The following is a 245,847-nucleotide window of genomic DNA, read 5'->3' on the forward strand; positions in this document are numbered from 1 at the left end:
CATTCACACAGTCACAAATTGTGTTCTACCAGGGTTTGGGAGCTATGTGTGCTCCCAACCTTTGGTTGTATGGAAGCAGAGTAAGAGGAAAACCTGAGTAGAAGTGATTGGGTGGAAGCAAGGTAGGAGGAGAACCTGGGTAGAAGTGATTGGGTGGAAGCAAGGTAGGAGGAGAACCTGGGTAGAAGTGATTGGGTGGAAGCAAGGTAGGAGGAGAACCTGGGTAGAAGTGATTGGGTCGAAGCAAGGTAGGAGGAGAACCTGGGTAGCCTCTCCTACCTTGCTTCCACACAATCACTTCTATCCAGTTTTTCCTAACTTGCTTCCACACAACCGAAAATCGGGAGCACACACGGCTCCCAAACTTGGCTGGACATTCTCTGCCTACCCAGCTTCTGGCCGTTAGCTTAGGAAGTGTCCCTACAGTATGTGCCTACAGATCTGTATGTGCATATACTGATTGTATGTGTGTTGAATGTAACATGTGAAAAGAGCTATAATCATTAGGCTTATATGAGCTTATCTTAGCATGATGTAGTGATTAGAGGATTGGACCAGGATGACATGAATTCAAATCCCTGTGCAGCCATAAAACCTAGGCTTTGTTGTGGGTCTTCAGTCTTCCATGAAAAATTTGCCTTCGGCTATATTTTAAATGGCACAGCTGTTAGCTCAGTACGTTTTTCTTTCCTTTTGTACTGCCTATAAACTCTCTCTCTCTCTCTCCCGCCCCCCTTCCCAGAAAACAAGCCAGCCAGCATGGTGTAGTGGTCAGAGTGTTGAACTAGGACCAAGGAGATCCGAATTCAGATCTTTGTGCAGCCAAAACACTTACTGGGTGACTTTTGGGCCAGTCACTCATCTCTCAGCCTAACCTACCTCACAAGGTTGTTGTGAGGACAAACAATGCACGCTGTTCCAGTCTCCTGGGATGGAAGAGCAGGGTAGAAATATACTGAAAAGCACATTTTATCACCCTAAGGCCTCAAAGAGGCTCACAGCAATATTTGGACTGAAGGAAGTGAAATAAAAAGCCAATGCGGCAACAAGAGACCAAATAAAAATATCTACAGAAGAAAAGCATCCATTATGGAGAGACATCCCACTCAGTGCCAGCGGCCCCCAAAGTCCAACTAAATGGCCAGCAGCTATTATAGCTTGCCACCAGAATGTCACACTATTAGATGCCACACCTGTGTGACCCATTATCCCTGTCGTCTGCCCCTCCCCAAGAGAAGGACTGCTCAGAGATGGTCACTCTTGCTGCCTACAATTTGTTTCCGTAGGAATGAGGGATCTTACTCAGTTAACAAAATCTTAGCAAATTAATCACAAGAGACAGCTGATGGTCCGTCATTTAGCCCTATTCAGACATTATGTTGAACACGCATATTTCGTTGTGAGTGTGAGTGTATTTTTAAAAACCAGTTGATTAATTATTCAAGCAAAGTTACCAAAACAGGATAAATTTCATCAGTAGCCGAACAAAATAATTCACGTAAGGACGGAGTGGAAGAAAAAATGGAACACTAAATTATCAAGTATTAAGTGTTATCAAAATCTATCTATGTGGTCGCTAAGAGTTGATACCGACGGCACTTAATCAATCAATCAAGTGCTATTGAAGCATTCAAAATTCAGTTTAAAGAAAATAACACTTAAAGTTGTACATCATCCCTAAATGTGTTTTTCCAGAGAGATGCAAACAGTGACCATTTCCTTGTAAAATGAGAATCATATATCTGATTATGTCTAGCTCTTATTTAATGTGAGAGGAGTTATTTTTTAATGCATCTGTCTAACTGATGAACCACAACCAAGAATCCTGTGGGACCCTGAAGACTGCAAATTGATAGATGGTGGCAGGGACTTCATGGATTTAGAAGGATAACAAGTTAACCTTGCTTGCAAGGCATATGTGTGTACATATTAGTGATTATTAAAAAGAGAACATTACAAAACATTGTGGTCTACTCACAACCCTAGTCTAACAATCATCCATCTGAATTTACGAAAGAATAACTTACTTATCTCTGGATACCTAACTCTGGAGATGCATCTGTTCTGCCAGGTTTTTAATGAAAACGTTTACATTGTTTTCATTGCCTATTTTAACTTTCTGCTGTTTTAAAACTTTATGCCTGGAGATATACATATTAGGTGGTATAAAAATGTGAGATAGATAGATAGGTAAGAATGAAGACAGATACATGAATAGATGGGTGTAGGATGGAGATTGATAGAGAGATTAGGAGAGAGAGAGAGAGAGAGAGGATGCCAATAGGTAAGTTAGTCTGAAGATTGACAAATATTTATATACCATTTTTCAACAAAAGTTCCCAAAGCAGTTTACATAGATATAAACAAACAATCACAATCTTTAAAAAAAAGGAGAGCTGGTCTTGTGGATGGCTGATTGATTGATGAAGTGCCGTCAAGTCGGTGTCGACCCTTAGCGACCACATAGATAGATTCTCTCCAGGATGATCTGTCTTCAACTTGGCCTTGAAGGTCTCTCAGTGGTGCATTCATTGCTGTCGTAATCGAGTCCATCCACCTTGCTGCTGGTCATCCTCTTCTTCATCATCTTGTGCTAGCAAGCATGAATTGTCCCCTTTGCTAAGCAGGAGCCACCCTGGTTTGCATCTGAATGGGAGACTACATGGGAGCACTGTAAGATATTTCCCAGGGGATGGGGCCACTCTGGGAAGAGCATCTGCCTGCTTGCCTACAGAAGGTTCCTCGTTTCCTTCCTGGCAGCATCTCCAAGATAGGGCTGAAAGAGATTCTTGCCTGCAACCTTGGTGAAGCCGCTGCCAGTCTGTGTAGACAATACTAAGCACGAGTCTGACTCAGTAGAAGGCAGCTTCCGATGTTCTGAACAATTAATAATTTTAATAATTTGTTTTAATAACTGTTTTATGCTATTGTTCTTATTGTGTAGACTATTTTAATCAGTGTTGACTTTTAAATAGTTTAATCTTTGTACACCACCTAGAGATGTACATATCAGGTGGTATAAAAATATCATAAACAAACAAACAAACAAACAAACATATGATAGAGCCACCAGCAACAACCACTGGAGGGATGCTGTGCTGGGGATGGACAGGGCCAGTTGCTCTCCCCCTGCTAAACGAAGAGAATCACCACTTTAAAAACCACTACTACGAATATTTATATACCGCTCTTCAACAAAATTCTCAAAGCGGTTTCCATAGAAAAATAAATAAAACATCAAGAAGATGGTCCCCTGTCCCTATACAATCCAAAAAGAAGAAACATAAGGCAGATACCAGCAACAGCCACTGGAGGGCTGCTGTGCTGGGGTTGGAGAGGGCCAGTTGCTCTCCCCCCTGCTAAATAGGAGAGAATCACCACTTAAAAGGAGTCTCTTGGCTCAGTTAGCAGGGGTCTCTTTGCTCAGAGGTGCTTCTCTGCTCAGTTCTTTTATTTATTTATTCGATTTCCATACCGCCCTTCCAAAAAATGGCTCAGGGCAGTTTACACAGAGAAATAACAAATAACAGTTCGCGGGGATTAGTTAGGATGCCGAGCGAGCGAGCAAGCAAGCAAGCTTCGGCTCCCGTTCGCCGTCTTCAGGGTGCCACCAGATTCTTCGCTGCGCCCTTCACAGGGTCCAGCAAGCCGTGGCGGCGTGGAAAAAAACCAAGCCGCTGCCGGGAAAGCCACCCAGCCGGGCTGGAGCACAGCTCGAAGGGGAGCCGCTGTCAGCCCAGGCAGACAGCTTCTCCAGCAGCCCTCCCCGGCAGGAGAAGCGCCGCCCGCCCCGTTGGCTCCGCCCGTGCCGGCAGCCAAGCGCTTGCCGGGGGAGGTGGGGAGGAGAGGCTGCATGTGGGGGAAGCCGGGCCGGCGCCGGGGGGAGGAGGAGCGAGGCGGGGAGGGGCCAGTCCGCCCCCTCCCTCCGGCCAGCGCCGCGGGGCTCCGCACTTCTGCCAGCGACGGCGCGGCGGTTGCGCCTCTTGCTGAGCCAGCCGTCCGAGGCTGCTGCTGCTCCTCCTCCGTTTGGGTCGCCATGGATTCGGATTCCGGGGAGCTGAGCGACGGCGAGCTGGCTCCCACGGCGGGTAAGGAGGGCTCCCGGCGGCGGCGAGGCAGTCGGATCCGGCTCGGGCACTTGGGGTATGGCGGGCTACTGCAAGCCCCTTCCCGGGAGGCGCGCCTGTGCGGGGGAGGGACGCGGTGGCGGCGGCGGCTCCCTCGGGCAGCCTGCCTGGAGCCCGCCCCCCCCCTCACTTTGCCCACTGTGGGTCAGCTCAGGGCTTCCTCGGGAGTAAATGGCCTCTGAGGTCGGGGAGAGAGGAGGACGCAGCCCTGGTCAGGGGCGCAACGTTGCACAGGTGTCTGGATAAGGGGTTAGTGGTGTGGATGGCTTGATTTTTTGGATGCGGATGGATTGTGGGCAGGAGTCCCTGTTAGAAGGGTTTCCAGATTTTGTGGACTACAATGCCCATCATCCCCCCAGCTGGCATGGCCTTTGGTGGGGGTGTGTGATGGGGTTTGTAGTCAGTGGCCCCTGTGATTGTGGGTGTGAAGCCAGGCTCGGAGCCCCAGTCGGCCACGAAACTGACTGAGTGCCGCCGGCGGCCACTGGCTGCCTCTCCAACCTCACAGGGGTGTTGTGGCGCTGATCAAAAAGGGGAGCGCATTGGTTATATGTGTGGATGGTTTTAGGGCTAACTGGGCAGATCCCTGCCAACTGGGCAAAGAGGCACCTTTTACAAGTGGTGATTCTCTTTATTGAGCGGGGGGCGGGGGAGCAACTGGCCGTATCCAACCCCAACACAGCATCCCTCCAGTGGCTGTTGCTGGTGTCTATCTTATGTTTCTTTTTTAGATTCTGAGCCCTTTGGGGACAGGGAGCCACCTTATTTATTTATTATTTCTCTATGTAAACCACTTTGGGAAAAGCAGTATATAGATATTAGCAATAGCAATAGCAATAGCACTTACATTTCTATACCGCTCTATAGCCGGAGCTCTCTAAGCGGTTTACAATGATTTAGCATATTAGTAGTAGGTGTATAAATAGTAGTCGTTGTGTTCATTTAAAAAGTGATCCGGAGTTTGGGGCCCCCTGAAAAGCAGGATACAGAAGCCCTCTTCAGACATTGCGTTGTGCCTGCGTCCAGATGTCTGTACACTTGTACAAGTATTCGTGTGAAGGACTATACCTGTGTCCATTTTAAAAATGAACCTGGATACAAGCCCTTCAAATGCATGGGACAGATAGGGAGTGCACTTCTGTACCTGTATTCAGCAGCACGTGTGAATAGCTGTATAAAGATCGATACCTGTGTACGATGGGCACTGGTATAGAACAGGGCTGGATAAGAAGTATACTGCTGTACCTGTGTTCAGTATAATGTGTGAATTGGTGTACCTGTATATGGAGCTCTACGTGTGTACTCAGGTCTGCATTTGAAGGCTTTGCAACTCTCCGCTGGGGTAATGTTGGCTTGTGGGGCTTTGGGAGGCAAATGTACTCTGTACGTGCTCAGAGGCCCACTCTGAAATGTGAAATGTGGGGAGAACAGCTCAAATGCTTGAAATGGGGTGGGATGTGCAGCCCATGCCTCTGCAAAGATAGCTTTGATAGTCGCCAGTGGTATTTTGTATGCACTCATATTATCAATGTGGTTTAATGGTCAGAGTGTTTGGATTAGTTTGGGGAGACCCGAGTTCAAATATCCAATTGGCCATAAAACTCACCAAGCAATGTTGGGCCACTAATTCCCCCTCTGCCTGTCCTACCTCACAAGGTTGTTGTGACAATAAAAGGGGAGCATGTATATTGTTTTGAACTCCTTGGAGAAGGTGCAGGGAGTGTTTTGTTTTTTGTTTTTTAATGTAGTGTAATAAACACATCTACACCACTTCATATTTATTTATTTATTTAACATTTCTATATTCCGGGCTTCCTCCAAGGAGCTCAGAGCGGGGTACATAGTTAAGTGTCTTCTCACAACAACCCTGTGAGGTAGGTTAGGTTGAGAGAAGTGACTGACCCAGAGTCACTGAGCAAGTATGGCTGAATGGGGATTTGAACTCGGGTCTCCCCAGTCCTAGTCCAACACTCTAAGCACTGCACCACGCTGTCCTGCAGTTGGAACTCACAGGTTCCTGCTTCCAGTTAGGGCCTGGGACACAGCTGACTTTGGGACCAGTGGCATGTTGGTGTCAGTTCTGAGTTCCAAAAACTGAGAAACATCCAGGCTGGAAGCTCTGCTTTTTGCACCGAAACCCTTTAGCTCTCCTTCCAGATGTGAGACGTGGTGACAGTGGCAGTTAATTGGTGCTTTTAGATAGGCACTCTGCACATGCTTTGCCCCCCTGTTCCAGAACAGCAGTGAAAACCAATGGGGGTGCTCAGCATTGGTGAGTTAAGAGTGACCGCGCATAGGAGGCTGTGAAAAGGTGAAACACGGAGAAGGGAAGCAACTCGGCCTCCCTGAAAGGAACGCTGTACATGATCACCCACAAATATGTGGTGGGTTACGTGAGTAAATAATGAGAACTGGTTTGGTGGTAGCAAGCATGACTTGTCCCCTTTGCTAAGCAGGGTCCACCCTGGTTTGCATTTGAATGGGAGCCTACATGTGTGAGCACTGGAAGATATTGCCCTTAGGGGATGGGGCTGCTCTGCGAAGAGCCTCTGAGGTTCCAAGTTCCCTCCCTGGAAGCATCTCCAAGATAGGGCTGAGAGAGAGATTCCTGCCTACAACCTTGGAGAAGCCGCTGCCAGTCTCTGTAGACAATACTGAGCTAGATGGACCAGTGGTCTGACTCAGTATATGGCAGCTTCCTATGTTCCTATTATCTGTGAGATCATCCATAATATATGGGGAAAGGATCACAGTATCGTTTGATGAGGAGTGGTTAACTCCTATTTGCATTTTGAACGAAACAGTTTGCCTGCTGTTTTTGCTTGATGGACCCATGGACGATCTTGCCATATTTTAGCTACCAGACGATTTTCCAGGGGAAGATTCTATATGCAGAAGGTTGCAGGTTCCATTTCCAGCAGCATCTTCTGGTAGGGCTGGGGGGGGAAGACTCCAGCCTGAAACCTTGAAGAAGCTGCTGCCAGTCAGTGTAGGCAATACTGAGCTAGATGGACCAAGCGTCTGACTCAGTAGAAAGCTTCATCAAGAGCATCCATAGCTGAGTGGTAGAGGATCTGCTTAGCATTCAGAAGGTCCCCGGTTCAATCCCTGGCAGCATCTCCAAGATAGGGCTGAGAGAGACTCCTGCCTGCACCCTTGGAGAAGCTGCTGCCAGTCTGTGAAGACAATCCTGAGCTAGATGGACCGATGACCTGACTCATAGCAGCTTGTTGTATTCACTAGATGGCCTTGGAAAGCCATTATCTCTCAGCCTAACGGAGCCACTGAGAAGAGAAGAACGCAGGAAGATGCCTTATATCAAATGAGACAGATGCAAATGCAAAATATGCACAACACAATTATTTATTTATTTATTTATTTATTTATTTATTTATTTATTTATTTATTTTTGCATTTATATACCGCCTTTCGTTAAAAAGATAACCCCAAGGCGGTTTACAAAAGTTAAAAACATACAATAAAAAGACAATAAAAACATCATGTTAAAAGTATAAAAACATATAAAAACAGGCATAAAAACAATACAACAAATACAACAAATAAAAACACAGAGAAGCCGCAGTAGAAAACGATCATGTAAAAGCCTGGGTAAAAAGCCAAGTCTTTAAACAATGAGTAAGGCATGAAGGCGATAATTATCTCTCCCCATGCCCCCTTTCCAGCAATTAGTATTCCTAACCTCTGGACCTGGAGGTTCTGTTAGCTATCATGGCTAAAAGCAGATGGTCAATAGATCTATTCTCCATTTTTAAAACTAACTCCCTTTGAAGCTATCTAAGCCAGCGACCACTCCGGCATCCCGTGGCAATGAGTTCTGTAAGCTACATATCTGTTGTGTGAAGAAGTCGAAGCGAAATCCACAAGAACCCAAATGTATATATCTAACGTATAAACATATATTATTTAGAATGACAATCCCTAGCACATACTCATACTATAATGAAGTGTATAAGAAATTTTGTTAATTCAAAAATAAAACCTGTATCAGCACAAAGTAAAAAGTGTCAATATGTATACTCAGGGGTGAAGAAATGTTGACACAGTTTATCAGCCAGACAAAATATTTTAGTTGTCAAGCTATGTTGGTACATTGCTCATCAGGACTTTTTTTCACTTGTTACAGACTATTGGATTTCTGTAGCCCAGTGTATATGCCCCAGTTCCACTGAAATGTCCTTGCCTAGGACATAATCGGATATTGTGATATCGGTCCATTCCATACAATATCCAGTAGCTCCTTTCTGTTGTAGATTCTGGATCTACAGTCTTCTGGATCTACATACTTCTGGATCTGTTGTAGATTCTGAAGTCCAAATACTATCTAGAGAGCATAAGAATTTTACTTTTCGTACAAGGGTCATTAGATTACACAATAAAGTTGGTCCCAACATAGCAATGCCACTGCAGAAGGCCTCATTTTGGCTGAAACGCATCCAGCAATTAATCAAGACAGCAGTTATTTTCGTGTTTGGATTTCTTCAACACCAGAAGTTTATGGAATCTCCCTTCGAGATATGCCATGGGCATAGTTTGAAAGCGTAAAGTTGAAAAATCCTTCCTTAGTGATAAAGTAGGGTAAAGTTGTGCCGTCGAGTCGATGTTGACTCCTGGTGCCCACAGAGCCCTGTGGTTGTCTTTGGTAGAATACAGGAGGGGTTTACCACTGCCATCTCCCGCACAGTATGAGATGATGCCTTTCAGCAGCATCCTATATTGTTTCTGCTCAATTTAGGTGTTTCCCATAGTCTGGGAAACATACCAGCAGGGATTCAAACCAGCAACCTCTTGCTCCCTAGGCAGGTTACTTCCCATCTGCGAGTAAAATTAACCAGGCACTGCGAGAAACTTCTGTGTTTCTGATAATAGCCGTACCGAAATGAAAACTTTGAAACTGTACCATAATAGCATCTCTACAAACATCCCGATCAAGGTGTATTTGGCTCCTGTTTGTTTGTTTGTTTGTTTGTTAATCACATTTATAGACCTGCCCTCATCCAAAGGCTCTGGGCAGTCCACAACAAGTTTAAAAAGACATAAAACAACACCCTCTAAAACACACTACTTAAAACCAGAGAAAAACCATTTAAAAACCATTTGAAACCAATCACAATACCCCCAAACAACTTAAAAGCCTAGGCAGGCCAGGGTTTCATACCTCGGGGGGGACCATGTCCTTTCCGGGAACATTCCCAGAAGTCAAAACATTGTCCAGCTGTTTACACTCTTAATTCCGTTAACAGCTGGCCGAGTTTGGTAATATATCAATATCGATATGTTCTATTGTGGGCTCACTCTGAGCACAGCTATAAATAGCAGAAAAAATGTTGAAACCAGTCCTCTGCTGAAATTATATGCATCAGGCGTGCTGAGGATTGGATTCTTAAAGTACTAGAATTGGCAGAAATGGCGAAATTAACATCACTACTTAACATCACTTCAAATAAATTTGAAGATTTAAAAAAAGAATGGGACCCTCTTCTTGTCTATTTAAAAATGGATTTTTGTCAGGCTTTTGAGGGCTAACAGCAAATGTTTCAAAAACACCCCAAAGCTGTTTTCTATATGAACTATTGGGGAGAGAATGTTTAATCTATAGGCAAGATCCGGTTATTGTTAACAACACTTGTTCCAATGATGAGATGGAAGTCTTTATTATGTGTGTTTGTGAGTGCTTGTATCATTTCTGTTTGTCCTTTTGTGTTGTGAAAATTGAATAAAAAAGTATAAGGCCAAAAAAAAAGTATTGTCTACCCAGACTGGCAGCGGCTTCTGCAAGGTTGCGGGCAGGAGTCTCTCTCAGCCCTATCTTGGAGATGCGAGGGAGAGAATTTGGAACCTTCTTCTCTTCCGCTAGCGGCTTCATCTCCTCAGGGGAATGTCTTACAGAGCTGACCCTTCTAGTCTCCCATTCAGATGCAAACCAGGGTGGACCCTGCTTAGCAAAGGGGGCAATTCATGCTTGCTACCACCAGACCAGCTCTCTTCCCTATATGCAGCTCTCCTCCCAGCCTTACCTGGCAATGCCAGGGATTGTGTGCAAAGCAGATGCTCTGCAACTGAGCCACAGCTCCATCCCTGGGCTTGATCATCAGCTTCTTTGGGCTAGAGCTGGTTTCATTTTGAAAGCTGGAGCTGTAATAAATGCCTTAGTTTTTCAGCTTTTGCTGGTCTCCTTTTGTGTCCCTGCCCCTGCAACGGACTAATTTGGTTGTCCCTCTTGAAATTATCACTTGGAACACCTTAGAATAGGCTGCACAACTTCGGCCCTCTGGCTGTGGTTGGACTACAACTCCCATCATTCCCCACCAACTGGGTCAAGAGTCAGGGATTATGGGGGTTGTTGTCCAAAAACTGCTGGAGGGCTGAAGATGGACAGGTCTGTCCTGCAACATATGATTATATATTAATAAAGAAGATGAACAGGAGACCCTCATTTTTCATAGGGGTTCCATTCATGCCTATCATCATGAAAATGGAAACCACGGGGTGTTTTCCCCACCCTGAAATCATCTGATTTTTTTTCACCTCCCAAAATCTTTTTGTGTGTGGTAAAGAGTAGGTTACTGAGGTTCGTGCACTAATTGGGCACCAAACCGGTTTGGAAAAGGCTCGAACCAGTTCAGAGCCACATGGAGGTCCGAACCGGTTCGGCGCCATGGAGAGGGGAGCACATGTGCAGAGGTCATGTGTGTTCTTGGAGGGAGCACCATCGTAACAGCAAGCTGCATGTGGCGGCAGAGAGCAGGTAGAGATCTGCTCTCCTCTTTTCTTTTTTTTAAAAGATCCTGCTCACCGCTACCCTCCCTGTGGCGCCCAACCAGTTCGGACCTCAGTTTCTGTGCATCCCTAGTAAAGAGCAGTAAAACGGCTCTAGGCAGGAAATGTTGTCATTTCTGGTCACACAGGAACCACAGATTGGAGAAAATGGCTGAAATTACCCCTGCGAAAAGGGAAACTGAGTCCTTATGACCCGTACACGAATAGCTGGAACCGTGATAGGAGAACCCACCGAAAACGAGAATCTGCTGTTTCTATAAAAATAACACATACCTTTCTTTGCCCTTAGAATGTCTGCCAATCTGCATCTACAAGTAAAAAGATGCGTATGTAAAATGGATAGATGTTAGTTGTCCTCCCTTGAATGCATGTCTTCCTTCGTCTTGAACTCTTCCAGTTCACAGAAACGTCTTCACCTGGGAGCTGTTCTTCTTCTCCATAGCCAGCCAGACACGTGCTTTTTCATTTGCAAATGTTGCAAATTGTCTTGAATTTAGGAGAGATGAGATAGACACACCTGGACTATAGAGCCATTAGGATCTAAATGTTTAGAATTGTATTTATTTATTGTTAGATGCAGTGCTGGAAAGAGTTGTAGAGGGGCAGGGTAGCCACCTAGAATGCAGCACACATAGGGACCCAATGAATGTCAAATTTACTATACGAATACGATAAATATTTATATGCTGCTTTTTCAACAAAAGTTCCCAAAGCAGTTTACATAGATATAAATAACTAAATAATTAAAATGGCTCCTTGTCCCCACTATTCTCTCTTACACGGATTCCCAGATATTATTCACTACAACTCCCAGCATCCCCAGCAGCAATGGTCACTGGCAGGGGATTATGGAAGTTGTAGTCAACAACATCTGGGAATCCCTGTTAGAGAGAACACTGCTTGTCCCTAAAGGGCTCACAGTCTAAAAAAGAAACATAAGGTAGACACCAGCGACAGCCATTGGAGGGATGCTGTGCTGGGGATGGATAGGGCCAGTTGCTCTCCTCCTGCTAAATCAAGAGAACCGCCACTTTAAGAAGGTGCCTCTTTGCTCATTTAGCAGGGGACTTGATAAACCTGTTTTTAACATCAGACAGTGCCTCCCTCCCTGGCATGTATTTTGTGATGCTTCAAGCTGCAGGAGTTGAAATGAAGGCCCGAAGCTTTTTGGTGGACAGTTGCACATGGATATTTGGCGATTTGCTGTGTGGGGGAGGGAGGAGTTGCCCAATCCAGTACGAAAGTCAGACAGAAATAGCTACAGTGTGAAACAAGAATCCCACCCTCCTTTCAAAAGTAATTCACTAATTCTACAACCTGAAATCACCTTAAGTGGCACAGCAGGGAAATGCTTGACTAACAAGCAGAAGGTTGCCGGTTCAAATCCCCTCTGGTACTATATCGAGAGCCAGCGTGGTGTAGTGGTTAGAGTGCTGGACTAGGACCGGGGAGACCCGAGTTCAAATCCCCATTCAGCCATGAAACTAGCTGGGCGACTCTGGGCCAGTCACTTCTCTCTCAGCCTAACCTACTTCACAGGGTTGTTGTGAAAGAGAAACTCAAGTATGGAGTACAGCGCTCTGGGCTCCTTGGAGGAAGAGCGGGATATAAATGTAATAATAATAATATATCGGGCAGCAGTGATATAGGGAGATGCTGAAAGGCATCATCTCAGACTGCGCGGGTGGAGGCAATGGTCAGCCCCTCCTGTATTCTGCCAAAGAGAACCACAAGGCTCTGTGGGCGCCAGGAGCTGAAATCGACTTGACGGCACACTTTACCTTTTTACAACCTGAAATATACTCGCAGCCCAGCTGCTTCTCAAGAAAGCTATAAACATGTTTATGGCAGGAAGGGAGAGTTGGGCCCTATTATATACAGGGCTTATTCACACGGCCACCGGGAGGGAGGGAGGAAGAGATTGAGATCTTAAATAAAGGAGAAATAAAAGTCTGAGATATATCGGATTTCTACCTTGAGGATTTATGTCGACTCTCCTTAACTGCGTGATGGAGTTGTAGCTCTTCCTCTCTGCTTTTCCAGACTGCATGACCAACGATGGATAAATGCTGCTAGTGCCCCTCCCTTCGGCTTGGGTGGTATTTTGTGTTTTAGCTAATTGGAACGGATTTTGTAACATCTGAAAAGCAGGCGTGGGCTCTCACTTGGTGACTCGTGCTGTCGAGGGCAATATAAACCAGCTGTTTTCCGTGGATGGAAAACAGATAAAGTCTGGAAAGGCAACAGCTGGGAGATGTGTTCCTCCTGGGTTAGAGCCCTGTGCGGTGAGCAGATCAAATCGGTCCTCATAGACATACCCAGGTGGTGGTGCAGCTTTTCTTCCTGGGCATGTCTATGACGACCGATTTGATCTTCTCGCTGCATGGGGCTCTAACCCAGGAGGAACACGTCTCCCAGCCAGCTAGGAAGCTTGGCTGCTGTAAGGCACTCTGCGTGGGGCTGCCCTTGAAGAGTGTTCAGAAATGGCAGCTTTGCAAAATGTGGCTTGTCCAAATCCAGCCTGCTTTCGGGAACTGGATAGAGACAGGGACAGAGGAAGCTGCCTTCTATGGAGTCAGACCCTTGGTCCATCTAGTTCGGGATTGTCTACACAGACAGGCAGCAGCTTCTCAAAGGCTGAAGGCAGGAGTGTCTCTCTTGGCCCTATCTTGGAGATGCCAGGAAGAAAACTTGGAACCTTCTGCATGCAAGCAAGCAGGTGCTTTTCCCAGAGCAGCCCCATCCCTCTCAGGGGAATCTCTGACAGCATTCACGCATGTAGTCTCCCATTCAAATGCAAATCAACTCCTGGCGCCCACAGAGCCCTGTGGTTGTCTTTGGTAGAATACAAGAGGGGTTGACCACTGCCTCTTCCCACACAGTATGAGATGATGCCTTTCAGCATCTTCCTATATCGCTGCTGCCCGGTATAGCTGTTTCCTATAGTCTGAGAAACATGCCAGTGGGGATTCGAACTGGCAACCTCTGGCTTGCTAGTCAAGTCATTTCCCCACTGCACCATTAGGTGGCTGTTGTAACTGCAAACGGACCTCTTCTGATGATCTTGGTTGGCAACGGGGCTCATAAAGAAGAAGGCGTTCTCTTAGATACTCTTGGCTGAAGCCATTAAGAGGGTGTGTGTGTGTGTGTGTGTGTGTGTGTGTGTGTGTGTGTGTGTAAAATAACCAATGGGAAGCGAAAGAAAAGACTTTTCTGATTCTGTCCATGCATGTTTATGTGTGAGGTACCAAAGGGAGATTGGGTCTTGCTAAGGGGTGAGTGAGCCTGCATACACCTCTGTTGATGCAGGAGTAACTTTTGAAGTAATTGCGGATATGCATCATCTCCAATAGCTGTAGGTTTGATCTATATCTCATTCATCACCGTTGAATAATAGTGCAGAAAGAGGAAAGAAATGTAATCAGTCTCATCAAGACCATCCTTGGTGCTCTGCATCCCTGCTTCCCTCTTCGTTTAATGGTTGCTCTGTTGTTGATGCATTTAGCCATTTTTTAAATTAAGGCCATGTAGATGTGTTGTCCTCCAGCTGTCTGCCTGAGGTAGAGAATCTCCTCTGTCTTAAAGACATTAAGTTCTGACAGATGTTCTGCTGTGAATGGCAAATATATATATTTTTTCCAAGCAGCTGCCATTCTGTGTGGATGGATTTCTGGGTTTAAATAATAAGTTTTATTCTTGACAGCCTGTTCTTTTCCAAAGAAAGTTGCAACCTTGTCGCCTGCAGGAACCGTTCAGGTGAGCTGGTTGATTCCAGAGTCTTGTACAAGCAAGCATGCTTTGTCCCCTTTGCTAAGCAGGGTCCACCCTGGTTTACATTTGATTGGGAGACTACATGTGTGAGCAGCACCGCAAGATATTCCCCTTAGGGGATGGGGAAGTAGAAGGCAGCCTCCTATGTTCTATGTCGGTAACACATGTGCCCAGAGAGCACTTTATTTATTGTGTTTATTCCCCACATATTTATATAGCATCATCCATGTACAGGGCAGAGTACAAAATAATGAGAGAACATAGGAACCTGCCATATGCTGAGTCAGAACATTGGGCATGCTGAATATTGTCTACACAAACTGGCAGCAGCTTCTCCAAGGTTGCAGGCAGGAACCTCTCTCCGCCTGATCTTGGAGAAGCCAGGGAGGGAACTTGGAACCTTCTACTCTTCCCAAAGAGGCTCCATCCCCTGAGGGGAATATCTGATAGTGCTCACACTTCTAGTCTCCCATTCATATGCAACCAGGGCAGACCCTGCTTAGCTAAAGGGACAAGTCATGCTTGCTACCACAAGGCTAGTTCTCCTCCCGAGGAGATCCCTGGCCCGAGGGGCTTACAATCTACATTTTGCCACAATGCAGAAGTAGAGGAAGGAGAAAGAAATAGAAGCGGGGAATTTTACATGTACTTGAGCTTAGTCACAGTAAGGCATTCCAAAGGTTTCATCGGAAAAGCTTTAAGCAGGAATTTGAAGGAACTATGAGTGTAGGGATTTGCATGAAATTTTCATCTCGAATTGAATCGATTTGAAACCATTGAATAGTAGAGATTAAGAACATAGGCTGCTGCCAGATACCGAGTCAGACCATTGGTCCATCTAGCTCAATATTGTCTTCACAGACTGGCAGGGGCTTCTCCAAGGCTGCAGGCAGGAGTCTCTCTCAGCCCTACCTTGGAGATGCTGCCAGGGAGGGAACTCAGGTTGACCCAGGTTGCTCCAAGCTGGGTTACCCAGCTTTTAACCAAGGGTGGAGGATAGGAGAGACCTCCTTCTCTGACCCTTTTATCATGAGAACCCTCGCGCCTCTTCTACCCGGTCAAACAGCACCCAGCAAGCTCTCCCCTGCACAGAAACCATAGAGATCTGTGGCTACAGCAGCTGTTGAGACTCAGCGGATACACTTGCCTGCAAAGCACACTCTATGATCCTGAGGTGAGAAGAGCTTTGGAAGGGCTGCACCCGCCTCCTGCTCCTTAGTGGACAGTGGAAGGGTAACCACAGATGTCATGAACAGTGTTCCCTCTAACAGGGATTCCCAGACATTGTTGACTTCAACTCCCATAATCCCCAAGCAAAAGCCATTGCAACTGGGGATTCTGGGAGTTGTAGTCAACAACATCTGGGTATCTCTGTTGGCGGAAACACTGGTCATGAAGCTTTTCCAGTCTTCTGGCAGCGCAAAGCATGCTGGGAAGGCAGATGGAGGACTGACCATGGAGTCAAGGGCCTTGCAGCTGCTGAGTTCAGCAACGGGTTCAGCTGTGCTTGTGTGTCTTCTGGATTTGCAGACCCAGACAGAGGTGATGTCCGTGTGTTGCGTACAGGAGAACATTTCGCCTGGGCTCCTACCCACCCCCAAATGGTCATGTGAATTGACGAATTGTGTGTTTGATACATTAGAAGTTCTGCTGAATGCATTTGATGGGTCATGGCTCATTCACACATGCCGGTAGGGGTATGCATGAACAGTTGGACACCAAACCGGTTCTCCTCGAACCGGACCGGTTCTCCTCGAACCGGGCTGCTTCGGCGATTTGAAACGAGCCTGGTTCTGGAAGACCAGCTTGGCGCTGGAGCTGAGCTGCTGCCGTGTGGTTGGCTTGGTAAAAGAGGGAGGTTCGCACACTTCAGATATGGGCTACCCAAGGAGGGTGAATGCCGGCACTGACAGCTGTGCTGGGTGGTAAGAAAACATTTTTAACTACCTCTCTTGCCGCCCCTTCACAGGGCCCCTCCTGCCAGGACCCCCACCCTGTACTTGTAAAGGGGAATCCTAACTGGGCTTCCCCTTTATAAGTATTAGCCGCTGAACTGTTGAACCAGTTCGATCAAACAGACCAGACTGGCCGGTCGCTTCGACTGAACCATCCCGGCAGCATGCGCTTCGGCTTAAATTCGACTCGGATTTGAGTCGAACTGCGTGTTTGGGTTCATGCACACCCCTACGTGCTGGCCACCCCATGGTGTTGCGATGACCACCTGAGGAGCATGCAGGTGTGAACCAGCTCTCTCTTTCGAGGTATAGTTTGCCTAATTCCCTAGCTGAATGTTTGGGGCATCTCAAAACTTGGATGTTTCAGCAGGGCGTTGAAATGCTGCATCCCGTGATTGTTTTCTAGATGTTTCTAGAACCTTCTGGTATATGCTAGTTGTTTCTTGGTTGATCTCAGCTTCTGCTGCTTCGCTCTACGTCCATTTAATCCAACGAAGCAACCCTTTCCTGTGCAGTACCTCTCACAGAAGCATTTTTCATTTCTCTCCCACCCTCTCATACAAATTGTTTTACTAACTGCTCGCTATTTGTTTGGAACGGCATACTCCATTTCTCTGAGAGCACCACTCTTAGCCCGTTCTTGTTTTCGCCCACTTCTCGATCGACACAGTGCAGTGTGCAGTTATGTGGGTGTTTTGATAGTTAGGCTGTCAGTCACCATTTACAGGGGAGGAAAAAGGATCCTTGGGGGTTCTGTTCCGGAATAAAAGCCGGGACCCCACTGATGGAGATATAGAAAGCAAGCCTGCTTGAGACAGAAGGCTCCCGGAGGGGAGGGGAGCAGGTCCTGGGGTAGTGAACATAGGAAGCTGCCATATACTGAGTCAAACCATTGGTCTGCCTAGCTCAGTATTGTCTACCCAGACTGGCAGCGGCTTCTCCAAGGTTGCAGGCAGGAATCTCTCTCAGCCCTATCTTGGAGATGCCAGAGAGGAAACTTGGAACCTTCTACATGCAAACATGCAGGTGCTCTTCCCAGAGCGGCCCCATTCCCTAAGGGGAATATCTCATAGTGCTCACACATGTGGTCTCCCATTCAAATGCAAACCGGGGTGGAGCCTGCTTAGCCAAGGGGGCAATTGGGACCATAGCTCAGTGGAAGGACATTTCTAGACTTCCATGCAGAAAGTCTTGGGTTCACTTCCTGGCAGCATCTCCAGGGTGCTTTCCAGATTAGCGTCTCCCGCGTCTCCCCCCTCCCGCCCAGGTGTGAAGTGTGAAGCCCTGGCTTTAACTTGAGCCACAAAGGCCACTCATTTGCAAGGTTGAAATTTGCTGGATGAATGACCAGTGAATGACAAGCCCATACAGGTTTAAGGATCCAGTGGGAGAGAGTTCCCTGTCTATTATGGTGGGGCGGAGGGACTCTAAGGCTTCAGAGACGAAAAGACGCTGCTGTGGATTTGGCAATCCAGCCTGAGACCATTTCTTTTGGGACATGGATGCTAAGGCAGGCAGTCCATGTTCAGCAGGGGAATGCAGCTCATGAGACTGGCTGTTTATTGGGCTCTGAGTTGCAGTAAGCAAAGAAGCCTGTGTATTGTGGGGGGGCGGGGGGCGGGCCGAGAACATGCAGACCCTTTGGGGAGCAGGGTGCAAGATTACCCATTACATTCTTATACTGCTGTGCCGTTCTTTAAGTCAAGACCATTTTTGTTCACTCAGGCCTCTTAAACTTTGTTTTAAATTTTGATTTTTAACTGATTTTTAAAGAGTTTTAAAATGGCTTTGTCTTCTATTTTGCATTCCACCCTCCCATTGGTCCGTTATAATTTAATGTGTTGTGGGTGTTTATTATTAAGAGAACACTTTTTTATGGGGCAGCTAACAAATAAAGATGATGGTTATTGTATCGTATCGTATCATATCTTTTCGTATCGTATCTATCAGTACTTCGGGGAGAAAAGGGAATACTTGGCAGTGCTATAGTCTGGCACTGTTTATGTGGGACCCCCCACAAACTGGTGCCCTAGATGATCGCCTTGGTCTGCGTGCTGGACAGGCCAGCTCCTGGTTAGGAACATAGGAAGCTGCCTTCTACCGAATCAGACCCTTGGTCCATCTAGCTCAGGATTGTCTACACAGGCTGGCGCCGGCTTCCCCAAGGTTTCAGGAGGGCTGAAGTTGTGCAGCCCCACAGTGCTTTATACTTCTCATTGCCCGGTCTCTCTACTTTGCGTCACCCTCGCCTGTCACGCCAGAGCGTGACCGAGAGATGCTTAGACCTTGAACGGCGTGGTTTGGAGTATGACGGTGCGCTCTGCATTTTTGCGGCCGCGGGATCATGTATGCTGTGCATGCACACTCTAACGTAGTAGCTCATCCGAGCCTGCGGGGGCGCTCAAGGTGGCGGTTTGGTTTGCGCTTCTCGCTCCTGCCCCACCCGAGGGCCGTGCTGCCTGCAGGCTGGTCATTCGTCAGGTAGAGCTCTGCAGTCTAAGGTGTGGCATTTGTGCGCGCACACTGAGAGATCAAAAGCTCTTTGCAAACTCTCTCTCTCTCTCCCCATCGGAGGGATACCTTATGTGACTCTGGCCTTAATGAAACCTATTACTCAGAATACAAAATGCTTCATAAAGCTGGAGAGATATACTGCACTTAATTAGCTTTTGGCTTTGTTGCGTGGAAGAGCTGAGCAGCTCCGTCCCTGATAAAGCGCTGACCCTCTGGCCCTGTTTTTAGAAGAAGAACTTCGGCTGAAGTCAACGGGAGTTGAGTCAGTGACAGGCCGGCAGCTGGAACGCAGCGAGGGTTTGCAACGGCAGCAAAGTTGTCTGAACCCATTAGATGCTTCGGCCTGGGATTCTGTCCACAGCCAGCAGCGGCCATCATAGCAATCCTCACATCATGACTCCTGGCATGAAAGGGTCGATGATGATTGAATTAGATGGTGTATCTTCTCCTCCTGATCGCGGGAAGAAGAAATATGTTGCCAGTAAATGCCGTATCGGATTTTGAAATTATTTACGGCGGTGCGAGGTTCTCGCGCTGTGGTGTAATTTATTTGTTTTGTCCAGTACTCTTTATGATCTAATTTGCAATTCCTAGCAAATCAATTTTTTTTCCCCTGTAAACCATTCGTCATATTTTAGGATCTGCTTGCAGGGTGCCGTTGGCTTTTGTCGGGAACAATTTCAAGCCTGTTTCCATTTAGGGATTTCTCACCCATTGTAGTTGTTCTTTATAAAATTTGCCTATGTGTGCATCAATAAGAATTTCCTGTACATAAGAACAGACCTGCTGGATCAGGTCCAAGGCCTATCTAATCCCGCATCTGGGAAGCCCACAGGCTGAGGGTGAGGGCATGCCCTCTCTCCTCTTGCTACTCCCCTGCTACTCCCTCTTGCTACTCCCCTGCAATAAGATGTTTAGAGGCATCTTATTTCTGAATCTGGAGGTGGCCTTTAGCCCTCCAACTAGTATCCATTGATAGACCTGTTCTCTCTGGATTTAGCTAAACCCCTCTTAAAGCCATCCAGTCTGTTGGCTGTCACCACATCTTGTGGCAGAGAATTCCATAGGTTGAGTATGCATTGTGTGAAAAAAGTACTTCCTTTTGTCAGTCATAAATTTCTTGGCAATCAGTTTCGTTGGATGACTACTGGTTCTAGTGTTATGAGAGGGGAAGAAAAACCTAACACTCTCTCCCTCCCCCCTCGAGATGTATGTCTCTACGCGGTGTACAAAATTTGAAACATTTAGAAGTCACAAATTAAAAAGACATGACAAAAACAATAGAATAAAATTATTAAAACAGGTTTTTAAAATTATTTAAAATTAACTGAAAAATAATTCAGTTATTTTACTATTGAATAAGAACCAAAATGTGTAGCGCTAAATGTTTTTGAATTCTTCATCAGTATGAGTGGCATTGTACGTCAAGTAGAGAGAAATTCAAAGTTTCAGAAATTCACCTTCAGTTTGTAACAGGAAAGCGAATTAGTTACATCAAGGCTTGAGAGCTGTGTTTCACTTCCACTAAGTTTTGCACCAATAATTAGAGCTGCCTTTTATGCGAGGCCTGTTTCGATCTCTATATTTATTGTTGTAAATGAAGGTGATTGCTATTCTTAACAACAACAACAACAACAACAAATACTTTTATACCACTTTCCAACAAAAGTTTTCTAAGTGGTTTACATAGAGAAATAACAAATAAATAAGATGGCTCCCTGTCCCCGAAGGGCTCACAGTCTAAAAAGAAACATAAGATAGACACCAGCAACAGTCACTGGAGGTCCTGTGCTGGGGGTGGATAGGACCAGTTGCTCTACTCCTGCTAAATAAAGAGAATCACCACGTTAAAAGGTGCCTGTTTGCCCAGTTAGTGCCCAGCCTCTTTGCTTCTTAAGATTTCTCTTGAGAATTGTTCACTTTGAATCTTCCTCTGCTTGACGTACAATGCAAATTGTGGGGTGGCATAAATGGCCTTGTGCATGTCCAGAGGCTGGAACTGGGGTCCCCACTGGTGTGGGGAGCACCAACAGGGCCAGTAGGGGCTGCTGCAGAGCTGCCACCCAACACACACACACACACCGCGCGCACACGCACACGCACACACACACACACCCCTTTTTTAGATAAGGTATCCTCCTTTGCTTGTAAGGAGGAATCCTTACTGGATTCTCCTTTACAAGCAGAGCACTTGAACCGATTCGACAGCATGAACTGAACCACTGCCGGTTCGAATGAACCGATTCACGGACTGGGTGGCTCATTTCACATTCGAACCGGACTGCCCATTCCGGATCTGTGCACACCCCTACTTTAAACCATATCACAAACATAAATACAGACAAACAACACAAACTCCCATTTCAACCCCAAAGCTATTTTGCGCCGATTTTAAAAAGGGGTGAGTCAGAATGCTCCCTCCCACCCTGGGGTAACAGGACCCTTGAGTCAGTAATGGAAATGGGCCTTTGAGCTGATCCCGGGTGGCTCTACTTGGGTTCCCATATCCTCTTCTCATTCAAACAAAATCTCTCTGCAGGAAAGGAAATTCCCTTCAATGTGCATATGCTCTGCAGAGCTCCGTGTTGCTTGGAAGTATTGCAGGAACCCATCTGTTGTGCTGCCGTTGAGTTCAGTACAGAAAATTGTATCCAGGCTGTGAATATTGTGCAGGTTTCTGAGCAGAACATCTAGGTGGCCCATGGGGCTCAGGCCTCCAGTGAACGGCTCGGAGCCCCAAATCTCATCAGCCACTCCCTTCTCAAATGGGGGTGCGGGGTGGGTCAATCATTATTAGAATTATTAATAATATAATAAAAATATTTATATCCTGCCCCCCCCCCCAGTACAGTGCTGCTTGGAATGGCTCAAAACAATAAAAGTAATGTAACATTTAACACAATAAAATGAATAAAACACAATGTAGAATAAAAACAATTAAAACAAAATCCAATTAAAATTAAAAACCCACCAGGATTTAATAAAACACATTGAAAAGGCACTCCGAACAAGTAGATTTTAAGATATTCTTTATAAAAAAAAACGGACACAGGGAGCATGGTGAAGCTCTTCTGGGAGAAAATTCCTGAGCTGAGGGGCCACCACCAAAAAGACCCTGTCTCTTGATCTCCAGCTGCAACCGTCACTTCTGGTCTCCAAATCCAACCCCCCTCCCCCCAAAAAATGTTCTGGGCTGTGGGCAAAAGAAGCACTTTAGTCCCCAATATGGCACTGCTCTCCTCCACATTCCCTTTGGGGAGGAGTCAGATATAGTTATTCGGGGGGGGCATGGCTGAATGAGTTCAATGATCAAAATGGGCTGTGGGCCAATATTCCCTCTAACAGGGATTCTCAGATATTGACTACAACTCCCATAATTCCCAGCCAAAGCCCACTGCAGATGGGAATGCTGGGAGTTCCTCTGAAAGAAAAGGTTCGCAGCTTGGGGGTGTTTCTGGATCCGACACTTTCCTTGCACAGGTGTTGGCAGACCACATTCGCTGATATGAACCTGCCAGGGCCCTTCACTCAGCATCTCAGGCTCTGCTCATGACCCCGCCTCCATCAGAGATCGGGTGGGCGAGGACTAGAGACAGGGCCTTTTTGGTTGTGGCCCTTCAGTTCTGGAATGCCCTCCCAGAAGAGCTTTGCCAAGCTCCTCCCTCCGTGGTTTTTAAAAACAATTAAAAGCACATCTTTTTAAAGAGGCCTTTAAATGTTTTATCTGCTGCTTATATCTGGTGGGTCCTTTAGTTTTTATAGTTCTCAGCTTTTTATTAATAACTTTTAATTGAAACTTTTTTTAAAAAAATAGTAATTTTAATTTTAAACAGCTTTATTTGTTAGCCACCCCATAACAAATTGTTCTCTGGGTGGCTCACAGCAACACAAGAGTAAAAAAAAAAAAAATCCAATAAAAACACGCAAAACAAGATGAGCACACAATAAATAATATAAAGTATAATTTAAAACATTTTAAAACATTTTAAAAATCAATGTTAAAAAGCCTGAGCAAACAGAAAGATCTTCACCTGGTGTCTAAAAGGAAAAAACGCGTCTAAAAGAAAATAATTTCTTTTTCTCGTAGCTGCTTTTTATGCAATACAAAGACACTTTTGTATTGTTACAGCCAAGGAATAAGGATAAGTAAGGGAGATTGCTTGGTTGATGTTTCCTTTAAAGGAGTGGATTTTTATTTATTTATTTAAAATATTTATGTCTCACCCCGATCTTATTGCTGGGGGCGGCTTACCATAAAAGCATAAAAACGTAAAACCCAAGATGAAAAAGTTAAGAGTAAACCACAATAAAAGGCAGGGAATCATCTTAAAGCAGCATAAAAGATGGAGCAGATGAAAACGTAGAACAGCAGCCAAGATCAAAACAAAATGATAAGCACAATCAAGCTTTAAAAGTGTGTCTGTGTGTGTGTTTTTAAAAGGGAGTTTTAAAGTTCTTTTTAAAACTAAGCAAAGTGGGAGACTGATGAAACCCTTCTGGGGTTAATGGTTGGGAGGTCACTGGTAATCACTCAGAGTCTTTGGAAGTGTGGCAGTAGTGAGACATCTCACTTCCAGTGAAGGGAGGGAACGTGTGTGTGTGTGTGTGTGTGTGTGTGTGCGTGCACACATCTCCTTTCTATATTCGTAAGAGCTAGAAATGTTGTTATCCTAATGGATGCATAACCAGAGCACCTGTGGGAGAGGGAGGTACTGGTACACTTGGGGTAACCTACAGATAATGTTGGTTTTCACAAAAATATGGAGAAAGCTCTAAGGGGAAAACCTCTAAACTGCCCCAGTATAACTCAATGGTGCAGAATGTGTGTTGACTCAGAGGGCACTTAACAGACAACCAGGTGGGTGGAGCTTGTGGAACTTAGTGGGGAAGAGTGCTTGAGCAAAAAGAGTGGAAAATTTCTCAGCTTGAAGAATACTCCCTCAAGATAGTCAAATGTGAACACTGTCACGTCCCGTTCTTCCTTCCGGGGGGGGGGAGTGTCTAAAACCTTCACCATGCTCAAGCCAGGCTCCGATAATGCATACAACCACGGATGTACTGCAACATTATGTTGTGGGTCCATACTTGTTTGGACAAATTTGGAACAGGCTTCATCAGGTTAGCTGTGAGCTGGAAGAATCTTGAGGGGTCCAGGCCTTCAGCTCTGTTCAGGCTGCAGCTCAATGGTAGAGCATCTGAGCTGCATGCAGAAGGTCCCAGTTTCACTCCCCAGCATCTCCAGGTAGGTCTGGGAAAGATACCTGGCTGACACCTTGGAGAGCCGCTGCCAGTCAGTGTAGGCAGTGCTGAGCTAGATGGACCAAGGGTCTGACTCGGGAAGGCAGCATCCTAATGTGAAGTAGCACATGTGCTTTCTGCACATGCTTCTTGCTCCCTCTTCTGTATTTTATATATATATGTGTATGTATGTGTATATATATATAGTAAATAACGTAAATATATTCCCACCCTGCCATGCATTCGCCAGTGTGCCTTCATCCAAACGAAACAGGATTTTGTCCGTTCATTCTTTTCCCCCCCAGCTTTGTGTTAGACGTATGAGTCAGCCAAGTGACTTGTTGGAAGGGATTGAGTTCACAGTATTAAACAAATCAGAAATATTTGCACAAGATGTGGGTAGCATTTGAAGAGAAAGCGTGCATGAGCGGCTGCAAATCCCCACTAGGCTCTTTTGGAGCAGAGAGCCGGCGGTTTGGATAACCACAGAAGCCCCATTCTGATCTCCGAGGGCTGTTTGTGAATCCTGGCATTCCATTGGAAATTCGCCGATGGGTTCTTGGGAGCCTTCCTGGGGGCACTCTGTCTCAAACTGCATCACAATTCTGCATCCAGGCAAGCAGAATCTGCAGCTGCTAGCCATGATGGAAATTAAGCACGTTTCCACGATGATCGACTTGGCATGGCTTTTTCTGCAATGTTTGCCATTTTGCAGAATTTTGCTTCTGCTCTTTGTTTGATTTGTTGGTTCGGAATATTTTGTCACAAAATCTCTCCAGGTGGCCAATGAAAGCTGGTCTTGTGGTAGCCAGCTTGAATTGTCCCCTTTGCTAAGCAAGGCCCACCCTGGTTTGTATTTGAGTGGGAGACCACATGTGAGCACTGTAAGACACCTGTCTGTCTGTCTGTCATATTTTAATACTGCCTGATATGTAAATCTCTAGGCAGTGTCTTAGACATGCCCTAAGGGGAAGGTCTAAGATGGGGTTTCTTAACCTTGGGTCCCCAGATGTTGATGGACTACAACTCCCATCCTCCCCAGCCATGTCCATTGTGGCTGGGGATGATGGGAGTTGTAGTCCATCAACATCTGGGGGCCCAAGGTTAAGAAACCCTGGTCTAAGACATTCCACGCCTGCTCAACTTAGCCCCCTCCCGATGTTTTTGGACTACAACTCCCATCATCCCCAGCCACAGTGGCCTGTAGCAAGGGATTATGGGAGCTGTAGGCCAACATCCCCTGCCTTAGGGGATAAGAAGAGCTCTAGAAAGAGCACCTGCTTGCTTGTACGCAGAAGGTTCCAAGTTCCTTTCCTGGTATCTCCTCTGGCTGTCTCACATATCTCCAACCATCCCACCTTGACGAACAACCTGGTTTGGAAGCAGGCACCGCTGGGGTGGAGGTTGGTGAGGGCAGAAGAGTTTGGGCCCTAGGCACTGTTTCCCCTAACAGGGACTCCCAGATGTGGTTGACTACAACTCCCAGCATCCCTAGCTGCAGTGGCCTTTGGCTGGGGATTATGGGAGTTGTAGTCAACCACATCTGGGAAGCCCTGTCAGAGGGAACACTGGCCCTAGATATCTGAAGACTCTCCCTGCTCCCAAGAGTGTGCTGACATTGAGTGAGGCTCAGTTATCGTGTACACTGGACAGGGCCTTCTCTGTGGTTGCCCCCGGGCTCTGGAATACTCTCCCACTGGGTGTCCATTCTCTGGCATCTGTGGCTGCTTTTAAAAACAACAGCTAAAAACCCTTTTATTTGTTCAAGATTTTCCTCCTTAGAGATTGCTTTCCGGCCACTCTGCCTTAGTCTTTTTGTTGATGCTGGGTTGTGTTTTTTGTTGTTGATGGTTTTTTTAATGTTTAACATGGTCATACTTGATCTTGATACTGTAATATGATTTTATGGAATTTTATTTTATTACCTTTTTGTAAACTGCCCTTGGGATGAGGGCACTATATATATTGAACAATAAATAAAAATAAGTTGGTATGACTTTTTAAAAAACCCCACTAATTTGGCAAAGAGGCACCTTTCAATGTGGTGATTCTCTTTATTGAGCAGGGGGGAGAGTAACTGGCCCTATCCACCCCCAGCACAGCAAGGGGAGAGTAACTGGCCCTATCCACCCCCAGCACAGTACTTCCAGTGACTGTTGCTGGTGTCTATCTTATGTTTTTCTTTTAGATTGTGAGCCCTTTGGGGACAGGGAGCCATCTTTTTTTTTTTTGCTGTGTAAACCACCCTGAGCCATTTTTGGAAGGGCGGTATAGAAATTGAATTAATAATAATGATAATAATGGCAGCAATTTTGCCAGTGGCAGTGGCAGCAGTTTTGCCAGTGTTTGAAGTCCTGCTCTGCTGCCTTCACCGTCCCAGCAAGGACCAGCTGCACCGGTTTGCAACAAGTCTAGAAACCTTCTAGGGGACAAAGCATAGTGCAGAACTGAAAGGCCAGCTTGCTTCCTTGTAGGGATGTGCACGAAATGTGCATGATTCAAATATGAATCGATTCGATTTGGAACCATGGAACAGAGCGGAGATTTGTTCGAATCAATTCGGATCGCGTTTGGGTGGATGGGAGTAGATTTGAATGAATGCCCAGTCTGTTCAGCGGTTCCAAATCGAATCAGTTTGAATAGATCCATGTGAATTTCATGCACATCCCTACTTCCTTGTCTTCTGTTGTTCCTCTTACCAGCAGATCTGGGTTGGATGAGGTTGAGTCTGGTCTGCCTGGGAAGGTCATGGGAACTGTTGGATGCATATGATCAAGGCAACTGATATGAGGATGCCTAATACTGAACTAGACTTGGGGTCTTTCTCAGCCACAGTAGGGGCATTGTCTAAAGGAACTTGATGCAGCAAGCTTGCATCATATTCCACTCTAATCTATTCTAGAGTTGGTCATGCCTGGATGGGAGACCCTTGGGGAACCCTGTACAAACTGCCTTTGTTGGGAACATAGGAAGCTGCCATATGCTGAGTCAGACCAGCAGTTCATCTAGCTCAGTATTGTCTACACAGACTGGCAGCAGCTTCTCCGAGATTATAGGCAGGAGTCCCTCTCAGCCCTCTCTGGAGATGCCAGGGTGGGAACTCGAAACCTTCTGCATGCCGATGCTCTTCCCCGAGCGGCCCCATCCCCTAAGGGGAATATCTCAAGCTGCTCACATGTAGTCTCTCATTTAGATGCAAACCAGGGTGGAAACTGCTTAGCAAAAGAATGTTCCTTAGCTCACTGGTAGAGCACCTGTTTTGTATTCGTGACATATCTAGGTAGGGCTCTCCTGGAAATCCCCAGGATTGCTTCCCAGAGTTGGGGATTAAGCTGGGCTTGCGATGCTAAGAAGGGGTTGCCTTGGTTTGCATTTGGATGGGTGACTAGTTGTGCATTCCCCTTAGGGGATGATAGGGCATGCATTGAGTCTCTGGCATTTCCAAGATAGGGCTGGGAGAGACTCCTCCCTGCCAGTCAGTCTAGAGACAATATTGCACTCGGTCGACCGATGGCCACACTTGGTCTAAGGCAGCTTCCTATGTTCCTGGGACGTTTCCTGCATTTTAGATCCGTCACAGGGCAGGTTCGCATGTCGTACAGAACCTCTGTGGACTAAATGCCAAGCTCCGTGTAACGTCCCTTGGAGATGCCACGAGGCGCCGAATCGCTTCGAGCTGCCCCAGTTGAATCGTTTCGGGGGGGGGGAGCAGGTGCTTCAAGGAGAGGAAGGCAGGTCTCGCCTGTCCCTCGTTGTTGTTCCTCCACTGTGGCACTGGCAGTATTAAATGCCACGCTGCAGATGCCATTGATGTGCCCATGCCTCCTGTGGGCTGCTGGGAACAGCCATACAGCACAGCGTTTAATACCCACAGTGCCGTTGGAAGGGCAGGTAAGCGTCTGCTTTGCTCTCCACCGCCCGCCCACCCCCGATGTGTGCAAAATGCTTTGTGCACATTCTTAATATGGGCCAATGTAGTAGAAGATGGCTTAATGTGTTTATAGTCAGATTTTGCCCAGAGGATCCAGCTGCAGAGCACTCATCTATATCGGGAGTTCCCGCCTTTGGGACCCCAGACTTTGCTGGACTACAACTCCCATCATCCCCACCCACTTGTGTCCAGGGGACAACACCCGGGGACCCTAGGTTGAGAACCTCAGGTCTCTGTGTCTGTACTAAAAATGAGCCTCTTCAAAAAGAGACTGCTCTATAAAAACAGCAGAGTCACTTGGGTTGCAGCCGACACCTTTTGGCAACTGTCAGGAAGGCAATTAGTTGTTGGATGAGTTGTGACATGGGGAATTGTCACAAGTAAGGGTGATGGTTGCCCGCAAACAGTGGTCAAGAATTCCGGTCTCCCCTTTGAACAATGCAGCTAAGATTGGGATGAGTAACATTTTCCCGTCCTTTCATTTCCTTCTGATTCGGGCCGTTTCACTTTTTTTTTTTTGGCAAGCACTCTGGACTAAAAATAGAAGCCATAATTCAAAACTTCAGTGCCTCTCTTGAAAGAAGCACTTGTTTGCCTGATAAAGAGATGTTTTCTCTGTAGTATATATGTCCTCCTGTCTCCATGTCTTTATTAAAAAGTTTGCGTCCCACCTTTTGGCTGTATGAGCAGCCCCCAGAGTGATTTCCAGTCCTATAAAAACAGCAGAAATAATGACAATAACCAGAGGACTGGAACCACCGGGAGGAAAGCCAGTTAAAATCACAGCAGCAACCCTGAGCAAAACTCGGCTCTAGCTAAAAACTCGGTGGAAAAGAAAGGACTCGAATTCTCTCAAAGCTGATATTAAGTCATTTGCTCATCACGGTTAATGGTCCTTGTCCTTGGTGTTTCTGCATCCCTTTTGTGGGGATACATAGTTGTGTATGTATCTTTCAAGCATTTCACATGTATCACTGCAGCAATCCTTACCAGGACAACAGAACCACACGGATGGGACGGGCCTACCCTTGACCAACACACAAAGAGGTTTTTCTGCAAGGAAAGACTGAAAAACCAAGCAAAGCAGAAACCCCATCCTGGGTCCATCCTGGTTTGCATTTCATTGGGAGGCCACATTTGAGTGCTGTAAAATATTCCCCTTAGGGGATGGGGCCCGCTTTGGGAAGAGCATCTGCATGCTTGCAGGCAGAAGGTTCCAAGTTCCCTCCCTGGTATCTCCAGATGGGCTGAGAGAGACTCCTGCCTGCAACCTTGGAGAAGCCGCTGCCAGTCTGGGTAGACAATACTGAGCTAGATGGATCAATGGTCTGACTCGGTATAAGGCAGCTTCCTGTGTTCCTAATCCCAGGTACCAGGTAGCTATGGTGCCTAGAAATGTAACCATGGCAACTAGACAGGGATATTTGGTGGTAATTGTAATAAAACCTTTATTTTGCCCAGACAGCCCTATTTCTGTTCTAAGGATGTTACTTGTAAAAAGGTCAAAGACTTACCCACCCACCCACTCCATAATGCCCATCACTAATTTGGTCCAGTGTCCACTGTCTGGTTGCTAAATTTTCCGGCTGACTCCTAGATCCAAAGAAAATTTGTCAAGACCCGCAGCGGAATATAATCCAAAATGCTTTCTATGAAATGCACAGAACACATTACGCATGTACTGTATAAAAGCATCGATTTGGAAGGGGGATGGGGAACACCATGCTCCAAAGTTCAGTCTGTGGATCTGGCTTGGTGAATGTCGTGGGAATTAGCACTGCAGAAGCTAAGCGGGTGTGCCTCTCGTTAGCACCAGGATGGGAAACCATTAGGAGCCTCACACAAAAGTTGACTAAAGCTGGGATGCTCAAGTTGGGTCTTCAGATGTTTTTGGACTTCAGCTCCCATAATCCCCAGCCCCAGTGGCCTTTGGCTAGGGATGATGGCAGTTGAAGTCCAATAATATCTGGGGACCCAACGTTGAGAATCCTTGTCCCTCTTTGTGTCTGAAGAAACCTTTTTGGTTTGCATGTTTCTGCTCTGAAGAAACCAGGGAAGCTAAACCATGTGCCCCTTTTTGAAAACTCAGATGTGATTCTCAGAGGGAGCCTCTCTCATTGGCACGGTGTGATGGGTCGGATGGAAAGACAAAAAAGCTTGTGATTTTATTGCCAAGCGTGTGTGGGGAAATCTAATATTCCTTTTGCCGACAGGGGAAAAAATGAATCCCCTTCAAAGAACGGTTCACATTTTATGACAGTCATTATGACGGTTTGTCGGTAACTTTCCAAAAGGCCATTTGAAACAGCCACGCCGTTCCATTAAGTGAGTTTTGAGTGGGTCTGGTAATGCCTTTTAAAACACAGCCTGTTCTCAAGAGACCGGAAGAACGGTGAGTTGCATGGAACTTTTTGCAAAGTTGTCATTTTTTAAAAAAAGCAGGAAGTATGTTTTATGACCACTCCTGTCCCCACCACATTGTCTTCATTTACTAAGAGGACCAAAAAAAAGGTCAAACCTGTTCAGAGACTAGCAAGCCTACTGTCCATAATGCAAAGCCAAGATGTGATGTGTTCTGTGGAAAGCACCATAGCTCGTTGGTGGAGCATTTACTTTGCAGGCAGAAGGTTAAGGTAGGGCCAGAAAAGGCTCTTGCCTGAAACCTTGGAGAGCTGCTACCAGTCAGTGTAGACAATGACCAACTAGATGGACCAAGGATCTGACTCAGCATAAGACACCTTCCTTTGTCCCTGTGTCTTTCCCTGCATTTTATTTCCGCCACAGAGAAGGTTCATGTGTCACGCGGAACCTCTGTTAATGAAGCTCCATGCAACAGCCCTCAGTCTCAGGAGCACATCCTTGTCCCTTCTCTACTGGCATAGGAAAGCTGCCTTCTACTGAGTCCGACCATTGGCCCATCTGGCTGGCAGTGGCTTCTCCAAGCTTACAGGCAGGAGTCTCTTTCTCAGACCGATCTGGAGATGCCAGGGAGAGAATGTGGACCCTTCAGCATGCAAGCACACAGATGCTTTCCCCAGAGCACCCCATCCCCTAAGGGGAATATCTTACAGAACTCACATGTAGTCCCCCATTCAAATACAAACCAGGGTGGACTCTGCTTAGGAAAGGGGACAATTCAATCTTGCTATCACACGACCAGCTCTCCTCCCACTGGTTGCCTACCAGCATCTACTTACTATCTAGGTTAAATAAGCCAAGATTGACTGTGATGTCCAAACCCACCAATCTTGGCTTATTCTAATTTAGTTTATTTATTTCTTTATTTTTACACTTATATATCCCGCTCTTCCTCCAAGGAGCCCAGAGCGGTGTACGACATACTTGAGTTTCTCCTCACAACAACCCTGTGAAGTAGGTTAGGCTGAGAGAGAAGTGACTGGCCCAGAGTCACCCAGCTAGTCTCATGGCTGAATGGGGATTTGAACTCGGGTCTTCCTAGTCCTAATCCAGCACTCTAACCACTACACCAGAGAACCTGAGATCTCATCCTAAGTTCCGAACCAAGGCTGAGGGACATCTCATGGAACACGGGGTCAACCTAGGTTTCCTGTGATGTTTTAACCCGCCCATAGGTACAAATCTAGGGGCAGAAATACATCTAACCACTATGCTGTTGCCCCAGTAATCTGCTGCCTGGGGCAACTGCCTCACCTCGCCTCATGGAAGGACCGCCTCTGCTTGCATTGTAGTCTTCTCCAGTGCCTTTCACCTGTACTTGCTCTTTCGTCGTCTTCACTGCCTTACCAAAACAACTTGCTAATCACCCTGCAGGGAGGTTCCCTCTCTGCTCCTAACATTTCTTCCGAGCTCCTCCATCTGGGCTATGGCCAACTTCAGCTCTCTCGGAAGGTTTATTTACCCAACGTCTAAAAGCTATTTGACGTTACAATCAGAGGTAAAATGAAATATTCATTGATTTTCTGCAAGATTCATCTGCCTTTACAGCATTAAGCGGAGGAAGGAAAGTAGACCTGATGGGTAATCAGAGTCATAACATGAAAATCTATTAATATCCTGCCAATATGAGCCGTGCCCTTTCTCCCTAACCAATATCAAGCCATCAGCTTCAAGCTCTCATAAATGGTTAACAAACTGGCCTCCCGTTGAGGAAGATGATTCTGATGCTGGACTAGATGGGCCTTGGGCCCGATCCAGCAGGGCTGTCCTTCTGTCCTGACTAGCGCTCGAAGTCACCCTGTAAAATTCACTGGTGGTAGATTCAGAACGGGGGGGAAGCAAGTATTTCTTCACATAACTCATAATTAATGTACTACATTCTCTACTACAGGGTGTAGTGACAACTACTGGCTTAGATGACTTAATTGTAAAACTGTATTGCTGTGAGTTGGGGACGACGTGGGCTTTCATTTTCTGTATGATTCAGAATTATTTGTATTACTGTTGACTGTGTTCAGCCAATTTGGTGCCGTGTTCCTTGTTACTGTTGTACTATTATTGCATCTCTGTTCTCCCTCACACTATTGTGAGAAGGTTGAGACATCGCACAGAACCATGGTTTGTTTTAACGAAGGTTTATTGAGCAAACTTGGATTGCCACCACAGACAATCCCATGTCTTGGTTTGTTTGGGTTCAGTCCCTTCTCTCTAGCTCTCATAAGAACTGCCCTGCTGGATCAGGCCCAAGGCTTATCTAGTCCAGCATCCTGTTCCCCACAGCTGCCCATCAGATGCCTCTGGGAAGCCTACTGGCAAGAGATGAAGGCGTGTCCTCTCTCTTGATGTTGCTCCCCTGCAACTGGTATTAAGAGGCGTCTTGCCTCCAAGGTTGGAGGTGGCCTATAGCCAGACTAGTAGCCATTGATAGCCCTGCCCTCTGTGAATTTGTCTAACCCCCTTTTAAAGACATCCAAGCTGGTGGCCATGGCCACATTGTGTGGCAGAGCATTCCATAGATTAATTATATGCTGTATGAAAAAGTACTTTTTGTTTGGTGCAATGAAAGCCTTGGAAAGAATATTTAGATGCCGTGACGTGTCTATATCTACCAAGATTAGAATCGTTTAGACAATAGTTTTTCCCATGACACTCTATGGATGCGAAAGCTGGACTAGCAGGATAGAAAAAGCATTTATTTATTTATTTGATTTATATACCGCCCTTCCAAAGTGGCTCATTGACACTTTTGAACTTTGGTGCTGGAGAAGACTTTTGAGGATACCATGGACAGCCATGAAAACAAACAAATGGATCCTAGAACAAATCAATCCAGAATTTTCACTCGAGGCACAAATTACCAGGCTCAAGCTATCATTCTTTGGACACATTATGCGAAGACCCAGCTCCCTTGAGAAATCCATATAATGCTGGGGAAAGTTGAAGGAAAGAGGAGAAGAGGATGACCAGCAGCAAGGTGGATGGACTCGATTACGACAGCAATGAATGCACCACTGCGAGATCTTAAAGGCCAAGCTGAAGACAGATCATCCTGGAGAGAATCTATCTATGTGGTCGCTAAGAGTCTACGACACTTAATCAATCAATCAAACCGCCTGGCCATTGGTTTTATGGGATGATCCCTGGTTCCAGTGTTGTGAGAGAGGGAGAGAAAATTCTCTTCTGTCCACTCTCCTCTACTCCCATGCATGATTTTATAAACCTCTGCCTTGTCTCCCTGTAGTCACCTCTTTTCCAAACATTCCCATGATCTAGGCTTACCTCTCTCTATGGGCAGGTTCACACTTGCACATGGGCCCATAGCTCAGTGGTAGAGCATCTGCTTTGCATGCAGAAGGTCCCAGGTTCAATCCCTGGCAACTCCCGGTAGGTCTGGAGAGGAGCCCTGCCTGAAACCTTGGAGAGCTGCTACCAGTCAACGTAGACAATACTGAGCTAGATGGACCAACAGTCTGGCTTGGTATAAGGCAGTTTCCTCTCTTCATAGCTGTTGCTGGTCAGAGACCCTAATGAAGAACTGAACTGAACATTGTTCATAATGGCCACAAGTATGTAAGGAATAGCCACTGGTTTCTGCTGGGCACTCCCTCCTACCACTATAGTGTCATCAGAACTGGTGTGGTGTGGATAATGCTACGTACTAGAGATGTGCACGAATCAATTTTTTCGACTTGTTTTGTGCCCGAATCAACTCACCCCTAATTTGTTTTATGTCTGAATTCTCCCCCCCATCACCCCAGATTCAATTTGGATTTGATTCAAATCTACCCCCAACTACTCCCCCCCTGCCACCCACAAGGCAGTGGGGTACTACTCAGGTTATGTTCTATGGATTTTTTTTTTTTACTCTTAGGAGCCAGCTGCTTTGACAATTCGATTTGAGGTTTTGCGATTCGATTAGAGGTTGAATCGAATCGCAAAATCCAATTCGTGCACACCCCTAGGATCTATAGCTTGTTCATCTGGAGGCTCTGTGCATACAGGCTGACATTCTGACCGAATTGCTTGATGAAAGTCCCCTTGAAATTAAGAAGTCCTTTTAGAATAATGCCTGCGTAATAACACTGAGTAACTTAGTCTGGAGATTAGCCACAGAATCGATGAATACATGGGCCGGGTCAGAGAGAGCAGGGTCATAGCTCACTGGGAGAGTATCTGCTTATTGTGCAGAAGGTCCCAAGTTCAAACTCTGGCAGTATCTCCAGGTAGGGCTGGGAAAGACTCCTGCCTGAAACCTTGAAAGCTGCTGCCAGTCAGAGTAGATCAGGCGTTGGGTACTGCTACCCAGAGGGGTATTTGAAGGTCTACCTCAGGGTATTCGGCGCCTCCCTGCCTCCCTACACTGCAGCCATGCTATTGGTTGGTCCCCCATTTGACGATCGCTGACTTGAAGCTGGCACCATTGTCTACCTGGTGTAGACAATACTGAGCAAGATGGACCAATAGCAGTTCCTATGTTCCTGTGCGTGCACACACACACACGCACACACACACACACACACACTTCTCATCTGAAGGTTTGTGATGGAACCTTTTTTATCGCTGTTTTAAAGACGATGGGATCTCTGGAAGAGGACAGTATTGAACTAGATTGACTAATTGCCTGCCTCCATGGAGAGCAATTTCCTATGTCCCTATGGTATCATGAATGCAGAAGGGGTTCCCCTCCCCTCGGGCCTGTGTGTTCTATGAGCGATTCATCTGTGTGCACGAGAGAGAGCCCCCCCTAACTGCACTGTCGATACTTTTATCGCCTAGTGCAAGATTGTGTATTTGTTCTGTTCTGCACCCTCCCACTTGGTAGGAAAAATTAGTCAGCAAGAAGGCAACCAGCCCACAGAAATCCTGTCCAAAGCACGAGCATTTTTAAAAAAACAACCCACCTTTGACTGTATCCGGTCACTGTCATGTTCTGCTGAACACTGTCATGTGCTGTGTGTTCATCAGGCAGATGGAGGGTTGCAGTGCGGCACAATGGTTAGGGCAGTAGACTTTGATTGGGGAGACCCGCCACAAAACCCACTAGTGACTTTCGTGGATAGGACTGTAGCTCGGGGGTCGACGATCTGCTTTGCATGCAGGTGGTCCCAGGTTCAATCCCTGGTAGCATCTCCAGGTAGGGCTGGGAAAGGCTCCTGCCTGAAACCTTGGAGAGATGCTGCCAGCCAGTGTAGACAATACTGAGCTAGATGGACCAACAGTCTGACTCTGGTATAAGGCAGCTTCTGATGTTCTTTTAACCTTTGGCCACTTAGAATCGCTCCGCCCTGCCTCTTCACGTGGTGATGAGCGACGGTGGGATAGAAAGTGGATAAAATAATCTTCGGATACAGAGGTTGTGCCTTGAACACCTCCAAACAGAAAACCAGCAGGTGCAGCTTTTTCCCTGTCACTGTTCTGGGAAGGCTGCTTCTGTTGGATTTCTGCCTGGCATGCAGCTGTTCCGGGCGCAGCTGAAAAGGCAGCGACGCTGCAGGGAAATGGGTTGGCCGTTTGCCCCCAGGAACAAACCAGCCTTCTCTTCTTTCTCTCCCTGCCCCCACACTTCTTGGGCCAGGGGGGGCATCAGCTTGCTCCCCCCTCCCCGCCAGCCACTGTCTTTGTCTTCGTCGAGGAGCCTGCTTCACACTTGAGCGCGGAGGGTCAAAACCAAAGATTTCTGTTTTCGTTCCGTGATTGAAAAGTCCCAAGTGCTGCAAGGAAGAAGGCCAAGCAGAGAGATTTGCTTAGAGCACTGAGCGTCCCGCCACCCGGCCAGATTTCCAGTCCTCTTTATGCTGTTCCCAAATGCAGCCCATATTCTGCCCTTGGTAGTGTCTGCCAAATCTTCTGAAAGGCTGGGCAAGTGTGTGAATGAACCGATGAATGCCCATTTTCCTTTTCTCGAAGGCCAGTTTTCCAAACTGCCCTTGTGTGTGGCAGGGGGCGGGGTGGGTGGGGGCTGGCTCTGAAATTCCCTGATTAGACTAGCTGGCAAGTCAGAAGGGTTCTGGCTGGCATTTCTTGGCGATGGGTTGGCGGCCCTGTTCCCCCCCGCCCCCCCATCGTCGCCTGTTTCTTTTCTACCGCTGAATTGAGAGAAGCTCATCAGAGACCATTCAAGGAGCGATGGGCATTTGTAGACCCAACCAAGGTCTACAGAGCTGGATCCCGTTTTAACTTCCTCGTCAAGCCCAGCATGGGAAATTACTCACCTCTGGAAAATGTGTAGAATCCAACCCACAGAACAGCAGTTAAAAACAACTCTGAGGTTGGGCCTACAGCCATCTGTCCTGCCTGGCTTTTTATTTTCTTTTTTCCTTTTTCCCTTTGCAGACATTGAGGTAAACATTTAAAAAAAAAAAAAGAAGTGAAAATCTTTTCTACACTTTTCAGTTTGTCTTAGACACCCTCTAGATCAGGAATGCACAGCATCGGCACTCCAGCTGTGGTTGGACTCCGACTCCCATCATCCCCTGACTATTGGTCACTGTTGCTAGGGATGATGGAAGTTGGAGTCCAACCAGAGCTGGAAGGCTGAAGCTGCACAGCCTTGTTTTTTAGATCTGTGCAGTTCACGATTTCTAATACCTGTATTTACCCAAATTGAAGATGACTCGGAATTTAAGATGACCCCCTTAAAAAGTAGAAGTTAACTACAGGTCATATTGTATTTACTCAAAGGGGACAGGACATTGAATTTAAGATGACTTCCTGATTTCTAATATCGAAAAAACCTATTCTTGGATTCAGGTAAATATAGTATTTTAATCCCACCTTTTCTTGAAGGAATTCAGAGTGGTCTTTCCTTTTTGTCCCCACAACAATCCTGCAAGATAGGTTAGTCTGAAAGATAACAACTGCCCCAAGGTCAAGTTTAATCGTGGAGTAGCTCTTTCAACTGTGGCCTCCACAGTGTACGTCCAGTGCTCTGTCTACTATGCCACACTTACTCTGGAGTTGGGTTGTGCTGTCAAGTCGGTGTTGACTCCTGGAGCCCACAGAGCCCTGTGGTTGTCTTTGGTAGAATACAGGAGGGGTTTACCATTGCCATCTCCCGCACAGTATGAGATGATGCCTTTCAGCATCTTCCTAGATCGCTGCTTCCCAATATAGGTGTTTCCCATAGCCTGGGAAACATACCAGCGGAGATTTGAACTGGCAGCCTCTGGCTTGCTAGTCAAGTCATTTCCCCACTGGAATAAAAAGGGGGGAAATCATAGGGAAATTTGCCATCTTTTCCCTGATAAAAACTGTGCTGTTAACACTCACATAGTAGGCAGAGGTTCAACAGGTTTCTTTGATAGTAATTCCATGGCAGGAAAAACTGTACCTATTAAATTATCTGCCTGTGATTAAAAAAAAAAAATGGGGCAGGAAGTAGCCACCTTAAGCAGAGAAACCCAGTCCTGCAATCCAGAATACTTAGCATAGCAGTGAATCTCTTCTTCCAAAACGACTTGGTTGAATGTTATCAAAATGCACTGCCCATAAATTATGAGAAGGAAGGCGGCGATTGCAAGGAATGATGATAGTTCCCGATCTCTGAATTATGGCTTCTCGTCCCAAAGGGCAAATATTACATCCGTAAATGTGCCCTATCCGACTGTAGTGATTTACACGCTCATTAAAATGAACAGTGTCTCAAACTGCGATCATATCCTTTGGGGAGAAGGCAACACACCATCCATTGCGTAGTTTAATGGCCAGGGGTTGTGTGTGTGTTTTTAAACAAGAAAATGGTATGGTAAAGCAGACAAAGTGTACGCTGTGTTTATGGGAAGTTGCTGTGCATAAAACACAAGTATGCATCCACTGCAAAATATTGCAGTATATCTCTGATGTGGGGAAAAAGGGTGAATGTTGTGTGTGAATGTGTGTGCATGCAGTGATTAGCGGATTCAGTGCACAGCTACACACACACACACACCACAGAGTGACACACACACGCCCCTACTTTGGTTTTACAAACTACCCTAAACCAGCCCACTATTTAATGAACTTAAGTACTCTGACCCAGAGAAGGGCCTTCTCTCTTGCAAGCTTTAATGCACTTCAGGTAAAGGTAAAGTGTGCCGTCGAGTCGGTGTTGACTTCTGGCGACCACAGAGCCCTGTGGTTGTCTCTGGTAGAATACAGGAGGGGTTTACCATTGCCTTCTCCTGCACAGTATGAGATGATGCCTTTCAGCATCTTCCTAGATCGCTGCTGCCCGATAGAGGTGTTTCCCATAGTCTGGGAAACACAAACATACCAGCGGGGATTTGAAATGGCAACCTCTGGCATGTTAGGCAAGTCATTTCCCTGCTGCACCATTAGGGAGGTACCACAAAATCCCTATCACTAACTGGATCTGTCCTTGTGGCCAAGGTGTTGAGACTGTGACGCTTGTCCTTTTATATGGTTCATTTTATAGGGATATTTGTATCTCTCTTATCTCGCCTCTCTTATTAAATATCCCTGTTAGAACAGATGATGGCTATGCATCCTTTTTACTAGCTGATCGTTTTGTACCCTTAACACCGTGTTTGGCCAAATTCTGTGTGGCCGCATGTAAGATTAGGTCTGAGCTGGTTTGAGTTATCGGTATTATGAAGACCCTGACATTATATTTTGTATTTGTCTTATCTTTACAGTGATTTGTACTGTCTTTCTTTTGTGTTGTTGGGTCAATAACTGTAATAAAGTTTCTGTCTGTTTATCTAAAACATAAGAGTTTTAGACACCTTTCCCCTCAAAAGCAGACAAGAGTGATTGTCTTGAAGGAGTGTTTTTCAAGCTGATAAATTTCCCTCTCGTTTTGTTCAAGCCCCTTTCCCTCCTCCTCACCACTGAGTTCCACTAGCTCCACCCCCTGGTTGTCTGTTAAGAGCTCTCTGAGTCTGCAAACATTCCACTTCACTGAGTTACATTGGGATAATTTGGGAGGGTTTTTAGCCTCCTTAGGAGGTTTTTTCCCTACAGATTTTTAAATCTATTTTATGTATTTATGTATTTATTTTATGTATTTATTCTTGCTGTTGCTTTTTTTTAATATGCTGGCCTTGGGCCGAAATAAACAAATAAACAATACAGATTTTTGTGAAACCGGCATACCTGCGGATTACCCAGAATCTGCCAATATCTTCCTGTAGTCCGTAGGTGCTCTAGTCATTCTATAAGTATTATAACATTTCCAGCTCTCTCAGAAATAGACACAGGAATAGATGTTGCACTTTGTGTCTGTTGTGGGTGTATGTTGATCACTGTGCATGGATAGCAATCACAAATAAATTTTGCTGATTGTCTGCTCGGTGTGCCTGGTCTATTAGCCAAAGGGATTAGGGAAACCTCCTGGGAAACTTTACGTTGGAAACTGAAGCTCCATATGGTAGCTCCATGTTGTTATGGAGCTTCAAAAGCTCCATATGATTAAGAACAAATTTAGGATTCATCATTCCCCTTAGTTCCCAGGGAACAGAAAGACTGATCCGGGGTGCGCGGTAAATATTATTGACCGTCTACAGTATCAATTTTAGATTGAAAACTCACCGAGGAAGACTATGCAAGTTGAAATGTGTCTGACAGTTTTTTCCAATAATAAGAGGACAGAATGAGTTGCTGATCACATTGTTCCAATGTGGGAATCCCGGAGAGAACAGAATTGAGGAATGCTATGTTATGTTCAGAAGGAGAGCATGAAAGAAATGGTTATCATATGATGCACAATGATATATAATCCATTACAGGGTGTATGATGTATAGGATTCTATTACATAGGTTATATGATGTTTTGCATCTTTATAAATCTTTGTCGTAATAACTGTATATTATCTTTGTTTATATCAAACACCCCATTTGTAAAGTACTGTTGATCCTTGATCTTTCTGACATAGTTATTTGTTTGATCAATTTCAGCTGAGTCTACATACAAATATTTATAGAACACTTGCCAACAAAAGTCTCCAAAGCAGTTTACAGAGAGAGAGATTAGAGAGGGAGAAATAAATAAAATGGCTCCCTGTCCCCAGAGGGCTCACTATCTAAAAAGGAAATATAAAATAGACTCCAGCAACAGCCACTGAAGGGATGCTGTGCTGGGGATGGATAGGACCAGTTGCTCTCCCCCTGCTAAATATAAGAGAATCCCCACTTTTAAAAGGTGCCTCTTTGCTCGGTTAGCAGAGGAGCTGTGTTATCCACTTGGGAGACTTTTCTTTTCCTTTAGGCAACGTATCTTGAGACAGAACTGCCTGAAGTGCCCTTCATGAAAACTTGGTGATGGAGATGCCACAATCAGAGTTTTTCAGAGATGTTGCACTAAAAGCTACCAGTGCTGTCCCTGACTCCTTTCACCTCATGGCTGCCGTTTTGCTTTGCCCAGAAGGTCCCAGAATGACTGTGCATTGTGACTTGTACGCCAATGGCCACGGGATAGACATCAGTTGTATTTATTGTTGCAGGAAGCTGGAATATGACAGATGTTTCTTTCCCAAAGGGCTGTGCATTAGTACCGGAGATGGAAGTGATTGATCCTGCAGTCCTATGCACAGATTTTTCAGAAGTTAGGCCCACTGTGTTCCTCTTCCGTGTCATGGGGAATCTCAGAATTGTAGAATTTTAGAGCTGGAAGGAACGTTAACGGTCTTATAGTCCATGTTTTGACAAATCCCAGGTGCCAGGGGGCCGTGGTGCCTAGAAATTTAACTGTGGTGCCCAAGACTAGGATATTCGGAGGTAAAGTTCTGTAACAAAAGTTTTATTTGTCCCAGGCAGCCCTGTTTGTGTTCGAGATATGTTAGTTAAAAGGGGGATAAAGAGAAGCCCACCTACCCTCCCTCTCCACAATGTCCATCACTCAGTCTGGTAATTTTGTCAATCTGGCTCTTAAAATTTTGGACTGGCTCCTAGATCGCAAAGAAGAAATGGCTAGAACTTGTTCTGGCCCAACCCTATAGCAGGTGCAGGATTTGCAGGATTCTAAAACACAGAATATCCTTGATGGGGGAGAGCGCTATCTGTTTGTGTTGAAACGGGATTTAGTCTACGCTTTCCTGGGATCTACCCTCAGTAGAGCGATTGCTCTGATCCCAATCTAGGAGCACACTGCTCCTTCGAGGTAGGCTGCCACTAGTTGAAGACTGATCTCAAGCCACTGACCAGGCTTAGATACGGCTTCAACTAGCTATCTGTTAGGCACAAGTGCATGCATTGCACATTTATGTAAAAAACAAACAAACTGGGGGCTGAATCAATGTTCTCTCAGTTTTTTCTTCTGTGTGCAGAATAAGTTTTGTTCTTTGTTCTTATCTATCTATCTATCTATCTATCTATCTATCTATCTATCTTATTACATTTATATCTCTTTCTTCCTCCAAGGAGCCCAGAGCGGTGTACTGCATACTTAAGTTTCTCTTTCACAACAACCCTGTGAAGTAGGTTAGGCTGAGAGAGAAGTGACCGGCCCAGAGTCACCCAGCAAGTCTCATGGCTGAATGGGGATTTGAACTCGGGTCTCCCCGGGCCTAGTCCAGCACTCGTAACCACTATACCGCACATAGCAAGGCAGTGTGTGCGCACATGTGCATTCAGGGTGGGGCCTTCCTGATTCAACCTGAGCGGGACCTAAAATGAACTGAGCCAACATCCAAAAATGTGTGGGTGTGCGCACACGCACATGCCTTAGAGGGAGCACCGGGTTGCATGGCATCTGCTAGCCCCACCCCGGATTCCCTTTTTTTGTCCTCAAAAAGCAGGCCTTGCCCGATGTAAAAAGGCCAGCTAAAGGCGATGTCGCAAAACTTAGGCTTTCAGGACCCCTCAGTTCCTCCACCAACCACCTTGAGTCAGCCTCCGATTCTTCTTTGCACCTGGTCTCCCCAAGAATAGATTTTCCCCCATCGTGTCTCAGCCTTTGAATAACCTGGGATTGCATTTCTCGACTTTCTGCGCTTCTCATGGTCTTTCCTTCTGGGCTGATTTCCCCTCGGGCCATCCCTCCCTTTGTGTTCTCGTCTCGTGTTCTTTAATGTGGAATAGAATTTCCAGGCTGCCGGATCCCCATCCGGTTTGCATATCTGAAGTGCAGCACTAAACCTCCTCTCTGGTCCGTAGTGCGTCCTGTGTCGGAGCCAGAGAGAAAGGGAAACCGGCGACGCGTTCAAACAGCTTCCGATCAAAAAGCTTTCTAACGATCGGAAGGTCTGTGGACGGCTTTTAGTGCATCAGTATTTGAGAAATTGGAGGGGATTCCACCCGTGTCCCTCCAAGGCGTGTGCATGCGCTTTTACATTTTTTTTATTTTATGCCCACTCCGTTGATTTTAGATCCCACTCAGGTTGAATCGGGAAGGTCCCACTCTGATTGCACATGCGTGCGCACACACTGCCTTGATACTGCCGCCCAGAGCAAAACTCATTCTGCACACAGATGAATTTTTTTTTAGAGAGATCACTGGAGCCCACTTATCCCTAAAAACATAAGAAAAGCCATGCTGGATCAGGCCAAAGGCCCACCCAGTCATAGGAAAATAGAATACGACGAATATTTATATACCACTTTTCAACAAAAGTTCACATCGCAGTTTTCATAGATATTTATCCTATTTCATAGAGATCTCTCCTTTTACTTATTTATAAGGGCTCCCTGTCCCCAAAGGGCTCACAGTCTGAAAAGGAAACCTAAGAGAGGCATCAGCAACAGCCACTGGAGGGATGCTGTGCTGGGGATGGATAGGGCCAATTGCTCTCCTCCTGCTCAATAAAGGGAATTGCCACTTTTAAAAGGTGCCTCTTTGCTCAGTTGGCAGGGGACAAGAAAGCTGCCTTATACTGAGTCAGACCCTTGATCCAGCTAGCTCAGTATTGTCTACACAGACTGGCAGCGGCTTCTCCAAGGCTGCAGGCAGGAGTCTTCCTCAACCCTATCTTGGAGATGACAGGGAGGGAACCTGGAACCTTCTGCATGCTAGCCTGCAGATACTCTTCCCAGAGTGGCTCCATCTCCTAAGGGGAATGTCTTACAGAGCTCATGTATGTAATCTCCCATTTATGTGCAACCAGGGTGGACCCTGCTTAGCGAAGGGGACAATTATGCTTGCAACCAGAAGACCAGCTCTCCTCTCCTCCTCATAGGGAAGTTGCTCCAACCCCTGGTAATTTTGGTTGCCCTTTTCTCACTCTACGATATCCATTTTTAAGGTGTGGTGACCAGAACTGTACACAGATGCTTGTTGTTTCAGAGTTCCCTCTAATTGGTTTTGTCTGTGCGCAGAATGAGTTTTGTTCAAGGCAGTGTGTGCGCTTGTGCATTTAGAGCGGGGCCTTTCCGATTCAATCTGAGCAGGATCTACAATAAAGGGTGCTCGGAGCTCTCCTGCCTCCCTGATCCGCCCACTAGTGATTAGCTCCGTTGCTACCAGTTCAGAGGACTTGGCTGTTATAGCCACTGGCTTACATCTAAATTAAGTTACTCATGAGCAGTGCTATTCAAATTGGCTGTTAATTTCAGTAGCACTACTTATGAGTAACCTTGTTTGGATGTAAGGCAGTGACTGTAATACGTGTGTGTGTGTGTGTTAATATATTTTGAAGAGTTTGTTGGTTGAGCAAAATAAAGTCATACTTCCCGATGACCTATAGATACCAAGTTTTGCATACACAATCCTGCCGTTGATATGGGCTGAATGTCCTACATTTTACACTGGAATATGCTGGGTGAAAGGTTTAAATAAATTTTCTTTGTATTTTTTAGGGTGGTGTTGTTTTTAAATGTGTTTTAATTGGTTTTAAATAGTTTTAATTATTTTGAATTGTTTTTCTATTGCCTTTAGCATTGTTTTAATTGTGGGGTTTATGTCTTTTAAAAGTTATTGTACACTGCCAAGAGCTGCTGGATGGGGTGGTTTATAATTGTAATAAATAAATAAATAATAAAATATAATCATATTTTAATGGTTGTTCTCAGCAGACTTGTAACACTCAATCAGATCAATAATTCAAAGATGACATCATGTTGAAGAGAAGCAGATGATCTTTCTCAGATCCAAATAGTGCCCATTCCAAACCTGAATGACCACCACCAGAGCAGTAGAAAATGTTGACTGAAGATTCTTGAACTTTCCTGTTAGCATAATCTATGCAAAATGATTTTGCCTGGTCAATGACCTGCTAGTTATCTATCTGTCTGTCTGTCTGTCTATCTGTCTAATTCTTTAAGGCGTACCCGTGGCTAATCCCGTGTGTGGCAGCTCTTTCGAGAGTACACAAGCAGAAGCACCGTGGTGATTGGGCAATGGGGATTCCATATGCAGATAGGGAGGGGGAACCTGTGGCACCATGGTGATTGGGCAGTGGGGATTCCATATGCAGATGGGGAAGAGGAGCCTGTGATGGTTAAGATCAGTTGGAATGCAACTGTTACTGGTCGGAAGATGTTCTTGATTGTAAAGGAGAGGAATTTATATATAGAAGGAAAGTGGGCAGGGGTCTGCGAAAAGAGGGGTCTACTAGCATGCAGATGATCTGCGTAGGTTAAGCTAGTGTGTGTGTATATATAATATATTAAGGTTGTACGTGGCAAGCCCTGCCCACACAGTGCTTTACCAATCACATGCAACAGAGCAGAAGTACTGTGGTGATTGGTCAGTGGGGATTCCATATGCAGATAGGGAAGAGGAGTGGATAGGGGGCGAGTGAGTGGTGGGGAGTGGGTGGCTGACACTGAGCAATAAAGCAGGGGCTGTGGCGGGGGGCAAGGAGAGGAACAAAGTCCTAGCACACAGATGCTCTGTGCAGGTTCAGCTAGTATTCTATATTCTATGTTGCTTCCACATCTTGCTCATTTGATTTCTATTTTATTAATCAACAATGAACTTAGACTATTCTTTTTGTTTAACAGTGTCCGAACGGGATCCAGATAATATGGGTTCGGAGTTCCATTTGCAGCCTTAAAAATTCTCTTTTAATCCTCCCACCATCCCTCTCCACCATGGCCAATAACTAGGCATGATGACATTTGCAGGAAGACCGGAGCTGGGCAGCCCTGCCCGATAATATGCTCCGGGTCTTCTACATCAGGGCTGCATCACTTCGGCCCTCCTGCAGAGGCTGGACTACAATGCCCATCATCCTGGACTAGCCACTGTCACTGTGGATGTCCTGCAGGCGGAGTAGCTCGCCCGCAGATGAGACAATGTGGAAAGCATTAAAGAATCCGAAAAACCACAAAATGGAGAAAAGTCGAGAGCCTCTTGATGGGGCAGGTTCGGCTTGTGCTCAGTCTCCCCTTTCACCCCTTGGACACGTTCTCGATTGAAATGAATGGAAGCGGTTGGCCTCTTTCGAGAGCTCGCAGTGTAAACATGTCCTAATAAGGATCTGTTTTAGACAAATAAAGTAGAACTGTTTAATTTAGCATGTACAATTATTCTTCGGACTAAAAACAGATCGACAAATAAACATTGGGGCCAGGTGAATAATGCCGTTAGACATGTAGTCAGAGAAACTGTTCCTGGATTTTTGTGAAACGCCTAAAACCTTTCTAGACAGCAGTGGGGGTGGGGGGGTCATAATGCTAGATTGTGGTAATGAGAATTTTTTTTGTGGGGGGGTACATTTATATAGTGCTTTTTTGCGTGGATTCACACACTTGGAGCTCCAGATGTCCTTGGACTTATTTTATTTTATTTATTTGACATATTTGAATACTGCCCCAAATTTAAGTCTCTTGATGGAAGAGAACTGGTCTTGTGGTAGCAAGCACGACTTGTCCCCTTAGCTAAGCAGGTTCCGCCCTGGTTGCATTTGAATGGGAGGTTGCATGTGGTCTGTATGCCGGGTCCATCTTCAGAAGCAAGATGCTGCTAAAAACCAGTTGCAGGGAAGTAGCAGTAGGAGAGAAGGCACGCTCTCACCTCTTGCCTGTGGGCTCCCCAGAGGCATCTGGTGGGCCACTGCGTGTGAAGCAGGTGCTGGACTAGGTGGGCATTCTTGGGCCTGATCCAGCTGGGCTGTTCTAATGCAATTTGCCTGGATTAGCACATTTGAAATACTGAGCAGGTGGAGTTAATGGGGTACAGGCTCATCTGGAGAAGGGACCCTCTGTGTCCCCATCCTGTCTTGTTCCGTTGATTAGTTTGGGCGGCAGATTGATTGATTGACTACCAACTCCCTGGACAGTATTTGATTAGAGTTTTCCATAGGCGAGTGGAATAAAAGGAAGATCTTGAAACGGAGTTGTTCCATCCTGTTTTCTCCCGGCCAAACTCAAGGAGCGGCTTCCTTTATGCTGTAACAGCCCTATTCAGAGCTTTTCCCTTGACGCCGAATCCAACGGTGGGTCTCACACTGCCTGGCGCTGAGGCCTTCTAGGAAGACGCTGAATGGCTCTGGCTGCCAGGGCGGAAACCTGCCACTCTGCATCGCCAGGACTTGACAGCATTGGTCCCTCCCTTGTTTTGCAGCCTGCTCTTTGGGAAGTGACACACGGCTGCTTCTCTCCTGTCGGCTGCCTGCTTTGTTCAAGCTCCAGGTTTAAAGGAAACAGACTCCGTGCTAGTGCTCCAAGGCTCTCTCATCTGGAGCACTGGAGTGCTGCTACCAGTCAGTGTAGGCAGTTTTAAGCTAAATGGACCAAGGGTCTGACTCTGTATCAGACAGCTTCTTAGGTCTAGGAAAGATCCCCATCAGAAACATGGAGAGCAGCTGCCTGTCAGTGCAGACCAGGCCTGCTCAACTTTGCCCCCCCCAGCTGTTTTTGGACTACAATTCCCATAATCCCCTGCCACAGTGGCCAATAGCCAGGGATTATGGGAGTTGTAGGCCAACATCTGCAGGAGGGCCGAAGCTGAGCAGCCCTGGTGTAGACAGTATTGCTCTGGATGGACCAGTGGTCTAACCCAGTAGAATGTGGGGACGTGCACGGAATTTGCACGAATTGATTCGAATTCGAAACTATTGTCGTAACAAGCAGCTCAGCTGTATCAAGCCACTCGCTAAAGGGAAATGGTTCAAGAGCATCCCTAGCAGGGGTGACTCTGGGGGTAGTGGGCACTCCCCTTCCAATATTTTTTGCGCCCCCATCTGCTGGCCCGGAACTTTACGATATGGTCATGGTATATGATACGGTCATACGATACGCTCATACGATACGCTCATGGTATATTAAGAGTCCTGTATGTTGAGTGGATTATTTTAAATGGCCTCTGTTGTTCAAAGAAGCCCCATTCACTCCCTCCTCTACCCCAAAACAAGCAGCAGGGACCAGTACATCCCAGTGGGTAGGGGACTCCTACAGCCTCCCAGGAGTCACGCCAAGCCCTGAGCTTCCTTCCTGGCCAGGAACTGCACTGGGTGAGACCATGTGCGGGGGGAGTGCAGCGTTGCCACCCCTGCTGATTTCAAATAGCCTGGTCCTGACTTCTCTCCCCACCTCAGTGTTTTGCAATCGAAGGGGATGAAAATGACTGGATGTTAGCAACATTTAGAAGTTGGGTATGGCAAGTTCTTGCAGAACGTTGAATAACAGAAGAAAATGAAAGAAAGGGGTTAAAAAGGATTTCAAGATCCTCCATACTTGAGGAACAGAAAAGGCTCCAACAGAACATAGGGAGCTGCCATATACTGAGTCAGGCCATTGGTCCATCTAGCTCAGTATTGTCTACCCAGACTGGCAGCGGCTTCTCCAAGGCTGCAGGCAGGAGTCTCTTTCTCAGCCCTATCTGGAGAAGCCAGGGAGGGAACTGGAAACCTTCTGCTCTTCCCAGAGCGGCTCCATCCCTTCAGGGGAATATCTTACAGTGCTCACACATGTAGTCTCCCATTCATATGCAACCAGAGCAGACCCTGCTTAGCAAAGGGGACAATTTATGTTTGCTACCATGGTTGCCCATTAGAGGTCCAGCCTCAAATGAACAGGCAGAGGTCAACAGATAAAGCGGTGTTGATGCAGTGATAAGGAAAACCTCACCTGTGGCGTTCTCCTTGTTAGGCAAAAGCCCACCAGCCACAAAAGGTGAACTGCTTGAGCCGCTTTAAAAATCTGCTCTCAGTGGACTTATTAGTTGGCTGGATTTTATCTGAGTGAGAATTTCTGGTGGCGTGTTCCTTACATAGCAGAAACCATCTCTGCCAACTCTATGGAGATCCAAATTGATGCTGCGAAACATCAAGAAAGATCTTGCTATCGCAGCCTAGTGAAAATGCCTACAAATGGTTTCTGGGGGTTGGATTTGAACTGACGAATGACACCCTTGCAGATGCCATTAAGAAGGCAAAAATTGGTTTCCATGCCTTAAAAGGCAAGAGACCTTTTGGGGCACATGTGTGTAGGCAGAAAGGAACAACCAGCCTGCCCATTCTACTTGAGATTGTTGAGATTTCCACTATTGAAGTAGTGAAAGAGGGCGACAGGTACGCTGGAAGTCTCGCTAATGAGCAGCTGTTCTGTCAGCAAGGTCTTGTGCCTGGCGTCTTGGGTGGTACTGTTAAGATCCATGAATTAAGACTACCATCCTAAGCAAGCCAGTTGGAAGGGAGTATCGCCAAAACCAACGCAATTAGGACTGTGAAATATGTGTGATTCGGGTGGGATTTTTGTGCATAATGTACATAGGAAGCTGTCTTATATTGAGTCAGACCCGTAGTCAACTTAAATAAATAAGTAAACTCCCCCCCAGCTGTTTTAGGACTACAACTCCCATCATCCCGAGTCACGGTGGCCAAGAGTCATGGATTCTGGGAGTTGTAGGCCAACATCTGCAGGAGGGCTGAAGTGGAGCAGCCCTGCCCAAGGGGAATATCTTACAGCAGACGGTGCCCCCAAGTAGTCACCCATCCAAAGGCAAACCAAGATGGACCCTGCTTCGCAAATGGGAGAATTCATACTTGATCCTTGACCTTTCTGGCAGGCATGGGTTCAGCCCTGCCCAGAGTTGCTTGCACTAACTCTTTTATGCTGATATCACTGTGTTTATGAGTCTATGTTAACTGAATTCAAGGGCTTTTGTATACACTTTTCTCTTTTTTTTTAAGTAAACAAAAATTAAGAGAAAAAGAGAGAGAGACATGGATACACATTTTGATAGAATTTAAAAGTGGGTCCAGTGTTGTGGGTTGATCTTAAGGCTTAGTGTGAAAGATGGTTTCCTGGAAAAGTCAGTGCCATGTGCGATCCGAGAAGAGCTCTGCTTCTCGGATCTTCTCGGATCTGCTTCTCGGATCTTCTCTGAAACCGCCTTTCTCCTCGCATCGCTAAAGGTGCTGTAGCAGGCCTTTAGATGGAGCCTGTCCCCAGATTTCGAACTGAGCCGCACAGCACCGTTGTTGTTTTTTTGTTTGGTTGTTTTTTGGTCAGCTGCCAAGACTGATTATTATGGGCTGTCAAATGTTTGACAGCTGTCCTGTTTTTCCAGTCACCAACAGGTAACGAAAGCAGGAGGCTGATCAGTGACTGGATGCGGGTGGGTGGCTACCTCCAACTTGGTAGGTCACAAGTATCTATTTTTAAACATTTGATACTACATGCTACTAGGGATGTACATCAAATTTGCACAAATCGGTTTGGATTCGAATCGGTTTGATTTGAAACCATTGAACGGAGTAGAGATTCGTTCAAATCAATCTGATTCGACTTTGGGCAAATTCAAAGTTAGGCAAATTGACTTTGGGCAAATTTGAATCAATTTGAATGAATGTCTCTGTTCCGTGGTTTCAAATTTGAATCAATTTGTGCAAATTTCATGCACGTTCCTTCATTCTGCTGCTGGGTTAGACCATTGGTCCATCCAGTGCAGTATTGTGCACCAGGACTGCTCAACTTCGGCCCTCCTGCAGATGTTGGCCCACCATTCCTATCATCCTTGGTTATTGGCCACTGTGGCTGGGGATTATGGGAGCTGTAGTCCAAAAAAAGATGAGGGGGCCTAAGTTGAGCAGGCCTGATCATCGGAATCAGACATTCCGATGCATGAGCATCGTGTGTTTAGTCTGTTAAAAAGTTCTGCTCCATCTTCACCCTCGCTGCATCGAGAGGCATTTATCAAAGTATTTACTCTCGTTAAAAAGATTGTGCTTTTCTGCTTTTAGGATCATATTTCTTCCTGACATCTGTTTACACTCCAAATCAACATACAATTTCAGCCCTGTTAAAAGTATTTAAATATTTTTGTAAAGTAAGGCACACAGCTTGTTAAAACTGGCTTATTTTAATCCCAGGACAGATCCTTTCGGTCAACTTCTGCACGAGGCAGTAATAGCCAGTTGTCACCATGACAATAACGGTGTGTTTCCAGCAAACGGGTGGGAAACTTGATCCGTTTCATCTGTGTTTGTCTTTTGAGTTCTCTGTAAATACCAACTCAAAGCCAAACAAGAATCTGTCTCGGGCTTGTGGTACTAGGAAAGGTTGTGCCGTTGAGTCGGTGTCTACTCGTGGAGACCACAGAGCCCTGTGGCTTTCTTGGTAGAATACAGGAGGGGTTTACCATTGCCTTCTCCGACGCAGTATGAGATGATGCCTTTCAGCACCTCCCTATATCACTCCCGATACAGGGGTTTCCTGTATTCTGGGAAACACACCAGTGTGGATTCGAACTAACAGCCTCGTGCTGTCTAGGCCATTTGCTTCCCCGCTGAGCATGAATTGTCCTCTTCGCTGAGCATGAATTGTCCCCTTCGCTAAGCAGGATCTTCCAGCTTGCATTTGAATGAGTGTCTACAAGTGAGTTCTCTTCGTTGTCTGCTGTAAGATATTCTGCTTAGGGGCTGGGGCGATAGTTCAGTGGCAGAGCATCTGATCCGGCTTCAGCGGAACTATTTCTAAGAGCATTCCTAAGCGCCAATGGGCTTTCTTGTCTAGACGGCTGGAGATTTTTGCCATTTCCACACTCAGGGTATTCAGCTGCTGGCTTCCAGCATGACGTTTGACATGACCTTGGCTATTGGTCCAGGTTTCCTTTTTAGCACGCAAAAAGAATCATATAAATTTATGCTTTTTATTAGATCTGTGTACCGCCCAAACTCTGGGTGGTTTACAACCAACACTGCGGCAATGATTAAAAGGTTAGAACAGTTTAAAACAAATGCACGTTAAAATCTAGTTAAAAGCGTAAAAAGTGGTGTTTCCAAGCTGGCTCTTGAAAACTGTCAGAGATGGCAAGGTTCTTCCTTCAGCAAGGAGTACATTCCAATGCCTCGGGGCGGCAGTAGAGAAGACCCTTTCGTGATGAGCTGGTGTCAACTGCAGACGGACCTCCCCAGATCTCAGTAGGTGGCAGGGCTCGTAACGGAGACAGTGTTCTCTTAAATACCCTGGGCCTGAGCTTTTTAGGGCTTTATCGTTACAACCAGCACTTCGTATTTTGCCTAGAAACATGTTGGTAGCCTGTGTGGTTCTTTTAATATAGGAGTAATATGAGAATAGTCCAACTGCCGCATTTTGCACCAATTGCAGATTCCGGATTATGTACAATTGCAGTGGTTGAGCCTAGAGGTAGGAGCCTAGAGGTAGGAGTGTGCACGAAACCGGCTTGCCCGGTTCGGTTGGAGTCCAGATTGGACTCGAACTGGAGTGGGCACATTCGGTTTTGCCACCCTCGAACTAGAAACCCAACTCGGCTCACATTCAAGCCGGTTTGAGGTTCTAAAGTGGAATTTTTTTAAAAAAACTTACTGGTGGCCTTCCAGGGGGTGCTGCTATGGGGGAGGCTCCAAAGGTTCCCCCTCCCCCCCCGACTCCCCCTGGTTTGTTTTTGGGGGCCATTTGGCCCCATTTTGTGCCTTTGGGCCCTCTCCCTGCTCTCAATGGCCATTTAGAAGGCCACCACGCATGCATATGAGCTATTTGTGTGCAGCCACTGGAGGCCGCTGAATCCAGCTATACTTAAAAAAATAAAAATAAAAATCCCCCTTTAGAGTCCTGAGCTGGTCCAGGAGGATTCAGCTCAAGCCCTCGAACCAGCCCGGTTCGCTGGCAAACTGGCTCAACCCCGAGCCAGTTCGTATATCCCTACCTAGAGGTTACCAGCATACTGTAATTCTTTAGATTATTAAAAGTGTGCCGAAGCTAAAACAAATCAACAATAGCAGCGTGTTGGAGTCTATTTTTTCTTCCTCCCAAGCCTATTTAAATAGATATTGCGCTCTTTTAGAAGTGACAGGCAGTAAACGGCCAAACACAAAATAAGCCACTGCATTTGAATTCTCTAAGCAAAACTTTACAGCTGTGCTAGGGAACAAAGATACTACCAGCATTTGAAATAATTAAAAACAAAAAAAATCAAGAAAACACAAATATCATTGAGACACAGAGCTGGTTGTAGAACAAAGTGATCCAGTCTTGTGGCAGTGAGCATGATTTGTCCCCCTTTGCCAAGCAGGGTCTACCTTAGTTTGCTTTGGGATGGGAGAAGACATGGAACATCAGAAGCTGCCATATACTGAGTCAGACCATTGGTCTGTCTAGCTCAGTATTGTCTTCACAGACTGGCAGTGGCTTCTCCAAGGTTGCAGGCAGGAATCTCTCTCAGCCCTATCTTGGAGATGCTGCCAGGGAGGGAACTTGGAACCTTCTGCTCTTCCCAGAGCGGCTCCATCCCCTGAGGGGAATATCTTGCAGTGCTCACACATCAAGTCTCCCATTCAGATGCAACCAGGGCAGACCCTGCTTAGCTATGGGGACAAGTCATGCTTGCTACCACAAGACCAGCTCTCCTCTCCACAGAAGCACAGACAGAAGTATGAAGCAACAGTGACTCCCAGTGCTCAAAATGGAATTCTCTTTTCAGCAGTTCTAAAGGCAACGTTGTTCAATTGTATGTATGTATGTATGTATTTATTTATTTAATATACTGCCCTTCCAAAAATGGCTCTGGACAGTTATTAATATATTATATTATTATTATTATTATTATTATTATTATTATTATTATAGAATATAATTAATAGTGAATAAACTGCATTTGTTAGCCTCCCCATAACAAATTGTTCTCTGGGCAGCTTACCACACAAAATCAGAACATGAGATAAAAACCCACAACACATTAAATCACCACAGACCAAAAGGGGGAGAAAGAAAATACGAAGGAATTTTAAAACTCTTTAAAGATCAATTTTTAAAAATTGTTTTATTATGTGCTTTGGATTTTAATGTAAACGGCCCTAAGCCACTTTAAGAAGGGTGGTATTTAAATAAATTAAATAAATTAAAATAAATGTCTTTGACAGCCAACCTGTCAGCCCAGTTCTCACCACCTACAGATTTTTTAAAAAATTGTCTTTAAGTCTCTGTAAACTTTTGTGCTGCTCTTTGAAGGCGGGGCTGGGGGAGCCATACGACTTGAAGAGCCAGCCTGCTTGCAAGGTTAGCATAGTCAGAATAATCCGCTCTGGCATCTTGACAGCTTGCCTTCTGCGTCAGCAGAAATCGGTCCAAAAGATGTTAGCGCTCTGCTCCCTCCCTATCAAACGTTTGTCATTGTGTATATTGCTAATAAGCATGTGATGTAATATAAAAATAGCTCTCTCCGTTGGAGTAGCCAAGTCCACAGGATTGGTCTGGCATCTCCAGGAACTGGAATCACAGGTTAACTGTCGAGACCAATCCTGGAGATGTTAATGGTTTGGTATTGTGAAATAATATTGGGGTGGGGGGGATGGAGGGGGCAGTGTTCCCTCTAACAGGGATTCCCAGATGTTGTGGACTACAACTCCCAGAATCCCCAAGCAGAAGCCATTATAGCTGAGGATTCTGGGAGTTGTAGTCCACAACATCTGGGAGTCCCTGTTAGAAGGAACACTGGTGGCTGGGTTGGATTCTCCAGGAATAGCTTCGGTCCGAGTTGGCAAACCTTCTGTCAGTAGACTTGATTATTCGTAGATGGCCTTTCGTGGTGACCAGCTATTCCCACCGCCTGGGCTACAGGTGAGACTTGCCTGCTGTCGGGGAATCCCTGGATGGAGCCAATCACTGATCGTAAATGCAGCGAGCTTCACGGCGGGGCTCCCTCCCCAACTGAGTCTTGGAGGGAGGACCCTATCGGGTGGGGGAAGAAGTAGACACCAATATGCCTACCTGGAGGCGTTCATGCTGGCCCCGGAAGAGAGATGTTGATGTTACATCAACAGATGGTGTGGCTTCCCAGGATCGGCTTTCATGAAATCTCAAAGTGAGATCTCCTGAGACTTGCCCTGGGTGTCAGAAGCTTGGGTTTGGGAGGAAAAGAGATGGTCTTGGGGTAGCAAGCATGACTTGTCCCCTTAGCTAAGCAGGGTCTGCCCTGATTGCATATGAAAGGGAAACTAGAAGCGTGAGCACTGTAAGATATTCCCCTTAGGGCAGGCCTGCTCAACTTCAGCCAGCCTGCAGATGTTGGCCTACAACTCCCATAACCCCTGACTATTGGCCACTGTGGCCAGAGATTATGGGAGTTGTAGTCCAAAAACAAATGGGGGGCCTAAGTTGAGCGGGCCTGTTTTAGGGGATGGAGCCGCTCTGGGAAGAGCATCTTGATCCGTTCCCACCCTGGCAGCATCTCCAAGATAGGGCTGAGAGAGATTCTTGCATGCAACCTTGAAGAAGCCACTGCCAGTCTGTGTAGACCAGGGATTCTCAACGTTGGGTCCCCAGATGTTATTGGACTTCACCTTCCATAATCCCCAGGCCCAGGGGCCTTTGGCTGGGGATTATGGGAGTTGAAGTCCAAGAACATCTGGGCACCCAACGTTGAAAATCCCTGGCTGTAGACAATACTGAGCTAGATGGAGCGATGGTCTGACTCAGTATATGGCAGCTTCCAATGTTCCTAAGCTATATAAGGGAAGAGTGGCCCAGTCCAGGAGGACGGCTTGGTGTGGAAAGGGGCCCTGGGATTCGGAGAGAGCCTTGAGGGTATCAGCACTAGGACAGGACTGGTGAATGGAACAAGCCCTGCCTGTAAGCTTTAAAGCTCCCCTGGCAGTATCCCCTCTAACAGGGATCCCCAGATGTGGTTGACTACAACTCCCAGAATCCCCAACCAAAGGCCACATCTGGGGATCCCTGTTAGAGAGAATAGTCAGGCCACCTGAACCTCCTTTGGCAGCCGAAGGCGGATGGTTGTACTGGGAGCATGACACCTGCAAAGGTGCATTCTCCGGTAGGGTTGCCGCATGTCTGGGATCATAATCGGATGTTCTCTCCAGGATGTAGAAAAGGTGTCATCCTGGTCATTCACAAAATGTCCAGGAATTTGAGTAGGAAGATTGCTTTAACAGATTTTTCCTGGTTTTCTGGTGCTTAATATAAGAACAGCCCTGCTGGATCAGGCCCAAGACCCATCTAGTCCAGCATCCTGTTTCACACAGTGGCCCACCAGATGCCTCTGGGGAGCCTACAAGCAAGAGGTGAAGGTATGCCCCCTCTCCTGCTGTGGCTCCCCTGCACCTGGTGTTGAGAGGCATCTTGCCTCTGAGGCTGGAGGTGGCCCACAGTCACCAGACTAGTAGCCATTGATAGACCGGTCCTCCGTGAATCTGTCTAACCCCTTTTAAAGCCATAGAAGCTACCGTGGCAGAGAATCCCACAGATTAATTATGCGCTGTGTGAAAAAGTACTTCCTTTTCTTGGGAAAAACAAAACGTTAGAATTCCAAGTAAGAGTGTATCTATATAGTTAGATTTCATAAGTCTAATCGAATACCTGGATTAGTTTATTGTTACTGTTTGAGCTGTGTATGTATATATTTTTCTGGTCAGTGACCATAAACAGAATTGAACTGAACTGGTCCTAAATTTCCTGGTAATCTATTTCATGGGATGACCATCTCCAGGTATTATAGCTACTTGGTGTTAGTGTTCAAATGCCCCATGTTTTTACCCTTTCTCTGGCATCAATGCTTCCAATTGGCTAGGGTGGCTTTCTGTCTGTGACTCAGTAAACCTCTTCTACTCTCTTCTGGCTTGTTTTAGAGCTAGCAGGGGTCTGCTGAAGGCTGGAATGGAGACACCAAGTATAGAAGGGAGTGGGAATCAAAACCGCTCCAAGCCCTGCAGTATGTAAACAATTGGCATTTTATAAACCACTATTAAACAAAGTAAACACTCAGTGCTGGTTTCTTTCACTTCTCATCTGCAGAGAGAGAGGAGAGCTGGTCTGGTGGTAGCAAGCATGACTTGTCCCCTTAGCTAAGCAGGGTCCGCCCTGGTTGCATATGAGTGGGAGACCAGAAGTGTGAGCACTGGAAGATATTCCTCTCAGGGGATGGAACTGCTCTGGGAAGAGCATCTAAGTTCCAAGTTCCCTCCCTGGCAGCATCTCCAAGACAGGGCTGAGAGACACTCCTGCCTGTAACCTTGGAGAAGCCGCTGCCAAATACTGAGCTAGATGGACCAATGGTCGGACTCAGTAGAAAGCAGTCTGTGTTCCTACAGACTAATTTAATTATGCTCCCTCTCCCTCTCAAACCCTGGGCTCTAAAATAATGGACAAAGACATCTGTCTCAATGTGAGGGTTCCAAGGACAAAGCTTCAGGAATATGTATGCTTGATTTGTATGATGGCTCCCCTATTTAATGGGTAAGGATGGGGTTGTATCTCAGTGGTAGAGCATCAGCTTTGCCTGCAGAAGGTCTCCGTTTCATTCCCTGGCATGTCCAATTAAAAAGGTAACAGAGTCGGGGGCCTTGAAAAGCTGCTGCCAGTCAGAGTAGACAGTACTGAGCATTATACTAATGGTATAAGGCAGCCTTCAATGGTTGTCTTTTTTAAAAAAATGTAACCCTTTTTCCTCATCTCTCCCACTCCCCATTCGCCCACTTCTGTTAGGTCCCGAAAGCTTTAGTTCAAAGAGTCTCGCCCTGCAAGCCCAGAAGAAGATCTTGAGCAAAATGGCCACCAAAACGGTGGCGAACATGCTGATCGATGACACCAGCAGTGAAATCTTTGACGAGTTATACAGAGTGATGATCGAGCACCTGAAGAACAAGAAAGAAGCGCACAAGATCATGAAGGACTTGATCAAAGTGGCCATCAAGATTGGGATCCTCTACCGGCACAATCAGTTCAACGCGGAAGAGCTGGAGATCATCGAAAAGTTCCGCAAGAAGTTGAACCAGGCGGCCATGACGATCGTCAGTTTTTACGAAGTGGAGTACACCTTCGATAAAACCGTGCTCTCGGGACTGCTGAACGAGTGCAAAGACCTGGTGCACGAACTGGTAGAGCGGCACCTGACAGCCAGGTCTCACGCGCGGATCAATCACGTCTTTGACCATTTTGCCGATGTGGAGTTCCTCACCTCCCTCTATCGCCTCGAGGGGGGATGCCAACCCCACCTCAAAAAGATCTGCGATGGGATTAACAAACTGCTTGACGAGAAAGTCCTTTGAGATGTTGCCTTGCTGGAACATACTACAGGCAGACTTTATTTAAGGGATGCAAACAGAGTCGGAATAGAAACCCAAGAGTGAGCTTCCTTTCTAGGAGGACCCCAAAGCATCTTGATTCCAGACCACTTGTTTTGTTTATTTTTTTAAAAAAGCAAGAAAGCAACAAAGGGTGCTTAAGCCCACAAGTAACCCAGCTTTTTAGGAGATAGGATGGCTTGTGATGCAAGATTGTTGCCATGCCGCACTTGGGTTGCGATGGTTCGAAAATCAGCCCAGCAGCAGTGTGAACAAAAAAAAGCACCCATCCTTATGTTCTAGAAGATTGGGTCTTGGAACGATTAGAAAATGGGGGCTGTCCCAAATGGCACCAAAAGCAGAACACTATAGGGGTAGGATCCAGGCCAAGTTAGTTGTGACTAAGCACCACTAAAATAAAGAAGGCTAGTTGTGACTAACTTAAGCCCCGTTAGTCGTGACTCTGTCTGCATCTCACCTGGTGTCTTGGAATAAGGCTGCAAAAGTAGCGATGATATTGAAGAACAGTTCAAAAACCCTTTAGAGGGTAAGCTGCAGAAACATTGTAGGACTGTCCCCACGACTATTAACAGGGTAAGGCAAACAGCCTATCCGGCTTCATGATTTTCAATCATGTGCTTTTGAAAATCTAGGTGGGAGGAGGGAGAGTGATCCCACTCCTCCCACCTAGGTTTTTGCGAGCCCGTGACCAAAACTTGGAAGCGTGAACAGCTCCCAAAGCTGGGTAAGACGTTTGTCCTACCCAGTTAATGGCGGGTAAGATTTAAGTTGGGGAGAAGGCTGCCATGGAAACCAAAATTTAAGAGATCCCATCAGAAGGCTTGCTGAATGTGGGCGCCGTTGGCCTTCTTGACTGAAGCATCAAGGTCTCCAAGAGATAAAGGTTAGTCCCAGGTTTTTTGGGGGGGGGGCTTCTGGAAGATGCCCCCATAGTGGCCCATGTCATTGCGCCTTCTTGCCACCAACCTCTTGCTTGCTCAGAGGGCTGGTGATCTCAGTTACAGAAGCAGCAGTGGGGCAGGAGTTTGCCATGGCGTGCCATGCTCAGTGGTGCTGGCCCCGGTGAGAGGGCAAGCCTGCCCTAGAGGCAGTTTCGACACAAGCAAGAACTTGTCGGTTTGCTTGAGTTAAGTGGTTGAAATGCATTTGTGCTCCTGGCTCAAAAACGAGATGCAACCGATATGGAAGACAGAAAGCAAAACAATCCAAGACGGGTCAAAGCAATAAAGTGAAGTGACTCTCCCCATTCCCGTGTTTCTCAGCTGAAACGTCCCCCCAAGCCCTCCCCACAGGTTTCCACATTCTCTACCCCCATCCTAAGTTTAAAGACTTGGATAGAAATCTGCCCAGCTTTAGGCGGCTGTTAGGATAGAGATGTATCCTGTCTCCCGCCTAGTTCCCTTCCCTTTGCACATCTTAATCCTTAGCCTGTAGTATCGTAGCTGCAGGATGTGCTGGAAGGGACCTGGGGAAGGTCTTCTAAACTAACCTCCTGCTCGAGGGGCAGGCCTGCTGCAGGCGCTGTTTGATGCCCCCCAATAAAGGAGAGGCCTCTCTCTGCACGAGGTAGGTTGTTCCACTGTCGAATATCCCCAACAGTTAGGAAATCCCTCCTACGGTCTAGCCTGAATTTGTTTCCTTGTATCTTCAGCCCATGGTTCGGGTCCTACCCTCAAGAGCCACAAAGAAGCAAGTCCACCCTTTCTTCTACAGTCTTTCAGGTATTAGAAGACAGCTATCAAACACGTTGGTCTGGATCTAATTTCTTTACGTATGTGTTACTGGAAAGATGGGGGGAAAGTGACTTTCTAAGTATAATTCTTAGGAGATTCTAATTCTCTGGAGAGAGATGTAATGTATATGCATGCACACACGTAAGTGTGTGTGTGTGTGTATATACTGACAGTGTATACACACACACACGGGTGAATAAATGTTGGCTCAGGTTATCAGCCAGACAAAATATTTTGTCAAGCTACGTTGGATTGCTCATCAGGGCTTTTTTCACTCATCAGGCATTGGTTTTCACTTGTCACAGACTAGTGGATTTCTGCAGGTGTGTGTGTGTGTACACACACACTCATTCTCATGCACACACCTCCCTCTCTCGAGGGAGGGAGGGAGGGTGGATAGAATTTTTTTCCTCCTATCAAGGTCACCCAATGTCATTGATCTGCAGTAGACAGATGACAGTCAAAAAAGTGCATACAGAATTAACTGCCACGTGGTGTGCTAATGGACACCAGCTCAAATGGCTTTGAAAAGGGAAACAGACAGGCTAATGGGGTGCTGGCTAATCTTTGTTTGCCTCCTTACCTGAGTGGAACCTCCAGCTTCAGAAGCAGTGTACCCCTCAATGTGAGTTGCTGAGGGGGAAGAGGGAAATAGAGGGAAGACTGCTTCCCTCATGCCCAGCTATGGGCTCCAGTTTGCTGTTCTAAGTAAATTCTGGGGAATTCAAAAGTTCACAAGGCGGGCCCCCCGTCCTGCTAGCACTGATGTGTGAGATTCTCAGCAAGTCAAAGGAATGCATTTGGTGCGTCTCACTTGGTCAATCGCTTTGTTTCCCACTGGGCTTCAGTGTTGTCGGATCGTAAAGTGGGTGATACGACAGCCTACTACATTGTCAGCCTGGGGGAATAATACAAAGTCATGCTAAATTACTGAATCTGGTCATTCTAATGTTGCGAGCCGCCCAGAGGAGTATTGTGCTGAAGGGGCAGGGTCTAAGTGCTTTAAATAAAGCTCATACACAATTCCTTTCAAGAAGCCAGATTTCCACACGGAGGAAAGGGAAAGCCTGGGGAAGGAAGCACCAGAAGGGGAACTTTCTTTCTATCTTGCACATGTTGATATTCGGGGTTTGATTATTTTAGGTAACAGCCAAATGTCTTGTCATTTTTATTTATCAGACTTGAGTAGCCTTAAACAAGGAGCAAGTATCATGCATTTCTCTTGCTGGTGTATGCTGTATATTCACCGTCTCCTTTTATATTGGTGCGTTAACATGTAAAGCGATCCATTCTACAATACTGGTAGGGTTTGAGTCGGCCACAAAATGTGTGTGCGTTGTGCCATCGTGAATTTATGCATTAAATAATTTGTGATTAACCTGTTTCTTCAGCCTTGGCATTTTAATGGCTGCAATCATTGTCTCACTGTGCCTACATTTCATTTTTTTAAAAAATGTGTAGCTATAATATAATAATAAAGACTGCATGCACAGAGTCTCTCTTGCTTTGCCACAATTCTTCGTTGTCAAGACGGCACTACAGCAGGGCTACACAACTCCAGCCCTCCAGCTCTTGGACTACAACTCCCATCTTCCCCAGCCATAGTAGCCAATAGTCAGGGATGATGCAAGTTGTAGTCAAAACACCTAGCAGGCCAGAGTTGTGCAGCCGTGCCCTACAGGTTAGCCACCAACTAATTGGAAGGGGAGACCATCAAGAGAAACTTCCATCACTTTTATATCCGTTTCATTGTCTTGGCTTCCTCCAACAAATCTTGCCATTGTAGCCTGGTGAGGATACTAAGAAATCTCTAAGAGATCACATGTCCCGCTTTCCCTAGGGCAGTTCTCTTCACTAATTTTTCAAGCAGGGGCCACTTTGGCGAAACACATTCAACGTGAGAGCCATTTCCCCCTGTGCTGATCTCTACGAGTGCTGCACGTTCCCCAGCACAGGGCTAAGAGTGTGCATGAACCGAGCTTCGAGTACTGGTTTGGCACTGAACCGGTTTGACATCACAGGGACGGAACTTTGAGGAGAACAGGTCCTTACAACAAATGCTACCCCAGGAGGAAACTGCAGGACCTGCTCTCCTCTTTCTTGAAGCTCCTGCTCTCCATCCCCTGGCGCCAAACCGGTTTGGGCCTTGTCCGAACTGGTTTGGGCCTTGTCCGAACCGGTGCTCAAACCTCAGTTCATACATACCCTTACACAGGGCGGGGAGGCTGTTTAAGAGAAACAGAGCCCTATCAAACCCCAGCACTACCCCAGTGTAGTCCTCCCTAGTGTTTCCCACAGTACCACCACAAAATTATGCATGGCAGACACACATGACTCCACACACACACACCTGAACAGCAGGACATTTTATTATGCCACACCTTTTTAAATTACAGGGTAACCAGTTTCCATTGGCAATTTAAAAATAAAGAGAGTGTACCACAGGTACAAGTGAAGCAGATCCATTTATGTTGCGCAAACATAAGGCTTTTGATGGTTCGCTCCAGTTCTGTAGACTGACAGATAAATAGCTGGGCGTTAGAATTAAAAAATATATTCAAAGTGTAAAAAGGAGCTCGGGGTTTGTAAGTGTGCAAAAGGCAGGACTAGCACGGGTGCCCCAAGCGGTGGCACTCTAGCTATTCCTAAACTACAACTCCCATCATCCCCAGCCACAATAAACTGTAGCTGGGGGTGATGGGCATTGTAGTTCAGCAACGGCTGGAGTGCCACAGCTTGGGGACGGCTGGTTTGACATCATAAGATGCTAAACACCAGGCTGCACAAGTGGTAGAAAACGGCATAGGCCAGAAATAGTCGCTTCACAAGTACTGCAGCGCATTGGATGTTGCTTCGTTCTAGCCTCTCGGTCCGAAATACACAGAACATGGAAGAAATATTTCCCAGAGTGTCAACTACTCCACGAGGCAGGCTTCCATTTCTATCCGTGATGCATAAACATTAATAGACATGTATACATTACTGGCTGCAGGTTAATATGGTGACTGTTGAGTGCATTTTAGTAAACCCCTCCATTAGGAGGACAGCAGCAGAGTGGAGAAGTAGCTGTGCTTGCGTGTAGAAGTCTAGCCCGCTGGCTTCTGTCTGCTGGTCAGGCTGCACTTCTGCCCTCATGGCCTCCACACAGGGCAAAACAGCAGCCTGGCGTCCTGCCATTGAAGTGAATGGAGGCGGGCCGCGGTCTGGGACACCTGCGAAAGGTACAGCCCAATCCTGCCCTCGCCCCCCAAACTGGGTGAGATCCCGCGGGCACGTATGCATTGCTTTACTGTGTGTATTTACAATATTTACGGAGTGCCTTGCAAAAGGCAAGACACCGCTTCACAAGGATTCATACACACCAGGAGCAAGGCAAACTAATTAACACAAACGTCAAAGGCTACGGCGGCTCTTGTGGTAGCAAACGTGACTTGTCCCCTTAGCTAAGCAGGGTCCACCCTGGTTGCATATGAAAGGGAGACCAGAACTGTGAGCACAGTAAGATATTCCCCTCAGGGGATGGAGCCGCTCTGGGAAGAGCATCTAGGTTCCAAGTTCCCTCCCTGGCAGCATCTCCAAGATAGGGCTGAGAGAGATTCCTGCCTGCAACCTTGGAGAAGCCGCTGCCAGTCTGCAAAGACAATACTGAGCCCAATAGACCAATGGTCTGACTCCGTAGGTGGCAGCTTCCTATGTTCCTATGAGCTCCTGTGGCCAATGGAGTAAAAATGTTTTCACCCATCTACAAAAAGAGAACGGGAAACCATGTACGGACTTACTTCCTGGGGCACTGGGAACATTCCAGAAGTACCCGACCCCTCCATACACCAAATTTAGTACCCACCACTCCAGCTGGCTCATGTCCTAAAGGTGGCTCCCTTGAAGAGAACGAAAAGGGAAAACAACATGCAGAACATCTGGTTTTCTGTGGCCCCCCAATTTCATCTGAAGAACAACAGTCATAGAGGTCTTTCGCGCGGCCTCGCTGGGGAGGAAGGGCAGGCTGCGCTGAATGCAGGAGATCACCTGTCTTCCCTGGCAGCCGGGCAGCCACCATCCTCCCCTCTGCCGCACCAAGGCCACACGAGCAATGGTGCGGCCGAGGGAGAGGCTGGGAGTGGCAGGACTCCCCCTGCCCCCACCGCACCCCAAGGTGCACCAGGGCAGAAGCACGGTGGTTGCCCTCGTTAGACCAGCCACCATGCTCGGCACGGCCGATCCTTCCCCCCGGCTCGCTGCCCAAAATGGCAGCGGGCCAGGGGGATTAACCCAGTGGCGATCGCCCAGACGATCATCGGCCAAGGTTCAGTGAACCATAGGCGCGCTTATCCTTGGCTAAACGCCGGGTTAAAAAGTGGGGCTTGGTGTGGGGGCAGCACTTCACACATGCAGCCTAACCCTGGCTGGGCTGCCTTCTCCTGGGTTATACCCTTATTATACCTAAGGTTATACCCTTCTAGGCGGCCCGTGGGAATACCCTTATTTTCTGGTAACTTAGCCCCACGACAATCGTGGCTCTAAGGATCCAGTCTGTGTTTTTGTTGAAGTTAAACAACAATGAAAAACAAAAAATACAGATGTTTTGACAATTCAGTGTTTTGCTAAGGAGCTCTTGGAAACGGAACATTCAAAATGGACGGGCGCAAGACCCTTGGTGACAAAGTGAGAGGAAAAGGAGAACACTTGGAAACCACTGTGTGAAAAGGAAGTATGGAATGAGTACTTACTAGCCGACCCCGCACGGAGCATCTGTGCACTCTTTGGGGCCGGCGGTTACCTCTCCCCCCCTTCTGCCCCAGTCTCTGCTTCCGGGCCCCACTGCCACTTCTCCCCCCTCTTTCCCCTCTCCTCGGCCTTGCCTCCGCGGCCAGGCCGGGCCCACCACCTCTGGCCTCCACGGCTGGGCCGCCGCCGCAGCAACCAATCCTCCTGGGTGCGCCTCAGCCAACCAGGCGCGTCTGCCGTCCAGCCAATCAGCTGGGCTCTGGGACGCACATTCCAAGGCACACCCAGGAGAATTAATATAATAGATGAAAACATATGAACACTCAAGTGTTGCTATTTATAGTGCAGTCTCCAGCCAATCCCAAACATTCTGTATCCACATGTCATGAGGTAATCCATGCAACCTGCAAGTTTAGTGCCAGTCACTCACAAACACACAAATCCAATTTCTAAACGTCTTCCTATATATATGTATACAGTTTCTCTCCATAAGGATCATGCCAAAAGGACTCCTATGAAGGCTGACATATCAGAAGAAGGCTTCAAAGCCATCGAGTTACAGAGCCTGGGGCCTTAATTTTTGAAAATAAAAACTAGTTTCATAGTGCAGAAAGCCAAGCTGTGCCTGCTGATCATCCAGTGCTAAAAACGTGACCTCACCAGACAGCTTTGTTTTGCAAAGAAAGTCACACATTTCCACTTTACAGATGGCTGGTAGCGTGGAGAATATCCCAATCTAACATCAAGGTCAGCACTTCACATGCCATCAATACTGTGACTAGAAGATTAACAAGTCTATTAATGTTTTCGGTATGTCAGTTGAGATTTTAAAGGGAAGATTCCCTTCCTACCATGTTTTAGAAATGACACCTAGGGTCCGAGATGCTGGTTCAGTTCTACTTATTCCCACCCCCAGCCGTGGGGCTAGAAACCTAGATGACAAGCAGAGAAAACCACATGACTGACACGACCCATCTTTTGCCGGCCGCCCCCCACCCCCCCAGCAAAAGCCCCATATGCTGCACTGCAAACTCCTTCGGAGGGTCATAGTTCCTCCCATTTATTGAAGAGCAGAAACGAATGCAACAGCTGAATGGAGAGCATTCAACCAAAGTTCCTACGTTCCCACTTGTGAGATTTCGGCTCTGTTTCGGTCACTAAAGGTCACGCCTCACGTGCTTAACACACAGCAGGCAACCACGGGCAGGGAAAGAAAGAATTAGTTAAGTCATATGTGCCTAGCTTGCCAGCAAATCATGTTCCTGTTGTCTCTGTATGAAGGCTCACTTCGCTCAGTGGGGAGCAACGTCTTTGCAAAAGCTGCTGCTTACACTCAAAAGATGGCTAAGTCAAAGGTGACTTTTAAAGTGGCATGTGGCCTTCTGTTCCACGGCTTCCGAAGAGCTATTTTGGGCGCATGCAAGCACCTGAGCCTGGCCAGTGGGATTTCTGATCCACTCCCGTTTGAACAGCAGAGCCACCATGAAAAATCACAGTCACAAACTGCTTTTGGAAATTGAAAGTTCCAAAAACAACTTGGCATAGGGGCGGTGCTGATGTTTGAGGAACAAGAGTCCTTTTTGGCTGGTGGAACACATTGTATGGTTCCTTGGATTCCAGTCACTAGAACAATGCAACACTTGAAGTTAGGGATGTGCACAGAAACGCAGAAGGTTCTTTCGACGCAGTGGAAACGAGCCCAAATCTGCCACCAAGATTTGAAGTTGGGCAGACAAATCAGGCAGAAGTCAGGAGAATCGTGATAACATGATGCGAGAACCAGACTTGGGCAAGTTCAGACATCACGTCTGCTGGGAGCATGTACCTACACGTTACCTACAATGCCACAAGATTCCCCTCCCTTCCTTTATTTGCAGTGGGTCGTATCAACCCACCCACTGATTTCAATTATGCTTCGCCATAACTAACTTTTCCTTGGGCACAACCCAAATGTCCATGTAGTTAATACATTCTGCTAATAAACTTCTTGGAAACTGCTGTTCAAAGAAAAACAAGCGCCAACAGTTCTGGCAGCTTCATGGGCAAGCCCTTAAGAACACCAAACAAAGCCCTCTGGTTTACATGCCTGCTAGTTTTCCCACACTGAAAGCAGAGATTCTCCAGAACACAGGAGTTCTCAAGCCTGGGTCCCCAGACGTTGCTGGACTACAACTCCTACCACCCCCAAAGGCCACTGTGACTGGGGATGATGGGAGCTGTAGTCCAACAACATCCAAGGACCCAAGTCTGACAACCTCGGTCATAACATGATGGGTATATTATACTTTGGAAGCCAAAATCAGATATGCACCAGGACTGCAACCATGCAGTAAGCCAAGGTCTTGCTCAAGCCACATTCAGAAGGAACTTAGAGGGAGACCCGGCAATCCCATTTGGAGCAGGTACCAAACCCAGCAGCCCAGAAAGTTCACTGCCCCACGGTCGGCCCCTATGCAAGGCACAGCAAACTATGAACTGTGCTTCCAAAGCTTGGCCTTCATACCTTGGTCCTTATCGGTCCATTATAACTCAAATGCAGCCGTATTGCAGCCTACAACCATGAAGGTCGCTGAATGTCACAAGGTCTCTCACGGCAGCTTCCTTATGAGACAGGATCCAGTGACCAGACACACATACAGACACCCCATTCAAGAGTCAGAATCCTGCTTGTGCTCTGTGGGCGGTTTAAGATGCCACTTCAAAAAAAGCTCAGGAATAAAAGGCAGACGAGCCTTAAGAGAGACCTTCTGCATTAAGCTGTGTTAACGAAGCAGTTTAGCAGTAGTAGATCCTATGAATAAACTGTTGTGACCTATGCGTGCAGAATAGAAAAATACAGAGTTTGCATAACAAGGTGTCTCGTTCAGAAAAGCCTTATTGCATCAGGCCAAGGCCCACCCAGCCTAGCGCCCTGCCTCACGCAGCGACCGGCAAGGAGCTCTCAAGAAGCCCACAAGCAGAAGGAAAAGAGAGCAATCACCCCTTCTCACTGGTGCTTCTTAGCACCTGAGGTTGAGGGGCCTGCCACCTCTGATCCTGACAAAAATATACAGCTGTCACGGCTAGCAGCCACTAACAGTCCTATCCTTCATGAGTTTCTCTAATTCCTTTTTTAAACCATCGAGACAGGTGGCCATCGCCACATCTGGCGGAGCAAATTCCAGTGTTCAACTATACTTTCCGTTAAAAAGTCTTTCCTCTGGTGTGCCCTGAATCTCCCAGGATTTAGCTTCAGGCTTCTAACATTATATGAGAGAGAGAGAGAGAGAGAGAGAGAGAGAGAGAGAGAGAGAGAGAGAGAGAGAGAGAGAGAGAGAGAGAGAGAGAAACAGCTACCCAAACTATATTCCGTGCATTTTATTTTGGCAGACACCTGTCTCCCCCACGTCCTGACTGGGTCCACGGGGCCTACGCCGATACAACTCCCTTCTTAACCCCCAGAAACAGGGATCGCTTTGCTTTTGGTGAGCATCATCTCACACGCACTGGCCGCGACGTCGGAAACGGACACGCTGCGGAACTCAGGATTCTTCCATCGCCTTCTGGCACTGGTAGAGTAAGCAGTCCGGAAGGGCCGCGCAGGGCGAGCGGAACCACAGCGCCAGCATCCCCGCGTGGAGACGACAGTGCAGCAGGCAGGGGACCGACGGAAGCAACTGGCATGCGGCGATGCCCTCGTTACCTACCAAAAGAGAAGCGACGTTGGTGTAAAGGGGTGCCCTCATTTCCATATACAACAACAACAGACATGTATATACCACTTTGCAACAAAAGTTTCCAAAGCGGTTTATGTAGAGAAATAATAAATAAATAAGATGGCTCCCTGTCCCCAAAGGGCTCAAAATCTAAAAAGAAACGTAAGATAGACACCAGCAACAGCCACTGGAGGGATGCTGTGCTGGGGGTGGAGAGGGCCAGTTACTCCCCCCTTGCTAAATAAAGAGAATCGCCACGTTGAAAAGGTGCCTCTTTGCCCAGTTAGCTGGGCCATTCAGAAGGAGGGAGGCCTCAAATCAAGGTTTGTTCATTTCCCTGCCCTCCCATAATAGTGCTTGTATATTTCAATATACTTGTGGGTAATACAATCGTAGGGTTCATTCATTCAGTTTATTTATCAGATTTGTTCACCACCCACCCCCAAAAGTTCTGTCTCTGGGCGGTTTACAACAACATGAAACAAATTAAAAACATGGAAAATAAAAAGCTTAACAATACATTTTTAAACCAGAGTCAAATTTAAAAGCTTAAGTGAAGAGAGAAGTCTTTAAGCACTTTTTGAAAGTTGTCAGAGATGGGGAGGCTCATATTCCAGCAGGGAGCACATTCCAGAGTTTGGGGGCAGCAACAGAGAAGGCCTGTCCCTGTGTGGCCACCAGACGAGCCGGTAGCAACTGGAGATGAACCGGATGATCTCAATGGGTGACGGGGCTCATGGCGAAGAAGACGTTCTCTGAAATACGCAGGGCCTCAGCTGCTTAGGGCTTTATAGGTTATAACCAGGTTGGAGGAGCCTTGTAGCCTATCCAGTCCAGTCCTTGCCTCGGTGCAGGAAGCCAGAGCGAGGGCAGCCCCAACCTTCAGCCTCTGCCTGAAGACCTCCGACGAGGGCAAGCCTGCCACCCAGGCATTTGGCTCCACGGCTAGGAACGTAGGCAGCTGCCTTCTACTGAGTCAGACCCTTGGTCCATCTAGCTAGGCACTGTCTACACGGACAGGCAGTGGCTCTCCAAGGTTTCAGGCAGGAGTCCTTCCCAGCCCTGCCTGGAGACGCGGCCAAGGAGGGAAGCTAGGACCTTCTGCCATGCAAAGCAGAAGCCGTCGCTGAGCTATGGGCCCCATCCCCTAAGGCAGGGGTCCTCAACGTTGGGCCCCCAGATGTTCTTGGACTTCAACTCCCATAATCCCCAGGCCCAGTGGCCTTTGGCTGGGGATTATGGGAGTTGAAGTCCAAGAACATCTGGGGGCCCAACGCTGAGGATCCCTGCCCTAAGGGGAATGTCTTATAGCACTCAGATGTGGCCTCCCTTCCAAATGCAAACCAAGGCAGACCCTGCTTAGTAAAGGGGACCGGTCATGCCCACTGCCACAAGACCAGCTCTCCTCCCGACTGGTGAGGCAGGCACCTAAGTGTTCTCCAGGTGAGGCTCTCAACCTAAATCCAGTTGCAGTAGCAAACATGAATTGTTCCCTTTGCTAAGCAAGGTTCACCCTGGTATGCATCTGAATGGGAGACTACATGTGAGCATTGAAAGATATTCCCCTTAGGGCAGGGTTTCTCAATGTGTGGGTCCCCAGATGTAATTGGACTTCAACTCCCATAATTCCCAACCAAAGGCCACTGGGGCTGGGGATTATGGGAGTTGAAGTCCAATAACATCTGGGGACCCACACGTTGAGAAACCCTGCCTTAGGGGATGGGGCTGCTCTGGAAAGAGCACCTGCATTATTACACGCGGAAGGTCCCAAGTTCCCTCCCTGGCAGCATCTCCAGGATAGGGCTGAGAGAAACTCCTGCCTGCAACCTTGGAGAAGCCGCTGCCAGTCTGGGTAGATGCTACTGAGCTAGATGGACCAAGGGTCTGACTCAGTAGAAGGCAGCTTCCTATGTTCCTATGTAACTTAAGCCCACTAGAGTCTTGCCCTCATCTATGCAAGAGCCCCTTCAGGTTTTTGGAAAGTGACATTATGTCTCACCACCCCCTCACCCCTATCTTTTCTTCCGGCTAAACATACCCAGTTCCTTCAACCCTTCCTGAGAGGGCTACGTTTCCAGACCCCAGGCCATCTTTACTACATCTGTTTAAAAATGTGGTCCTCAAAAGTGGGCACAGAACTCTTAAAACACTCCAGGAGAGATCTGATGAGTGTGGCATAAAGTGGAACTATTCTTTCTAGTAAACAGGAGAAAAACATCATGGGGAACTTTATCAGATGCTTGATTGAAATCAAGATAAATTACTTCCATAGCATTCTCACAATCCACTGATCTGAGGCACAGAAGATAAAAGAAGCATTCTTAATCTGAAGAAGATAAGAAGCATTCTGAAGAGGAAAGAAGGGTTCTTAATCTGAAGAAGATAAGAAGCATTCTTAATCTGATGCACAAAAGAGGAAAGAAGTCCAAGTCTTGGCTTCTTAAGCTTGCTGTGAGCTCCAGCATCTTCAGCAGAGGCTGCTGGGAGAATATGCAGAGGGGCTGCTATCTCCCCAGACTTAATAATTAGTGATCAGCCATTAATAATGATCAGCAATAACGGACACTGCTTTTCATATGTAAGCTTGCTGTTCTCGTTGCTAAAGAACTGCATCCCGCCTCAGATGCATTCATGCCTTACTTTTAAAGCAACTGATCCCTGCAGCAATGTCCTGACCCATTTCTCCAAAAAGACCAAGGAGGTAGTTGACAAAATTATGGCCTGTGTCCGAAGTACGACGCACTCTGCACACCCAAGGGAGCTCAGGATTTTTGTTTTTCCAACCGCCACCTGCCCTCTGTCATGGCAAACCACTTTGGAACCTGCAAAGGGAGTTTCCAAAGCAGCCTGTGGGATGCTATGTGGGTTTCTCATTCAAAAGTGGGTGGGCTCGGGTCCTAGGCTTGCTGTCCTCACACACAGTCAGGCATCTCCACCGAGGCAAGCTGCTGTTTGGCCTTTTGCACAAGAGCACATACTTGGGGGGATCAGTCTGGGTTTTGTGCCGCTTTATCAGGCAAAAGCCCCACGGTCATGAGGCTGCAAATGTCGACCGGCTTTGGGCGAGCAGGGCCTTGCCATGGCACGGCTTCGCCGACTGCAGCACATCTGAATGCCGGAACGGTTGCAAAGCTAGAGCATCCGGATCAGGTGGGCTGAACCGAGTCCCGGATTGCTTACCTATCATATCGACAATGTGGAGCTTCAGCTTGTGCTGCAGGGGACTGAGGAGGGCTGACAGGGATCGCGGAGGGGAGGCCGTTTTCAGGTTCTGCTTGACATCGTTCGAAAAGGAGAGCCACAGTTGCCCAAATTCTCCGGTGCTCATCTCCAGGGGTCTGGAAGCGAGGTCGCCAACAGAGATTAGAAAGGGACCACAGCGTGCTTGTATAGCCTTCTGAAAGAGAAGACTATAAATAGAAGACTATCACTTTCGGCTCTATCGCGAAGAACTTGGTTTTCACAGCACCCCAAGTTCTGAAAGGCCACGCGAAGCAAGATTCTATTCAAAAATCTAGCAACGGGGGTATTCCCTAAAATGGAGTGAACGGAGAATCCCAAAGCCCGAAATCCTTCACTACCAGCAAGAATGTGGACCACCCACGAGCCCACACTTGAGCGAGGTTGTCCCAGTGTCTGCCTCCGAATCTTTCTCCCGCCCTCTCCCACACCCCTGCATAAGGCCTTCGATGCAGGGAGGATCCTTTCTGGAGGAGCAGGGAAGTGACTGCCTCTTTAGGGACATTGGAAGCTGCCTTCTACCAAGTCAGATCCTTGATCCATCTAGCTCAGTTGACACAGACTGGCAACAAGCATGAATTGTCCCCTTTGCTAAGCAGGGTCTACCATGGCTTGCATTTGAATGGGAGACTACATGTGTGGGCACTGGAAGATATTCCCCTTAAGGGATGGAGCCACTCTGGGAAGAGCATCTAGGTTCCAAGTTCCCTCCTGGCAGCATCTCCAAGATAGGGCTGAGAGACAGAGACTCCTGCCTGCAACCTTGGAGCAGCCGCTGCCAGTCTGGGCAGACAAAACTGACCTAGATGGACCAATGGTCTGACTCAGTGTATGGCAGCTTCCTATGTTCCTAACCAGGCCACGCCAGTTATCAGGCTCCAGCAACCAAGGTTGTCACAATGAGATGCTTTATTCGGACGGGGTGGTGGAGGCAGAACAGGGATGTGGCAAAGTTTTCATATAATTAAGAAAAGACTAACAGGAGGCTGGCACATCGGAAACTGCCTATCTAGCTCAGGCTGGTCCACAACAGGAGTAGGCAACCGTGGGGCTCCAGTGTTGCTGAAGTACAGCTCCCATCACCCCCAACCACAATGGCTGGGGATGATGGGAACTGTAGTTGGAGAGCCATGGTTGCCTAGCCTGGAGCACCTTCCTTATGAGGCAAGGCTACAGCATCTGAGGCTCTTTGCTTCGGAAAAGAGGCGACTCACGGGAGACATGACTGAAGTATATAAGATTATGCATGGAGTGGACATAATATGCACAGAGAGATATTTTTCTCCCTCTCGCACAACACTAGAACCAGGGGACACCCCTTGAAACTGAAGGTTGTGAAATTTAGGACCGACAAGCAGAAGTACTTTTCCACACAGCGCATAATTAATTGATGGGATTCTCTGCCACGGGATGTGGTGAGGGCCACCAGCTTGGATGGTTTTAGAAGGGGCAAATTCACGGACAGGGCTATCAATGGAAACTAATCTGGTGGCTATAGGGCACCTCCAGCCTCAGAGGCAAGATGCTTCTAAAGACCAGTTGCAAGGGAGCCACAGCAAGAGAGAGGGCATGCACATACCTCTTGCCTGTGGGCTTCCCAGAGGCATCTGGTGGACCACTGTGTGAAACAGGATGCTGGACTAGATAGGCCTTGGGCCTGATCCAGAAGGATCAGGATCAACTGTTCTTATGTACCGCTGACATACACTGATCTACTGGCCGCTGCTCTCCAGGGTTTCAAACCAGAGTCTTTCCTTGGGCAACCTAGAGATACCAAGGACTGAACTTCCTACCTGCAAGGTATGGGCTCCACCAGTGAGCTATAGCCTTTCCCCAAAGGGTGGTGTTTGTATGAGTGTCATTTACATTGGGCAACAAATAACTTGGAGTACAGTGAATGCATTCAGATCAAGGTTGACTGCTCGGCTGTACTCGAGATTTGATCAAGCCACACTATTCTTTGAAGTCACCTGATAAAATCCAACAGGGCTAGCTTTACTGAAAACCTGAGGCGTGTCTCCGAATCTAGATGGTAACTCATGGAGCCGGAGAGCAGTCCCTCCGAGCAGAGCTCCACCATCTCTACCCGCCTCTGGAAGCTCTCTGTGCTCTGGGCTTCTATTCCGGCAAAACGGCAGCCAAGACTTTCAGAGATCTGCAAGGAAAACAAGAGAGAGAGAGAAAGCCAAGGGGTCCGCAAGGATGTTTATCACCGCTTGGGCTTGATCCATAGGAGGAAAACAAAAACCACAGGCCACGTGATGACCGTTCTTCCCATTACCTTAAAATGTTTGGTCTGTTCAAAGTCCACGTTCACGGCTTTTTGTACAGCAGCGCTCTTATTGGCAAGAGAGAAGCAAAGCAGGACGCAGTCCTCTTTCCAGACTTTGCAGGAGTAGAAAGCGAGGGCTTCATTACTGCACAGTTCTAACATTTCCGAATGAGGGTGTCTGGCGATCTCGTCTGGTAAGTAAGGCATCAAAGAGAGAGGCTTCTTTGCTGCCGGCTGAGTGTTCGGAGAAGGCTGGAAAATGTCCATGTTGCCATCCGCAAACAGAGAGGCGGGAGAGAATTGGCAACCCGAAAGCTTCTCATCGAGTCCAGCTTCTGGCAGAGAATGAGACCTATCAAGCACCACCTTGGATTCCAAAGTTTCGGAAGAATTCAGTGAAGCTTTCCTCAAGCGTACATGGCCATGGTTTTGGAAGAGCTCCTTATTCCTAGGTAACGCATCGGGCAAAGGCGTGAGAGAGGGGCCAGCAGCACTCTCAACGTCGGATGGCTCCTCACTGTGTTGGACTTCCCCTATTTTTGATTTCCTTTTGAATTTCTGAGGTGCTGAGTCTGCTTTACCCATCTTAAAAAACAAAAGAGAGACGTGCTTCAAAAGTGAATTTGAGGGCAGCTTTGAGCTTAACTTTTGTAGACAGGGGACCCACTTGCAGGCGCAACCTGCGACATGAGACCCAGTTTTTAATTTTTTTTAGTTCCCCCTCTCCTGCTCTCTTTTTTGTAACATCTCCTTTCTCTCTCTTTCTTTCCTGCTCTTAACCTGCTTTATGTTCTTTCCTTCCCCTCTTCTTTTTACGTAATGCAGTGCTGATGTGATCCACATTAGATCAGAGCACAACCCCATCATGGGTCCCACCCGTCAGTTGAAGGCAAATGTTTCAAGGGACTAAGAGAAAATGCACGCAGAGTTCCCCCAGTTAGCTTCAGTCAATGATGGGCTTTGTTCACATGACCATTATTAGAGTAGGAGGAGAGGACTCCCACTCTAGTTTGGGAGCTGAGAACACTCCTGATACGTTAGCATCTGCCATTTAAAACCAAGGTCAGAGGCACCATCCATTAGCATTATGTGTTAAGCAGTAGGGATGTGCACAGAACCGGCAGAGGTGGGGCAACTTGAAGGGCGGGGGAGGGTGCACTTACCCCTCCCTCAGCTTCTCCCCTGCCAGTGCGAGCTGGAAATCCGGTCCGGCGGGGTGGCAGTGTACCTCCCTGCCACCCCATCCGCTCTTTGGACCGGAATCATGGACAGAATGCCCTCGCTCAGGAGCTCACAGGTACAGCATCTGCTTTGCATGCAGCAAGAAGACCCCAGTTCAATCCCTGTCCTCTCCAGATGCTGCCAGTCAGCGGAGACTAGACTGAGCTAGATTGGCCCACAGTCTGATACAGTAGGTGGCTGCTATCTTGTTCCCTTTGAACAGCACCATCTTATTTATGTATTATTTATTTTTTGGTGTAAACCGCTTTGAGAATTTTGTTGAAGATCGGTATATAAATACTCATAGTAGTAGTAGCTGAATTACAGAAAATATCAGAGACTGTTTTCGCAACTGCCTTCCGTTTCAAAAGTCTTTCGCCATGCAGTGTAAGGGACAAGTGTTCCCTGTAAGAGGGAATCCCCGATGACTACAACTCCCAGGATCTCCAGCTACAATGGCCTTTGGCTGGGGATGCTAGGAGTTGTAGTCAACCACATCTAGGATTCCCTCTTACAGGGAATGCTGTCAAGAACTGATGTTCGAGGAACAGAAATCAAGAACATGCCAGGTGCATCAACGGAGGCGGTCTTTAGACTCTGCATGTTTGTCTGGCATGCCTGTCTGGCCCCAATATGGCAGAGGGTGTCCAGAACACACATTAGGGAATCGTTTAGCTTTAGGGCACGCCCCAAACCCAGAATGGTCGCTCCTCTGGAGTTGCAATGAGTTCTCATACCAGACTGATGCTGCCTTGCGTCCCAAGGCCAACGAAGAGCGTCAACGCCAACTGCTGCTTCTCTTTCTCCCCTTCTGAGAGGCCAGGAACTGCTTGCTCGGATGGCGCTGATAGGCTCGTGATTTGCTCCCCGGACGCGCTGCCCTGCGTAACAGGCTGGATGCCGTCTTCTTTTTCCAGCTGGCTCTCTTTTTTCGGGAGGTAGCCTTCCTTCCCCCAGAGTTTCTTCACTCCATCAAGCTTCAGACTGTTGGTCCTAAAGAGTTTGTAATTAAGAAAGGTCATGCTAGCGGGCAAAGGAGCCTGCCAAAGTGGGTTTTCCCAGGGCCCATCGACTCCAGCCTAGGCTTTCGGATGCTAAACCTGCGGCTTGGAGCAAGCCAGAGACAAACCAAACCGTCGGGCTAGTCTGCCTGACTCGCGCTGAAAGACACACAGAGGGACGAGGCAGTTCTCAAAGTGCCTCCACAGAGGCTGGCTTGTCACAGTAGTGCTGCTGGAAAGCACCAAGTGACAGAGGGGGAGAGGTGGTCTCACGGCAGCCAGCATGAATCGACCCCTTTGCAAAGCAGGGTCTACCCTGGTTTGCACTAGGAAGGGTGACTATGTCTGAGCACTAGAGAATATTCCCCTTCGGGGATGGGGCTATAGCTCAGTGGAAGAGCACCTCCCTGCTTCCACGCGGAAGGTTCCAAGTTCCTTCCCTGGCATCTCCAGGTAGGCCTGGGAGAGACTCCTGCCTGCAACTTTGCAGAAGGAAGGAATGATTTGAAAGGAAGGTTAAACTCCCCTCCCCTAGAACTGCTGCTCTCAGGGGCAAAGCTACAATCGAGCATGGTCTGCTCCGGTTTGCCTTTGGATGGGGGTGGCTGCATCTGAGCACTGTCTGCTGCGAAATATTCCCCAATGTCAGCCCTCCAGCTGTTTTTGGACTACAATTCCCATAATTCCCTGCCATAGTGGCTAATATCCAGGGATTATGGGAGCTGTAGGCCAACATCTGCTCGAGGGCCGAAGTTGAGCAGCCCTGCCCATAGCTCAGTGGTAGAGCATCTGCTTTGCATGCAGAAGGTTCCGGGTTCATTCCCTGGCAGCATCTCCAGGTAGAGCTGGAAGAGACTCCTGCCTGAAACCTTGGAGAGCCGCTGCCAGTCAGTGTAGACCAGGCCTGCTCAACCTAGCCCCCCCCCAGCTGTTTCTGGACTACAACGCCCATAATCCCCAGCCACAGAGGCCAATAGCCAGGGATTATGGGAGTTGTGGGCCAACGTCTGAAGGAGGGCCAAAGTTGAGCAGCCCTGGTGTATACAATACTGAGCAAGATGGTCGAATGCCCCTGGGCCCCTGAGGGAGGCGGGCCACCAGCTGAGTGACCGCTTCCTTTCTGCTCTTTGCATCACAGCTCTCTGGAAAAGGGCGGGGCGGGGGGCATGCACAGGGGCCCCATCTTCATTTTTCATCCCAGGGCCCATTTGCACATGGCTACACCCTTGGCTGCCCCAATCCAATTCAGACCCCTCCCTGTGGCTGCTTTTAAGTAGAATCACACTGGGAGATCTTCCACATTACGTATCGGAATGAGACAACGTGAATTAATACCGTCTGCTTGTATTAAAAGACAACATTTGAAGATAAACTGCAGTCAGCCCAGCAAACACAATATTACCGCTGATGCAGCATATTTAGCAGAACAGCACGGCATGACCTAAATGATATACTGAAGGGACAAATACTCACTCCTTCTGCCCTGTCTCAGTACTATTCCCAGAGATGTCAGAACCCAGAGAGAGGCCAGTTGGAGATCGCCTGCCAGAAAAGCCAGGCGCGGAGAATCTCCGGGAAAGGGATAAGCCGTACGGTTCAAAATTCAGAGCTGCAAAAAGAGACCATTACTCATCAAAACAGAACATCAGCCTTCAAGAATATTACCGATTACAAGAGAGACAGGATGTTCTCTGTCAGTAGAGATGATTTCTGCACAGTAACATTCCACATTTAGCATCCTAATCACATTAGACATCATCGTGTGTGTGTGTGTGTGTGTGTAGCTGTGTGTGTGTGTGTAGCTGTGTGTGTGTGTGTAGCTGTGTGTGTGTGTGTAGCTGTGTGTGTGTGTGTAGCTGTGTGTGTGTGTGTAGCTGAGGAGGAGAGAAACATGGGGAGGAGAGCTGGTCTTGCAGTAGCAAGTATGGTCTTCTCTGGTTTGCCTTCGGAAGGGGGTGACAGCATCTGAGCACTGACTGCTGTGAAATATTCCCCTTAGGGAATGGGGCCATAAGAGAATCTGCTTTGCATGCAGAAGGTCCCAGGTTCATTCCCTGGTATCTCCAGGTAGGGCTGCGAGAGACTCCTGCCTGCAGCCTTGGAGAGCCGCTGCCCGTCTGTGTAGACAATACTGAGCTAGATGGATCAATGGTCTGACTCAGTAGAAGGCAGCTTCCGATGTTCCTATGGCACATCTCTAAGCGCACCGGGGTGGCAAGGAGGTATGCTGCCACCCTGCAGGACCCTTTTTAAACACAGTGCCAGCAGGGGAAACGCAGCAGGTGGATAAGAGCACCCTCCCTGCTCCCTAACGGCACAGTGGGAAGTGACTCAACTAGCAAGCCAGAGGTTGCCAGTTGCCAGTTCGAATCCCTGCTGGTATGTTTCACCTATATCGGGTAGCAGCGATATAGGAAGATGCTCAGTGATGTTTATTTATTTATTTTTACATTTATAAGACAACCCCAAGGCGGTTTACAAAAGTTAAAACATACGACGTTTGAATTTTTTACGTATGAAAACTAGTAAAGCCATGCTTTCCACTGAAGACAGAGAAAACGTGGTCTACCGGCCTCCCCTGAAAACCAGCAGCTGCTACCCATCTCTGTGCGTGGTGATAGCACACACCACCTTTTTTAAAGCGATAATCATCAGAGTCAGGAAGAGTGAGGCATGAAGTGGTCCTAAGAGGCATCCTTCTGTTTAAAGTCAACGGGTGCGTTCTCACACAGGCACATATTCCTGCCTCCGTTTGATACTAACCACGGTTGCCAGGACAAGCAAACAAGCAGTCACCTTTTTCCTGAGAGAGCTTTTCCTCTTGCCTTTGGTGAGGCGGTTTATACGGTGCTGCACCACATGCCAGGCCTTCCGCAACAAACCCGTCTAAGAAAGACAATGAAGCATCGACCTATATTGAATGAGAGGGACAATTCAAAAAACAATTGCTATTCAGTTACAAGCCTCTCAAGTGAGTATCAGGCTGACCTTTCAAGGCAATCTGCCAATTCGCAGCTTTTGTTCCTGGAATTTTCGACAGGCAAACCTCGTTACCCACTGATCCAGCATCTGCGGTTTTGCATATCCGCTGCCGGGGAACTGACTCCCAACCTTGGCATACACGGTGGAGGGGGTGGTTAAATTTGCATAACCGTGGGTCAGGGTGGCCAGAAATGACCTTGAGAGGCCATTTCCAGCCGCCATTTTGGTGGCTCGTTTAGTTTTTTTAAAAAAATCTTTTCCACAAAAAATTCAAGGAATAATGGCAAAATTTAGACTTCTGGAGGGTACTGCTGGAGGCCTGGGGAGCATGGTAGGGCACTTTACTTTGTGTTCTTTGCTGGTTTTTCACCATTTCTAACAAGATTTCCAGGCTTCTGGGAACCGAACCCCCACGATCCCGTATACTTTAATGACTCTGCATTTGCAGTTTCACTATCCGTGGTAATTGTGGGGAATGGAACCCGCACAAATATCAAGGTCCACCTGTACACCGTGCTTAAGTTACCAACTGCAGAAATATTTTCACAAGCTAAATATTCACTTTACCAGAACGCCACATTAGGTTTTCATAAATGTCAAGAGAGAACAGCAGTGTGTTCTTCCATCTACAATTTATTGTAGCTGGGGCTGATGGGAGTTGTAGTTCAGCAACATCTGTAGGCTTCCAGTTTGGGAACCGCTGCTCTATATTGTTTTACTTTATTATATGCTGGTCATGGACTGTAATAAAGAAATCTTAAAAAACTACAGTGTGCCAGATCTAGGTTTATAAAAGTAAGTTCAGCCGACTGAATGAGCACAATTTCACTCCAGGACTGGAAGCACCGTTCACAACATCTATTCATCCTATGTCCGCTGTGGGGATACAACTGGGCACATGTGGATACTCCAGATATCCTCAGTTGTACTAGCAGATCTGTGAGCCAGTGTGGGATAGTGGTTAGAGTGTTGGACTAGGACTGGGCAGACCCAAATTCAAATCCCCGTTCAACCACGAAACCCACTGGGTGATGTCTCCCCTCTCAGCCTCACCTACCTCGCAGGGTTGTTGTGAGGAGAAACATGACCGTGTACACCAGTCTGGGCTCCCCTGAGGAAGTGCAGGATACAAATAAAACAAGTTGTTCTAGTAAGAACTAATCTCCCTACTTTCCTTTCATTATCCCTACAACTGGACTAAATCTGGTCCAGGCTGGTTAGACAGTTCACAGGTTAGCCCATTGGCAACTCAAATGTTCACACTTCTGCCATCTTGAATCAGGGTAAATGACTTCATTACAAAACTATGCCCTTAAGCTGTCCCTGTGTGTCCCTACACCTGTAGCAAATTTGGTTCAAATCAGTTAGACAAGTTAGCCCAATTGCACCTCAAATGTTCACGTGTCCGCCATCTTGAATCGAGGTGGATAACATCATCACAAACTACGCCATTGAGGCAGCCCTATGTGTCCCTACTAGCGTTCCCTGTAACAGGAATGCCCAGATATTGACTACAACTCCCATAATCCTCAGCCAAGGACCACTGCAGCTGAGGATGCTGGGAGTTGTAGTCATCGACATCTGGAAATCCCTGTTACAGGGAATACTGGTCCCTACAACTACCCGATTTGGTTCATATTGGTCCAGGCTTTGCAAAGCTGATGGGACGGACACACACACACACACGGACAGAATGCCAGGTGTTCTCATAAGCCTACTGGAAAATAGGCTAGAAATAAACAAATAAATATATAAGTACCTGCTTCTGCCAGCAGTTGTGCAAGCTGGTGCAGTACCACAAACTCCTTATCTGCGTGTAGCTTCTTTGGCTAGGACAACACTGGTCTGGGTGTGAGCTGGTGCTCTTTCCCCGCCGACCGCAAGCATGTCTTAAAGGAACACTCAACTCACAAGGACCATGGGGTGATACACAGATGTAACACCATTAACTCACCACTATGTCCTCACAGCTAGCGTCGACTGGGAACACTTTCTTCATCAATTCCTTGTTTTCACAGAGATGCTTTAATTCAAAGGAATACTGCCTCAGACAAGTATCCAGGGAGGTACCGAACTCCTGGATGAGTTTGTCAACCGTTTTCGAGCGTGGGGTCCGAGAGGCTATTTTCGTGGCTGCAGCCATCAGCCAAGCTTTGGTTTCTGAAGAGGCGTGACCCCTCAGGATCCTATGCAAAATGGCCAAGACAACTTCTGGATCCACGTTTTCCATAAGGTATGAGTACTCTCCCAACACCTATCAAAAGACAACGTTAAAAACGTGTGCAGTTTACAAGGCAGGGCCAATGACAATATACAGAACACCCTTTTGCATTCGCGAGAGGGAAATGGTGAAGGAATTCGCCCAGAAAAACATCAAATGCGAGTGAGAGAGAAAGAGATCTTCAAGCGGTTTTAGGAAACCCCATAGGGATGCAGGAATCTGAATGTCAGAATGGAGGAGCTTGCAGACAACTAACAAAATATGCCCCACATAATGAGCTCTTGTGAGTGGAAAGGCCCGATTCCTTGTTGCAGGAGCAGCAAGAAAGGGCAAGGGAAACAAAAACGGAGAAAGGAAGGGGAAGCTTTGCAGACCGAGTCTAAGATCTGCAGAGTTTCGCACAGCTTAAACTACCAGAATGCACCACCACCAAGAACACTTAGGGACCAACTCTTTGAGAAGAGCATGAAAACAAGTTCCTGTATCTTAGCAGACATCGCAACTCTCCATACAAACACATCTCGGAAGCATATTTTTCTAGCAAAAGCAAAGCAGTTTGCTGTAAAATCATCAACAGCACGACAGGTTATTCTGAAAACAGACTGCAGACCACAACTATTTTAGATTGTGGCATGTAATGAACACAATTTGCATATCAATGTTATGAACTCTGAAGAAGCCAGACTGCCAGTAAAGGGGCTTACACTTTGGTTCTGCTGTCACAGAACCGGACTCCGACATGCGAAAGGATGGTGTCAGCCCTTGAAAGATCTTGACAAATGAACTGGAGCTGAAAATACTGTGGATGTGGGCTTTGTTTTTATTTCCTACCAGCCCTTTAATGTGAGGGCAAACCAGTTATTTACATTTATCTCTGCAATCATTAGGAGGCTGTTCTCATGAGCAGCCAATCCGGGGCTTGGATGCCCGTGAGAAGCGGCAGGATCCAGGCGAATCATGGCGGTGCTGCAAGGCCAAACCCAGCGCCAAAACCAGGCTCGTAGCTGGGGTTGAGGGCACAAGATTCTGGGATTGCGTGGCAATGCAAGCTAATACAGGTTGCACTGACATAGAGACGGGCACCTAGAGTCACTGCATGCACATAAGCGCACCAAGCACTTCCGGTCCGACGTGCACCGGGGTGGCAAGGAGGTACGCTGCCACCCTGCAGGACCCTTTTTAAACACAGCGCCAGCGGGGGAAACGTAGCAGGTGGATAAGAGCACCCTCCCTGCTCCCTAACGGCACAGCGGGAAATGACTCAACTAGCAAGTCAGAGGATGCCGGCTGCCAGTTCAAATTCCTGCTGGTATGTTTCACCTATATCGGGTAGCAGCGATATAGGAAGATGCTGAAAGGCATCATCTCAGACTGCGCGGGAGGAGGCAATGGCCAACCCCTCCTGTATTCTACCCAAGACAACCTGTGGGAGCCAGGAGTCAACACAGACTCAATGGCACACTTTGCACTTTACTTTAGAAGGTAACCCCCACCCCACCATCAAACCTGCCACTGCCAGTTCTGTGCACATCCCTAATACTGAGTCAGACCATTGGTCCATCTAGCTCAGTATTGTCTTCAAAGACTGGCAGTGGCTTCTCCAAGGCCACAGGCGGGCGTTTCTCTCAGCCCTATCTTGGAGATGCTGCCAGGGAGGGAACTTGGAACCTTCTGCTCTTTCCAAATCTGCACCATCCCCTATGGGGAGTATCTTACAGTGTTCACATGTAGTCTCCCATTCAAGTGCAGACCAGGACAGACCCTGCTTGGCAAAGGGGACAACTCATGCCTGCTACCACAAGACCAGCTCTCCTCCCATGCCAATCTTCCATTACGATGCCAGTCTTCCATTATTCAAGCATATGCATCATGAAACCTGTGTGAAACTAATAACCATTTAGGCAAGAATGGCTCCTTCCCATTCTCAGTCTGGGCAACCAGTCGCTAGTCTGCATATGCTGAGAATGTCTGAAGCTTCACGACATCACCCCTCTCTGAATGCAAACAGCGATCCTAATTAATCCCCCTAACGACACGATCACATTCAAAAGTTGAATCGCCTGTGCTGTACCTAGAGTTTGTCTGTGCTGGAGAATTCTCACATCTCCTTTAAGTCTGTCTCTTTCTTACCCAACTCATCACTTGAAGAAATTTCTGTGGATAAACGGCATTTTCAACCTCTAGCAGTGCGAGATAGGATTGGACAGCATAAAGCCGCAGCTGGCCATCTTCCTTCTCATCTTCAAATCCTAGAAAGGACATCGAGACTTATTTCTCTCTCAAACTGTCTGATGTGGGGACTTCCCGTTTATTTTGAACATACAGAATGGCCAAGGCTCCACACAGCAGTATCATGGAACAAGCAATGCGTAGAGGCTGTTTTAAACAGTTGCACAATGGATCTCTTACACAACACCATCGGGGCTGCCTTTCATGCCTCCCAGAAGCCCCAGCGGATCCCTTAGGATGGCGTGACACTGTGTGGAACGTCGGCCAGAAATACATTAAGCAAGTACAGGAGCCCTCTGTTCACTACAGAGCTGAGTTAATAATAATAAACTTTATTTGTGATCCGCCCCATCACAAGTGTTCTCCGGATGACTCACAACACAACACTAAAACATCCAATAAAAACACACAACACATTAAATCATAACAGGGGGGGAAAGAAAATACAAAACAATTTAAAAACTCTTTAAAAATCAGTTAAAAATCAAATTTAAAAATTAAATTTAAAAGGCCCAAGTGAACAAAAATGTCTTTACCTGGCATCTAAGAGAACAAAGTAATGAAGCCAGGCGAAAGGAGGCTATCCATTAGCGAGATGCTACCACTGAAAAGGCCCTCCCCCACCTCATTTGGCAGGGGCACTATGAGGAGGGCCTCCAAAGATCTTAAAGTCCGAGTTGGGATACATGGGGCAAGACGCTCTCCCAAGCCATTTAGGGCTTTAAAGGTTAAAAACAGCACTTCGAATTGGACCCAGAAACGGACTGAGAGCCAATGCAGCCGAAGAATTACTGGCATAATAGGCTCAAAACATGCAGTCCCAGTTAATAAACCGCCCGGAGCCATTTTGGAAGGGCGGTATACAAATCCAACAAACAAACAAACAAACAAAAAAATAAATAAATAATCTTGCAGCTCACCTGCAAGCTTGCTCACCTTCCGCAAGGAGTCGTAGAAAGCCGTTTGGGATGTCTGGGTGCATTTTATCTCCTCCTATGGAAAATATTGCATTCATGGTCTGGATGAACCATTCATTGTCCGGAGCATATGTGCTGGGAACATTAAGGAAGACTATGGCATAGCATCAATGCTTTATCATTTTTCTCAGACAGGTTCAAAGCTATCTACTCCATTGCCAAACTAATGAGAGAAATGACTAGAATCATCTTCAGGCAAGAGAAATTAAATAAAGGAAGCTCATCACTGCCTGGGTTTATCCCTGTGGTTTTCCATAGGGATATAGGAAGCTGCCTTCCACTGAGTCAGACCACAGGTCCATCTAGCTCAGTACTGTCTACACAGACTGTCAGTGGCTTCTCCAGGGTTACAGGCAGGAGTCTCTCTCAGGGAGAGAAGCCAGAGAAGAAACTTAGAACCTTCTGCATGCAAGCATGCAGGTGCTCTTCCTAAAGCAGCCCCATCCCCTAAGGGGAATATCTTATAGCACTCACATGTGGCCTCCCATCCAAATGCAAACCAGGGTGGACCCCGCTTAGCAAAGATGACAATTCACGCTTGATACCACAAGACCCGCTCTCCTCAACTTCCATGATTTACACAACTATCCCCTGAAGATGATCTTGCATATTCAAACACATTCTGGAGACGTGGTATGGAACTTTTAGTTCCATTATTATTATGTTACTATGGTGAGAGCTAGATGGATTGTATTTCTTTTTAAGCTCCTGCAGTACTTAGTGGCTTGCTCTCGTGCAGGATCCAGACGCAGTTCATGAAAGTAGTTTTTGACTTATTCTTCAGTTGTATGTCTAAGATCACCAGCTTTTTGGTTTGTTGGGGTAACATTCTCCAAAAGGACAATGGTCAGAACTTCAGACACATAATCTGATGATTTTTTAAAGTCACACGAGCAAAATTAAGAAATCTTGAACTCAGTGAGAATTAGTTACTGACTTGACATAGGTGGAGAGTCCACCCCAAGATTTGTTATTTCTCCCAGCAATGTTGATAGTTCCAGCTGTTCTACAGAGCTTGGAGTTTATAGAAACTGTCAGAACCAATATTAAAAAATATCAATCTGCAAGGCTTAAAGGGTCAGCAAATGCTAACAGCTGCTAGCATGTATACTGACATCAAGGATTTTGCTGTTTTATAAGACCAGTGAGACCAGTCCTTAGCCACAAAACTGCTTTCAGCATAAGGAGCTGCTGATCCTTTACAAGCGTGAAATTCAGAATTGAACACTAATCAAACTTAATTTTTAAAAACTGGCACTATTATCTAATGCTTTTCACCATAGCTTGGCAGAATTATGAACTGAAGTACACATAATGAGATAAAAAGATGGCGACAATTGGAAAAGAAGAAATGGAAAAGGTGCAGAAGAGGGCAACCAAGATGACCAGGGGCCTGGAGAACCTTCCTTATGAGGCAAGGCTACATCATCTGGGGCTTTTTGGTTTAAGGCAACTAAGGGGAGGCATGAGAGAGGTCTAGAAAATTATGCTTGGTGTGGAGAGAGTGGATAAAGCACATTTTTTCTCCCTCTCTCTCAACACTAGAACCAGGGCTATCCCATGAAACTGAATGCCAGGAAATCTAGGCCTAACAAAAGGGAGTACTTTTTGCACAGAGGGCATAATTAATCTATGGAATTCTCTGCCACAGGATGTGGTGATGGCCACTAGCTTGGATGGCTTTAAAAGGGGCTTAGACAAATTCATGGGATAGGTCTATTAATGGCTTCTAATCTTGATGGCTATAGGCCACCTCCAGCCTCAGAGGCAGGATGCCTCTCAATACCAGTTGCAGGGGAACAACAGCAGGAGAGAGGGCCTGCCCTCAGCTTTTGCCTATGGCCTTCCCAGAGGCATCCGGTGGACCTCTATGGGAGTTAAAATACAGGACTAGATAGGCCTTGGGCCTGATTCAGCAGGAGTTCGTCAACCTGGGCACCAGCTGAAGGACCACAGCCAACTCCTAATCTAAAAGTTGCTCTGAGCTTTTTATAGTATAAGTGAAATAAAATCAAATTTAAGACCACAGCATTTTACTAATAAAGATGCAAGCTTAATGCAGTTAATAATTTTTTTGATAAATTTAGGTACAGCATTCCAAAGTGACAACATCTCAGTCTGCTGTTCCCATAAAATAACGTTTATGGCAGTCCCATTTTTATATTACATACAACCTGGGCAGTGAACCCCAAAGTCATCTATCAAATTATATTATGTTCCCCAACAAACCTCAAAATCAAGAGTTAAATGAGTGTATGTGCCTGCATATTTCTCTCCCCCTGCTCCCCCTACAGGCCAACCTTTAAAATATCATATAGTACTTCTGGCATTTTCTTTTTACAGACCCCAACAGAACATGCTTCAGCAGCTCTAGAACCACTTTTTTCCTGATGTATTTTGAAAGCCAATAAATGCAAATCTGTTTTAAAGGTGGCTTTAAAGAAAAAAGAAAAACCCTTATATAACTATTCCTGGCTCATGCAGGATAAGTAAAAGGATATTTTTCTGCTAATTCTGCTATTTTGCCAACGATGTTGATGATGGTATACTCCTCCTTGCTTTGAGTTAGATAGTCAAGCATCTTCTGAACAATGACAGTCACATTCTGCCCATTTGTAATTCTGTACAGGAGTTCCAATGTCTGAAGAAGAAGACAGAATAAATCAGTGTCCAGTTTCCTCAAAATAAAACCACACTAGCAAGACACAGTGATGAAGGAGAACCTCGTTAATCGCGGACTCCATACCTGCAGTTTCGCATATCCATGGTCAGAGAATTGTCACCCAACCTTGGTATATACGGGAAAAATCAGCAACTAAGGGTTGATTTTTGTCTATCTGTGGTTCGGGGGTGGCTGGAGGTCATGACCTGGAGGTCATTTTCAGCTGCCATTTTGAGATCGGGAGACTCAAAATCACTCTTTTTGCGGGGGTGGGGGAGGCAAAACCCTAAAATTTTCAGCCAATATTTTGCTATTGGGGGCATTGCTGTGCTGCTGGGGACCCATGGATTACGGTAGGCCACTTCCCCCGCATTTTTAGGGCCATTTCCCACATTTTTGCAACATTTCCCCAACCACCAAGAACCTAACCCCCGCAAACCCATGGCCCCAATGCCTCGTGGTTTCCGTATCCACGGTAGCAGCAGAGAAAGGAACCACGGTGAATACGGAGGTTCTCCTGTACAATAAACCTCATGTCCTAAATTCCAAACGTACCCAAATTATCCCGCGTCTCAAGAGATCAGGATCAGAACTTGCACAAGCCATAAAGGAAGCGTGTGAAGGATCTCACACAGTAACAGGAATGGCTCCTGATACAGAGATGCAGTTGAAAAATCGACAAGTCTAGTGAACTTCAGAAACTAGGCTTCAATGGGGGAAACTGCTGAATCAACAATAAGAACAGAGGAAGCTGCCTTCTACCGTACAGGGAGAGGTCCTTGGTCCATCTAGCTCAGTATTGTCTACACTGACTGGCAGCAGCTCCTCAGGACTTCAGGCAGGAGTCTTGCCCAGCCCTACCTGGAGATTCCAAAGATTAAACCTGGGACTTTCTGCATGCCAAGCAGATGGCCAAGCATTTGCATTGCTCCAGGCTCTGCAATTGTGTCCGATCTTCTAACCTGGTTGGAGATCTTATTATGAACAAACTCTGGTTTGCACAAACCAGTATTCCCATTTTTGGAGAAAAGCAAGTCGTTTTTGTAGGCAAATGGCAGTTTGTTGGAAACCCGAAATGGAAATTTCTAATTTCCTCCGTTCACAAAGCAGGGGTAGAGTGAGGTAGGGAGCCTGAGGCTTGCCATGGCTTCCCCCCAAAGGGATCTGTTGTCCGGTCTGAACCAGACCTCTAGGCCTTGCACAAATACACAGTCATAGGAAGCTGCCTCCTACCCAGTCAGACCATTGGTCCACCTAGCTTCAGTACTGTCTACACCAGGGATTCTCAGCGTTGGGTCCCCAAATGTTACTGGACTTCAATTCCCATAATCCCCAACCAAAGGCCACTGGGGCTTGGAATTATGGGAGTTGAAGTCCAATAACATCTGGGGACCCAACATTGAGAATCCCTGGTCTACACAGACTAGCAGCGGCATCTCCAAGATTGCAGGCAGGAGTCTCTCTAAGCCCTATCTGGGAGATACTGCCAGGGAGGGAACTTGGAACCTTCTGCCTGCAGATGCTCTTCCCAGAGCGGCCCCATCCCCTAAACAGAATATCGTACAGTCCTCACATGTAGTCTTTCATCCAAATGCAAACCAGGACAGACTCTGCTTAGCAAAAAACCAGTCAAGTGTGCTACCACAAGACTTGCTCTCCTCTGTCACCAGGATCTAGGTAACTACCCAACAAAGTGGTTACTGGGTAGACTTAAATGTAGCATGATTTCCACTAACACCCTGGTGTTGAAGACTGGGGAATAACATGTTAAAAAAATTAAAATATAAAATCCCTTTGACATAAAGGCAGCTGTATCTACAAACGACAATACTGGCGTTAGCCTAACCCTAGCCCAGTTAAAGGAGGAAAATGCAAGAAGATTGCCAATATGAAACTGTGACACAAGGTTTGTTTTCAAACTTACTTCTCTTTTAATAATAGGGTCAGGGTGGTCTAGGCACTCAATTATTGTCATCTGGTGCTGAAGGGCAAGGATAGGATCCTGCTGGACAATATATGTCAGGGCCTTTAATCCTAGAAGGAAAAGGAACAACAGAGCTACACGTGCTGGAAACACTGGCAGGCCGTGTCAGAAGCATTGGGCTGCAACCACCGAATAACTTACCCAAGTATTTCAAATTAATTTTAGGTGAGAGGACAAATTTTCCAATACATCTGGCAGCCTTCTCAAGTAGATCTGATTTAGGGGAAATGGTGTAAATTGTCTGGACACATTCAAACAAGATTGCTGCAGGAAGGAAAAGGAAAATAATGCCAACTGGATATATTAAACAAATTCAACAAGTTTGTCAAAACGATAGAATGAGATGCACAATTTTGGCCCTCCAGCTGTTGCAGGACTACAACTCCAATCATCCCCAGCCACAGGGGCCCGTAGTCAAAGATGATGGGAGCTGCAGTCCTACAACAGTTGGAAGGCCTAGCCCTGCATTAGACCTTTTCTGCTGTATTCAAGCAAGTGTATTAATGCCTTTCTAGGCATAGGAACACAGGAAGCTGCTATATACCGAGTCAGACCATTGGTCCATCTAGCTCAGTACTGTCTACACAAACTGGCAGCAGCTTCTCCAAGGTTGCAGGCAGGAGTCACTCTCAGCCCTATCTTGGAACCTTCTGCATGCAAGCATACAGGTGCTCTTCCCAGAGTGGCCCCATCCCGAGGGGAATATCCTACAATGCTCACACATGTCTCCCATTCAAATGCAAACCAGGGTGGACCCTGCTTAGCAGAGGGGACAATGCATGCTTGCTACCACAAGACCAGCTCTCCTCCCGCTCCTCCAGAAATAGACCTTTGTGTAGTCATGATCTTGGGCAAGATTTCACATATTTTCTGACAGATTTTTAGGATTAGAGCATAACCCATGTAATATAACCATCACTTCATCAAGCTACTGAATTAGGCCACCATTCTAGACAGTCATATGTACAGGCAAGAGCAGAGGTTGCATGTAAGCAGCCAAGCATGTTTTACAGCAGCAGAAGAGACAAGCAACTTTTTCACTTAAAAAAGGCTTGCTCATTCAGCCAGATGACCATTTGCAGTAAAAGCTCCCTAAATACCTTCATTTGCATGCATACTTCCCTCACAGCCATATACACGGCCTTCTAAGACTGAGTATACATTTTATCATAGCTAGTAGTATACATTTTTCCCTTCAGATTTGGAAATATACTCTCACCAACCATACGTAATGTTGTGATTTATCTCTGCTCTCCTTAAAGACTCATCCAAGACGTCATACATTAATTCACTGGTCCTGTTACAAAAATGAGAATTATAATAATAAAAAAGATTTAGCCTTAAGATGTCAATCCTGTTTGTTTCATGCAGTCCAGAGAGTCCGTTATCAATCTCAAATAGTAGCACAGGAGAACCTCCCTATTCGCGGACTTCATATCCACGGATTCATGTATCTGCAGTCAGGGAATTGGTATATGCGAGGGGAAACAGCAACTAAGGGGTTAAATTCCGTGTATCCATGGGTCAGGGGTGGTTAGAAATGACTTCGAAGGTCATTTCCAGCTGCCATTTTGTGTTTGGGAGCCTCTAGATGGCTTTTTTTAAAAAATCAACAAAAATCGCAATCTTTGGCTGATTTTCGGCCATTCAGGGGCACAACTCAACTCAAGGGGACCAGCAAAGCACGATAGGCAGCTTCCCTCCGCATTTCCCCCTGAAATTTGACAAAGTTTTGATGATTTTCACGACCTCCAGCAACCTAATCCCTGAAATTCCATTGCCCCAATACTTCCATATTCGATTGGAATATGTTGAGATGGCAAAGCTTACAACATTTATGATAATTTCGAAAGCTTTAAAGAAGATTGGGAACCATTTTTGCTTTATTCAAAGAATTATTTTCCCAATATGGACTTTTCAGTGGGGTTTGAAATATAGTAATAGCAGCAGGTCTGGGGTGGGTAAAAATCGAGCAGTATTGAATGCAGTTTGAATATTTTAAATTATTATAGCAGTGGCTTATATGTATAGTTATTTTGAACCATGCAGATAGCTGAGCTGGAAGTCAATATTTATTTACGTGTAGAGTTGGGAAATGAATGTAATTGAATGTAAAATGTTATTGTAAAATCTAATAAAAATTTAAAATGCAAAATACCTCCGTACTCGAGGTTTCCATATCTGCGGTAGCAGCGGAGAATGGAACCCACACAAATATGGAGTTTCTCCAGTATTCAGATAGTACCTTCACATTATAACTATATTATTTATCACATCCCAACTGAGAATTATTGGGAACAAATGTGATCAAGATCCAGTGTCCTATATACATGTGTCAGTGAGCCAAGACAAACTGTCAGAAAGTTTAAGCAGAGGAGAGAATGTCTACCTTGGATCATCTTTTCCAAGCAGCCCCAATATTCTTAAAAGCTGGATCTGCAACCAAGGTGCAGGCACACTGTGATAGTTGAAGTCTACAGGGAGTTTGCCTCCCACCACTTGCTTTAGAATCGCTACAAAGCTGCTTGTCAGATCTTTGTATCCGGAGGAGTCTTCCTAAACAAAAAGATAAAATACACAATGAAAATATCTTATACAAAACTATACACACACACATCCCTACACCTACACCTAAAGTAGGGTTTTAAAAAAGAATAAGTTAGCACCTTTTAAAGCAATAGTCTGCAATTTCTCTCCTTTGCTACCTGGGTGTGTGTAAAACCAGTGACATATTGTAACTATCTCTTTAAATGTATATGTGATGTTTGTTACTACCTACTGTGAGTGGCCATCTTTGCTTTCACCCTGCATCTGAAGAAGTGGATTAAAACCCATGAAGTTCATGCATAAACACAGCAATTAGTTTAAGAGGGTCAGCTACACAGATTTTTTTAAAAGGCAGAACAACACAGCAAACTAATTTATTTCTGCACAACTGAAATAGGTCTTAGCTGTTCTAGTTCCTCAGTTTGCAACGTCTGTCCTCATTTAAAAGTTAAATTGTTCAGAGTCAAACAGAGCTCAGAATTACACACAAAATATACACAATCTCAGGACCACTGTCAGCACAGCAGAGAGAGACAGCACTGGATATATAGTGGGATTCCTAAAGCATTAAGGCATTTTTTGGGGTGGGGGGAGGAGAGAGAGAGAAAACAGAGGTCATTTGGAGCATGCACTCCTGTTGGGCATAAAGTGTGAACCTGTCCAAATCCAGTTCCTGATCCTGGTTACCCAATTCCACCTTAGATGTTACCAACTTTTTCAAGCCAACTTCAAATCCTAGTTTCAAGTGGCTTCAGAAAGCTGGTAAAATCTAAGATGGATATGGGTAACTGGGATCAGGAACTGGGAGGGTTCAGACGTCACACCAGACAGGAGCATGTACTCCCCATGACCTCTGGTTCCTCTCATACCTACTTTGTAAGTACTTAAAAATGGCTGTGTGAACCCATCCAGAGAGAGAGAGGGAATGAATGAAAATACTGTATTTCTGTCATACACCGTTCAGGTTTCCATATATTGTGTTGTTCCATTTAAGCCTCAAGCAAGCTCACATGGTCATTCTGATTTTTAGGGATGTGCAAAAAATCCAACCAAATCGATTCAAATTAATTCGAATTTGCCCGAAGTCGAATCAAATTTGCTTGAATTCAATTTGAATTAGATTCACATTTGCCCAAATTTGAATCAATCCAAACAAATTCCATTCTGTGCAAGCAGTTTTGAGTCAAACAGATTCAAATTCGAATTGATTCGGCCTGATTTTTTGCACATCCCTACTGATTTTTAAGAATCTCACCTTCACCATTTGGAGATAAATGTGCAATGAAGCAGCCATGACTCCCACATCCCTGTCGGAAAGTGCTTTCCGGAACTTGTCATGGATGTGCTGGACTTGGTTGGGAGCAATAAGGTAGAACTTATACAAAGCCTGAACTGCTTTTCTTCTAATGATTTCCCTAAAAAAGAAAAAGAAAAAATCCAGCTAGTCTTTCTGAGCAGAGCTATTACTCTAGTGGTGTACAAATAGATCTCAAACTCTATGTTTACAACAGCTCTTGAAATTCAGTGTCCTAGAATTCCTCTTCTGTAAGCAAATACGTACTTTGAATGCTGAAGTTTGTCTTCTATTAGCGGGAGGACAGCTGGAATCATTTCTCGCGGAAAGATCTGGCTCACCACCGTAAGAGCCATACACACTTCCATAAGGTTAGAGCTCTGCAAATCCTGCCACAGAAAACGGAGCTGTTATTTCGCTCTCCACAATGCTGAAAAGCTGGTGTAAGATTAGAGTTGTGAAAGCCTAGGAAAAAAAACTGGGGGGAAATCTGTTTTTCCCCCCAGGCCTTCACAGCTCTATGTAAGATAATAAGTATATTTAACACATCTCTCTCTAATGTTCTTTCAAAAATTCACATATTGACTTTCACAAGTTGAAACATCAGCCCTATTAACACATGAAATTCAACACTCATACAGGTGTATGGCATACACAGGTACAGATCTGTATTCAGCTACAGTCGTTCACGTGTTATGTTGACTGCAACTACAGACATATACTTTCTAACTGCACCCTGCATTTGAAAGGGGGCTATACCCAGGCTCACTTTCAAAATGAACACAGGTACAGTCATTCACACAAAAACATGTACGAGTGTACAGACATCCGCACAGGCCATGTGCATGCCGACATTGGGCAAGAGCAGCTTGGGAGAGTGCCACCAGCATGCAGTGATAGCTGGGGGGAGCACCACCCATACAGGAAGCAGCAGAGAGCAGCAGAGGAGCAGGAATGCACCTACTCTCCTCCCTTTTAAAGGAGCTGGGAACGTGTTTAGAATCACTCTGTGAATCGTGATTCGTGTACATCCCTATCATGATTAATCAAGCGATCACAACACAATAGATAAATTTAGCATACACATAGGTTATTTTCCTTAAGACAGGCCTTGACCATTTTTCTATGGATCTAGAAGTCAGCCTGAAGTTAGAAGCCAGACAATAGACACGACAAAATTACTGGACTCAGTGACAGACATTGTAGAAGGGGAGGAAACATGGGAACTACACGGAATTCCTAGTTCCACTCTAAGATGGCTGCATATGAACCAGATCACAATGACTCAAGTCAAGTCAGAGTGCAGCCTGGCCTTAAATACTGGAAATGCAGCCTGTAGTGATCAGCCACCCCCTCCCCTAAAGTGTTAACCAGAAGTGAACCCTGTCCTGACTGACAGGCTAGTGAACTCCAGGACTCAGCCAATCAGCACACCAGGTGGGTGGGACCGAGAAAGCCACTGGGGGGAGGAGGTTTTTTCTATTAGAAGAAGCTGGCTGGAGGTACAGAGGAGGACATGTGGCCATGAAGACTGGCTGCAGGAAAATGGCTCTGCAGGTCCTGGAAAGCTAGGAGGGCAAGAAGCTTGAATTCTCAACCAGAGTTTGGTGAGTTCAAGACAAGGAAGCCAGTGTTTTGGTTTCGGGAAGTTAGTCTAGGGAAAAGTTTGTTTAGTCAGACTTTGAGTTAGACTTTCGGTTTCTTTGGTGTGTGTTTTGTATATCCCTGATACTGTTCTATGATTACTTACCTGTACTGTAAGGTTTTAGGTGTGCTTTTGCATTTCCCTACATACCTGTTCTTTGCAACTGGGTAACCACGATTTTTAAAGAGTGCCACCTCAACATCATTCAGGGTGCTTTTTGAAATATTCTTGTAACCTACTAAGTATTCTTAACTGTATATAGAGGCCGGGAATGCCTCAGATGAAAGCAGTCTGTAGTACTGGAAATAGAATTGTTTTCCTTTTTTGTCTTTTTGCATTTTAGAAGCCTCTCCAAGTTGCTTTTTAACTCAGGAAAAGCGGTGGGGGGCTGCAAGGGGGGTTTTCTCTGGTGCAAAACATGTCTCAAGGAGAGCTTGGCAAAATTAGCAATTTAACTCCACGTGCCAGCAACAGGCCAGGGAAGACAACTAGAAAAATACCCTTGCTTGTTAGCAAGGAGGAAAAGGCAAACGGGAATCTTTGATCACTCCAATTCCCATTCAGAGCAGCCTGTAGGAGAGATCTGGAGGCAGCCTTTAGAAACTACCAAAATGTTCAGGAAAGTTTTAAGAGAAGCCTTGCCAAGATGCTCAGCAGGAATGATTCCACATTTTTCTTCCCCTCACGTGAGCTTGCTCTGAGAAAGAGGCTTTAATCCGCTACGCAGCCTCTTGAAGAAGCCGCTGCCAGTCTGGGTAGACAATACAGAGCTAGATGGACCAATGGTCTGACTCGGTATAAGGCCACTTCCTTAAACTGGAAAGCCCCTGTGAGTGAATGGAAACAACCTTGCATTTTTTCTGGGTCTAAGCCTTGTTCTTTATTAAGGTTCTGGGGGGCAAACAATACTGTATTAGCGAATGCACATTTAAGACTGTAAGTCTTTTTTTTTTTTAAAGGAACAACTCAGGCCTGAGGTTGGTATGATGTTTACCTCCAAACCTCCCACAAAACTGTACCTTCACAACTGTGTTCACAAGCAGAAGCAGAAGCTCATGATTCTCATGCAGAAATAAAGAGACTGCCAAATAACCTACAAGAAAGCAAAACACAACCCCATTAGACTACTCGTACTTATTTATTCCCTTTGCTAGATTTATATCCCACTCGACTCCCAGAATGGCTCACATCAGCTTTTCCCAAACCAAAACATTTTTAGCCCCAAAGGACTCCTAATCTAAGCAACTAAAAGGTCTGAGAGTTTAAAAGTCAAAAGAATTAAGCACATGGCATTTTAGAGACATAAACATTAAAAGTGATTAAGCAGCTTCATTCACTTCATGTCCTCAGTTAAGGAAGGACACATTTAACATTTTATTCGGGGAAATCGAACAGTGTGGGGGATCCCTTGAATATATCAGCCATGGAAAAACTTACCCAAGGGCAGACTGAGTTCAGCGGAGTTAAATTGAATCTTGACTAAGCAAAAGCTAGCAGCACTGGCTAACTCAGGGGTTCTCAAAGTTGGGACCCCAGATGACGTTGGACTACAACCTCCATCATCCCATGCCACCATGGCCAGGGCACTGTGGCACAGAATGATGGGAGTTGTAGTTCAGCAACAACTGGGAACCCAACTTTGAGAACCCCTGGACTAACAGCAGCCACACTGGTTACATTAAAGAAAACAACCTGTGCAGGCTTCGCATCAAACATATGCGAGGAGAAATATGGATCAGATGGTCACCAACAGGACTGTCAAACGTGTTTGCTGTATTTGTTGATAAAGTCAGCTAACCCAAGCTGTCAACGTCTGCAGCACTGCCTATAAACACACTCATTTCCCTCCAATAAGCCCTTTAGGATAAGGGGGGGGGTGTGTTTTCCCCAGGATCACCTCCATGTCAGGACACAAGAGCAGACGCTCCCAGTGGGCACGCTGCATTACCAAATTTCTCCTGACTTCAGCCCAACTTCTGAAACAAAGACACAAGGTCAGACAGACAAAGTTGGCAGAACCTTGGCAATACGGCATGGGAACCAGACGTGAGCGGGTTCGGATGACACTTCTGCCAGGAATACATGCTCCTGGGTCCTGATATTTTTGCGACTTCCTGGCTTGGCAGTGAACCCACCCACTGTAAGAAAATAAAACTGATTGCTGAAAATTGTTTTTAAAAATATGTACAGCTATACCTATACACCACTCCGACTCCTTGACGGAAGAGCAGGATATAAAATGTAAAAATAAATACATTGCAATAAAATCAGTGTCGGCATGTGATGGGTTCAAATACGTACCAACTCTTTTCTCAAACAGATTTCCTTGTTGGGCCAGCTTAATAGCATGGATGTAGCCAAAAGTGGCCTCATAGCCCAACATCTCGCAATAGATCAGCCTCACCATACATTCCTTCATCAATCTCTGAAATAAGACAAGCAAAATATTACAAAATCTTAAAAAATAAGTTGGACTTGAGTCCCCGCTCTGCAAAGAAATACACAACACCAATGAGTTCAGGTTGAGGGTACAGTTCTAGTGCATTCCAGGACGTGACTTGTGTACTATACACACAAAAAGACAACCACCACACAAAATAATTGTTTGTCAAAACCCTTTAAGTGACACCGAGGTTATTCACACAATTAAGAACTGTGTTCAACCTGGGTTTGGAAGCAGTGTATGCTCCCAATTTTCAGTTGTGTGGAAGCAAGGGAAAAGGGAAAACCTGGGTAGATGTGATTGTGTGGAAGCAAAGCAGGGGGAAAAGCTACCTAGGTTTTCCTCCTATCTTGCTTTCACACAATCACTTCTGCCCAGGTTTTCCTCTACCCAGGTTTTCCTCCTACCTTGCTTCCACACAAACGAAAAGTGAGAGCACACACAGCTCCCAAATCCAGGTAGAACACAGTTTTTGATTGTATGAATGACCTCACTTCACACTTAACAGGGGCAAGTCAGAGGGAACTACCAGCTCCCAGTGAGTTCACATTCTCAGTACAAGCCAGCATTTTCACCCCTTTCCATGTCATCCAAAGTTTGCCAATGTCAGGTCCCCTCCAGTCTACCAACATCTGTAACCTAGATTTAAAGTTGGGTGGTAGATGCCGAGTGACAGAGGGGACCCAGCATTGGTAACCTGATATTTCTGGGGTTGGACATGGAAAAGGAGGTGGAAATACCAACTCACGCCAGGAGCACAGAATCACCAGGATCCAAGGGTTCTCACCTACTTACTTGCTGCCATTGTGTGTGAAGCCACCCAATGAGTCAGCTCACAAAATCTAACTATGGTTCATTAGGGTCAGCAACGTGACATTGAGCCTAATGAATCTGCAGGCGTTCTCCTCCCACTTCCCTCCTTGGTTCCAGCACAGAGTCACGATGTTTAGTTCTGAGTTTCTTTAAAACCACAGCTCCAGAGAGCAGGAAACTGTGGTTTTTAACTCCATTTACAAAGCAAGAAGCTGAATCAACATCTGCTTAGGCAGGGGGCAGATGAAAGGACGATTCTGGTTTGTTTTTCAAACTTACCAGTGTTGTATTGGGTGCAGAAACGGTCGCTTTTAAATTATTCAATTCTTGTTGGATTAATTTTTCTTCCTCCTAACAAAATTGGGGGGGGGGAGATTAAAACATCGTAAATATTTATATGACTTTATAAATAACACACACACCCCAGCATTCTGATACCAGATTAAATGACTTAAACATGATGCCAGATAAGCAAGAACCTATGCGTGCAACATTCTATGTGCCTGGTCATCAATTATACAAGGTCGCCCCATCGGTGCATCCAACTTCAACACATCAGGGCCTAGGCAGGCCCTGCACCAGCATGCTAACATTACGGGGCTCTCAGCTGCTGCATACACGACTGAAGCATCCAGAACGGTGAATGGATAACATAGGAAGCTGCCTTCTACCGAGTCAGACCATTGGTCCATCTAGCTCAGCACTGTCTACCCAGACCAGCAGCGGCTTCTCCAAGAGGCTGCATTTTTAGTGTTTAAGACTGGGATGCACAGCTTCAGCCCGCCAGCTGTTTCTGAACTTCAGCTCCCATCGTCCCCAGCGACAGTGGCCAATAGGGATGATGAGAGTTGTAGTTCAACTTCTGCAGGAGGGCTGGTTTAAGGCACGTGGTGACCAGCTTCAAGGGCTCCCCCAGCCCTGGTAGATTTTCAGAGCACTTTCTCAACACTATAGGTGTTTGTTTATTTATTTTAAAGATTGCTACGCCACCATTCTTCATATAAAAATTCAAATACAGCAAAATTCGGTATAAAAAACAAACAAACACCAATGCTATACAACACAATAACCTCTAAAAGCATAGAAACACAGGCAATCATGAAAACAGCAGACAAAGTATGTATGGAGTTAAAGGAATGCCTGCTTTTCTCCTTTGCACACCAATCTTTCTTAAGTTTCCTTTCCCAGTGCCAGCTACCCTTTCTTTGGTCTAGCACACACACCTCACATTCCCATTTTTACTCCTTTTTTTCCTTTAAAGAGATAGAGACCTTCTGGATGCCCTGCTAAGCAGGATCCACCCTGGTTTGCATGTAAATGGGAGACTACGTGTGAGCACTGTAAGTTATTTCCTCCAAGGGATGGGGCCACTCTGGGGAGAACATCTGCACACTTGCATGCAGAACGTTCCAAGTTCCCGCCCTGGCAGCATCTCCAGGATAGGCCTGAGAGATTCCTGCCTGCAACCGTGAAGAAGCTGCTGCCAGTCTGTGTAGACAATACTAAGCTAGATGGACCAAGGGTCTGACTCGGAAATGGCAGCTTCCTATGTTCCTAAACCTTAAGCCCTATTCAGACCTTAAGTTGTACAAGTGCACAGATGTCTACACAGTTTAAATTTATTTATTTATTGCACAAACGAAGCCCTAACCGGACATTCTGTTGTACCTGGGTTCAGAGATGCCTGTATACTTGTACATGTCCTTGGATGAATGACTGTACTTGCATTCACTTTAAAGGTGAACTGGGTACAGGCCCCTTCAAATGCAGGAGGAGAAGTGTACCACTATACCTGTGTACAGATCTGTATCTGTGTACGCTGTATAGTACAGTTAGCCCTATTCCAGCTTGCTTGAAAAGATGCTGACTCACAGTGCAGTGTCTAAAGTGGCGCCAGAAGTCCTATTCCGGACCTGTCTCTCGTCCCCAACAGCGTGTCGCTCACGTTTACAGCGGCGTTCATCCAAGGACGCAAACGCTGTATCTGTGATGGCGGGCACTTCTATGATGGGATGACTGGGGCATCCCAGCCTCCTAATCACAGACACGCTGGCCATCGGGGTGACAGTGTTCACCCTTCAGACAAATGCCACCGTAATTGTGAGTGGCATGAGGGGGAGCGTGATAGGCCAGGGCAGAACTTCCAGACCCACTTTGGATGCTCTGCTCATGAGGAGCATCCTTTTTCATACTGTCCAAACAGGGCCACAGTCACTCACCCCAAACATGCATGAGCATAAAGACATCAGTCCAGTTGGAGCATTTCCAGACGGGGCTTTTAGCTCACATCTCCTCTGGAACGGAGGGTGTGCATTCACGTCGGCCAGATTTACCCCGAAGTCCCAGCGAGCTATCAAGGAGCACTCCAGACATGATTCGGGTTCATCATTGCATGTTAGAGCAGGGGCGTAGCAAGGTTGGAGTGGGCCCAGGGACAAGATATTAAAATGGGCCCCTCACTGATATACACACTTCACAATATATAGTGCGCTCACACTCACATCCCTATTATGAATATGGTGAATATCTAGTTCACACTGAATCTAGTTTTTTTACTCTCTGCTACTCTCTGCTACTGCCGATCTCCAAGAGACTCAACATAATTCATAGGGGGTGCAATACAGTCGGGCGGGGAGTCATGTGACATGCCTCGGGGGGGGCTTTGAGGCAGTGGGGCCTCATGACGACAGTCTCCCCTTGCCTAATGGTAGTGACGCCCCTGTGTTAGAGCATAGCCCAATTTACGTCCAGGGTTAAAACACACGCAGACACTTTTTGCGTTGTCCCCCCCAACCCCGTATAAAGGCTCAGGCAGTAGGAAAAGCTTGACACAGAGAGCCCACATCAGAGAATCCGCACAAGAGAGATGCAAAAGGCTTCTCCGAATTCCTATAGCGGAGGCTCACTTTTGAACTCGCAGTAAAACCTGCTGCCTGGAAATAATCTTGCACAGGATTCCATTTGGTTTGTTATAGGCAAACTCACTCGTGTATACAAACTCAGCATCACAACCATTCAAGATCAGAGGTCCTTGGCAACACAGGGGTCCTTGAGCACCCCAACCAGGCAGGCTCCAGTCCCCAAAACCTGCTGCCGCAAGGCCAACACCACAGCCCCGACCCCAGGCTGGCTGGCTGGCTTGCAAACCAGTCCTGCTGCTGAATCAGTGGGGCTGGCTTTCTATAGGGCTGCACTTGACAGTTCTTCCAGTTTCCAAGGGGCCGCCTACGGGACTCCTCTCCTGGTTGCTACGAGGAACGTGCCTGTGCGGGCGTGGGGAGTGGGACGGCACTCTGCACGCGCCTAGAGGCCCCCTCCTCTTGCTCGAAACGCCTTTGCAGGAAATACCCTGGTGGGTGCGGGGATGGTGGGGGGCGAGGCCGGCCAGTCCCGGCAGCAGCACACACACAGCCCCCCGCCGCCTTCCCACCGGCCTCGCTCGGACCCGGCGGCGCCCCGGCACCTTCCCTTCCCTTCCCTTCCCGCCCGGCGCCCGCGTACATGTTTGGAGGCGAGGGCGGTGATGCTCCGGATGAGGCCGCCGAGCCGAGAGGTGGCCGAGCTGCCGCCCGCGCCGCCGCCGAGCCCAGCAGCGCCCCCCGGCTCCTGCTGCCCCAGCAAGCCGGGCAGGGCGCTCAGCGTCCGCTCCACCACCTCGCTCATGGCCGGGGCCCCGGCGGCTGCAGTCGGAGGCGTAGAGGCGGCGGCATCCCGAGGAGGAGGAGGAGGCCTGGAGCGGGGCCTCACTTCCGGGCCTGCCTTGCCCGCCGCGCCCTGGAGAGGGCCCTCCTTCCCTCGGAGGAGAAAGGGCCGGGCTGGGGCGGGAGGCGCTGGGCAAGGGCTACCAGCGGCCCCCTAGGAGCAGGCAGGCAGCGAGGGAGGGAGAGGGCAGCGTGTTCCCTCTGACAGGGAGTCCCCGACGCTGTGGACTCCAACTCCCAGCATCCCTAAGCAAAAGCCCTTGCCGCTGGGGATTCTGGGAGTTGGAGTCCTCAGCCGCTGGGGATCCCTGGCAGAGGGAGCCGCACACACTGCAGCTCCGGAAGGAGGAGACTGTCTCTAGAAGGGGAGCCCGGCGCCCTTCTGCTGCCTGTGGGAAGATAGATAGATAGATAGATATGTATTTCGGGGGGTATTGCACCAACAAGCTACCAAAGCATACAGTACATTGCCATAGCACAATTACTGTATATACAAAAGAAGATCTCTCTTTACATTGTGTGTGTATGTGTATGTAAAGACAGAGATCTATACATATATCTACATAGATAGATAGATAGATAGATAGATAGATAGATAGATAGATTTTTACAGATAGGAGGTTGGAAAACAACAAGAGTTGTGAGGTATATGCAAACAATACTGTAGCCAAAGGAAAAGGGGTTTAAAACAAATCAGGTGATGGGCGGGGCAGGGGGGCCTGTGTCACATCTAAGGTCCATTTCCACAACTTGTCTGATTGCATTTTGGAAGAGGTACATTTGTCTTTCTGCACTTAACCATACAGTCTCTTCCTGAAAAAAAATCACTCAATCCAGAATTTTCACTCGAGACACAAATGACCCTGCTCAAGCTATCATACTTTGGACACATTATGCAAAGATCCAGCTCCCTTGAGAAGTCCATAATTCTGGGAAAGGTTGAAGAAAAGAGAAGAAGAGGATGACCAGCAATAAGGTGGATGGACTCAATTACGACAGCAATGAATGCACCACTGAGAGACCTTAAAGGCCAAGTTGAAGACAGATCATCCTGGAGAGAATCTCTATGTGGTCGTTAAGAGTTGACACCAACTTGACAGTACTTAATCAATCAATCAATCACAAGACCAGCTCTCCTCTCATAACTGTAACATCTGTTGTAAGAACAGATCTTATAAATGCATCGGTGACCCTAGCTTTATCTGTGAAATGTTGGAGAGTATGACATCACTGTCTGGAGCAGCTCTTAAGAGTATAAATGACTCAGTCATATGATTGTTGGGCCAACCACCTCTATCTTTTCCACAGGATTTGCCCCCTGCTGGGAATACACCCTGTAGCTCAGTGGAACATATATGAAGGGAGTATGTACATACTGCATTTCGACAGTATATTATTTCTATGTCTTTTTTTCTGGGCCCACCTTTTTGTGGTATTTGAGGCTGAGCGTGAGATACCAGAAGGTATCAGAAGGTGGAGCCAAAACCCAATTTTCTACACAAGAAGAATAGGTAGAGCTCTTGTTTCAAAGTGCCTCTTTGTGCCTCTTGATATATCAGGGTTCCTCCATAAGAAGATCAATAATTGGCAGCTTCTGGTAAACGACAGCTTATCTATCTCTATTGATATTTCCTTGCAGTTCAGTTGCAGGGAAATATTGGCAATGTTGTAGGATATTGGTCTTCAACCAATGAGTTGTGACATAGGACGCTGCTTTACACCAAGTCAGACCATTGGTCCATCTAGCTCAGTAATGTCTACACAGACTGGCAGCGGCTTCTCCAAGGTTGCAGGCAGGAATCCCTCTCAGCCCTATCAGGGATGGAATTTGGAACCTTCTGCATGCAAGATGCCCTTCCCTGAGTGGTCCGATTCAAATTCAAACCAAACCACGATTTTTCATTCGTGCACACCCCTATGCATGAGTCCTGGTTTCCACATGCAGACATACAGTGGATCACTTCTTCAGTGGATCAGTAATTCTAGTGAGTCCCTGCACTGGATATGACTGGATATTTCTTCCTTCCCTATGTGTGAATATGGAATGTGTGAATAAGGAATATCCCTAAGACAACAGGCTGCAGGGATGGAATTGATAGCATTTCTAAGCATAGCTGTAAGCATTCCATAGACAACTCTTCCAGGGATGCTTTAAACATTGAGGTCATCACACAATCAAAAATTGTGTTCTATCCGGGTTTGGGAGCTGTGTGTTGTCCCAATTTTCAGTTGTGTGGAAGCAAGGTAGGAGGAAAAACTCCGTAAATTTTCTTTCTACTTTGCTTCCACACAATCACTCCTACCCAGGTTTCCCTCCTCCCTTGCTTCCACACAACCAAAAAGTGGGAGTGCACACAGCTCCCAAACCCGGGTAGAACACAGTTTTTGATTGTGTGAATGGCCTCATTGTATTTTAGTGGGCAAATATTGTGTGCACACTAAAATATAAGGAACATACAGCAAAAATGTGCCATTAGCTGAGGTCACCATACATCAGGCATTAAAATTTCTCTAAAGTGCAAAACAAAGTTTGATATCTAAAGCCCATTGTAAAAGAGGGGGAAATGCACTCAGGTATTTAAATGCATTCTAGCTAAATTGGGTCCATAAGAGCCCAACAGAGCACCAGTCTCTTCTAGATTAATGTTATTGGAATCTCAGATCCAGTATTTATTTATTTATTTATTTATACATACATACATACATACATACATACATACATACATACATTTATATTCCACTCTTCCTCCAAGGAGCCCAGAGTTGTGTACATGGTTATGTTTCTCCTCGCAACAACCCTGTGAGGTAGGTTAAGCTGAGATAGTGACTGGCCCAGGGTCACCCAGTGAGTTTCATGGCTAAATGCAGATTCAAACTCAGGTCTCCCTGTTCCTAGTCCAACACTCTAAACACTACACCCCACTGTCTCTCTTTTTGAGAAAAATGTTCTGATTCCATCCATGCAGTTAAGGTTGTCAGCTCTAACAGAAGCTATTCCTGGAGATCTACTTTTCCCCTCCAATATTTACAATATCAAGCCATTAAAATCTCCGGAATTGCTTTCAAGAGCCAGCTGGAGATTGATGCTGATTCCTGGAGAGCTGGCAAGTGTACATACAGAGGAGAATGTCGCAGAAGCAAAATCTAACAATTGAGTAGACCAATAGACGCTCATGGACTAAAGCCAGTCCACAGACAACCAGCTGCTGGCCCATCATGCTAGCCTGATTCAAAGAAGTCTTTCAGTCCTAAGAACCTTCTCTCGGCTAGCTCTAGGGTCAGAAAGAGACAACCTTCCAAAAACACATTGGCTACGCCACACCGCCTGTTATTCCATTCCAGAACAGGAGCATGCGTATGTGTGCACCTGGAGCAGTGAGTGAGTAAGGGGAGCAGAGAAACAACTTGGCCTCTCAGCATTGCGCTGTGCTTTAAATTGGCCCCTTTGGGAAATGTGGTTGCCAGCCGCTGCAGCAGAAACACGAAACTGTCAGTGCTACAGTTTCCCTTGTTATGACTCGGCACTATTTCACATTGCTGTTCATTCAATGGCATCTGCTTCAGAATTAGGCACGCACCAGGCACCCTGGGCTATCCTTGGGTGGGCGTGATTTCTTTCCTCTTAGGGGTGTGCAGAACCAGTTAGAATCCGGTTCGGATCAGGCCCGGTTCGGATCAAACCGGTTCGACCAGTTAAACTGCTTGTAAAGGGGAATCAGGTTTGAATTCAAACGGAACCACTGCTGGCAGTTCCGTTCACACCCCTGCTCCTAGGTCCCTTCTTCCCTCTCCCTTTTTAAAATCTTGGCGCAGGCAAGGCATTCACATGGTTCAGAGGTGGAAGAGTTTCCTTCCATAAGAATACCTGTCTGCAGGTTATCTAGTTACAGGAAGGAAGCATGATTTAATATGGAGCATGTCTCCCACCGGCTGATTGGTTTCAGACAAACTACGGCCCCATTCACACGTAACGGGAAACTGGAGTTGAAGGGGCCAGAGGCTGCCAAACCTGAATGTCCGCATGGATGAAATTCCAGTCCTGCACGGAGAATAACAGCAACAACATTGATAATAAAATTCAGCCTTCCCAGGTCCTTGGGAAGGACTCGATGTCTGGATAAAACAAACCAGTCAATAACCCCTGTCTGACTATGTAAACAAGAAATAATAATAATAATGTTTTTGTTGCCCATCTTTTCATTCTCATTTTGTTATTTTCTGTTAAAGCTCAAAGAATCTTGACAAGACAGGAGGGATTCTCAGCCATTCATTCTGTTGCCTTGCCTCTCTTTGAACTGAGCCTGAATTTGGAAAACATTGCTAAGTATAGTTCTAGGTATAAAGAACAGCTGTACAAAGAACATGGAATAATTATAGTGGGGAGTGGGGAGAAAATGCAGGAGACACATTTCTTTTTAGACGTGTTTGCAAAACTGGAAACCTAATTTAAAGGCCTGCTATATGATCATTAGCCTATAAGCACTGTGGTGGGTCAGAAAATCGAGTCACATTAAATCTGGAAAAAATGGTTCTGCCTGGCTTCCTGTCTTAGCATTTACGGTAGGTCTCTGGTTTGGAGTCCATGCTGTGATTTTTATTAATAAAATAAAGATGGCAGTGCAAAGACATCCCAGAGCATTTCTGTAGAAGCTTTCTTTAGCATCATTGTGTGAATGTCTCAGAGCTAAATTGTACCTAGTCTCCACTTAATGGCATTGTACCTAGTTTCCTAAACCTTATTATTGGACGGTCTAAACATTATTATCTAAACCTTATTACCTAAACCTTATTATCTATTATTTGTTCAGATCCCCATTCAGCCTGAAACTCACTGGGTGACTCTGGGCCAGTTATGTATCTCTCAGCCTAACCTACCTCACAGGGTTGTTGTGAGGTTACACATAACCATGTACACCTCTCTGGGCTCCTTGGAGGAAGAGCAGGATAGAGATGTTAGATAGATAGATAGATAGATAGATAGATAGATAGATAGATAGATAGATAGATAGATAGATAGATTATTATCCAAACTGTATTATCTAAACCTTATTATCTGTCATCTAAACCTTATTATCAGACAGTCTAAACCTTATTATTGGACTAGTTTCCTAAACCATATTCCTGTGTAGGTACCGAAACTGTACCTAGTTTCCATTTAATGTTCCTTTTGTGATCTATATGATAATAATGTATTGTTGGGGCTGAAGGACTATTTTCAAAGGCAAGGATTAGCAATAGAATATAAAAGCATGGACCCATGGCAAAATTGTTTGCATAGAAGTGGGAAGTTGTGTGTTGATTAACAAATTCAGTGTGCAATTCTCCCCCTATTCCTCGGGAATGTTCACACAGATTTGTTTTTATGTTATTGGGGAGTTAACCCCTCACACACCAAGAGTTTAAATGTGTCAAACCCCTTCCGCCTCAAAAACACAAAGGTCAAAATGGCTGGTGAGAAAATTCTAGACACCTTTCCCCCTCAGAAGCAGAAGAGGTTGTGACTGTCTTGAGGGAGTATTCTTCAAGCTGAGAAATTTCCTGCTGTTTCTGTTCAAGCCCTCCTTCCCCACTCCTTGCCACTGAGTTCCGTTAGCTCCATCCACCTGGTTGTCTGTTAATTGCCCTCTGAGTCAACAAACATTCCACTCCACTGAGTTACATTGGGACAGTTTGGGCAGGTTTTTGCCTCCTTAGGCTTTTTCCCCCCTTCAGATTGTGAAACTGACACATCTGTGGGTTATCCAGAGTCTGCCAGTACATCCATCTCACCCACAGCAGCTCGTGTTTTGCATCCAGAAGGTTCATGACATTTCTTTTAGAAATAGAGATAAGATGAAGTAATAATATAAAGCATGTGGAGAGCACCTTTCTGAGCCCAGCCTTGGGAGCATGTGAAGTCATAATAGACTGTTTCTGAGCATATGCAGAGTGCCTTTTACAGTTACATAAACAGAATGAAATCATGCACACACAGAGGTTTCAATCTTAGGTCTGAACACTCACGACTCTCTTTTTAGACATTAAGTAGTCGGTGAGTATGGATCACATTTGGATTTGAAACTAGGAGCCACACCCTAATAAGTCATACAATCATTAGTGGTTTGGGGCAATAGACTTTTTTTAAAAAGCCACAGTATGTAGTAAAGGAGCAGAAAGGGGAAACCAAAATGAACAAGAGCTGAACTCACCCTCCCTGTGGGGGGAAAGAGCAGAGTTTTAATCCTGGCCAAGCCACCTCTCCAAAGGAGAGGAGAGCTGGTCTTGTAGTAGCAAGCATGACTTGTCCCTTTAGCTAGGCAGGGTCCACCCTGGTTGCATGTAAATGGGAGACTTGATGTGTGAGTACTGTAAGATATTCCCCTCAGGGGATGGAGCCACTCTGGGAAGAGCAGAAGGTTTCAGGTTCCCTCCCTGGCATCACCAAGATAGGGTTGAGAGAGATTCCTGCCTGCAACCTTGGAGAAGCCACTGCCAGTCTGTGAAGACAATACTGAGCTAGTTAGACCAATGGTCTGACTCAGTATATGGCAGCTTCCTATGTTCCTATGTTCCACCTAATGGCGCAGTGGGGAAATGATTTGACTAGCAAGCCAAAAGTGGCCGGTCCAAATCCCCACTGGTATGTTTCTCTGTCTATGGGAAACACCTGTATTGGGCAGCAGTGATATAGGAAGATGCCGAAAGGCATCATCTCACACTTTGTGGGAGATAGCCATGGTCAACCCCTCCTGTATTCTACCAAAGACAACCACAGGGCTCTGTGGTCGCCAGGAGTCTCAACACCGACTCGACTGCACACTTTACCTTTACTTTAATGCCTACAAAGCAACGGATGACTCAGGAAACATCATCTCACACCTGGTGAGGTTTGTGAAGAAAGGATCCGTTTGCAGCCTGTCACAGACACATGAATGGTGACTAACTGGACTGATGATGTCCTGCAATTATAGGAAAGAAGAAACCACCCCATCTGCAGGGCGTGTGAGCAGAATGCATAAAGTCAAGTCGCTTTTGTCCTAGCCCTGGGTAATGGCCTGAAGCCCCCTGGGCATCTTCATACCCCTGAGGGTCTTCCACGGCTATATCCTGCTTTCATATGCCGGCTGCAAGCCCATCTTTTCTCTGCAAAGCCCCCCAGGTGTGGGCTAAACACGCCCCCCCCATTCACTCTCCGGCTCCGCTGGGTCGGTTTCTGCCTTACAGAGCAACTCAGTTGGGCTACTCCAGCCCTGTGTGCTTGCTTGCAAAACCGAGCGGCCACCACGAGTCATGTATATAATGAATCATATGCCTTGAAATGGACGTCACCACTGACAGGGACGTCACTTCTCAGAGCGACGGGCAGGACCTTTTCTCTGCCAAGCTGGGGGCGGAGGGGGCAGTGAGGAGGTGGAGATTCTTCTGCAGGGCTGGCAGATCCGGAGGAGGCAGAAAATCCCCAGCAGCTCCATCCAACAGGCTAGCCCAGGAGAGAGAGAGAGAGAGAGAGAGAGAGAGAGAGAGAGAGAGAGAGAGCGCTGTGTGGGACCAGGTGATGCACGCATGCTCCAGCATCTGCAGCCCCCCCACACTCCTTTCCATCCTCCTCCTCTTTGATCTCCTCCCTTTCTTTCTCCTCTCGTCCGGGGCTCTGAACAGGGAAAGGGACTAGCTCATCTCTTATGATCAGGGCAAGCAAAGAAAGGAGGCGGAGTGAATCAGGGATCTGTGCCTTCTCGCAAAGTCGCCGGCTTCTCTGTAGCGCCTCTGGTTTCAGCACCAGGAGGGCTGGACAGCTCCCGAGGTGCTTCTTGCCGGCTGGGTACCACTGAGACCGGTAAGGAAGCATCAAGGCGCCACGGCTGGTGAAAACAGGGGAGCATCTTCACCGACACCCCCTTGATCTTGCTGAAGCAACCAGGAGCATCCCGCTCTCCCCTGAGGCTCTGACTTTCTCCCAAGTCAGAGGGCTTTCTCCCAAGCCCCGGCGGAAGCAGCCAGGAAGACCCAAAGAACAGAAGGATGCTCCCCAAGCTGGTTATCCTGCTCCCGGTGCTGACCTTGCTGGTGGGCCGGGTCCATGGCTTCCCCAAGCCGGAGGGCAGCAGAGAAGGTAGGCACTATCCTGTGACTCGTTGGCGGTTTACACCGGATAGGACCCTTTTTAAAACAAAAAACAAAAACTTCCCAGTTCCATGCAAATGATTCTGACTGTTCATCCTCCCATAGCCTAATAACAGATGATGAGAAGCTGGAAGCTTTTATTTATTTATTTTTTTAAGATCCACATCCTGGGCTGGTCCACTAACTTTTGATGTATTATATGGCATTCTCTTTTGAACCCAGTGCCTCGGGATCTAGACCCCCAGCTGTTCAGGATTGATTAGTGGGGCAAGTTTAAGCAGAATGGTCTTTTCCTTCATCTTCCTGGCTCACAGGAGACCATGAATGCCCAGTGTTTTTAATCCTAGATTTTCCCCTTTTCTGTAGAGTATTATGGGGCAGTGTTATCTGTCGTGCAGCAATTCCCATGTCTTCCTTTGTGAGGCTTGCTCTAAATGTCAGAAGATCTTTTAATCTCTCGATTATTCCAATCCGATTAGGCTTCTGCTATTTTGGTCCCGCTCTTGTATGAGGTTTTCAAATGGGCGTGTTGGCTTCCTGATGTGAAAACACAGGGATGGTCCAGCAAGAGGAGAAGATGTTATTCAAGGCTAATTTCTTACACAAAAGGACCAGTCAAACTATCTGGACTCTCCCTAAGTGAATGGTTTTATTCTTTGTCTTGTGCATTGGTTTGAACAACCTGCTATTTTATTATCACAAAGACAGATATTGAAACATAGGCAGGGCATTACTGCGGGAGAAAGCTTTAATACTATCATTCTCTCTCTCTCTCTCTCTCTCCCTCCCTCCCTCCCCACCGTGTGTGTGTGTGTGTGTGTGTGTGTGTGTGTGTGTGTGTACCCCAACTGTACCTATACGTATCTCTCTTTTCTAGAGAAAGCTATACACAACAGAGAATTAAGTGTAGAGAGGCCACTAGAAGAACAGGTAGGTAACACGAGTATCTGCACAAATACTTTGGCATTTTTTTAAAAACAAAAACCAAAAAAAAAAACAACAACCAGAAAATGAGATCACCCTGATGCCTTTAGTTGTCAGGATAATCTCAGTGGGTTAAAGAGATGGTTTTCAGAATAGTAGACTTGTGGACACAAAGTCATGTCTGTGTTAATAATTATTCAGATGGAATTTAAGACATGCATGTTTACTTAGGCTTAAATCCTACTGAGTTCAATGGGTCTTCCATCCAAGCAAGTGTGCTTAGGATTCCATCCCTGTTGTGACATGAGTTTTGGTAGGCAAGAACCTAATGCATAAGATGCATGAAGATCAAATCAATGTTATCTGATCTGTGCCACAATAAATGTGATTGTCTTCAAGGCACTGTAAGACTCTTGGATGTTTTTAAGGTTAACCAAAGCTCGAGAAGAAAATGATCATGTTACTAGTCACACAAGAACAGATTTCCTGGGCTCTACCCCATGCAGTGTCTCCAGTCAGGGAAACTCCTGGGTGGGACATGTAGGAAGGAAAAAAGCAGGAACGTTCCATTATTTATCATTTACCCAGTGCCTTTATCTGCTAAAGACTTAATGGCATCCTGAGCATGAGAAAGCCTTGGCTTTATTCTCTCCACTTTTCAGAACACTAGTAACCTTTGCCTATGCAGCCTTGAGTCAGTGTGATGTCGTGGTTAGAGTGTTGTACTAGGAATGGGGAGACCCGAACGTAGAATCCAGAGGAAAGAGTTGTGGCTTGCAAGGACAAGACAGTAGAGTGGAATCAGGGATACTCATCGTTTAGGTATTATGTACATATATTATGTACAGAGAGGCAAATGCAGACTGCTCTTGCTGCTGGCTGTTTGTTAGCCCCACCTCTGTTTTGTTGGCCCCGCCTCTTGTTAGCACCACTTCTTGCTGCTGGCTGTTTGTTAGTCCTGCCTCTCCTCCAGTACTGGAATACTGCACGAACTGGTTCGGTGCCTCTGTAGGGAAGTGGCAAACTGGCTTGGGTGCCCGCACCTGAATAGGTTCAGTAAGGTGGGAAGTGGTTCCCTTACGAAGCAGGTAAGCAGGGCCTGGCTTGCTTACCTGGGCCGCCCCACTGCTTTTGTGCCCAGGTATGGCACTCGCTCTATAAAAGGCTGTGTGTGGCTGTGGACCTCTGCAGCCTGTGCGCTGTGATGGCACACACATGGGGGCATTATTTTGGCTGCGCGGCCCCATTTGGAAGGGAGACCACGCCTCCGCATCTGACGTCAGACACAGGGGCGTGGCTAGCCGGGCATGTCTGACCGTCAGATGGGGGGCGGGGCCAGGGGGCCACAGTGGCGGCCACACACGGGCCGCCACCAGCCTGGAAAAGCGGTGGGGTGGTGCAGGAGTAGGTTTGGGATCTCAAATTATTTACTCCTTCCCAGGAGTAAAATTAGTGGGACTAACTCCTGAGGAGGAGCAGAGGAGTGGGACGGAGGCTGAGAGGGAAGAAACTTCAGATTGTGGGAGGCTACCCTGTTTTGTGAGCTTTTTGGTGTTTGTGGCGGTGAAGGGGAGAAGTGAGGAGACGCCCTATAAAGGCCATAAGTCAAGAGAGGGAGAGAGGGTTCCAACCAAAGGCTCTGCAGGCGGAGATGATCAAGGGGGGAGAGATGATCAAAGTGTGTTCAGTTATGCATGGAGTGGAGAGAGTGGACAGAGAGACATTTTTCTCCCCCTCTCACAACACTAGAACCAGGGGGTCATCCCATGAAACTAAAGGCCAGCAAATTTAGGATGGACAAGAGAAAGTACTTTTCCACACAACACATAATTAACTTGCGGAATTCTTTGCCACCGGATGTAGTGATGGCCACTAGCTTGGATGGCTTTAAAAGGGGCTTAGACAGATTCATGGAGGACAGGTCGATCGATGGCTACTAGTCAGAGGGCTATAGGCCACCTCCAGCATAGGAGGCAAGTTGCAGGGGAGTAACAGCAGGATAGAGGGCATGCACATACCTCTTGCCTGTGGGCTCCCCAGAGGCATCTGGTGGGCCACTGTGTGAAGCAGGATGCTGGACTAGATGGGCCTTGGGCCTGATCCAGCAGGACTGCTGTTATGATGGCTTTGAGGGGTCAGGGTGTGGCAATCCTGGCAGTGGCACCCCTTGAATGAGGCCTTCGCCTTTCAGGTTCATAGGATAGATGATGCCAGAGAGAGGAGAGCTGGTATTGTGGTAGCAACCATGACTTGACCTCTTTGCTAAGCAGAGCCTGCCCTGGTTTGCATTTGGATGGGTGACCACATGATGAGAGTGCTGCCTGCTGTAAGATATGCCCCTCAGGGGATGGGGCCATAGCTCAGTGGGAGAGCATCTGCTTGAATGATGGAGGTCCCAGGTACGATCTCTGGCAGCAACTCTAGGTAGGGCTGGAGAGAAACTCCTGCCTGTAACCTTGGAGAGCCACTATCAGTCAGTATAGGCAATACAGACTGCGATGGACCAATGGTTTGACTTGGTATAAAGCAGCTTCCTATGTTCCTAGTAAAGTAAAGTGTACCGTCAAATAGGTGTCGACTCCTGTGGTTGTCTTTGGTAGGATACAGGAGGGGTTGGACACTGCCATCTCCCACGCAGTATGAGATGATGCCTTGCAGCATCTTCCTATATCGCTGCTGCTTGATATAGCAGTATAACATATATAGTATGTTATATGATATACATAATATATGATATATATGATATAACATATATAGTATATGATATATATGATATAACATATATAGTATATGATATATTTGATATAACATATAAAGTATGTTTCCCCATTTCCATAGGGAAACATACCAGCGGGGATTCAAACTGGCAACCTCTGGCTTGGTAGTCATGTCATTTCCCCGTTGAGCCATTAGAGGGCAACAGTAATCTCAGACAAGGCTCACAGTTACGGGCTGCTACTTGAGAACCAGTGTGGTGTAGAGACTAGCGAATTTGGCTGAGACTAGTATGACTGGGCTGCAGTTCCACACCAAGCCTTCAGATGTAGTGTCATCAAGTGGGTGACCTTGGACTTCCATGCCCTCTAACTTCTCCTACAGTTGCGGTGAGGATATAATCAGAGGGTCTCCATGTACACTGCCCTGACTCCCTTGAAAGAAGGCGAAGGGTGAGATAAACGGTTGCCAGTATAAATAATTGCCAGATGGCTGGTTGCAGGGAGGAAAAGAGGAGTATATGGGAGAAAGGTTACTGCGGTGAGTCAAAGCGATTCCAGATGGGCGCTCTCATCTTTGTGTCCAAAATGCAAATCTGGAACTCTGACTGTAGCATCGGCTGCAGAACAATGAGTCTGTTAGAATTCTTTTATATTTCTGAAATCTCAAAAGTAGTCAAGGGCCCCTTTCACATGTCATGTGGAACCGTGCCCACCACCCCATCTGAATTTGGACATACTGGAGAGCAGTCTCTCTGCAGAGCTGGTCTTGTGGTAGCAAGCATGACTTGTCCCCTTAGCTAAGCAGGGTCCACCCTGGTTTCATATGAAAGGGAGACTAGAAGTGTGAGCACTGCAAGATATTCCCCTCAGGGGATGGAGCCACTCTGGGAAGAGCAGAAGGTTTCAAGTTCCCTCTCTGGCTTCTTCAAGATAGGGCTGGGAGAGATTCCTGCCTGCAACCTTGGAGAATCTGCTGCCAGTCTGTGAAGACAATACTGAGCTAGATAGACCAATGGTCTGACTCAGTATATGGCAGCTTCCTATGTTCCAATTCCCCACATTTGGAAGTAACATCCACGGAACCACAGGCCTATTCAACTGCACTCCCATGTTACGTGTGAATGTGGCCAGTGTGAGTTTTGGTGTGAATAGCTTTTGCTGTGCAAACCGCCGTGAGAATGTTTTTGTTGAAAAGCAATATACAGATGTTTTAAGGGATAATAAAATTTCTTAATTATTAGTTATTTAATACATTTGTATACTGCCTACTACAAGGCTCAAGGCTTTTACAGACAAACAGCAAAAATGTATTCAAAATTCATTTTGAAACCATCTAAAACAAAGAAACAGCAAACATTCAACTAAAAGCCTGTCTTTAGTTTTTTCCTAAAAGTCATCAAGGATGGAACAACTTGAATTTCAACAAGAACAACAACAAATATTTTTATATTGCTTTTCAACAAAAGGGCTCACAATCTAAAAAGAAACATAAGACAAGACACCAGCAACAGTCACTGGAGGTGTACTGTGCTGGGGGTGGATAGGGCCAGTTGCTCTCCCCCTGCTAAATAAAGAGAATCACCACATAAAGAGAATCACCAAAAAGGTGCCTCTTTGCTCATTTAGCAGGGATAGAAATGTGTTCCACAGCCCTGGGACAACCATAGAGAAGGCTTGCCTCTGAGTTGCCACAAGATGAACTGGCAGCACCCTCAGATGAACCTCCTTTGACAATCTTAATAGGCACTGGGGTTCATAATGAAGAAGGTGTTCTCTTAAATACCCTGGGCACAAGCTGTTAAGGGCTTTTTAGGTAATAACCAGCACTTTGTATTTTGCCCAAAACCTATTGGCAGCCAATGTAGGTTTTTGTGGGTTTTTTTCCAAAACAGGAGTAATATGGTCTCTTCGGACATCCCAGAGACCAACCTGGCAGTAGCTTTCTGCACCAATTGCAGTTTCTGGGTTATGTACATAGGTGGCCCCATGCAGAGTGCATTGTAGTAGTCAAGCCTGGAGGTTACCAGCTGTTTTAAGGTCACTCTCTCCCAGGAAAGGGAGCCATTGGCGAATCAACTGAAGTTGATAAAAAGCACTCCTGGCCACCCCCTCCACCTGAGGTATCAGAGAGAGGGTTGGATCTAGAAGTACTCCCAAACTGCATACTTGGTCCTACTGGAAGGAGTGCAACCCCATTTAGCACCAGCAGATCTATCCCTGCTGCTGAATTGCAGCTCCTACAATAAGCGTCTCCATCTTATTTGGATTTAGCCTTGGTTTGTTATTCCCTCATCCAGCCCATTACCGCCTCCAGGCAGGCATTTAGGGAAGTATGCCATTTTCTGATGACGCTGATATGGAGAAATAGATTTGGGTGTCTTCAGCATATTGGTAAGACCCTGCACCAAATCTCCTGATCATCTCCCCCAGCAGTTTCATGTAGATATTAAAAAGCACTGGAGACAAAATGGGGCTCTGAGGGACAGCATGTAAAAGTTCTCACTTTGCATAGCAACCGTCTCTAAGTGATACCATCTAAAATCTACCCATGAGTTATGAGTGGAACCACTGTAAAACAGTGCCTCCTATGCCCAACCCCCTCAAACAGTCCAGAAGGATACCCTGGTTGGTGGTATCAAAAACCGCCAAGAGATCCAAAGGGACTAGCAGAGTCACGCACACTCTGTCAGTTCCCACTTGTAGATCATCCATCAGGCTGACCAAGGCAGTCTCCACCCCATAACCTGCTTAATAATTAATTAAAAATTATCAATTAATTAATTGACCCCCTGAATTGACCCACTTAATTAATTAAGGGGGTCAATTCAGGGACTTAAAATTCCATTTTAAAAAACCTTCTAAAAATTAATTAATTAATTAATCCCTTTCCCTCCAATGCTGTAATTGGCCATTAAGGGTCTAGTTCTAAGTTCTTTATTAAGAAAGTGTTTACACCAAATTCTGAACACCTGAGCCATTTTGGAAGGGTGGTATATAAATCAAATAAATACATAAATAAAAATAAATAACTATAGGGGATGGGACCTCAACTCAATGGTAGGGCATCTGCTTTGCAGGCAGAAGGTCCCAGCTTCAGTCTAGTGGCAGCATCTCCAGGTAGCGCTTGGAAGGATCCCTGCTTGGAACCTTGAAGAGCTGCTGCCAGTCAGTGTAGACAATACTGAGCTAGACGGAACAAGGGTCTGACTCAGTAGAAGGCAGCTGTCTATGTTCCGATGTAACAGTACAAGCCAAGTGACAGGGAGGGGAGGGGAATGGCAAATGTTTCATTCCAATGCACCCAAGTTAGAGGCTTCCACATATTCATGGTTACGATCTTTTGCCCCGAAACAGATTGCTGAGGCAGAGGCAGACAGAATGAAAAAGACAGCCCTTGCAGGTAATCTGCAATTTTCTTTTTAATTACCTATTCATGCTGCAGATTGCTCAGGGCTCTCTGAGATGGGTATTGATCCCTGTGCTGTTTTTAACAGAAAGCAAACCGGAATTCAGAAATTACTCCTTTGCGGATGATCTCCAACTACTCAAATCGGCAGCAGAAAAAGAGAGGAAGGAAAAGGAGAGGGAATCGCTCAGAAGCTCCCTCTACGATCAACCGCGTGCCCTCGATGACGCCGATTCCACCAAGAGTCGCAGGCTGGTGGACGATTATGACTCCACTAAGAGCGGTCTGGACTATAAATATCAAGGTACTCCATCAGCCTTCATATGCCATGCTTATGCTCTGAATGTATATTCCATATGCAGACAAGCCAAACAGTCAGTCATAATGCAGGGCATAGCTGTGCTCCTCCATTATAGCAGCGTGCATGAACGGTTCGGTGCCGAACCGGTTCGACTCAAACTGGGCTGGTTCAAAGATCCGATCACAGACCAGACAGGGGGAGTGGTTCGGTCTACAATCAAACCAAGCCCAGTTTGGACAGACCTTTTTAGCGCCAAATGGGTGGGTGGCGAAGCGGCGAGAGAGGTAGTAAAAGCGTCTGCTTACCATCAAATGCTCTCCCTGCACCGCTGCTCCCCCGCCCCAGTGCACCCATAGTTAACTCACACACACCTTCCTCCTTTACCAATCTGCCCTCTTGGCAGCAGCTCGGTTCTGGCCTCTGCGCATGCACAGATGCCATTTGTGTGGTGTCCGCGCATGCGCAGCACAAAAATAGCACCGCTATTTTGGGTTCGTGCGCACCCCTAATTCATTATATCTAGAAGCACGGCCCTGTTAATCTATTGCAGCCAAACCAACAAAGACTTGTGGTACCTTAAAAATGACAGCAGCTTTCACAGTATGTATTTTGTATAACAGCAGCTTTCGTATGACAGCAGCTTTCACAGATGAGACCCCTCTTCCAGGAATGCATGAAATGGACAGTGCAGATGGGTGTGTGATATTTATTAGCTGGGAAATACCTCAGATATCTAGGCCTCGGATATCTCGTTGGCCCTGTCTGCAGAACAGGTACGTCACAGGGATAGCTGTGTTGACCTGTGGCTCCAAAAACAACAGTCTTGTGGTGTTGACCTGCGGCTCCAAAAACAACAGTCTTGTGGTGTTGGCCTGTGGCTCCAAAAACAACAGTTTCACATGTTTTGGTGTGAATGGTCATATGTACATTCGTTTCAAACTTAAACATAGGCGCAGATTTCCTCAAAAGCATATTATGAATGGATAAAAACTTGATGACATTCTAGGACCAGCAACAAGAGAAACAATAAGTGCCATATGTACGTGTTCCATATGCAAATATTCCATCCATTTAACATATATGTTAAATTGCATACATGTTTCTAAGTGTGCCAGTATAAAGTAAAGTGTGCCATCAAGTTGATTTCGACTCCTGGAGCCCACAGAGCCCTGTGGTTGTCTTTGGTAGAATACAGGAGGGGGTTACCCTTGCCTCCTCCCGCGTAGCATGAGATGATGCCTTTCAGCATCTTCCTACATCGCTGCTGCCCAATATAGTACCAGTGGGGATTCGAACCAGCAACTTTCTGCTTCTTAGTCAAGCATATACCCAGTCACTAACTGGAGGAGTCAGCTGTTAACTTGCAGCTCACTTTACATGCTGCCACGCAAACCTTCGCCACACTATGTGGCATTGTCACATGATGTCTGGATGCTTGTCCAAAAGCAAAACAGAAACATATATGTCATCAGAGAGCATCCTAAAGAATGTGGTAAAAGAGGGGCAATCAAATGCAGGGTACGGCGTGTAGAATCCAAGGGAAAGAGTTGTGGTATGCAAGGATAAGTCAGTGGAGTGGAATCAGGAATATTAATGGTTTAATGGGGGGGGGGTATTATTTACAGAGAGGCAAGTGCAGACTGCTTTTTCAGTGCTCTTGCTGCTGGCTGTTTGTTAGCCCTGCCTCTATTCCAGGACTGGAATACAAGTAACTAAAGCCCCATTCAAAAGCTGGCCTGGAATCTGGATCAAGGAATGGATTAAGAGAGGCAAGGGCTCTCGGATTTACCAAAAACACCACATGTACGCCCACACCTGCATTGACAGATCTTATGTGCTTTACTATACACAGATTGTAGATGTGCTGAGCATTTCAGTTATTGCTCAAGCACAGCCTGTTAATATGGATGTATTCCAAAAGCACAGCAAGCTCCATATGCTAACAGAACCACAGGGATGAGAGCAACTGGATTCTTCTGAGGCATCAGTATTTCATAATCATTCTTGCATATGCTCCCTGTCTGTAATGTTAATTTGCCATGATGTTTTGTCAAAATATTAAACTGATGTTGACCATTTCCAAGGGAATCGTTTAAAAAAAGGCGGAATAATTTAATTAAAAAGTAGGAAGAGAGAAAGGTTTCTCTCTTTTCTCTTATTTTTATGGGAGGAGAGCTGGTCTTGTGGTAGCGAGAATGAATCATCCCCTTTGCTAAGTAGGATCTGCCCTGATATACATTTCAATGGTAGACTACATAAGTGAGCACTGCAAGATATTCTCCTTGGGGATGGGGCCACTCTGAGAAGAGCAGCTGCAGGCAGGTGGTTCCAAGTTCCCTCCCTGGCAGCATCTCCAAGATCAGGCTGAGAGAGACTCCTGCCTGCAACCTTGAAGAAGCCTCTGCCAGTCTGTGTAGACAATACTGAGCTAGATAGACCAATGGTCTGACTCAGTAGAAGGCAGCCTCCCATGCTCCTAAAGTGAACACACACACACATCTCTAGTAACCCCTTCCAAAGGGATCAAGAATCATTATGGTACTTTTACACAATAAGAAAAACAGGATGTAAATCTTTTTGAATGTGCACACTTTTTGCCTGTTTTTTTTTTTTTTTAGGCAGCTTTGAACTCGCTGTAAAGCCTCACAGTAAACCTGTGGTAAAGCCTGCTGTCTTGGAAAGCTCCGAATGTATCTTCTTCTTCAAGAGAGACACACTATAAGGGCTCTCTCTGCCTCCCAGTCCCTTTGAATACATTTTGAAATTCTCTCCTTTTGTGTTGACCCCCTCCTCCCTCCCCCCAGCCAATGGAGACACAGTTGCCCATGACAACACTTGATTTGTGTGATAACAAGCCAACCAAGAAGCAAGGAGATTGCAAGCCAATTGGAAGCCAGGGCCAGAAAACCAATCAGCAAGGCGAAAACAGGCATCAAAATGGTGCTAAGAACATCAAAACGTTTCAATCAAAACGGTGTTGTTTTGTTCTGAGTTTGAAACAGGCCCTTGATTCAAAGGGTGTTTTGTTTAGAGCTCAAAACACTCGGACCAGGCCCCTTTTGAGTCAAAACATTTTGGTGCCTAAACGTTTTGCACGTCCCTTTTGTAAACTATTGCTGTTAGTCATTTCTCTATACAGGGAAGGGCCCAGAATAATTTAGTTCAGTTTAATCTAATACCTAAGCTATGATCGTTAGTTATATTTCTTAGGATGGTGTACAAGCTTCTCCCCCCACACTGAATCTCACAACAACCCTGCAAGGTAGGTTAAGCTGAGAAATAGTGGCTGGCCCAGGATCATGCCGTGAGCTTCATGGCGAAGTGGAGATTTGGACCTAGGCCAGCACTCTAACCACTACACTGCCCTGCTTTCTGCCACTTCCACTGCCAATCTATACCTTATTGCCTCTCTAACTACACACCACACTGGCTTTCTGCCACTGCCTGTCTTCCAGTCAAAACACACTCATCAAATGCAGTAGAGCTGAGCATCGCTTTTTAAAACTCTGTCCCTTTTCAGATGACCCAGATGGACTCCATCAACTGGATGGCACGCCGTTAACGGCTAAAGAGATCGTCCAGAAGATTGCCATGAGAATATATGAGGAAAATGACAGAGGAGTGTTTGACAAAATTGTTTCTAAGCTTCTGAATCTGGAACTCGTAAGTAGCTGGCTATATTCTGCTTGATCCCACCACCCCACCCCACCCCACCCGCCGTTTCAGTTTCTATTTAAAACACCCTGAGTGAATTGTTTGATCCTGAAACAAATGGATGTTCTTTTGAATCAGAGTTTGGACATGGAGCACTGGTTTCAATTCACATCAACCTCCCCCTCCAGATAAACCTGCTATTTGAAGCTTGTGCAAGATGCCAAGTCCTGCAGTGGCTTTATGATGGGCGAATAAGCCCAGGAGAAAAAGAGAAAACAGCAAAGATGAGAGCAGCAGCAAATTCAATTAAGTCATTCCCCGCTGCCCTCCAAGCTTCGGGGGATCGCAGGGCGACTTGTGATATTCTTGTGAAAGAAAGACACTGCAGGCCAAGTGATCAGTGGACCTGGCGTTGGCTGGTTGACATTCAGAGTATGGAAGCACTGGTGCAGCGAGAGGAGGGAATCGGAATCAGACTCAATATATTGTTGTAACCGCAGACCGTAACACAGGAGAGAGGAGTCGACAGACACCACTTCCAGAGTAACTGTACCAGTGCACCAGGAAAGGGGCTTCAAGACGACAACAAAAAGCCTCCTGTTCCCCAGGAAGCCCTCTGTGCCACCCAAAAATATGTCCCTGCGGGTTGTACAGCCGTTGGGGACATATTTTGGGGTGGCACACTCCCTGGGGGAAATCACCTTTTCCCTGGTGCACTAGTGTTGTGAGTCTGGAAGTGTTGTTAGTCTGCGCCTCTTACAGCGTCAGTGCTTCCTTGCCCTGAATGGCAGCCACTGACTTTAAGAAAATCAGGTTAGTTTACGTTAGTCAAGAATTTGCTGTGATAACAATTGCTTTTCTTATTGATGATAACCTCCGAGAGGCAACAAGACTTTACGCAAAGAGGTAGCAGAGGGGGGGCGCGGATTTTTCCGCCTCCTGCACCTGTCTGTCCTTGTATGCTTTTGTGTCAAGCAGCTCGTATCGTCTTAATCAAACTGTACTTGTAGTGTTCCACATTATACAATTAAACTTTCACCTGCTTCATGCTAGATGCTATTGATCTCAAAGGGAAATCTGTGGCGAAGAGACAGAGTCTCCATTCAAGTGTAATTAAAGGGTGGATATCCTTGTCTCCCTATGCCAGTTCCGCCCTGCATAACAGATGGCCTGTGTACCACTTACGACAATGTGTGTACAGAGAGACATATGTGAACATCAGAAGCTGCCTTCAGCTCGGTCAGACTATCGGTTCCTCTAACATGACACCCTGTGCTCTAACTGGCTGTAGCTCTCCCAAGTCTCAGAATCAAATTATATCATTTATTTTTATTTTATTTTTATTATTATTATTATTATTATTATTATTATTATTATTATTATTTATTGATGTTAATTATTATTAATTAATGATGATGATGATGATTGATAATAATCATTATTGTTAATTATTATGTATTATTACATTATTAATGTTAATAATATAATTATTATTATATCATTGTTATATTATATATTATTGTTAATACTAGTTACTATTATTATTAATATTATTATCTACCATTACAAATATGTATATGCCACTTACCAACAAAAAAGTTCACAAAGCAGTTTGCAGAGACAAGGAAATAAGGATAAGGTTGTTCTCTGCCCGCAAAGGGCTTACCCACTTAAAAAGAAAAATAAGGACTGTGTTGAACGTAGAAGAACTGGGCAGAAAACTGATTTCCTTGATTTGCCATTGATCTTGATTATTCTTGCACCTGCTCTACAGAATATTTTATACACCACTTTTATATACCCCTGTGGTTAGAGTGCTGGACTAGGACTAGGGAGACCCGAGTTCAAATCCCCATTCAGCCACGAGACTAGCTGGGTGACTCTGGGCCAGTCACTTCTTTCCCAGCCTAACCTACTTCACAGGGTTGTTGTGAGGAGAAACCTAAGTATGTAGTACACCGCTCTGGGCTCCATGGAGGAAGAGCGGGATATAAAATGTAAAATAAAATAAAATAAAAAGAGGCACCTTTTAATATGGTGATTCTCTTTATTTAGCAGGGGGAGAGTAACTGGCCCTATCCACCCCCAGCACAGTACCTCCAGTGACTGTTGCTGGTGTCTATCTTATGTTTCTTTTGAGATTGTGAGCCCTTTAGGTCCATCTTACTTATTTATTATTTAACTAGTGGCTTTGTAGCCCGTTGGATAACGGGCGCTAGGGGAGCTCTGCGCTCCAGACCACCGCCGCCATTACCCCTCCCGCCCGTGGCTCTGGCCGGGCCCGCCACTCACCGCCGCCCGCAGCTCCGGCCGGGCCCGCCACCCACCACCGCCCGCGGCTCTGGCCTGGTCCACCGCTGCCCGGGCCCACCGCCGCATTCTTCTCTGCCGCCTCGTCCAGCGGCCATCCTGGGCGGCCAGAATCGGCCGCCCCGAAGAAGCCAGGTAAGCGGCAGCACGGCCAGGCCTCGGCCATGGCTCTGCCGCCTCCTTGGCCGCGCCGTCTCCTCTGGCCGAGGCGGCGGCTTTGCCGCCGCCTCGGCCAGTGTCCCCCGCCGCCGCTTACCCGGCTTCTTCGGGGCGGCCGCTTCTGGCCGCCCAAGATGGCTGCCGGGTGCTGGCAGTCCTGGTTCCCTGGCTCTGTTCTGGCCATGCGCTTTGCGCATGCCCAGAAGAGGCCAGGGAGGCACGGACACACGCTTGGTGTCCGTCCACGGACGGACACCAAGCGTTTTATAGATAAGGATGGAATTGATATTATGTACAAAGAAGCAAATGCAGACTCCTTTTCCGTGCTCTTGCTGCTGGCTGTTTTTCTTAGCCCCACCTCTACCTCAGGACTGGAATACAAGTCACTCAAGCCCCATTCAAAAGCTGGCCTGCATCAAGGAATGGATTCACCCCAAACACCATCTAGAATATGTGGTCTGTAACCACTAAAGGCTGGCCAACATCTACCCACAGAGCTATTGTCCTATCAAAGCCACAGACGGACTACTCTCAGGGAAGTGAAGCCAATGAGGGACTGCAGGCTGATGCCTATGGATGGAATTGTGGATTTTGCCCCCCAAAGACTCATATGCCAAACTCAATGGCAGAGTGAGGATGCTGGTGGCCCCTGTCCAGCCCGCCACCCAGCTCCGTTTTTGAAAAGCTTCAGCCAACACTGGGTTCCCAGCCTGGCCGGGAACGCGTCTCTCTGCTTTTGCAAGCAAGGAGAGGCACTCCTGGCCGCACTGCAAATGTGGCGCTGGCTGAAGTTTATTTGCAAATGGGGATCACATGTCCCCATTTGCTAATATGGCCACACCCCCTGGATCTGACATCAGATGCAAGGGGTGTGGCTGGGGCACCAGGTGCATCCCCTGAACACAGCAACCTGAGTTCTCGGTGGGGAGGGAACCCACCCAATGGTGGCTCCTGGCTAGAGTTGCCATGCCCCCTGAAATTCCGGGTTTCATCCAGACTTTAAGCATCTAACCCAGATTGCTTAGCCCACCCAGATGCTCAAAAATTATTTTCAAGCCAATTTACATAACATGCAAATTAGGCACCCGGATTTTTTGCAGACCTGAGGAGGAAAATGTCCTCTCTCTCTCTCCCTCTCCCTCTCTCTCTCTCTCTCTCTCGTTATTCTTCAGATCACCGAAAGCCAGGCCAACACCCTGGAGGACGAGGTCGCTGAGGAGCTGCAGCAGCTGATTGCGAATGAAGCCAAGGATCGGGAAAAGGCGTCAGAAGATGCTGATTATCTTTCAGGCAGATCAGACAGTCATACCAAAGAGAGCCAGGAGGGGAGAATGGTATGGCTGCTTCTCTGTTTTGGCCCAATTACAGTAGGAAGAGACCCACTCGCTGAACCACCGGGCCTTAGGGAATAAAACTTCTAGAGTGAACTAATTAAAGAGGGGTTTTTTTACAGGATGATCATGAAAACATCCGTCAGCAAAATATCCCTTGAGTATTGGTAACAATGGTATTCCCGTACTAAGGGTCTATCTAGGCCAGCATCTGTCTTCTACAGGGGAGAGTCAGAAATGCTCCACTGCACCCCAACTTCACCTATACACTGATGGGGTCTGAGCTGTCAGTGACAGACCAGGAGAGAGATCTTGGCATCATGGTGGACAGCTCGTTGAAAGTGTCAACTTTCAGTGGGCAAATTCCATGCTAGGGATCATTAGGAAGGGGATTGAGGATAAAAATGCTAATATTATAATGCCCTCACACAAATCTATGGTTCGGCCACATTTGGAGTACTGCACACAGTTCTGGTCACCGTTATCTGAAGAAGGACATTGTAGAACTGGAAAAGGTGCAGAAGAGGGCAGCCTAGATGATCAGGGGCCTGGAGCACCTTCCTTATGAGGCAAGGCTACAGCATCTGGGGCTTTTTAGTTCAGAAAAGAGGCAACTACATAGAGACATGATGGAGGTGTATAAAAAATATGCATGGAGTAGAGAGAGTGGAGAGAGAAAAATTTTTCTCCCTCTCTCACAACATTAGAACCAGGGGTCATCCCATGAAAATGAAGCCCAGGAAATTTAGGACCAACGAAAGGAAGTATTTTTTCTACACAGAGCATAATTAACCGATGGAATTCTCTGCCACAGGATGTGGTAATGGCCACTAGCTTGGTGGCTTTAAAAGGGGCTTAGACAAATTCATGGAGGGCAGGTCTATCAATGGCTGCTAGTCTGGTGGCTATAGGCCACCTCCAGCCTCAGAAGCAAGATGCCTCTAAATACCAGTTGCAGGGGAGCAACAGCAAGAGAGAGGGCATGCCCTCACCTCTTGCTGTGGGCTTCTCAGAGGCATCTGGTGGGCTACTGTGTGAATTAGGATGCTGGGCTAAATAGGCCTTGGGCTTGATCCCGCAAGGCATGTTCTTGACATGTAAGCTTCTGGGTGCCCACCATGTCCATCTCCTGTGGTTTGCATTTGGTATTATTGTTACTGTATATGGAGGTACTGACAGAATTGCTATACCTGAATGAGGAGGGTGTCCATGGAAGGGGGGACCACTGGCTACATCACAGCTTGCTCTTTGCTCTCCTCCCTCCTCCCTGACTCATTGGCATGCTGCTTTCTCCTGATCAGAGATCTCATCTCAACTTCAAGTTATATGAGTCCCCTCCTGGAGGGGAGGAGGAGGTGTGCCAGGCAGTGTCTCTCCTCCTCCCACCTCTCCTCTTGACTAGGTTCAGCCCACCACTCTTTAAATCTGACAGGCAGGCTCAGCAGTGAGGGAAAGGTCACTGAGCATCAGTCAGCCAGTCACAAGGGAAGGAGGAAAGAGGGGTGCTGCCTGGCACTCCTCCTCTCCTGAAGCTGATACACAGCTGAAAAGATCTTCAATTCTAGGAATGTAGGAATGACCTTTTTAAAATCCTGCCCGCATTAAAAAGAAGGGAAGGGGAGAGATGCCAGAATCGGCATGGGGAGGCAGGGGACCCATCTTCAATTTTTGTCCCAGGGCCCACTCCAATGATGCTACACCCTTGCAGGTACTATTTAGCTATCCAAGCTAGTAGCCATTAATTTGTCTAAACCCCTTTTAGCCATCTAAGCTAGCGACTATCCCCGTATCTTGCACCATGAACCAAAATGGAATGACTAGAAGGCAGGCATTGTCCTCCTTACTGATGCTCTTTTTCCAGTGGGGAAAAAGAACTGGGTGTGGCTTGCTCTAGCACCATATTGATATACTTGTGTTTTTAACGTCCTCTATGAAGGCACCCAAGAATACCGATCAAGACGATACCTTGTCTAACACATGGACTTCCTCCAACACCTTGGAAAGAAGGAACGAGCTGCCTCCCGAGGATAATTTCGAAGATCTGCAATATTTCCCTAACTTTTATGAACTACTGAAAAGCCTTAACTCAGGTGAGCTTCGTCTTACATCTATTTCCAAAAGAGCTGCCTTTTTGGAATAATATATATTTTTAACAAGGTGACGGTACTCTTACTTCAGTGCCGTGCTAGTGTTTTCAGAGCCTGGCCACAAACCCTGTACACACACACACACACACACACACACCAAGCTCCAAAAGCACCCAATGCAGTGCTCTAAAACCCACTCCCCACCTGAGATCACAGCAGCAGGGAGGGCTTAGCCTGTGTTCCCAACAGGGAATGAAGACAAAGCCCTTCCCACCCATGCAATCCCAGGTGGGGAGTGAGTTTTCCCAGCGGGGGAAAGAAGGCAAAGCCGCCCCTGCTCTCTCCCATCCTGCTCAAGAGTCGTGCTGCCTACAGGCTGGGCTTTTGTTAGCATGCCTGCAGGCTGGTCACCATGCAGCTCTACCTGATGAACGGCCAGCCTCCAGGGAATACAGCTCTCGGGTGGGGAGGGAGAGAGAGGAGCAACCCAAGCTGCCAGGAAGGGGAGGCCGCCATGCCTTCTTTGGTGCCCCCTCAGCTTGTTAGAATGAACAGCTACTTCTTGAGGGATGGGTCTGTAGCTCAGTGGTAGAGCATCTGCTTGCATGTAGAAGGTCCCAGATGTAATCCCTGGCAGCATCTACAGGTAGAGCTGGAAAAGACTCCTGCCTGAAACCTTGGAGAGCCACTACCAGTCAAGGTAGACATTACTGAGCTGGATGGACCAATGGTCTGACCCGGTTTCAGACAAGCTTCTTTTGAGGACGTTGCCATAGCTCAGTGGTGGAGCATCTACTCTGTATGCAAAAGGTCCCAGGTTCAATCCCTGGCGGCATCTCCAGGTAGGGCTGGGAGAGACTCCTGCCTGAAACCTTGGAGAGATGCTGCCAGCCAGTGTAGAACCAGGGGGTACCAACCAGTGGTGCCCCAGATGTTCCTGAACTAGAACTCCCACCATCCGATGATGGAAACTGTAGTTCTGCAGCATCTGGAGTACAAATACAAATACAAATATGATGAATGTTTATATACCACTTTTCGACAAAAGTTGAAAGCTTCCAGATTGGGAGCCTGTGGTGTGGACAATAAGGAGCTAAATGGACCGATGGTGTGACTGGGTATAAGGCAGAGGAGTGTGTGTGTGTGTGTGTGTGTGTGTGTGTGTGTGTGTGTGTGTGTGTGAGAGAGAGAGAGAGAGAGAGAGAGAGAGAGAGAGAGAGATTGGCATTTATATACCACCCTTTGTCCTAGGACTCCAGGTGAACACCACATTTAAAAAAGAGCAGACAAATAATCACAACATATTTAATACACTAAAAATCAACAACAGCTACAACCATCAGGGGAACAGAAGGAAGCTACTCACTCACAGAAAAGTCAGTAGCAGCTCATCCTAGTAAACCAGGAGGGCTCTGCTGCGTTTTTGGTGAATCCATTCCTTGATCCAGGCCAGCTTTTGAATGGGGCTTTAGTTACTTGTATCCCAATCCTGGAATAGAGGTGGGGCTAACAAACAGCCAGCAGCAAGAGCACTGAAGGCAGACTGCATTTGCCTCTCTTAATCCATTCCTTGATCCAGGCCAGCTTTTGAATGGGGCTTGAGTTACTTGTATCCCAGTCCTGGAATAGAGGCGGGGCTAACAAACAGCCAGCAGCAAGAGCAGTCTGCACTTGCCTCTCTGTACATAATCTCTATTTCAATAAACCATTAATATTCCTGATTCTACTCCACTGCCTTGTCCTTGCATTCCACAACTCTTTCCTCTGGCTTCTACAAGCCCCAAAGGAGGCAATTCGGATCGCTCCTCTCTCTTCCACCCCACCTGAGAGCCACATGGCCTGCAGGCCGGCCATTTGTCAGGTAGAGCTGAGTGGTTAATAGCCCATGTGCCTGCTTACCCTTGTGCTCTGTTCGTGGTCACAGAGAAAGAAGTGAAGGAGAAAGAAACGCTGATCACGATCATGAAGACCTTAATAGACTTTGTGAAGATGATGGTTAAATATGGAACCATTACGCCGGAAGAAGGCGTCTCATACCTGGGTAAGAGCCTACTTTATAACTCCTTTTAATGATGTTGCTCCTCTTATGCCATGAATCCTGGTGATTAAGTTGTCACTTTACACACCCTCAGGGCTGATTTATGTCAAAGCAGCAACTTCCTTGCGACAAGTTATTTTCAATCGTGTTGAAGAGCAAAGTTTCACTTTTTTCTTGGTCTCCTCATATGAAGCAAGAACACTGAATTTCAACAGATATCCAATCTGTTTTACTGATATTCAATCAGTAAAATGGTATCGGCTACCATTTCAACGGGTTTGCATTCCTATAAGAACAATATTACTCAACATTACACAAGTGTAAGCCCAGTGGGCATAATGGGCTTGCTCTTGTGTAACATCCTGTGCACTACTGGTGCAGTATGTTAGCCAATGTTTCCTGGTCTTCAGGTTTCCAAGAGAAAATCTCTATTTCGAACCTGCTCCTTCTGCTACAACAGGGGGATGGTCTTTCCAATCCTTAGCCCAGGAGAACATAGAAAGCAAACAACATTCTCCTGTGTGTGGTCACTTTTAATCTCCACGCAACAATCACCATTGAAGTTTCTAGTTCCCAGAACCCTCTTGGATCACTCGACTTTTGCAAACGCAATCCTTTATCTGATCCAGCTGAACATGGGAACATCACTCAGGAATAAACTGGAAATGGAAACAGTAGCATATGAAAATGAATAGTATACGGATAGCAGCAAAATTAGAGTTTGGACTTCAGATGTTGTCCGAAGGAGGAGGAGAGCTGGTCTTGTGGTAGCAAGCATCACTTTTCCCCTTAGCTAAGCAGGGTCTGTTTTGGTTTGCATTAGAATGGGAGACTAGAAGTGTGAGCACTGTAAGATATTCCCCTCAGGGGATGGAGCCACTCTAGGAAGAGCAGAAAGTTCCAAGTTCCCTCCCTGGCTTCTCCAAGATAGGGCTGAGAGAGATTCCTGCCTGCAACCTTGGAGAGGCTGCTGCCAGTCTGTGTAGACAATACTGAGCTAGATAGACCAATGGTCTGACCCAGTATATGGCAGCTGCCTATGTTCCTATGATAGCGAGCATGCTTCTGAATCAGCTTTGAGCCACTTCCCTGGCTACTGTAATTATTTTAATAGGCTGGTTCGGCTGGCTTCTGGACTTTCTTGTTTGTAGTTGGAATGCTGTTGCAGGGGGCAGCTCCCATTGTGTGCGGGTGTGCCTGGGGGCCACCCTGCTTGTCGTCTTACTTGCCATCTTTGCTGTCACTTTGCCGTCACTTTGCCACCACTGCACGGCCACCTAGCCTCGTTCACCCCAGCTCCTTGCCAGCTGGCCAGTGAGCACAAATGCGGCAATCATTTGAAGGGTCAGTAGGCAAGTCCCCTGCTAACAGAGCAAAAAGGCACCCTTTAAAAAGTAGTGATTCTCTTATATTTAGCAGGGGGAGAGCAACTGGCCCTATCCATCCCCAGCACAGCGTCCCTCCAGTGGCTGTTGCTGGTATCTATCTTATATTCCTTTTTGAGACTGTGAGCCCTTTGAGGGAATAGGGAACCCTATTTATGTAATTTATTTATTTATTTATTTATTTATTTATTTATTTATTTATTTATTTGTATCTATGGAAAGCGCTTTGGGGACTTTTTGTTGAAAGGCGGTATATAGATATTCGTCTTATTTGTATTTGAAGGGATCAGCAAGTTTTTGCCTGCTGCTCTCTGAAATGGCTGCTCTGTGTGTGTGATTTAGCCAGCAAAGTGGTCTAACAGCTGCACGGGATGCTGGAGGAAGAGTGGAAGATCCCTCGAGACACCCCTCCCCTCGAAACACACACACAGACAGTTTGGTTCAGTTCATGAATAAAAAATGGTGTTGTTGTTTTTTAAATTAATCACTTACCCCCTAGTCATGACCAGGCCACGCAGAGGCCCATTAAGCATATGTGTCAGCCTCCAAAATGGTGACCATCATGGGAGTGAGGCCCAGAATGGGCCGAAAGCACCCAAACAAGGCAAGGGGGGCAATTTCAGAGGCCAGCGGGGGAGAGTCACCTCCAGAGTCCTTCTGTGTCCATGCTAGCGACCCCCAGAGGGGGTACATGACCAAAAAAAATTTATTTGTGAACACCCCCGAAGGGCTGGGGGTGTTTGGGTCCAGTGGGGAACCGAACCAGGGGGTTTTGGTCCGGCACCGGACCATCAAACCAAACAAGTTTGAGGTCGAACTTGTTTGACCTCAAACCTGTTTGCACACCCCTAGTTCTCCCCCACGCTGCTTCAGCAGGTTTCCTGGACTGTGAAGAGCATTTTATCCACAGACATGGCCTGGCTTGGCTTTTCTAGTCTGCAATGCTCAGGGAAATGATTCCATCAAAGCAGCCAGCGGTAATGTGGAAAGCACTTTCTCAAAGGCTTCCAGTTCCTTCATCACTCTTCTATTTTTAGCATCTCGGCCGAGAAGTGACTCTCTTGCCGACCTTCAGACACTGATCTGATATTCTCAAGAGCCTTAAGAAACCATGAGAATATTAGCTTAGTATAGCCGCGTTGAAAAAAGCAAAGTGCTTTGTTGTCAGAGTTGCTCTGCTTTGGAAATGATTTAAGGTGTGTTGTTATGTTGGAGCATTGGCTGGTCCTTGATTTGCACTGTTGCTCCCAGGTTTAAAAATAAAAATAAAGATAAAAATCACGCACAGCCTAGCTGGTCACTCCTCCGATGGAGCTTTTGGCAGGAGAACAGGCTTCATCTCTGCCCATGCCTTGGCCTGTGGGAGATGCATCCCAGAATGCTCCATGATGCTATAAATAAGAATACGAAGTCCCGAATATGTCCTGAATAAGTCCTAAATAAGAATACGAAAGAGGCACCTTTTAGAAGTGGTGATTCTCTTTATTTAGTGGGGAGTCGAGTTGCCATGCCCTCTGAAATTTTGGGTTTCACCCGGATTTTAAGCATCTCCACTGGATTGCTTAGCCCACCCAGATTTGCCAGGATTTCAGCTTCAATTTTTTTTTTTTAAAGCTAAGCTCTAGCCCTTGTAGAAGCAGTGTTATGGAACAAAACGTGCAGTCACTATTCTGCTTAAAAAAAAAAAATTCAAGCCAATTTACATAATATGCAAATTAGGCACCCAGATTTGGAAAGCCAGAATATGGCAACCCTAGTGGGGTGGGGAGCAACTGGCCCTTTCCGTCCCCAGAACAGCATCCCTCCAGTGGCTATTGCTGGTGTCTATCTTCGGTTTCTTTTTTAGATTATGAGCCCTTTCAGGACAGGGATCCATTTTGTTTGTTTGATATCTCTATTATAAACCGCTTAGGGAACTTTTGTTGAAAAGTGTTATATAAATATTCATCGTATTTGTATGAATACAGTGAACATTTATATACTGCTTTTCAATAAAAGTCCCCAGAGCCAGCCACATAGATAAGATGGCTCCCTGTCCCCAAAGGGCTCACAATCAAAAAGGTATACACAAGACAGACACCAGCCACAGCCACTGGAGGGATGCTGTGCTGGGGACGGATAGGGCCAGTTGCTCTCCCCCTGTTCAATAAAGAGGACCATCACTTTTAAAGGGTGCCTCTTTGCTCAGTTAGCAGGAGACTTTAAATTCCTTTTTTTTAACACACCACACCCTTCCATTTCCCTCTTCCAGGGCCAGACACACCCTCAGCTTAACCAATTCCCATTCGCTGAAATATTCACTGATCCCAGACTAGGTTATATAATAGCCATTCCGTCTTTTAAAGGGGCAGCTTCATAATGAACCTGTAGGCATACTGTGCTGAAGCCTTGTAAGGGGGCTTCAGGGTCAGCTCTCTCTCTCCCCTCCTTAGCAGCCCAGGCAAAAATCACCCTCCTTGTGATACACACACACACACACACACACACACACACACACACACACACACACCGTGATAATGCCTAAGATGTCTGTTGTGTGTCCCCACTGAGGTTACGGACGAGTAGCCGGCTTTAGAGCAAGGCTGCCTTAAAATACCCCAGTCCACTTCCAGGGCTGTCGCTCCCTGCCTGAATTATGCATGCCAAATGATAAATCATTTACTAAATCAAGTCACGTGCTTTTCTGAGCGCCTTGCTTGGCAATCTGTGGAGACAAGGAGCTGAAAAGCGCATCTCTCTAACAGCTGGTCTGGGAGCTGAAAGCCCCACTTTGTACCATTGCCGGAGGCTTTCGCTCGAGGCGGGTGGTGGTCTTGGTGCCTCATTCGGTGAATGATGCTATTGGGTCCCGTCACAAGTGCCCAGGACTTGAGCCTCTCGCATCCAGGGTCAGCTCAAGAAACACCATCCCGGGGCGATATGTAGAATCAGATCCATGAATCCGAGTTCTGTGCATGCCTGTCCGTTCCAAATCATATGTTTTCCTCCTAAGTCGATCTGTTTAAACTGGCAGCAAAAAAGAGGCATTTCCACTACACGCACACACAGACTCCTAAATCTCACTACTGTCCATTACGTTTATTTACTGACAAGACTGATAGGCTGCCATCCTATGAAATACAACACAACACTACAATCTCTGAGATAATTGGAAAGCAGGACAAAAAAAGATAGCTATTAAAGCCCAGAGAGGAGCATCTAGGCCATTTTCTCATAACCAGGTTAAATATTTATATATTTATATATTCTGGGCCAACGTTCAGGGCCTCCGCGCCCGCGCCCGCGCGCGCACACACACACACACCCCAATCCTCTTTAGTCTGTCCCAAATGGTGTGGTCGCTGCACTGTACCGGGCAGAGATAAGTGACTGTGACCGAGTGTGACCCCTGCTTTAAAGACAGAGCGGGGAGTGGGGGAATAAATATGTGGGATGGGAATAAGTTGCGTGTCAAAATGTTTCTGCTAATACATATTTGCATCAATAGACCTGTTTTATATTCTTACATTCTTGTGACTTCAGTTGCTGTTTGTGGCCTCAAGAACCCCACCTGTTAAAAATAATGCATGTGTCACGGTGTATGTGTGTGTGTGTAGGTGTAGGTGGATGTAACTTGCAGTGGGGAGGGCGCCTCCAAAGGCCTTTAGGTCAGACTCCAAAATTACTTAGGTGCACCTCTGATTTATGTACTGCATATCCAGCATGCTCTGATGAATCAGATCCTGATTAGCGATCCCTGTTATATGCTGGCTAACTACAGGAATTTAACCAGGATTGCCTGGATATTCCAGGTTCTCATGACACCGACCGGGAGCACATGGAGCTCACAGATCACAGTTCAAACCAAGACTGCAGAGAGGAGCGGGAAATAGCTGCCGGGCTTCCTCCTTTGATTGATGGACAGCCATGGCAGCCAATATGGAGGGAGAGAGGGAGGCGCTTCCTTCCCATAACTCCAGTCCTGGGGAAGGCTACCTCCATTATTGAATGTGGCTGTAATGGAGGCAGCCACAAACCAAGCCAGAGGCCTGAGCAGCAAACCTCAGTATAACCTGAGGGATCAAATTGGAGTTGGGTGCGTGAACCCTCGGGTTGAGTTGAGTTCCGAACTGCAGTTTTTTGCATTCAGACATTCAGGTTTGGGGAGCTCTGGCTGCTCTACCTCTGGTTCCCCGTTACGTCTGAACCCGGCCAGTAACTACTGGTTTAACCCAGAATACTGCAGAAGTCAGGTTGGAAACTTGTTAATTGCCTTAATTACATGATGTACCTTACCTCTCGAAGTATGTGATGTATTAAAAAATCGTTGCCCCAATCACGTTCTTTGCCACCTGAAACCAGGGAGTCTCCCATACCCCCTAGCAGCCAGACGAGTCCCCTTTGCATACAGTAGGACTTTTTGGCCAACACTTCCTCCGAAGTTAGTCATGTTTCCATTCCAGCCCGCGGTTGACTGAAGATCTCTTGCTTCAGGCTTTTCAAGAGCAAATGTCACTAACAGGAATTCTGACATCCCCAGTTCTGCACACAAGAGACAGGCACGCTGACTGTGAAGGATGTGATTAGGTCTCACAGTAAGAGCTGTAAAAGACAGAAAGAACAGCCGGGTTTGGTGGGGGGTGGGTGGGTTGTCTTTTTGAAGAGGCAGATCAAACTGCAGTTTAACACAAAATGCAGAGAACATGAAGACATCCGTGTAGGTCAAAGTCACTCTTCTATTTTCATTTCCAAAGAGGGAAGGATTTCAGTTTTCATACTTACAGTGATGGGCTAGGCTTGGCACCATGTTTTCTCCTCCGTATTTGAGAGAACGGCTGAAGCGTGAATGACAAAAGAGGCATATGGCAAAGAGGAGAGAGAAAGCCAGAGGAGCGAGAAGAAAAGATTCTGCTGGGTGGGGCCAATAACGGTGATTGGCAGAGAGTTCTGTTGGGGACTGCTTTAGGACCGACAAAAGGAAGTACTTTTTCACACAGCGCATAGTTAATCTATGGAATTCTCTGCCACAAGATGTGGCGCCAGCCGGGATGGCTTTAAAGGGGGCTTAGACAAATTCATGGAGGACAGGCCTATCAATGGCTGGTGTCTATGGGCCACTTTCAAGCCTCAGAGGCAGGATGCCTCTGAATACCAGCTGCAGAGGAGCAACAGCAAGAGAGAGGGCATGCCCACAACTCCTGCCTGTAGGCTTCCAGCAGCATCTGGTAGTCCACTGTGTGAAACAGGATGCTGGACTAGATGGGCCTTGGGCCTGATCCAGCAGGCCTGTTCTTATGGACTGTGCCATGTGAAAAAATCCAGGTAGGTTTTATTGCTGGCCACAGAGGCCAGCAGTGGCAAGAAATGAATGGCAGGGCAGACAGGGCTCAGGTGGCGAATAGCAGTGGGAGGTGGGATCTGTGGTGGCTCCTTCTCCACGCCTGTGTTCATCATACTCTGTCACTCTGTTCGGGTTCAGAGGGGTTAGATTGCTTTACCCCACCTGCAGCAGAATGCACAAGTTAGAAGAGCGCTGCCCGTTAATGATGTCTGGAGATGTGGAGTGAAAGTTCTAATTGAAGTTGTTTATTTAGGGAATGCCACCTTAAGTGGCGCGGCGGGGAAATGGTTGACTAACAAGTAGAAGGTTGCCGGTTCGAATCCCTGCTAGGACTAAATCGGGCAGCAGTGATATAGGAGGATGCTGAAAGGCATCATCTCAGACTGCGCGGGAGGAGGCAATGGTCAACCCCTCCTGTATTCTACCAAAAAGACAATAACAGGGCTCTGAGGGCGCCAGGAGTCGAAATCGACTCGATGGCACAACTTTACCTTTCTTTAAAGAAATATGCATAAGGTGTTGGGGAATAAAATGGAGGCGATATCTTGAAAGGTTTGAGTCAACCATCCTCCTCCTCCAGTTTTGGGCTGCAGCCATCTGGATCACGCTTCCTCCTCCTCCTCCTCCTCCTCCTCCTCCTCCTCTTGTGATTCACCACTCCCATTCCGCAGCCATCTTTGGAACCGAGTTTGGAATTGTTTTGATTGGAGAGGGGCGTCTGCAGAGGCGGCTGCACATCTTGCCTTCATAGGAACAGAGGAAGCTGCCATATACTGAGTCAGACCATTGGGCCATCTAGCTCAGTCTCATCTCCACAGACTGGCAGCAGCTTCTCCAAGGTTGCAGGCAGGAATCTCTCTCAGCCCTCTCTTGGAGATGCTGCCATGGAGGGAACTTGGAACCTTCTGCTCTTCCCAGAGCGGATCCATCCCCTGAGGGGATTATCTTCCAGTGCTCACACTTCTAATCTCCCATTCATATGCAGCCAGGGCGGACGTTGCTTAGCTAAGGGGCCAAGTCATGCTTGCTGCCACAAGACCAGCTACCCTCACATGTTGCTCTTCTTTGGCATGTCAAGCCAGGCCTTCTTCCCACAAACAAGCAGTCTGTGACGTCTGGCCTATGAGGGATTACTAGAAATCAACTTGCTCTCCAAAAAACTGCAGCATAATTGTAAGTGATCAAGAAGCTGCAAGATAGTTTGCCTTTCCTCCAAAAGTATTCGTAAACATAAAGTTTGTCTTTGCCCTGCAGATAAATTGGAACGCAGAAAGCAGCCTTATCCAGAGTCAGACCATTGGCCCACCTAGCTGATTATTGTCTACACTGACTGGCAGCAGTTCTCCAAGGTTTCAGGCAGGAGTCTCTCCCAGTCCAACCTGGAGATGCTGCCAAGGATTGCACCTGGGACCTGCTGCATACAAGCATGCAGGTGCTCTTCCACTCAACGATGGCCTCATCTCCTAAGGAGAATACTTTACAGCACTCACATGTAGACTCCCATCCAGATGTGGGTCCTGCTTGACCAGGTGGACAATCCATGCTTGTACAGATGTTATTTGCCCTCAACATTTACTAGCCCAGCTCTTTGCATATACCTGTAACTCGTTTGTGGAGTAAATTTAATCATCTCGGATTGCTAGGAGATGCTCCCTTCTCACCTGAAATAGGGTAGTCTAAGGCTGAAGGCTGCCGATTGCTTTTGCAAGACTGAAGATGGCATGAGAAAACCATTATACATACAGTACTGTATAACATCTGTTGACCAGGTACATTAGAGGACTTGAAATAAGTCTAGAAACATAGAAAGAAAATGGTTTGGGCCTTATATATGTAAGGCTGGAGACAGACTAGAGTTTGTCAGGAGAGCAGAAGGTGATATGAATGATGGAGCTGCTGTTCATGGTGTGTGTATGTGTGTGTGTGTGTGTGTTCACACACTTACTTTCTGGTAAAGGTTTGCTGGGTTTGAAGCTTATTGCTTCAAAAGCAACAAAATCTTTTGAACAGAAACAAGGGTTCTCTCTAAACTGCATAAATAAGTTTCTAAATGAACTGGTAGTTACTTCCAAGTGAATTTACTTCCAAGCACAATTCCAGGATATGAAAGCTGGACTTAGAAGAAGCAAGACAGAAAACGTATTGATGCTTTCGAACTTTGGTGCTGTAGAAGACCTTTGAGGATACCATGAGGACAACCAGGAAAACAAGCCAGGAAGACTTTTGAGGACAGCCAGGAAAACAAACAAACAATCAAACCAATCTAGAATTTTCATTCATGGCACAAATGACCAGGCTCCAAAAATATCATACTTCGGACACATTATGCAGAAGCCCAGATCCCTTGAGAAGTCCATAATGCTGGGGAAAGTTGAAGGAAAGAGAAGAAGAGGATGACCAGCAGCAAGGTAGATGGACTCAATCACAACAGCAACAAATGCACCACTGAGAGACCTTAAAGGCAAGTTGAAGGAGCCACGTTTCCAGATCATCCTGGAGAGAATCTATCTATGTGGTCGCTATGAGTCGACGCCAACTTGATGGCACTTAATCAATCAATTGCTCCTTCCAAGCATCTGCTAGGGCAACGTCCATGATGCCCTGTTGAACCGCACTTGTTTGATTGGAGCTCTCCAAGGTCCTGAACCTCTTTACCTGCTATCCTTCCCTTGCAGTTGTGTGAGATCTGTGGCCCTCCCAGCATCCAGATCTCTGTGTGGTTACTGCAAGGGCCATTGACCTATTCCAATAGTGTCCTGCCTTGCCTTTCAAAAGGTGAAGGACAGGGAACTTGAAACAGCAGCAGTAGTGGTTGCTTGGTCCTCTCTCCCCCATTTTGCCCAAGAGGGGCACTGCCTCACACAACTGAAAGGGAAGGACAGCAGGTAAAGGAGTTCAGGACCTTGGAGAGCGCCACTCAAGCAAGTTCTGAATAAAAAGGCACAATGGACGTTGCTCAAGCAGATGCTTGGGAATGACTACCCACATATTTAGAAACTTATTTATGCAGTTTATAGAGAAACCTTGTTTCTGTAGGAACTATCATCTCTGTTCAAAAGATTGTGTGGTTTTTGAAGCGATAAGCTTCAAACCCAGCAAAACTTTACCAGAAATGAATGTGTATGTGTATATATTCCCCTCAAGGGATGGACCACTCTGGGATGAGCATCTGCCTGCTTGCATACAGAAGGTTCCAAGTCCCCTCCCTGGCAGCATCTCCAAGATAGGGCTGAGAGAGACTCCTGCCTGTAACCTTGGAGAAGTTGCTGCCAGTCTGTGTCTGCAATACTGAGCTAGATGGACCAATGGTCTGACTCAGTATGTGGCAGCTTCCTATGTTCCTATGGTGCATATATGCACACTGATTCCTATCAGGGCCGGCCCGAGGGTCTTTGGCACCCTAAGCGAAGTTTGATTTTGACACACCCAGCGCCCTCAGCCAAGAAATGCAGAGCTCCAGCTTTAACTTGAGTTATGCAGACTGCTCATTCAAATGACCAGGAAATGACTAGCCCATGCTGATTCGAGGATACAATGGCAGAGAGTTCCCAGTCTATTATGGGAGCAAAAATCTAACACTTCAGCAATGAAAAGATGCTGCTGTTAATTGGAAAATCCAGGCCGAGACCATTTCTCTTTGGAAATAAAGGCCAGGCAGGCAATTCATACTCAAGAGAGGGAGTCCTGCTTATGAGATTAACATTTTAATGAGGGTGGAGCTGCAAGAAGCAAAGAAGACTGTGTATTTAGGGTGGAGAAGGTGCAGCTCTTTGGGGGACAAGAGCGCAGGGTTACATTTTATGTTCTTCCACCACTGAGCAGCCCTTGAGAGAAGCAATACAAGAAGGAGAGACAGAATAATACTGGGGCACTGCTTATGCACTCCCCCAAGACCCAATGACTTAGGCGACTGTGGAGTCCTACACATTCCTAGAACATGTTGATGCTCTAGCATTATTGAGTAGTCAACGATGCACACAGAAGGATGAATGAAGCCTATTATTGGGATCATCGTCATCATCATCACCATATTATTATTTCCATTAATTCAATGTTATTGCTTCAACAAATATGCTGTGCTAGAACTGGGGGGGGAATACTTCCATAGGGGGAAAGCCCAGATCTTTCCCGCACAGAATTACTCAGTGCCAGACACACTTGGATTCGTTAGGCTTCCCAGTTCTGCTGAGAAGTGAGCAAGTGTAGGCTGTGAAAGTGCCTTTCGGGCATATGTTGCTTATGCAAAGAAAAATCTGCCTTTTCAGGAAATGTTATGGGAGCTCGGGAAATCAAGAGAGGAGGAGCATAATATACTATGCCTGGAGGCCTTTCAGGTGGCAGGCTTCACTGCAGGTTTACCATGAGGCTTTACTGTGAGTTCAAGGCATAACGGATACTCCGATGCAAAAAGAGGACATTTTCAACCCCTGACATAAATCGGACTAGGTTCCAATACAGAGGGGGAAATCCGAATCATGTGCGAAATGCTCTCTGAAATATTGCATGGACTTTGGGGCAAATCTGGCCAATATGTGGACGCACACCCACCCTCTCAAAGAAACGTCGCCGTCAAGTCGCTGTCTGAAAAAGCTCCTGGCACTTTGCTTTAAAGTTCCAGTGTGGCGGATGGGGGAAGCAAAAGGGGGAGCGGTAAATATTTGTGGCGGGGAGAGGCTGCTACCCCTTGGAGTCATCCCTTGGATATGGATGTGGATATGGATAGGTGTGCATGTGTGAGTCGGGGCGTGGTTTGAAGGCATGGGATGCAGCAAACCTCAGCAGGTTTGGGTCTTGTGCCTGATGGGAGACTGCCTGCAATCATAGGAACATAGGAAGCTGCCATATACTGAGTCAGACCGTTGGTCTATCTAGCTCAGTATTGTCTCCACAGACTGGCAGCGGCTTCTCCAAGGTTGCAGGCAGGAGTCTCTCTCAGCCCTATCCAGGAGACGCCAGGGAGGGAACCTGGAACCTAGATGCTCTTCCCAGAGCAGCTCCATCCCCTGAGGGGATTATCATACAGTGCTCACACTCCTAACTTTCCAAGGTTTCAGGCAGGAGTCTTTCCCAAACTTACCTGGAGATGCCAGGGGTTGAACTTGGGGCCTTCTGCAGATGCTCTTCCACTGAGTTTAGATAAAGAGGAAGCTGTCTTATACTGAGTCAGACCCTTGGTCCACCTAGCACAATATTGTACACACTGACTGGCAGCAGCTCTCCAAGGTTTTAAGCAGAGATCTCTCCCAGCCCTACTTGGAGATGCTGTCAGGGATTGAACCTGGGACCTTTTGCATGCCAAGCAGATGTTCTTCCACTGAGCTGCGGCCTCATCCCCAAACCTTTAGGTGTGATGCCCTGAGTTCCATCATAAAATAAAGTGGGGTATAACTATAATCAATATCTGCTACAGTGACTAAGGAAAGTGAGAGGGGAAACAATCACCATCAGTGCAAGATGACCCAGGAAAGGCTGTTTCTGCTTCCCTCCTGACTCTAGATCAGGGATTCTCAATGTCGGGTCCCCAGATGTTATTGGACTTCATTTCCCATAATCCCCAACCAAAGGACACTGGGGCTGGGCATTATGGGAGTTGAAATCCAATAACATCTGGGGACCCGACGTTGAGAATCTCTGCTCTAGATGATATCCCAGACTATTGTGCTGGTGAAGGAACTCTGCAAAGCCTTAGGGCTGTTCTGATGACCCTAGACAGGGTCAGGTGAGTGCTCAGCTATGGTCAGAGACCAAACATGTGCACTCTCCATCTATGGTTGGGTGAACTCAAGAAGAAGGTAGGTAGAGAGGAGAGAAATCATGTGGGAGGAGGGAACTGGGTAGGACAGGTGTAGGGAAGTGCACAAACTGAGGTACATGCATTGGTTCAGCACCAAACTGATTCGGGTGAGGTCCGAACCAGTTTGGTGCCACAGAGATGGAAGTAGGGAGCAGGATCTTTTAAAAGAGAGAGAGGGGGGGGCCCTTACCTGCTCCCCACCGCCACATGCAGCTCCCTCCTGCGGTGGCGCTTGACCCAAGAACCCACACACGGTGCTGGAATGCACATGCGCAGGTCCATTTGTGTGGTCAGCATGGTGTTGCTGACCACGCAGATGGCACCGGTCCCTGTGTTGATGCCATGTACGTGCTGGTGCCATGCATGGGTTCTTGGGTACAAGTGCCGCTGCAAAAAAAAAAAAAGATCCTGCTCCCTGCTCTCCTCCCTGTGGTGCCGAACCGGTTCGGACCTTGTCTGAACCAGTTCGGCATCGATTTGTGCACATCCCTAGACAGGTGCACCCTATCCAGATTCTGCCCCCAACATTTTACTGAGGGTAAACAAAAAGCCATCTGACCCATCTCCGGCCTCCCACACGATCACTCTCTCCTCCTCCTCCTTTGCTTTTGGAGTTCACACAACCGCAGGTGAGCGCACATGGCACTCCTACCTTGGCTGGGCACTCCTCCACCCCTGCTCAGGGTTGTGCAAACAAGCATGGCAGACGAGACAGGATCCGGTACTTTGCATGCCGTGCAAGCGGTCGGCCTACGGAACGGCCTCCATGCCAGGCGCAGCTGTTTTATTGAAGTTATTAGCCATTCAGTTCGGGAGTTTATGCTTCTAATTAGCACTGTTAAAGAGATGGCCAGATGGGCGAAAGGTTGCCGGGTTCAAAGTCTTACCCTGGTTTTTAAAAAGAGGTTGCCAAGGCAACCAGTCAAGCAATGACATCGGATCTTGTTAAAGCTCCAACTAGGACACCCAGTTGCTTAGCTACTGGCCATAGGTCTGACATTTCTCAGAATGACTCACCCCATTACTATAACTCAAAGCAAATATTGCACACATATATCCAAGCCACAGCTGATGGGCATGCAAGTACCATCTTGATTTGAAACCAACCAAGTCAGCTGGTGGTGGTGCTCTCTTCCGCTCTCGCTCGCTCTTTCTTTACCCTTTCCTTTTAAAAACCATTTTACTGCCAGTCCTGCTAATTCTGCTTAGTAAAATAAAATAAAATAGCTGCATTTGTTAGCCCCCCAATAACAAATTTTTCTCTAGGTGGCTTACAACCCAACATTCAAACATATACAACACATTAAATCATAATAGACCAAAGGGGGGGGAGGGAGAAAGAAAAATACAATATTAAATATACAATATAAAATAGTTTTAAAGACATTTTTTAAAATCAGAAAAAAGGCTTGAATGAACAAAAAGGTCTTCACCTGTCATCTAAAAGAACAAAATGATGAAGCTGGGCAAACCTTACTGGGGAGGCTGTTCCATAAACAGGGTGCTACCACTGAAAAGGCCCTCTCCTTAGTAGCCAATCACGTCACTTCGTTTGGCAAGGCACCTGGAGAAGGGCCTCCAAAGAAGATCTTAAGGTCTAGGTTGGGACATATGGGAGTTCACACAACATTTAACCTTTGAGAATTCATTCTGAATTTTTGGGAAGTGTTTTGGGTAATGATGAAGGAGGAAGCATTGTGCATCACATGATATATGGCAACACCTCTAACCCTTCTGAGTATCCAAACTTTCTGACTTCTGGTTTTTGTTTCGGGGTTAGAGTGCTGCACTGGGACCAGGGAGACCCGAGTTCAAATCCCCATTCAGCCATGAAACTAGCTGGGTGGCTCTGGGCCAGTCATGTATCTCTCAGCCTAACCTACCTCACAGGGTTGTTGTGGGGAGAAACATAACCATGTACACCGCTCTGGTCTTCTTGGAGGAAGAGTGGGATATAAATGTAAGTAGGTAAGTAAGTAAGAGTGGCTGACATGATGAGCAGTCTCTTGTCGGTTATGAGGATCCACCAGGGCAGCTGAGCAATTCAAGGCAGCCCTGATGATGTAGCAATGGGGCTGCTGTGGAATGACGTAGAACTACTTTCAGGTAACAACACAGTCCTCCTTCTGTTGTTTCCCAGAGAAGGAGTGATGCATTACTGCCCAGAAGTGCTTCCTAGGCATTCCAGAACAGCCCTGTCACCGCACTGTTAGGTCTGTCTTTTAAGTTGTGCAGCATTCCTGGCAGATCCTTGCATTCGGTGGGAAACTGTGCATCATATCGGCCAATGTTTTTAATCCTTGTGGGTGCAACATTTGCAAATGGAATGACAACTGGAGCACTTCAAGCCCTCTTTCCCTCCTCCTCGCCACAGAGTTCCATTAGCTCCACCCACCTGGTTGTCTGTTAACTGCCCTCTGAGTCTGCGAACATTCTGTTCCATTGAGTTACGTTGGAGCTGTTTTGTGGGTTTTGTTTTGGCCCTCTTAGGTTTTGTTTTTCCTTCAGATTTCTGTGAAACTGACATATCCATCAATTACCTCAAGCCTGCTGGCACCTCCCTCTCACCCACAGATGCTCCAGTTATGCATCCATAAGGATCATAACATTTCCACTACCACATTCAGAAATAGATATAAGAGGTAAAAATACTATCTATCCTAACCACGAGGGCAGAACGTGTACAAATCACAGGAGCCGCCACAAAGCCGATGACAACATTCCATCCTTTGTATAAAGGGTCTCGGACGTTGATGTGTTGAAGAGATGTTACTCAAGAATGATCAGTTCTGTAAAACCAGAACCCATTTCTGCAAGGCAGTTTGTTTCTCCTGTGCCTGAGTAGGCAGAATCGCAGACTGTCACTGCTCTCGGATTAAAATGGGAGATTAAATTAGCCTTTGGTTAAATATAGCCAGCTGTTCTGGCTGGTGTATCTGTCTACAGGCTTCCTTTGTGTTTTGTTTTGAGTGCCTGGTTGCTTATAACCACCATTGTGTTTTTGTCAGAGAGAGCCTCGTGTTTTTTTCTAAACATCTGACGATTTGTATTTTGCTAATGCAGGGGAAATAATCCATTCCTTCCAACTGAGATCTGTATAAGTCCCAGCACAGGAATGGCAATTCTCTGTTTCTGCTTTCCAGAAAACCTAGATGCGATGATTGCTCTGCAGACAAGAAAGAAGCTAGAAATGCCCAGTACCAAAGGCAGGCTGTTGCCAGGTATTTTGATTGCTATTGCAGCATTTTTACAATGTTTTTACATGTAGGAAGCTAACTTATACCGAGTCATACCATTGGTCCACCTACCTCGGGATTGTCTGCACTGACTGACAGCAGCACTTGAAAGCTTCAGACAGGAGTCTAATCCCAGCCCAACTTGGAGATGCTGCCAGGCAGGAGTGTAGCTATAACTGAGCAAAGGGGTTCAAAGAACCCGCCTCCCCAGCTCCTGAGGGCCCCCAAGCTCCATATTTTCCTATTTTCTTCATTATCTCCCTCACTCCAAGGGGGCGCTGGAGAGGCCTCATCTCATACTGCGCGGGAGGAGGCCATGGTAAACCCCTCCTGTATTCTACCAAAGGGCTCTGTGGGCGCCAGGAGTCAAAATCGACTTGACGGCACACTTTACCTTTACCACAAAACCAGCCCTCCTAGTCTTGTGTTATAGTTCAATAACCGAATTATTATTAGATGCTTCTTGAACTAACTGAAAGCCGGAAGTTGTGTACCTGGTCCATGGCTGACTAGCTAGTCTTGTAATAGAACATTTGTGCAATTGTTCAAGAGTGCTCTTGTGCAAAACGCAAAAAATGTGCGGACACAGTTGCCCGACAGATAGAGAGGAGTGTCCATCATGGAACTGTGTTTGGCCAATGCTTGCGTTTCACACAACAGCACTCTTTTGCTGGCTGACATCCAGAAGGGCCTACCAGTCATGCGTCTGGAAGCTCTTGCCAGCGCAGTGACATCATTAGAGTGCGTCACCAGCACAGTACAGCCAAGTGAGGCAGGCCAGGTGAATGGCCAGTGGGGTGTGTACGTGCAGAGGCAGCAGTGTTCCCTCTAACAGGGATCCCCAGATGTCGTTGACTACAACTCCCAGAATCCCCAGCGGCAATGGCTTCTACTTGGAGATTATGTGAGTTGTAGTCAACCACAGTGTTCCCTCTAACAGGGATTCCCAGATGTCGTTGACTACAACTCCCAGAATCCCCAGCAGCAATGGCTTTTGCTTGGGGATTCTGGGAGTTGTAGTCAACAACATCTGGGAATCCCTGTTAGAGGGAACACTGAAAGGCCGGTGAGGTGGGGGCGCCTCAAATCTTGCCCCATGGCCTTCTTCAAGGCCACTGTGCTATTTATTGAATGAAGACTGTGTGCCCTTGCGTCGGCCACTGCCCAAAAAAGCATTGAAATTCTCCATGAAAACAGACCGGTTGTGAGTTTAGAAATGGCTGCCGTTCCGGCGACGCACGAGTAAGGAAATGCTCTGATTGCGATCCCTTTAGATAAGAGCACGGAAGAGGCCGACAGCACCAAAGCGGCGGCGGCTAAGATGGAGAAAGAGTACGAGACGCTGAAAGATTCCACAAAGGCTGAAGAACAAAACACAGAAATCGAGGAAGAGCCCCAAGGTAACAGGAATGCCAGTTCTTCCCGTGAGTGGCTGACATGACACGAGGCCTGCCAGGGGGTGAGAGGGACCCGCCAGGGCTGCTGCGCAACTGGAAAGGCCACCTCGAGGGTGCAGTGAAGTGTCCTTCCTTGGAAGGCCCAGGGGCCAGTTCTGGCTCCCATCCAGCTAAGCATGCCCCCCCCAGTCCCCAGATGAATTGTGTATATTGGGCCTGTGCAAAGCTTCGGCCAAAGTTGAGTGCTCTGCACAGACCCCCTGGCACCATGTGGAGACTACCATTCTCTTTTGCCCAGCACTGGCGTGGTGGTGGCTCCTTTAAGGGAAACTGAGCCCTCTTGAGCCCCTGTGGCAGCAAACCCAGCTACGGAGCCCGCCTCTTAAACAAGGTTAAAGGTGCGAGTGCTCCAATTATTATTATTATTATTATTATTATTATTATTATTATTATTATTATTATTATTATTTCTTGTTTACACAGTCAGACAGGTGTTATTGACTGGTTTGTTTTATTATTATTTTTTATTAGCAATAGCAATAGCAATAGCACTTACATTTATATACCGCTCTATAGCTGGAAGCTCTCTAAGCAGTTTACAATGATTTAGCATATTGCCCCCAACATTCTGGGTACTCATTTTACCGACCTCGGAAGGATGGAAGGCTGAGTCAACCTTGAGCCCCTGGTCAGGATCGAACTTGTAACCTTCTGGTTACAGGGCGGCAGTTTTACCACTGCGCCACCAGGGGCTCATTATTATTATTATTATTATTATTATTACATTTATATCCCGCTCTTCCTCCAAGGAGCCCGGAACGGTGTACTTCATACTTGAGTTTCTCTTTCACAACAACCCTGTGAAGTAGGTTAGGCTGAGAGAGAAGTGACTGGCCTAGAGTCACCCAGCTACTTTTATGGCTGAATGGGGATTTGAACTCGGGTCTCCCCGCTCCTAGTCCAGCACTCTAACCACTACAGCTGCTTTCAGCCGGCACTGCAACACTGACAGACACCCACCCATTGCTTGCAGGGGGGGGAGTCCCCACAATGCACTCATGTGGTGCATTGTGGGATTTGCGGGGTTAGGGACAACAAGTCTCAGCCTCAGAGCACTCCACTCTGCTCCGTGCTGCACGGAGCAAGGCTGATCGTGTGGGAGTGCGGAGCACGCTCCCACAGGAAAACAATGATCGTCTGGCAGGTGGGGGGAGTCAAGGCTTCGGAAGCCTTCCTCCCCCCACCCGCCCACCTGGTAGGTCGTGTGAATGGGCCCATTATTTAAGTGCAGACTGCTTTCTATGCTCTTGCTGCTGGTTGGTTGTTAGCCCCGCCTCTAATCCAGGACTGGATTAAAGGCACCACTCAAGAGCTGGCCTGGATCAAGGAATGGATCAACCCCAAACACCACAACTCCCAGCATCCCTGGCTATTAGCCACAGTGGCTGGGGGTGATGGTAGTTGTAGTCAAGGTGGTTGTAGAAACAGCTGAGGGCAGACGTTGTGCAACCCTGCTCCAGCGCAAGCGACACACTTTAGCGAGGCTGAGATACGGAGTCGAGAACGGATCGCACCAGACTCTAAATGCTGCTTTTGCAGCCCAAACTCAATACATTCAACGCACCACGACAGCATGAAATGTTTACCTAATTGCTGCTAGCCCTTTCAAAAATGCAAAATCATTAGCGAGTTCAATAGTCTGGGTCAAGCAAATTGATTGGTCTGTAACAAGAGAGGCTGAAGGAAAGAAAGTCTGTGGGCCAGTTCCAGTATAGATTTCCTCCACTGAATGGCTGAGAATGGAATACAAATAATGAATCAAGGGAGGCAGGGCTCGTAATAGCCGTTGTGTATCTTGGCATGCTGTCTTTTTGAAACTCTGTGGGCAGCAAAATGCTAAGCAATAACGTACTAGTGGTGTTGGTTCGTTCCCAAATACGAATGCGACAAAGATTATATACTGTCTCCCATGGTCTGGGAAACATATCAGCTGGGATTCGAACTGGCAACCTCTGGCTTGCTAGTCAAGTCATTCCCTCGCTGTGCCATTAGGTGACTATACACACACACACACACACACACACACACACACGAGAATGTCATATGTCATGTAGTGTACTCTATTTCCCAGCCTCATGGACAGGGGCGGATTAACGCATAGGCAATATAGGCACTTGCCTATGGTGGCAAATTTTGAGGGGTGGCAAATTTTGGGAGGTAGTGTGCAAGTAAAGGGCTTGGGTCGCATCAGGTTGATGGAAGGATGGTGGCGGGGATGGAGGCGAGAGCTCCTCCCATGGTCCCACCTGCCTCGCAAATGACAGGTTAGGCCATTTTCAGCCCATTGCGGGGCTCTCTGCACATGGGAACAAGATTAAACTCCTCTCTTCCCCCAGCCCTTTACTTGAAAAGGGGAATCCCTACCAGATTCCCTTTTACAAGTATAGCTGTCACCCCCCTCATGCTGGAGCAGCAGATCTTGGGTTGCCTATAGGTGGCAAAAAGCGTAATCCGCCCCTGTTCATAGAAAACTGCCTTCTACTGAGTCAGACCATTGGTCCCTCTAGGTCTACACTGACTGGCAGCAGCTCTCCAAGGTTTCAGGCCGGCATCTTTCCCAGCCCTGCTTCAAAATGCCAGGGATTGCACCGGGGGCCTTGTGCATGTCAAGCAGCTGCGCTAGCATTTACAGAGGGGCTGATCAGAAAAGAGTGTGACTGTGTGTGTCTGTATAAGCCTTTGCTGAGTTGCACACACCATAGATTAATACTCTGTGCGCTTTTGTCAAATAGTCCCAGACTGCTGGTACTTAACTCACCTGTTCCTCAAAATTACTGGCTCTCGGGGGGATGAGACCTCCAGAGCCGGCAGTCGCAGCCTCCAGGAGGCTAATAGCTCTTGCCTTTTCCGACAAACGGAAGTAGGTTACATCACTGAAGCTCTAGCAAAGTTGAGAGTTCAGAGTCCATTAAACTATTATATTCCCCAAGAGACCATGTTAGGTTGACTGTGAACTAATTTTATCCCTCAGCAAAATGACTCACTGTCGCCTGGAATTTAAAACCTGCTGCGCAATGTGGATGAGAGATTTCTGTTTACAATCGCAACAATAGCAGTAAATATTGGCTGACGTTCTGAGCAGCCATCTCTGCGTTAGTGAGCAACCCAACAGGGCTGCTGCAGAATACCTTAAAATAGGGATGTGTGAATCAATTCAACTTCAATCAGGCTGATTTGATTGGAATTCAAAATCTAATCACCCCTGAAAAGGGTAATTCAATTTGAATCGGCCAGATGCGAATTTGAATCGATTCAAATCCATCGATGGCCATTTAGGGACATTTTGGCACCTTTTAAAAACCATTCAGGTGCCCTGAATGGTCAAAAAAGGCACCCAAAGAGATCAAGTTGATTCTAATTAGAATCAAATTGGCCAATTTCGATTCGAATTTGAATCAAATCTGAAAAAATCAATTTGTGCACATCCCAGTCTTAAAACAGTGCAGGGAGGAAGTTGCCACATCCTGAGTCAGACTCTTGGTCCATCTAGCTCAGTATTGTCTACACTGACTGGCAGCAGCTCTCCAAGGTTCCAGGCAGGAGTCTCTCCCAGCCCTACCTGGAGATGCTGCCAGGGATTGAACCTGGGACCTTCTGCATGCAAGCAGATGCTCTATCACTGAGCAACAATCCCCTCCCTTAAGGCAGGGCTGCCTTCACAACTTCAGCCCTCCAGCTATTGCTGGTCTACAAGCCTCAGCATCCCCATCCCCAATGGCCAACAGTCAGGGATTATGGGAGTTGCAGTCCAACATTTGCTGGAGGGCCGAAGTTGTGCAGCCCGGCCTTAAGGCGAATCTCTTACAGCAGGGAACGCTCGCATGTAGGCACCCATTCAAATGCCATCCATGTGAATCTACCTGTTTAGTCAGGCTTTGAGCAGAATTTTAAATTCGGTGTTAATGTTTAATCATCTGCCTTTAACTGGTTCTATTGTTTATAGTTGCATTTTATTTATTTATTTATTTATTTATTCGATTTCTATACCAATTATGACCAATCTTTAACCAATTATAAAGCACCATGAGATGTTTGTGTCTGCCCATAGAGAAATGTGCTAAGTAAATCATCCACCCAGGGCAGACCCTGCTTAGCAAAAGGGACCACTCATGCTCGCTCCCACAAGACTAGTTCTCCGCCCCCTAACTGAATAAACCATCATGTTTTTTAAATTAAAGATCTGTATCCCTAACCTAATAACAACCTCATGCCTTTGTAACTCATGCCTGTGTTACCTCTCGTTTGGATTAGTGGGATGCGCTCTACCTAGGGTTGCCTCTCAGGATGATTCGGAAGCTTCAGCTAATCCAGAATACAGCGGCCCACTTCCTTATGGGTGGCCATAGAGTTGATAGTGTCACACCTCTTTTTATGGTCACAGCACTGGTTGCCTGTTTGCTTCCGGGACCAATTCAAAGTGCTGGTTCTCACCTACCAAACCCTTATGGGACTTAGCTCCTGTATACCTCCGGGATCGCCTCTCTTGGCCGGTTGTATCCTGTCCTGTGAGGTCTTCTCAGCTGGCTCTCCTTAGTGTCCCGGGCCCTGGTGTAGTGAGTGCTGCCTGGGCCCGTAGGAGGGCCTTCTCTGTGGCTGCCCCTCTTCTTTGGAACCTCTCCCCCCCCCCGATTCGTTCAACCCCTTCCCTAGCTGCTTTTAACGCCCTTCTTAAGACCCACCTGTTCTGCCAGGCCTTTGCCCTATAATCTTTTTTATAAAAAATTAAATGGTATTGGTATTATTATTGTTCACTGCCTAGAGTTTTTGTAGGAGGCAGTATATAAGAACATTTCAATAAATAAATAAATAAATCTTAATAATAATAATAATAATAATAATAATAATAATAAACATTGTATACTGCCCAAAACGCAAGTCTCTGGGTGGTTTACAATACAATAAAAACAAATAAAAAAGGTTAAAATATTACAACAATTTAAAATATAAAACAACGTTACAAATTACAATTAAAAACCATCAAATGCTTAAAACAGGATCTAATTAAAAGCCAGAGTGAACAAATGTGCCTTGACTGCCTTTTTAAATGTTGTAAGAGACGGGGAGGTTTTTCTTTCAGCAGGGAGCGTGTTCCAAAGCCTCGGGGCAGCAATTAACCACACTACAGATCAAGAATGGCTGACAAGTGGGTATTCCCCCCCCCCTTTTGCTTTTGAAGGGAAAGCCGAGGCCTACCTGGAAGCCATCAGAAAGAACATCGAGTGGCTGAAGAAACACAACAAGCACGGGAGCAAAGAAGGTAGGGTGTGCGGACCGTGTGGAATCCAGACCGTGGAGACTGTAGAATCCAGAGGAGAGAGTTGTGGTCTGCAAGGACAAGGCAGGGTAGTGGAATCAGGAAGATGAACTGTTTAATGAGACAGATATAGAGGCTATTCACACAATCAAAAACTGTGTTCTATCCAGGTTTGGGAGCTGTGTGTGCTCTCAATTTTTGGTTGTGTGGAAGCCAGGTAGGAGGAAAACCTGGGTAGCTTTCCCTCCAACCTTGTTTCCACACAATCACTTCTGCCCAGGTTCCCCTCCTACCTTGCTTCCACACAATCACTTCTGCCCAGGTTCCCCTCCTACCTTGCTTCCACACAATCACTTCTGCCCAGGTTCCCCTCCTACCTTGCTTCCACACAATCACTTCTGCCCAGGTTCCCCTCCTACCTTGCTTCCACACAATCACTTCTGCCCAGGTTCCCCTCCTACCTTGCTTCCACACAGTCACTTCTGCCCAGGTTCCCCTCCTACCTTGCTTCCACACAATCACTTCTGCCCAGGTTTCCCTCCGATCTTGCTTCCACACAACCGAAAACTGGGAACACACACAGCTCCCAAACCAGGGCAGAACAGAGTTTCTGATTGTGTGAATGACCTCATTATGTACCAAGAGGCAAGCGAAGGCTGCTTTTCCCTGCTCTTGCTGCTGACTGTTTGTTAGCCCCACCTCTACTCCAGAACTGGAATACACTTAACCAAAGCCCCATTCAAAAGCTGGCCTGGATCAAGGAATGGATTCACCAAACACACACACCAGAGATGAATTCTGAACAAAATTGCTCTGTGGTATACATTTGCTCAAGGAGCTGAGTTAAACATTCAAAGTATAGACACCTCAGCCAAGGGTCCTTCTGGAGCAGATGCCTTTTAGAAGCCAGGCAAGTGATCTAGAGCAGTGGTTCCCAATCTGGGGAGCCTTCAGATTTTGCTGAACTACAACTCCCATAATCTCCCACCACAACAAATTGTAGCCGGAGCTAAGGGGACTTGTAGTTCAGCAAGATCTGGAGGCCCCAGGTTGGGAACCACTGATCTAGAGCACCTAAGAATCTAGAGCACTTATGGATCTAGATCAGAGGATCTCAGGTTTGTTTTGTTTTGGCAGGCCACTTGGAAATTGTTCTTTTGTTGTTCTAAGACTGGAAGGACATGTAATATTTTAAAAATTAAAAGTAAAATTAAATGCAGGGTGTAACCCAGGGTTAGTATAGGGTTAACAAGAGAAAATCTGAAATAAGACTGAATGAAAAAGACAGGATTCTGTAAATACGTACACACTTCACACTGGGGTGTGAATTATTCATCTCTACTGCTCTGATCGATCACAGGGAAACATTACAGCTCTGATCCTTAGGCACGGGCGCTAATGGAGATGACAGATGGGGAGATATCACTGATTTTTGCTAATGTACCCATTATTAAACTTTTCTACAGAGCTTAATAGAAATCAGTGACACATTCTGCCTGTTAATTATTATAGCACTGTAAAACATATTTACCCAATTACTGTATAATATACAAATTCGTAAAGCCCATCTTCCATTCATGTTAACTCTCATCATGTGGAACATTAGACTGAAGGCTGAAATGAGCATGGCATTAAAACTTCCTTACATATTCAATTCAAATAAATTAGCAGTGCAATTATAGAATTCTCTTAATAGCCGGGAAACGTGAATGCTGTGAAACACGACGGCTTGTCATGATCTCTGGGGCTGATATTCTGTGCCGTGCCATTAGCATCCTAGGTACTGCTGCATATTCTTAAAAGAAACACTCACACCGATTGCAGAGTTATGCAACCGACGGCCACTATTTCCAGTGGCCATCCATTGTGTAATTCAAATAAATTGTAGCCGGGGATGATGGGAGTTGTAGTTCAGCAACATTTGGAGTACCACAGCTTGGGAACCCTGGTCTACCATGATTGACAGTGGCTCCCTAAAGTTTCAGGCAGGAGTCTTCCCCAGCCCTACCTGGAGACGCTGCCAGGGCTAAACCCGGGAGTGTCGGCAGCAAAGCAGACGCTCTACCACTGAGTTACAGCCCCATCAACAAACAGGGATATGGGGAGCTGCTGTCTACTGAGTCAGGCCATTGAGCCATCCAGCTCAGTATTGCCTACTCTGACTGGCAGCAGCTCTCCTGGGCTTCAGACAGGAATTTTTCGCAACCCCACCTGGAGTATTTTCCGATAGGCCTTTTAGCTCATTTCTCCTCCAGAATGGATGGTATGCATTCACATATCGGCCAGATTTACCCCAAAGTCCCTGTGAGCTATTGGGGAGCTCTTCACACACAATTCAGATTTTTCATTGTGTGTTAGAGAGTAGCACGATTTATGTCCAGGGTAAAAAAAACCAATCCATTTTTTGCATTGGGCTTGGGGGGCAAATTTGGACTTAGAGTATAGCCTTGCAGTAAACCAGCGTGGTGTAGTGGTTAGAGTGCTGGACTAGGATGGGGAGACCCGAGTTCAAATCCCCATTCAGCCATGAAACTAGCTGGGTGACTCTGGGCCAGTCACTTCTCTCTCAGCCCAACCTACTTCACAGGGTTGTTGTGAGGAGAAACTCAAGTATGTCGTACACCACTCTGGGCTCCTTGGAGGAAGAGCGAGACATAAAATGTAATAAACAAATAAATAAATAAATAAATAAACCCACACAGTAAAGCCTGCTGTCTGGAAATGCTCCTGGAGATGTTGGGAATAAAGCGAATACTCCTGGATTTTCTTCTAACATGGCTACCTATGGTTATGGTGGTGATTTTGGTAATAGCTTCAGGAACCCAGCGCCTCTCTTTAGTCTGTTGTTCTTTGACTCTAACAAGGTTAGGAGTTTTCATACACATTTTCCAAGCACATATTTGGAAAAGGTAATCCGCATAAGCCCTTCAGAAACTCTGCCCTACGCTTAAACTGTTACATTTCCAGGGAGAATGTGATGCCAAGGAGGTTTGCTATAGAGATGGCTTCTTTTGTTTCAGATTACGATCTCTCTAAACTCCGGGACTTCATCGATCAACAGGCTGACGCGTATGTAGATAAAGGCATCCTGGACAAAGAAGAGGCAGATGTGATCAAACGTATCTACGGGAGCCTGTAAAGCATGGAAAAGAAGATGTAACTTGAAGCTGTAGGAAATTCTAGTCTAGCTTCACCCTCATATAGTTCTATGACCTACAACTTTTCCCCCCCTCCCTTTTTCTTTTTTCAAAGAGAGGATTAGAAAATGTCTATCTGCATTGTACTGAATATTTTCCAGGTAAAGCTCTTTGTCAACAGTCCGCAGTGACTGGATGTTCACATTTCCTGTGCTTCCCTGATCTCCCTCGTGGCAGACGTTTGCTGCCAACTTTAGAGTCAACAGGGTAAAATGGTGACGTCATATTCCCTTTAGCTTAACTTTCGACATCCAACTAGCTGTTGACATCCAACTAGAAAAGCCAAACGAGTCTGAAGCAGAGCCATTTTGCCCAAGCACTCACACCCTTATACAGCTTTTGAGACACAGTGGCTGGCATACCGATGCCCTGGTCCAGCAAGAGAGCAGCCTAACAGAACCTCCCAACTAACTGTGGTGGTGCAATTTTTGACACCCTCCCCTTTCCCAGGAAGCCTTCTGAAAATATGTCCCCAAGGGCTACGCAGCCCCTGGGGACATATTTTTGGACACCACAGAGCACTTCCTGGGAAAGGGGAGGGCGTCAAAATTTGCTGCTTCCCCACTGCAGCAGTTCGGTTAGCTGGGAAGTTCTGTTAGATTGCTCTCTCGCTGCATCCTTGCCCTGAATGACGGCCACTGATCTAAAGATTTGTAATGGGCATTAACGGGAGGAAGGCAAGTAATAATTCTACAGCAAACTCTTCACAAAGAAATCTTGCATTCCAACTCCCATTTGTCCTTATCTCATGTCCGAGATAGTCTCATTTTGAATGCATTCATCTTCTCACAATTTCCATCCTCTCTGTGCATTCGATATTGTGTGTGTGCCATTAAGTAGCTGGTATATCATCAACAATGCATCAGCCTTTAAAACAGATTTTACAGGGAGCAACTGTATCATCACAGGATTGCTACAGTCCAGTACAGTAGCAACTTTGTCATTCACACCCTTTGTAGCTCTTGAATAAGTGTTATTTCTCTGTGCATGTACAAAGAATGGAATTCTTAACGTGAGTAGCCCAACACATGTAAATAGCTGTTAATTTCTAAGGGTCAGTGTAAAGATAAACCACTTGGGAAACTTAGAATTAGAGGTGTGCTTAGGGACATTTCATCCGCTGCTTAAATATTGGTTCTTGTCACAGTTGCCAATCAGACCAGTTCAAGTTGGGATTACTGGCCTCCATCAAACAGAACTACTTTTCATTCCTTAAGACAACCAGATATTTGGAGACCCTTTTTCTCATTGCTCTCATCCCACTTATCAAGGAGTGTTTGAAAATGTTTTTGTTTTACAACATTCATATATCGCTTTTCAACCATAATGGCTCTTAATGCAGTTTTCAGAAGGACAATTAAATGCATACAGGGACAATACTGCCTCCGCCCCTCCAGTGATGGATACAGGACTCCAGTTGTTGTTCATGGTATCAAATAGTAATCATGCAACTCTTTAATCGATTCGACTTGAATCTGGGAGATTCGAGTGATTCGAATTTGAATCAAATCACCCCTTAAAAGAGCAATTCAATTCCAACTCAATTCGAGAGCCATTTGGCACCTTTTTCAAATCATTCAGGCCTCCTAATTGGTTAAAAAAGGCACCAAAACAGGATCACATCGATTCAAATTCAAAACAAATTTTCAGAATTCGATTCAAATTCAAAATGAATCACAAAATTCATTTCATGCACATCTTTAAAAAAGAGGCTATGGATCACAGAGGATGGCCAGGTGATAATGGCTAGGTATGGCATGGCTGAGCTTGCTAAAGAAGTGAGAAGTCAGAAGGAGCTTCAAGGAGTTTGTAGGAGCCTGACAACGGTAAAGAGAAGGGCGTGTTCCAGATATAAGGGGCTGTACAACATAAGCTCTGGAGATGTGCTCAGGAGACGACAACAGAATTACAGTAGGTGAGGTTGTGTGTAATGGACAGAAAAAGGAGCATAAGGATCGGACCAGGCTGTACTGAAGGGCTTTAAAAAGGTAAGAGTTAGGAATCATGAAGGGCTTTAAAGATAAGAGGGCAGTTCACATGGCCATAAACTGGTTAGGAGACAACTAGGCACCGTCCTGTTTTGCAATTGTGTGTTAGATAAAAGCAAGGTTGGAGGTGAGGAGCTTGCTGATCACTCAAGCCCCAGGTGTGTGGGACAGTTTTCCCACCTACCTCTTTTGGAAGCTGGGGACAGAATCTGTGGATGGCATGCTTGTGCAGGACTAGCAAAGTAAGTTGAGAGTCATTTGCAGATGCCATTAAAATGGATCCAGATAAGGTAAAGAGGTTGTGCATATGGAGAGAGAAACAGGGGAGCAAGGAGCAACATGAAGTGTGGAACCCTTTGTGATAAGAGGAAGAAAGGCTACAATGCAATAATAACTGTGCTCCACAAAGCAGGATTTAAAATGTGGGTTGTCCGCATTTGTCAATTCAATAGTTTGGAAGATCTCCATGCCCACTCTATCTAGAGGCAGTAAATTTTCGCCTTGCTAAGCCCAACACAAGCATTATGTCTCAGTGCATGGAATGTGGCCCCATAGAGGTGTTTTCCTACAGCTCCATTGTGAGGAAAGCAAAAACGAAGTAGCCTTTATTTTAGTAGGAGTTCCCTAAGTAGAAGGAGTTGTTATAAAGAGAGGACGACCAAGGGAGAGATGCATTGGAAGATATGCAGGAGGAGATGAAAAGGGTGATTTGGATATGATCAAGGGCATCGAAATGACAGAGACTAGGGACCGAGAAACAGCTTTTAGGTTTGGTCAGGAAAAAACCATGGGGGGAAACTTGATGAGAGCAATTTGAGTGGAGCGGAATGGGTAACTGCTAGACAGAACAGGATCAACAAGAGGCCAAGGCAGACAACAGTATAGATTACTTGCTCAAGGAACAAGAGGAAGAGAATTTGAGTCGATAAAGAAGGGCCAAGGAAGGGTTTTTTAATAATGGATCCAGATAATCGAAGATGAGAGAGGATGATGACTGATGAATGAGAGGTGAGGGAATTGAGTTTTTAATGCTTACACTGGAGACAGGGAGGTATGCTGCTATAAGGCAAAACCACCTACTCAGGTTAGCTATCATAAAATCAGTGCCCAGAGAACCCTTTGTTCGTGTATCTTGAGAAAAAAATGTAGGTAGCTGTGTTGGTCCACTAGGTGAGGAAGTAATAGACTAAATGCCTTTATTAAGACCCACTACAAGATCACTAAGAAATTAGCAAGATTCGAGTTCATCAGAACTCTTCATCAAGTTGGACATTAAGGTAAACAAATCCAAACTGGGGGTGATGTTGGTCAAATTTTAAAAAAAAACACATTTGAAAAAATGAAGAGTTCTAACATCTGTTCTGCAGTTCTGAAAACCAAACAGCAGATTACACAGATGTTATTAAGTTAGGTTGCGCTCGGTGCAAAAAATATCTCAGGTTCCCCCAGAGGCTAGAGACAGAAAAGCAATTATTGCTCTAAAGGGTAAAGTGTGCCACTTTCAATTCCTGGGGCCCACAGAGCAATGAGGTTGTCTTTGGTAGAATACAGGAGGGGTTTACCATTGCCTCCTCCTGCGCCGTATGAGATTATGCCTTTCAGCATCTTCCTACATCACTGCTGCCCGATATAGGTGTTCATACCAGCGGGGATTTGAACCGGCAACCTTCTGCTTTGAGGCAGAGACATAAAATAAGAGAAGTGGCAGTTCTTTGGATTAGTACACCTTTCGAAATTAGCTGCTTGAAAATTGGTACAGCTTTTAGCTTTAGTACACAATGGCTGAAATACTGCGCAGAAATCCATCCATCCAAACAAGGCACATATGCTGCCGTGATGCACTCTGCATTCCACTGCTTGCAGAGGCGGGGGCTGCTCTATGCCTACTAAGCAGTGCATCATCCTAGTTGTGATGCTATTCCTATTACTGCTTAGTAGGCACAGAGCAGCCCCACATGCACAAGCAGTTTGGGTGGGATGCAAAGCACATTGCACATACGTCTTAGATGGATACCAAGTATGTCAGCCAAATCTTTTTTTTTTTTTTAAACAGTTCCATAATATAGCATGGAAATCAAAGAGGTCGTTTTTGTCCACTATGTTACATGGACGTTTTGCACAGTTGTCACATTCGGTTGCATCAAGAATATCAACACAAACATCAGCTTTTGGTAACACAAAATGACAAAGTAAAATAGTGGCATCCATCATCCTGCAGTGCGGAAAGGTTACAGCTGGTGCTAAACAAAGCCCATCAGGAGAGATCCCATTTATTATTAGCACTGCAACTACCTATATGGTACTTAACAGCATACTATCAAACTGGATGTTTTTGCTATCACAGCATTTTATCAATGATGTATTGGCCTCATCCTGCCGGTATTTTGTGCATCATCACTATGAGGTTAAAAAAAAAGAAGTATCCTGCACATCTCTAGTTTAATCCCACCATTTATTTATTTTTTACATTCTTAGCATTTTAGATGCTTCATGATGTCTTCATTAATAAAAGGATTGCTGGGGGGGGGGGGAATGTAACAATTACAAAATATACTACACATTCACAATACACTTTTCTAATAGAATCCTGTTTCTGATACTGTACTTTATTAAATGCTTTGCTACAAGATACAGTAGCACAGATTTTTGTTTATTCTTTCTAATTGATTGTGTCTTGCAAAAGGTCATGATCCTGCTCTGTGGCAATGATTACTGAAGTCCATGAACATACATGGGAGGGTGAGGAGAAGGGAAATTAATGCAAGAGACATTGTAATACAAAATGTATTTGAAACACATTCCTGGTGATTTCACTAAGCTTGGATCAGGTAGTCCTTAGAACAGAAATGCAGTAGCCATAGAATCGCCTGCCACTGGGTCAAAAAGGCTGTCTCCCTGAAACCACCATATTCACAATTCACACATTTCAGCATTTTACCCAAACTCAGAACTTATAAAAACTCTTTGCATTGCCAGTAAAGGCATATTATTTGTATAAGAGGACATCTTTTAGGTGACATTTTCCAGAAGTTAAATGGATTTGAGATACATTAACACCATTCGGAGAGGAGAGCTGGTCTTGTGGTAGCAAGCATTACTTGTCCCCTTAGCTAAGCAGGGTCCACCCTGGTTGCATATGAATGGGAGACTAGAAGTGTGAACAATGGAAGATATTCCCCTCAGGAGATGGAGCCGCTCTGGGAAGAGCAGAAGGTTTCAAGTTCCCTCCCTGGTTTCTCCAAGATAGGGCTGAGAGAGATTCCTGCCTGCAACCTTGGAGAAGCTGCTGCCAGTCTGTGAAGACAATACTGAGCTAGATAGACAATGGTCTGACTCAGTATATGGCAGTTTCCTATGTTCCTATTCAGCAACTACTTTTTATGCAATAGGTCAGATGTATCCTGCAAGTTCTATGGTACAACGAGACACAAGTCTATAAGAAATGCAAAACAATTCCATGGAAGGCTTCCCTTTCAAAAGAACTGGAGAAAAGTTGACAGCAAATCTACTGGGAGAGCTTAACGCTGAATTCATTTCAAAACAAACTTCAGTTCATGTGACACAAGCCTTCACAGTATTTGAATAAAGGAGAAATCACTCTCTGCAGATACTGCCACAGCATTGCATTTGCTTTCTAAAGTAAGAGTCACCATAAGCACTCAGTTTGGTACTTTACCATCACTGGGCACAAATATTCCCCAAGATTTACTGCATTGGCACTGCAAAGAATCATGTAGGTTGTGCAAGTTATGGTTTTAAAAAAACCAACAAAAAACTGTGTGCGTGGTTGAAACTACAGTGAAGGTGAATTATAAGCATCTTGATGGAAAGGTAATGCATTTCTGAACTCTTTTCAGTCATGCTCTAGCAACCACATGAAGTGTCTGAAAGCCCTGATGGACTGAACCATGGATCAAACCATGATCTGGTTAACCATGGATCAAATCAAGGGCCCATGTTGTTCAGCATCCTGTTCCCAAACTGATTTAATTCCAATTTCATATCCTGGCTTGCTCATAAACTCTGCTTAGAACAGGCCAGGATTTGCCAAGTTTGGACATCACAGTAATCCAGCACTGAGAAATCCTTTAAGGGATGGAATGCCCATAAGGATGCAGTTAAAAATGAGACTTTCTCCCTTGAACCCCAGGCAAAGATCCACAGACAAAGGGCACTTTTGTCCTTGCCCTTCCACTCACACCTTGGTCAAGGTGCCAGCAAATCAGTTACCTCCAGGAGGGAAGGAGGAAGGTATCCTTTCTAACACAGGCTTGCTCAAACTGCTTCCAGGTATTAACACACCACAAGTCCCTCCCTGCTTAGCTTTCCCCAGTTTAAATTATTTTTCATCATTCCACTACCATTTTTCATTCCCACACTATGCAAATATTAAAACTCCTTAAGAAGGAATGTTAGTAGTTCTACTTAAAAAGTAAAGTTGTGCTGTCAAGTGGATTTCAACTCCTAGCGCCCAAAGAGCCCTGTGGTTTTCTTTGTTAGAATACAGGAGGGGTTTACCATTGCCTCCTCCCATGCAGTATGAGATGATGCCTTTCAGCATCTTCCTAGATCGTATAGTATCAGCGGAGATTCAAAATGGCAACCTTCTGCTTGTTAGTCAAGCATTTCCCTGCTCCACCACTTAAGGTGACTACTTAGCTTGGTGAAAAAACTGTAGAAGTGTGACTCAGTTTTCTTAATCGTAACAGGAAACAGGATAAAAGTTATCCATGTGTTTGTTACCATCACCACGGGTGAGCGAACATGCTCTGCTACAGAATCCTCATGCGAGTAGCATTAGGTCTTAAGCCTTGAAAATTTAAGGTGTGTAGGCAATGCATCAAAGGTGGCACGGTAGTATCACTGGCCAATTTCAGTGCAGTTTTTCATATAAACATGCTGACTAGGCACAAAGCAGGCAATTCCATTTGCAAAAAAACAAAAAACCACACACACACACACACACAGCTGCCAAGAATGAGATTTCCATGCAGGAAGCCAGCACTAAAATCAATGAACCGATTGTGACAACTACACACAGAAATGGTGTGCTATCTCTGGCCTACATAATAGAGATGCTTCCCATCAACAAGGCTAGTCTGGCTGTGGAGGAAACACTTCCATCCTTATCAATTGTGTAAGAATAATGTGGGAATACATTTAGAGGAAAGTAAATATGGACAGGGGGGAAATGACACAAATACTGTTGATGCAACCAGACATCTACAAATCCACTTGCCAGCTCATCAGCGGCAAATGCCCTCAGTCCTAGCACTGATGTGTGCAACAGAGAATCACAGAGCTAGTCAGTTTTTCAGAAAACCCTACATGTTAAAAACAAAACAGTATCTATAGGTCCACATCCAAGCTCTTCTTTAACACTTATTCAGTAAGTGTTATACAAGGTAATAACTGATATTTGTTTAGAGGGGCTAGATTTATAGTATTCACATTCCTTTCTGGTATTTCTCAAATGCTAATCTTCGGACTCCAAATATTTCAGGAGGTCTAAAGAATCAGAGGATAAAGACTTCTTGATAAGCCTAATCTTGTTCTTTCAACCACTGTAAATAAAGTTAAAAACTGTAGGTTTTTCTGAAAAGCTGACTAGCTCTCTTTGGACAAAGCCAAACTCTGTTTTAATTAAAGATTTTAATAAACGTTTAAATAAAGTTAAAATGGTTAGGAGAAAAAAAGGGGGCACAGACACTTTGACAGCTTAGGATATTTTAATACATCCAAATGAAACAGAAAAGCATATTCTGAAAGCACTGGGGATGCTTTGTGCTTTCTATACAGACAGCCTAAACAACAAAGATAAGCCACTTCCTTAAAGTGCAGTTTGTATTTATTACATAAGACCTACATGTATTTGCGCATTTTAAACATTGTCATTACAGAAAGAAAAGCAGATTTTATTAAGCGTTTTCCCCTTGGTTTTTTAAAGTCATTTCCAAACACAGTTTGCCATAAACGCTTTAAAATCCCAACTCCCCACCCCCAAAAGATGGCTAAAACTGGTTCGCTTTAAGAATACAAGTGTCTTTACATATATACTTTTATAACAGTATATACATATACATGTACACACACACAAGATTTAGGGCCACATCCATCAGCTTTGAAATTCACAAAAATGTGCATGACAGGCTCATCTGCCTCCATGATAATGATTTTCATTATAACCTCTTACGCTTTGTGTTAAATATGTACAGCTGTTTCTTTGATCTTGCATCAAAGTGGCCTCGGGGATATATTGTTACTACTGTGCTATGTTTTCATAGCAGAAACATGAAGGCAATTACTAGTTTTGGAAGGCTCACTTCCCCCCTTATTGATGTATAAGACAAGAATCATTGACCTGCGGGAGGCAGAAATTCAAATCATTTTAGTGCAATTATCGTCAGTACCTATACATGACTTGTAACAAGCACACCATATAAAATCAATCCAAAAGTTTTGCTTTTGAATCAGAAAATATTCAGTTCTTTAAGAACTGCGTTTATTCCAGCTCTTCATACGTCTTCTACTGCTGATAGGAAGAAGTTGCATAGGGATTTTCCTCCTCCTCCTCCCTGTTGAGGCAAAAGGAAACCATGTTATGAAAATGTGCAAGCATGCCTATAATTTACATCATAGTAGCTGAAGCTACTTTTATGGGTCCACTTGAACATAAATCATTAGAGGACTGCTGAACTGTCACTCTCTTTACATACAATGCTTCTCAAATGTTGAGAAGCAACACCACACGTACCCCAAAAGCTGCATCCTAAGGTACAGCATTCCATCTCTCTGTCCAAGTAGTACTACTTCACAGCAATGTGTGCGTGTGTGTGCGCATGGACGCACATATGTATGAATGAGTTCTTTAAGGTAATCTGGACCTTTAGGGCAGGGATTCTTAACGTTGGGTCCCCAGATGTTAGTGGACTTCAACTCCCATAATCCCAAGCCCCAGGGGCCTTTGGTTGGGGATTATGGGAGTTACATCTGGGGACCCAACGGGATTTCAAAAGGCCTAGCAGGGAGATTGTTGGAGGTGACCTAGTTAATATCATAAATGCATCACTGAGGGAGGGTAGGGTGCCTCCTTGTCTAAAGGAGGCAGTGGTTAGACCACTCCTTAAGAAGCCTTCCCTGGACCCCTTAGCGATGGATAGTTACAGGCCAATTTCCAATCTCCCTTGGTTGGGCAAGGTGATTGAGAGGATGGTGGCTGACCAGCTCCAAGCAGTTTTGGAGGAAACTGATTATCTAGACCCATTTCAAACTGGCTTTTGAGCTGGCTATGGGGTTGAGACAGCCTTGGTTGGCCTTATGGATGACCTTTACCGGGGAACTGACAGAGGAAGTGGGACCCTGCTGGTTCTTCTGGATCTCTCGGTGGCGTTCAGTACCATCGACCATGGCATCCTTCTGGATCGCCTGGAGGAGTTGGGGATAGGAGGCACTGCTTTGCAGTGGTTCTGTTCCTATCTCACGGGTAGATTCCAGATGGTGGAGCTTGGTGACAGTTGCTCCTCAGAACGGGAGCTGTTATATGGAGTCCCTCAGGCCTCCATTCTGTCACCAATGCTTTTCAGTTTCTACATGAAACCACTGGATGAGGTCATCAGGAGATTTGGTGCTGGGTGTTATCAGTATGCTGATGACACCCAAATCTACCCCTTTTCATCTTCAGGAATCTGAGGGTTGAGTTAGATCTTCCTGTGCTGGATGGGGTTACACTCCCCCAGGAGGAGCAGGTGCGCAGCTTGGGAGTACTCCTAGACCCAGGCCTCACCCTGGTATCTCAGGTGGAGGCCATGGCCAGGAGTGCTTTCTATTAGCTCCGGCTGATTCGGCAGCTGCGCCCATTCCTTGAAGAGGATGACCTCAAAACAGTGGTGCATCAGCTGGTAACCTCCAGGCTTGACTACTGACTACTCTACGTGGGACAACCTTTGTTCAAAAACTTCAGTTTATTCAAAATGCAGCAGCCAGATTGGTCTCTGGGGCAACCCAAAGAGACCATATTATGCCTGTCTTGAAACAGTTACACCAGCAGCCAATATGTTTCCGGGCAAAATACAAAGTGCTGGTTATTACCTTTAAAGCCCTGAAAGACTTAGGTCCGAGTTATCTTAGAGAGCGCCTTCTTCTGCATGATCCCCACCACACGTTAAGGTCATCTGAGGAGGTCCGTCTCCAGTTACCACCAGTTCTTCTGGTGATGACTCAGAGGCGGGCCCTCTCTGTAGCTGCTCCTGGGCTATGGAATGCACTCCAGGCAGAAATCTGCAATTTGAGTTCATTACTGTCTTTCAGGAGAGCCCTTAAAACCTATCTGTTTGGCTTAGCCTTCCAGAGTTTTTTTAACTACTGTAAACTGTTCTAAATAGTTTGAAATTGTTGCCCTGGTTTTCGGGCATAATTAATGAAGAAATCTTGAAAGAAAATAGAAATTTATTCCTATATCTTACGATGGCGGCTAGAATGGTTCTTGCTCAGAAATGGAGATCTGCGGAAATTCCAGCAAAAGAAGAATGGCTGATGAAGGCATATGAATATGCAGAAACGGCAAAACTTAATGTATTAGTAAGAGACAGTCATATTGAAAATTTCATAGAAAATTGGAAACCCTTTCTGTGGTATATGAAAAACAATGTGAATTTGGATTTATTAACAGGGGTTGAAATGTAAAAATAACAGTTGGGGAATTTGTTATAGTAATGAAACTAATAGATTACTATGGTGATGAAAACAAGGATTAGGATATAATAACCAGATATGTAAATACGAAGAAAATATTTACATGAGAGCAAATATGGATGTTGCAGTATAACTGTGTTGAAAGATGAACGGGAAGTCACATTGTAATGTAGAAAACTAATAAAAATAAAGTGGCAAAAAAAAATTGTTGCCCTGGTTTTCCAGGGTTTTTAGCTGTTGAATGTTTAATTGGTTTTATTCTGTTTTTATAGTTTTTATGTTAATTGTTAATTGGTTTTAATTGTTTTTATCCTGTTGTAAACTGCCCTGAGCCATTTTGGGTGGTATATAAATTAAATAAATAAAACATATAAATAATAAATATATAGAATTCTCTAAGACGTACCCATGGCTAATCCCATGCGTGGCAACTCTCACGAGAGTTTGTGAGCGAGGGGAGGGGGAGTGGAGAGGAAAGCGGCAGAGGGGAACATAAGGCCAATGGCCAAGCCAGCAAATGGGTGGGTGGGCGGGGAGAGAAAGCAGCAGCGGCAGCCAGTGGGGGCGGGGGAGAGAAAGAGAAAGTGGGGGAGAAAGCATCAACAGCGGCCGAAGAAGGAAGGGGGAGAAAGCAGCCGCTGGCAAAAGCAGCTGGCTAGGCAGCCAGTCAGAGAGAAAAAAACATTGGAGGCAAAGAGGGAAGAGGAGGTCTGAGAACGAGGGGCCAAGAACAAGGGAGAACTAGAAGCGAGGATGCTCTGCACCCGGGCCAGCTAGTACAAATTATAATCCTTCATCTTTCATTACCAAATGTCCTTGGGAAAATCTTCATGAAAAAGCCACTTAATAATTTATTGCACCATTATTGTGCAATAAGTAATTATTGCAATTATTATAATGACAGTGTACAGCAGGATGTCCATCACAGCAAAGAAAAGTATTCAGAATTACTTCTTCCAAGGAGGACGACAGCAAACAGAAGGGCTAAAAATACATCAGGCTCCTAGGTATAAGCATAACTTCTAAGCGACAGCCTTACACAATGCTGACTAGTTCAAACTGTCTAGGTGTTTACTGGGCTTGACGAGTCCAAGGGTTAACTCGCTACGGCACCTGGAAATCTAAGTGCAGTGCCTGAGCCAGGTGATGAAGTGAAACGAGCATGATGCACAAGTGAGCGGAGCCGAGCAGGTTGCGCCCTCCTCCTCCTCCTGGTTGCATCAGTCCATTGCTTGCTTGAGTCAAACATGACCAGGAGAAGAAGTGAACAAGGTAGGAACACATTGTTTACACACACAAACACATACACAAACACACACTTGCGTCTATCTGGCTCAGGCAAGCAATGAACTGATCCAACCAGGAGGAGGAGGAGGCAGAAACCTGCTCTGCTTTGCTTGCCCGCTCTTCCCGTCCATCATCCATTGCCTGCCTGATACAACCAGGAGCCCACCCAACCACGAAGCAGAGGTCATTATTGGGTGCAGTCAGTCTGCCTCTCTCAAGTCCGGTGCCTGCCCCCCACAGAGCAGACAGTAGTACTTGGGCTGGCTCCAAATACTCCAAAGAAAATGTGTCAAGGCCGATGTACATTATGTTTATAGCCACCCAGCTAAACAAGCACCTTGGATTTTGATAACCTAGAGTTCAACACACAAAAAGACAGATTCTATCTTCCAAAAATATTACAAGCCCTCTATCTGGCCTGAGATTCAGCATGATGATTAAAGAAAAGACAGCTTGGAATGCAGCAGTTTAGCAGATATTTTAGTCCCTCCGTTTTAAATGATCATACAAGTTTGTTAGCCACCCTGATCTCTCAGGATATTTTAAAATAAGGAAATACCTTTATTTTAAAAGATCCCTCAGGATATTTTAAAATAAGGAAATACTGTAGGGTTTTTTTTACCCGCTGTCTTCAGGTTTTAGTTTCCTAGCTGCTTGTTTTGACAGCTTGATCTGCAAATCCAGTCTGTGTAGAAAATCTTTGGCAGATAATTCTTCAGGTGGAGGAAGCTGATTGTCTGGTTCTTGGAGACTTGGTGAAGAGCAGTCTTCCTGAACTGTCACTGGTCCTTCTTCACAAGAAGAGGGGCTGTCAGTTTCATTCTCAGGAGACTCCAGTGAGTTAAGTCCATTAAAGAGCAAAGGTTTCTCAGATATGACAGGGATGTTCAAAGTTTTTCTCAGAAATATACAGTCATTTGTGAACAACTTATTTGCCCTTTTTATCTGTTCCATCTGAAAGAGAGAAGAAATTATGCTTACTGATTAAATTATGGAGAGAAGAAATTATGACTTACTGATCCCCTCCTCCACTTGCTCAAAACAAGTGTTTTTGACAGCAAGGAAGAAAAAGAGTTGTATGAGGAACAGAAAGAGGACCTTACACTCTTGTCTACATTCCTACTTAGCATGCCAGTTAATTCATCAAGTAATTAAAATCCTGGAACAATGGCACTCAACTGAAGAACTGTGGCTCTAACGGCACTATACATCAATCATACAAAATCCCCATGATGTGCAAGGAAAATGTTATAATTAGCTGTCATGGAACCATTCTGACAGTCAACATAAATCCCTGGTGGTGGTTCCAACATGTTCTGTCATCACTGCAGCTGCAAGAACAGGTGTCTGCTATAGAAATGTTAATACTTAAGATAGAAAAAAGAGGTTGGAGACTATTTCTAACTGATCAGATTTTTAAAAACTGGAATGAATGTGTTCTCTTTTGAATTTCCATGGGAGCTCAGTGTCTGGTTTTTTTAAAGCCTATTATATATAGGCTTTAAAAAAAACAGACACTGAGGTCCCAGCATACACAAAGAAACCCAACATTTTCCACAAGGCATTAGTTTTCACAACAGATTGGCAAGATGTTGTCTCAGTAGCAGACAGAGGAGTTTAATAAATAATGCATCTGAAAGCTATTGTGTAACTCAAACTATCTTGTTCTTTCTTGCTTCCGTAGAACATGGCTTAAAATATGGGGTTTTAAGGACTGATTCATGTGATGGCTTCCATGTGCAAATGAGACGTTACAAAGTGGCACCACGGATGAAATTCTCATATCCCCTCAAGTGTAATATTTTTCAGTTGACACATTCAGTTGCCAGTCATCAATAGTGGAAGAAAATGGATATTTTGCCTAAATGACAATTTTAAAATAGAATTTAAATCAGAGTTTTTTAATTATATTAAAATATTTAAGTTTGATTTTAGCCAGGCGAATACAGATCTGCATACAGACATGCTCACCTCCACATCTTTATCAAACATGTGAGTTAAAGGCCATTTTTCTATGTAAACAGAAACTTCATAGGAAAATACAGAAGGACCACAATATCCACGGATTCACATATCTGCGGTCAGGTAAGAGACACCCGACTTTGGCATACGCGGGGGGCAGGGGAGGGAAAAACACACGTCGACCTCACGTATCCATGAGACGAGGTGGTCGGAAGTGACCGCAGAGGCCATTTCCGGCGGCCACTTTTTTCCGGAGCCTCAAAATGGCTCCTTTTTTAAAAAGAAAAAATGGCGATTTGGGTCAATTTGTAGGTATTCCGAGGCACAGCGTGACTCAGGGGGAGCGGCTAGGTGCGGTAGGCAGCTTGTGTTTCCCGTGAAGACTGATGTTTTCCCTCAACCGGGAACCTAACCCCCAATTCCCCATTGCCACAGTGCCTTGATATTCACGGTATCTGTATCCATCAGCATGCACATGGCATCCGTGCAGGCGCCATTTGTGGCGGTCGTCATGGTGTTGCTGACCATGCGAATGGCGCCTGCACATGCACGGATGCCATGTGCATGCTGATGCCACGCGAGGCTTCTAGGGACACGCACCACCCCAGCAGGAAGCTGCATAAGGGTGATGGAGAGCAGGGAAGGACCTGCACTCCTTTTTCTTAAAGTGCCCAGTCCCCCTGTCCAAAACATGCTCGAACTGTGGTTCGTGCCCATCCCTAAATGCCACCGCTCCTCCAAGCCCTTTCACTGCTGTTTTACTTCAACTATTGTTGTTATCGGGGGGTTTTTGAGGTCTTAAACTGGTATGTAAGTTTATAAATATAAACATTGTTTAAACAAGTACCCACACCACTCAGATACCATGTTAGCCCACAGTTTAACAGTTGACCAACAGTTTGATAGCGTTGCTGAATACCACTCTCTCTGCTGAACTTCTTCCTATCATCAAACGTTTCACTGTTTCTTGGGCTCTGTGTGCTTACAGGGTTGTTATCATCATCATCATCATCATCACCACCACCACCACCACAAATATTGACATACCACTTTTCAACAAAAGAGTTCTCAAAGTGGTTTACATAGAAAAAAGGTTCCCTGTTCCAAAACGGCACACAATCATATAAAGATAGACCTCCTGCAAACACCACTGGAGCGATGCTATGCTTGGACAGGGACAGTTGTTCTCCCCCTGCTTAAATAGAAGAGTCCTCTCTGCTTAGCTAGCAGGTTTTGCTTTTCACATTTCTGATGAGCTGCAGTGTTGATAAACCTTCTATAACGCTATTGCATCTGAACACAGCTTGAGGGGGCTCATGCTGTCACCTGAAACTAAAAATTGTATAGCCAGTATTGACAGATGTTTCAAGAGCTGCAGCCTGTGATTACTTGGGGGTTGTGGTTCGGTTTATCTGATTTGTGGACAAAACTGAGAAAACTTATTCTCTAATCAAGATGGTTCAGTCAATGTTTCAGGAAGACAATTCATCAGCATAATTTGCAACCTGAGATTATGTGCACGTAAGAGCCAACTCACATGTACTTCTTAAAACTGGGTGCTTTGGGTTCCCAAGTTTAAAATGGCAAAACCCATGCATGCACACTCATGGTGCGCGCACACTTAATCAGCCACGTTGCCATTTAAATGCACCCACAGTGTTCATAATTAACAGCAAAGTCCATATGCAGCACCATCAAACACTGGTACAAAAAACACCCAATTTTTAAACAAAGTACGATTTATTTCAACATTTTATTTTCCATCTTTCCTGCCCAAAAGATAGTATTGAAGAAGAATTAGATCCATGAAAATCAAAAATGGAAGGAGACAAAACAGTCGAACACAATGACAAATAGCATTAAACGATCCCACCACTGAAAAATCCAGCAGCAGCCAAACAAAATCAGCCACAAAAGCACAGCAGAATAGCCACATTTTAACAGCCTGCCCAGAATAATAAAGAATAGGGGCTTTACAGGCCTCTGGGGGTGAGGGGGTTCCACAAAGTTGGAATCACCACTCAAAAGGCCTTGCTCCTGGTAGATGTCGGAGGCACCTGATTTAAAAAGGCACTGAGCAAGACTTCAGATTTATTTTGAGTATTTACATACTACTTTTCAACAACAGAAATTTACAGAATGGTTTACGTAGCAAAAGGAATAAGAAAATGGTTCCCTAGCCCAAAGGGGCTCACAATGAAAAGAGAGAGAGAGACACCACACACATAAAAAAACACCAGCAAACAGGCACTGGGAAAGACAGCCATGTACACTGTTCTGGGCTTCTCGGAGGAAGAAAGGGGTATAAGAGAACTTGCGTTTGGGGCAGTATAAAAAATGTGTTAATTAATTAATCAAACATAAAAACAGCAAAGAGCATGGCTGACATCCAGACCAACACTGTGTGGTGTGCCAGCCTTCCCCACTGTGTGAGTGGCGATTTTCAATAATCTCTTCTGCAGTCACCTGTGCCTCCCAAAACTATGACCTGAGGGTTGGAGGACCCACAGAGACATAGTTCTGAGAAGCACAAGTGACTGCAGAAGGGAAGATAGTTGACCATCACACTCTGTCCCCTCGCCCAGTGGAATACACTGGCACCTTGGTGGCCTGGATGTCAATCTATACTAAGATGAATAGGGACTGTTGCTTGCACCCTGCTAAATATAAGCCCCCACTTCTTGTTTGCACACTAAAATCAGGGTTATTTTCAGCTTTGTGGTTAAGTGCCACCCAGAAATGACTTCCGGTGTCATTTCCAGTAGCCATTTTGTGACTTTTGCACACACACACACAAAATCAGAGGCTTTGGGGTTGGGGGAGCATTTCTAGAGAGCAAGGTAATGTGCTTTAATACTCTTATTCCCCCCACCTTATTTTTAAATGAGATTTGAGCACAATCTAACCCACAAATCCCTGTAGGCTCGAGGTTTCTTTATTCGCAGTTTCTCTGTTTGCAGCAATAGGCCAAACCGGAACTCTCACACACAAAAAAGAGGGCCACCTGTATAGCAACCCACACTGCTGTTGCTGGCAAATGGTCTGGTCAAACCAAGCTTCAAGCATTAATGGCTCGTGAGTCATGCTTGAAGTATTTAAGCTAATCATGAACAGCAAAAGCCCCTCTGACAGCAACATCTTTAGTGCAAGAGGAAACCTAGGACCTCTTGCTTTCTGACAAAAAATATTCTGTAGTTCAGCTTCATTTCATCTTCCTTGAGCTAACATGGTGCTAGTGTGACTTTTGAAAACTAGCTTTGAGAGATGGAACCTTAACTCCACCGCACGGAGCAAATCTTCCCAGTTCTGAAGCTACCAAAACTTATAATGTACCTACACAGGATACGCATGGACCTGCTCAAGGCCCTGCCACTAACAGAGATCCAGGTGACGGGGACTAGACAGAGGGCCTTTTCAGTTGTAGCCCCTTGGCTTTGGAATGCTCTCCCCAAAGAGTTTCGCCATGCTCCCTCCCTCGGTGTTTTGTTTTTAATTAAAAACACATTTTTTAAAGGGTTTTAAATGTTTCATTTGCTGTTTATATCTAGAAGGTTTTTAATTCTTCATTTTTAGCTTTTAATTTGACGCTTTTAAAACTTGTAGAGTTAAAAGATCAGGCTAAAACCATGTTCAACTTGTTTAAACTTTATTAATCTTTTCCTTTACATTGTATCTATCTCATTAACTCTGCAAGCCACCCTGAGCAGTAGTGTACTGGAGGGGCGGGGTATAAATATTTTAAAACAACAAGTAAAACTTTGGAGGAGTGGGAGTGGGGTTGTTTTTTGAGAGGTGGATTTATTGTTGCAGAATTCAACTTGCCTTTGAGCCAGTAGAGACAGAAAGAATAACAGTAAAATATTTATCACCAAGTTCATTCTTGCTCTAGAAACTGATAAACAACAGGAATAAAAGAATTTCTCTGATGTTCGTGAATGCTTGTGTACAGACTGCTATGGTGATAGGAGCAAGTCAAGTCAAGTTTTATTTACGGTCCTAGACCAAACAATCAAAAGGAGCAATTTATTGGGGAAAGGGACTGACAAATCCTAAGCAGCTAGAAGACAATCTGAAACGTGCTTATCTTAGAAAAGAGTACAGCACGTTTCACCCATCACTACAATCACTGCATTTAAAGCAACCAGCATGGTGTAGTGGTTAGAGTGCTGGACTAAGACCGGGGAGACCCGAGTTCAAATCCCCATTCAGCCATGAGACTAGCTGGGTGACTCTGGGCCAGCCACTTCTCTCTCAGCCTAACCTACTTCACAGGGTGGTTGTGAGGAGAAACTCGAGTATGTAGTACACCGCTCTGGGCTCCTTGGAGGAAGAGCGGGATATAAAATGTAAAAATAATAAAATAATAATAAACCCTGAAACCAATGGGCCAAAGTGATTTGACACAGCCATCACCTGTTCTCTCCTCAGTCACAGCTGCCTCATTTCAAGCCTGTCTCAGGTTTCAATTAACAGCAGGAATGGCACAGCGGGGAAATGCTTGACTAACAAGCAGAAGGTTGCTGGTTCGAATCCCTGCTGGTACTATATCAGGCAGCAGCGATGTAGGAAGATGCTGAAAGGCATCATCTCATACTGCATGGGAGGAGGCAATGGTAAACCCCTCCTCTATTCTACCAAAGACAACCACAGGGCTTTGTGGGCGCCAGGAGCCAAAATCGACTTGACGGCACACTTTACCTTACTTTATGGAATGCCAGCCTCAAACCTACCACACTCTCCAACACTATGATGCACCATCATTGTCCCACTGATGACCACAATTGCTCAAGAGCTGAGGGCTGAATTTCACTCACAGCCGACAACCACCTGCTTGATTTTAAAAAATTATCTAATATTTTCCTAAATGAATAGAGAAACAGAGTACCTGAAGTGGTACTACTAATTGAATTCAGGTATTCGAGGGGTTGGCTATAGAAACTCCATGGCAGGACCCCAAAAAACTTGGCACGCATCAATACGGGCAAGTGAAAATTTCCAAACGTACAACATTACATAAGCAAGAGAAACAAGGGAGCAGGAGTTGCATGAAACAGACCTAAGGTCAATGGGGAAGATGTCTTGTTCAAGGATGAAACACAGTGTGAGCAGGTCCAAGATGCTTTGCTGCCTAAGCAACTGAAGCCATGTGCCCAGGATAGGGACCCTATGATTCAATTCTTAGATTCCCCGGATGGTGCGCGCATTCCTAGAACTGCACCCAAGAACCCTCAGGAACACTGCAAGGGAAGCCAGAGCGCATTTCTTCGACTGTGCATTTCTTCTTTGGCGCCCCTAAAACGTATTGCCTTCCACTTTGGTTGTTTCTGCCATAGGGCAAGCTTAGGAACAATTCAAAGTTAAGGCAGGCATGCAACAAAAGTGGGAAACTGAAATGGAGTTTAGTGGGAGATGAGGGAGAGTAACAGGTGTGGAACAGTGCCTCCGTCTCCACCTCCGCACAGCCTGTCTTTCACCTCCTGCCATGAATGCTATGTCGGGTGCCCAAGCACAGCTTTGCTGCCCAAACAAAAGATTCCAGGTCCGGAAACCTGAGTGCCACAATTTGCCATGCCCGAGGGGCTGGCTGCAGTTATTTTCTGGCAAGGAGAGAATTCACAACCTCCTATCAATCCTTGCAAGTCAATGCCTCTCAGCAGAACCTCCACCCATGAAAGCCCTTGTACCCTGCCTGAACCAGTTCGGCATCTTCACTTGCCCAGGCACATCTTTGAGGCTCAAGTTAGAGGTGCCAGGCTTCAAGGTTTGGAAGCTCCTCCTCCCAGATGTCCAAGAGGCTGGCTATAGCTACTCTATGATGGCGGGGGGAGGGAGCGACACACTTTGCACATGCTCAGGGAGAAGCACATTCTTCTTGCATCAAATATACGAGCAGGCTTAGCTACTCTCTACTGAGGATGAGAAGGCACTCTGCACAGGCTCCAAGAGAAGCACGCTCTTGTCTTGCTTGCATCAGTTCCCTGATGAGATGGTTATAGCTACTCCAGGGCTTGACAAATCCCAGGCACCAGGGAGTAATAGCACCTAGAAATTTAACTGTGTCACCTAGACTAGGATATGCAGAGGCAGAGTTATTAAATAAGATACGTATTTGTTCCAGGCTGCCCCGTTTCTGTTCTAAATCTGTTCTGGACTTGTAAAGGAAATAAAGAGAAGCCCATTCCACTTCCCCCCACCCCCACTCATTCACAATGTCCATCTATAACATCAGTTATTTTATCATGGTCTGGCTCCAAAATTGTTGAGCTGGCTCTTAGTTCCAAAGGAAACTGGTCAAGGCCTGAGCTACTCCATGCTGGGGATGAGGAAGGCATTCTGCACATGCCCAGAGAGAAGCACTTTCTCCTGGCTTCAGATACTCAAGGGGTTACAACTACTAGACACTGGGACTGGAGCACTCGGCTGTGTGCAGAGAGAAGCACACTCCCCTTACATCACATATGCAAGGGGTTGGTTACAGTTACTCCATGCTGAGGACGAGGAAGGCACTCTGCACATACTCATGGATCAGCACTTTCTCCTGGCTTCAGATACCCGAGCGGCTGGTTGCAGCTGCTCCACATTGGGGGGCAAGGCAGAGGAAAGCACTCAGCACAGCCTCAGAGAGAAAAACACTCCCCTGGCTTCAGAGCCAGCATGGTATAGTGGTTAGAGTGCTGGACTAGGACCGGGGAGACCCGAGTTCAAATCTCCATTCAGCCATGATACTTGCTGGGTGACTCTGGGCCAGTCACTTCTCTCTCAGCTTAACCTACTTCACAGGGTTGTTGTGAGGAGAAACTTAAGTATGTAGTACCTCACTCTGGGCTCCTTGGAGGAAGAGCGGGCTATAAAATGTAAAAATAAATAAATATGTGAGTGGCTGGTCTTGTGGGAGTAAGCACGAATGGCCCCCTTTGCTAAGCAGGGTCTTCTACCCTGGTTGCATTTGAATGGGAGACTACACGTGTGAGCACTGGAAGATTTATTTATTAAATTTATATACCGCCTTTCATTAAAAACAATCCCAAGGCGGTTTACAAAAGTTAAAAAAAAACATACAATACATACATTCCCTCAAGAGATGCAAACGAAGGACTGAAATCCCAAATAGGGGATTGCACAGCAGTGCCAGATCATCACTGGTCAAAAAGGTGTCGTAAAAAGGTCCAACCAGAAGTTGAAGTTAAAAGCCCAATCCATAAAAGACCTGATGAGAAGAGTTTTGGGCCACAGGTGTATGAAAAGGGGCTGGCTTTTGGCCTGGTAGTTGATCCATCCAGAAAAAAAGTCAGCACAGAAGGCAGAGGATCAGAACCACCCAGCAGAGAAGCAAGAGAGCTTCAAGAACAGCACCTAAGAGAGATGTCCCTCCCTTGAAGAGATGGGAGAAGTAGGGATGTGCACAGAACTGGGCGGGGGAAATTTGAAGGCGGGGGGTGTTGACCTTAAGATATCCCACCACCACCCACTTAGAAGATGGAGCCACTCTGGGAAGCGCATCTCCACGCTTATTTATTTGTTACATTTATATCCCGCTCTTCCTCCAAGGAGCCCAGAGCGAGGTACTACATACTTAGGTTTCTCCTCACAACAACAGTACATGCTTACGTTTGTCCACACAACAACCCTGTGAGGTCAGGCTGAGAGATGCAGGACCAGGGTTCTCTCTAATTTTGTTTTCATCGGTGTGCAGAATGAGTTTTGTTCTGGGCGGCAGTATGAAGGCAATGTTGTGCATACATGCATTCAGGGTGGAGCCTTCCTGATTCAACCTGAGCGGGATCTAAAATTAGCTGAGCGGACATTAAAAAACTTGTGAGCATGCACATGTGCGCATGCCTTAGGGGGGACACGGTGTGGGACTGGCCCAGAGTCACCTAGTGAGTTTCATGGCTAAATGGGGACTTGAACTCGGGTCTCCCCGATCCTAGCCCACACTCTTAAACCCCTGCATCACACACTGCTTGCATGCAGAAGGTTCCCAGTGCACTCCCTGGCAGCATCTCCAAGGTATAGGGCTTAGAGAGCAAGAGAGGCAGACTCCTGCCTGCAACCTTCGAGCAGCCACTGCCAGTCTGGGCAGACAATACTGAGCAAGATGGACCAAGGGTCTGACTCCGTAGAAGGCAGTAGTTACTGGGGGGGGGGCTGTATGAGAGAGGCACTCTGCACATGCCCAGAGAGAGAGAAAGAGAGAGAGACTCCTGCCTGCAAGCTTGGAGCAGCCGCTGCCAGTCTGGGCAGACAATACTGAGCAAGATGGACCAAGGGTCTGACTCCGTAGAAGGCAGTAGTTACTGGGGGGGGGGGGGGCTGTGTGAGAGAGGCACTCTGCACATGCCCAGAACGAGAGAAAGAGACTCCTGCCTGCAAGCTTGGAGCAGCCGCTGCCAATCTGGGCAGACAATACTGAGCAAGATGGACCAAGGGTCTGACTCCGTAGAAGGCAGTAGTTACTGGGGGGGGGGGCTGTGTGAGAGAGGCACTCTGCACATGCCCAGAACGAGAGAAAGAGACTCCTGCCTGCAAGCTTGGAGCAGCCGCTGCCAATCTGGGCAGACAATACTGAGCAAGATGGACCAAGGGTCTGACTCAGTACATGGCAGCTTCCTATGTACAGTAGTTACTCCATGCAGGGTGTGTATGTGTGAGGGAGGCACTCTGCACATGCCCAGAGGGAGAGAGAGAGACGGAGAGTCACCTACCGTCACGCCGTACTTGAGCGCGATGCCCTGCAGGGTGTCGCTGGGGCCGAGGCGATGCTCCAGGTAGCGCTCGGCCAAGGGCGCCGCCACGCTGGCGGTGCTGCCGTAGGAGCGGGTCTTGGTGCGCGCCAGGCTCAGCGAGAGCTCCGCCTCCGTCTCGCCGCCAACGCCGGCCGCCTCGGGCCCGGGGGGCAGCGGCTCCTCCCGCAACGACAGCCCGGGCAGCGGCAGGAACTCGGCCATGGTGGCTCGGCTCGGCTCGGCTGCCTGCCTGCCCCCTCGCGCTCAGCGCCGCCGGCAGCGGGTCCGGGCAGCAGCAGCAGCCGCCGCCGCGGGCATGTTGGCGCAAGGACTGGAGGCGGACCTCCCCGCTGCCTCGTGCGCGCGCGCGCAAGGGAGAAACCCGCTTCCGACCCCCTCTCTCCGGAGCTCAGCCCTCGCCGCTCGTCGCGACCCCGCGGGCTGCTCTGCGCCTGCGCCAGCGCCAAAAGGCCCGCGCTTGCGCGCTGAGCACGCCCGCTCGGGCGAGGATGCTCTGGGCTTCCCCCCACCCCCCCACCTCCCCTGCGCTTTGCATGGATGCTGCTGCCCTCTGGGGACGCGCGCTCGCTTGCAACGTTTGTAACCCGCCCCGAGGTATAACTATGATACACTCCCTGCTGCTCAGGGCGACTCCAGAGAGGGGGCAAGCCCTCCCTCCCCCAGCAGCTTGCCACCACCCAGCCTAAAGAGAGCCGGGGGGAGGAAACCCCCGGTTGGGTTTGTGTGTTTTTCAAATGTTTCCCGCCCCCATTTGTCTCCATGCTTTTAGATCTCTGCCCCCCACCCCCAATTCTGTTTCAGAAATCTAAGAACATCGGAAGCTGCCTTATACAGACCCTGTCAGGCCTGCTCAACTTAGCCCCCTCCCCAGCTGTTTTTGAACTACAATTCCCATAATCCCCAGCCACAGTGGCCAATAGCCAGAGATTATGGGAATTGTAGGCCAACATCTGCAGGAGGGCCAAAGTTGCGCAACCCTGGGACTACCTAGACTGGCAGCGGCTTCTCCAAGGTTGCAGGCAAGAGTCTCCCTTGGCCTTATCTTGGAGATGCTGCAAGGGAGGGAACTTGGGACCTTCTGCATGCAAGCCTGCAGGTGCTCTTCCCAGAGTGGCTCCATCCCCTAAAGGGAATGTCTTCCAAGGCTCACACATATTGTCTCCCATTCAGATGCAAACCAGGGTGGCTCCTGCTTAGCAAAGAGGACAATTAATGCTCACTCCCACAAGACCAGCTCCCCACCATAGGAACCTAGGAAGTGGTCTTATACCAAGTCAGACAATTTGTCCATCTAGCTCAGTATTGTCTTCACAGACTGTCAGCAGCTTCTCCAAGTTTGCAGGCAGGAGTCTCTCTCAGTCCTATCTTGGAGATGCTGCCAGGGAGGGAACTTGGAATCTTCTGCTCTTCCCAGAGCGACTCCATCTCCTCAGGGGAATATCTTACAGTGATCACACATCAAGTCTCCCATTCATATGCAAACCAGGGTGGACCCAGGGTGGTTCAGACAGTGCCATAAGGGAGCTGTGTCTTTTCAGCTGTCTGAAAAGTGTTGGGAAAGAATGTTCCTGTGACAGTCACACGTACATGCTAAAAGATGTTGAGCGCTTAATTGCCTAGTGGCCTGTGCAACAATTTGTGTTGCTTGTGTAACTGTTGTCGTGATTCCGGGAATGTCTAGACTAGACTGATAGTTTCAATAACCAGCACCATCATCATACGCCTACGTTCCTTATGTCACCAAGTCTCCGCCTAGCTATTTGATTCCAAAATCCTTGCCTCTCCTGCCCCTTCTCTTGCTATTCCAGCACATAAGATTTCTAATCTTTACGGAGATTATAAATCTGTAAACCTGAGCATGAACGGCCAAATCCTAGAAAACTCTGCACTGAAGACGAGAGTTGGTTTTGTGGTAGCAAGCATGACTTGTCCCCTTAGCTAAGCAGGGTCCACCCTGGTTGCATATGAATGGGAGACTACATGTGAGCACTGTAAGATATACCCCTTAGGGGATAGAGCCGCTCTGGGATGAGCAGAAGGTTCCAAGTTCCCTCCCTGGCAGCATCTCCAAGATAGGGCTGAGAGAGATTCCTGCCTGCAACCTTGGAGAAGCCGCTGCCAGTCTGGGTAGACAATACTGAGTGAGATGGACCAATGGTCTGACTCAGTATATGGCAGCTTCCTAAGTGCTCAGCACTCTGTACACACCTTCCAAGGTTCCAGGCAGGAGTCTTTCCCAGCCCTACCTGGAGATGTCAGGTACTGAACCTGGGACCTTCTGCATATATGGCAGCTTCCTATGTCCCTATCTCAAGAGGGTACAAGCCAACACAACAACAACGCTGGCAATTGGGAAGGTCCTGTTCAGAGCTGACAATGGAAATCAGAAAGCCCTGGTGTAGCTGCAGCCATCATAGCTTGTCTGTAGAACTGCGGTGCCTCTGTTGCCTGTGAAATGGCTAATCTCCCCTCAAAACGGTTGCTCAGTTTACTTTCTATATAAAGCAAGCCAGACATTGGCATTTTGTTTCATAACATTTGCCTCTGCGCGAAGCGGGTTACTTTAATTTTATCCACAGTACAGTCTGGTTGATTTTTATATACGTGAGAGCAGCAGGAGTTTGCTCAGTAACTAGGGCAAATGAGTGAAGAGAGAGGACTAGCTCATGGGAATTGGTGATCCACTCAGATGAGCAGGTGGCTGATACCCAGGTTTCCAGATAATTGGATGCGGAAACAGCTATCAAGTCCCAGAACAGGAGTCACAAAAAATACTGCCAGAGCAGTAGCAGGCACAAATATGTCACAAACGGAATTTGAAGGAATGCGAAAGAAATTCTGCTCTAAGAAAAGTTGGATTCTTCAACCTGCATAAATTACGTGTGTGTGTGTGTGTGTGTGTGTGTGTGTGTGCGCGCGCGCGCATGCAGATATATTCTGCAAACATAATTCTGCTGCCTCTAGGGAAGGGGGGAGGTTTCCTCTCTCTTTTTATCAATTGATCCTGCAGTTAAACATGATGGGAGTAGTGCAGGAGAAATGGGGGATGTTCCTTAAATGGAGTGAGTGAGTGTGTAAAAAATACTCCCCTTCAAAAAACCAATATGAATCTGAGTCTAACATTTTCTGTTTAAATATGATACAACTCTTAAATTTAAGTCAGTATTTTGTGCTATGCTTGTGCAGATAACTTGTCCAAAACAAGAACAGGATGCAAGGATTATCTGGCTTTTAGGCCATATTTATGTGTCACTTTGGTTAGTGACACATCCTTAAAATTGTCATGGCACCAGCCTTGGTCCAGCATTGGTAGAAGTGGTAACTGTTCAAACATAATGAGAAGGGAAGCTGGCAGTGTGTATAGCCAGGAGCTGGTCTGCTATGTTTTCCTGTTGCTAATTACAGCCACTTCCTCTGGTTCATGGAAGAGTGAAATTGACTAGACTGGCTCACACACAAGCAGCTTCTGGGCTACGCGATTTGGCTCCTAGGGGAACATTTTGACAAGGAAAGCAAAATGAAATATTACTGCATGTGCTGAAGAGAGGGCGTATACAGTATTTCATTTAAAAAAAAATTAAACATGCAAACATGTTCCTGAAGTGGTATGGCATTGCTGCAAGGGAGCAGATGGATTTGTACTTTAAAAAAAAAAAAAAAGGATTACTGTAACACGAATGCTCATGTGGGTAAGTGGATTTGTACAGATTTTTCACTGTACTTGCAAAATCAGGCTTAAGGAGAACCTGCTTCGACACTCTGTGCTGGAGGCAGATAGGGTTTCAATTAAATGGGTATTGGAAAAGGCCAAACCATTATGGATTGCTGGAGTGTCATTTGTTGCCAAGCATGTTATTTTGCAGCACTGGAAATTGAAATGTTTCCCATTGTAGATCTGAGTAATTCTGATTCCGTTTGGATAGCCTGCTTAGAGTTATTTGATGAATGAATGTACAGCTATACAAGGTTCCTATCCATGTGCATTGATTTATGTGCTTTAAAATACAGAATTTCAGAAGGAGAGTATTGGGGGTGGATGGTAATGTATGCATTTTATATTATAATGCTGAATCGATCAGACTGTATGCTTTGCATTAATTATATTTTGACTAGGTACAATTGTAGCTCCTTTGAATCCTGATATTCTGTCACTGTTGCATTTCAGTTGCGTGGGAAGTACCTGACTGGCAACTGAAATTAATTATTGCTCAGATTAAACGTCTTAGACATCCATGCAGTTCACACTTGTGTTTCAACCCCGATGAGTCAGTGTATGCTAAGTTTAAAGAACCGCACAGCTTGCTGAGCGTTTATCTGTTAAAAATCCTAGAAATTAGACAGTTTGCAGTTCTGTCTAATTAATAAGGCTTCAAAGGATGCAGTCATTGGACCATAAGATACAAGCAATTAGAGAAGCAACTTGTGCTGATTAGTTCTATGAACTGTGTAAGGTGTCCTATGTTCTAGTTTGAAAAGTGACTAAACAACAGCATTATGGGATTTCCAGTTTACACAGCAGGAAAATGCTTGACTAACAAGCAGAAGGTTGCCGATTCGAATCCCCGCTGCTACTATATCGGGCAGCAGAGATATAGGAAGATGCTGAAAAGCATCATAATCTCATATTGCATGGGAGGAGGCAATGGTAAACCCCTCCTGTATTCTACCAAAAAAACCCTACAGGGCTCTGTGGGTGCTAGGAGTCGAAATTGACTTGACGGTACACTTTACCTTTACCTTTACTGTCTCCAAGTAACTTCCAGGAAAACCTAAAGTCTCCAGCTGTGGGTGTTTTTTTCATGCTGAACGAGCATAGTTAAAATGACATCTACTAAAATGTACACATTTAAGCAACCATTGAACAGCATGTCTGATAAAAGCCGCTTTTTTGAGGTCACAGTTACTGACGAGGGGAGGAAGGCGGAAACAGAAAGACAAAGAAAGTACTCAGTTTTCCCACACCCTTTTAAAATCTCTATCATATTCTTGCAAACTAATCACGTGTTATTGCTGCATGGTTTGTTCCACCAGCTTCCTCCCCTGAAAAAACTGACTTTCTTTTTTGATCTCTCAGAGCTACAATTTCTCTGTGTGGTGCCCTAATTGTGCACCGCAACTCAAGAGTAAGCATTCTTATTTTGTGAGCTGAAAATCCCTTTAATAGAGTATTTGAATAAGTCACTGTTAAGCTGGTGCCATCTGTGCTCCGTCTTTGTGTGTGGTAATTAATCCTGAAGTTTCCATGTTGTGTTCCAAGACCACTTGTGAGGGGGTATTGCTTCCAATTTCCCAGGTGGTATTAACTATTCTGTTCAATGTGCTAAGACGGAGTAAGGCCTCTGGGCATCATGATGGTAGTATAATTAATTGCCTTATTATGGAAAATCCTCCATCCAAAATGAGTAATAATGTCCAATTTGTAATATTCCCCCTCTGTTTATTATGCAAAGCCACCTAATGGCGCAGCGGGGAAGTAACTTGCCTAGGGAGCAAGAAGTTGCTGGTTCGAATCCCCACTGGTATATTTCCCAGACTATGGGAAACACCTATATCGGGAAGCAGCAATCTAGGAAGATGCTGAAAGGCATCATCATCTCATACTGTGCGGGAGGAGGCAATGGTAAACCCCTCTGGTATTCTACCAAAGACAACCTCAGGGCTCTGGGGTCGCCAGGAGTCGACACCAACTCGACGGCACAACTTTATTTACTATGTACAGTCAGCAAAATAGCCATACATACAAACCAGGAGATGTCTAGATATCCCTTTGCCATAAGAAGCAGTGGTTCAGAATGGCATCATTATCACTGACTTTCAGGCCATATCAACCCTGCAACATGCAGCTCACGAACTCTCAGTCTGGGAGCGCGTGTTGTTTCATGGCAAAGTTTGTGAGAAATTTATACAGATGGTATTGTTTGCTTTGAAATCCTCTATAGATGGAGGATTACCATGGTGTCACTCTTGCATGTGTGGGGCTTGGCTGCAATGACATTATCAAGATGGCTGTCATCACACGCATATTAAATCTCATTATCAATAATGATGTGGCTAATTCTGTTCTGTAAGGTGACCTTGGAAAGGCATTTTCACAACCTAAAAAACATGACCATATGATTGCTGGTGATTGGCGGTGGGGTGGGCTTTTTTTTTTACATACCAAAAGTGGGGGGGATGTGATTTTTAACACCAATTTTCAACTAATTGGTCAGACACCCACAATCACAAAAACAGGAGTGTGCAAAGCTCCTGAAGGTGGGTGGGGCTGCAGGGAAGGGATTTCAAGGATCCCAATTATAAGAGAGAAAGCATGCATCAGAAGAACCAAGCTCATTAAGAGTACCTTGAGGCAGATATTTAAGGTCCAAAAACTTGTTCAGATTTATTAAGGAAGTTATATAAGATCGTAAGCCTGTGTCCCTGACCTTTATGTCTTCGTAGTGCGAGAGCAGAACAAGGAAGGAAGAAAGGTTGGGGTGGGGGCGGGGGGTGTATGCAGAAAGCAGGTACAAAGAGGAGGTGGAGATCTGAGTGTATCAATCTGCCCATCAGAAGCCAGGACAAAGAAAGAGACACCAAGAGTGGGCAAACAAAAAGGAAGACCCTTGCTTTCTATCTCTGTGGTCAATAGGAACACTTTAGTGACTAAAGTTGAAAGGGGCGGGCAGGAGGTCACCTTACCTGCGGCCACACCACGGTGGTGGTGGTGGGCTGGTGGCAGCTCCTCTAAGCCCCACCGGCACTCCCCCCATCAATACGGGCTGGCAGGGACCAAGTTCACCAAACAAATTTGCCCCTGATGGCCCATGCTCACCAGGCCCCTGCCGGCCCCGTTGATGGGGGATGCCATAAGGGCCTAGAGGTGATGCCGCTGCTATGGAGCCACCGCGACTAAGGTGATCTCCTGCCTGCCCTCGCTGCCCATCCTTTTCAACCCAACTTTCGTCGCTAGGGATCCCTGATGCTTGGCACCCTTACCGGATTCCCCTTTACAAGCATCCCAAGCTGGTTAAACCGAGCTGAACCAGTTCAACCCGGTTCACGTGGAGGAACCAAACCGCCCTTTGGGTTCTAATGAATCGGTTCACGGAGCAGCGGTTCAGTTAGAATTTGATTAGAATTTGAACCGAACCGCTGCTGGTGGATCTGTGCACACCCCTAGTAGGACAGAAGGCATAACGTGTCAATGCTGCAAGAGCTTTATCTCCAACATGAAGGATGCTTTTCCTACCCAATGAATGATTGTGTGAACTAGCCCATTGTGCTGAATGATGATGCAAATCACCTTGCGTCTACAGACAAAAGGCAATATATAAATGCAGTACATAAATCTGTGGAGTATATTTATATCCCCTCTCTCCTCTTTGTCATAACGAACGTACAGTGTACTCTGTGGTAGTTGTCCCTAGCACAACTACTTCTTGGAAGGAAGGCCTAGGTGTCTTTATAGTCAGAGCTGAATCAATATTAAGTCTGGGGCAATGGAGGGAAAGGAATCCGTGCATTAATTAAATGCTCTGGTGTCTGAATAATGCAGAGAGACAGAGTAAAAAGCTCTGTTGTCATGACAACACCATCCCTGGAAGCTCCGAGATGCATCTCCTTCTGCTTACGTCCCAAAGCTTCCAGCATTCGGCTATGATGCGAACTCAGTTCCAAGCTGTGCTCTAAACTCTGAGCAAGTGCCCTGGGCCACAGCGGAGGCATCAAAGATGGGTTAAGAAGCAATTTGCAAGGGCTTGCCCTATAAAAGAAATGGGTAGCTGGAACTGGAAGTAAAATACCTTCTAGCAGTAGAGAAGATAATTTATCAGTGCACACATGTAAACAAAAAGCACACCGCAAATCAGAAGCTCCTCTCCCTGCCTTCATGCAGTACTTCTGGGAAATCCAAGTGCTTCACAGACATTAGGCTGGTTCACGCCATAATCAAAAGCACGTTCAAAGTGGGGCTACCCCCCATTTTAATGAACTCACTAAAATGCCTCCAGCCCAGGTTCTTCGAACTAGAGTTAACCCAGATCCTCTACGGCTACGAATATGAGGAATGTTTATATACCGCTCTTCAACAAAACTTCCAAAGCGGTTTACATAAATGTAAATGAATAAACAAAATTCGCTCTCCTATTCTAAACGTTTGTAGGAGGGGAAGAGAGCTCTCCTACCTTGCTCTTCTGGTTGTGTGAACCCACTTACCTTTGCTTCCCAGTTTTCTTGAAAAAGTTCCTACGTGTGTAGGTGGAAAGTTCCTACGTGTGTCTTATGGGTGGTTAACCTTTATGAGACATATGCCATGTTTGTTCACAGAAACCTCGAGATTAGGCAAGATCGGGTGGTCCATGCGAATAAGACTGCGCTATTGGCATGGAAGCTGTTGCATGGCTTTGTCCTGAAAGAGAAATGTACCTTATCTAAAGGGAAATGGGAGCAGAGGTGGAAACAGACCATTGATGTAGATCCTCCCATCACATGAGACACATCTCTATCCTCACGCTTCAGTTATTGTAGTTGTATTACTTGTAAGCTCATATATGTAGGTATTGTTGTTCGAGTATAACCCTGTGTAAGCCTCATGTATGCGTCTCGGATTCGTAATGTAACTTTTCAGTAGTGTTGCAAATCAAATAAAGGAACCTTGCCCAGAAACCTTGCCCAGTTTTCAGGGCATAGCAGCCGTAGTCCGGGATGGAGGCGGGAGGCCAGTGGCAGCCTGGGTTCTGCCACCACCACTGCAGCCCCCTAGCCCCGTCCCCCGCCCTGCATCTGAAGTCAGACGCAGGGAGCGCTTAGCCCCACCCCCACTTCTGATGTCAGATGAGGGGGCATGTCTGGGGCACCAGGCGTGGCCCCTTAGGGGCAACGGCCTGGGTTCCTTGAACCCATCTGCTCAGGAGCTGTTATGCCTTCCAGCCCACCCCCATATGGTCATGTGAACTCTTGTTGGAAACCAAAAGCCACACAGCAACATTATTAGAATCAATCAAAATAACATCGAATACCAGTACCAGGGGTGGAGCCACCATTGTGCAAACGGGTTCAAAGAACCAGGGCCACCCATGAGAAAGGCGGCCAAAGCCCGCAGTGCTGTGTGGCTCGGGCTCCGGAACACTGCCTGAAATGGATGGGGGAGAACTCTCTCGGGGCTCTTCGGAGCCTGGGCGTGGGCAGGGGAGAACTTGTTCGGGGCTCTCTGGATGTCACGCACATGGGGCATCACTAGAGGGGCCACCGAGTGGGGCCAGACACCGGCCACCATTTGGCTGGCTCCATGCCTGTACATCAAATATTTATATACCGCTTTTCAACAAAAGTTCCCAAAGTAGTTTACATAGAAATGAATGAATGAATGAATGAATAAAATTAAATGTCCCCCTGTCCCCAAAGGGCTCACAATCTAAAAAAGAAACTTAGAAGCTTTTGGGAAGCTTGCTGTTCACAACTTGTATGTTGTTTTGATTGGTACTAATAAAAGTGTGACCTATCCTGTTGTAGTCAACAACCCTGTAAGGTAAGGTCAGGATTAGGATCTCCATATTTGATCTTAGAGGTCTGTTCTTTCCTCATCTGACTGTCATGAATCTGACCTAGAACCAGACGTTCCTCATCTCCCGGGTCAGAAAAGGCCTCCAAGATGCTGAACTTCAGTTTTTTGGCCAAACATACAGAGTCTCTTATCTTTGGAATCAACGTTGACTTTAGCTGAGGCGACCGTTTCCTAACGAGGGATTATTCTAGCTGCTCTTGCAAAAGTTCTCGTTGTTAAGAAACCAAGACCTTTGCTTAGGTCGTGTTTGGATCAAAGGTGTGTTTGTGGAGGGACAATGTATCCCCTTAAAACTAGCAATATAGAGATGAGGACTTTCCTATTGCATGTCCATATTACCCGGTAAACATGCTGATCGGCATTGCTAAGGCTTCTTGCTCAAGAATCTGGTTCTAATTTGTCATTTGACTGTTTCCTGGACAGAAAGCATCTGCTAAAGAGATCTGAATTAGGTGAAAGGTGACTGCATTATAAAGTAAAAGTAAAGTGTGCCATCGAGTCGATTTCGACTCCGGGCGCCCACAGAGCCCTGTGGTTTTCTTTGACAGAATATAGGAGGGGTTTACCATTGCCTCCTCCAGTACAAGATGGTGTCTTTCAGCATCTTCCTATATCGCTGCTGCCCGATATAGGTGTCTCTCATAGTCTGGGAAACATACCAGTGGGGATTCGAACCAGCAACCTTCTGCTTGTTTGTCAAGCATTTCCCTGCTGCACAACAAACTCAGGTGACTGAGTGCCTATCAGTTTGGAAGCAAAATGGGACCACTCTCCAATTAGTCAGTGGTTTCTACCTACTTGGGACTCCCAAGCTCTGCACAAGTAAGCATTTTGTGACTGAAATGAAAAAGTACAGGCAAAAACAGCCCGGTGAAGGTGGACAGAACACCCTCTGCCACAAAACCATGTAATGCTGATGTGGTTCAAAGTGGGGACCATCGCTCCGAACCCTACAATGATATATACTTAAGCCTGAAATTATTGTGTTATGTCAAAGATCTAAAATGCTGGAGAATTTTTAAGTAAATTACCCTTTATCTGATTCAAATGATTTGACATCTTTAAGTGTTGCTAAGTCTTGTTTAACAGCAAGCAACGTCCGACAGAACATGTGTGCTTAATCGGAATAGGTAATATGGAGAGAGAGATGGGTTTTAAAGTTTGTTGTCAATGTTAATCTGTCATTAATGTTATTGTTACTAGGTGATGAGTATCTATGTACCTATTACATAGATAATAGAGATAATGATAGCTAATGAGAGAGTCATTGTGGTGTAGTGGTTAGAGTGCTGGACTAGGACTGAGGAGACCTGAGTTCAGATCCCCATTCAACCATGATACTAGTTGGCCAGTCACTTCTCTCTCAGACTAACCTACTTCACAGGGTTGTTGTGAAGAGAAACTCAAGTATGTAGAAAGTGGTGACTATTCACATTTCCTTGAGAATGTTGACGATCACAGACAAATCTTGCAGTTGTCTGAAACTCAGGAAGTACCTGAGCACGTTAGGAGTCTCTTAAATGTCATCGTCAGCCTCCGCTGGTGAATGTCAGGGTTGATTTGATTTAAATCAAATTTATTTAAATCACTTCCCGGAAGGACTCTATTTTAATGATTTGAATCACAATTTAAATTACTAGTCAGAAAGATTCTATTTAATCATCATTGTCTATAACAGTGCATTCTGGTTGTCTAATATAACCTCCACACATATTTAGAGATGCATGTAGGTTTCATTTTTAGAAGGTAGGCACACACTTCTCATCATACCGTTTCATTCAGACAAGCCTTGCATTTCGCTGTTGCACTGTTTGCATTTCTCACACGTGCCTTTCTTGCCCACAGGTACAGGAACTTCATTAAAATATTCCCAAATGGGGTCTCTCTTATGGCCTGCTGACATGACAGATGTTTCCATTCAACAATAAAGACTGTTCCTCACCTTGCTGGAGTGGTTGTGGGATGAAGGGAATCTATTTTCATCTTTGGTGGACCTGCAGGGTCTTACACTTTGGGTCAGAGGTATTCACAAAGATAAGCAAGATCACAAATCAGAAAATAGGATTATGCCCATTAGTAAATATATTTTATGGAGTCAATACTGATGTGTTATCAAAAAATAAATAAATAGTGGTGTTTATGGTTAGCTATAGCTAAGCACTGGGAAAATCAAACTGTGTCAATGGATATCGGGTATAAGCATCTATGGCATATTGCGATCTCAGAAAAGTTAACCCATATTATTTGGTCCCGTGCAAATGAGACCGCAAATAACTCTTTTTATGTAATATGGTCAGATTTCATTCTCTATACCAATCGGGAGAATTATGGTTGTCTTTTTACCCTAGATAATATTAGAATGTGGATGGATTGATGAATCGGGGTTTGTCATATGATGTTTTGCTGTTTGTGTTTGGATTAATTTTGTTCTGCACTGTAAATGTTATTCTAATAAAGTTGGTGGGGTGGAGGATACACTTGGAAAACATTTCCTCCGGACTGCAAGGATATGCTCTGTTCACTTTTGGTTTCACTTTCTATTCTACTCCCTATTTCATGCATTTATATGAGGACTCCTCCTCCTTGCTCAGATCTGCTCCATCCCCCCAAATCCTCTATTCATTCATTGACCTTTGTCTTTGTTCTTGTAGGGGGCTTGACTTTGTGTGTGTGTGTGCTGCAGGTATACCACCTGTGTGTTTTTCACAGAGGGCTATTAGCTCACACTTCCTCTGGAATGGAGGGTTTGTATTTACATATCAGTCAAATTTATCCCAAAGTCCCTGCAAGCTATCAGGGAGCACTTCACACACAATTTGGGTTTTTCATTGCAGCTGAGAGTGTAGCCTGATTTATAGTGGGGGGGGAATCCACTTTTTGTGTCTGGTTTTTGGGGGCAACTTCAAACTCTCAATAAACCCTCGCAGTAAACCCACGGTAAAGCCAGCTGTGTGAAACATTCCCTGCAGAATATGACTGATCAGGTCTCTTATCTCTGATCCCCATATATAGCTGTTAACATGTGCATAGAATATAATTAGAAGTTATGATTAATATGCATGATGATCTCTTTGACCTCTCGCTGCGTAATGGTGCAGTGGGGAAATGACTTTACTAGCAGGTCAGAGGTTGTCGGCTCGAATCCCCACTGGTATGTTTCCCAGACTATGGGAAACACCTATATCAGCCAACATCAATATAGGAAGATGCTGAAAGGCATCATCTCATACTAAGCGGGAAGAGGCAATGGTCAACCCCTCCTGTATTCTACCAAAGGCAACCACAGGCCTCTGTGGTCACCAGGAGTCGACACCAACTCGATGGCACACTTTACTTTAGTGTGCTTATTTCACTTTACCTTTGAGTTAGGTTCTTTATGAACTGGTTTTTAATCAATTTAATTTTTTAAAAATCTGATTTATTTATTTTATTAAAAAATCCTATTTAAATTTTTTTAAAATCCATTTTTTAAAATTTTCAAATCATTTATTTTTTTATCAACCCTGGGAAATACACCTATGTGTTTTGGCATGCACAACGCTTATCTGGAGTTTTCTGCGTTTGCATGTGAAGGTCAGCATTCACCAGTGCTCGGGCATAGCCTGTAATATAAGCCGTTTTGAATATTACAGTGTGGTTACTCCCCCTAGTGGGGGAAATTATACCATGATCTTTGACAGGTTGTAAAAAAGAAGGGTTGGTGGTGAGGTCTGGTTGCTCCTGATAAATTTTTTTTTCCCCCCAACAGTAAATTATTTACCAAATGAATTTTTTCCCCTCCTTCCTTCCTGAACTGCATGCATGGGCTAAACTTTTTGATGCCATCACCACCTTCTGCCTCCCAATACTTATGTCTTCTCCCAAGGAAGAGCTACCTCCTTGTGGGTTTTCTCTTTGGGTTTCCCTACTATCTATCTACAGATGTGCACCTAGGTAATTTTGGAGCCTGGACCTAAAGGCCTTTGGAGGGCGCTCCCCTGCAAATTAAGCATCATCATGCTCCGCTGGACGACCACGCCAACCGGGACACACTAAGGAGGATTTGGGAAAGAGGAATCTATCTATCTATCTATCTATCTATCTATCTATCTATCCTATTTTTATAACACCTGATATACACATCTCTAGGCGGTGTACAAAATTTAAAACACAATGCAAAACAAGATAAAAACAGTTCCAATTTTACAAAAATACAGTAAAAACAGTCTGATAAAAACAAATTAAGCAGTTTAAAATTCATTTCAGTTAAAAGCCTGCCAAAACAAATGTGTCTTAAGGGTCTTCCGAAAAGCAAACAGAGAAGGAGATGCTCTCATTTCAGCAGGGAGCCTATTCCAAAGCCACGGGGTAGTTTCCCCATTTACTCGTAATATGCTAATACCCAAAAATATGAATGAGGGAGGTGATTTTTTTCATGTTGTTTATAGATCTGTTTTTTCCATTTCTGTCCTCCTTTTTCAGCCACAGGGTCTTCCCACAATTAAAAGCTGCCAATTAAAATGGATACAGTCATGAGGAAAATTCAAGATATGAAACCTCAAAGGAAAATCACAGTAGGAAACCGACATATATAATCAGCTCCTATTATTATCACTTATAAAAGCGTCATCTCCTCTGCTCATTAGATAGCTAGCTATTGTACGGCACCGAGGGACTCCGCACCAGAGATATATAGTCTAAAATCACTAGGTGCTGTGCAAAAATTAAAAATTAAACAGCAGATCCTGCCTGCAGAAGAGAAGTCTCAACACCGGAAGGCTGACGTCTAAGCTTGCCAGAGATAATCACTCCAGAAGTTGCCACGGGGCAGACAGACCCTCATTAAAAGCAACGGCCGCTCTTTTCTTTGTGTTTGGCTACAAATGAACAAGAACATCAGAGTGATTGAGAGCAATTCTTTTGTGACCTGCTTGATCTAATCGGGAGCTGTGCCAACAAGCCACCCCAAAGGCAGCTGTGTTGAGGGGCATGGGAAATCTGACTGCAATCTGAACAGAGGCACCCTTTAGGGAGGGCAGAGAGTATCCAAATCGGGCACCTAGGTGCACTGCCCATGTGGTGATTTGCCAGGAGGCTGGTCTATTAAAGGTAGAAACTAGGGCTTGGCTGTTAATCATTTGTTATTGGCTGAAACTTCATCTTCAACTAGTAGGACTTGTACCCAAATTTCTATCGGTCACGCCCCAGCCGTCTTGGTGTTTGAAGATAGTCAATAAACTCCTTTTCCTTGGATTAACTCCAGACTCTTTACTTGAAATGGACCTTGTGAGAGCAAAAAACATGGTCCGTCAGCCACTGGAGGAGGATATTGAGCTGCAGAATGAGGTGACTTGTCTGCCTGCATTCTATAGATCATTAAAGATCGGGTCGGGTTCTTCTTCTGCACTGTATTTGACATCTATTACTTTTTCTAAATTGCACTGGGCCGTCTCGAGAGCCCGTTTTAATGCTTTCCCCTCAGCTTTGCTCACCTGGAAGTTTCAACATCTACCCATGGAGGCTTAGCTTTGTCCTTGCGGCTCCGGTGAAATCGAAACTATTGCTCATATTTTATTGTACTGCAGTTTCTATCGGGATTTTAGGCACTGTCTGGTTTCACCCTTATTGACTAGATTCCCTGGACATTCTGATGATTTTCTAGTTAAATTTTTACTTGCGGATAATGACTCTTTTATTTCTTATACCGTGGCGAAATTTTGTTATATAGCCATTAGGGTGCGCAGCTCCTTGACTGATTCAAAGGGGAGCTCGGACTGTTTATGAGACTGCTGCGATGACAATTTGGTACCACTCTAATTGCTATTGTGATATTGTTTGTCCGTCTTTTGCTATTGCAACCTTTGTAATTTTGGGCTTTACTTTTGGTCGATGACCGTAAATAAATAAACTGAACTGAACATCCAAATCTGCTGCCTTATACTGAGTCGGTCTCTTAATCCATCTAACCCGGGGATTTCCCCCAAGGTCTTAGGCAGAGGTCTGCTCCCAGTCCCCTGGGGGTACTTGGGAGCCTTGTAGAGGTACACAGGGTACACAGAACCATCCTGCTTCACTTGACTCACTGGAATGCGATTCCATTGGCTCCCTCTCTACCTGGGGAGGGGAGGAGTGTCAGGCAGCATCCCTCCCTCCTCCTCTCCACGTGACTGGCAAGCTATAAATGAATGAATGAATGACTTTATTACAGCCTTTGAATAACCAAAATACAGCTAACAAGCAGATAACCATCAACGAATTAATACATCTGTACGTTCATCTTCACTTTAGGAATCGGTGTCCTAAATACTAATTAAATACTAATTACCATAATATTTAATCTAAATATAAATGCTATTATCCTTGACATTTAATTATACTTGCCTGACCTCATAGGAGTACTTGGAAGCCTCGTAGGTTGTACATGGGGCATACAGAATTCCCCTGCCTCCCTTGACTCACTTGTGTGCTACGCCATTGGCCCCCTCTCCAGCAGGGGAGGGGGAAGGGTGTCAGGCAGCATCCCTCGCTCTTCCTGTCTATGTGAGTGCCTAGCTAGATGCTCAGGCTCAGCCCATCACTCCCTCAGTCTGTATGACAGGCTTGGCAGTGAGAGGTGAAAAGCTGCCTCCCGGCTCCGGGGGTCTCGTCAGCATGCCCTGCACGCTCGCACAGGGCATGCTGCAGCTTGCGGGCGCCAATTGGCCCCCGCTCCCCCCAGCCCCCACCGCTCCGTCATGGAGCCAGCAATCGTGTGGACGGCCGATCTGGCCGCCCAAGGCTCCCTCCCCGCTCACCCCACCAAACCGGGTCTCACGGATCATGAGACCCGGTCCCGTATCTCATAACATATAACCACTGAAGGGCTTACCCTCCAAGAGTTTTGCCTAATCGTTTTATTTTCCAGCCAATTATGCGAATTGTCATCATTGCCATATCTTGCAGTGAACTCTTTATGGGTCTGCCCGAACACATCGGAGGTTCAAGTTCCACAGTACCGAACAACCACAGAAGCTCAAGTCGTTATGAAACTTTATTTACAAAACCAGCCACCAACGAGCAGAAGCCAGCCTTGTATCTTCCAGCGATGGCCTTTGCCACAAACATGCAACATTGTTCGTTTTCCAAATGGAACGTCTTCTAGCATTTAACACATACGTAGACTTGGCACACTATAAAATGCATAAACAGTGTACACAATGGCCAACTGTGTTCATTGCAATTTAAAAAAAAAATTTTTTAAAATCAACCTCAAATACTAGTAGTGTGCAAAAAGTTGCCTAGCGAATCCCCAGCTCTTTGCCAAGTTCTTTCTTTTAATAATGGAGGTACTAATTTATGTCCGTCATATTATTCTTCTAAATATGATTCTCAGATGTTTGGAATCCGTGCATAGGACCAGGGGCGTAGCAAGGCTGGAGTGGGCCCAGAGACAAGATTTTAAAATGGGCCCCTGCCTCACTTTAAAAGGTTTTGTAAATTGTGGGTGATACAAGTCATTTAATGGTACCAGAGAAAGACATGCTGTCCTGGTAGCTCCAGGTCTTAACACTCACATCCATTTCGGAGGATGAATACAACTGAAGGAAGCCCGGGCGGGTGCATGGCTGGGGGAGTCAGTCATGTGACTTGCCTCTGGGGGGCCCCCCAAGGCAGTGGGCCCCCAGACAACTGTCTCCCCTTGCCCTATTATAGTTACGCCCCTGCATAGGACAATGCTAAATCAAACACTAATCCCTACATACCATTAACAACAGGACAACTACATCTGTATTCTGCTATCTGGGTCTGCTTCTTCTTGGGCTCATATGTAAGGCCTGGACCAACAATCATTTGAATTGCGGTTTAATGTGGATTACCCACATTAGTGTGTCACACTAATGCCAAGGTGGCTTATGGCCCGAAATGAATCTGAGGTTCCCACCTTGGTGTGGGCTCACACAACCATGTTTAGGTTAGTAACCTACATTAAACCTAGATTTGAATAATTGTGTGAACCAGGCCCAAGCAGAGGCTAGGATTGCCCCAATTCTATGTAACATACGTCATATCGCCCTGTGTTGATTACCCCATGTGAAAAGCTGAGCTAGCTATGGATAGACAAGCTGTGCAGGATGTATTTACTTATTTTTAAATATTTCTATGCTGCCCTTCTCCAAAGATTCAGGCAAACATCAGGCTAACTATTGCTTTATTAACAAGAGTAGCACCGTTAAAACCAAAGAGCTTGGTGACAATTATGAACCATCTCTCGAGTCCCAGGAAGCATTTCCGTGCATACCAACCTATTGTTGAACCCAAGGGGAAGAACTGTGATATGCAAGGACAAGGCAGTGGAGTGGTATCAGGAATGTTAATCATTTAATGAAACAGTTATTATGTACAGAAAGGCCAGTGCAGACTGCTATTCAGAGCTCTGTTTTGTTAGCCCTGCCTCTTGTTAGCACCACTTCTTGCTGCTGGCTGTTTGTTAGCCCCGCCTCTACTCCAGGACTGGAATACAAGTAACTAAAGCCCCATTCAAAAGCTGGCCTGGAATCTGGATCAAGAAATGGATTAAAAGAGGCAAGGGCAGTCTGCCTTCAGTGCTCTTGCTGCTGGCTGTTTGTTAGCCCCGCCTCTACTCCAGGACTGGAATACAAGTAACTAAAGCCCCATTCAAAAGCTGGCTTGGATCAGGGAATGGATTCACCGAAGACACCACAACCAATGGGAGCAGTTCAGCCTCACCTTTCCCGGCTTCTCTTCCTTGAGAGGAGAGCTGGTCTTGTGGCAGCAAGCATGATTTGTCCCCATAGCTAAGCAGGGTCTGCCCTGGTTGCATATGAATGGGAGATGATGTGTGAGCACTGCAAGATATTCCCCTCAGGGGATGAAGCCGCTCTGGGAAGAGCAGAAGGTTCCAAGTTCCCTCCCTGGCAGCATCTCCAAGATAGGGCTGAGAGAGAGAGACTCCTGCCTGCAACCTTGGAGAAGCTGCTGCCAGTCTGTGTAGACAATACTGAGCTAGATAGACCAACAGTCTGACTCAGTATATGGCAGCTTCCTATGTTCCTATAGTCCCCCATTCCAATGCAAACCAGGGCAGACCTTGCTTAGCAAAGGGGACAATTCATGCTAACTGCCACAAGACCCGCTCTCCTCCCATTTGACTATGGCCAAGGTTTCACAGAACACATGGGGTTTTGAAGGCCGTCCGAGGAGTGGCATCATGCAGATGTTCTGGGAAGGAGTTCCACGCAGAAGGGGCAGCAACAAGGGATTGGCCCCACACCCACCTAAAGCGCTGACAAAGGTCAACCCATATTCACTTCATCATACAAACATTGCTCTGTGAACTGGCTCTGAATCATCCCACCCGAAGAGCGTCTCAGGTATTTCAGCCAGCTGGCAGAAATCGTAGTCGATTAAGTATCTGAGTTTTCTCATATACCATTAATTTCTACATTTGCTTATGAGAAAAAGGGGAAAAAGCATGCTTTGTTTTCACTGATGCACCCATGGCATCATCTGAGAAGAGGATGTTCTCTGTTCTTTCTCACAGAGGAGGGAATACCCCTTTTAATACGGCACCTGCCATCTGCAATTTTTTTTAAAAAACCCTTTATTAAAAAATGTGCATGTTCTTTTTAAAAGTTGCTGGCTGATTCATCGGGGATACCTTTTCAGGTGATCAACATGTGCCTAGCTGATTCATCTAACCAGTTAATCAACTCAGTGAGGCAGCTCTGGTGCTGAGTCTCCCACAAGTGAAAAAGGAGCCCACCAAAAACTGAGCCAAGAGGCAACTTTTAAAAGTGGTGATTCTCTTTACTGAGCAGGCGGAGAGCAACTGGCCCTATCCGTCCCCAACACAGCATCCCTCCAGTGGCTGTTGCTGGTGTCTGTCATGTTCTTTTCTTTCTTGTTAGACTGTGGGCCCTTTTGAAAGGGAGCCCGTATGTATGCATGTATGTATGTATGTATGTATGTATGTATATCTTTGTATTCCACTTTGGAAACTTTTGTTGAAAGCGGTGTATAAATATTTGCCACAGGTGAGCCAAATGAAACCGAGACAAGGTGAAGGATGAACAGGGCTGCAGGGATGGGGTAGCCAAAAAAGCAGAGCATCCCAAACAGCTGCTCAAGTGTGCACAATAAAACATTATATTATTGGGGATATTGTGCACAATATATACTACTGTGCACAGAATATATTATTGTGCACAAGACAGTAAACCCATTCTGTGGCTTTGCTCAAAGGACACACAGGACAGTCACAAATGGCCTTACAGTAAAAAGCAGTCAGGATGCCCAGAATAGCATTAACCACATGCAAATACAGCATCGTATCGAGAGAGGTGACATTTATAATTAGACCCTCCTTGGCGTACAGGAAGCCCTGAAGAAACAGAAATCAAGGAGCACAGCATCCCAGCTTGTGTGCTTAAAAATCCCACTGCCAGGGTCTTTGGGCAGAAGTCACATGGGGGCCAAGGACATCCACGCCAATGCCTGGTCTTCAGGATGAAATCTCATGTGCCCCCCCCTTTTGGAGGGAGAGGAAATCACGTGGGTAGGGGGGTTCCAGCTGATTAGGTGTCAACATGCAAATCTATCCCTTCCTCTGTGCATCTGTAGAGCATGAATTGTCCCCGTTCCTAAGCAGGGTCTGCCCTAGTTTGCATTTGAGTGGGAGGCTACATATGTGAGCATTGTAAGAGCTTCCCCTTAGGGGATGGGGCCACTCTGGGAATTGCATCTAGGTGCCCAGTTCCCTTCCTGGCATCTCCAGATAGGCCTGAGAGTGATTCCTGCCTGCAGCCTTGGAGAAGCCGCTGCCAGTCTGGGTAGACAATACTGAGCTAGATGGACCAATGGTCTGATAAGGCAGCTTCCTATGAAACCTCCATGTGGGAGGGTTTTAACATAAGAACTGGGCCCATGTTTTAAAAAGGCTGCTGTGTCTTCTGTGCGAAGTGTTCTCCAAGATAAAGAAGGGATATTGATGAACAATCTGTACAAATGTGTTGTGGGCAAACATGAGTTGGAAAGGAAACCAGCTACCTTGGACAAGAAGAAATTGCCTTTGGACCCCAAGCAGGACACCAAGTCAGCACCAAGGACATGGGGAGCTGCCTGATTCTGAGTCAGACCCTTGGTCAATCTAACTCAGTATTGTCTACACTGACTGGCAGCAGCTCTCCAAGGTTACAGGCAGGAGTCTTTTCCCAGCCCTACTTGGAGATGCTGCCAGGGAGTGATTGAACCTGGGCTGTTCTGCATGAATAGCAGATGCTCTATGTCTCAGCTACAGTCCCATCCCCTAAGGGGTATCTCTTACAGCAGGCAGCACTCTTATGTAGTCACCCATCCAAATGGAAACCAGGGCAGACCCTACTTAGCAAAGGGGACAATTTGTGCTTGCTACTACAAGACCAGCTCTCCGCCACATGCCAGAAGCCATCATAAAGGGGGCACAGTGATGTGCGGATTGGCCCTGAGAGTGTCAAAAATGCCAAGCCTTAGAGAATTTTGGCAACATCCCTACCAGCCAAACTATCGTTTTGCACCTGACTCTGCCCCCAAGGAAACTTGACACTTGGATTCCGCTGGTCCACCTCAGAGTTCGGGTACCAAATGAAGTCAACCTTCCAAGTCTGAAGTCATCCCTAAGCTAGTTTGTCAACTGGCCAATTTGAAACGAGCTCTATCGAGGTAATGCATTTGTGTGCTTCTTTTGGGCCCAGCCAGCCATCATTTAAAAACCTCAGCCTCTCTGCACGTTTCAGTTTTCCAGTTGCATACCTTGCGGCGAACGTGTATCTGAATTTGTACCTGCATTTGAGTGACTTGATTTCCTCTCTCTGCTTCCTTGAGGGAGACAGCAGCAGTGCGTGGGAGAGGTTGCTGAGCTGAGGATACTGAGAGGAATAAGCAACAGTTTTTTCAAACCGAGGACTGAGTAATCTGGTCCTTAATCTGGTGATCTGGGTGATCTGGCACTGCTAGTACAAGTAAACAAGTGATCAAACAGCCAGTTATTTTACCAACAAAAGTGACGACATTGACAATAAAAAGACATTACAAGTTAATATCTGCACACAATAAAAATGACTAAATGTATGACAAAAAAACCAAACACTTTTTCACCATCTCCTAACAGCAACAGAGTCATGTTATTTTTGCTGCTCTGGTTCCACTAGCTGCCCCTGCAGTTTTTCCCCTGAACCAGGCAATAGTGCTGATTTCTGAGATTTAAAAAATGTAAACCAAGCAATTGGTCCTCTTCTTCGCACATTACATCTTGGTATATCCTAAAGCAGGTGTAGGTAACCTTGGCTCTCCAGCTGTTGTTGAACTACAACTCCCATCATCCCCAGCCATAATAAACAGTAGCTGGTATGATGGGAGTTGTAGTTCAACAACTGCTGGTGAGCCAAGGATGCCTATCCCTGCCTTGAGATCTTTCTAAGGATGCGTCTAAAAATGCAAATGGTGAATATGCAAACATGGGACTGTGACCGGTGGTACATTCAGCAGGATTGGTGGACGCTGAATGCTGAATGTTCACTCAGGGCAAGTTCATACGATCCACCAGCAAGTAAGTAGGAGGGAACTGGCAGTTCTCGGAGGGAGTGATCTCCCAGAGAGAGTGTGGCCAAACCTGTCCACTGTTAGAAGTGAGAATTCTAAAGCATTGCTCTTAGCACCGCAGAAACCTCACTCACTCAACTTCTATGGCTCATGAATGGTGCGTGTGGGGACCTATTTGGGAACTACAGAATGGCTAATGGTAATAAGAAATGCGCAAAGACATCAGGAATTAAAAAACCGTCCAAGTGGTTTCAGCCCCAGCAGCTGCTGCCTATTAGAAAACTGGACTAGGTTAAGTAGATGTTCTGCAGCAATCCTGGCCTCCGGTTTTAGGAGAAAAAATTTTCTTCTATTTTTTTAAAAGGCTGCAGGCTGGAGCTATTCTAGATTTGGCAAAACTAGGGCTTGTTATATGAGGTCACCAAATAGGGCAAGAGATCAGGAACCTGGTTAGCTTAACTTAAACACATGTAAACAAGAAGGCTTGGAGAATACTTACAAGCAGAGCCCAAACTGCACAGATGGGCCAACACAACCTAACTTTTATCAGAAAGAGGATGTTGAGCCTCAGGAAGGCAAGAGGCCTCCAAATACCAGTTGCAGGGGAGCAACAGCAGGAGAGAATCAGAGAAATCTGATGGGCCACTGTGTGAAACAGGATGCTGGATTAGATGGGCCTCCTTGGGCCTGATCCAGCAGGGCTGTTCTTATGTTAAGGAATTTTCTCCCCATGTCCTCTGGAAAGGGAGAATGGATGTGGCCCAGCCTAGCTTGACTCATTCATGTGATTCAGACATCATGTCGAACCATGACTAAGGAGGCACAAACCTAGCCTGTTCCTACGACCCAGGAGATTGTAGTTAAAGGGTTAACTACGACAGCTGGGCCGAGGCGCTCCCACGGAACATGACGTGAGAACTTGTGCTGCATCGGTGATCGTAGTCCCACCACTGTGGCTTACTAGGATGAAACTATGATTAGCAGTTAACAATCAGATTGTGTTGCCGATCGTAGTTTAATCCTAGCTAACCCAGTGGTGGGACTATGATTGCTGGTCCGGCATCACACTCCACGGGAGCATGCCGGGCTTGGTGAACATAGTTAACCCTTTAACAACAATTGCTGGGTCCTAAGAACAGGCTCACCATGGTTTGCTATGATATCTGCACTGACAAATCACAGTGTGCGATCAGCCAGCAAACCAAAATTGGAAACTGTGGTTTGAAATAGATTTGCAAACCATGGCTGATGCGAACTATGGTTTGACATGATATTTGCATTGACAATCCCTACTTCAGGGTGTCACTCCGGCACTGGAAGTGCCCACCCCACTAGGGGTGTGCGAACTGGCTCAAAATCAAGCCGGTTTGAACTTGAACCGGTTCGGTTCAAAGGCTCGACCTCAGACCAAACCCAGTTTGGTACAAGGTTGAGCTGAACTGACTGGGCTGACTTGGGCCTGGTTCGAAGCCACTTCTTATGAGTAAAATGGCTTACTTTACAGCAGGGATTCTCAACGTGTGGGTCCCCAGATGTAATTGGACTTCAGCTCCCATAATTCCCAACCAAAGGCCACTGGGGCTGGGGATTATGGGAGTTGAAGTCCAATAACATCTGGGGACCCACACGTTGAGAAACCCTGCTTTACAACTTGTTCCAGTGGTTGCGGTGACTGGGGTGGCCACGGTGGCGGTGACTCCCCTGACCCCCACCAGGCTCCCTCCAAATCTCCAGGGCTGGTTGGTCAAATTTGAATAGGGCTGGTGGCCTCGTTCTGAGGGGGCAGTGTCGAGCCGGTCTGGTTCGAATCCAGTTCAGATTCGAACCGAACTATGAAAGCCGGTTTTGTGCACACCCCTATACCCCACAGAAAAAGGGAAGCTGAGCAGACGGGAAGCAGAGTCACATCTTTAAACCATGGTGCGACACAGTGGTTGAATGGCGCTATCATGTGAGTCATCTTAAGCTGTTTTCTCAGAATGCTCTTTTTTGCAGTCCCCACTTTCCATGTATGTATGGCACATTGTAGTCTAGATTCCACAGGCTGATCTGTCTGGAGGTGGGTGCTGGTGAAGGAATGGTCCAGCCTTGCGATGGGAGTCCCACTTACATGACCCCTTGGTCCCTCTCCCTTATAGCTCTGCCCTTCTACGAGCTGCATAAAACTCTTCCCAGTAAGGCAAGCTTTCTATGGCCACAGAGCAGAGTCGGCTCTACTATGAGGCCAGGTGAGGCAACGAATCTCGGGAATGGGCGACAGACAGATCTAACCAGGAAGCACAGTCCACCAGGTGGCTCCTATTCATTTCAGTAGGGTTAGGGTTAGTAGGGATTGTGCAGGAGAACTTCCCAGTGGACTGTGCCTCTTGTTAATTAGTGAGGAAGGAGGGGAGGTCTCAGGCTGGCCCCAGTTTGGAGTTTGAGGCAACCTGCAGTCAGAGCATGTTTAGGAACATAGGAAGCTGCCATATACTGAGTCAGACCCTTGGTCCATCTACTCAGTATTGTCTACACAGACTGGTAGTGGCTTCTCCAAGGTTGCAGGCAGGAGTCCCTCTCAGCCATATCTGGAGATGCTGCCAGGGAGGGAACTTGGATCCTTCTGCATGCAAGCATGTAGATGCCCTTCCTCAAGCATCCCCATCCCCTAAGGGGAATATCTTACAGGGCTCACATGTGGTTTCCCATTCAAACGCAAATCGACCCTGCTTAGCAAAGGGGACAATTCACGTTTTCTACCCCCTAGACCAGCTCTCCTCCCATAGACTCCCATGACTGCAGGTGACTGGACCAGAAACAAAGAATGCAGCACTGGATCGCAAATGCTGCTTTGTGCGAATGGCTCCTTACAGATGCAGGCAGGATTTAGCCAGCATGGCCCCAGAAGAAAGACCCACTCTCGTGGGTAAGGCCAGGCTGAAGAAGTGCCCCATTTTCCATCCAGTCTCTTTTATCTGATGTTTGAAGAAATGCAGAGGGGAGACAAAATGCAAAAGGAAAACCCATAGTGGCTTTAGGAGTCCCACATAAATGCCCCTGTGGTCTGCGTGGTGTGCATCCTGGTTTCACATAATTTTTTTTTTAAATAACCCAAATGTGAATATTTCAAAGAAAATTAGGCTTGATTGTTTTGTTCGAAAAAGTGTGGGGCGGGGATGAGGGTAATGGAATAGGAGTAGCCTCATCCGAAAGGCTTTCCAGTGTCTTCCCTTCAGACCAGTGAATATTCTGAGATTGCCGATTGACCAGCCTTCTTTGACAGGGAACTTATTCACATCCTCAGAGGCAGGTCTAGTGGCGTTCTCCTTCCACGCGCTTCTTGCGAACTAAAGAGAGGGGAAGGAAAAAAGGACAGCTTGGTGAGCATCAAGCGGCACTTTTCTAACACTGCTGCACTGACGACCTCCAAAAACACAAACCACATATATTTCTAGGTATATTATATGATAAAGGGTGCTGAAAGAGGTTTTTCTCTTTCTAGTGGGCAAAAGCACAAGACATTGAGGTCATTTACTCAATCAAAAAACTGATGCTGTACTCATGAGCAACCAAGCCCAGGCTCGTGCGGTGTATCAGTGCGCGGGGAATCGTCTGGGTGTGCAGGGAGCACGCCCAGCAATGGCACTTTGATCATCTGCAGGGGAAGTAGGTTTAACTGGCCTTCCATGCAGCCCACTCTGGAGTCCTTCTCACAGATCGTGATAAGAGGCTCAATCACTTCTACCCAGGTTTTCCTCTTACCTTGCTTCCACACAATCACTTCTTCCCTGTTTTTCTTCTTACCTTGCTTCCACACAGTGAGCCCTTTCCCACGAGCAGTGAGAAAGGGCTACCGGGTCACCAGAGGCTTGCCTCCCACTTTCCCCCGTACCTCCTGGGGCTGCCAGACACTTATCTTCCCCTGCTGTCCCCGGGCCCGTAGCCACTAGTGGCAAGACAGGTGTGCTGCCATTTTGCTGCTTCCAATCAGCGCTTCGTGGATGTGCTATTCGGATTGGGTGCATTCTTTCTTTACTCGGAGTGAGGCAGAGGAAGAATGCACCTGACCCAACCCAAATGGCACATGAACAAAGCACCGTCTGAAAATGGCAGAAGGGCAGTCCGGCCCATCTAGTGGCCATGCCCCCTGCATATTATGTCATACACAGGGGGCAATCTCCTGTTCTGCCCAGTTTTGCTCCAAGATCTGAAAATACTCAGATCTCAGGGCAAAACTGGGTGGAACAGGAAACTTGGGGAATGTTATTGCCTTGTGCCAAGCTAGAAAGAGAAAACCTCATTGATACAGATTCCAATCACGTGGCATTTGTGACATTGCTTTGTGCAAAGGCACAAATCACATTGATGCATTATCTGTCTTCCTCTTCTGGCTCGTATTATTCACCTAGACAAAGAGAAGTGGTTTCTTTTTTATTGCTACAGAATATTTGATGCTCCTTCCCGGGCTTTTTCATGCACAGCACAGCAAAAACTGTCAGGGAAACCAAACAAACAAGAATGAAGGATGGCCGAAGTTCCGAGAATGAGGCAGTCACTTTTTAATGGGGCGTTTTTGACATTTTTTCGGTTCTGTTTCAGCTTGCACAACACAAGAATTCCAGGCGTCATCATTTATCATGTTACTTCAGTGGCAGATTAAGTGTGGCGAGAAGTTTAATATGTGCAAACCATGCAATTCTTCCTCAAGATCTATGCAGACTAAAAAATACAATACTTTCCCCCCCGTTTTTTGCCAGAGTAAATGCTCAGCAATATTTGAGTTGGGATCCTGAGATGCATCCATCTTTGATGCTATAGCTAATGTAACCTGGCCACGCAGAAGAAGCAGCAGCAACGTAACAGGCTTGTTTTCACACTAAAACCCCTGCTATCTTGGCAAAGAGGCACCTTTTAATGTGGTGATTCTCTTTATTTAGCAGGGGGAGAGTAACTGGCCCTATCCACCCCCAGCACAGGACCTCCAGTGACTGTTGCTGGTGTCTTATTGAACGTTTCTTTTTAGCTTGTGAGCCCTTTGGGGAAAGGGATCCATCTTATTTATTTATTATTTTTCTGTGTAAACCACCCTGAGCCCATTTTTGGAAGGGTGGTATAGAAATCAAATCAATCAATCAATCAAAGCTGGGTGGAAGGAGCTGGGTGGAATGGGAATTTATTGAGCTGAGGGTGTGTCTGGCCCTGTAAGAGGGAGATTGAAGGGTTTGGTGAGCAATGAGATGACTTTAAAGCATCACGAAGCATGCTGGGATGCATCTCCCACAGAAAGGCCAGAGATAGCAAGGCCATTCTCCTGCTCAAAAGCTGGGTAGGAGGTGTGTCCAGCCAGGCTCCAAGCCCTGTGCGGACCCACAGAGAACAGATTGTGTTTTTGACAAAAATCAAGGATCTGGATAGGGCAGGGTGGGGCATTCTTTTCCTGTGCCCTCAATACAGTACTGGGTACGTGATGTGGATCGGCTGCCACCATCCTACCCAGATCACAGCTAGCACACGATCACTTCCCCCCTACTTCAATTTTTGCCATCACATGACTATTTCTCAGGATTAGAGGCTGGCGGGATGCTCCTCCCACCCTGATTTTATTTATTATTATTTTATTTTTATTTTTTTTACATTTATATCCTACTCTTCCTCCGAGGAGCCCAGAGTGGTCTACATGGTTACCTTTATCCTCACAACAACCCTGTGAGGTAGGTTAGGCCGAGAGATACATGGCTGGCCTAGAGTCACCCAGTGAGTTTCCTGGTTGAATGGGGATTTGAACTCAGGTCTCCCCAGTCCTAGTCCAACACTCTAACCAGTATGCTATGCTGGTCATGAAAGCCAGCCCCATGTAGGCATAGAGCATGTGTAGGCGGAGAACCCTCATAGCTGAAAATAGAGGAATGAAAGTGTGTGGGAAATGCATGACAAATCTCAAAACAAAAGAAGATGCCGTCTACAGAGTCAGACCCTTGGTCCAGCTAGCTCAGTATTGCCTACACTGACTGGCAGCAGTTTTCCAGGGTTTCAGACAGGGGTCTTTCCCAGCCCTACCTGGAGAGGCTGCCAAAAATTGAACCTGGGACTTTCTGCATGCAAATCAGATGCTCTACCACTGAACAACGGCCACATCCTCTAAAGCCAGGGTAGGAGTTGAATACTGCATGTTGTGTCAGAACCTACGCATTATATTATGTTGTGTCAGAAGCAACTACGCATTATATTATAGGCATAGTTTGACTCATAGTTTGTATTATTAACTATCATCATCGTCGTCGTATGATTATGATGATGATTAATTATTATTTTATTATTATTATGGTAGAGAAGGCTACAGGTGTATCTCTAGCATAAACTGGTTTAGTAGCCTTTCCTTCTCTCCCAGGGAACTCTGGGGACTGTAATTTTGAACTTTCATGGCTCAGCGAGAACTTCTGGCTCATAGCTTACATCCGTAACCACTACACTACAACATCAGATGCCGAGAAAAGCATCCTCCCTGAACCAATGCACAAAAAGCCATTTGGCCTCCCTTCTGATGAGGCAATTGGGAAAGGAAAAGTCTCCATTTCCACAGCTATAGCCCCTTACCTCTCCTTTGCTGGACACATGGGCCAAAGGGTTTCTTGCCATGGCTACTGAAGGTTCAGGGTAGACAGGTGTTATTCCACTACAGCCACAAGGAGGCAGCACAGTGCCCTGTAGTGTAGTGGCATCTGCAGTGGTGATGTAGTGGCATCTCTCTAGCCTGCAACTAGGATGCCGTTGTTGAGCTTCCCCCTTCCCACTGCCCAAAATTATAACTCCAGAAGAGACTTCTGTAGAATAAAGGTAGCCACCATCATTGTGCCTGTCCCTACTAGCAGCAGCCTACCCCTCAGGAAGCCTGAAAAATATTGGGCCAGTTCTCAAAACCGCTACAATCAGGGTAGGAAAAGGGCTACCCAGATTTCCATGCCTGTGGGAACTCAGCACATTCCCCTCCGGCCCAGTCTTTTCACGGCAGGGCTACCCAACTTTTGTACCCAGCACTGTAATGAGGGCAGAGCCCTTTTACCCTGATCGTCCAGTCGTGAGAACCTGCACACCACTCCTGCCTGGACAGCCAGCATGTGGCATGCCCTCACCTGCAACCATCGAGAGCTATGCCTAGAGTGGTCACCATCAATGGACGGGTTTGCCTTCAAAGAACACTCCATGCTCCCGAAGCTGGAGCAGTGTCGGCAGGACTGGGTCCGCCTCCTGCTCCTCTGGGGCCAATGAGATGGCAGCACTGGCATTATGAAGCTGTTCCAGTCTGCTGGTAGGGAAGAGGATGCTGGGAATTCATCAGGACCTTCCATGGATAGGTGGGACTTGAAGCTGCTGGTTTCAGTAGCAGACTTGCTGCCAGCCAGGATCGTGCACCTGGCTGAACGATCCTAGCTGGTGATTGTTTGTTATGTGTTGGATAACTTCTCGCCTGGGCGTTTTTCACACAGCAGGCTTTATTTCGAGTTTGAAGTTGCCCCCCAAAAAATGACGCAAAAGGTGGATTTATTTTTTACCCTGGATATAAACCGGGCTACACTCTAACATGGGATTAAAAATCCGAATTGTGTGAAGTACTCCCCGATACCTCACAGGAACTTCGGGGTAAACCTGGCCGATATGTGAACGCACACCCTCCATTCTGGAGGAGAAGTGAGCTAAACGCCCTGTGTGAAAAACGCCCTGGGCTTCCAGTCACTTCCCAACAGGCCCTTTGCCTAGGAAGCACAGTCAGGAACCCTTGCTAGCCAGAAGGACACGGAGTCTTACCTAGGTCATTGTTTTTCGTGATGGCTGCTGCTACCCTGGTTCTCGGGCCTTGCTTTGTGAACTGGTACCCAAACTTGAGGATCTGCGGGTTCTCTTCCAGCATCTGAGCAATCTCCATCTCGACGGCTGTGCCCAGCTGCTGCCTCTGGGAAAGGAATCAAGAGGAGATGGACAGGCTTACTCCCAAAGGAGGAAAAAGTAGACCTGGCTTACACCTGCGGGCCCGTCCCGTGATTCCTCATCACTTTATTCCGATTATTTATACAGCCCCATCAATGTGCATAGTGCTCTATGTGCAAAATACACCCCTGCCCCAAAGAGTTTACAGTCGAAGTTTAAACATGGAGGCAGGGAGAGGGACCACAAAAAGGGGCTCACGACTGGATGATCACAACTGGATTTTTCCAGATTTTTTCACTGAAATCCAGATTTTTTTTACACTGAAATCTGTGTCGCCAAAAGGTCTGGATGAAAAACTAGATTTCTTCCTGGCCAGGAACTGGGCTGGGTGAGAGCAGGTATGCAGGGTCATCTTCCCTGCAGATTTCAGCTGGCCTGGTACTGACCTCTCCCCCCGCCCCAGTCTCCAGCCTTAGAGCCACGATGCTTCTCAATGCAGGGGAGCAACAGCAAGAGAGACCTCTTGCAGGTAACACCTCTTGCCTGTGGGCTTCCCAGAGGCATCTGGTGGGCCACTGTGTGAAACAGGATGCTGGACACAGGCTTTGGGCCTGATCCAGCAGGGCTGTTCTTGTGTTCTTAAGCCCATCAAGGGAGGAGGAGGAGAGAGTGATCATGTGAGAGGCAGCAGCTGGGTGGGACAGCTTTTCATCCACCCTTGATAAAGTGCTGGGGACAGAATGTGGGCAGGGCACATTCAACTCAACTCCCACTTCCCACAAGATCACTCTCCCCTCCTCCAACCTTGAAGTTTGAGTTCACATGACCATCAATCAGTAGCATGCCCGGCTCTCCAACCTGTATGGAGAGGAGAGCTGGTCTTGTGGTAGCAAGCATGACTTGTCCCCATAGCTAAGCAGGGTCTGCCCTGGTTGCATATGAATGGGAGACTGCATGTGTGAGCACTGGAAGATATTCCCCTCAGGGGATGAAGCCTCTCTGGGAAGAGCAGAAGGTTCCAAGTTCCCTCCCTGGCAGCGTCTCCAAGATAGGGCTGAGAGAGATTCCTGCCTGCAACCTTGGAGAAGCCGCTGGCAGTCTGTGAAGACAAGACTGAACTAGACAGACCAGTGGTCTGACTCAGTATATGGCAGTTTCCTATGTTCCTATGTACTGGGCACTCCTCCAACCCTGATTAGGATCATGTGAACAAGCCTAGTTCTTTTGTTTGGTTCAATTCAGCTGGAAATACAGGTTAAGAGACTGGGGCAAACCGCTGTTACAGGCACAGCCACAGCTGAAAAGTAGGCCGGCCCTATTGTGATCAAACCCAGCTGCAAGTGGATTCACACACACACACACACACACACACACACACACACACACACCTCATTCAATTGTGGCATCAAGCCACGGCCTGCATTTGTGAATAAGCCCTCAAGCACCCATCCCAGACAGAACTTTCAGAGAACCCATTCATTTATTATTTATTTTAAATACATGTATCCCGTCGCTCCGGAATAATACTGCTGGGGGTGGCTCACAGAGTCACCTGTATGGTGTTCCTCATGTCTCAAATAAATCAAAAGTATAATCCTTCTGCTCAGACTTCTGCCTCAACAGAACTGCCCCCTAACTGGCGTAAATCACTGGCCAGTAGATTCGGCCAGATCCCTTCTTGGCATTGTTAGGAAATTTTTTTGGAAGAATTAGAGGGATTGGAATCTAAAGATTTACTGTCCTTTATGTTGATAGCAGCTAGATTGGTCATAGCCAAAAATTGGAAAGAGGGAAAGTTATCTCTAGAGGATTGGTACAACAATATTCTAACAGCCGAAAAACTGACTTATTCTTTAAAGATTCGAAAAGGTGTCATTCCATCCCAATCTTTTATTATGTTTTGGCAGGATCTGTTATTATTTCTGAACTATAAAAATTATGGTAAGGAGGGGACAACCCAATTCATTCAAGTGTGGAAAGGAATGATGTTGTAGAGTGTTATATGTCTAATGTTCAGTAGTCATATTGGGCCTCTTTTTTCTTTGTATTTTAATGATGGTTTTTATAAGTGTATCGTAATGGTATCTGGTGATTTTAAATAAAAATCGAAAAAACGGGAAAAAAGAACTGTCCCCTATCCAGGCTCCAAACACCTCCTTCTAGTGACTGTGCCTTGCCTTAGACCTTTCTTAGAATATTTTAGAAAATTCTTAGATATTTTTGGCCAACACCCGATTCCAGTCTACAGCCCTTTCCTTACCTGGTTGTCAATTTTTATTTCTGTCAGTGTCTCGTTCTCTTTCAGAGCATCAATCAAGGCAAGGATGCCTGTCCCGGTGATGAAATTAGATTCTATGTTTAGACTTGTCAGTGTTTTGTTCACTTTCAACATATCTGCAAATGCCTGAAGGTAAGGGAAGAGCACGAAATGTAAGTCAGGATCTCGGGATTATCCCTACTGCAATTTGAATCCACGTGCACCATACAGAGTACATCAAAATACAAATGTTCTTGCCCCATCAAAATACATGTTCTTGCCAGAAGGTAATGATCTGGGAATTTCCCCAACACCTACGGATATGTCTTTTACAGTCTTGTGAACAACGTCCCGAAATTCAGGGTGCTCCTCTTCAATGGCACGATTACATTCATTTAATTTTCACTTTCCTTCCTCACAAAGTGCTTGAAGCAGCTTACAGCATTTTGCACCCAGTCAAAACATACCATGTAGCCATATGAAGGCAATATCAACAAATAACAATAACTGATAACAACTGCGGTTGAAAATCTCAAACAGTATTATAAAAATGCATATTTTGAGGCCATTCACACAGTCAAAATATGTGTTGTACCCGGGTTTGGGAGCTGTGTGTGCACCCAATTTTCAGTTGTGTGGAAGCCAGGTCGGAGGAAAACCTGGGTAGAAGTGACTGTGTGGAAGCAAGGGAAGAGGAAAAGCTACCCAGGGTGCTTTCCAGATTAAACCCTACAACAGGGGTAAAATGCTTCGGATTGGCAGGATCATATTGAAGACGATGCCCAGAATCTCAAACTCCTACAACGGGAAAATACAGCTACTTTTTTGTGATGCACATGCCCTGTTGTAGTACTATATCTCAAAGATAAAATCCAAAATAAGGCATCGTAAATGAGAAAGGCACCTTGCCTGAACCAAACCTTCAAGTTTTTCAAAAAAGAGTTGGCTTAACTTACAAGTGCAACAGGATCATTGCTCCGGGTCGCTGCCAGGCTGAATTTCTTCACGTGTGCATTGGTTTCTAAAGCTTTCGCAAAGTCTTTCAGCGTCGGAATGGGGATGTTCTGTAGAGAAAATGCAACAAGCAGCCAAGTGGAGAAGACATTGGTTGTATTCTGTATAAACAAGCTCTTTCAGGTTGGTGGGCGAGTAGGCTAGGAATCCATCATGCCACTTCTAATGGGGAATCTAGACGTGATCATATATGGCTCTGGCTTTAATGTGAACTTGTAGTTTTAAAATATAAAGCTGACCGGCTGCCAACATGACTATAATTCATGAACCTGACGCTGACTTTTGGCTAGTGAAGGTCAGTGACTTTCCTAGGAACCTAGGACATGAGTCAGCGAGGGTGGTTGGTACCATCTGGTGGGCACGAGCGCTCATGAGTTTTGACAAGGTTTACAGCCCTAGAGATTGGAAATAGGTGACAGCACTGCAAGGCTTTCAGTGTGTTGTCGTTCTGAGCCCACAGGCCTGCAGTGGTCACAGTTTGCAGTTGTGTTTTAAAAGCTTTTAATGTTAAAACAAAAACAAAAACGATTACAAAATTGTATCAATGTCAGAGAAATGGCAATTGGAAGGAATGTCCTCCAAAGAGTACAACATTTTTTTCAGTGTTAGCCTAACCCTAACGTGAATCCTTTCTTCTGTGCAAAAATGACTGCAGTTTTGCCCGAATTGTTTGGGGGGTAGCAATAAAGAAAGGTGTAGGTGCAATCATGACCTCACCTGTCTTCCATCTCTAGGAGGGTAGATGTTGCCCGAAATCACTATGGGCATTCATCCCCCGAGATGGTACCGATAAACTGAATCTGTGGGCCTGGCTCATGGACTAATCCCGAATTTAGGAATTTGGAGCCAGAGTCCGCATGCAGGGTTGCGCCAGGTAAGCTGGTGCTCTCATTCACTTGATGGTCAGTGGATCACGAGACAACTGCTACATATTGTATGATCAGTGAAGCAAGGTACTCTGTAACTTTAAAAAGTCACTTGTGTGGCTTTATAACATTATGGGTTTACGTCTGTGTGTAAGAAATAAATGAGGTAAGTAAAGGTAAATGGCTCCCTGTCCCCAAAGGGCTCTCAGTCTTTTTTTTTTTAAATAAAGATAGACACCAGCAACAGCCACTGGAGGGATGCTGTGCTGGGGATGGATAGGGCCAGTTGCTCTCCCCCTGCTCAATTCAAGAGAATCACCACTTTGTCCTAACAAGCTGGTGGGTGGGGAGAGCACCTAAGAAGGCGGCTTGTGCTTCAGGCAGCCCAGCTCCTGGGGAGGGGTGGGAGAGAATGGAATGACCCAAGCAGCCTCTTTTGGTCCCCCGCACCCAGCTTCTTAGGATGAGCCCTGACCGCAAAGAAATACTTAGAAAGCAAATTAAGAATCTCTAGAACTATTTTGTGAATAGGATTGTCTTTTTTTATCTTATTTCTTTATTATTTCTTTATGTAAACAGCTTTGGAAACGTTTGTTGAAAAGCGGTATATAAATATTTGTTGTTGTTGTTGTTATAGCTGCAATGAGGCAACACGGCTGGAGTAACGGCACGGTCCCCAATACCTTGATGTTGTTCAGGTTGACTTCCAGGAGTGTGGGGTCATTTGCCTTCATCCTCTGCAAAGTGGCTTCAACATTTGTTGGGTTCGGGGGCTCCTCGAAAACTGGCTTCACCTTTTCACCTCGGACCACATCTGAAAAACAGAAAGCAGGTGTGCCTTGAGATGCCATCCCTTGTGGCTGGGAACGGGTGTGATGAAAAATCTCATGGATTTAAGCTCCTGCTATCTGAGATATTACAAATGCACAAGAGACCTGCAGGGACAATATGGTCGGTTATATGAAATCAGACAAGGGAGCTCCACTCTTCCTCACCATTTAGGGTCCTGGCATCCCTTCAACCCCATTTTTCCTTCCCCTCTCAAACTCCTAAAGGCAAGGGTCCCCAATGCAAACCTTCAGCTCAGGTACCACAAAGAAGAGTGGGGGGGGGAGAGAGAGAGTGTAAATAAATGCACACACACATTTCAATGCTACAGTTACAGTTATGAGACAGGCTGCTACAGGCACTGGCTTACATCCAGACTAAATTACTCATGAGTACTCCTACTGAAATTAATAGGACAAATACTATTGTCCCACAAATTTCAATAAGACTGCTTATAAGTAACTTAATCTGGATGTAAGCCAGGGACAGTAGCAGTCTGTCTCCCTAACTGTAACATTTAACATAGGAACATAGGAAGCTGCCAAATACTGAGTCAGACCATTGGTCCATCTAGCTCAGTATTGTCTTCACAGACTGGCAGCAGATTCTCCAAGGTTGCAGGCAGGAATCTCTCTCAGCCCTATCTTGGAGATGCAGAGAGGGAACTTGGAACCTAGATGTTCTTCCCAGAGCGGCTCCATCCCCTGAGGGGAATATCTTACATGCTCACACTTCTAGTCTCCCTTTCGTATGCAACCAGGGCAGATCCTGCTTAGCTTAAGGGGACAAATCATGCTTGCTACCACAAGACCAGCTCTCCTCTCCATTTAAGAGTGTGTGTGTGTGTGTGTGTGTGTGTGTGTGTGTGTGTGTGTGCGCACACACACACACTCACTCACTCAAATTTCAGTATTACAGTCAGGGAGACAGGCTACTCCAGTCACTGGCTTAAATCCAGACTAAGTTACTCATGAGTACTCCTACTGAAATTAATGGGACCAGTTTCAGTGGGAGTAAAGGTAAAAGGTAAAGTTTATCATTGAATCTGTGTCGACTCCTGGTGACTGCAGAGCCCTGTTGTTTTCTTTGGTAGAATATAGGAGGGGTTTACCATTGCCTCCTCCAGTACAAAATGGTGCCTTTCTGCATCTCCCTATATTGCTGCTGCCTGATATAGGTGTTTCCCATGGTCTGGGAAACATACCAGTGGGGATTCGAACTGACAACCTCTTGCTAGTCAAGTCATTTTACTCACTGCTAATTTTCTGAAGCCTGTCAGTCAGGCTGAGGGAGGGGTATGCTGAGCTTCAGCATGCAGCCAGCCAATCAGGAGCAGCGGAGGAGGGTCTTCACCCTTCTCCCTCCCCTTCTGCAGTGGACACGTCACTGAGGATGTGTTGGCCTCAAGCCAGCAATCCTCACAGGGAGCTTTCCCAGACAGCAGGCTTTACCACGGGTTTTCTGCAAAGCTTTACTGCAAAGTTGCCAAAAAAAACCCAATGCAAAAAGTGGATTTTTTTTACCCCCGATATAAATCGGGCTACACTAATGTGCGATGAAAACCCTGAATTGTGTGCAAAGTGCACCCCGATAGCTCCCAGGGACTTCGGGGTAAATCTGGCCAATATGTGAAGGCAAATCTCCATTCCGGAGGAGATGCAAGCGAAAAGCTGAGTGTGAAGAACTTCATGGGGAACAAATAATGCAGCTGCAGTGTCAGGAGGCAGGAGGGCTCTGTGTACCCCTGGGAGCCTTTCAAATAGCCCTAGGGGCACAAGTACAGCCTGTTGTGAACCCCTGCCTTATGGCATTCCTCTTATTCCTCTAGAACAGGGATTCTCAACGTTGGGTCCCCAGATGTTATTGGGCTTCAACTCCCAAAATCCCCAACCAAAGGCCACTGGGGCTGGGGATTATAGGAGTTGAAGTCCAATAACATCTGAGGGCCCAACGTTGAGAATCCCTGCTCTAGAACACTCTTTCCATACCTTCCTGCTTCTCTGGGCTTACTCGGGGGACCTTGAATCTTCCTTTCCTAAGCTTCTGCTTTAGCCAATGGCAGTCACTCAGGCATACGTCTGATTGCCCAGCCCCTCTGTGACATTAAAGCAGTTCAGCCAATCACCACTGGAAGCTTCATCACCACAAGATTCCTTAGCACATTACAATATAGACAATCCACTTCTGGTGAATCTCCTTCTTCTCATGAAGGGCATCATGAGGAATACCTCCTTTGATCGTCAGAGCTACGGTGTTTGGAGGGAAGGAAGAGCATTCACTGCAAAATAAGTAGCGGCCCCCACTATTTATCTCCTATATTAATGGTCCATCTGTGAATTCAATTTGTGCCTGCAAAACTGCAACATCTGCACATTCTTAGCAATAAAATGAAAGCTGTTCCCTCCACCAGTCCATCATTTATCAAGACTTGGAGCAGCCTTACTCACGAGAGAGACAATTCCCAATGCTAGCAGCCATGAATTGCCATTGATGGACACTGATTATTCCTGGAGCTGGATACATATCATGGCCCACAACTCTAATTTGCAACTGCCCTTCTTAAATATTAGATCAATGCAACGGATAGCAAGCTCAGACCACCCAAGCTTCTACCAGCTGGAAGGTTATATTTTAACCGTCAGCAACTGCTGGTGACCTCCGAGTCAAATATGAGCTCAAGAGAACTTCCTGAGGGGGTAACCATGTAAGTCTGCTTCTGCAATCGCAGAAATTTGTCTTGCGGCATCAATGGATTCACTGCGGCAGAAGCTTTTGTAGATTATGTCAGAAGCACAGAGCGTCATCCTAAACAGACAGGTTATACACAGGCAGAGAGGAGGGAAATGTACGCGGTGGAGCCAAAAGGCCACAAAATCAGTATCGTCTGATTTCATTTTCAAACAGAGGCTGGTTAGGCAGTGTCAGGGATGTTGTGGTCATTTCTTGCACAGAGCAGTGGGGTTGGACTTGGACAGGGTTTCCCGACAGGGGATACTAGTACCCTTAGGGGTACTTGAAAGTATCTCGGGGGTACTCAGAACCTTCCTGCCCTCCATGCTGCAACCGCACTACTTGTTCTCCATCTGGGAATGGCCACCTTGAAGCTGATGTGACTGCTGCAGAGAGGGAGGGAAGAGGATGAAGACCCTCCTCCTCAGAGCCCCTGGTAGCGCAGTGGTAAAACTGCCGCCCTGTAACCAGAAGGTTACAAGTTCGATCCTGACCAGGGGCTCAAGGTTGACTCGGCCTTCCATCCTTCCGAGGTCGGTAAAATGAGTACCCAGAATGTTGGGGGGCAATATGCTAAATCATTGTAAACCGCTTAGAGAGCTTCCAGCTATAGAGCGGTATATAAATGTAAGTGCTATTGCTATTGCTCTGCTCCTGATCCCCTCCCCCCTCTTTTTCAAATCAGTGCAGAAGGAGGAGTGGTAATTCCCCGGGAACCTTTTCACACAGGGCTTTTAATTCACATCTCCTCCAGAATGGAGGATATGCAATCACATATCGGCCAGATTTACCCTGAAGTCCCTGCAAGATATCGGGGTTCGGGCTTTTCATTGTGTGTTAGAGCAGGGATTCTCAACGTTGGGTCCCCAGATGTTAGTGGACTTCAGCTTCCATAATCCCCAACCAAAGGCCACTGTGGCTGGGGATTATGGGAGTTGAAGTCCAATAACATCTGGGGACCCAAGGTTGAGAATCCCTGTGTTAGAGCATAGCCTGATTTATATCCAGAGTTTAAAAAAATCCACTCCCCCCCCATTATGAGGGGGCAACTTCAAACTCACAGCAAAGCCTTGCAGTAAACTCACGGTAAAGACTGCTGTCTGAAAACACTCCAGCGTAAATAACAGCCATTTGGGGGCTCCATCCAGATTGAGACAATCCAGAGAGGGCAGGGGGGCTTTAACTTCTCTGCCTCCATCATGGTCCCAATCTGGATCAATAGGCCACTCCTGCTGCTGCTGTTTGGCTCAGGAGGGAAGTCGCCATTGGCTTCAGTGCAAAAAACCAGCCATGTGTGTGCGCGTGCGTGATTTGTGTGCAGATCCAGAGTGAGACCATGGCAGGGGCAGATGTCCCCCCACTCACCTGCCCCCCTCCACACACACACACACACACACACACACACAGAGTTCCACTTGGAACTGCTATTTACATAAAATAAAACAATCACAAAGTCCAAAGTCATTCCTTCTGCCTCTGTTCTGGGTTGACTCTCACTCTCAAGCTTGATTCGGATATCTGCAAGTCATCGAGGAAATGTGTCTACTCACTCTTCACAGTTCCTTTCCCATCTTTACTGGTGGCTCCCTCATCAAATCGTGGGTTGTTGACGAGGTTGTGCACTCCAAGAACAGCTGCAAGCACACACAAAATACAAAGAGCAATGCGACAGAAATCAGCTGGGGTGATTTCAGTGAAATCAGCTGATGGTGAAATCAACTGGGTGAAATCAGTGAAATCAACTGGGGTGAAATCAGCTGATGAAATCAGTGGGGGGGGGACACACACACACTTTTTACCATTTTCCCTTTCTCCATTCAAAGCAACATCCTTATATTTTAAAAAGACTCTTGCAACACACACCCTTTCCTCAGGCTTTTAATTAAAATTTTAAACTGCCTAAGTGTTTTTATCCTGTGGAATGATTTTAGTCGTTTCACTCTGTAAATGGTTTTTAATTGTTTTTATTCTGTTAAAATGTTTTAATAGTTTGTTTTTGTTTTTATATCATAATTTGGATTGTGTACACCACCTAGAGATGTATATAGCAGGCTACTGTTGTCTATATGATAGATAGATAGATAGATAGACACTGCTATCTATATTTATTTTTATTTATTTAAAATATTTCTATACCGCCCAAAACTTGCATCTCTGGGTTTACAATATGATAGACAGATAATCATCACTCGGTGTTCTGTAACTGAAGGAGGAACACGGGGCCTCTTTTTAGAGGCAACAGAAGATTTCCCCCCTGACATTATGCAAAGAAAAGCTGCCAAGAAATTGGGGCTATTCTCACAACTCTAAACAGACTCAGAGATGCATCCAGCCAGGAGTGGGGAGCTGTACACACTTCCAATCAGTGGTCATGTATTTGCAAAGATCAAGGTAGGAAGAGGGGAGAGTGAGCGTGTGGAAGCCGATCATGTGGAAGCTGGGTGGGACAGGCATGGTCAACCCACATTTTGTACCCAGAATGTTATCGCAGGTGGACAGAGAGCTGTCCGACCCACTCCTGCCTCCCACACAATCACCCTCCCCTCCTCCTACCTTGATCTGTGCAAACGCGCAATCGCTGATCAAGAACATACGCGACTCTCCTGCTCCAACCCTGTTTGGGGTTGTGAGAACAGCCCTAATAGGTTGAGGGCACTGTTCCCTCTAACAGGGATTCCCAGATGTTGTTGACTACAACTCCCAGGATCCCCAGCTACAATGGCTTTTGCTTGGGGACTATGGGAGTTGTAGTCAACAACATCTGGGAATTCCTCTTAGAGGGAACACAGGTTGAGGGTCCTTTTTTTTTGGAATCGCCCACCATAGAATAGCAATACTCTAATAGCTGCATCAGGAAACATGCATTTCATACACAGAAAGAGGCTTCCATTCCGAAAAAGGCATGAAACCCGGATTGGACACGTGTCTATTCCGCAGGCTGTGCATATGCCAGAATGCGGCAATTGGCTACAGACTGCCAGTGCAAATACCCCATGGGTATATGCTGGGAAGGGCAGGCAGTAGATTTAGATGTATGAGCAGAACTCTGCCCATACATCCATTGTGGCTGAGGATGATGGGAGTTGTAGTTTAACAACAGTTGGAGGACCAAGTTTACCCGCCCCCCCATCCTATTCCCCTCTCTTTCAAGCTCAGTTTCCTCTTTGGTGGCTCCAGTCACACAGGTGCAGGGAGGAGGAAAAATAACTGGTCCATTGTGGCAGGGGATGATGGGAGTTGTAGTCCAATGACACCTCGGTACCCAAGGTTGGGGAACTCTGGCTCAGAGTGCCAAAAACATCCCAAGAAGACCAGAAGCTCACGTTGGAGTGATGGAAAGAACTGAAATTACAGCTAAAAAGCCATGAGAGTAAAACAATGAAAGGACAGCAACAGACCTGCTAAATCGTAGAGCTCCATATCGGAGGCAGTGGCCAGGGCTTCTTCTAATTCTGGATCCAGAGTCACCTTCTCCTCAGTGTGGGTTTCTATTGGCCTTTCCTTAGGGACAAATACTTTCCCTTAAAGAAAAAGCAGGTAATGCAAATTAAATGTTCTGGCAGTGATGCAACCATCAGCGACACTCGGAGAATTTGTCCATTCTTGCACATGGAACCTATTCAGAGAGTGATCAGGGTGATAAACGGCAGGTGCATAGTCTTCTGCACTGCCTAGGCAAGCCCAGAAGGCCTCAGGCTGAGAAGGGCGTGTGAGAGAAATGGGGAGGGAAGTTACAGTATTGCAGCAGGAGCCTGTGTGAGTGGTTGGGCCTGCATGATCTTCTTGCAGGACTGAATAGTCCTAGGCAAGAAACCAGAGACAGTCAACAGGTAGGCTGTGCTTGTTTTGTGAAAGAAAACATAAGTTCTATGCACTGGGTGTTCCAGCTGAATTGTTAGCAATACATGGTTATTAAGAGAGGTTTGCTGTTCTCATGTATTCAACATTTTGGCAGCAAGGATCTGCTGCAGAGACATCTTGGAGCTGCTCTTCTGTTCTCTCACATGGCCTTCTTATCCCGAGGCCTTCTAGGTTTGCCTCTTAAAGAGTCAATACTTAACTAACAAGCAGAAGGTTGCTGGTTCGAATCCCTGCTGGTACTATGTTGGGCAGCAGTGATATAGGAAGATGCTGCAAGGCATCATCTCATACTGTGTGGGAGGAGGCAATGGTAAACCCCTCCTGTATTCTACCAAAGAAAACCACAGGGCTCTGTGGTCGCCAGGAGTCAAAATCGACTTGATGGCACACTTTACCTTTACTTTACACATGTCAGAGTGGAATATCCAAAATCTGTTGACTGTTGCCATTCACAGGTCAATACGGACAATCCAGATGGATTTTCTGACTGTCCTACAACAGGTATGTCCTTCCCCACTTTTCAGACAGCGTCCCATTTAGGCAACTCTGAACATTTTCTGGTGTATCTCTCAGTTTTCAGATTTCATACAACTTTATTGTTGTTAACACTCACAGAGGAAGCTGCCCAATTCTGAGACAGACCATGAGCCATCTAGCTCAGGATTGTCTACACTGACTGGCAGCAGCTCTCCAAGGTTACAGGCAGGAATCTTTCCCAGCCCTACCTGGAGATGCTGCCAGGGTTTGAACCTGGGTCATTCGGCATGCAAGCAGATGCTCTTCCACTGAGCTATGGCCCCATCCCCTAAGGGGAATATCTTAGAGGGCTCACATGCCGTCCCCCATCCAAATGCAAACCAAGGTGGACCCTGCTTAGCCAGAGGGGCAATTCAAGCTCGCTGCCACAAGACCAGCTCTCCTCCCCATCTGAGGGCTGACATTTGCTGAATCACCGCAAATGAATCAGAGCCCCACTGTAAACCTCTAGCTTACAAATCCAGCCTTTAAAAGACATCCCACAAATTCAACTTCTCCTTTAAAAAACACCAGCAGTCATGCATTGCTAACTTTAACCAAAATATTTCACATCTGGATTTTGTGAGGAAGATTTTCAAAGAGGCGGATTCCTGGCTCATCTCCTCCGACTGACGTCACCCCACTGTTGATTCCAAGGATGGCCGACCTGAGACAGCAGCACTGGGAGGGATTAATTCCCACTGAGGGAGTCCGGTTTTAAAGACGGCATTTTCCAATGTTCTGGCATCTGTCCAGGAAGCATCCCTCTGTAGGGACATTCCACTGCACAGAAGTCTCTCGGAAACCACACAACCTCTCCAGAACGGTTCCCACACCATCGTATTGCCTAATGATTCACTATGATGCAATGGAGGAGTCCAGATTCTGCAAAGTAATTTGTGAATGGTGTGCACGGGAATTAAATTAACATGCTTTCCCCACCACGGTAAATCCAGAAATAGGAACCAAGCATCGTGGAAGTGAGACTTGAGAGAGCGCCTTGCTCCATATGCCCCAACTCGGACCTTAAGATCTTCTTCAGAGGCCCACCTCCGGGAGCCCCTGCCAAACAAGGTGAGGCGGCTGTCTACCAGGGAGAAGGCCTTTTTGGTGGTTGCACCCCATTTATGGAATAGCCTCCCCAGTGAGGTTCGCCTGGGTTCATCACTTAGTTCTTTTAGATTATTATCATCATCATTAACTCGATTTCTATACTGCCCTTCCAAAAATGTCTCAGGGCGGTTTAAACAGAGAAATAATAAATAAATAAGATGGCTCCCTGTCCCCAAAGGGCTCACAATCTAAAAAGAAGCATAAGATAGACACCAGCAACAGTCACTGGAGGTACTGTGCTGGAGGTGGATAGGGCCAGGTGAAGACCTTTTTGTTCACTCAGGCCTTTTAAATTTTAAAATTTTGATCTGATTTTAATTGATCTTAACAAAGTGTTTTAAATTGTTCTGTATTGTATTGTATTTTGAACCCCCACCCCTTTTTTGTCTCTTATGATTTAATGTGTTGTGTGTTTTTATCTCATGTTTTAATGTTGTGTTGTAAGCCACCCAACAACAAATATTTATATACTGCTTTTCAACAAAAGTTTCCAAAGCAGTTTGCATCGAGAAATAACAAACAAACAAATAAATAAATAAATTGCCCAGACAACAATTTGTTATGGGGCGGCTAACAAAGTTGTTGTTGTTGTTGTTGTTGTTGTTGTTGTTGTTGGAATGAGAGAAAAAACTCTCCCCAGCTACTTATCTGGGTAAAGTGGGGGCCTATTCACACAACCAGCATCAAAATAGCATGTATGCTGGCATACCCAGCTTGTTCACACAATCAATGTAATGTGAGCCAACCAGAGGTCTATAGATCCCAGCAGTATACACTCTCCCACGGAGGGGGTTGTGTGAATTCAGAAAAGTCCTCAAAGTGGTTTGCATAGGGGGGAAAAAGATAAACAAGTAAGATGGTTCCCTGTCCCAAAAAGGGCTCACAATATATAAAAGCAAATATAGCGTAGACATCAGCCCCAGCCACTGGAAGGATGCTATGCTGTGGTAGACTAGGGAGAGCGACTCCCCCCCTGCTAAATATAAGAGAATCGCCACTTTAAAAGGGGCCTCTTTGCTCAGTTAGTACTTGGAACACAGGAACAGAGGGAGCTGCCTTCTACCGAGTCAGACCCTTGGTCCCTCCAGCTCAGTATTGTCTACACAGACTGGCAGCAGCTTCTCCAAGATATATATCAGGCAATCGACACCCAGCCTCGGTATACGTGGGGTGGGGGCCAACTTTAAAAGGGTTAACCCCACATATAACCCCACATTCTGGTCAGGGGTGGCCAGAAATGACTTCAGAGGTCATTTCCAGACACTATTTTGAGATTGGGAGCTTCAGAATGGCTCCCTCCCACCCCCACCCTGCAAAAAGGGGAAACGCTGTGATTTGCAGTCAATTTTCTTTGCTATTTGGGGGCACTGCTGGAGACCCTTGAAACACAGTAGGATGCTTCCCTCTGCATTTAGAGAGCCTTTTAACTCTCTCTCGTTTTGCCATTTTCCAGACCTCCAGGAACCTTACCCCGCATTTGCATTCTCCCAACAGCTTGGTATTTGCGGTTTCCATATCTGTGATAGTAGCAGAGAATGGAACAGCCACAATTACGAAAGTTCTCCTGTACACACACACACACACACACACACACACACACACCATAATCATCACCTTCATTTCATTATTAGTGAAAATAACTGGTTTGATCTGGGCCGTAGGTTCTTCCCATGAGCTGAAAATAAGGGACAAATGGCACCCAGTAAGGGACAGACAGTTCTGGGCTGAAATCAGGGATGTCCCTGCTAATAAGGGACTGCTGGTAAACCCATGTTCCAACTCGTGCTGTTTGACTTCTTGCGGTATTTTTAGGGAGATGAATCATCCTTCCCAGACAGGGATGCTGGCAATGTAGCATCAACTCTCCGAGGACTGCAGCAGCGACAGCACATCGCCCTATAGCGAGGCTCCTCCTTTCTCCCCCCCCCCCCCAATGCACAGCTCTGCATTAGGTGATCCGCGGCTTTGGTGTTCAGCGGCAGGGGCCCTCCGCTTTCCAATGACATCGGTATCCTTCCTGTCCATAGGGGTGGCCCATATTTGTTTTATTTATTTATTGTTGAATTTCTATACCGCCTTTCATTAAAAACAACCCCAAGGTGGTTTACAAAAGTTAAAAACATACAATAAAAATGACAATTAAAATATTAAGCTAAAAATATAAAACAAACCTAATTTAAAAACTATAAAATACAAGCATAAAAACACATAGACACAAGAGTAAATTTGGGCTGGAGAGACAACTGCAGGAGGCGAGGGTTTCAAAAATATATTGGTTGGGGCAAACCACAAAAGGAGGTAGGCATTCCAAACGAGTTAGGCCCACATTGCATCTCATTTGGCTTTATAAAGATGGAAGTAGGTCACTAGGGAAGCCACTCAATGGTGCAGTGGGGAAGTAACTTGCCTAGGGAGCAAGAGGTTGCTGGTTCAAATCCCAGCTGGTACGTTTCCCAGACTAAGGGAAACACCTGTGTCAGGCAGCAGCAATACAGGAAGATGCTGAAAGGCCATCATCTCCTACTGCATGGGAGATGGCAATGGTCAACCCCTCCTGTGTTCTACCAAAGACAACCACAAGGCTCTGTGGGTGCCAGGAGCCGACACCGACTCAATGGCACAACTTTACCTTTAGGTCACTAGGAAGACAAAGGAACTTAGGAAGCGGCCATATGCCGAGTCAGACCATTGGTCCATCCAGCTCAGTCTTGTCTACACAAACTGGCAGAGGCTTCTCCAAGGTTGCAGGCAGGGGTCTCTCTCAGCCAAGGAGGGAACCTGGAACCTTCTGCTCTTCCCAGAGTGGCTCCATCCCCTAAGGGGAAGATCTTACAGTGCTCACACGTGTAGTCTCCCATTCATATGCAAACCAGGGCAGACCCTGCTTAGCCAAAGGGGCCAGCTACCACAAGACCAGCTCAAGGTGTCAGTGCTCACAAGACGTCCAACCCCTTCCTGATTCTGCGGTCTCTGCATTAAGCTCTGGCATCCTTGTCTCCTCCCACACCCCACACCCCCTTGGCGTCTTTCAGAGCATAATTGAAACCATACAGCCCGCTTCAGCGTATATACACGCACCACCCCAAACAACAGAATCCTCATATTTCAGTCAGCTGGTGACGGGTTGGATTGCTCTTTTGTTCAAGAATTCCCTGGTGAAGGAGTCTGTTTTCTAACACAAGTCATCAGAACCAGGTCAGGGTGGGAAAGTGTGTGGTGGGGAGGGGGGGACAATAATGAAGTGCAGATTATTTTCCAGGAAGAATTAGAGGCATTTGAATGTTGTGTAGCCTCTGCTGTTCCTTCCACTCCTCCCTTCGAGGTGACATACAAATTATAGGCCTGACTCCAGGGTCACGTTTGGAGCGCAGTGAGTAGTGGGCGGAAGAGCTCTGTTGCATTCTAGCCAGCACATTTTTACGCTGCGTTAATTAGAAGTTTGTCCCTGTGGGGATCCTGTAGAGAGTGTGTATGTGGTGGGGGGAGTCCCCCTCAGACAGATAGTTTGCGTCCCCCCCAGATCTGCCTCCCATTTCTGTTTCAAAAATCTAATATTTATTTATTTATTCAATTTCTATCTTATTATTATTTGTTGTGATACACACACACACACACACACACACACTATTATATTATATTATTTATATTGATTCTATATTATTATTTATTCGATTTCTATTTCTACAATACGAGGGGTGTGGCTTGCCCATCCATAAATTTATTTGCTACATTTTTATGCCGCCGTTCTGCCTTGACAAGGGCACCCAAAGTGGTTTGCAATGTTGAGTTTAATAAAACTTTGCAGGCTGTTGGTCGTTTCAGGAGCTGAGGACGAGAGCTGGCTTGCCTGCGTGCCTCCTTCCTTGCCTCCCTCTCAGGGCACACAGGTCTTTCAGTACTCCTGGGAAGGTGGGGGAAAGGCTGCCTCATCAGTCCTCACAGGTCTCCACGGGAGCCGAGGTTATGCTCTCCCCTGTCCCGTGTGCCTCCTTTTTTGCCTTGGCCCCTTCTGTGCCCCCTCTCAATTGTTCACTGGTGCCGTCACTGGCTACGATGCCACCCGTTTTTCAGAAAGCCCGTCTTTCGCCAGGGATTTCCCTAGTAAGCTCATCCTTATAATTATGCAGGAATCCCTGCTTTAGAGCGGAGTCTCCCCCAGCCCGACTTGGAGCATTCCCAGACAGCTATTTTAATCTGGCTTCCCCCACGGAAGAGCAGGTGTGCGTTCACATATCCTCCTGATTTACCTTGAAGTCCCTGCGAGCTATCGGGGAACACTCCAGATAGGATTTGGGGTTTTCATTGTGTGTTAGAGCTCGGCCCGAATTATGTCCGGGGCAGTGTTCCCTCTAAGGCTTGCGCCCATGCGCGCACTCACAAGTTTTTCCGATGTCCACTCTGAAAATTTTCGATGCTGCTCAGGTCGAATCGGGAAGGCCCCACTCGAATCGGGAAGGCCCCACTCTGAATGCATCTGCATGCACACTGCATTGACGCTGCCACCCAGAACAAATCTCATTTAGCACACAGATGGGGAAAAACACTAGTCCTGGGGCAGGGGGCGGAGATCCATTTTTCCTGTTGGTTTTGGGGGGCAAATTTGAACTCGCAGTAAAATTCTTACAGTAACCAGCAATAAAGCCTGCCGTCTAGGAAAGCTCTTGGATTTTGGAAGTGAAGGACTCTGCACAGTCTCATGTCTCAATGACAGAGGGGGACAGATTAGTGAGTCACTGGGCTAGAGGGGTCAAGACATTGGTCATCCCTTCTCTACTGCTCCGACACTATCCCTTTGATATGTAGATTGCTACTCTCGGGGACTGCCTGCCTGCCTGCCTTCCACTTTCTTCTTCCCTTTCGTCTCCCTTGCAACACACACGCTCCTCTCTCCCTGCACCATGTGTGCAGAGATGCAGAATCCATCCCTCTGCATCCAGCTAGCTAGCTAGATTAGAGATCCTCTCTCTCCACTTCCCTATCTAGAATGGAGTTCACCAATAAAGACTCCTTATATTGATTGGAAACGATGAACTGGCTCCAAGTTTCTTTTGCTCTCAGCAGACACGCATGCCTGGGCAGACTCCGCTGTGTTGTGCCTCTGTGCACTCTGCTGTAATAGAAGGGTATCTCTTACCAGAGAGAATTCCCAACATTGGAGATGCTGGGAATTGAATCTGTGACCTTCTGTGTGCAAATGAGGTGCTGTACCACTAAGCTATGGGCCCGTCCGTTTCTCAGAAGGCCTGTCTTCCTTCCCTGAAGCCTCCCGACAGGCATTAATGGGGGCTTATCTCTACACGGCTTGATTCCAGTGAGAATCAGGCTGCTGAGCTTTCAAAATAATCAGCCCACAACTCTTGACTCGAGGCGCCTGCCAAAATAAAGGCTGTGGTCAGAAGCCGCCACACAGCTGGGCTGTACAGCCAGCTACGCTCACGCCTGACCCTTACGCAACCATTAGGATGCTTTGCCAGTGTTGGAGCAGGAGACTCGCCTCACAACAGCCTGGGGGCTTCCCACAGGGCTCGTTTGCGTGGCCAAGGGTTATCGCAGCAAGGCAGTGTTTGTGGGAGTCCAATTTCAGAAGGCAGGTCTTTGGACAGTGAAGCTCAGAAGAGGGAACCAGGTGAGTCCCAGAATATCTGGACGCTTGAAAACAAGCTCTCCTAGAGCCCTTTCTCATGATCGTATGGGGGGGGTCTCCTAGAGCCCTTCCTCATGATCACATGGGGGGTCTCCTAGAGCCCTTCCTCATGATCACATGAGGGGTCTCCTAGAGCCCTTCCTCACGATCACATGGGGCTACAGGACGGGGGTGGGCAGGAAAAGCAGCAGAAGCTCGCCTTCCTTGCAGACGATCCAGCTGCAGGGTCTCGGAGAGTCAAGGCGCGTGATGCCGCATGCCCAGACACTCCGCTGCTTCCTCCGGCAGTACGGAGGTGCCGGGGTCGGGACTCTTCCTGCTGGGGAAGCGCTCGTCCCAAGTACCCGAGTGTGGCACCAGCATGCACAATGTGGCATCCGTGCATGCACGGGCGCCATCGGCGTGGTCAGCAACACCATGCTGACCACCACACATCGCCAGCACCACCATGCATGTGCGGGCAACGTTTGCATGGTCAGCAACACCATGCTACCATGGAAATGGTGCCTGTGCATGCACGGGTGTCATGTGCGTGCTGGCGCTGGGCGGGGGTTCTTGGGACAAGCGCCTTCCCAGCAGGAAGCTGCATGAGGTGGCAGAAAGCAGGTAAGGACCTTTTCTCCTCTTTCTGAAAGATCCTGCTTGCAGCTCCTCTCCCCGCAGCGCCGAACCAGTGCTCGAACCTCGGTTCGGGCACATCCTTAGTGCTGGAAATGTACTCCCATTCCTCTCTTTAGAACCCCAGGCAGGCAGCCTGGGAGGTCTAACCAACTTATGTTGGACCACCGAACATCACTGTGTGTGTCTTTGGTGAATAACAGGCTGTGCAGGCCTCATCTTGCCAACACCACATTGGGAGCTAGGGGAGGAGGCGTGGAGAACATCGCTTCTGATCCCTTGGGCAGGCCACAGATAAAACTAGCAATTCATCTGGGTGTGCTCCCACAAATCATACATAAAACCCTGTAATTTGGCATTGATCTCCCTTTGCCGGCTTGATTTCAGCAAGAGGCCACACAGTAAGTAGAACCTGCTGTGTCCTAATGCTTCAGGCGTGCATGGCGACGTGTTAACTGCTAACTGAGCAAAGAGGCACCTTATAAAGTGGCGATTCTCTTTCTTTAGCAGGGGGAGAGCAGCTGGCCCTATCCATCCCCAGCACAGCATTCCTCCGGCGGCAGTTGCCGATGTCTGTTTCCTTTTAGATTGTGAACACTTTGGGGACAGGGAGCCATCTTTCGTTGTTGTTATTTTTCTAGGTAAACCATGTTGAGAACTTCTGTTGAAAAGCGGGATATATATATATTCATAGTAGTCGTAGCAATGGTTACCTTTCTTTTCGCCAGTAAAAGGAATTACGTCTTCTCTGTCCTGGTGCTCCAGTGCTTGTTTCTCCAAGTAGGACAGCAGCCGCTCTCGGTCAAAGGGTCCCGTGGAAGGCTTACTGGTCTGATCTTTTTGTCGGAAACCTGCCGGGAGTAGCGCATTCTATCAAAAGCAGAGGTGAGAGGGGGAAGTAGTTATTGCACAGGCTGGAGATCAACAGACACTTTATTTCGGTCATTGACCAGCATAGGGTGGAGATCATTTCTATGTGATCTGTAATCTCACACCCAAGGATGTTACAGCTGTCATGAGAGTAGGGATGTGCACAAATTCTGCTCAAATTGATTCAAATTCAAATCAATTCAAGTTCGAACCCACTGAATACATTTGGCAACGTGAAGCCCAAATCAACAAGCCAACCTCAGACCCTAGAGTATGCATCTCAGCTTCATGTTGGGCAGGTGTGATGCCAAACCAGAGATTGGGGGAATTTTCTGGGTTTACATAACACATTCCATGGGATCATACGCACGAGGTGGGGATCTCCAATTTCCATCAAACTGACTCTAGATCAATTGTGTGAATCCACCCAACGTTCACACAGTTAGGTTTTTCCCTCTCTTCCCTCCTTTGTCATCCATGAACAAGCTCTTAATGTATGTTTGCAGGTGTCACTTGGAGGCTTATGAAGGTTTTGGTTAGTTAGTTAGTTAGTTAGTTAGTTAGTTAGTATGATTGTACACTGCCCCAAGCTCTGGGCAGTTTACAACAACATAAAACAAATTTAAAACACAAATGAAAACACAGAGGCGTAACTATAGGGGGCAGGGGGGGCACGTGCCCCGGGCGCTATCTTTTCTGGTCACGTGGGGGGCGCCGCCATGACAATTTTTTTTTAATGTTTTGTTAATACAAATGTTTCCTGCTCAGTGCTGCAGTGCTGCAGCAGTCAAGGGAGCACGTTGGCGCCCCCTCCCCCACGAGCAGTCCCTTCCGCACCGCCCACGCCCCCCCCCATTGCTTTGCTGGTGCCTGGCAGCAAGTCAGTCGCCTGGCTTGGCGGCGGCGCCGGGCACTTGTGAGGAAAAGCCTAAGTATAATGTAGTATGTTGGGGGGCGGGGGGCGCCATTTCAGTGCTTGCCCCGGGCGCCGTTTTCCCTAGTTACACCTCTGAAAACATTAAAACAATTTATAAAAACCTTGGGGGAATAAATGTGTCTTTAGAGACTTTTTAGAAGTTGTCATAAATGAGAAGGCTCTTATTTCAGCAGGGAGTGCAGTCCAAAGTCTCAGGGCGACAACAGAGAAGACCCGTTCCTAAGTAACCACCACATGGCCTGGTGGCAACTGCGGACAAAGCTCTCCGAATGACCTCCAGATGAGCCCCATCACACATGGGTGATGGGGCTCATAGTGAAGAAGACATTGGGGCTATTCCCACGATTGGGAAAAATCGGGCTAGGAAAGATTTTCCCGATCGTGGGAACCACCGGGCTCGGCTGCGAGCCCGGTGGTTCCTAGGCAGATAACCCGCCTAAGTGCCCCTGCCCTGATCGTGAGTAGCCATGGTGAGGCTCTGCGCCATGGTTACTCACGAGTAGACCCTCAACCAGGAGGTGAAAAGCCACCTCCCGGCTCCGGGGGTCTCCCCAGTATGCCCTGCGCACTCTCGCAGGGCATACTGGGGCTTGCGGGGGCCACGCGGCCCCCAAGCTCCCCGGCCCCCGCCGGCTCCGTCACGTTCTCTTGTGATCATGAGAACTAGAAACCCAGCATGGTCATTTAATACACACCTCTGGATCCAGGTCATCAAGAACACTTTCCAGCTGCTTTAGTTCATCTTCAGAGAGTTTGCTGAGGATTTCGTCTTCGTTGATGTTCTTGTATTTCTCTAACTCTTTACGGAATGGCACCGCCATGGCTCCTTCGACAAGGCGTCCCCCGAAGTTTTCCTGTCAACCATTCAAAAATCAGCCTTCCGAATCCCTGTTAAAAATGAGAGTGTCAGTCCTGCCTCTTGCATTTTGCTTAAGTTGCAGAGATGCCCTGCGGGATGTGGTTGCACTTCTTTAAAACGTTGATTTGTTTTAGAGCTAAGAGGGGATTGAGCCCAGAGCTTAAACTGCACCAGAGACCAGTTATTTTCAACAAGGTTTCCAAAGCAGTTTACATCAAAAAAATTAAAGAATAAATAAATGAATAAGATGGTTCCCTGTCCCCATAGGGCTCACAATCTAAAAAAAAGAAAAATAAGGTAAACACCAACAAAAGCCACTGGAGGGATGCTGCGCTGGGGTTGGATACGGCCAGTTGCTTCCACCCTGCTAAATATAAGAGCATCACCACTTTGAAAGGTGCCTCTTTGCTCAGTTAGCAGGGGTTAACCTGGTATCAGGCTCTCAATACAGCCATCCAACTTCTACTGCCAAAGGAGGTTGAGGTGGCCTCAGGGTTCTCAGCCAGTGGAGTTCTAAGGCTTACAGGCAGGGCTTCTTCCATTCAGCCCTGCCCTAGTGTTGCTACCCCGCAATCAGAACATCTTCCACACCAAGCCCTCCTCCTGGACTAGCCCCTCACTATTGGCCAGTCCTCCCTTATATAGCTCCTGACAGCTGGGGCAAGTCTCGTGAGATCTCACCTTGAGATCTTGCAAGAGCCTCTCCCGATCCCGCGAAGCTAGGCCATGTATTGATGGCGAGGCAACATCTCTTGGCCGGGGCCAGTGGGAACACCTCCAAGTGGGCGTACTGATGTCAACTTCCCCCCCCCACCCGATAGGGTCCTCCCTGCAAGACCTGGGTGAGGGAAGCCCCACCATGAAGCTCGCTGCCTTTACCCATGGCGACTGGCTCCATCTCGGAGCCAATGTTCCCTTACACCTGGACGTAAATCGGGCTAAGCTCCGAAACGCAATGAAAAACCCGAATCCTCCCCGGTAGCTCACAGGGACTTTGATGTAAATCTAGACCAGGGATTTTCAACATGGGGTCCCCAGATGTTATTGGACTTCAACTCCCATAATCCCCAACTAAAGGCCACTGGGGCTGGGGATTGTGGGAGCTGAAGTCCTATAACATCTGGGGACCCAGCGTTGAGAATCCCTGACCTAGACGATATGTGATTGCACATCTGCCCTTCCAAAGTAGAATCGCCGACTGGTAGGGCTCCAGGTAGGGATGGGAAGGACTCCTGCCTGAAGCCCCCGAGAGCCTCTGCCAGTCAGTTTACAGGCAGTGCTGAGTTAGGTGGAACAGTGGTCTGACTCAACAGGAGGCGGCGTCATATGTTCATAGTTTCAAAATATCGCTATTTCACCCAGTGAGTATATATAGTGCAATTGCTTCATCTTTTGTGTATCGGACACGTGCTGAAGAGGGATGGCGCCAATGACTTGCACAGAACATGTGCTAAGAGAGCATTCCCCAAAGGCGAAACATGAGACAAGAAGGATTTACTAAGGGTGGGTAGCAAAAGGGGGGGGTAGATGGATAGGGAGGGAGAGCAGGTAGCAGGGGCTTTCATGAGGCAAGGTGAAGCAGGGGCTTCAGGCGGCAAATTATTGGGGTGATGGTAGGGCAGAGAGATTTCTTCCCCCACTCCAGCTGCTGCCATATGAGCAGCTTTTGGGGACTTGCAAGAAGCCAGAGGCAAGAAAAGGAGGCTGCTGGCAGCATTCCCTCCTCTCACCCCCCACATCACTTTCAAAACTTGCAAAGGGTGGTGGGGCTGGTCCCCACCAGCGTCATGAGGCAAGGTGACATTTGGTGCCAGAAAAGTCCAAGGTCTTGGCCTAATCTGGCATTTATTGACTTGCCGGACTACAGTACTAATTCACTATGCCAGCACAGAATCCCTCCAGTGGCTGTTGCTGGCATCTGCCTTATGTTTCTTTTTAGATTGTGAGCCCTTTGGGGTCAGGGGATCATCTTATTTATGTATTATTTATGTTCCTCACTTTGAGAACTTGGTTGAAGAGCGGTATATAAATAGTAGTAGCAGCAGCAGCAGCAGTAGGAGAAGGAGAAGGAGGAGAATAGGCTGGTTCTCATGACCAAAATCAGGGTAGGAGGAATATCCATCCAGGCTCCAAGTCCCATGCGTGTTCATGAGAAATGGTTGCATGTCGGCAAAAATTAAGGGTGGGGGGAATGATCCTGTGCTAGCCATTATCTGCGTACAACAGTATGGGACGTGCTTTTCCCCCCCACCTTGGTACAGTGCTGGGAACATGAAGAAGGAGTCCACACGATCCTAGTCAGGGTAGGATAAATGTCCTAACCTAGTTTGGGAACTGAAAGCACTCCCATTTTCTGATAGTCTGTCAGTTAAACACAAAATGGAAGGCGCCTTCCGTGATCGTGTGCAAAGCAGTAGCTGGTTCGGAGGCAGGGATGTGCATAAATTCGATTCGAGGTGGGTCGAATCTGAATTGAGTCGAGTCTCCACTCTATTCAATTGTCCCAAATGAAATCTATTCGAATTCGATTCAAATTTGAATGGATACGGGCGAATTTCGTGCACATCCTTAGGGGATGGGCACCCTCTTACCCAGCAGCTGTACCCAGGTCTTTAATGAGGTAAGAGGAAAGCCCACTGGTCCAGCTGCTGCTTAGCACACGATCACTTCCCAAGCCTCCCACCTTGAGATTGGAAAATTGGAGCATGCTCAGCTCCCGAAATAATTAGGATCATGTGAACTACCGTGATGTGGTTTGGCTGCTGCTCTCCGACCCAGATCATAGCTAGCATAGGATCATTTCCCATCGATCTGCCTCGCTTTTTGCTGACACATGACGGTTTCTCAAGTGCATGCAATGGGTCTGGGATTCTGGTCTCCAACCCGGATCTTGGTTGTGAGAACCAGTTCATAGTTTTATTAATGGGACTTGTATAATAGCATTTGATTGGCGACTCTAGTAAACCTTCATGTATGAACAATATTATGCAAAAGCAGGAGCCAAAGAGAATTAGTATAATCCTTTGCTAGCTTGTCCCACTAAATACCAGCATTAGTTTGACAAAAGCTGCCTTGATCCACATTAAAGCAAATGCGACCCCTTTGAGCTCTAGAGCATTATTATTATTTTTCATTTTAAAGAGAAATGTGCCCAAAATGTGGCAAATTGTGGACAGCCAAGCTGAGAGATGGGCAGGAGCATCTTGACTGAATCTCCAGAACTTCTAAGCATCAATACTTCTGAATAAAGAGTATTCTGTTGCTAGGCGTCTGGCCAGGGGACATTAGCAGGGCTGAAAAGCCGCTGAGAAGATTAATCCTTTTGAGAAGTGTATTAAAAGATCTGCAGGATTTCATGACACTTTAATATGTCTAGAACAGTCAAAGCAAGTTTGAGTGAGATACAGGGGACATGTATTTCACCACTAGAAATGGCCAAGTCTTTGAGCCTCTGGGTCGATTGAGATGATATGGCCAAACATGGGGGCAATTCTCACAATTATTATAAGAGGAGGAGAAGCCCCTTACCCTAATTCGGGAGCCGGGCACACTCCCAATATCTGATCCTGTGTTAGAGGAAAACAAGGTCAGAGGTGGGGAGCTTGACCGCCCCTACGTCTGATGGTGTGATCGGTGGGCTGGCTCAGACATATCACTGGAACCGGTGCAGTGTGACAAAACCTTTGGAGCTGCGTTGTGTAAATATTTACCACGTCTGCATTTGTGCTGAGAAAAGATCTGCATCCTGGGTGTGACTCTTTGCCACCGGAATCACAATGCCAGTGCCAAGATCAAAAGGAAAGGAACAATCGGCCTTCTTTCTTGCAGCTGGAATGTCCCCGGGTCTCCAACCAACATATGACCATATGAAGCTGTTTAATACTTAATCAGACTTAATCATACCATTGGCCCATCTAGCTCAGTATCGTCTACACAAGACCTGCTCAGCTTAGGCCCCCCAGCTGTTTTTGGACTACAACTCCCATAATTCCCAGCCACAGTGGCCAACAGACAGGAATTATGGGAGTTGTAGGCCAACATCTGCAGGAGGGCCGAAGTTGAGCAGCCCTGCTCTACACTGACTGGCAGCAGCTCTAACGTTTCAGGCAGGCGTCTGTCCCAGCCCTACCTGGAGCTGCTACCAGGAACTGAACCTAGGAGCATCTGCATGAAAGTAGATGTTCCACCACCAGTAAGCTACGGCCCTATCTCCCAAGGGAGATATTTTACAGCAGACAGCGCTCACATGTAGTCACCCATCCAAATGCAGGCCAGGGTGAACCCTGATTAGCAAAGGAGGCCATTCATGCTCATGGCTGCAGGACCAGCTCTTTCCTAGCCCTGCCTTGAGAGGCCAGGGACGGAGCCAGGGATCAAACCTGGGAATGAGCCATGGATATGCTTATGGTAGTCTCTGTTCTCCAATGTTATCCAGCCAGGGTTCTGCCTCCATAATGGCATGAACCATGATCCTCTTTTTTCCACACCAGAGGGCAAAACGGGCTGACCATTCCTGAAAGGCTGGGCTGGAGAGAGAGAGGATCTTTATTTCTTGAGCTCTTTGGAAATGGGCATATAGTCATTATGCCTTGCTAAATGGATTCTCAAATCCATTAGCCTTGTGCAAATCAACCGTGCCATGCCCTCTCTGGGAGACTGATCTTATCTACCACTTGACGGCTTGAAAGCATTTATTGGTCTGATTCTCCCTTCTCCTTTTTTGCATACTCAAATCAGTTTGCTTGACTCACTCCCAGGAGCACGAGGCAAATTTTTGCCAGGGAAACAACAGCAAGAATCCACAGCTACTCAGCAAAGGTGAATCTGATATACCGTAGGAAGTTAAAGAATGAGAAGAGAGCTGGTCTTGTGGTAGCAGGCATGACTTGTCCCCTTTGTTAAGCAGGGTTTGCCCTGGCTGCATATGAAAGACCAGCTCTCCTCTCCAAGCAGGAGTTGTCCCCTTTGCTAAGAAGGGTCTGTCCTGGTTTGTGTTTGAATGGGAGACATGTATGAGCACTGTAAGATGTTCCCCTCAGGGGATGGGGCCGCTTTGGGAGGAGCACCTACATGCTTGCATGGAGAAGTTTCCAAATTCCCAGCCTGCAACCTTGGAGAAGCCGCTGCCAGTCTGGGTAGACAATACTGAGCTAGATGGACCAACGGTCTGATTCTATATAAAGCAGCTTCCAGTCTTCCGATCTTCCAAGCATTAGCGTTGAGGGAAATCAGATGCATGAACCCACTCGCTGTTTTGCCCAAGGCTGCTGCAGAGGCTTTGATGATTATCCAGCGGAGACAGGAGAGGTGAGGCCTTTCCTCTCCACTTAATCGACTGCTATTCCACCTGAAGGGTTGCACTGATCTTTGATTTCACCCTTTGATAGAGCACTTCAAAGAGGCCAGGATACGATCTCGCTTTGCCAGCTTCCTCTTGCTCTCCAGCTTGCCTTGGCCATTTCACGCCTTTCTCTTAGCACTCCTGAGGAACACATGAACATAGGAAGCTGCCATATACCGAGTCAGACCATTGATCCATCTAGCTCAAATAATGAGCCTATAGCTTATGGGGCGGGGGGGCTGTAATTCTTTCCAAAGGTCTCCATAATCATAGTAATTATAATTATATTTCTGCTGGTAAATTGTATTTATTTATTTGATTTCTATACCGCCCTTCCAAAAATGGCTCAGGGCAAGTTACACGGAGAAATAACAAATAAATAAAATGGATCCCTGTCCCCAAAGGGCTCACAATCTCAAAAGAAACATAAGATGGACACCAGCAACAGTCACTGGAGGGTTGCTGTGCTGGGGGTGGATAGGGCCAGTTGCTCTCCCCCTGCTAAATAAAGAGAATCACCACGTTAAACGGTGCCTCTTTGCCCAGTTAGCAGGGGTTTCTGCTGGTAAATTTCCAATGGTCCCTATTGTTTAAAGGTGCTTCATGTACTCAGCGTACCTCCCTGCTGCCCCATTTGACCTGCTGTCTGGATGTACCCAGATGTACCCTGCTAACTGGGCAAAGAGGCACCTTTTACCATGGTGATTCTCCTTATTTAGCAGGGGGAGAGTAACTGGCCTATCCACCCCCAGCACAATACCTCCCGTGACTTTTGCTGGTGCCTGTCATGTCCCTCTTTAGATCTTTGTAAACCGCCCGGAGCCATTTTTGGAAGGGCAGTATAGAAATCGAATTAATAATAACAACAACAACAATAATAATAATAATAGCTGACGTGCCTGCACGGGCCGGGTGCACCCTACGCCATCCTTATACGCGGCTGCCCCAATGGACTTTTAGAAAACTGAACGCCAGCGGGGGAAACGCGGCGGGGTATGTGTGTAGGTGCACCCTACCTCACCCTTACAGTTATCCCCCACCCCCACCGTCGAACTGGCGGAACCGCCAGTCAGTCAAACTGGTTCAGAGGCCCATAACGGTTGCATTTGAATGGGAGACTACATGTGAGCACTGTATTGTATTGCAGACACAGACTGGCAGCAGCTTCTCCAAGGTTACAGGCAGGAGTCTCTCTCAGCCCTATCTTGGAGATGCTGCCAGGGAGGGAACTTGGAACCTTCTGCATGCAAGCAGGCAGATGCTCTCCCCAGAGCGGCCCCATCCCCTAAGGGGAGTATCTTACAGTGCTCACATGTAGTCTCCCATTGAAATGTAAACCAGGGTGGACCCTGCTTAGCAAGGCGGACAATTCCTGCTTGCTATCACAAGACAAGATCTCCTCCCTAAATTGCATCCCAATGATGAGCTAGGAAAAGAAGGCGACCTCATGATGTTGCTTCCTTCCTGGAGACCAAGGAAGGAAAGGTGGAGGTTTGAAATGCTGCTGATTCCTTCCAAGAGCCACGCCTTCACTAAAGATAAGCGATCCCACCTCCGAGACGCTTTGACACCACCCCAAGTGGATGGTCTATCACATCGAATGGTTCGTCGATATCAGAGAAATTTTTCATCGGAATCATTTTCGGGGGGGAATCCTCTAATCGGATTTGCACTGCCTCAGATCTGATTATGAAGCCAATGTGGTGAGCGACGTTAGTGGTCAGTGATGTACAGAGACTGGGGAGGTCTAGGTACAAATCCCTGAAGCTCAGTGAATGATCCCAGGCCAGTTACTGTCTTTCCCGCCTCACAAGGTTGTTGTGAGGATACATGAGAGAGAAACCTTGTATACCATGCTCAGCTCCTCTGAGAAAAGTGGGATAAAAACGAATACATAATATATATTTCGTATAGCATATATAAATATTGCAAATATTTATATACCAAGCAGTTTACACAGACATACTTACATACATACATACATACATACAAATGGCTCCCTGTCCCCAAAAGGCTCACAATCTAAAAAAGAAAGACAAGGCAGACCCCAGCAACCAGGGGCCTAGCTAGGGGAGAGGGGGCACGTGTTCACCCCTCTCCCCAATGGCCTGGCAGAGTGAGGGAGGTCATGAAGAAAATAGGGAGGGGTGGAGCTGGGGGGGCCTTAGGAGTTGGGGGGCCCGGGTTCTTTGAACCCATCCGCTTAATTATTGCTACATCCCTGCCAGCAACAGCCACACTGGATGGATGCTGTGCCGGGGACGGATAGGGCCAGTTGCTCTCCCCCTGCTAAATATAAGAGAATAACCACTTTATAAAGATGCCTCTTTGCTCAGTTAGTAGGGCACATGATTTACATGCTCATTCAAGGAAACTTACACACACACACACACACACACACACACAACTTGGAAAAAGACTGAGGCATTTTCAAGTGATTTTATGTACTCCCCCAGACTCTCCTTCAAATAACTGTTTCTGTTGAAAAGAATCCTTGTTTCAAACAGCTATCAAACCTGTGGTTAACCAAGGTCATAATCTTTTAATCACTCTTTGGAGTTCTGCAGAGAATTTCCCATGATTCTCCAGGAGAGTCCTTTTCATACAAAGATAAGTGTTCCATGGGAACGCACAATGGTTTCATCTGCACACACACCCTTTTTTAAAAAAGCCCAGCTAATAACAGAGATAATGCACATAATTCATAGTTTCTCTAGTTTAGTGGGCACAGACTACTTTGAGCAAACGACTTCCATGGGCTTTCTTCACCCTATAAATACTATCCACATAGGAAGGGAGAAGACCTACTTTCGTGGCAATCAGTAATAAGTAGCAGCAAACAATACTGTCCATGTTTCAAGTATGTGGGATGGGGCTGTCTTGGTGATTGCTCCCACCACTTTTCAATCCACTTTTCTGGGAAATGCAGTTAATTGTAGAAGCAAGGCCTGGCCAGCAGGTGGCGCTGTTGAAATCGCACAAAGAGCCTTCTTCCTGTGTGACGACCCCATCAGATCCCAGAAGACAAGAGAGCAGCAGTCTGTGGGACTGACTGAATTCTCCGTAAGCCCTCACCTTAAATTTATTTGCATATTCTGTTCTTAGTATGTTTTACAGACATTTGGAAAACCTCTAACTTAGGGGAAAGGAGGTGCCTTTTTGCTGTTGAGAAACAATTTGGGATCAGAAGTTACTCTTGCTGATCTACCGCAAAGGACAGTGCGCTCTCTCAGTAGATTCCACTGAATCTACCTTCTGATCAACTTTCCAACAACCATATATCTTCAGATCTGAACATAAGATCTGCCTTAAGATGGGACTCGGCAGCGATGGGAGTTGGCTGAAGTACTCAGGAACAAACTGACTGCTACATTCAAAGGCGTGGCTAGAAAGGATTTTGGCCTCACCGGAAATTAGGAAGCTCCCTTGGCCCATCTAGCTCAGTAATGTCTGCACTAGGGCTGCACAACCTGAGTCCTCCAGCTGTTTTTGGACTACAACACCCATCATCCCCAGCCACAGTGGCCAATAGTCAGGAATTGTGGGAGTTGTCGTCCAGTATCTGCAGCAAGGCCAAAGTTGTGCAGCCCTGCTCTACACTGACTAGTAGCGGCTTCTCCAAGGTTTCAGGAAGGAATCTCTCCCAGCGCTACCTGGAGATGCTGCCAGGGATTGAACCTGGGACTTTCTGCATCCCAAACAGATGCTCGAGCACTGAGCATCTGGATAACCCTGAATGCTTGTCCCTCTCTCCTGTATCGACAATGCAACATGGTTCATGGTCTGTTTTCGCTCGGAGTGTTTTCTTCTCTTGAAACGAAGCTTCTCGCACTCCTTCTGGCATGCACATCTGGCGCAGTGCACTTGGCTGGCTTCGGCGCCTCTGCTGGTTACACAACTACAGCCTGGATTACACAGGGGTCATCGTCTGTTCGGGATGCTGGGAGGAAAGAACCCCTCCCCGTGTGGGAGGCAGGCTAGGCAGCACGACAACTGGGTCCCTTTCCATCTCCCCTCCCCTCTCCCCCAATTTAATTGGATTATCTGATTTTACAACTCTTACATCATGGTCCTCTTCTTGCAAGAGGCAGGAGGGTGACAGTGAAACCAAGATACTGAGGATTTTTAAAAACATGCCCCATTATTAGAGCACTAGTCACCACAAACCTCCCCCTGCCTTTTTTTTTTAAACTTTTCCTCCCACTATCTGGAGATTTTGAAGAGGTTCCTTGTGCCTGCAGAGAAGAACCCCGCCCCCCCCCCAAAAAAGGGGTAGTGGAACACAGGAAGCTGCCATATACTGAGTCAGGCACTTGGTCCATCTAGCTCAGTATTGTCAACACAGACTGGCAGCAGCTTCTCCAAGGTTGCAGGCAGGAGTCTCTCTCTCTCTCCCCCTCCCCCGCTCTCAGCCCTATCTGGGAGATGCCAGGGAGGGAACTTGGAACCTGCAGATGCTCTTCCCAGAATCGACGCTTCCCCTAAGGGGAATCTCTCCCAGTGCTCACACATGTACTCTCCCATTCAAATGCAAACCAGGGTGGACCCTGCTTAGCAAAGAGGACCATTCATGCTTCCTACCACCAGAGCGGCTTTTCCCGTCTTGCAGCAAAAATAACAAGCAGCATCCTACTGATGCACTGGAGCATAGGAAAGACCAGCAACCTTTTCTTGTGGCCTGAGAGGAAATCAAAATAATTCCTCCTCCTCCTCTTCCTGCTCCCCTTCGCGCCCCCCCCCCACCCCATGCCACCGCCCGCAATGCCGGAGCGATCAAAGCAGAACCACCCTGGATCTTTTCTCCTGCGTCTCCCCCACCCATGGTATTTGCTGGAAAGCTCCGGGAAGGCCCCGCATGAGACCCTCCAAGGCGCACCACCACCTCCCCGCCCTAGTATCCAGGCAGCGGCAGCGACGGCAGATGCTGAGCTCCACCGAGCATCCTCGCGCGCCCCTGCTGCCTTCCCGCAGATCCGATCTCCTCCTTCCCTGCGGCGCCTCCAGCCCCAACCGGGCAGGGCTGGACGCTGAGACGAGAGAGATGCTCCCACCCAAGCGCGCGGGCTGGACCAGCCACGCCACCGCCTGCTTCTCCCCTTGCTGCAACAGCATCAGCAGGCAGGCGGAGAGGATGCTCTCCGCTCCCAGGCGGCATCCTGCTGCTGCCGCCGCCAGGAAAGGGAGAGCAGCGCGCCCGCATGCACGCATCCTGAGCCCGGAGCGAGGGATCGCAGGCTTACCCAGCGGCGCCGCTGCCGGTCTGGGCTGGACGTCTGCACCGGCAGCCACCCTCCCGGCCGCTTTTCTCTGGGCGAGCCAGCTCTCCTCAAAGCAGAGGACTGTCAACAGGCAGGTCGCTCTCCAAGCAGGCGGCTGCGCAGCCTCAGTCCCGCTCCGGAGTGCTGGGCACTCTGGGAGTCGTAGTTCGAGGCTGCCTAGAGACGCTCAAGGGTTCCTTCCGCATCTCTGCTGCCAGGGGCTTCTTAACGTTCGCCACCATCTCCCCCATGAGGATGGCTTCTTCCGGGCATTCCATCCTTGCTTCCTGGCATTGCTCCTGTGCTTTTCCCAGCTGTGCTGGAGGCAGGCCTCATCATTGCCTCTCCCTGCATAGAAAGGGCCTTGAGGAGATAGCTCATGAATTGTCCCCAGGAGCAGCTTGGTAATTTGGAACCCTGGACCTAATGATCTTATGCGCCCCCCGCAAAATAAGCTCCTCTCTGAATATATACATTTAACCACAAACCCACAGATCTGGGCCAGAGTGCATCCCCACCCCCCACCTCCACACAATGGATTCACATATCTTATTGATCATTCATCACAAAGCCACAGATCTTGACCAGAGAGTGCCCCCGCAAACAACAACAAACTACTCAAGCCCCAATAGATTCACACATCTTGTTCATTCACCACAACGCCACAGATCTGGGCCAGAGTGCCTCTCCCCCTCCCCCAAAAAACCCTTTGCAAGCCCCCAATGAATTCACACAACTTCTTGATCATTCACCACAAAGCCACAGATCTGGGCCAGAGGCAGCACAAAGCAAGATGGGCTAGCATTGAGCTGTATAGACTGCATCTCCTTCTTTGAAGCTTTCCCTCCTGTATGTGGGGTTGCCAACTCTGACTAAAAATATTCCTGGAGGACCTTTCCCTAATATTTCCCCCACTATTTTTTATGCCATTAAATCGCTGGGATTGCTTTCTAAAGTTCCCTAGAAACTGGTGCTAATTCCTGGAGATTCCAGGCCCATCCTGAGGGATGGCAATCCTACCTGTGTGACAATAAACGAGGGCGATGCATTCATCTAAGATTATGCCTGCCATCTGCAGTTTTTGTAAGGACTTATATGAAAGATACATAACATTCAATAGAAAAACATGTTGCCTGATTAATCAGATATACATTTATTTAAATATTTTATATCAATCCATCTAAACCATTAATTGATTTAAAACTGGTACCCTAGCAGGAAGAGGGTATTTATTATTTGGGGTAAAGATGGGAGTCATTTTACACTTCATTGCTGCAGAGAATGATTTTGGCTACTCAGTCAACTAGTACAGGGGAACTGGATTTTTAACTCAATGAACAAGCACTATGTCAGTTATTTAGCCGGGGAGGGGACAGATGTTTGCAGAGCAAATCAATACCGCATATGGAGGAAAACCTTCATAAATGTATCCTAATGCATTGGCCAGTGGTCTCTGATATGGCCAAAGGAGTGTCACAAGTGTGACTTATTTACAACTGTGAAATGTTGCAGGCTCTGTCATGAAGTTACAATAAAGGGCATCGTGCACATGCTCAGAGGATCTCTTCTCCACGTATCCATCGAGATCTGAATCCTGCCACTGCTTGTAGTTACTCATTTATGCGAATACTAAACCAGAGATCAAGGTGCTTCTGCAGAAGAATGCATAGGGTCGGAAATACATAGGGAAGCTAAGAGGCTTCCACCTTAAACAGCCCACCTGTCTGCCCCATCCCTCCCTCCAACCGATCGTAACCATTCTCGTGATCAAAGGTTCTTAGAGCAACATCCTTCCAGGTCATTTGCAGGCGGCTATTGCAGATGAGCCCAACCATAAGCAGATATGCCATTTCTAAGCCAGAACCTCGGTCTGGAAAGTACCTTCAAAGAGATCTTCCCCTCTCATTGCGGTATAATGAACCATGCATTCATTTAATTAAACAATGTGCCTCTATACAGTGTCACATTATAAACGATGTAATTATGAGGAAGATATTGGAACCTGCTATCTCAAATGAATGGGAAGGCACATGTCTCGTTCCTGTCAGCACCCATTAAGATGTTCAGTCATCAAAGGGTATCTATGCACAAGGGTTGGGTCCCGGGTGTGTGTGTGTGTGTGTGTGTGTGTGTGTTTGCTCATAGCTCTTGAAATACATGGAATTTAGTGTGCCAGATTCCTCCAAGCTGCACAGCCCACACTGATCCTGAGCCTCTCCAAATAGCTGAGGAAGAGGATTATGGAGGCTGCAAAAATGGTACATAGGTAACTGCCTTATACTGAGTCAGGCCATTGGTCCATCTAGCTCAGTATTGACTGGCAGTGGCTCTCCAAGGTTTCAGACAAAGAGTCTCTTTCAGCCCTATGTGTATGCAGGGATTGAACCCAGTGTTCCCTCTAAGAGGGATTCCCAGATGTAGTTGACTACAACTCCCAGAATCCCCAGCTGCCTTTGGCACCGAGTCGGACCATCGGCCCATCTAGCTCAGTATTGTCCACAAGGCCTGGCAGTGGCTAGCTGAGATTTCAGGTAGGGTCTTTCCTAGTCTTTATCTGCAGATGCTGCCAGGGAGCGAAGCTGGGACTTCACGCATACCAAGCGGCTATGGCCCTATCCTCAATGTGGCGTGGTGCATATACAAATAGGGCAAAGCCTGTACAATTGTCACAACAAGGTTTGCTGCTTGTTGTGAAATAAATAACAGAGTCCACATGGCGTCGTGGTCTAGGACTGGAGCTTCCCCCAGGGAGCTCAGGGCAGTGTATACGAGTCTTCCTACCCCATTTCATCCCCGAGGAATCTATAGAATTAATTCTCTTAGCCAGTGCGTGTCCAGGATTTGGCAGCGGAACTCTTGCGACACGCTGCAAAAGTTCTGGCGGAGTGAGGAGGAGAGGGGCAAGAAAGTGCCGGCGGTGGCCAGCTGGCGGGCGGAGGAAGGGGGGGAGAGAAAAGTGGCAGCAGGGAGAGAAAAGCGGCGGTGGGCAGCAGGCGGGGAGGAGAGAAAGGCAGCGGCAGCAGGCGGGTGGGCGGGTGAGAGAAAAGTGGTGGCGGCAGGCAGGCGGAGTGGGGGGAGAGAAAAGCCATGGCAGGCGGATGGGAGGGAGAAAAAAAGGCAGCGGCGGGTTCCTTCTTGGCCGCCTGCGGAGGCTCTGTGTAGGGGGAGGAACAGGAGGGGAGGAGGGCTGGAAAGCACGGGGCAGAGGGAAGGGGAAGAGAGGAGAGACCAGGGCAGGAGGAAGAGGGAGGGGGAAACAGCTGGCCCCAAAGCGCCTCACAGATGCTCTGTGTGGGGTCAGCTAGTCTATGGAATTCCTTGCCATGGGATGTGGTGATGGCCACCAGCATGGACAGCTTTAAAAGGGGCTTAGACAGATTCATGGAGGACAGGTCTATCAGTGGCTACTAGTCTGATGGCTGTGGGCCATCTCCAGCCTCAGAGGCATGATGCTTCTCAATACCAGTTGCAGGGGAGCCACAGCAGGAGAGAGGGCATGCACATGTCTCTTGGCGTCTGGTGGGCCACTGTGTGAAACAGGTTGCTGGACTATATGGGCCTTGGGCTTGATCCAGCAGGGCTGTTCTTATGGAGAGGGCCAGGTTCAATCCACACTTGGCCGTGAAGCTCACTGGATGACTTCTGCTCATTAATCTTTCTTTCAGCCTAAACCTACCTCACAGGGTTATTGTGAGGATCAAATGGGGTGGGAAGAATCATATACACTGCCCTGAGCTCCCTGGGGGAAGGGCGGAATATAAATTAAATAAATTTCTGCCTCACCTTTCAAGGAAACAATATTCTAGCAATATACCTAGGATATTCGAACAGTAAAGTCACTATCTAAAAGGGCTGCTCAGCTTCGGCTGTCCTGCAGATGTTGGCTTACAACTCCCTTAATCCCTGGCTATTGGCCACTGTGCCTGGGGCTTATGGGAGTTGTAGTCCAAAAACAGCTGGCAGGCTCAAGTTAGTAGGCCTGATCTAAAACAAACATCATCACATACGGAAAGAAGAACACGCGGAGCAGAAGATTTCAGAATTAAGAGTTACAAAATCCCTTTCCTGTCTGCTTGAGAAACTGCTCAAACGGGCTGACGGGTTTAGTCATTTGTGAGTGATGTTGTCTGTCCCAAGCATGCCCTGGTCACAGGGCACTCACAGGGGTTCCTATTGGCCCACAACGCAGGGCTGCCCCGTCATCTTTTCCCTGTTCTCGGAAGAAAGGCCAGCCCGATACAATTTGGGAATTCTTTGTCATCGTTTTGATGTCGGGGGAGCATATGAGTAGCTTGTATATTCTGGAGCTGTGCCAAGCCTGGACTGCTGGAGATCGGGCTGTGTGACTGAGGCTCCGCTTTGGATGGCAGCAACCACACATTAACTGGGGGTGTTGCAAGGTTGAAGTGGGCCCCGGGGCCAAAAGGGAAGATAGACCCTTGCCTCCCCGGGCTCGCCACCTCCTTTCCCTCACACCTTCTTCTTGACAAGGGCAGGATTCAAAAATGGTCCCTAAGCTCCTTGAATTGGAGATCTTTTCAGCTCTGTCTCGGCTTCAGGAGGGGGAGGAGTATCAGGCAGCATCTCTGCCTCCTCCTTGCCTAGTGACTGGCTCTGTGTTGTTTCTTTCACTGTTGAGGCTGTCCGTCAGACTGAAGGAGGGGTGGGCTGAACCTGGGCACTAGCCAGCCAACCAGGAGGAGAGAAGGATGCCTGACACTCCTCTCTTCTCCTCCAGGAGAGGAGTCATCTTGTTTGAAGCTGAGATGAGTTCTCTGATCAGGCACCAGCAACATTCCTATAAGTTGAGAGGCGAGAAAGAGGAAGCAAAGAGCAAGCTCCCACCTAGCCCGGGAGCAGGGGGGGCTCTGCTGCTGCCCCCCCTTTTAACATTTATATCCCACTTTTCCTCCAAGGTGCTCAGAGCGATGTACATGGTTATGTTCATCCTCACAACAACCCTGTGAGGTAGGTTAGGCTGAGAGATACATGACTGGCACAGAGTCACCCAGTGAGTTTGAATGGTGATTCAAATATAGGTCTTCCCAGTTCTAGTCCAACACTTTAACCACTACACTATGTTGATTCAGTTCAGTTATTGGGAACCAAATAGAAGAACTGGTCTTATGGTAGCAAGCATGATTTGTCACCTTTGCTAAGCAGAGTCCACCCTGGTTGCATTTGAATGGGAGATTCCATGTGTGAGCACTGGAAGATATTCCCCTTAGGGGATGGGGCTGCTCTGGGAAGAGCACCTGCCTACTTGCATGCAGAAGGTCCCACATTCAATCCCTGTCATCTCCAAGATGTGGCTGAGAGAGACTCCTGCCTGCAACTTTGGCTAAGCCGCTGCCAGTCTGGGTAGACAATACTGAGCTAGATGGACCAATGGTCTGACTCAGTATATGGCAGCTTCCTATGTTCTAATGTTCTTCCATAAACCCAAGAGCAGGAACTGGTTTTGTTTTTCTCTAATAGCAGCATGCGTCTTCCAGTGCCACATGGGAAAGTTCTTTTTAAGTATATATATTATTTATTCAGATTTCATCTCCTTGAGTGATTGATTGATTTTCATCTCCTATACGGATATATTTAACTGTCATTTTATAAATGGCAACCATAGTTTACATTTCACAAAAACAAACACATTTAAAAACTACAATTTATGCACTCAATACTTCTCAATTCAACACATCAATTTCCTGGGACTTAATTCCACATCACGCCTCATATATCTAACCTATAATTTTTCTGTTCACTAGAGAAGGGAGAAAGGGGGGGAGGCATCTAATATTGAGAATATTATTTGTGAGAAGGGAGAAAGAGGGGAGCATCTTATCTTGAAAGTATTATTCATGGCAAACCATTATAACATCTCGGCTTTGGAACGCCCTCCCTGAAGAGCTTTGCCATGCTCCCTCCCTCAGTGTTTGTTTTTTTTTAATCTTAAAACGCACATTTTTTGCTTTTTAATGCTCCATTATTATTATTTTTTGTTATATCTGGTAGGTTCTTTAGCTTCTTTCGCTTTTTATAATTTTCCATTTTAATTGGAACCTAATGATTGTGGTTTTTAATTTGACAACTTTTCTTCTTCTTTTTTCTTTTCTTGTTTAATTTAGTGAATTTGATTACTTTTATTGTATCTTGTGTCTCTCTTATTGTTGTGAGCTGCCGCGAGCAGTAGTACACTGGAGAGGCGGGGTATAAATATTGTAAATAAATAGAAAGAAATAAACGCTCGGGGGAGTTTCAAAAGCAGTTTATGAAATGAA

General features: G+C 46.6%; 5 protein-coding genes and 1 long non-coding RNA gene across 13 annotated transcripts; 3 read left to right on the forward strand and 3 right to left on the reverse strand.

Annotated features, from left to right (window-relative positions):
* Positions 1 to 3,796: 3,796 nt before the first annotated feature.
* TNFAIP8L3 (TNF alpha induced protein 8 like 3) lies at positions 3,797 to 61,354 on the forward strand. 3 transcript variants are annotated; one of them, XM_053272393.1, is made up of 3 exons: positions 3,958 to 4,088; positions 50,140 to 50,209; positions 57,528 to 61,354. In XM_053272393.1, exons 2-3 carry the CDS (start codon positions 50,182 to 50,184, stop codon positions 58,088 to 58,090), a joined length of 591 nt encoding a protein of 196 aa, XP_053128368.1. In that variant the 5' UTR covers positions 3,958 to 4,088; positions 50,140 to 50,181; the 3' UTR covers positions 58,091 to 61,354. The 3 variants fall into 3 exon arrangements, with proteins under 3 accessions (XP_053128367.1, XP_053128368.1, XP_053128369.1); XM_053272392.1 differs by lacking the exon at positions 50,140 to 50,209 and having other exon boundaries at positions 3,797 to 4,088; positions 57,528 to 61,243; XM_053272394.1 differs by lacking the exon at positions 50,140 to 50,209 and having other exon boundaries at positions 4,032 to 4,143.
* An 858-nt stretch (positions 61,355 to 62,212) lies between these two features.
* AP4E1 (adaptor related protein complex 4 subunit epsilon 1) lies at positions 62,213 to 101,756 on the reverse strand. Of its 4 annotated transcripts, none has more exons than XM_053272389.1 (21): positions 101,312 to 101,756; positions 98,090 to 98,161; positions 96,856 to 96,979; positions 95,574 to 95,647; positions 93,177 to 93,298; positions 92,871 to 93,030; positions 91,458 to 91,624; positions 90,292 to 90,365; positions 89,210 to 89,332; positions 89,009 to 89,118; positions 86,920 to 87,063; positions 84,382 to 84,490; positions 83,347 to 83,465; positions 80,950 to 81,249; positions 78,810 to 78,924; positions 77,487 to 77,622; positions 75,750 to 76,005; positions 73,801 to 74,376; positions 73,490 to 73,674; positions 71,460 to 71,617; positions 62,213 to 68,266 (listed from the first exon to the last, which is right to left on the reverse strand). In XM_053272389.1, the coding sequence occupies exons 1-21, from the start codon at positions 101,471 to 101,473 to the stop codon at positions 68,106 to 68,108; spliced, it is 3,447 nt and encodes a 1,148-aa protein (XP_053128364.1). In that variant the 5' UTR covers positions 101,474 to 101,756; the 3' UTR covers positions 62,213 to 68,105. The 4 variants fall into 4 exon arrangements, with proteins under 4 accessions (XP_053128364.1, XP_053128363.1, XP_053128365.1 ...); XM_053272388.1 differs by having other exon boundaries at positions 71,460 to 71,689; XM_053272390.1 differs by lacking the exon at positions 101,312 to 101,756 and adding an exon at positions 100,796 to 100,831 and having other exon boundaries at positions 71,460 to 71,689.
* Positions 101,757 to 108,858: 7,102 nt separating this feature from the next.
* Positions 108,859 to 154,307, forward strand: SCG3 (secretogranin III). Of its 2 annotated transcripts, XM_053272505.1 has the most exons (12): positions 108,859 to 109,603; positions 110,492 to 110,544; positions 116,610 to 116,655; positions 116,750 to 116,965; positions 120,483 to 120,625; positions 124,258 to 124,419; positions 126,353 to 126,506; positions 128,428 to 128,544; positions 144,184 to 144,261; positions 145,551 to 145,676; positions 150,910 to 150,990; positions 154,008 to 154,307. In XM_053272505.1, exons 1-12 carry the CDS (start codon positions 109,513 to 109,515, stop codon positions 154,124 to 154,126), a joined length of 1,386 nt encoding a protein of 461 aa, XP_053128480.1. In that variant the 5' UTR covers positions 108,859 to 109,512; the 3' UTR covers positions 154,127 to 154,307. The 2 variants fall into 2 exon arrangements, with proteins under 2 accessions (XP_053128480.1, XP_053128481.1); XM_053272506.1 differs by lacking the exon at positions 110,492 to 110,544.
* Positions 154,308 to 161,882: 7,575 nt separating this feature from the next.
* LYSMD2 (LysM domain containing 2) lies at positions 161,883 to 177,303 on the reverse strand. The gene is made up of 3 exons (XM_053272507.1): positions 176,818 to 177,303; positions 166,773 to 167,104; positions 161,883 to 162,747 (listed from the first exon to the last, which is right to left on the reverse strand). Exons 1-3 carry the CDS (start codon positions 177,058 to 177,060, stop codon positions 162,699 to 162,701), a joined length of 624 nt encoding a protein of 207 aa, XP_053128482.1. The 5' UTR covers positions 177,061 to 177,303; the 3' UTR covers positions 161,883 to 162,698.
* Positions 177,304 to 180,356: 3,053 nt separating this feature from the next.
* Positions 180,357 to 192,251, forward strand: LOC128335053 (uncharacterized). The gene is made up of 3 exons (XR_008311493.1): positions 180,357 to 180,548; positions 188,249 to 188,425; positions 190,865 to 192,251. It is a non-coding gene; the product is annotated as an uncharacterized LOC128335053 (long non-coding RNA).
* Positions 192,252 to 198,392: 6,141 nt separating this feature from the next.
* Positions 198,393 to 239,696, reverse strand: LOC128334790 (tropomodulin-2). Of its 2 annotated transcripts, XM_053272009.1 has the most exons (10): positions 239,555 to 239,696; positions 228,810 to 229,002; positions 227,021 to 227,177; positions 217,954 to 218,076; positions 216,106 to 216,189; positions 211,681 to 211,811; positions 210,074 to 210,181; positions 209,121 to 209,264; positions 206,741 to 206,885; positions 198,393 to 202,284 (listed from the first exon to the last, which is right to left on the reverse strand). In XM_053272009.1, exons 2-10 carry the CDS (start codon positions 228,933 to 228,935, stop codon positions 202,250 to 202,252), a joined length of 1,053 nt encoding a protein of 350 aa, XP_053127984.1. In that variant the 5' UTR covers positions 228,936 to 229,002; positions 239,555 to 239,696; the 3' UTR covers positions 198,393 to 202,249. The 2 variants fall into 2 exon arrangements, with proteins under 2 accessions (XP_053127984.1, XP_053127985.1); XM_053272010.1 differs by lacking the exon at positions 217,954 to 218,076.
* Positions 239,697 to 245,847: the final 6,151 nt, after the last annotated feature.

Source organism: Hemicordylus capensis, chromosome 10 (genome assembly GCF_027244095.1).
Source record: "Hemicordylus capensis ecotype Gifberg chromosome 10, rHemCap1.1.pri, whole genome shotgun sequence".
Classification (NCBI taxonomy): domain Eukaryota; kingdom Metazoa; phylum Chordata; class Lepidosauria; order Squamata; family Cordylidae; genus Hemicordylus; species Hemicordylus capensis.

Coding starts and splice junctions, on each gene's coding strand:
- AP4E1 (XM_053272388.1), bottom strand. CDS start 101,473: ATGAGCGAGGTGGTGGAGCGGACGCTGAGCGCCCTGCCCGGCTTGCTG. Junction 89,333..90,291: donor AAATCACAACATTACGTATG/GTTGGTGAGAGT, acceptor TCCTTCCTGCAG/CAATCTTGTTTGAATGTGTC. Junction 83,466..84,381: donor TCTACGACTCCTTGCGGAAG/GTGAGCAAGCTT, acceptor TGTCCTTTCTAG/GATTTGAAGATGAGAAGGAA.
- SCG3 (XM_053272505.1), top strand. CDS start 109,513: ATGCTCCCCAAGCTGGTTATCCTGCTCCCGGTGCTGACCTTGCTGGTG. Junction 126,507..128,427: donor ACTGAAAAGCCTTAACTCAG/GTGAGCTTCGTC, acceptor TCGTGGTCACAG/AGAAAGAAGTGAAGGAGAAA. Junction 144,262..145,550: donor CAAAGGCAGGCTGTTGCCAG/GTATTTTGATTG, acceptor CGATCCCTTTAG/ATAAGAGCACGGAAGAGGCC.
- TNFAIP8L3 (XM_053272392.1), top strand. CDS start 3,854: ATGTGGGGGAAGCCGGGCCGGCGCCGGGGGGAGGAGGAGCGAGGCGGG. Junction 4,089..57,527: donor CGAGCTGGCTCCCACGGCGG/GTAAGGAGGGCT, acceptor CACTTCTGTTAG/GTCCCGAAAGCTTTAGTTCA.
- LYSMD2 (XM_053272507.1), bottom strand. CDS start 177,060: ATGGCCGAGTTCCTGCCGCTGCCCGGGCTGTCGTTGCGGGAGGAGCCG. Junction 167,105..176,817: donor CGCTCAAGTACGGCGTGACG/GTAGGTGACTCT, acceptor TCTCTCTTTCAG/ATGGAACAGATAAAAAGGGC. Junction 162,748..166,772: donor CTAAAACCTGAAGACAGCGG/GTAAAAAAAACC, acceptor TTGCCTCAACAG/GGAGGAGGAGGAGGAAAATC.
- LOC128334790 (XM_053272009.1), bottom strand. CDS start 228,935: ATGGCGGTGCCATTCCGTAAAGAGTTAGAGAAATACAAGAACATCAAC. Junction 216,190..217,953: donor GGAGCTCTACGATTTAGCAG/GTCTGTTGCTGT, acceptor GTGTGCTTGCAG/CTGTTCTTGGAGTGCACAAC. Junction 206,886..209,120: donor AAATAAAAATTGACAACCAG/GTAAGGAAAGGG, acceptor TTCCTTTCCCAG/AGGCAGCAGCTGGGCACAGC.